A 288,358-nucleotide genomic window follows, 5' to 3' on the forward strand; every position below is an offset into this window, starting at 1 on the left:
TCATTACATTTTGGCATTGATATTGAAAATATGACTGATCATGGGACATATTTACCGTGAGGCAAACAAGGCATTTGACTTGGGTGGCATTTTTTTCTAGGGTGCTGCCAATCATTACCCAGCCCCTGGTCTCCACCACCACACACACTGTAGAGAGCTCCAGATGCCCTGACCCTGAAGCTGCCTACAGCCTGGCCAGGCACACTGCATGCTGGGAGTTTTACAGTATTTATTTTTTATTTTAATTTATTTCAGGTACTTATATAGTGCTGTCAATTTACACAGCACTTTACATATTTACTGTATATTGTACATGCACATCAGTCCCTAACCCTCAAGGGGCATACAATCTAAGGTCCCTAACTTACATTCATACATACACATACTAGGGACAATTTAAACAGGATCCAATTAACCTATCTGTCTTTGGAGTGTGGGAGGAAACCAGAGTACCCAGAGGAAACCCACGCAGGCACAGGGAGAACATGCAAACTCCAGGCAGGTGGTGCCGTGGTTGGGATTTGAACCAATGATCCTATTACTGCCAGGCAGAATTGCTAACCATTTAGTCACTGTTCTGCCCAGTTGTGGTCCTTCCCCCGCCTCCAACCCATTACTACACAGGAGAGAACTACAATCCCAGCAGGCTGCGATGGAAGTGGGAAGGGAAATGTGGTTATGAGGAGGATACGTACCGGGAATACACGCACCCCCCCCCCCCCCCGGCTACTACCCCTCCACCAGGCCAGTGAAGGATCTCCATCCTTCACACCACTCATACCAACAATTACACCTTCACACCACTCATACCACTAATGACACCTTCACACCACACATACTACTAATGACACCTTCACACCGCTTATACCACTAACTGACACCTTCACACTTCTCATACCACTAATGACACTTTCACACAGTTCATACCACTAATGACACCTTCACACAGCTCATACCACTAATGGCACCTAGCACTAATGACACCTTCACACCGCTCATACCACTAACTGACACCACTAATACCACTAATGACTCCTTCACACCACTCATACCACTAATGACACCTTCACACCACTCATACCGCTAAGTGACACTGCTCATACCACTAATGATACTTTCACACCACACATACTACTAATGACACCTTCACACCGCTTATACCACTAACTGACACCTTCACACTTCTCATACCACTAATGACACTTTCACACAGTTCATACCACTAATGACACCTTCACACAGCTCATACCACTAATGGCACCTAGCACTAATGACACCTTCACACTGCTCATGCCACTAATGACACCTTCACACCGCTCATACCACTAACTGACACCACTAATACCACTAATGACTCCTTCACACCACTCATACCACTAATGACACCTTCACATCACTCATACCACTAATGACACCTTCACACCACTCATACCACTAATGACACCTTCACACCGCTCACACCACTAATGACACCTTCACACTGCTCATACCACTAATGACACCTTCACACTGCTCATGCCACTAATGACACCTTCACACTGCTCATGCCACTAATGGCACCTTCACACTGCTCATGCCACTAATGACACCTTCACACCACTCATACCACTAATGACACCTTCACACTGCTCATGCCACTAATGACACCTTCACATCTCTCATACCACTAATGACACCTCCACACTGCTCATACCACTAACTGACACCTTCACATTGCTCTAAGCACTAACTGACACCTTCACACCGCTCATAGTACTAACTGATACTTTCACACTGCTAATACCACTGAATGACACCCTCACAGCCAGATATGGCTGACCACCAAGTTCTGCTCAGCAAATGTTGAAGCACTGGAGATGGGGGGGAGGCATTTTTGTGTTGCCTAGAACAGCACAAAACCTAAATACACAACTTATTATGCCAAAAAGCTGTCTTTTATATTAGAATAGTGATCATATGAAGCCATTTATTATCAAATAGTTGTTTAGCTCCTTCTTAAATCATACTGGTAACAGAAATTACCCAAAAGGCCCAGATCAAAGGTTTCCCTCCTCTGGAATGTTTGGCCTTGCAGGGGTGTGGAATAAAATACTGCTTGTCCAAGGAATAAATCGGATCCTAATCTACTTGTCCCTCATGAAAATCTGCTTGTCCTGATCATTTTTTTTCCCAATATAGAAACTATGATGGGTTGATGTTTTTTATTAGGCAGAGATGCTATTAGGAATGTCTGAGGCTTTTAAAAACGAAAGAGACTTTATTGAGGCCTAAACTTTTAATGTTTTTACTTTTTGCTAGAAAATTTATTAGAACTCCCAAACATTTATTTTTTTAAAGCAGAGGCCCTAGGCATAGAGAATAAATTGGTGGGTTTTGCAATTTTTTGTCACACAGTATTCGTGTAGCGGTTTTTCAAACACATTTTGTTTAATACACTCTTTTGAATTCTAGTGCAAAAAAACCCCCCACAATACTTAGCCCAATTTTTTGGTATATAAAAGATGATGTTATACCAAGTAAATAGATACCAAACATGTCACCCTTTAAATTTTGCACTCCCGTGCAATGGCAACTGATTGCATAAATTTTACTATTCATAGGCAATGTTTTAAAAGCCTTTACAGGTAACCACTTTAGATATACATAGGAGGTCTGGTGCTAGAATTACTGCTCATGATCTGATGTTTGTGGTGGTAACTTACTTGTGTGGGAAGATCATTGCTTGAGTGCAAGTGGGACTTTGGGGGGCACGGGGGTGCTTTCATTTTTTTTGCTGATTCACACATGTGCGTTGGGAATTGAAGATCAGGTTTCCAAGCTAATTGATACAGTAGATGTTCAGCAGTTCATGTTAAGTTTAGGAACAGTTCCCATAGAAGTCACCTGAACTGCACTGCTCATAAATCAGACAGGACTCTTTTCCAATTCGCACTGCCAGTGCACTGGACATATATGAACAGGCACCATAGGAAGAAATGTTATTTCACATGTCATGCGGTTCAAACCACATCCAATCCGCATATATGTGAAGCGGCACTTAATCACTTTTATTGCTGTCACAAGGAGTGTAAACATCTCTTGTGACAACAATAAGCAGTGACAGGTACTCTTTGGCACTGTACCAATGCCATAAAAAGCCCAGTGAGGCATATCAAAGAATTGTTGGGCATATTGTAACCAGGCATTTTTGTGGTATTGGTGTAGTAAACGCTTCTTTCTGACGACCCAGCCATTCAGTTCATTTTTGTTTAAGTATCGTCATATTGTGCTTCTTGAAACAACCACACCGTCTTTTTCCAGAGAAGACTGTATTTCTCTTAAGGTTACCTGTGGGTTTTTCTTTGTATCCCGAACAATTCTTCTGGCAGTTGTGGCTGCAATCTTTCTTAGTCTATCTGACCTTGGCTTGGTATCAAGTGATCCCTGAATTTTCCACTTCTTAATAGGTGACTGAACAGTACTGACTGGCATATTAAAGGCATTGGAAATCTTTATATATCATTTTCCATCTTTATAAAGTTCCATTACCTTGTTAAGCACTTCTTTTGGCAGTTCTTTCTGCTGCCCATGGCTCAGTATCTAACCTGCTCAGTGCATCCATGTGAGAGCTAAGAAACTCATTGACAATTTATACATAGACACTAAGGGGTTTATTTTCTAAAGCTGGAGAGTGCAATACTGTGCATGAGCCAGACCCCAGGATGTGCCTGTGCGAGCACCGCCATCTTACCGTACTGCACACACACAAAGCCAAGCCTCATTCCGAGGCCACCTCGCGCATTCGCAGTACACCTGAAACCGCTCTGGACCCGGAAGCAGCAGCCTAGAGAGCAGCATTGCGCTCCAGGCACCCACTAGCACCTGGCAAAGAAAATTAAAAACAAAAAGGAGCACAAAATGAGACCCGAATATGGGCAAGGAGCACTGCTTACTAACCCCGCACAGCCAAGATCGCCTCGTCCGATCGGGGTGCTACATGGCCACCCTCTATTAGCAGGCTATCCGGCCTCAGTTCTGCTCATTGGCTATTGGCAGACCTGAGCACTTCCAGGCACTGACTTGGCCATTTCCACCCATGCCTGCACTGCCACTCCCGGCATCGCGTCAAATACCCTGCCTTTAGCTGGGGACCCGTGGAACTGACAAATGCTGTGTCACCTTGCATCTCCCAGAGAGGCTCGCCAGGCCTTGGTCGCGGACCATCTTGTATGTGTGGAACCAGGTAAGACTTTCACTAGGTCCATAGGAGGAGGACAAAAAAGGAACACGGCCTCTGGCGAGCAGCAAAGATTTATGGGAGTGGGGTCCTATAGGAGAAGAGAGGGCGGGACTAAGCCATACGTATGCTGCCATGCAGTCTGTCAGGAAAATATATTGCCTTAGATGTGGTGGCTGCATTAGTTTTCTTTTTTTTCACCTGATAATCTGGTCAGTAACACACCTCTTGTACTAGTGTGCTGACATTTTTGAGGAATAAGTACAGGGGTCACAGAAGACAGCAGCAATGTTAATCTGGGGGGAGGGGAGTGTTAGATTTAGATACACTAACAAATTGAAGCTAAACTCCAGCTCATATTGCAGTTATATAGGCAGTTACAGCAACAGTTTTATTTTCCTTTGGGATATAGGTTTTACATATAAAAGCTGATCGTTATGAGTGATAAATGGTTTGTCTCCAAACTTTCAAAACAAAGGGCCAGTTCACTATCTTTCAGACTTAGTAGGGCAGATTGTGGCTAGTTGTTGTAGAAAATGTCCCAGCATCAGTGTGAGTAAAGTAAGCCCCAGGCTTAGTGATCATTAAAAAAATTACACACCATCTGTGGTCAGTAGGAGGAATAGTGGCCCATCGCTGGTGTCAGTGGGTGGAATAGTGGCCCATCATTGGTGTCAAGTGCAGTTACTATGCCCCACTGTTTGTGTCAGTGGGAGAAATAATGCCCCAAAGGCTGCGTAAAGTATACTTTTGTTAGCTGAATGTCATCATGGTATCTTGTTTGTTAATGCACACATCAGTAGTTGTACAGCATGCATTTATTTTGAATCATAAAATACCCTTTCCGATTGATATATCAGAAGAGTGTACTTCAGTTCTCATACTGTGTCTTCATAGTTGAGTTGATCCAGTCGTGTGCTGTACTAATTATAGAAACAAAAGATAGTATATATTAAGTTCCAGGGTTGGAATTCCTTTGTGTTGTTCTGGGAAATATCCACTTGAGCAGATATGTCAGGACTGCAAGTATCACCAGGTAAATAAATGCAGCTGTGTTCATGTACAGTTGTGGCCAAAATTATTCAACCCCCAATGCTGTAAAGGGGTTTAGGGACTATAGTGTACATTTGGAATTGTATTCAGAATCAAATCCTACAAGGACGTTGTAACTACCCAAATGCAACTAAAATGACATCAATTGTTTATGTAATACAGTAGTAAATGGTTCTTATGTGGTTTCTTCATTGCCACAATTATTCAACCCCTTAAAGACTACCACTCTGAAGAACAGAGGTTCATACAGGTGCTTTCCATCACGTATTGAAAACACCTGTGGATGTCACCGAGCAGCAATCAAGCATAATAAGCACCAATTAGGCAGCTTTAAAATGACTGTGATACTCAGCTCCTTCTAGACATTTACTGGTGTGGTTACAAACATGGTGAAGGCAAGAGAATGGTCCAGGAAGACAAGAGAAGAGGTGATTTCTCTTCACAGGAAGGGCAATGGCTATAAGAAGATTGCAAAGATGTTAAACATACCAAGAGACACCTTAGGAAGCATCATTCGCAAATTCAAGGCAAAGGGCACTGTTGAAACGCTACCTGGTCGTGGCAGAAAGAAGATGCTGACTTCGACTGCTGTGCGCTACCTGAAGCGTAGAGTGGAGAGAAGTCCCCGTGTGACTGCTGAGGAACTGAGAAAAGATTTGTCAGATGTGGGTACAGAAGTTTCAGCCCAGACAATAAGACGCACACTGCGTAATGAAGGCCTCCGTGCCAGAACTCCCAGGCGTACCCCCTTGCTGTCTCCAAAGAATAAGAAGAGTCGACTGCAGTATGCCAAAAGCCATGTGGACAAACCACAAAAGTTGTGGGATAGTGTTCTGTGGACTGATGAAACAAAATTAGAACTGTTTGGGCCCATGGATCAACGCTATGTTTGGAGGAGGAAGAACAAGGCCTATGATGAAAAGAACACCTTGCCTACTGTGAAGCATGGTGGAGGGTCAATCATGCTTTGGGGCTGTTTTGCTTCTGCAGGTACAGGGAAGCTTCAGCGTGTGCAAGGTACCATGAATTCTCTTCAGTACCAGGAGATATTGGATGGAAACGTGATGCAGTCCGTCACACACCTGAGGCTTGGGAGACGTTGGACCTTTCAACAGGACAATGATCCCAAGCATACCTCCAAGTCCACTAGAGCATGGTTGCAGAGGAAAGGCTGGAACATTTTGGAGTGGCCATCGCAGTCACCAGACTTAAATCCGATTGAGAACCTCTGGTGGGACTTAAAGAAAGCAGTTGCAGTGCGCAAGCCTAAGAATGTGACTGAACTGGAGGCCTTTGCCCATGAAGAATGGGCGAAGATACCCGTAGATCGCTGCAAGACACTTGTGTCAAGCTATGCTTCACGTTTAAAAGCTGTTATAACTGTAAAAGGATGCTGTACTAAGTACTAAGATTGAATGTCACTTGGGGGTTGAATAAAACTGATAATGCTGTGAGCACAGAAAAGACATTTGTGGTTATTTCATTATAACTGTTATGTTATATTTGTCTGACCTACAAGTGCCTCTTTAATGTAAATGTAAGCAAGATGACTGAATGATCAAAAGCAATGTCAAACTGGCCAAAACACTCAATTTCAGTGGGGGTTGAATAATTTTGGCCACAACTGTAGATAAAATCTTTCTTCTCATACTGATTTATTAAGACAGGTACCATGGCTTAAGTCAGAAATGAGATCACACTCAAAAGAGAACATTTGAATCGTAATGCTGGATACACAGTACATCTAAAAGAATGTACTGTATTACTTTAATCTCTGTTGCATTTTTGCCACTTTCTTTGTAGCCAAACTGTTATCGGACTTTTCTCGCAGGCAGTGCTCTGCATAAATGAGTACACCCCTTTTGAAAAGTTAGATATTAATCAATATCTCAATGAACACAAGAACAATTTCCAAAATGTTCACAAAACTGAGTTTTATGGAACATTTGTTTAGCTCATTACATGAAAGTAAGGTTAATAATATAAATTAGATTAAAAAATCTTCACTTTTACTCAGATTAGTTGATGCAAAAATTAACACACCCCACGACAAAAACTATTACATCTAGTATTTTGTATGACCTTCATGATTTGTAAGGACAGCACCAAGTCTTCTTGGCTTGGAATGAACAATGTCAACATGTTGCAGCATCTATCTTTTTCCATTCTTCAAGAATTACCTCTTTTAGAGCCTGGATGCTGGATGGAGAGTGATGCTCAACTTGTCTCTTCATAATTCCCCATAGGTGTTTGATTGGGTTCAGATCAGGAGACATAATTGGCCACTGAATCACTTTCACCCTGTTCTTTAGAAATGCAACAGTGGCCTTAGATGTGTGTTTTGGAACATTGTCATGTTGGAAAAGTGCACAACGACCAAGGGTATGGAGTGATGGTAGCATCTTCTTTTTCAATATAGAGCAGTACATCTGTGAATTCATGATACCATCAATGAAATGCAGTTCCCCGGCACCAGCAGCACTCATGCAGCCTCACAGAAGGACACTGCCACCACCATGTTTCACTGTAGGCACCGCGCATTTTTCTTTGTACTCCTTACCTTTGCAACGCCATACAGGTTTGAAGCCAACAGTTCCAAAACATTTATCTTGGTCTCATCACTCCAGAGTACCAGTATGCACTTTAGGATAGGCCTTCTTCGTGGACGACACCCATGCATGCCATTCCTCTACAGTGTACGCCGTATTGTGTCACGGGAAACAATCACTCCAGTTTGGCTTTCTACTTCTTTAGCCAAATGCAGTGAACTTGCATGGTGATTTTCTTCAACCCTTCTCATCAGAAGATGCTCCTGTCGAAGTGTTTACTTTCATGAACAGCCTGTACGTCTCTGTGAGATGGATACAGTTCCATCTTTGTTAAATTTTTGTATCACTTTTGCTACAGTATTCTGGCTGATAAATAAAGCTTTGCTGATCTTCTTGTAGCCTTCATCTTTCTTGTGTAAATAAATTGTTTTCATTTCTCTTCCACGTGGTGTCATTGCTGACAGCATGAATTGGGAAGTTACTTTGCTAAGTAACGCCATTTTATAATCAACTGTCTGCTGGACACCTGTTTAATGAATAATTAGACTCACCTGTAGTTGAATTCATGTTAATTAAGATTTTGTTCCTAAAGACTTTCATTGGGGTTTATTAATTTTTGCAACATGGTCTTGAATAAATTTGTTAGGAAAAATGCTTTTTTTGTGTGTGCAAATTAACAAATCTTGTTTGCAATCAATGGCCCGCATTTTTGGGAGTATTTTGTAGTATAGTGACCCACAGAAAATGTTGATTCTGAAAGGAATGTAAAGGTTTTCTGACAAATCTGTTGAGGTCTACTCATTTGTGCTGAGCACTATATATATATATATATATATATATATACACACACACAGTTAGGTCCATATATATTTGGACACAGGCACAATTTTCACACTTTTGTCACTGTATGCCTCCAGAATAAATTAAAACGAAACAATCCAAATGAATTTGAAGTGCAGACTTTCAGCTCAAGGGGTTGAACATAAATATCAAGTACACATTTTAGGAACTGCAACCATTTTTTATACACAGTCCATCTATTATCAGGGGCTCAAATGTATTTGGACAACTGAATGTAATCATAAATAAAATGTTCATTTGTAACACTTTGATGAGAATCCTTTACTGGCAATGATTGCCTGAAGTTTGGAACCCATGGACATTACCAAAGACTGGGTTTCCTCCTTTCTGATGCTTTGCCAGGCTCTAACTGCAGCTGTCTTCAGTTGTTCTTTGTTTGTGGGTCTTTCTGCCTTTAGTTTTGCCTTCAGCAAGTGAAATGCATGCTCAATTGGGTTGAGATCAGGTGATTGACTCAGCCATTGCAGAATATTCTACTTCTTTCCCTTCAAAAGCTTCTGGGTTGCTTTTGCAGTGTGTTTTGGATCATTGTCCATCTGTACTGTGAGGCGCCGTCCACTCAACTTTGCTGCATTTAGCTGAATCTGGGCTGACAGCATATCTCTAAACACTGCAGAATTTATCCAGCTGCTTCTGTCACATCATCAATAAACACCAATGACCCAGTGCCACTGGAAGCCATGCATGCCCATGTTATCACACTGCCTCCACCATGTTTTACAGATGACGTTGTGTGCTTTGGATCCTGAGCTGTTCGAAGCCTTCTCCACACTTTTTTCTTCCCATGGTACAGATTCATCTTAGTTTCATCCGTCCAAAGAATGCTTTTTCAGAACTGGTCTGGCTTTTTTAGATGTTTTTTGGCAAAGTCTAATCTGGTTTTTCTATTCTTCAGGCTTATTAACGGTTTGCACCTTGTGGTGAACCCTCTGTATTTGCTCTCGTGAAGTCTTCTCTTGATTGTAGACTTTGAGAATGATAAGCCCACCTCCTGGAGAGTGTCCTTCACTTGTCGGAATGTTGTGAATTGTTCATTCTTTACCATAGAGAGGATCCTGCGATCATCCACCACTGTTGTCTTCCTTGGACGTCCATGCCTTTTTATGTTACTGATCTCACCAGTGCGCTCCTCTTTCCTCAGAATGTACCAAACTGTTGATTTGGCAACTCCTAATGTTGCTGCTATCTCTCTGATGGATTTGTTTCATTTTTGAAGCCTTACAATGGCCTGTTTCACTTGCATGGACAGCTCCTTTGAATGCATGATGTAGGTTCACAGCAATGGATTCCAAATACAAATACCACACTTAGAATCAACTCCAGACCTTTTACCTGCTTAATTGATGAAGAAATAACAAAGGAGTAGCCCACACATGGCCATGAAACAGCTTTTGATTCAATTGTCTAATTACTTTTGGTCCCTTGAAAAAGGAGGGATGGCTACTCTTAAGAGCTGTAATTCCTAAACCCTTCCTCCAATTTGGATGTACATGCCCTCAAATTAAACCTGAGTGTGCACTTTCAGCCCATATCCATTATAAAACTATAGCTTGAATATGTTTTGGTAAATACATGAAAAACTAAAATTGTGCCTGTGCCCAAATATACATGGACATAATTGTGTGTGGAAGTGGAAGCACTGACTAGGCTAGATACTGAGACATGGGGATCAGAAAAGAACTGTCAAAAGTCCTGTGTAACAATGTAATGGAACTTTATAAAGATGGAAAAGGACATATAAAGATGTCCAAAGCCTTGAATATGTCAATCAGTACTGTTAAATCACCTATTAAGAAGTGGAAAGTTCGGGGATCTCTTGATACCAAGCCAAGGTCAGGGAGACCAAGAAAGACTGCAGCCACAACTGACAGAAGAATTGTCTGGGATTCAAAGAAAAACCCACAGGCAACCTCAAAAGAAAAACAGGATGCTTTGGAAAAAGATGGTGAGGTTGTTTTAAGGAGTACAATATGGTGATACTTGAACAAAAATGAGTTGTTTGGTTGAGGTGCTAGAAAGAAGCTTTTACTACACCAATGCCACAATAAAGCCCAGTTACAATATGCCTGACAACACCTTGACATGCCTAACCAGGCTTTTTTGTGTCATTGATGCAGTAAAGGCTTCTTTCTGGCACCTCGATCATGCAGCTCATTTTTGTTCAAATGTCATCATAGTGTGCTCCTTCAAAACAACCACACTTTTTCCAGAGCAACCTGTATTTTTCTTGTGGTTACCTATGGGTTTCCCTTTGTATCCCGAACAATTCTTTTGGCAGTTATGGCTGCAATCTTTCTTGGTCCACCTGACCTTGGCTTGGTATCGAGAGATCCCCAAACTTTCCATTTCTTAATAGGTGATTTAACAGTACTGATTGGCATATTCAAGGCTTTGGTCATCTTTTTATGTCTTTTTCCATCTTTATAAAGTTCCATTACCTTGTTACACAGGACTTTTGACAGTTCTTTTCTGATCCCCATAGCTCAGTATCTAGCCTAGTCAGTGCTTCCACGTAAGAGCTAACCATCTCATTGACTATTTATACACTGACACTAATTGCAATTTAAAAAGCCACAGATGTGGGACATTAACCTCTAATTGACATTTTAACCCGTGTGTCACCTTGTGTGTCTGTACCAAGGCCAAACATTCCAGGGTATGTAAACTTTTGATCCGGGCCATTTGGGTGATTTCTGTTATCATTATGATTTAAAAAGGAGCCAAACAATATTTGATAACAAATGGCTTCATATGATCATATAAAAGAGCATTTTTTGGCATGATCAGTCATATATTCTATTTCAATGCCAAAATTTCACAATTTCTGCCAGGGTATGTAAACTTTTGAGCACAACTGTATGTATATATATATATATATGTGTGTGTGCGCTATTATTTATTTATCAGCACCAAACACGTTACCTATAATACTGTGCATCCTATGTCCTGCAGGAGGCTGCTGTTTGTAAAAATCTTTCCTTCATGCTGCCATTATAGCTACCGGATGTTGATCTTCCAGTGCTGTGAGAGTTACCTGCAGTCACTAGTGTGAAGAGTTGTGCCACACACCCGTCTCCCTTTTCCCTCTCTGACATCTGTTGTTCTCCCATAGCACATCGTGTTCTGTAAATAAGCAGAAGAGATCCTACCATTCATCTGTTCTTCCCCCATTCTCAGGTCAAAACATATATCGCCAGCACACCATGGATCTTCAAGATGGCATCCAAGAATTTTATGAAAGTGATCACATCACAGCATGAAATTGTGACATTTTGGGCCATAGAGGAATCCTTCATTTCATGCCAGATGAAGGGGTCCTGCATACCCCCAAATGTTGCAATTTACTACTGTGATCACTTTAATAACATTTTTGGACACTATATTTAAAGGGTTACTAAAGTCTGTTTTTTTTATTAAAATAAACATGTTATACTCAGTTGCTCTGTGCAGAGGTTTTGCACAGAGTGGCCTTGATCTTCCTCTTCTTGGGTCCCCCCGCCAACGATCTTAGCCGGTTTGTGGGTGCCGGAACTGCAAGGAAATCATATGATCAAAATGTGAATGTGAATTCCCTGTGGGCCGCATTTTGAAAAAGGGAATGTAGGTACAGCAGCCGATTCAGACGAATGCATTGCAGTGCCCGAGCAAACACAGCCCAAAAACACACATAGGTGTGAACTGGGCATAAAGTAAATGTATCAATAACAACTTAAAATGTATATTAACTAAAATACATGAATTTTTTGCTGGTCCAAGCGACCCCTTTCATCTGCCCTGTTATAATTCAGGCATGGGGATACTTAGACAAATTAAACGGACAAAGCCTAATGTTTACAAACAAACAAAAATTCAGGTGCAGAGACTCCATTGGGTCAAGAGGGAACAATGATGAGCGGCGAGCAGAAAAGAGGCACTTCCCACAGTATGCAGAACATGTTCTACAATAACATCCAATTGCCACGTCTGTATCCTACAACAAAGGAGAAATGCAGATTTATGCTTAAAAGAGAATTCACCTTTAAAACATATGACATGTTACCGTACACCCATATTCAGGGTGTAACATGTTACAAAAGGACAGCCCCCGCTCCCCTACTTTGACAGCTAACGGGGGATCTTCTACCCCCACTGTCAAAATTTGTTAAAAATGTGGTGGCTCCACTCACCTCAATCCTCTGTGAATTGAAAACTACAAATCCCAGCAACCCTAGCGGCTGTCAGCTTGTAGTTCTCATTGAACTACTATGGCAATGTGAGTAGTTCATTCAGTCTTCCTGTAAGTATCAGCTTCCAAGTATGAGGTACAAGAAAGCAGAATACTGACAGATCTGCATTGCATCAATGATCTTCTGATCGCTGGTGCAATGCTTAACAGGCTCCTGCAACAAAAAATATTAAATGCACCTTTTTTTACCTGTAAAATACTGTATGACCTGACCATATTGTTGTTGGTAAATGTACACAAGTGCTAGCAACTACTTTTAGTTCAAGTAATCCTAGACATCACATTAAATACAATCAATACAGGCTCGTGATCAAGTGGGTACAGATTAAAGCAATCCAGACCTGATATTTTAGTATTAGGTGGATGCCAGAAGGTTGTACATGACTCTGGCCACCTTGTGTACTGGGGCTACAATTTAATTTATAGGATCAATTAACCTCTTGCCAACTTCCCAAAGTACATTTAGTGTGGACGATCGACACATGTAAGTCATTGTTCCTGTACAGACTCACAAGGGCACTGAGCTCCCCCCATGACCGATGCGTCTAGATTGCGGTTCATAGTACTGGTTACACGATCAATGTCAACAAAAAAGACTGAAAATTTTAGAAAAAAACATTATTTTTGACTTTTTGCTATTAAACATGTCCAGTAAAAAAATTTAAAAATCAAATTTCATCATAAATTTAGGCCAAAATGTATTCTGCTACGTCTTCGCTTAAAAAAAATCCCAATACGTGTAAATTAATTGGTTTACATGAAAGTTATAGCTTTTAAAAAATGGCGGTATATATACTGTGGGGAACTGACGTGGTGTCACTGACATCCCCAGTGCCACCAATACAGTGATCAGTGCTAATAAAAAGCACTGACACTGTACTAATGGCACTGGGCAGGAAGGGGTTAACATGTGGGGTGCTCAAAGGGTTAACTGTATGCTGTTTCACTGTGCGCTGTGTGTGTGTTTTCCTATGCAGAGCCATACAAAGCAGTGTGCAGGAGCTGACAGGGGAGAGATTTGTGTTGTTTATACACAGATCTCTTCCCTTCGATAAATCTCAGAGAGTGCCAGCGGAAAATCACCGGCCAAGACCTGGTGATTAACAGCCGAGGCCACAAATGGCGGCGTGGGTAGGGCACGCGCCCCCTACCCGGAACAGCAAAATTATGTATATATACGTGATTTTGCGCACCCGTGCTGCCCTGTAGCAGTATTTATGCTATAGGGCGGTGCAGAAGCGGTTAAAGGATAAGTTCACTTTTAGGAATGAATGAATGAACTGCAATCCCCGACAGCCTTAGCGGCTGTGGGCTTGTAGTTTTCAATGAACTACCCTGGCACTGTGGTAGTTCATTGAAGCTTCCTGTCAGAATAGCTGCTTGCTCGTACATCCTGTACGGCAACTGATGGCCTATAAAAAGGTGTCTCATTACCAAGGTGTAACACAAGAAACATCTTATGTTTCTGATGGGTAAAAGCAAAGAGCTCCTTCAAGGCCTTCGCAACCGTATTGTTGCAAAACATACTGATGGCATTGGTTACAAAAGGATTTATAAACTTCTGAATGTTCCAGCAAGCATTGTCGGAGCCATAATAAGGAATTGGAAAGAACATCATTTCACCTTAAACCACCCATGACCAGGTGCTCCTCTCAAGATTTCTGACAGAGGAGTGAAAACAATTATCAGAAGAGTTGCCCAAGAGTCAAGGAACACTTGTGGAGAGCTTCAGAAAGACCTGGAATTAGCAGGTACAAAAATAAAAAAAAAAATATAAGAAATGCACTCAACCACCATGGCCTGTATACACACTCACCACACAAGACTGCTTTGCTGAAGAAAAAGCATGTTGAAGCTCATTTAAAGTTTGCTGCACAACATTTAGACAAGCCTGTGAAATACTGGGAGAATATAGTCTGGTCAAATGAGGCCAACATTCTTTGGATGCCATAATACACACCATGTTTAGAGGCCAAATGGCACTGCACATCACCCCAAAAACACCATACCAACAGTGAAGTTTGGAGGTGGGAACATCATGGTGTGGGGCTGTTTTTCAGCATTCGGTACTGGCAAATGTCATGTCTTTGAGGGAAGGATAAATGGCAAAATGTACCAATACATTCTTGATAAAAATCTGCTGCCATTTACCCTGATGATGAAGATGAAACAAGGGTGGACATTTCAGCAAGACAATGATCCCAAACACAAAGCCAAGTAAACTGTCAATTGACTTCAAAGAAAGAAAATAAAGCTGCTTGAATGGCCCAGCCAATCACCTGACTTGAATCCAATAGAAAATCTATGGAAAGAAATAAAGAGCAGAGTTCATAGAAGAGGCCCACGGAACCTCCAAGATTTGAAGACTGTGTGGAAGAATGGGCCAAAATCATGCCTAAGCAATGCATGTAACTAGTTTCTGCATACAGGAGAGGTATTGAAGCTACCATTACCAAAAAAGGTTTTTGTATGAAGTGTTAGATACATTTCAGTTAGTGTGTTCAATACTTTATGTATTGAACACGCTACCCGCTTTATGTATCCCAGTTTGTGGACGGTATATCTTTCACACAAACCAATTAATATACACTCATTGGGATTTTACCAAACCTGGGATTTACCAAAAACATGCAGCAGAATACATTTTGGTCTAAATTTATAAAGAAATTAGATTTTTTTTTTTTTATTGGATATGTTTCATAACAGAAAATAGAAAACATTGTTCTTTTTTTCATAATTTTCTTTCTTTATATATATAATAAAAAACCTAGTGGTGATCAAATAGCCCCAAAAGAAAGCTCTATTTGTGTGAAAAAAATTATATAAAATGTAATTTGGGTACAGTGTTGCATGTTGCCAGTTAAAATATTGTCGTGCTGAATGGCAAAAAATAGCCTTGTCATGAAGGGGGTAAAATCTTATGGAGCCTAAGTATATTGAGCAAGCGTAACACACTTTATCTTATATTATTCCCAATAATATATTCATTTTACATATATAAATCTCATGTGTGCTATTATTTTTTGCACAAATACTATAAATCTTAACTTGAGCCACTTTGTTTCAGTTAAGATTTTGAGATTTGGATAGAGTAGGGAAAAGTGAGACTTCCTGCTAGCTTTTTGTCTGCAACCCTACTGACAACATTCTGCCTCATTTTCTGTACCTGGAGCACCTATCCATGAAATTAGGGTTTTTAGCCAGTTGGACAGGAATATACAGACGGCAATAAAAAACATCATCAGACATTATAACCCATACCCACTCAAAGTATGTCTTTGTTTTTCATTATTCCCATTGGAGAGATTTTTTATTTCCTCTCCTGACAAGAAATGAGGTGAACCTCGCCAATAGGGATATAGATGGCAATAAAATCTGACAGTCTCCTAACCTTTACTCGCTCTATTCAAAAAGTAATATTTAGGCAAAATTTTTGCTTCAAGGTTTAGTTTCTACTGTCCTTAAAGCAGTAGGAAACTTGAGAAAAGAAAAAAAAAACACTTGCAGGGTAACGTTACAATATGCTAGTATGCATCGCATACTGGCACATCATGAAAGACTTACCTTTAACTGCTTCCCCACTGCCTATAGCACCAATACTGCTACAGGGCAGCGCAAAATCATGTATATATACGTGATTTTGCATCTCCGGGGAAGGGGCGCGTGCGCGCCGACCTTGGTGGCTACGGCTGTCAATCACCGGGTCCCGACCGGAGATTCCCTGCCAGGACCAGGTGATCGCTGAAGAATACTGACAGAGGAGAGGTCTGTATGTAAACATTACAGTTATCTCCCGTCAGCTCTGGCATGCCGCTTTGGTTTGCTCTGCATAGCAGAGCAATACAAAGCAGCATGCTTACACAGTAAAGCACACTGGTTAACCCTTTGATTACCACAGATGTTAACCCCTTCCTGCCCAGTGCCAGTGTTTGTGCTTTTATTTTTTAGCACTGATCACTATATTGGTGTCACTGGCGATGGCAGTTAGTCAGTGTCAGTATGCCCACCCCAGTAAGTCGCTGATTGCTGCTATTACTAGTATATATAAAAAAAAAGTATATATACTGCCACTTGTAGACGCTATAACTTTCACGTAAACCAATTAATTTACATGCATTGGGATTTTTTTTTTTTTTAGCAAAGACATGTAGCAGAATACATTTTGGTATAAATTTATGACAATTTTATTTTTAAAATGTATTTACTGGATGTTTTAGCAAAATGTAAAAAATATTTTCTTTTCAAAATTGTCGGTCTTTTTTTGTAGCGCAAAAAATAAAAAAGCAGAGGCAATCAAATACCACCAAAAGTGTTGCATGACCGCTCAATTGTGAAAGTAACGCAGCGCCATATCACAAAAAATGGCCTAGTCATGGAGGGGGATAAATCCTCTGGAAGGCAAGTGGTTAACCACCTCCCGCCCGCCATATAGTAATATGACGGACACAAGGTGGTCCTCCCATTCTCACCACGCACGCGCGGCTCAAGGAGCGCGCAGCGATCGGCGGTGCGCTGTGTCCCTCGGAAGATGTCGGCTCAGTCATGTGATCAGCTGTGTCCAAACACAGCTGATCACATGTAAACAGGGAAATGCCAGTTATTGGCATTTCTCTCCTCTTGAGCTATCACGCTGACAGCTCGAGGGGAGAGGAGAGCTGGTAATCGGCATTCCGCGGAGGCGACATGTACACTGATCATCAGGGCACTGATGATCAGTGTGCCCTGATGATCAGTGTAGCCCCTGCAGCACCACCTGTCAGTGTCCATCTGTGCCTTGTGTCAGTGCTCATCAGTGCCTCGTGCCAGTGCCACATATCAGTGCCTACCAGTGCACATCAATGCCACATATCAGTACCCATCTGAGCTGCCTTTCAATGTTACCCATCAGTGCCAGTCAGTGCCACCTGTCAATGCCAATCAGTGCCGCCTATCAGTGCTGCCTTTCAGTGCCCATCAGTGATGCCTGTCAATGCCCGTCAGTGCCACGTACTAGTGCCTCATCAGTGCCACCTATCAAGTGTCCATCACTGCAACCTCATTAGCGCATATCAGTGAAGGAGAAAAATCACTTATTTACAAAATTTTATAACAAAAACTAAGAAAAAACTTTTTTTTTTCAAAATTTTCAGTAGTTTTTGGCTTAAGAAAAAATAAAAAACCCAGAGGTGATTAAATACCACCAAAATAAAGCTGTCACAAACAAATGATAAAAATTTCATATGGGTATAATGTTGCATGACTGCACAATTGTCATTCAAAGTGTGACAACTCTGAAAGCTGGAAATTGGCCTGGGCAGGAAGGGGGTATAAGTGCCCTGTAGGCTAGTGGTTAAACGAAGCCCTCCAGCAGAGCGCTCTCACTGCTGAGGACGCTTCCATCTTCACCCAGTCTTCCTTCCGGGTTCGCAGGCTGCAGCCACTTGGCTGGCCGAATGGCATACGTGCAGGAGTCTCGGCCGAGGCACACAGCTCTGAAGGAACAGCATGGGTATGCCGTTTCTTCAGAGCACATGTGTTGGTGACAGCACAGGCACATTTAGGAGATATTCATTTTACCTATAGATAAGCTTTATTATAAGCTTACCTGTAGGTAAAGATTAAAAAAAAAAAATGTTTACTACCACTTTAATAGACAACTCATATAGCCTCACAATTAACACCACCTAGAAGCAAGCTATGTTTAAAGAATGAACACCTATCAAATACTCTTTCTGAATTACTGCATAACAAATACAGCAAAATCAATCATGTAGCATGCCTGTAGTAAGATGCCAGGGATTCATCACACAGTACATTTAATGTATGGAACTACAAACTGAGATTTACTGAATATCATGTCTTATATTGTTTTTAAGCAATTTCACATTGTGTTTTAATTGTATATATGTAATAAAATCTTCAGTGGTTTTATCTTGAAAATTGTGTAGTGTTGAATGACCTTGCACCTATACCTATAAAGTCCTAAATTTAAAGGAGTGAGGTTCTTTCCTGTCTCTTTGCATTTACCTGTATGAAACGGAACTGTGCAACAAAACCCTTGATGAATAAAAAAAAAAAAAAAAAAAGTTGAAGCATATATGGTTAAAAATGTAAATCATATATTAACTTTTGCATTGTATTTTTATCATTTCTATGCTACTCCTATTAATCTGAATGATCTTGAAGACGGTAAACTTACTTTATGAAGATCCTCACACATTTGCTTCCTTGAATTCTGACGGGTATTCACTATGACCTGTGAGTAGGCACTGCAGAGTCACACATGCCTTCTGAACGACAGAGTTGCTGAGAAGAGGAGTTTCTCAGTACATGAATCTCTACCATAGGATATATAGTCCTTAGAAATTTAAAGCAAAGGAGAAACTGCAAAGCATGCAGGGCGTCCAGAAAGTTGTGGAAAGAGATGGCCAGCAGACAGGAAAAACTCAACAAAAAAGGAGATTTTTTTTGTCAAATAAGCTTATATTAGATTGTCTTGCTATTACAATATCTGTTGTAAAATCAAAGTGTGTGCTGTGACCATAGAACTCCTTTAAATTTGTTAAAAATAGAAATGCATGGTAATAAAAATACAACATGCATTATGCTTTGGCATGATTACCATTATATCTTAAAGGATAACCATATGAAATCTTCCCTTCCATCATCATTCTAATCAAACTTGCCAACTAAGATACAGAGCTCTAAAGCAGACTGAAGCAGGCCTATACACTAGTAGGTCTTCTAACAAATATCAGCAAAAAATTCTTATAACAATCGATGGCTTGATGGTCATTCAAAAGTACTTTTCTTTGCTTTTATCGTTCAATTTTGCAATGAATGTAATTTCCCAATTGAAAACCACACTCGCAATAAAAAAAAAAAAATCCTTCAAAATGTTTTTCACTGCAGTAGAAAACAACCTTCGACTTTACCCCACAAAGAGTAAGAAAATCAGACAAATGCTCCTAAAATGAAAAAATGAACACAATTCACTAGTGTATAGCCAGCCAGTATTTCACTGCTCTCCAGTTACAGCAACTGTGATCACAGATCTACAGCAAAGGAGAATAATGGCTGTCTAGTGTCAAGCTCACCATTTGCCATCATGATGACCATTATTCTCCTATGCCCATGCATATCCACAGATAAATTAAAGGCAGATAATTACTCAGTTTGATTAGGAGATACATATAAGGGACAGCTGTTCTTTAGGGCAAAACAACAGGTTTGCTTTAATACCTTCCCTTTCCCCAGCACATATTTTTGTTCAGTTTGCTCCCTTCACCATTCCGTATCAGGTACCACAGGAAATACCTGAGGTAGGGAACAACTGAGCCAATCAGCACTGTCGCACTGGCCTTTCCTTTGTTCCTAGTTAGTGACCAAAGCAGTGGGAGAGTAAGAGGAAGGTACTTAAGTACAGTGGAGGGCTAAGTGAATCTGCTTTGGCCTCTGTGGGCTCAGATTCACTTTAAATGCAAGTGGAGCAGTCATACACTCCTATGATGACTGTGGAAGAGAGTTGAGATTTTGCTGCAGAAATGAAGGCAGCTGTAGAGTTTTCCACCCATTTATCTAGATTTACATTTGATATTTGACTATCCCAATGAAAACACCCGTGCCATAAACTAAGGAATCAGTACACACCAATTTAGTGCTCAGTTGTCATCTTAAACAATTTGGCACAAAACACATACAAAAATTATATATTTCTCTCAGGGCCGGTTCACACTACGCCCACACAGGAATGCACAGTGCATTGCTGTGCGATTCACACCACATTCAAAATGCAGTCCATTTGTGATCTGCAGTGGGTGTCAATAATAAGTTAATGACACCTAAAAAAACAGGTCACAAATGCAGTACAAAAGTACCATGTGATCTGGTTGCAGTGCGTTTCTACAAGTAGTGCATGCAGTGCGGTGCAATCAAAATGAATGTGCTAAAATCACACTGCGGAGAACTGCATATGAATCATACAGGAATACACAGCACATTCTGTGAGGGCATGGTGTGGACCAGCCCTCAACCCCATTTTTGCATGTTTTTGTGCATAATCCTATGTGTGACAACACTAAGCAATGAGAATCTTATGCATATCATTACAGGTGTGAATGGAAGCATAAAACATAATTGCTGTAAGTAACCTAAATTGCATAGACGCTTCCAACTCTATGTTTTATGTCAAATTGTTTATACAGAAAAAAGGAAACGTGATCATTCTTCAGTTCTGGATGTGGAGCTGGTTGAGCAGGAACTACATCGGCACATAGATTATGTCCTAAACCTGTAATGTCCCCTGCAATACCAATGACTTGATAAAGAACATGAAAACTGCTCTCTCTTTACAAGATATGGTATTTGTAAGAAAAAGAAAAAAAAAAACTACAACAGCAAAGCACTGCAGGTGATCACTATCATGATTATTAAAATACATTCTTAATTGTTTAACACTCTCCTAGTATGTAGACTCCCAATGGTATAAGATTTTGAATTGTGATAAACAGAGCAGCAATTTCACAAAAATAGTTTGTTGATATGATGGTAACTTCAATAAGCCTGTATTGCTGTAAAACACGGGTAAATGAAATGATGCAGTTTAAGATGACATCTTTGCAGCGGGTACAAAAATCTCTCATAATTTATTTTAAGAAAATAATCTGTCAAGGAACAAGCCTATCAATCAATCAATCATCTACAAATGTTAGTCTTCCTGGTCCCTCATTTTTCATCCACCTCCTGTATCTCTTCCATCGGGGATCTGAAGCCATCTTTTTCTTCATTTCTTCTTCTTGCTCTTTTTTGTAGATCTGTGGAAAACCGCAAAACAGAATTGTTTGATTTTCCTTTCCAAGGTTTCCTTTTCCAAGCTGCAAACATCTTATAAAGAACTACCAAGCCCAACGTGTGTAATCTGTGCTGGATCTACCAATGGCACAAACTGCAGTCAAATTAAAGTCAAGTACTAATATATGCAGGGAACAGATGGGTCTCAAAGCACTAATCTGACAGCTGCATGACTTTCAGTTACTTTATTTTATTTTTACACTCACACATTTACATAGTGGGGCTAATTCATTAAAACTGGTGGAACAAAAGTGTAGCAAACTGCATCCACCGTGGACTCACCTTAAAGTGTAACTAAAAGCGAACATTTTTTTTTCATTTTGGATAGTGAAGAGGGATTAGAACACCTGTCAGTTTTTATTGTGGTCTGTGTCCCCATTAGGGAGATACACCCTCTCTGTTTGTCCTGTTTACAGTTATCATTGAAAGTAAAAGAAAATCCCTAATGTTGGGTTGAACAGTAAAAGAGGGGAAATATCTTCCAATGGCGACACTGTGAACCTTTTGACAGCTGGGATTCCCTCACTTTGGAGGGATTTCATCTCACTTCATGTTGTGGCTATAAGGCAGGAAGTGAAGAGACATCTCCGAAATGGGACGATGGGGGGAGGGGTTATACTCCTCCCTAACTCTATCCAAAATGAAAAAAAAAAAAATTGACGTTACACTAAGTACATTTCAATGATTTTGAATAATAAATTCTTTGGGTCCTATAGATGTACCCATAATCCATTTTGGTCATATATAGACCTCTATTGTTAACCCAAAAAAGAAATCCAGTAATGACAAAAATTAAGTTCATAATACGTAAACGGAATGGGATCCCAAAGGCTAGTTTCTTATCAAGATAAAGGAAGTAAATTTAAGCTAGATTCACGTCTGTGGCCAGGGAATGCGCAGAAAATTGCGCATATTTCCAACATGCAGAGAAACAAACTGCACTTCAGCAGATGTGCAGGGGGGGTACTATTAATTCTCAATGGCACTCCCATGCATCGCCCCCCCCCCCCCCAGTGAGTTTTCATGCGCACCAAACTCACATCAGCTCAGTGCGGTATGATTTTAAAAAAACAAGGTTTGGCAATTTCTTTCCCCGCAATTTTTGCAGGTAAGGCAGCCCGCATGAATGTGTGTGTTGCCATATCCACATGTGCGCTCGCACATTTCTGAACGGAGTTTTAAACACATACAAAAATATTAGTGTGTGTTGCCAATATTAGTAGAAACTTCCCAAAAATTACTATTTTAACTCCTTGAATGCTAATTATGTGCAATTAACTGTAATTTCATCCTCTACTTACTTCATATATTTCTCGTCTCCATAGCTCCTCCTCAAGAAACAATTTTTTTCGATCATCTTCTAAACTATCAAACTGAGACTGTGACATTTTCATGTTTCTCCGGATGAGGTAGAGTTTTTCCTCTTCACCATACTCCTCCCTTTTAATGTTGAACCTATATACCCAGCAAACATACCAGGTGAAGTATTTGAAGAAATAATAGGGGAATAAAACTATCTGGAATAGTAGGATATCATATATTTGTGGTTTTTGATAGCCTCCTTTGATGTCTATTTTGTTCTTTATAATGTCCCTTATTATCTCTTCATCTTCCTCCCTGATTTCTTCTTTGGACCTCCTGTTCTTCCCCTTCTCTTTTGCACGGTTCAATAAACCTTGCTGTTTAGCTATTTCAGTGGCCTGGATTCGGTATTTTGGCACTGTTGTTAAGTATTTAATGGCTTCATTGTAGCTACTTCTCCAACTGTAAAACTGAAAAAGAAAAACAAGAAAAAAAATTAAGAAAATTAAGAAAAACTTCTTATCTTAGGTTAAAAAGAAAATGGAAGAAGAAATAACCTAAAAAAGCTGCTTTGTTAGGAAAATTCAAGTGATTATAAAGGATCAAATTTTGAATAGCAATGAACCCCATGTTTCCTTTAACCCAACTGTTCCTATTAGCCAGGGATACACTGCTACTTCACTTGAGCAAGTCTAATAAACAACAAAGGTCAAATGATCTTGGGTCTCTCTTTGTATATTGAGGAGGATGGCCAGGGTTAGAGGCCATATATGAGACTGTCATGAAGCTATATGTACCTCTTCCAGCTGGTATTGGATTGTTGAATACTCCACATAGATCTGACAGACAAGATGTCTAAATGTACTGAATAAATTAATAAAAACAAAAAGTGTGTAGTAATGATCAATAAAAAAATAAATCAAATCAGCAATTTTCTTTTACCAATATATTAAAAACGCCAGATCCACTGACATTTTCACTAAACATGCATTTAAAAAAAAAACCCACACACAGTACTAGTCCTGTAAAACACAAGAAAACCAATGGACCTCACCAAGAATGTAAAATATCTGCTAAAGATAAACTGCACATTTACAAATCCCTTTTTAGATGCATTATATTCAGTCTACCCAGCACAACTGTATACAGCACAGCCTATATACTTTGCAGTTTTTCTCTCTCCTACTGCCCTAGACATATGTCACTGTCTCCCAAATGGAAAAACGGAGAATCCCAGAAGATGGCCTGATAATATCTGTGGGAGATATCAGCCAACGAGCAGAACAGTTGGGGAATGAAGCACAGTGAAGAATAAATCTCTAAATTTAAAACATACCTTCACTCTTCAGAATTACTTTCCTAGAACCCCTCTCCCACCACAATGTAAATCATCTTTTTTCGTTTTTTTCATGGTTTGTTTACTTTTTGCACTTTATGCAGCCCGCACCCTGCCGCCATTCTCGCCTAGGCAAGAATAATGTGTCCAGCTCAATCCCTTCCCTAGTCTTTATTAAAAAAAAAAAAAAAAAAAAAGAAGCTGTATGGGAGAGGCTAAAAGGAGGGACAAAGGTTAAAGTTTACAAGGAATAGTTTCTTTATTCAGAATACTGCCTTTAAATAACTGATTATTTCTAGCCTGCAGTTCTACTTTAAGCAAAAGCATGTAGTTATTAAAGGACTATGAGTTACCTGAAAAATTGAGATGACACACACTGTAACTAAGATGACAATTCTCACATCCACCTTCGGCGCCAGCCTCCTACTATAGTAATGGTAGTAGTGTCTGTAGTATTCCTCAGGGTGATCCAACATGTAATCATAATCCTTCCGAGTTTCCTCATCCTAACAAGAAATGTTTACAACAGAATACGATTAAAAATACATTTTAAAGTATAAGAAATAAATAAAACTGAACCAAGGTAATATGTGTTTTAGGCACCAAGCGTACAGGCATTTCGCCACGCTGCAAATCCCTGCAGCAGGAACCTACTGATTCCTGCTTTTGGGATTAAGGGTTCGTGCACACTTGACTGTTTTTCCAACTCTTGTCAAACGCCCCTATAGCGTTTGACAAGCATTGGTCTGGTGTTTGCGGAGCGTTTAACGCTCCGCAAACGCCGCATGCGTGGTTTAGCGGCGGTTGCTAGGCGTTTGCAAAGCGTTAAAAACACCCCACAAACGCCTTTAATGAAGTTTGAATGGTGTTTCTGCAAACACCCCGCAACCGCATCGCAATTGCACCGCAAACGCCGGCCGGGCGTTTGTGGAGCGGCACCATAGACTTGAATAGGGGGCTTCAACTTCTCCTGACTCGACCAGAGGCGTCCGTTTTGCTGCAACGCAACGCTAACGTTCCCGTGTGAACAGCACCATGTGCTGCAACGTGCAGAATTTTCCCAGGAGTTTGGGAAGCGGTAAAAACGCTTCCCAAACGCCTGCCTGCCGCCTGCAAACAAGGCTAGTGTGAACATAGCCTAACAGCGGCCATTGAGCCTGTACACGGCAATGACTAGTTGTTGGCGGCCACAGCAATTCGTGACTGCACAAAACAAGCAATCTCCTGCAGTTTTTCTGTAAAAAAAAAAAAAAATATACATATATATTTAATTTTTACTTAAAAATAAACCCTAAGCAACTTTCTATAATTTTTTTTTACATCTGTTTAAAACTTACATTTTTAGGCCGCTTAAATATATTTCAAATCAATTTTGAATCTAAGTTTCACACACGTGGACCAATAAACATCTTACAACACTAGGGGAAAAAAAAAAAAAAAAAAAAGAACACTGCCAAATGGGAATCAAAGAGTGAGTCATCCCTACAGAGGATCAGAGTTTTCACTGCAATATAAACAAACAAGTATGATACTCAAGAGTTTACTAATATTGGCACAGAGTGTCACATGAGAATACATCTACTAGATTTTTTCTTTAATAAACATGCTATTGTTAAAAGTTAGCTGTTTAAGCTTGACAAAGTGGAAAACCTATTTGCATGCCCAATCGCAGATGACAGAGGCCATTCCAATTGGATCAACTGCCAATCAGCTGTTTTAACATTATACGGTTCAATACACATAAGCACTTGGCACATGAAGAGTGTTACCTTCACTGTCTATGCCTAAGACTTAAAGCGATTCTAAAGGTTCATTTTTTTTTATAAAATATTAAATATGCTATACATACCTATTGTGTGTAGTGGTTTTGCACAGAGCAGCTTGGATCCTCTTCTTCTCAGGTCCCCCGCAGGCTCTCCTGGTGACTCCTGTCTGTTGAGTGCCCCCAGAGCAAGCAGCTTGCTCTGGGGGGCACACGCTGCTCCGTGTGTCCATTCACACACAGAGCCTATGGCTCCTGTTTGCTGTCTCAGCCAATGAGGAGGCAGGGACTCAGGACAGCCGAGGCTGTCATTCACATCACTGGATCACGATCAGGCTCAAGTCTTGAGGGGGTTGGGGGGGATGCTGCACACAGAAGGGTTTTTTACCTTCATGCATAGAATGCATGAAGGTAAAAACCTTTAACCTTTACAATCACCTTAAAGCGGAACTCCAGTCACATTGTAAAAAACTGTAAAAAAAAATAAAAGACAGCAGCTACAAAAACTGTAGTTTTCTGGGAGCGGTCATGTGTCACTGGTTTGAGGACAACTTCCGCTTCCAATCACCTAGGCAATCACAGTGGAAGTGAGAGCGGGTACCTGTCAATTTCAACCTCCCAACCTCATGTGGGGATGACCCTTTAGGTGTCCCCAGCATAGATAAAGTAAAGCTGGGCACACACCTTATGAATTTCAGCCAGCTAATGCTCAGCATCCATAACTGAAAAATCAAGAGAGTCAAGTGTAAACGTGTCAGCTGAACAGTGGCTGCACCCAAATAGATGCAGCAGCTGTTTGAGTATTCAAGAGATTCATCCATTTTTTGTTCAGCCTGCAGAATTAACAAAAACTATACGTGTATACCAAGTTTAGAAAACTATGGAAACTCCAGTTTGTATTTTTTGAGAGTGTGTGTGTGTGCCCTCACTAAGGAAATTCACCTTATGTGTCCTGGTTACCAAGGTTAGAGTAGAGTTAGACGTGTGTCTAAATCCTCTGAAGCTTCAGAGGCTACTGACAAATGGTGAGGAAGCGATGCAACACTGCCTCGCTGCCCATTTAAACACCCTTTCTGCTGACAAACATTCTGCAACTGCGTGGATGCACATGGTTGTGGGGCATTTACGGCACATCCCTATTTGCTTGAGTGTGCAGAGGCCGGCAATCACTACATGTTGAATAAACTTTGCCGCAGGTGTGAAGCATTGTGTCCGCGCCATTTAAATACCATCTGCTGCCTACTGCAGCTTAAAGCGGAGCTCCACCCAAAATGGGAAGTTCTGCTTTAAGGCCTCACTCCCCTTTAAAGATTGGCACCTTTGCACAGCGAGGGGGGCAAGTGGGTACCCGATTTTGACAGGTACCCGCTCCCACCTCTGCTGCAGTCACCTAGGCAATCGGAAATGGAAGTTGTCCTTCCACCTGCCCCTGTAGTTTTCTGGAACAAGTGACAGGTCCCAGAAGACTACAGGACTATTCACAAGATGCAGCGCTACTCGCGCATGCGTAGTGGGCACTGGCCACAGCCGGGTGCCCACACTTAAGACGCCAGCGCTTGGGAGAGAGGATGGCTGGTGAAACTGGCTGCGGTCAGTACACTGCTGGATCGAGGGACAGGCAAGTGTGATTTTTAAAAGTCAGCATCTACAGTTTTTGTAGCTGCGGAGTTTTATTTTTTTTTAGATTTTTGACTGGAGCTCCGCTTTGAGGGGGGGAAGTTGGTGGGTCGCAAAATTGCAGCTCAACTGCACATTTTTCTACTCCTCAAACGCAAGTCTAAATGAAGCCTCACTGAATTAGAATGTGATGAGAAATCCCAAATGTTTCCACTTTTACCAGAATAGAGGTGAAAGGAAATCTTCTAACAGTGGCTCCTCTTTCGCTGACAATTATCCAAGAAGGGAATCCCTCAAACTTTCTGTAAATGTTGCAAGGCAAAATGTAAAGGGAAATTTCCCCAAGAAGACACAGAATACAAAAAAAGAAGAAAAAACCCACCTTCTAAACCTTTCCTAGTTCATTTAAAACTGCTGAACCTCTATATTTGAAAGAACCGAAATCTAACAGAAGGAGCAGGTCAGGAACAGTAGGAGCATAGCGATAAATGAGGCTGAAGTTCTGTCAGCCCGGAAACAAAGCGTGTTCTCACCTGCTGCTATGTCTAATAAGTCATAGTGTGCTGAAATCACTGAAATCAGTTATCAAGTTCAAAACATGATAGATCTAAAACCAGCGCTATGAACACAGTCCTAATTTATAATCAAAGTCCAGAAATGATCTTTATCTAATACATTCTCTACATCATTTATGGATGTTAAATATAAACTAGGACTGTTTTCATAGTGCTGGTTTTTGATCATTCCTATTTTTTTTCTGGGTGGGGGGGGGGTATTACCTGCCGTTGGGGAGGATATTAGTGTCCCCAGTGCACTGATATTCATATAATGTTCAGTACAGGAGAGGAGCTAACTGTGCAAGACTAAAGTCTAGTACACATTATGGGACAACGGATCTGATTTTCCACAAAAGTGCGTGTCATGAATTAGTCAGAATGGTATTGACTAGTAAAAAATTCTCATCTGACATAGGCAAACAGCTACGTACCAGAAGAGGAAATGTAGGGTCGTTCGATGTTTCTGATCATGTGCGTTTTTTTCGATTTGATTATTGCCATACAATATCTGTATACGTTAACCGAAAATAGGATTCACGTAAGAAGAAAAATATCTAACTTGCACCCTTGGTTTTTGTCATCAAAGCTCAGAGCCTGCTGCTGAAAGCACTATACTAACGAATGGATAATCGCTTGATCGTTCTTCATATGGAAATTTTCGAATCGTGTATAGGCCATTAGATGTGCTGGGGTGCATTTATGAATGCATTCCTAATTCATAGAAACCAAAAAATGGTTCCCTGTGAATGCCGTTCACACCAGCGCATTGTGTTGCATTTGCCCAGTAAGTGCATGCTGGACTTTTTATCAGTGCAGAGCATTTAGAAGAGTACAAATGTGCAAAAAAACACAGCGCACCCCAAAGCAATCAAAGCAAAAGCATTGAAAAAATGCACGCCAAGACGTTACAAAGAATGCGATGCACTATAACGCCCATACATTGCGGTGTGAATGAGCGCTAAGGTTAAGGCTGGAGTTCAGCTTCAAGTGCCTGGAGTCTGGCAGAGACTACTAATCTATGGGCCCACTAAGAGCAGTCCATGTGACCAGACAGAAGCCTAGAAAGGCCACAGCTGGCAGTCTGATGAGTGTATAGCGCAGCCCAGGCAGTAGCGCAGTCCTCACCTTCAGAGTCTCGTAGGCTGTGGCCACCAGCAGGAACTTGTTGTGTGCGTTCTCCTTCTCCTCATTCGTCCGGTACCGGTCCGGGTGATACTTCCTGGCCAGCTGCCGGTATGCCCGGGCGATTTCCACCTTGCTGCTCTCTCTGTCCACCCCCAGCACATCATAGCACACTTCCTGTCCGCAGTACAGTCCCTCTATGAGTGCACACACCCGGCCGGCCAGGCACGCCAGGCTCAGGAGCAGGAAGAACAGTCTCGGGGACATGGAGGGCCCGGGAAAGAGGAGAGGGGTGCCGCATCCAGCTGCTTCCCCCTCCGCCTTCCCCGGGACCGCCATGTCAGCAGCCACCAGCTGCAACGTGACACCGGGGAGGAGCCTCCGGACCTTCCGTACATCGCAATAACTTTATTAGTATGAACACAACGAGCAACATTGAATGGCACACGGTGCCACAGAGCTTCTCTGCTGCTGGAAAATGACAACCATACATTACAAGATACACGTGTCCAATAAAGAGCGACAGAGTTCTGGTTAATATCTGTATTTTCTCCCAACCTGCTGAGTGCTTCACAAAAAATTTAGAAAAAACAACCCGTACATTAATATATTTTGTCTTACAAGAAAAACACAATAACTGAGCTTCCACTGACCACCAGCACAAGGGGTCAAAGCCACTGGGCAAAGTTCCACCGGCCCGAGCGGGCAAAGTTCCACCGACCACCAGCACGAGGGGGAAAAGTTCTACTAACCACCAGCACGAGGGGGCAAAGTTCCACTGGCCACCAGCACAAGGGGGCAAAGCCACTAGGCAAAGTTCCACCAACCACCGGCACGAGGGGGAAAAGTTCCACCGACCACCGACACGAGGGGGCAAAGTTCCACCGGCATGAAGGGGCAAAGTTCCACTGACCAGCAGCACGAGGGGGCAAAGTTCCACCGACCACCGGCATGAGGGGGCAAAGTTCCACCGGCACAAGGGGGCAAAGTTCCACCGACCACCGGCATGAGGGGGCAAAGTTCCACCGACCACCGGCACGAGGGGGCAAAGTTTTCCCGACCAGCGGCACAAGGGGGCAAAGTTCCACCGGCATGAAGGGGCAAAGTTCCACTGACCAGCAGCACGAGGGGGAAAAGTTCCACCGACCACCGACACGAGGGGGCAAAGTTCCACCGGCATGAAGGGGCAAAGTTCCACTGACCAGCAGCACGAGGGGGCAAAGTTCCACCGACCACCGGCATGAGGGGGCAAAGTTCCACCGGCACAAGGGGGCAAAGTTCCACCGACCACCGGCATGAGGGGGCAAAGTTCCACCGACCACCGGCACGAGGGGGCAAAGTTTTCCCGACCAGCGGCACAAGGGGGCAAAGTTCCACCGGCACGAGGGGGCAAAGTTCAACCGACCACCAGCACGAGGGGGCAAAGTTCCACCGACCACCAGCACGAGGGGGCAAAGTTCCACCGACCACCGGCACGAGGGGGCAAAGTTCCACCGGCACGAGGGGGCAAAGTTCCACCGACCTCCGGCACGTAGGGGCAAAGTTCCACCGACCACCAGCACGAGGGGGCAAAGTTCCACCGACCAGCGGCACGAGGGGGCAAAGTTCCACCGACCACCGGCACGAGGGGGCAAAGTTCCACCGACCACCGGCATGAGGGGGCAAAGTTCCACCGACCAGCGGCACGAGGGGGCAAAGTTCCACCGGCACGAGGGGGCAAAGTTCAACCGACCACCAGCACGAGGGGGCAAAGTTCCACCGACCACCGGCACGAGGGGGCAAAGTTCCACCGACCACCAGCACGAGGGGGCAAAGTTCCACCGGCAGGAGGGGGCAAAGTTCCACCGACCTCCGGCACATAGGGGCAAAGTTCCACCGACCAGTGGCTCGAGGGGGCAAAGTTCCACCGACCAGCAGCACGAGGGGGCAAAGTTCCACCGACCAGCGGCACAAGGGGGCAAAGTTCCACCGACCACCGGCACGAGGGGGCAAAGTTCCACCGACCACCAACACAAGGGGGCAAAGTTCCACAGACCGCCGGCACGAGGGGGCAAAGTTCCACCGACCACCGGCATGAGGGGGCAAAGTTCCACCGGCACAAGGGGGCAAAGTTCCACCGACCACCGGCATGAGGGTGCAAAGTTCCACCGACCACCGGCATGAGGGGGCAAAGTTTTCCCGACCAGCGGCACGAGGGGGCAAAGTTCCACCGGCACGAGGGGGCAAAGTTCCACCGACCAGCGGCACGAGGGGGCAAAGTTCCACCGGCACGAGGGGGCAAAGTTCAACCGACCACCAGCACGAGGGGGCAAAGTTCCACCGACCACCGGCACGAGGGGGCAAAGTTCCACCGGCACGAGGGGGCAAAGTTCCACCGACCAGTGGCTCGAGGGGGCAAAGTTCCACCGACCAGCGGCACGAAGGGGCAAAGTTCCACCGACCAGCGGCACGAGGGGGCAAAGTTCCACCGACCACTGGCACGAGAGGGCAAAGTTCCACCGACCACCGACATGAGGGGGCAAAGTTCCACAGACCACCGGCATGAAGGGGCAAAGTTCCACCGACCAGCGGCACGAGGGGGCAAAGTTCCACCGACCACCGGCATGAGGGGGCAAAGTTCCACCGGCACAAGGGGGCAAAGTTCCACCGACCACCGGCATGAGGGGGCAAAGTTCCACCGACCACCGGCATGAGGGGGCAAAGTTTTCCCGACCAGCGGCACGAGGGGGCAAAGTTCCACCGGCACGAGGGGGCAAAGTTCAACCAACCACCAGCACGTGGGGGCAAAGTTCCACCGGCACGAGGGGGCAAAGTTCCACTGACCACCGGCACGAGGGGGCAAAGTTCCACTGACCTCCGGCACGAGGGGGCAAAGTTCCACCGGCACGAGGGGGCAAAGTTCAACCGACCACCAGCACGAGGGGGCAAAGTTCCACCGACCACCGGCACGAGGGGGCAAAGTTCCACCGACCACCGGCAGGAGGGGGCAAAGTTCCACCGACCTCCGGCACGTGGGGGCAAAGTTCCACCGACCAGTGGCTCGAGGGGGCAAAGTTCCACCGACCAGCGGCACGAGGGGGCAAAGTTCCACCGTCCAGCGGCACGAGGGGGCAAAGTTCCACCGACCACCGGCACGAGGGGGCAAAGTTCCACCGACCACCGACACGAGGGGGCAAAGTTCCACCGACCACCGGCACGAAGGGGCAAAGTTCCACCGACCAGCGGCACGAGGGGGCAAAGTTTTCCCGACCAGCGGCACGAGGGGGCAAAGTTCCACCGGCACGAGGGGGCAAAGTTCAACCGACCACCGGCACGAGGGGGCAAAGTTCCACCGACCACCGGCACGAGGGGGCAAAGTTCCACCGAACACCGGCACGAGGGGGCAAAGTTCCACCGGCACGAGGGGGCAAAGTTCCACCGACCTCCGGCACGTGGGGGCAAAGTTCCACCGACCAGTGGCTCGAGGGGGCAAAGTTCCACCGACCACGAGGGGGCAAAGTTCCACCGACCTCCGGCACGTGGGGGCAAAGTTCCACCGACCAGTGGCTCGAGGGGGCAAAGTTCCACCGACCAGCGGCACGAGGGGGCAAAGTTCCAGCGACCAGCGGCACGAGGGGGCAAAGTTCCACCGACCACCGGCACGAGGGGACAAAGTTCCACCGACCACCGGCACGAGGGGGCAAAGTTCCACCGACCACCGGCACGAGGGGGCAAAGTTCCACTGACCAGCAGCACAAGGGTGCCAAGTTCCACTGACCACCAGCTCAAGGGGGCAAAGTTCCACTGACCAGCAGCACAAGGGGGCACAGTTCTACTAACCACCAGCTCAAGGGGGCAAAGTTCCAATGACCAGCAGCACAAGGGTGCCAAGTTCCACTGACCACCAGCTCAAGGGGGCAAAGTTCCACTGACCAGCAGCACAAGGGTGCCAAGTTCCACTGACCACTGACCATCACTGTTAATGTTGGTTGTCCTACATGTGTGGGTGTTGCTGCATTATATAAAATTATTGGAACAGTTTTTAGATATTAGAATAGGGTGCCTCAAGACTGTCCATAATTTTACAGGGTGCCATGACTAAAAAAATGTTGAGAAACAGTGATCTAGACCAGTGGTCTCCAAACTGTGGCCCAGGGCCAGATGTGGCCCTTTGCTTGCTTTTATCCGGCCCTTGGGCCATTTTCCCCTCACTGTCAGCAACAGTGGGGCATAGTTTCTGCCACTGACAATGAGGTACTATTCCTCCCACTGACACCAACAATGAGGCACTACTCCTTGACCTGATACCAATGATGGAGCACTATTCCTCCCACTGACACCAATGATGGGACACTGTTTACTCCCACTGACACCAAGACACTTTCTACTCCTGCTGGCCACAGTCCGGCCCTCCTAAAGTTTGAAGGACAGTAAACTGGCTCTTTTTTTGGAAAGTTTGGAGACCCCTGATCTAGACCACCCAATAAAAATATATAAACACTCAAAAAAATTTTAAAAGCTCCATATATGTAATCCAATACCCACAGTAGATCCAGTGGAATGTAAATCCAGGTACATCCAGCCAGGGCCAGTGCTAGACTATTTTGCGCCCTAGACAAGAACAGCTACTTGTGCCGCCCCCCCCCCCATTTTTATTTTTTGTTAAAAAACAGAAAATATTAAATCAACAAAACATGAAACTGCAAATTTTCTTTTAATTTGCAAAAATAAGTGCCATAAGATGCCACCAGCACCAATATTAAAGACAAAACCAGTGTAATGGATGGACTGTATCTGTGGCTGACAGTGTGACAGTTGCAGTGAGTGGGGGATGATGGATCCCGGGCTGGAATAACCCAGGCAATGGGGAGAGTTAAAACTCAGCAGGCAGCCAAGCCTACACACACACAGAACACTTGAACTGAGCGATCCCACACAGTGACAGATCCGACACAACACACCATCACCATCACCGACACAGATCAGCAGGCCCAGCAGACACTAGAAAATCAGGCTGTGGGATCGTGATGATGTTATCACTCACTGACACATTGCACATGTGATGGATGGCCGGGTTACACTCACAAAGACACGAGACATCAGAGTCAGACATTTCCTTCCTCTGCAGGTGCAGCTCTGCTGATGAATGGGAAGAGAAGGGCTGGAACTCCACAGTGATCAGAAGTCGCCAACCGGCTTGCAGTGAGGGACTGAGTCTGAGAGGAACACTGGAAGGCACGGCAGCTCAGCTACTGCACTGGCCTCCATACACCCAGCATCTTCCTATGTCCTTTCTTCTTCCCCTCTGCCACCCATCCCCTCAGCTGAAGGATCATTCAAGACGTGGCGGCTTCCCACACAGAGAGATTGTCAGCCTGTGCTGTGCTCAGACACCCCTAGGTGGCAGTGCGCTGTAGGCTCTTCCAGCTCTTCTTTAAAACCATCTGCAGAGCTGGCCAGAACCAGCTCTTGAGGGAGTCTGTTCCACATTTTCACAGTTCTGCAAAGAAGCCTTTCCATATTTGGAGATTAAAGTGTTACTAAACCCACAACAGTAAAATCATTCTGTATGTGCAGTCAATCATGCTTGTTATACTCACTGTGGATTCTAAGGGGTTAATCCTCTGCATTGTGTAAAACCGCTGTTTGATCCTGTCTTCCCTGATCCTCCCCTTCTTCTACTGTCCCCAATCTAACTGCTGACAGTACAGACCTCTAGGAGTCACTCTGTACATGCTCAGTTTGGTGTGTATGGCTAGAGAGTTTATGCAGGGGGTTATGCAGCCTCATAGGACAATCAGGGAAGAGTGAAAACTTTTCCTCTAAGATTAACCAGTGCTCATCTGGACACTGACAGAAGTCACAAGACTCCTATATATTGCAGAAGAGAAAAGGTATTTAGTAGTTTATATTTACTAAAATAATTTAATTACCATGTTCTGTGTACTGTGGGAGACCAGATATAGTGAATGCAGGGTCATGGGTTTTGTCGCTTTCATCCAGACGTAAAGAGTGTCCCCTTGTCCTCTGTGATGACCTGAAAATGAATAAAGCACCGTACATACGATGAGAATATTGGACACATGATTGTTTTTTTTTTTTTCATGCTAGTTTCCATATCGAAAATGAAGTGGTTTCTTTTGTATTTGTATTGTGTTTTCGGATGAAAACTACTGATTAAATGAAAATCGTCTGTTCTGGTATAATATGAGAAATATTTTCGTGCTTATCCCTTCAAACAATTTTGGACAAAAACTGTTTCAGATTATCGTATGATCGCTTCAAAAATTGTATTTTTCTTACGATTTTCTGATCACGTGTACTTAACTCTACACCACGTTCCCTATATGGACCACCTATGTGTTTATACATGGTGATCATATCCCCCCTTAATCTCCTCTTCTCAACTCTTCTCAGTTTGGTTGCCCTTCCCTGCACTTTCTCTGATATCTTTTTTATAAATTGATGCCCAAAATTGCACTAAACTTTTTATCCAATATCTACACAATATTGCATTTATTGCAAGGAGAAGTTCACAAAAAAATATATTTTTTTCTTAAAGTGATACTAAATGTTTAATTTACATTATCCCTTCTCTTTATGTGTGTGGATGATGGCACTGTGTTTACTTTAACCACTTTAACCACTTTAACCACTTGACCTCCCAAAGATTTTGCCCCTTTCATGACCAGGCCATTTTTTTATATTCAGCAGTGTGCTACTTTATCTGGCAATTGCTTAGTCATGCAACACTGTACCAAAATTACATTTATATCATTTTTGCTCACACAAAGAGAGTTTTATTTTGGTGGTATTTTATCACCACTTGCTTTTTATTTTTTTATGTATAAATAAATAAGACTGAAATTTGTGGGACAATTTTATTTTTACTTTCTATTATAAAACATATCCAATACAATCAAATTTCTTCATACATTTAGGCTAAAATGTATTCTGCTAGGGTCAGGGTAAGTGAAATATCTTGCTAAAGTGACAATTTTGTGTTAAAAAAAAAGTGGCATCTTGTCCTTTTAAGATTGGAGGAAACTACACTGCTCATAAAAAATTAAAGGAACACTTCTAATCAGAGTGTAGCATCAAGTCAATGAAACTCCTGGGATATTGATCTGGTCAGTTAAGTAGCAGAGCGGGTTGTTAATCAGTTTCAGCTGCTTTGGTGTTAATGAAATTAACAACAGGTGCACTAGATGGGCAACAATGAGATGACCACCAAAACAGGAATAGTTTTACAGGTAGAGGCCACTGACATTTTTTCCCTACTCATCTTTTCTGTTTTGCACTAGTTTTGCATTTGGCTAGGGTCAGTGTCACTTCTGGTAGCATGAGGTGATAAGGAGGAACAGGAGGAGCACTGCCAGAGCCCTACAAATTGACCTTCAGCAGGCCACTGGTGTGAATGTCTCTGACCAATCAGAAACAGATTTCATGGGGGTGACCTGAGGGCCCAACGTCCTCTAGTGTCCCTGTGCTCACTGCCCAGCACTATAAAGCTTGATTGGCATTTGCCACTGAACACCAAAATTGGCAGGTCTGCCACTGGTGCCCTGTGCTTTTAACAGATCAGAACAGGTTCACCCTGAGCACATGTGACAGACATGAAAGGGTCTGGAGAAGCTGTGGAAAACGTTATACTGCCTGTAACATTGTTCAGCATGACCGTTTTGGTGGTGGATCAGTGATGGTCTGGGAAGGCATATCCATGGAGGGACGCATAGACCTCTACAAGCTAGATAATGGCACCCTGACTGCCATTAGGTATCGGGATGAAATCTTTGGACTCATTGTCAGACCCTACGCTGGTGCAGTGGGTCCTGAATTCCTCCTGGTGCATGACAATGCCCGGCCTCAGGTGGCGAGAGTATGCAGGCAGTTCCTGGAGGATGAAAGAATTGATATCATTGAATGGCCTCCACACTCACCTGACCTAAATCCAATAGAACACCTCTGGGATATCATGTTTTGGTCCATTCAACGACGCCGTCAGGTGGCGAGAGTATGCAGGCAGTTCCTGGAGGATGAAGGAATTGATTCTATTGAATGGTCTCCACACTCACCTGACCTAAATCCAATAGAACATCTCTGGGATATAATGTTTTAGTCCATCCGACGCAGCCAGGTTGCACCTCAGACTGTCCAGGAACTCAGTGGTGCCCTGGCCCAGATCTGGGAGGAAATACCCCAGGACACCATCCGTCGTCTCATTAGGAGCATACTTTGATGTTGTCAGGCATGCATACAAGCACATGGAGGCCATACAAACTACTGAGTACCATTTTGAGTTGCTGCAATTAAATTTCAGCAAAATGGACTAGCCTGCTGCAACATTTTTTCACTTTGATTTGCGGGGTGTCTTTGAATTCAGTCCTCTGTAGGTTGATAATTTTCATTTCCATCAAACGATGGGGCATCCTTATGTTCCCAACACATTACCCAGTCCATATCAGTATAGATATCCAGCATGATATTTTTCCCCATTGAGATCTGATGTGTTTTCAAAGTGTTCCTTTAATTTTTTTCAGCAGTGTATACAACACAGACAGCTCTCCACAGCGTTACCTTCCACCCATTGTCACAGGTTCATATTCTGAGCCTGATTCTGATAATGAGGCCTCCCCTTCCCCATCAACTGTCATGCTCAGAATCCTACAGGTATAACACCACTGTGTACCAAATTGTGGACTCGCCAGTAGGCCAGGGCAAAAACTAAAGGCCAATGGCCCATGATGATGTTTGTAACACCCAAATCTTCAAAGTGTGTATGAAGAGACAATTATACAGTGTAGAACCAGCAGAAGAGGGCAGAGGGTATAACCTTAAAGTGGAATTCCAGTCAAATTCTAACTAAGCCATGACCACCCCCATTATTCCCAGCCTATCTGCCCTGTTAAAGGAAAGATATTCTAGAGCAGCTCCAGTCTAGTCACATGACCGGCTTTCAGCACCAAGTTCAGTGTAGAGGAGGGACAGCCGACACCAGATGCCACATAGTAAGCCTATGGGTGACATCACCACCCAGGCTGTGCAGCTGATGTCGCTGCCTCTTCTCTACACAGAAGCAGGTGCTGGGAAACAATCTAGTGAGCAGACTGGAGTAGCTTCAGAATAGGTGAGTATAGACATCTTTCCTTTTATAAGAATAGTCTTAGAATGGTGGTGGGAGTAGATTTAGGGTGAATTCACATTATTAGGAAAGCTGCCACAGCGCTTTAGCGTTGTGACAGATCTCTGTTGCCAGCTGCACTAGGGGATAGTGTGGTGTGCGATTCAACGCACTGCTGCTTTTTTTTGTTGCTCTGTCAGAGCTTTATTTTAAGTGTACAAAATGTACACTGCATTCGCAGCAGTGTCTGGCAGTGCAATGCCCTACACTGCGGTGTGATTTGGGCCAAGGCACTGCGATAAAATGCAGCATGTGTGCTTTTTATCGCAGCATGCTGCAGCACAATGCTCCCTTGCAGTGTGAATGGGGTACATAGGAAACATTTGTTTTCTGTGTGCCCCCTGTGGTGACAGAAGCTTTACCATGTAGTAAAACGCCTGTCACTACATATAGTGTGAATTGGCCCTTAGGCTTAGTAAGAATTTGCAGTTCCAGTTAAAACAGTTGCAGACTCTGGGTGTGTTACACGCACCCAAAAAATGTAGTCATTGTAACACATCCAGTACTTCTGCCCTGCTGCCAGGACCTCCCCCTTCCTAGTAGGCAATTCAACTCTGATTGAAAGGGGCATTGCCAAGTACACAGAAAAAGTTCTGACAGTTGGAGCAGTCAAAAAAAGAAAGCAGTTTGGCAATGTTTATCAGTAACAGTGCTCAGAAACATACAAAGAAACATTGTTTCATTTTGTATCTTTCTGTTTATTCAGATACAGATCAAAGAGACAAACTTTCCACAGATGAAGTCAGTTAAAGCAACCTGACAAGTATAAGAAAAAGTTTTTTTTTAAAATTAAATGTTACTCTGTTTAACCCCTTATTAACCCTTAGTTTACTCTAATCAGCTCTAATTGACTCCTTATTCTCCTTCTCCATTCAATTAGTATTTTTTTTGTTTCCATTTTATTAAGTAATAATATCTAATTTTTTTGTTGTTTTTGTGTGCTCTATTCATTAATATTTTTTACAACTTAACATATATTTACACATTTCACATTGAAAAAAGCGCAAAACTGGAAAAAAACCCCCACTTCATTTCATTTGAAATTAACTTTGCAATGCTTTGTACCAGAATCATCATTTTAGTGTCATTTTAAACAGGACAAATTCTAGAATACAATGTGCAATTTTATGTGCAGTAACACTATTTACTTTTTAACTAACGCTGCTCAAAATAATAAAAAGCGTGTTTTGTTTATTTTAATTGTTTAAGAATTGTGAAAAACAACAACTAATTGTTGAATGACAATATTCATGAAAAGAAACCCTTGTTTGTCATTTAAAAAAACAATATCTGTATTATAACTTTATCTTAAAGGAGTACAGCCAAAGCTCATTTGGGTGGACCACAGGAGTACAGTTCGTTCTGCACTCCTGTGACCTATTTTTGGCATCACTTTTCAGGGTTTTGCTCTCAGGGCCAGTTCACACTACAAAAATGCACTCCGGACACATTCGGATACGTTTTTGCTGACAGTTCACACCACATGCAGTTCAGGTGCAATTTTGATGCAGTTTGCCATGTTCCAGTATTGTTCTGTGCAGAAAAAATGCAGCGTGTTCTACTGTTTTTTCTGCTCCGGACACTGACTGGAACTGACTGTACTAGTGTGAACTAGGGCCCTTGGAATACATGGAAAATACTGCATGCATTTTTGATGCAGAAAAAAGCGCACTAAACTACATCTAGTGTGAACTAACCCTCACTTCCTGTTGTGGCTATGGGACAGGAAGTGAAGGGAAATCTCCCCAATGATGCACAGATAACAAATAAAACTCTGATGTTTATTTCCTAATTCAAAATGATAAAAGAAAAACACACTTTGCTATTAGTTCTACTTTGCCAATCCAAAAGGGAGCAAATGAGAGAAGTATATTGTCGGAGTTTACAACCAGTCACCTATCTGCCCCACCAAACCTGGGGTCATTCTTTAGGTTGCATCCAGGGGCGGACTGACAACTCATGGGGCCCCCAGGCAATAGGGGATCATGGGGCCCCTGTGTCCTTGCCCAAACTCAAAAAAACCTATGAAAAAGGTACCAGGGGCATCTCATGGGGCCTTCTACTGACCCCGGGCCCTTGGGCAGTGCCCGAGTTTCCAAATGGTCAGTCCGCCCCTGGTTGCATCTTGCCAGTCCCATTGACTAAAAAGGCTTCAGTAGGCGGAGGGTTACACTGAGAGGATGGACGAGCTCTTTCTAAATATATACTACTACCAGATAGAAAAAAACCGTGCTGAGCACAGAGGCAGGGATCTCGGGGACATGCACAGAGGCAGGGATCTCGGGGTCATGCACAGAGGCAGGGATCTCGGGGACATGCACAGAGGCAGGGATCTCGGGGACATGCACAGAGGCAGGGATCTCGGGGACATGCACAGAGGCAGGGATCTCGGGGACATGCACAGAGGCAGGGATCTCGGGGACATGCACAGAGGCAGGGATCTCGGGGACATGCACAGAGGCAGGGATCTCGGGGTCATGCACAGAGGCAGGGATCTCGGGGACATGCACAGAGGCAGGGATCTCGGGGACATGCACAGAGGCAGGGATCTCGGGGTCATGCACAGAGGCAGGGATCTCGGGGACATGCACAAGGCTCATTCCAGCAGCACGCCTGCTCAGTGCTATTCCTGATCAGAACACAGTCTATGACAGACAGCAAGAAAAAGAAAGCACTTCCACCCAGCGCCCAGAGCAGGCCCCGCCCACTGCCTCCGCCCTCTGCTAGCTCTACCGGTGAACATGGCTGCTGCCGTGCCTTCAGCTACCGCCTCTGCTGCCGCCGCTGCCCAGGACGAGCTGAGTAAGTGAGCCAGGGAGCTTGTGTGCTTCGGGTCTTGCTGGGAGCGGGCAGCCATTGACGGCTGTGACTCGGTGAATATGTACTCTGTATTGAGTGCTGTGTCAGGCAGGAGAGGGAGAGCCCACCTCAGCCCCCGCTATCTGCTGTGCTCTCACAGGAGGAGGCATGAGCCCGACTGACACAGGCAGTGCTGGGCATAGGGAGGGCATGAGTGAGGCTGGGGGAGAGGCAGGGACAGGGCCTGGATGGTTACATGGCATTCTCAGGCCTCTCTGCACCACTTTGCACAGTCATGGGCTGGAAGTGAAACCAAAATTCCCAGCTAGGCTCACTGCACCTTACACTCTTCTGCTGGGCCTAGTAGAGTGCTAGCCATGGGGGTGATGATTTAGTACAGGTACTTATATAGTGCTGATAATATATGCGGTGCTTTACATACTGTACAAAGCATCAATCTGTACCTGCAATGAGCTTTCAGTCTAAGGCCCCTAACTCACAGCCATACATACTAGAATCCAGGACTGAGGATGGAGGTTTTATGAACTTGACTACCTATAGAATAACTCCATAGGAGCCTATGAAGATGGTGGAGCAGGTTCCTAAGGCTTCCTTTACACTGGATGCGGTTTAAAATCACGCCTTTTGTTTGTGTTTTTGCCACGTTTTCTAAAGATTTGTGTGCAACTTGCGAAGATTTCCCAATGATTTTTTTTTTTTTTTTTTTCCATTGCATTGTGAAGTTTTCCCAACGATTTCTTGTGTTTTTCCATTGCAATGTGCGTTGTGAAGATTTCCCAACAATTTTTTTGTGTTTTTTCCATTGCATTTGGCAATGCGATTTCTATTTTAGTATGTGTATGTGAAATCGCAACAAACTGCAGAAAAAGTAATACAAAAACTACTTTTGAAATCGCGCTGCAGCAAATGTGAAGACATTCATTAGATCCTTTTTCATGTACTTTTTCGATTTCCAAATCGCACCTGAAATCGCAGTGTTGTGAACCAGGGCTAAGACTGGGGTTAAAAACAAATCAGCAATGTTTAGATTTTGTTCCATTGATCCTTATCATTTCTAATGATAGGTGTTTTCAGTGTGTTGAGCCAGTTGATTGCAACACATTTTAACCGCCTCCCGGCTGGCATATAGTACAATGACGGGTGCAAGGCAGTTCTCTCATTCTCACGCATGCGCAGCAATCGGCAGTGCGCTGTGTCCCTTGGACACAGCGGATCACCAATCAACGGAAAGAGCCAAAGATGTCGGCTCGGTCATGTGATCAGCTGTGTCCAATCACAGCTGATCACATATAAACAGGGAAATGCCAGTTATCGGCATTGCTCTCCACACAAGCTGTCACTATGACAGCTCGAGAGGAAAGGAGAGCCGGTAATCGGCATTCCTCGGAGGGGACATGTACAGTGATCATCAGGGCACTGATGATCAGTGTGCCCTGATGATCAGTGTAGCCCCAGCAGTGCCAGCTGTCAATGCTCATCCATGCCACCTGCCAGTGCCCATCAGTGCCACATTTTAGTGCCTACCAGTGCACATCAATGCCACATATCAGTGCCCATCTGAGCTGCCTTTTGGTGCAAACTATCAGTGCTGCCTCTCAGTGCCCGTCAGTGCAGCATATGAGTGCTGCCTTTCAGTGCCCATCAGTGATGCCTGTCAATGCCCATCAGTGCCCATCACTGTAGCCTCATTAGCGCACATCAGCGAAGGAGAAAAATCACTTATTTTTCAAAATTTTATAACAAAAACTATGAAAAAAATTTTTTTTTCAAAAATTTCAGTGGTTTTTGGTTTAAGAAAAAATAAAAAACCCAGAGGTGATTAAATACCACCCAAATAAAGCTCTGTCTGTCACAAAAAAATGTTAAAAATTTCATATGGGTATAGCCTTGGTAGGAAGGGGGTATAAGTGCCCTGTAGGCAAGTGGTTAAAGCATTAAGCCCATTTATTATATTGCAGCTTAACCACTTCAATATCAGCATTTTTACCCCCTTCCTGCCCAGGCTGGTTTTCAGCTTTCATTGCTGTCATACTTTGCATGACAATTGCACGATCATGCAACACTGTACCCTTATGAATTTTTTTTTTTGTTAACAAAACTGCTCTATTATCGTCACGCTTACAGTACAGCATAAACACAGAGAACGTGTACAATGCCAAAAATAACAATTGGATAAAAAAAAAACAAGCGACCGTCCACCCATATGGTACTGCAAATGGACAAACAATAATAGGAATATACCATAGTTGGTCGGAAATAGAGGGAAAAAGTACAAGAAACCATCCATGTATTTCAAATTGTATACTATATTCAGAGTGGTAAAGCTACAGATAAGTGGTATAGCTACGGATAAGAGCCAATATGACATTTTTATCTTTTATTTATTCTTAGATAAATAGAGCTTTTTTTTTGGTGGCATTTAATCACCACTAGGATTTTTATTTTTTGCTAAACAAATGCAAAAAGTCTGAAAGTTTTTGAAAAAAACAGTCTTGCAAAATGTTATGATAGAAAATGAAGAAAATAAATTATTTTCTTCACTGATGAGGCTGCACTGATAGGTGGCACTTGTGGGGATGCACTGATTGGCGTTCATATGCTGAATTGATTATCAGGGCACTGATGATCAGTGTCTTGATTATCAGTGTAAGTGTACCTGTCACAGGACAGCTGAGGAAAGGGAATGCCAACAATCAGCATTTGTTTACATGTGATCAGCTGTGATTGGACACAGCTGATCACATGGTAAAGAGCCAAAGTCATTAGCTCTTTAACGTGATCAGTGATGCATTGTATCCGAGGGACACAGCCCATTCACGGCCCTGGCTGTCAATCACCGAGTCCTTGCCGGTGACTACTGTCCGACCCCCCCCCCCCCCAGTGATTGCCAAGCATCTCCAAGGGGTGGGGGTGGGGGAGGGGGACTGTTTGTAAACAAAACAGTTCTCCTCCCTGTCAGCTCATGCACACTGCTTTGAATATCAGCCATGCAAAGCAGTGTGCTTAGAGTGAAGCACCAACACACAGCCCCTAGTAAAACAGCACACAGTTAACCCTTTTATCGCCCCTCATGTTAAGCCCTTCCTGCCCAGTGCCATTAGTACAGTGTCAGTGCTTTTTATTAGCACTGATCACTGTAATGGTGTGATTGGGGATGTCAGTGACACCAAGTTAGTCCCCCCCCCAACATCAGAATGCCCAACGCAGTCCCGCTATAAGTTGCTGACTGCCGCCATTACTAGTACAAATTTAACAAATAAATCCCAGTGTATATATACCGCCATTTGTAAATGCTATAACTTTCACATAAACCAATTAATTTACACGTATTGGGATTTTTTTGTAGTAAAGACATGTAGCAGAATGCCTTTTGGCCTAAATTTATGACATAATTTGATTTAAAAAAAATTTTTTTTTGCTGGACATGTTTAATAGCAAAAAGTCAACAATATTGGTTTTTAATTCTCAAAATTGTCAGTCTTTTATTTTTTTATAGTGCAAAAAATGTAAAAAGCACAGGCAATCAAATGCCACTGAAAGAAAGCTCAATTCATGGGGGAAAAAAAAGGATGTAAATTTCATTTGGGTGCAGCGTTGCATGATCGCGCAACTGTCAGTTAAAGTAATGCAGCTCTTTAACACAAAAAAGTGGCCTGGTCAGGAAGTGGGATAAATCCTCTGGAGGGCAAGTGGTTAACGATAGTTCCCTCCAGCAGAAGCTGTCAGGACACCAAGGCTGGGTTCACATATATGCGGTTCGGTACATCGCATGTGATTCACACAGGAACCGCACTGCATTCCTGTGCAAATAACATGCGATTTGTGTGAGGTGCGATAGGAGCCATAAAGTCTGTATGGCTCAAATCGCACCACACCCACATCAAAAAGGTGCAGGACCCTTTTTTTGGGTCTACACTAGAATCGGATCGCATGGGTATTCACACCTATGCGATCCGATTCTGCACATCGCACAGCGTTTTGTGGACCTATTTCGAGGTGTTTTGTTAACATACACACCCGCAGCGGTTCACATGAACGGCGTGCGATTCTGATGCTGTGCAGAATTCGCACAGAAATTTCTATTGCTGTTGCAGATATGAAGTGCTTGTTCTCACCAGCTTGCATACTAAAACACAGACAGACTGGTGTCCATTGTGTAGGGCGGGTGTCGGCAACCTGCGGCTCCAGAGCCGCATGCGGCTCTTTTCCACCTTGGCTGCGGCTCCGGAGCACACTGCCCACCAGGTGACAGGCAATAGGGCAGCAATGGGCAAACTACGGCCCGGCGGACCTTTTAATCCGGCCCGCGGAGCTAGGCTCCCGGTAGGCTCCTCTCACAGTCCGCCCTGAAGACCGGTGTAGCATGAAAATCTGTCTCCTATGAGGATCTGTCCCCCTCGACGTATCTGCGCATGTGCCGGAGATCGCCGATCGGCTGCTAATGCCTGAAACTGGCACATGCGCAGATACGTCGAGGGGGACAGATCCTCATAGGAGACAGATTTTCACGCAACACCGGAACGGTGCGGGAACACGGCGAGAGGAACGCGCGGAGCAAAGGTAAGTGAATTGACACAGGGGGGACTTGGGGACTTAATATGGGGGATGAATTACTATAGGGGGGATGAATTACTATATGGGGGATGAATTACTATAGGGGGGATTAATTACTATATGGGGGATGAATTACTATGGGGGATGAATTACTATATGGGGGATGAATTACTATGGGGGATGAATTACTATATGGGGGATGAATTAATTACTATGGGGGATGAATTACTATATGGGGGATGAATTACTATGGGGGATGAATTACTATATGGGGGATGTATTTTCAGTTTTAAAAATGTGGCTCTCAAAATAAATTTCAATCGTGGTTTTGGCGAGATTTGGCTCAGTTGAAAAAAAAGGTTGCCCACCACTGACCTAAGGCTATGATTGTGATTATGACGATACACTGTGGCCCTGGTTAACCCTTTGCTTACTGGGCCCTTAAACCCCCTTCATGACCAGAGCGCTTTTTGCAATATATGCAGTGTCGGATTTGTTTTAAATGTTGCAATGGTTTTGCGGCTCCCAGTCTTTTTTTCCCTCTCGGAAACGGGTCCAAGTGGCTCTTTATGTCTTAAAGGTTGCAGACCCCTGGTGTAGGGTGATACAATGTTTTGTTAAAACACTGTCTTTTTTTTTTTTTTTTTTTTTTTTTTACATTACTGAAGTGTCAGAATGACACTTCATTCAAGTGTTTGTGTTTCTTGAGTTGTGCTACATAAGGACCTATTTACACTTGTGTGTGGTGAACTGTGTTTTCCTGCACCTGATCAATGGGAATCACCACAAGATCACAAGCAATTGCTTTCAATGTGCCCTGTTTACACACTGATGTGATGGATGGTGGAGAGAAATGCTGACATGATGCCTATTCCCACAGCTATCGGATGGCACTGAAGGTCATCACAGCCCAATACACTGTAGAGTGGAGCCTTGAATGGATTGCAACTTTATATATTCTCAAAGTAAAAAACCAAAAAGTAAACCGTGCAATGTGCTGAAACAGTCCTCTGCCCCACCCTACAAAACAGACATCTTGCAACGTAAAACTGAGCTAATCTGAATGGGTTCTAAAAATGCAGACATGCAGTGTACCTCATTACAGCATTGTGGAACAGGGCTCATAAAAAACATTTTGTTTCAGTGAAGGGTTATTGGAGAATGCTGCAAAGAGTGGCGCCATGAAAAAACACAACAGGGCGCACACTCGTCGTGCAATATCATGGTATGAAATGCTTTATTATAAAAAAAATAAATAAAGTGATTGCGGTGGGAATTCTGACACTGGGGGGAACTGACTTGCTATCTCTGACATCCCCAGTGACACCAATACAGTACTCAGTGCTAAAATAAAGCACTGACACTGTACTAATGGCACTGGGCAGGAAGGGGTTAAAATGGGGGTGATCAAAGGGTCAACTATGTGCTGGGAGTGTTTTACTGGGGCGCGGTGTGTTGGTGCTTCACTGTAAGCACACTGCTCTGGATGGCTGTGCACAAAAAAAGTCATGGTTGCACACAGGATGGGTGTAGCATGTCCAGTCTTTGCCCTGCTTCTGGGACCACCCCACCCCCAATGTATTGTAACTGTCTGCTATGATTAATAGCATAGCTGGCATTACAGTATATTCAGAGAAGAAGTTGGCATCTCTAGCTGTCAAAAAAAGCAACACTGCTCCAGACCACATTAACCGCTTGTTGACCATTACTTACATGTGTGGTGGCAAGGCAGCTCTTCTGCGCTGGACCACGTACCTAGTACATGATCCAGGCCTTCCAGGTAGGGGACGCTCTCGCTGCCCTGGCTGTGCTGTGATTAGGCATAGGATGAGCTGATCAGCAGGTCCCGGCCAATGATTGATGGCTGGGACCCTGTGATTAGCGAAAAGACTGACAGGATAGAGCTCTGTGTATGTAAAAAATAGAGCTCTGGCCTATCAGTGGAGATCTGCTAGTTTTTGCTTCCTTGCAAAGCAGGGAATAAAAACCAGCTTATTTCCTAGTAAAAGCACCATACTGTACACACGCACAAAGCACTGTTAGGCATACACTTGACCCTTTGATTGCCCCTAGATGTTAACCCTTTCACAACCAGTGTCATTTGAACAGTATCAGTGTATATTATAGCACTGATCACTGTATTAGTGTACTGGTTTCCACAAAGTGCCAGTTAGTGTCAGATTGACCGCAGTCCCACTATAAGTTGGTGATTGCCGCCAAACTAGTATGAAATAAATAAAAATTCCAGTATATATCCCATAGTTTGTAGATGCTAGAACGCTCTAGCAATACACACCAAACTGAGCTGGTGCAGAGTATCTCCACATGATATGTCTTATCAGGAGGTAAGTGGGGGACACTGGAAAAAAGGGGGGATCAGAGAAGTCAGGATCAAACTACATTTTTACACAATGCAAAGGATTAACCCCTTAGGTTCCACAGTGAGTATAACAAGCATGCTTTACTGCATATACAGACTGATTTTACTGTTGTGGGTTTAGGAACTTTAATACTGTATGTATCGCAACTACTTTGTGTATCCAGGATTATACCATGTTTTTTTCAGGACAAATTTGACTTTCTTATGGTGGGGTGGTAAACGGTAATGGATTTCTTTTTGTGTGTTTTTTTGTTTATTATTATCAATGGAAAGTTAGCCCAAAATAGAAAAAGAAAACCCAAGAAACATTTTTTTTTTTACCTTTTTTAAAGTGGTTGTAAAGGCTCAAGGTTTTTTACCTTCAATACTTAACTGAGCCCCATCACAATCCAGTGATGTGCATGATAGCCTCGGCTGTCCCGGGTCTCTGCCTCCTCATTGGCTGAGACAGCGAGCGGGAGCTATTGGCTCCCATTGCTGTCAATCACAAGCAGTGAAGAGAGAGGGCATGGCCAAGATGTGGCTGTGTGTGTGAATAGACACACGGAGCAGGGGCTTGGGAACACACTTGCATGGGTGCCCCCATAGCAAGCTGCTTGCTATGGGGACACTTGAAAGAAAGGAGGAGCCAGGAGTGTTGGCAGGGGATCCGAGAAGAGGAGGATCCAGGCTGCACTATGCAAAACCACTGCACACAGTAGGTAAGTAGAACATGTTTGTTTTTTTTCCCACCCAAAAAATGGACCTTTATTTTCGCTTTAATGCAAATGCCTATGTCCCAGTGCCTTCCTATGGGGGTGCATAGAGAAGATGAAGGAGCCAGGGCTGCTGGCAGGGGACCCCAAAAGAGGAGGATCAGGACAGCTCCATGCAATTACATTACATGGAGCAGGTAAGTATAACATGTTTGTTTATTTAAAAAAAAAAAAGACTTTACAGTCACTTTGACAAAAAAGCATCTTCTATTCTATTGCTCTCAGCCTCCTCCAAATCTCCATATTCTTTTTCTGGTGCTGTGATCTGACTTCCTGTTAAAGGGTGGCTACGTTAATTCCCCATGGTCCTACTGTATGTATAAATGTAGCCACCTTCTCTTGCTCAATCCCAAAATAAACTAGGGACTTTGAGATTTGTAGTGTGCGTGGAGCAGTACACATAACCACAAATAGCATGTACTTACAGTTTGTTCTAAACAAACAGAATTGAGAGGGAAAGGAGATGTTTGGGAGCTCATAAAGGTAGGAAAACCCAGCAAGAAGTGATTTAGTGGGATGTCCACTCCCACCATTACAGAAGTAAAAAAAAAACACAGGATTGTTAATTAGGGATTTTTCAGCCAGGCTTCTGGGGGGATCAAGATTCTACAGGTATTACAATAAAATGAATGCAAGTTTTTACAAAGTTACACAGTTCTTTTAATTTCTGCTGGGGCCACTTGACTATGTATTCTTTCTTTTTTTTTTTTTTAAGTGGTGCTTACTCCACTAACTGCAAGAAGTTACAATTCCCTAAGTGTGTAAAAGTAAGACTGAGAGGCAGAACCTGAGCCATATGTGTTCCGACTTGGACATACAAATTGTAAACTCTGCTAAAAATGTTAGTTTGCATACTACTGTTACTTTTTTGGATTTTCTCTTAATTTGCAAACTTTTTTTCCTTTTGTTCATCAGATGCCCAGTTAGTAATTTAGCTAGGGGATATGCTTCTTAGGGCTGGTTCACACCACACTTTGCGATATAGATGTGTTTCTGCATGCATGTTTTTGATGCGTTTTCAATGCGTTCCAGTGCATCTTTTGCCATCTGCTTTTTTATTCATTTTTTGCTGTAATGTGTTCCATGCAGAAAAAAATGTAGCATGTTCTACTTTTGTTGACTGCACTGGAACGCATTGCAGTGATGTGAGCTGTGCCTTTGGAATTCATGTAACCTAATGTCCATGGGTTTTTAATACAGAGGAAAAAATTGGATTGCATGTGGTGTGAACTGGCTCTAAGATCATATGTCAATCCATCAGTAAAAGTTATCACCAACCACCTCTGTAGCACTGTACTATAGAAAAACGGCAGAGGGGTGGATTGACATTTTTGAAAACACACTTGGGTGTTCAGTGCGCCATGAAAGGCTGTGGTGTAAGCTGTCATTGGACAGCTGAGATCACAATAATGATGTTCAGAGCCATTCAGATTGGCTCGTAGCTTGTGATCATTGTGAACTATCACAGCTGTACACACTAGTAATGGTAATAAATATTCAGCCCAATCACATAAAAGGCAAAGATCTCAGACTAAGTGTAGTGAGTGTGTAAACAATTATTAAAAGACGTCAATTAGGAACTCACATAAAGTAAGACGAATTATGCCTATCTTTATTCTCAATGGATTTCCAGCTGGCGAAGACACCAAGGAAACTCACAATATATACACTGGATTTGGTCTGTATGACTCCTGCAATAGCTAAGAGAGACAGCAAGGGGCCGCCATTCTAAGTGCAGCAAGGTGGAGAGGTGGACACAGCACACAATATTTGGCAACTCCCAGTGTGTGGATGATCCCATTCATTACAGTCATTGGTGCAGCTGGGAGGAGGAGGCATCCAGGATCCCAAGGAGGAGCTGCTGCTGCAAGCGGTAGTGTGGTAGCCTGGGTGACCAGGCAGCCTTACAGGAGACAGGAAGCAGCATGTGTGGTTCCATAAAGCACAGCTGGCTTGAAAAAGAGCTGTGGGCCCCAAAACATGTTGTTACACCCTGTGGCATCACTTCTTATTCTATCACTTCCTGTCCTCGCCTGTGCTTCATTGATCCACACTTGCTGTTTCCAATCTCTCTCTCCCCCCCCCCCCCCCAGCTAACAATCCTTTTTGAAAACCATGAAAAGAATAATGTCTTACTTTATGTGAGTTGCTTGTTGTCTTCTTTAAATACATGTTTACGCACCCACTATACTTAGTCTGCGCACTTTGCTCTTTTTGTCCCTTTGCCACCTTGAAATCTCTTCAATCCCTCAGACGTGCTGCATTAAGTATGCTGAATTGGATTCTTTTACCTGTTATTTTGCCGCAATTTTACCCACGATTTTACTGTTTAGGGTGCGTTTTTCATAGGTCATGTGACTCAACCTGTCCAAAAATGAGGCAAGCTGGATTCTTAATACCACAAGGGACGTGCATCAGACCAGTGTGAAGACATACATTGAATTTGAGGCTAGGTTCACAATTATGCAGTTTGCATTTGATCCAGTTATACAGTGACTTTTGTGGTTTGCACAAGTGTTTTTGGTGTGTTTTTGACTTTTTTTTGTGATTATTTTTTTTGACCAACTTGTTGCTGGGCAGATTAAAAATGCAAAACATGAAACGCATCGAAAACACATAAATGCTACTTGTGTTTTTGCAACATCTCCATTGAAGTCTATTGAACCAAAAGGCACCGTTTTGCGTTTAAACAGTCCCTGAACCTTTCCAAAATTAGCACCAGCTAAAAAAAGAAGAGATTTGAACTTCACCCATCATGTTAAATGGACTGTAACGCGTTTCTACAAAATGCACCGCAAAACATTTAGGTGTGAACCTAGCCTTAAGGGATGTATTTTTCTTGAGCTTCTTCAGTGTGAAAGCAGCCTACTGGCCAAAACGCTGCTGAAAATGAATTTATATTCCCTTTTCAAAAATTCAAAAATTTTATTTTTCAAAAACTGTCCATTTTGGTTTCAATTTTCGGCCAAATGCATCCTGAATTTTCGGTTGCAGCCCAGAATTTTCATTTTGGTGATCTACTGGGAACTCTGATGTTAGGAGGAACTCTGCAAACTCTGTGAGTAGGCTGAATGTTTGCAAACAAAGCAGGATGGAAGATCAGCAGATTGAGGGCTCATTCACACCAAATTTTCTGGGGTGCTTTTCTGGACACATTCCCAATGCATAGCAAAAATAAATAAATGCTTCCATATGAATGCAGCCCACACCAGTCCATTGCCTTGAAAAAAGATGCGTTACTTTTTTTTTGCGCAATGCACCGCATGCAAATGCACATAAGCACAATGCACTGCTACTCAAAAGACTGCGTAAATAGAATATATACCTTTAACAAAAAACAAACGAAAGCCCAATGGGGATGATTTACTTAAACTGGAGAGTGCAAAATCTGGTGCAGCTCTGCATAGAAACGAATTGGTTTCCAATTTTTTTTTGTCGGCCTTAATTGAACAAGCTGAAGTTAGAAGCTGATTGGCTGCCATGCACATCTTCACCAGATTTTACACACTCCAGTTAAAGTAAGGCATCTCCATTGTGCTTTTGTTTTTTGTTAAAGGAATATATTTTATTTAAGCAATCTTTTGAGTGGACAACGTGTATGTGTTAACGCATTCAGTGTGGTGTAAATATGCACTCAAAGTGGTGGTGGGGGCTTAAATTGCCACTGGCCACCAATGGTGATGTGTTTTTTTTGTTTTTTGTTTTTTTTTTTAAAGATGTAGCTTTTTTCTTTTTTATATATACATTATTTTTTTTTTGGGAGCAAGGGGGGAAAATTGCCATTGGCAACCAATAATTGTGTTTTTTTTTATGTTAGAGGAGGGGCCTAAAGTGCCACTGATCACGAACGATTGTGGAATTGTTGTCTTTTGGGGGGGGGGCACGCTGCAGCTCAAAAGAAGCTGCTTTTACAGCAGTTTGAGCTGTTTTGAGCTTTTACTTTTCTCTGCCTGTTAACTCCTCTTCATGTTAGCCTATGTGTCCATGCACAGTATGGGCGTTTTCAGGAGTTTATTGGCAGGGGAATTTACAGGCAGAAAATAAAAACATCACTTGTGCATTCAGGAGAGGAGATTTTGAGCATAAAAAAAGCTCAAAAGTAAAAAAAGGTGCATTTCTAGGTGCGTTAATGCAATTCTGGCCAATAGAACGCATTAGCTCCAGACGCGTGAATGCACATTAACTTGCAAAGCGGATTTTTACCACGTTTTGATGCTGAGAACTGTAGGGGAAAAAATGTTTTTGAGCTTCATGGTATGCACGAGGCCTCAAAATGCTGCTGATCATCAGTGATTATGGTGTGTTCTTTTAAAGGTAAGGCAACCCAAAATTTTCGTCTTATAAAACACCACCAAAAGAAAGTTCTGTCAAACAACTGAAGGGGTATTACAGGCTTGTACTTAGGTGGCTAATTAGTATTGGACCCCTTAAAAGCTAAACTACAATTAATTGCAGTATAACATGTAAAGACTGAGAACATATCAAATTTACATTTTGTTCCATCTTTTCCATCTTATGCAATCTATATCATATTGTTTTCTCTTGTCATCTTTATGAAGCATTGCAGTTTTTGAGGAAGAATGTTCTTACTGAAAGCTGTTATATAGAGTAATGAATGTACCTTAGAGAGGTGCTGATATTGGATGAAGACATAGCAGAGCTCTGACTTGGCATAGAAAGCTGTTTATTTGCAGATTGACTACTCTTTGTTTAGGGCAGTGGCAGGGGCGGACTGACAACTCATGGTGCCCCTGGGCTATAGGGGATCATGGGGCCCCTGTGTCCTTGCCCAAACTCAAAAAAGCCTATGAAAAAGATACCAGGCGCATCTCATGGGGCCCCCTACTGACCCCGAGCCCTCGGGCAGTGCCCGAGTTTCCAAATGGTCAGTCCGCCCCTGGGCAGTGGTTGTCAATTTTTTTTATATGTGGACCTCAAGTGTGGCCCCCCTGTCATCACCTTAGAGCCATTAAAATTCAGTGAATAGTCCATGTGAGAGATGGCAGACACACAACATAATATAGTAAAATGAGCATGATAAAAGAGGTGGTCAGAGACTGAACATAATATTGGAGATGTTCAGGAACTGTGGACTCGATACAAGAGATGGTAAGAGACTGAACATGGTACAAAAGATGATCAGAGACTGCAGTCATGATGGAAGAGATGGTCAGAGTCTGTGGACATGAAACAGGCTGGGTTGACAACTGTCTGTAAATTTATGGACCATATGTATAAAAAACCCAAAAATGCACTTTTCTGATTTCTGTGAACAGCAGAAAAGTGCCCCTTAATATCTGCTTGTCCCAGGCTCTAGAACGGACAATACGCAATAAGCTCAGCTTGGCTCAGTTCAGCTCTGCATTGACTTGGGCGGAGGGGGAGCTGTGAGCTGCAAGTCGTGTATGTGTGGACTTTGTGCTGCTTGTTGCCTTTTCTTAAATTTTAAGAGTGCAAAGAGGGAGAGCAGAAGGAGACGTGAGAAGGAGCCTGTCCTCAGTACCCTGGCCTGCACCGCACAATTTGCTGCTATAGAGGTCCATGTGTGATCTGGTGACCAGAGACCCACTTACATCAGAGTTCCTCTTTACATCACAGTTCACAGTGTTCCTCTTGACATCAGGGACCTTGCACTGTAAGGCATCCTGCAAACTCAGATGTATGGGGTGGGGGGATCTGGGAACTCTTAGGTAAGGGGGGACTATAACATAAGGGGGAACGCTTATGGGCTAGAAATTCTCAGGGTGTATGCATAGCACAGACCCTGAGATAAAATTAGATACTGCAGCAAAGACTGACAGTTCACCTTTTAACAAAAAATAATAAAGGCAAGCAAGTAAAAAAAAGTGCATTTACAATTTTTTCATTTTCAGAGCCTGGAAAGCATTGCATCAGCGATCAGCAGATCACTAGTGGCATGCAGGTCTCCTGTTGACTATCGGTGTAACCTATCTGCCCATACAGCATGTCAGGACATGTCCGATCATTGGAGGAGAGCAGTTTGCAGCACAGCTAGAGAGCTGACCACTGTGTGTTTTCCTGCTTAGTGTGGTCAGTTTTTAATTGGACAGCAAAATGACTGGCAGGAACACCATGGATTTCACACAAAGGAAGCAATGCAAAAAAAACAGAATATTTTTCATACAAGTACATGATACAGCAGACACAGATCAGGAATATGAAATGTTGGGCTTACATATTCTTTAATTTTTCTGTAGCATGGTACAGTCCTTTTCTGCAGTAGCAGGTGGGTGACACTGAAATGCTTAAATACACTTATTGTGGACATTTTTAATATACAGTGCTCATTATAAATGAGTAGACCCCAACAGATTTGTCAGAAAGCCTTTCCTTTCAGAATCAACATTTTCTATGGGACACTACAGGTGAAACTCGAAAAATTAGAATATCGTGCAAAAGTTCATTTATTTCAGGAATGCAACTTAAAAGGTGAAACTAATATATGAGATAGACTCATTACATGCAAAGCAAGATAATTCAAGCCGTGATTTGTCATAATTGTGATGATTATGGCTTACAGCTCATGAAAACCCCAAATCCTCAATCTCAGAAAATGAGAATATTGTGAAAAGGTGCAATATTTTAGGCTCAAAGTGTCCCGTCCCCCAGCTTGGAGAGGATTGTCAGGAAAAGGCCATTCAAAAGTGTTGGGGATTTTCACAAGGAGTGGACTGAGGCTGGAGTCAGTGCATCAAGAGCCACCACACACAGACGGATCCTGGACATGGGCTTCAAATGTCGTATTCCTCTTTGTCAAGCCGCTCCTGAACAACAAACAACATCAGAATCGTCTTACCTGGGCTAAAGAAAAACAGACCTGGTCTGTTGCTCAGTGGTCCAAAGTCCTCTTTTCTGATGAGAGCAACTTTTGCATCTCATTTGGAAACCAAGGACCCAGAGTATGGAGGAAGAATGGAGAGGCACACAGTGCAAGATGCTTGAAGTCCAGTGTGAAGTTTCCACAGTCTGTGTTGATTTGGGGAGCCATGTCATCTGCTGGTGTTGGTCCACTGTGCTTCATTAAGTCCAGGGTCAACGCAGTCCTCTATCAGGAGATTTTGGAGCACTTCATGCTTCCTTCCGCAGACAAGCTTTATGGGGATGCTGACTTAATTTTCCAGCAGGACTTAGCACCTGCCCACACTGCCAAAAGCACCAAATCCTGGTTCAATGACCGTGGGATTACTGTGCTTGATTGGCCAGCAAACTCACCTGACCTGAACCCCATAGAGAATCTATGGGGCATTGCCAAGAGAAAGATGAGAGATGAGACCGAACAATGCAGAAGAGCTGAAGGCCGCTATTGAAGCATCCTGGTCTTCCATAACACCTCAGCAGTGCCACAGGCTGATAGCTTCCATGCCACGCCGCACTGAGGCAGTAATTGCTGCAAAAGGGGCCCAAACCAAGTACTGAGTACATATGCATGATTATACTTTTCAGAGGTCCGATATTGTTCTATGTACAATCCTTGTTTTATTGATTGCATGTAATATTCTAATTTTCTGAGATTGTGGATTTGGGGTTTTCATGAGCTGTAAGCCATAATCATCACAATTTATGACAAATCACGGCTTGAACTATCTTGCTTTGCATGTAATGAGTCTATCTCATATATTAGTTTCACCTTTTAAGTTGCATTACTGAAATAAATGAACTTTTGCACGATACTCTAATTTTTCGATTTTCACCTGTATATTACAAAATACTCCCACAAATGCGGGCCATTGATTGCAAGCAAGATTTGTTAATTTACATGTACAAAAAAGTTTTCCTAACGCATTCATTCAAAACCATGTTGCAAAATGAATACACCCTAATGTAAGTCTTAGGCCCCTTTCACACGGGCGTTCCATTTTTTTCATCAGTTCAGTCACGTTTTTCCAAGAAAAAAAACTGATCAGTTTACATCAGTTTACATCAGTTTACCATCAGTTTACCATCAGTTTACCATCAGTTTACATCAGTTTTTCATCAGTTTACGTCAGTTTTTCAGTCCGTTTTTAAATACATTTTTTGTCCATTCAATTTTTTTTTTTTTAACGGAAAAAAAATAGGGTTTTCTTCTGTTCAAAAAACGGATGTTAATGGATGCTGACATTAACAGATGTAAACAGATATAAGACAAGATATAAGGTGAGCGCAGATAATACGGTAGCTGCTAGCACAAAAAGCAAGGTAACAAACCCACAGTAATGAATTCAAATGCAAGTGCAGCACTAAAACATAAGTGACAAATGCAATCATAGAGTGCTTATGTGAATAGAAATGTTCATACAATAAAAAGTCTCAGTATAGTTGTATGCTTGCCCCTGAAGATATGCATGCGCACAAAACGCATTAGGTGAGCCTTGAGTGCTGACGTCACGCCACCGTGGCCGCAGTTCGGAGCAGGGACCACCTTGGTATGCTTTTATGCCACACAGCGCGCTCCCAGCACAAAGACCGGGCTGTCACTGAGAGCCCTGGGTCCCGTTCTAACTATCAAGACCCGGGACTCACGATTTCGGGTCACATGATGATGCTGTGATAGCCTCTGAGTAGCTATCAAGGTGATCAGTCACTGTACAGCCTGCCCCCTTTTGTTGTTGGTTTTTTTTTCCTCTGAATGGAGGAGAGAGATACATCGTATCTCTTTATCTCTCTCCCCTTTGCATAGAGGTATAATCCACCTGGATGTACAGAGTAGCTGTGATGATATGTACGGTTTTACATGTCAACTTTGCAAGATTGTGCTTAGGCGTTAAGATATGTTTTACTCTTAGGTGTGAAGGAGTTAATAACATTACTTTCATGAAATGAGCTAAACAAGTTCTTGTGTTTATTGAGATATTGATTAAAATTTTACTTTTCAAAGGGGGTGTACTAATTTATGCTGAGCAGTGTGTGTGTGTCTGTGTCCCCATGCCTCGTGGATGTTTATTAAATACTGTCAAGAAAAAGTATGTGAATCTCCTTTTAATTAACTGGTTCTCTGCAGTAATTTCCTGTAAAATGTGATCTGATCCTCATCTAAGTCACAACAATAGACACGCACAATGTGCTTAAGCTACTATTAACAAACCATTTAAATTTTTTTATTGAACACATCCATTAAATATTCGCTGGAAACAGTACTGTGGTTAAAGAAGTGAGCTCTCCATCAAGATGACTCTCAAGACGAAACGCAGAATCCTCAATGATGTAAAGAAGAATCCACAACTAAAGGTTCAAAGATGACACTGAAACTGGCAAACACCCTGTTCATGAGTCTACCATACATAGGTCTTTAACCACTTGCCTACCGGGCACTTATACCCCCTTCCTTACCAGGCCAAGTTTCAGCTTTCAGCGCTGCCGCACTTTGACAATTGCGCTGTCATGCAACATTGTACCCATATGAAATTTTGATCATTTTTTTCTCACAAATAGAGCTTTCTTTTGGTGGTATTTACTCCCCGCTGGGCGCTTTACTTTTTGCGCTATAAATAAAAAAGTGCAAAAAATTTGAAGAAAAAAAAAAGTTTCTTTGTTTCTATTATAACATTTTTCAAACAGGCATTTTTTCTCCTTCACTGATGTGCGTTGATGAGGCGGCACTGATAGGCGGCACTGATGGGCACTGATAGGCAGCACTAAAGGGCACTGATAGGCAGTACTAATGAGGTGTCACGGATAGGCGGCACTAATATGCAGCACTGATAGGCGGCACTGATAGGTGACACTGATGATGGGTACTGATAGACGGCACTGACTGGCATCACTGCTGGGCACTGACTGGCGGCACTGACTGGCACAACCCCTGGGCACTGACTGGTGGCACTGACTGGCAGCACTAGTGGGTGGCACTGGTGGGTGGACACAGGTGGGTGGCACTGGTGGGCACAGGTGGGTGGCACTGCTGGGCACATGTAGGTGGCACTGCAGAGTGACACAGGTGGGTGCACTGCTGGGCACAGGTGGGTGCACTGCTGGGCACAGGTGGGCGGAGCTAGTGGGCGCACTGCTGGGCAGAACTTGCGGGTGGCACTGCTGCGCACCGATCATCAGGGCACTGATCATCAGTGCCCTGATGATCGGTGCCGATCCCCGCTCTGACAACTGCCGGTTCTCGGCAGTACTTTCCTCACGATCTGACAGTGTGAGGAAAGTGCAGCCGAGAACCGGCGCTTGCATTTCCCTCTGATCAGCGTGTCATTGGACACCGCTGATCAGGTGGTAAAAGGCCGCTGTGATTGGCCTTTTACCACATCACGTGATCAGCTGTGTCCGTAGGACACCGATCACTGAGATCGCCGGATGCGCGCCACCTGGGGCGCGCAGGAGAGCGCGTTCTGGGAGGACGTCATATGACGTCCACCCAGAACTGACCAGCCGCGGTGAAGCCGTCATTCGGCTATGCGCGGTCGGCAAGAGGTTAAATAGGCAGGGTGTCCATGACAGAACATCACAAAGAAAGTAAAAAAAAAATTGCTGCATGCCTCAAGGTTGCCAAAGAGCACATTGGCAAACTGCATTGCTGTTGGGAAAATGTTTTTGTTTGTGGACTGATAAAATAAAAAATTTGAATTCCTTAGAAAAAACTCAGCACGATGTACGGTGCTAAAAGGGCACAACTTACTAACATCAAAACCTCATCCCAATGGTGAAATATGTTGGAGGAAATATCATTGGGCTTGCTTTGCTGCCTCAGGGCCTGGACCACTTGCCATCATCGAGAGGAAAATTAATTCCCAAGTTTACTTAAATCTCCTACAGGATAATGTCAGGGTGGCCTCTGCTAGCTGAACTTTAGTGGAAGTTTGGTGATGCAGCAGGGCAATGACCTTAAGCATCAAAGTGAATCCACCACAGACTGGGCATTATGGAATTTCCCAGTCCGAGCCCAGACCTTAACCCTATAGAGATGCTGTGGAATGAGTCATTCTCATCAGACATCCTACAATTGTCTGAGTTTAAGCAATTTTGTAAAACAGAATAGTCAAAAATTCCTCCTGAACATTGTTGAAAGCGCTTCCTTGAAGTCATTGCTTCCAATGGAGGTTAGGCCAGCTATTAATTCCAGGGTTCACTTACTTTTTCCTCCATCACTTTGGATGTTTAATGGGCATGTTCAATAAACATGCAAGAAATTTGAAATTGTTGCATGTTATCAGCTTAAGGACATTGTTTTTGTCTATTGTTGTGACGTAGATCATGATCAGATCACATTTTATGGCAAATTACTGCAGAAAACCAGTTAATTCCAACCATCTCATACACACTCCATGCCACAGGAAGAAAATTTAGGTTAGCATTTGTTTAAATAGATAACACTCTGACCTTTTTTCTTCCTGGATACTTTTTTTCTGATTACTAATTTTCTCTGCTTAAAAAGATATTAAAGGATGATTTTTTTTTTTTAAATAACAAGAATGTCCTACTTACCTGCTCTGTGCAATGGTTTTACGCAGACCAGCCCCGGTCCTCCTTTTCTTGGGTCCCCCGCTGGCGCACCTTGCCCTTCCTTCCTTCCTAATGCCCTCATAGCAAGCAGCTCCATTGAGACACAGAGCTTGACTCGTTCACGTCCCCCGTCCTCTCCTCATTGGCTCTCTGGCGGTGACTGACAGTAGTGGTAGCCAGTGGCTCCTGCTTCTGTCTCAGCCAATGAGGAGGGAGAGACCCTGCAGAGCCGCTGCTCTTGTGCACATCGCTAGAAGAAGATGGGTCTCAGATTTGTATTTGGGGGGGAGAGCTGCACACAGAATATTTTTTATCTTCCTGCATTGAATGCAGAAGGGTAAAAAAAAACCTTGAGCCTTTACAAACACTTTAATTGTTTATTAGTCTGAAAGGCCATTATAAATGGCTGTAATTGTAACTGTCTGGCTTAATATTTTATCGGCTGATGGATGCCATATTCGTGCATTAGAAAGGGGCACCAACTATTTTTTTAAATGGAGAGTTTAGGATTTGGTAGAGTGTATGTTTCTATTGAACAGGTAAAAACGACAAATGCGATGCCTGTTTTAACACTGAACATCTTTGTCTGAACAGATCAGCTTGAACGTGTGTTTTTACGCCTTGGCCATGCAGAAACAGATGAACAGTTGCAGAGTATTATCTCCAAATTCTTGCCCCCAGTTCTTCTCAAACTGTCAAGTGCACAGGAGGGAGTCCGGAAGAAGGTAAGTCTTTCTAAACAAAAGGAAATTTTTTCATCAATGCCATCAAAAACAGTCACAACTGGACTTATGAGAGTATCTGATCAGTCAGTTTTATATTATTAGTAGCAAAAGTGTGCCTGTTTTAATTAGAGGCTATAGGCCCAGCAGTGGTTGGTGTTGCTGTGATTTCTACACCTGCAGGCAGTATTACAAATGTCAGACACTTGTAAGAATAGCATCAATTTGGAAGTATTTTTTTTTTTTTGCCAGGATTAGGGCCCATTCACACCATGTCGCTACTATAATTCACATTAAATGCATTGTTGGGGCACATAAGCAGGAAATGTCATTTCTCGGGGTGTTTTGAAAGGAACACCTCTACGTTGTCATATTGCATTGCATTTTCCAGAAAATTTACAGTGCTGCAGATTGAAAAGGAAATGTAATTTTTAGTAAGATTCAATTACAGTCCATTTTGTGATCAAATTGTATATGCAATTTGATTTTTATTTTTTTCATTTGCTTTTTTTTTTTTTTTTTCCCATGAAAGTGGAGCTTTCCTTTCCTTTATCTAAAATGAAATATATTGACAGAATGAGCAACAACTGTCAAGCTTTGGATGAAAATTGATTCCTGACTTTCAGGCTTAAAGTGACTCAGTCATAAGAGAAGTATCTGGCCTCCTTTTGGAAATACTAGTTTCCTGGCTATTTCTTACTTCGGGGTTTTTTTGTCCAGAAAGAAGCATGTCCCAGAGCAAGCATGGAAACGAGCATTTTTCCAAAGGCTAATTCAGCAATATCAGTTTCCATTGCTCTGCCATGATGGAGACTCTTTAAAGTGTTACTAAACCCACAACAGTAAAATCTGTCTGTATATGCAGTAAAGCATGCTTGGTATACTCACTGTGGAACCTAAGGGATTTATCCTCCGCATTGTTTAAAAAGGCTGTTTGATCATGTCTTCTCTGTTCCTCCCCTTCTTCCACTGTCCCCAATTCATCTGCTGACTGTACAGAGCCCTAGGAGGCACTCTGCAGATGCTCAGTTTGGGGTGTATTTTTTTTTTTGGGAGGGTGCCTGTGATTGGCATAGGGCCAATCAGCGCTGTCCAGGCAGTGGTTCAGGGGTTAATGAGCCTCACAGGACAGTCGGAGGAGAATGGAAACATCTACTGCAAGCTTAAACCAGTGCTCTTCCGGATTCTGATAGAATTCACAGAATTGCTATATACTGCTAAGGAAAGGTGTTTAGCAGTTTGTTTACTAAAATAATTGCATTTCCATGCTCTGTGTACTGTGGAAGACTGGACAGAGTGAATACAGGGCCGTGGGTTTAGAAACACTTTAAGTATTACTCTCAGAAAGGAGAATCAATTCACTCTAATTGATTAGCTATTTTTAAACCTAATACGGGGTACACATTATACGTTTTTGGTTTTTTTTTTTCAACCAAGCAGGCTGAACAAAAAAAAAACTACTGATCACCATACTAACACAAGCGATGTCAGTACAGCAATCTCCCCCACTGTGCTACTGTATTCTGATAGGGGAATGCTGGTTTTCCAGGATTCCCGTTTCACAGAGAACTGTTTACACAGGCCAAACGTCTGATGGTTCCTGCCAAACCGACAGTTTTCAGCTGATTTTCGGAGTGTAATGTACTCAGTCTTAAGTTGGTCATAAATGGTTCGAAATTAAGCCGGTTCAGCAGGGCCTGGCCAATTTTGATTATTTTGTGACCATTGTGGTTGAACAGAAGTAATATTTGACCTCTGTTCAAATGCCTTAATGGTATATTCTCTCTCGATAAGCACTGCAAGCAATATGCTGCAGCACTGATCTCTGTATTCTGACAGTGGGGGAGTCAGGTCAGTTTCTTTTCATTCAACTAGCTGGTTGGATGAAAAAAACTGACCCATATGTGGCAAGCTCTTTATTTTTTGAAGAGTAGGTAACGGTTAGAGTATGGTTTAAAATACTCCCAAGGATAGGTGATCTGTGGGAGTGAAAAAAAAAAATGCCCCAGGGTCATTAGGAGTAAAAAAAAACTGCATTTAGGAGTCTATGGTCAGTGGGAGGAATAGTGCCACATGGTTGGTGTCAGTGGGAGGAATAGAAGTCTTTCATTGGTGTCAATCGGAAAAATAAAATGGGTGTCAGTAGAAGGAATGGTGCCTAATCATTGATGTCAGTAGGAGGAGTAATGGCCTATCTCTGTTGTCAGTTAAAAGAATAATTCCCTATCATTTGTTTTAGTGTGAGGAATAATGCCTTTTTGTTGTGCCAGTGGCAGTAATAATGCTCTTTGGTTGATGTCAGTGGCAGGTATATTGTCCTTTGGTTGATGTTAGTGGCAGGAATAATGCTATTTAGTTGGTGCCAGTGGGTGGTATAATGCCCCATCTTTTGTTTTCAGTGAGAGGAATAATGTCCTTTTGCTGGTGTCATTGGGAGGGTGTAAATGCTCTTTTGTTTTTGTAAGTGGGAAGAATAGTGGCCTAACAATGGTGTCACTGGGAGGAATTGTGCTCCATTGTTGCTTTCAGTAGAAGGAATAGTGCCTCACCATTGGTGCCAGTGGGAGGAATTGTGCTCCATTGGTGTCAGCGGGAGGAATAGTGTCTGATTGTTGGTGTCCGTGGAATTATGTAAGTTTCCAGCATTGGTATTCAGTTGCACCTGCAACCACTCTGCATACAGCACCTTCTGGTTTTTAATGAGAAGGCTCTGCATGTAATCTAAAGATGAGCAGGAAGTAAAAGGAAATCTCTTCAAAGTCTGGGGAATTTCCCATGTTGACAACTGTCACCACTCATGTGTTTCCAGTGGAAATGATGATAAATCTCTCCAATGGCAACATATACAAAACTATTTTTCGTATATTGAGGATATGCAGGGCCGGTGCTAGACTATTTTGTGCCCTAGGCAAGACCAGCTACTTACTCAACCCCCCCAAAAATACATTTTAAAAACAGTAGAAAATATTAAATCAACAAAACCTGAAACTGCTAAATGGCTTTTAATTTGCAAACATAAGTGCCATAAGTTACCACCAGCACTAATATTAAAGACAAAGTCAGTGTCATGGATGGACTGTACGGACAATGATGGATCCACACTCTGACAGCTCCCAGGATGGAATTCCTCAAGCAATGGGGAAGATAAAACACTGTGACAGCTGGCAACCCAGCCCACACACACAGAGAGAACATCTGAACTGAGCGATCCCACACAGTGACAGATCTGACACAACACACCATCACCAACACTGACACAGATCAGCAGACACTAGAAGAGCAGGCTTTGGGATCGTGATGAAGTCCTCACTCACTGACACATTGCACATGTGATGGATGGCTAGCCGGGTCACACTCACACAGACACGAGACAACAGCGTCAGACATTACCTTCCTCCACAGGTGCAGCTCCGCCTCTGCTGATGAATGGGAAGAGAAGGGCTGGAACTCCACAGTGATCAGCTGCCAGCCGGCTTGCAGTAAGTAACTGAGTCTGAGAGGAACACTGGAAGGAGCCGCCGCTCAGCTGCTACACTGACCCAAGACACCCGGTATCTTCCTGTGTCCTTTCTTCCTCCCCTCTCCTCAACTGGAGGATCATTCATGAGGAGGTGGCGTCCCACACAGAGTGCTGGCCTGTGCTGCGCCCTGGCACCCCAGGCAGCTGCTTAGTTTGCCTAGTGGAAGAATTGGCCCTGAGGATATGTTTAGAACCTTGTTTTTATTGCTGTCCATGCTTGCCTTTCTTGCTTACTAATGCATCCCAGATTTCTTGCATAGGCATTACAGGACCCGAAAAGGAGGTAAAAACTCTCCAACTGTGTCATATACAGACATAGAAATCTCTATGGCAGTAAAGCATAATCATTTTTTGACTCCTAAAGGACTTCCATGCACATCCGCTACTTTGTTGCCACTAAAAATGTCTAATTTCAACCATGACTAGAGTGTGATTTGTATTTGTGTGGTGATATTTTTTGAGGCAGTTCAGAAATGTGCCTATTTGTATCCAATACACTCATGTTAAGTCATCTAAAAACTAGACAGTCGCCAGGCTGGAATTTCACATACTAAAGGTAAAATCGTGATCCTAAAGGGATTTTTTTTTTACTTTGTATACACGCATCTTAGTCTCTTAAAATGTCTTTTTATTGTTGCTTCTTAGCCCTATACTTATATGTGTAGTATGTAATTCTAGGAAATGCTGATATCTGTTCAATCCTCTAGGTTATGGAATTACTTGTTCACTTGAACAAAAGAATAAAGAGTCGTCCGAAGATTCAGTTGCCTGTGGAGACCCTTTTAGTGCAGTACCAAGACCCAGCTGCTGTGTCCTTTGTGACGGTATGTAAAGTAACAATACAAGGGCAAATTCTAAATTAAATGTCCAAAATTTGTAATGTCCCCCTATTGCCCTCCTTGATATTTACACCACTTAAAAGTATAACTCAAGGCAAAACTTTTTTTAGTTTTGAATAGAATGGAGAGAGATTAGAACACCTGTCAGTTTTTATTGCTGTCTGTGCCTCTGTTAAGGAGATTCACCCTGTCTATTTGTCTTTCAAAAGTAAAAGAAACCCCAAATTTTGGGTTGTCCCCAGAAAAGTAGTAGAGGGGAAATCTTCCAGTGGGGAAACTAGTTCTGGTGACCTGGCAGAGATTTTCTCACTTCCTGTTTTGGCTGTGGGGCAGAAAGTGAAGGTAAATCTCCCCAATGGGACACAGATGGAAACAAATCGACTGACATGGGTTATATCTCTCCCTTATTCTATCCCAACTTAAAAAAAAAAGTTTTGCCTTTTTAGTTCTGCTTTAATGATGCAGACCTTAGACCATATTATTCCTTGCTCTAAAAAGAAATATACATATGTATTCAGAACATCTCTTGTATACAGTCACATTTCTGGTTTAACAGTTTAAAAACACTGCAAGTACATAAATATTCCTGTTGATCCTGCTAGAAAATGGACTTCTGACTTCTGTAGTGAGTTGAAAATGCGGCCTTTGCTGCTCTGAATCCCAAGAAATATTGTTTGCCCTGACCATTTTTATTCCTTCTGCTTCAGTATAGAACACCACTTCCTCTGCATAAGTTGGTGTGCTTTGTAGTCCAGCAGGGGAGGACTGGGCAGGATTGACAATGCTTGGGATTTTTTTTTTTCAAATTCTTTATTTATGTAGACATTACCACACTCACAGAGCAGTTCAATACATATCCAGGGTAAACCGATCAGAAATGGGTAGCATCCCCTGTGTACAGAAGTCCTTTTGCAAGAAACAGCCAGAGGTATAAACTATAAGAAAATACAAAAAATAAACTTTCGGAAGGCTGCACATTAAACTGTAGGCTGTAAAATGTTAATCAAACAAGGAGCATACCTCAGAGTCTAAACCGACTGCAACCATCAGTGCTTGGGTTTGTCCGCTTTTACAGAGAGTATATGGGAGAGATGGAAAAGTGGGGTGAAATCAGATAACGAAAGCTGGAGAAAAACTGAGGGGAAGAGAAGGAAAAAAAAAAAGGGGGGGGAAGGGGAGAGGAGTGGTAGGGGATACCGTAGGAGGGAGGGATGTTCCAGTCACGAGGGGGTAAAATGAGTCAGTCGAGTAAGGAGGATACAGAGAGGGTTTTCCCCTCTTCTGAGAAAGTAAACATATTCCAGAGAAGCCAGGTCTTCAAGTAGGCCTCATGTCTATTTTACACTATTAAAATCAGGTCTTCGATTCTCTTGACCTCCTCTAGTCTCGATAGCCAGAACGAGATGGGGGGGGGGGGGGGGTTGTGTATCCCTCCACCGTAGGGCAATACAAAATGTGGCAGAATTAAATAGGTGGTGTAGAGTCGATTTTCAATGTTTTTTCAGGTATATCCGACACCTGTAGAAGAAAGAGATGGTTCCTCAGGGAGGACATAATCAGTGAATTTCTGGGAGATACGATGTACCTCTTTCCAGAAGGGTTCCAGTTTTGGATACGTCCAAAAAATATGTAATAAAGAGCCTTCTCCATCCTGGCATCTCCAGCATTGGCTTGAGAGCGTGGGGCAGTATTTGTGAAGTATCGACGGTGTATGGTACCATCTGGTGAGGAGTTTGAAGTTTGTTTCCTGTATCCGCATGCAGATGGTGATTTGAGAGCAAAATGGATAATTCTTCGTTGTTGGGCTGAAGAGTAGGATCTGTTCAATGTCAGTTCTCATTTCCGCATGAAAGGGGGAGAATAGTCCTCTGGTGGAGCAATCAATTGCGCTTACATTTGAGAAAGGGAAAGCACCAGTGGTCCTTCGCTCATACACAGGCGTTAAAAAGAAGTCACCTGATGTTGAAACCTCTCTGGGGGAAGGAGTGCCATCAAGAAGTGTCCTAGCTGCAGGCACTCCAAAAGTTTAGGTGATAATGACCCGTCTCAGAGGTAAGCATTGAGTTTGACGCCCATTGTGTGGCGTTCAGAAAATGGGATGCTTCGTAGCATTGGGCGCCTAATAAGGTATAGAGTGAGCCCCCTTGGCAGTCCAGGAGAAAAGCATGGATTCCCTAAAATTAGAAAAAGTGGGGAGAAAGCAGACGATAGAGAGGTGGAAGGACACAACTGAGTTCAAATAAGTAACGTGGTTCCCAGAGTCGGGTGTCTCTTGATATTGGATGTCCTTTATAGCACCATACCACTTGGCGTAAGGGGGTATTATTTTGAGATTGTTCTATCTGTGGCCACAGTTTAATGTCAACATGTCTGCACCAACCTATAGGTCTTCCTAAATGCATCGCTTGATAGTACTTGTAGATATCAGGGACTGCAAGGCCCCCTTGGTTTTTGGGGAGAGTGAGTAATCACCTTTGTAATCTGAGTCTCTTATGGGCCCATATAAAATCAATAAATAGGCCATTTGCTTGTTTGAAAAATTCCCTGCTTGAAAAAGATAAGTGAATTTAGGTAAAATGGACATTTTAATGACATTACATCTTCCAAACCACGAGAATAGACCTTGGTGCCATGTGGAAAGCAGGGTAGTACTTTACTAAGTAGGTGGATAAAGTTTAGCGCATAGATTTGGATTAGACATGTAGGAGTGTAGGTGCCGAGATAGCGGAGTGCCAAGCTGTCCATTTGAAATTAAAATTTGTTTTCAGGACATCTATTTGGGCTTGAGGCAGGGACACACCCATCGCTTCCAACTTAGATACATTAATTTTCAAGTTGGAAAGGGATCCATATATCTCTAGTTCTTTGAGAAGATTAGGTATGGAGATATTCGGGTTGGTGAGCAAAAAAAGCATGTCCTCCGCATACACAGAGACTTTGTATTGGAGTTCTCCAAGTCGTATACCAGTGATATCTGGATTACTTCTGATCTTACAAAGAAATGGTTTAAGAGAGAGGGCACAGAGCAGAGGTGATAATGGGCAGCCCTGGCGGGTACCATTAGAAATGGAGAAAGGCTCAGAGAGGAATCCATTCGCCTTGACTTGTTCTGTTGGAATCGAGTATACACTGGAAATCCAATTGATCATTTTCTCTCCTATCCCCATATATCACAAGACTGTAAACATGAAAGGCCAAGCAACGCGGAAAAACGCCTTTTCTGCATCTGTACCAAAGAACACTGTAGGCGTCTTAGAGAGGTTAGACACGTACTAAGTTGAGAACCTTGGTGGTATTGTCGCGAGCTTCCCGTGTTGGTATAAAGCCCACCTGGTCAATATGAATCAGGTCGGGCAGGTGTGGTTGAATGCGGGTGGCCAAGGTTTTCGTGAAGATTTTCAAGTCCACATTCAATAGAAAAATGGGATGGTAGCTCCCACAAGATGAAGGGTCTTTCCCTTCTTTAGGGATGACAGAAATGTGAGCTCTCAGCGAATCGATAGGGAAGGCCATTTCATGTCCCAATATATTGAACAGTTGTACCATGTGGGTTCCTAAGAGGGGGGAGGAAAAGCTGGCAATATCTAAGTGTGTAGCCATGTGGGCCTGGTGCTTTGCCCGATTTCATAGTGCCGATAGCTACTTGCAGTTCTTCTAGGGTGATACAAGCTCTGCTTGTATCTGTGCTGATAATTTGAGGAGGCTGGAGGAGGAAGCATATTCCTCATTAGTGTCCGGAGGAACCAAATCATTAAACAGATTATATAAGTTATGATGAAATTCACGGTAGGTTGCTGCAATCTTAGGGGGTAGATATACCTTTCTACCATCACGTCCCATGAGATGTTGAATGTAAGATTGAGCATGTTGGTCCTGTAGGGCTCTAGCGAGTAAGCGGCCGCATTTATCTCCAGACTCACAATAGCATTTTCTGCAGGTTTATAACGCCGCTTTGGCTTTATAATGGAGGAGAGATGTAATTTGTCAGCGTAAACTTAAAAGATCCTTTTCCACAACTGCTGTGGGTAGTCGTTTATGTTGAGTCTCTAACGAGTGTATTGCCATAAGCAATCTAGAAACTTCGGCACTGCTTGGGATTTTTATGCCGAGCAGCCAGAGTTGGTGGCTGGATTTCTGGCAGAATCAATAATATTTTTTGTATTTGCCACTTTTTTATGGTAAATATTACTGTGTGTGTGTGTGTAGATAATATAAAGTACTAGAAGTTGGCAGGTAGGTTGTTCCAAACATCTTTAGAGAACTAACCACACATCTTCTGTAGATGTAGGCTGCCTCAAATTCTCCTGTTTATTCATGTAATCCAAGACAGATTCTGATGTTGAGATCAGGGCTCTGTGGGAGTCAAACCATGACTTCCAGAACTCCTTGTTCTTCTTTAGGCCTCGTTCACACCATGTGCAGAGATACAGGTTCTTTACACGTATTCTGCAAGGGCAGAAAGAAAACAGTTGTTCAGACCACAACAGTGTATGCAATTTTCTGTCTGGGGGAAAAAAACTGATGTGATATCAACACTGTGATGTGCACAGGGCAGAAAAGAAAATAATGACACAGGGTGTAATGTCTATCTGTGCACAAAAAAGTGCATAAAAACTGAAATGCACTTGAAAACTGGTGTAAACTCTTGTCGTTGCAAGTGAAATCAGCGCAGTTTATATGCACGTATGGTGTGAACAATGGTTGAGGCCAAAATGACATTGGCTGCATTTTTGGGGTCATTGTCCTGCTGCAGAATAAATTTGGGGCCAATCACACACCTCCCTGATAATATGGCATGATAGATAAGTATCTGGCTGTATTTTTCAGCATTGAGGACACCATTGATCCTGGCCAAATCTCCAAATCCATTTGCAGAAATGCAGCCCCAAACTTGCAAGGAACCTCGACCATGCGTCTCTTGTTGCCTGCAAATACTCATCATTGTAATGCTCTTCAGGCCTTTGGTAAACAAATTGCCTCCTGCTACAGCCAAATATTTATAACGTCCATCAGTCATCAATCCAGAGCACCTTTTGCCATTTTTCTGCACCCCAGTTCCTATGTTTTCGTACAAAGTTGTCGCTTAGCCTTGTTTCCACGTTAGAGGTATGGCTTTTTGGACACAATTCTTCCATGAAATTCACTTCTGGTCAGATTTCTCTGGATAGTAGATGGGTATACCTGGGTCCCACTAGTTAGATCCTTGAACTTATACTGTGTGCACAAAAGGCAAGTGAGTATTTTGACCAAATCATAATTTTTATGCATATCGTTTAACTCCAAGCTGTATAAACTTGAATGCTTATTGGATTTAAGCATATCAAGTGATGTGTATTTGTGTAATAAGGGAGGGTGTGGCCTAAGATGATCAACACTCTATACTAGGGTGTGCGTAATTTATTGGACAGCTTCTTTTTCTCAGACAAAATGGGCCAAAAAAGAAATGTAACTGACTCGTAAAAGTCTTTCAGAGGGATGCAGCACTTCTGAAATTGCTAAGATATGGGGGCGCGATCACAGAACCATCAAATGTTTTATTGCAAATAGTCAACAGGGTCGCAAGAAATGTGTGGAGAAAAAAAGACGCAAATTAACTGTCAAAGATTTGAGAAGAATAAAACGTTAGGCTACCATAAGTACAAGGTGTTCAGTGCTCAGAGACATGGCCAAGGTAAAGAAGGCTGAAACCCAACCACCACTTAACAAGACACACAAGTTGAAACGTCAAGACTGGGCCAAGAAATATCTGAAGACAGATTTTTCAAAGATTTTTTGGACTGATGAGATGAGAGTGACTGTTGACGGGCCAGATGGATGGGCCCATGACTGGATCAGTAACAGGAACATAGCTCCACTTCTACTCCGTTGCCAGCAATGTGGAGGGTGGGGTACTGGTATGGGCTGGTATTAGTAAAGATGAGCTAGTTAGACCTTTTTGGGTTGAAAATGGACTACAAAAAATCAACTCTTAAACCTATTGCCAGTTTTTAGAAGATGCTTTCTTCAAGCAGTGGTACAGGAAAAAGTCTGCATCTTTCAAAAGACCATAATATTTATACAAGATAATGCTCCGTCACATGCATCGTAGTACTCCACTGTGTGGCGCGTCAGTAAAGGCCTTAAAGATGGAAGAATAATGACATGGCTCCCTTCCTCACTTGACCTAAACCCTATTGAGAATTTGTGGGCCCTTCTTAAACGGGAGATGTACAGTGAAGGAAAACCGTGCACCTCTCTGAACAGTGTCTGGGAGGCTGTGGTTGCTGCTGCACAAAAAAGGTTATTATCAATAGATCAAGAAACTGACAGACTCCACTAATGGAAGGCTTATGACTGTTCTTGAAAAGAAGGGTAGCTTTATTGGCCACTGTTTTTGTTTTGTCAGAAATGTTTATTTGTAAATTTTGAGTTGTTTGTTTATTTTTATCTCTTAAAGTGAGAAAAAAAACAAGGGAGATTGAAAAACTTTTTTGTTTTTCATTTAGTTGCATAATAAATCTGCAAACTAATAGTTGCCCAATAACTGTGCACACATAGATATTCTCCTAAGAAAGTCAAAACCTCACTTTTTACCTTCTAAATATTTAAGGTTCTAGGTTTATTAACTTTCTGGATTGACCGAGAGCACTGTAGTTGTTCAGTGAAATTCTCAAAAATACAACTTGCCTAATTGTGCACACAGTGTATTTATTTATTCGCACCCAATGTAATATTTGCATGGTTATTTTGCAGCTCTACACAAATATAATGTAGCCAAGTTGTGTATTTTTATTACACCTTAAGCCTTCTTTTTATATTTAATTTTGCTTGCTTACAGAATTTTACAATAATCTACATAAAAATGGGATACCCTCGTCTTCCAATAGAAAAACAGTGCGAGTTGGCACCTAGTCTCTTGACAGCAATGGAAGGGCGACCTCAACCACAGCAAGACAGGCAAGTTGATTTTCCAATTTTCTTGTGTCTGCCTTGGCCTATATTTCTGCTCTAAGCTATAATATGCAATAATGTTACAGTTAGGTAGCACTCTAATAGGTTTTTTTTTTCAAAATTTCCCTCTATGAGGAGTTAAACTATTCAATTGATTTGATATAACATTCTCTATATTTATATAGAAATGACGTAGTTTAATAGACAGTGTAATTTTAAACCTAATTAGAACAGTGTAGGTGGCAGGTTAAAGTCTCTAAGTGCAATAAAAAAAAAAAAAACACAACCCCCACCACACTTGGTGCTGTAAACTTCTGGTGTGGTGGAGCTTAATAGAACTGTGGTTGCTCTTATCTGCCTGTTCTTCGTTCATAGATTGCGCTCATTCTAAGAAGCTGTAATACTAGCTTCCATGATTGGAGGAGCTGGGTGAAAAGGGTGGGCATAGTTGGGCACTCTTGATGGCAGCCTGTAACAGCTCCCGCAGCTCTATTACTGACCTCCACACTGAAAGCTTCGATGGTGGAGGATTTTGGCTAAAGGGAGAGGCATCAGCACAATGGACACTTTAAAGTACATGTAACTACAAAATGAAAGCATATCATATGTAGAACATCTCTGCAAGACATGCACATTTCCCCATGTTTTATCCTTGTAATGTCTCTGCAGGAACAGAAATATACCTGTTGATCTGCCAGAAATGAATTCTGCTCCCAAGTCCTGTTATAAACTCACAGCTCAAAGTGTTTTTGTGGACTGAATGGTGCAGATGCAAGAAATATCTTCATCTGTGCCCTGCATTCTCCATTCAATCTTATGCAGGATTTGTACTCTAAAGCATGGAGTACAAACTTTCCATGGAACTGAATGAAGAATGCACTGTGGGTGCAGTTACACTAATACTGAATCTTGCCTTCCCCTGCAAGTTTTATACTGACCTGCCTCTGATCTAGCAAGTTATCGCCCACAAAATCTAAGCTGGGCCTTTGCCTGTACACAGGCATGTCCACTGTATGTTCTGCAGTATTAAGTCCTAGTCAGAGCTCATACTCTTACAATTTATCTAAGGCTGCAAGTTACACTTTAAGGGATGAGTAGATGTTTTTATTTCCTACATGCAAAACCTTTGTTTGTAAGAGTGCCCCTCTTCTTTGATCTCCATTATTTACTTTCAATCAGCATTTTAAGACCTACAAAGCATTGTATTTTATTTTTTGTCTTGCACTAATTGTTGTATTCGGGAACTTTCAACAAGGTAATGTTTGTTTTTTTTTTTTGTTTTTTTTTTCATAGCTTAATGCATCTTCTTATACCAACCCTATATCATATGAAATATTCCAGCGAAGCCAACAAGTCCACACCAGTTTTTAACCTTTCTGAAAAACCAAAGACTGTGCAGCTACTTCTTGATTTCATGTTGGATGTTCTTCTGATGCCTTATGGGTAATTATTAATTTAATTTGTTCAGTCTATCTTGCTACCTACTGAATGTGTCCAGTAAATATGGCGCAGTTGTGATTGCCAGCTGGAGCTCATGATTTGTTTCATGTGTAATTTTGTACATCCTTTTATTGATAGTCTTGTATTATATGCATGCATTGCATTTTTCAGGTTTGTGTTGAATGAACCCCAGAATCGCCAAAGTACATCACCAGGACAGGGATCATCAGCAGGAGGGACAAGTGGAATAGGCATTCCCCAACCACCTCCTGGTATGAGCTTTTATGCAGCAAAGAGAGTTGTTGGAGACAATCCATGGACAGCAGAACAGCTAGAACAGGTAATCAAAGTATTTTGCTTCTGGAATTTCTTTAACGAATAACTTTTTCGCTATAGCCACGGAATGGCAAGTTTACAACTATAGCATAAAATTTAATATTTTTCCTTTTTATTGCTGTAATGGGAGCATCTGGGACCTTGTCTGTTTATGTTTCTCTATGGATGCTGGTAAAATCCCCTGTATAACGTTAAAGAGAGATGATTTATTACACTCCACCAAAGGGAAAATTAATTTTTACAATATCAGTCATGTATTGCATGCCAACTCCTAGGGCTGTAAAACGTAACTTTTACTTTCCACATTTACAGTGGATATAAAAAGTCTGCACACCCCTGTTAAAATGTCAGGTTTCCGTGATGTTAAAAAATGAGACAGGGATAAATCATTTCAGAACTTTTTCTACCTTTTTTTTAATGTGACCTATAAACTGTACAACTCAATTGAAAAACAAACTGAAATCTTTTAAGGGGGAAGTAAACATAAAAAACTAAAATAATGTGGTTGCGTAAGTGTGCACACCCTCTTATAATTGGGGATGTAGCTGTGTTCAGAATTAAGCAATCACATTCAAAATCATGTTAAATAGGAGTCAGTACACACCTGCCATCATTTAAAGTGCCTCTGATTAAACCCAAATAAAGCTCAGCTGTTCTAGTAGGTCTTTCCTGGCATTTTTCAGTCGCATTCTACAGCAAAAGCCATGGTCCGCAGAGAGCTTCCAAAGCATCAGAGGGATTTCATTGTTAAAAGATATCAGGAGAAGGGTACAAAAGAATTTCCAAGCAGGTTCCATGGAACACAGTGAAGACCGTCATCATCAAGTGGAGAAAATATGACGCAACAGTGATATTACCAAGAACTGGATGTCTCTCCTAAATTGATGAAAAGACGAGAAGAAAACTGGTCTGGGAGGCTGCCAAGAGGCCTACAGCAACATTAAAGGAGCTGCTGCAGGAATATATGGCAAGTACTGGCTGTGTGGTGCATGTGACAACAATCTCCCGTATTCTTCATATGTTTGGGCTATGGGGTAGAGTGGCAAGACTGAAGCCTTTTCTTACAAAGAAAAACATCTAAGCCTGGCTAAATTTTGCAAAAACACATCTGAAGTCTCCCAAAAGCATGTGGGAAAATGTGTTATGGTCTGATGAAACCAAGGTTGAAATTTTTGGCCATAATTCCTAAAGATATGTTTGGTGCAAAAACAACACTGCACATCACCAAAAGAAAACCATACCCACAGTGAAGCATGGTGGTGGCAGCATCATGCTTTGGGGCTGTTTTTCTTCAGCTGGAATTGGGGTCTTAGTCAAGGTCAAGGGAATTATGAACAGTTCCAAATACCAGTCAATATTGGCACAAAACCTTCAGGCTTCTGCTAGAAAGTTGAACATGAAGAGGAACTTCATCTTTAAGCATGACAATGACCCAAAGCATTTATCCAAATCAACAAAGGAATGGCTTCACCAGAAGAAGATTAAAGTCTTGGAATGGCCCAGACCTGAATCCGATCGAAAATCTGTGAGGTGATCTAAAGAGGGCTGTGCACAGGAGATGCCCTTACAACCTGACATATTCGGAGTGTTTTTGCAAGGAAGAGTGGCCAAGTCAAGATTTGCCATGCTGATAGACTCACCCAAAAAGACTTCAGCAAAGTATTCGTTTAAGGGTGTGCATACTTGTGCAACCATATTATTTTATTTTTTTTATTTTTACTTCCCTCCACATGAAAGATTTCAGTTTGTTCAACTGAGTTGTACAGTTTATAGGTTACATTAACCACTTGCACCCCTGAGGATTTACCCCCCTTCCTGACCAGGCCATTTTTTTGTTTTACAGCGCTGTTATTTTAACTGAAAATTGCGCGGTCATGCAACGCTGCGCCAAAATGAAATTTACATCATTTTGTTCCCCACTAATTCAGCTTTCTTTCTGTGGTATTTGATCGCCTGTGTGAATAATTTTTTTTTTCACTATAAAAAAAACAATTTTGCAAAAAAAAAGAAAAAACTATTTGACTTTTTGCTATTAAACCTGTCCAGTAAAAATTAAAAAGTCAAATTTCGTCATAAATTTAGGCCAAAATGTATTCTGCTACGTGTCTTTGCTAACAAAAATGCCAATATGTGTAAATTAAATGGTTTACGTGAAAGTTTGTGTTTACAAATGGTGATATAGATACTGGAATTTTTTTTTTTCAACTGCTAATCGCGGCGATCAGCGACTTATAGCAGGACTGCGGCGGGCATTCTGACACTGGGGGGAACTGACTTGGTGTCACTGAAATCCCCAGTGACACCAACATAGTGATCAGTGCTAAAAAAAAAAAGCACTGACACTGTACTTATGGCACTGGGCAGGAAGGGGTTAACATGCGGAGCGATCAGATGGTTAACTGTGTCTGTGCTTCACTGTAATCACACTGCTTTGCATGGCTGTGCTGTACACAGCCATCCAAAGCAGTGTGCAGGAGCTGACAGGGAGGAGAACTGTATTGTTTACATACAGTTCTCCTCCCCGTCAGAGATGCTCGGCAATCACCGGGCACTGGCAAGTAATCCCCGGCCGGGACCCGGTGATTGACAGCCACAAATGGTGGCGCGGTTAGGGCGCGTGTCTGCTCCCCGAAAATGCAAAATCACGTGTGTGTGTGTATGTGTGTGTGTATGTATGTGTGTGTGTGTATGTATATGTATGTATGTATATATATATATATATATATATATATATGATTTTGCACACCCGTGTCACCCTGTAGCAGCATACCTGCTATAGGGCAGTTCAGAATCAGTTAAAGGTGGAAAAAGTTTTGAAATTATTTATCTTTTGTCTCGTTTTTTTACATCACAGAAATCTGACATTTTAACAGGAGTGTATAAACTTTTTTTTATCCACTGTAGGTAAACCAGGTATAAGCAGCAACATTACATTTACTTCATATTTTTATTAGATGTGTATATATTCTTTAGAGACTAGCTGGACTTAATCACCCAGGTGTTTGTGAGCTGTGCACTTCAATCCTATACCCTCTCCATATAAATAGGCTCTTTCAAACTGTCTATAAGGGGAAAAATACCCTCATCCAGCATCCACAGTCAGTACATTGTCGCATGAGCACATGAGATGCAGGAAGGATGAGCCTTGCTCTGCTTAGGAAATTTAATTTGTATATGAAATTTGGGGGCTCCAATAACAATGAAGGGGTGTGGGAGATTTCCTGCAGGCAACATGGTATACATTAATCACGAGTTGCCCAGTCTTGTCGGTAAGCATTGGTTTTTGTTTGTTATTACATGTTTACTTGAACAAGTATTGCATTGTTTTTTTACATGCTATATAAACCGTCATCACTCAGATAAAATATATAGACCCTCTGCCTTACTGTTATTAACTGCAAAATTTGCATTATGTCTCTTGCCATGCAGTGCAAACTGGGAATAGTGAAATTTATTGAAGCTGAGCAGGTACCTGAGCTGGAAGCTGTTATTCATCTGGTAGTTGCCTCTAGTGACACTAGACATAGTGTGGCTACTGCAGCAGATCTGGAGCTGAGAAGCAAGCAGAGGTGAGCCTCTACAGACTAAAATAGTGTCCCTGATGGAGAGTTTACCATTTCTTTTAAAGTAATTGAGTGGGTTGATTTGTGCGGTTGCTTTAGTTCTGAATGTCCAGAATTGATATTGATTTATTGGATCTGGCTCCTCCTTTCAGACCAATGAGTTTGTTTTCAGGGCTTAGAATCTGGCACTGATACAGAGCTCTCAGTGCTGGAAAGTAAACTTCTTTAGTTCTTCAAACTATCACTATCCTTTAAAACGGGTCTCCAAAGTATGTCCCTCCAGCTGTTGAAGTACTACAAGTCCCATCATGATCTGCCTCTGGGAGTCTTGCCTGTGGCTGTCAGTCTTGCAAGGCCTCATGGGACTTGCAGTTCCTCAACACGTGAAGGGCCACCGTTTGCGAACCCCCTGCTTTGAAACATCCCTGCCACTAAAGCACATTCAAATCGGCAGTTGTGTGAAATGTCACTGTGCATGATAATCACTATATTGGCAGTCAAGCATCTAGTCAGATTGAAACATTTTATCTGGTTTTTAGTTCGTCAGTGCTGAGGTAATAATAATCCAGTATTATATCTTTCAAATGCTGCTGTATGTGATTTGTAACAGCTGAAATAAAAACAAAAATAGATAAAAGTACGGTTTCATTTTATAAAAATCCAGACATTTGGTTTTCACTTGGTTTCTGCCATGTCGAAAGGTTCTTGATGAAAGAGGTTATCTTGTTTTTCCAGTCTATTAGGCTACGTTCACACTAGCCTTGTGTGCAGGCGGCAGAGAGGCGTTTGGGAAGCGTTTTTACCGCTTCCCAAACGCCTCTGCCAACTCTGCACATTACAGCACATGGTGCTGTTCTAACAGGAGCGTTTGCGTCGCGTCGCGGCAAAACGGACGCTTCTGGTCGAGTCAGGAGGCTTTGAAGCCTCCTATTCTCTTCTATGGTGCCGCTCCGCAAACGCCCGGCCGGCGTTTGCGGTGCGGTTGCGGGGCGTTTGCGGAGCGGTAACACCACTCAAATGCATTATAGGCGTTTGTGGGGCGTTATTAACGCTCGGCAAACGCCTAGCAACCGCCGCTAAACCGCGCATGCGGCGTTTGCGGAGCGTTTGCCGAGCGTTAAAAACGCTCCGCAAACACCGGACCAACGCTTGCCAAACGCTATAGGGGCGTTTGGCAAGCGTTGGCAAAACAGCCTAGTGTGAACGAGCCCTTAGTCTGTTATGTTTTTTTTTTTCCCAATTCTAGACACAGTGGTGTGACTGTAAATGGGCATTTTGCATATCCTTAAGTGGTTCTAAAGGCTGAGGGTTTTAACTTTCTCGCATTCTATGTATAAAGGTAAAAAACCTTCAATGTGCAGCTCCTCTCTCAGCACCCCCCCTAATACTTACCTGAGTCCGGTCTCGATCTAGCGCTGTGCCCAAGAGCTTTGCTCTCCCTCCTCATTGGCTCAGACACAGGAGTAGGAGCCATTGGCTCCCACTGCTGTCAATCACAGCCAGTGAGGAGGGAGAGGGGGGCAGGGACAAGCCACGCTCTGCTGATTGACATACAGGGCTGGCATGGGAGTGAGCATGCACGAGTGCCCCCATAGCAAGTGGCTTGCTCTGGGGGTATTCAGCATGGGGCAGGAGCCAGAAGTGCTGGCAGGGAACCTGAGAAGAGGAGGATTGAGGTGCTCTGTGCAAAACCATTGCACAGAGCATGTTAAGTATAACATGTTTGTGGTTTTTTTTTTTTTGTTTGTTAAATTGTACCTTTACAATCACTTTAATTGCCCTTCTTGTTTTACCATTTTACTCCTTCATACGTAATTAGCAAACAATACATTGACTAAATTGCTGATAGTTGTTCTTATGTGTACTTACTGCTATGAGTGCTTTTTTTTTTTTTTTTGTAACCTTGTATTCTTTTTTCTTTTTTGAAGTTTAATTGACTGGAATGATCCTACCATAATTGGCAAAATGTACAAAGTTTATTTGGGAGACATACCTCTTAAAACAAAGGAGGTGAGAAATGGGTTCTATTTCTGTTGGCAGGCATATATATTGAAGAATGCCAAGTATATCTTGAATCTAAAATGGTTCAAAGTCACTAATGCACAGATGCATTTGCTTGTGTCTGAGATTGTTTTGTCTGTAACACTTTCCTAATGTGAAATAGCTGCTTTCCTCTTTTAGAATGCTGGTATATAGTTTGCAAGGTTGTCTGTTGCCGGACAATATAACGTGGTATTAAACTCAAAACTGTAATATATTGCAACTTATCAATCATTGGGTATGGTGCCTCCATTCATGCTGAAGTACAGGGGGCACCTTTGGACAGCAGCATTGCTAATCAGGGGGAGGGGCATGTTGGATATACTAGCAGATTTAAATACACAACAAACTGAAGCTGTACTCCAGCTAATACTTTATAGGCAGTTACAACAACAGTTTTTTCCTTTTTTGGGTAAAGGTTTTACATAAACAAAAGCTTTAAAGGGATACTAAACCCAGGGGCCTGCATTCACTATATCTGGGGCTATATTTGGTCTCCCACAGTACACAGAACATGGAAATGTAATTATTTTAGTAAATATAAACTGCTAAATAACTATTCTCATCAGCAGTTAGCGCAGTCTTGTGACTTCAGCAGAGCACTGGTTAAAGCTTGCAGGAGGAGTTTTCTTTCTGCTCTAGGAGGATGTGAAACCTCTGACCCTCTGTTTGGACAGTGCTGATTGGCCCAATGCTGATCACATGCACTCTGCAAAGAAAGAAAAAAACCTCTCTAGCAATACACACCAAACTGAGCATATGTATGGGACTATGGATTCAGTCTGTATCAGGTGGTCATTTCAACAAGAGGAGGGGCAGAGAAGAAAGGACCAAACACCCTTTTTACACAATGCAAAGGATTAACCCCTTAGGTTCCACAGTGAGTATAACCAGCATGCTTTACTGCATATACAGACTGATTTTACTGTTGTGGATTTAGTAACACATTAAGTACCCCTGACTACATTCAATGGTTTGTCTCATTCCTGTAAGTGCAAGTTAGCTTGTTCTGCCAGAAAACATCAGACTTACTGGCTGGATCACCGGATGAAAATAGAAGAAAGGAAGCCTAGCAAAAGAAAACGAATCCAGCCATCACACCTAAATTTTGATAAGCTGAAATATGTTTGCTTTTGAGTTTACAGCTATTTCATAAAAATTAAATTGAATTAATGTTTTACCATTACAAGGAAAGTTGTTAAAAGCTTAAAGTGGTATTAAACCCAAAAGCAAACATTCATTATATAGCAGCTTACCAATTCTTAGATTTGATGGCTGCATTCGTTTTTGTTTCTCTTTAGTGCTTCTTTTCTTCTATTTTTGTCTGGTGATCTGGCCAGTAAGTCTGTTGTTTTCAAAAGAATAAGCTCTCTTGTAAATCAGAGAGGTGAGACAAAGCATTTAACACTGTCAAGGGTGCTATCAATGATCAGTTATATTTATGGAAATCCTTTATCTGAAAAAGGTAAAAAGTGTTGCTGTAAATGCTGATAAAGTATTAGCTGGAGTTTGGCTTCAATTTGTTAGTGTATTTAAATCAGCTAGTATATCTAACACTCCCCCTCCCTTCAGACTGACAATGCTGCTGTCCACATGTGCGCCCTGGGCACTCTAATACTGGAGGTGTGTTACTGACCAGATCACCAGGTGAAAACGGAGCGGAAAAAGCCTAAAAAAAAAAAAAAAAACAATGCAGCCACCACCTTTACTGATTGGTAAGCTGCAATATATTATATTTTTGGGTTTAATACCACTTTAAACTGAACTCCAGCCAGGTAACAGATATATCAAATCATGCAGGTATGGGTTAATTGAAAATCATTGAATGTGAAATCATTGAAAATGTGAGAGATGTATGCAAAGAATCTCTTTCTGAAAATTGCAGTTTGTATTGGCTTGAATACTTTGTTAGTATGCAGCTTAGAGAGTTATGCAGGCCATAGACGGGGAGAAAACTGGACTTTTTTTTTTTTTTTTTTGAAAAATGAAAAATTGGTCGTTCAATCAGCCGTCGTTACCACCATTGGTAAAAAAAAAAGTCGCCTGATTTTCGTCCCGTCTACGGCCAGCAATTAATATAATAGCGGTGTCCCTGCAGAGAGCTCCGCTATTATATTTGACATTTAAAAGAAGAAATAGAATTTGAATAAGAAAAAGAAGAAATAGAATATGAACTAGAAAAGCTACAATTTCTGGGGAAATTGTGTGAAGTGTTCTTGCCTTCACCAGTAGTCTTCAACTGGAGTGGGCGGAGTAACTGGGTGGAGTGGTTTGTCACTGTGCTGCCTGCTCACACACCTGGGTTCATATGGCAACTCACTCTACAGCAAGGGCAGGGAAGAGCGGTTAAAAACAAACTGCTCCAACTTGCTCACTTCATTGGCGGTTGCCATCTTCAAACGGTTGTAGTTTAAAAATGATAAATCCTACACCGAAGAGCTTTATATTGTGAGACCCAGACCTACATTTTGATGCATAGTATGTCTCTGAAATATTAAAAATGAAGGCACAGTCGCAGTTTAGAAATTGCCCTTCAAATTTGAGGTGGCTAGAGTGGAGTTTCAATGAATGTCAATGGGCGGCGTGAGTTGCAAACAAATGGTCCTATTGTGAAAACTATCAGGACTATGGCTTAGCCGTGGAAATTTTTAATGGCAGCAGGGATAGCTGAACATTTTGATAAAAGATTTGTGTAGGTGGGCTTGAAAATGAGGGAGTGATGGCAGTTTAGATATCATGTCCTGATTTTTCAGTTCACCAAAAAAAGGCAATATTTCGTGAACCATTCGGCGAAACGTTTCACAAAGTAATTGCACACCAATCAGGAACAATCCGCACGTTTCGGTATATTACTGTCTATGTAGTGTAAATACTGTGGGAGGAGTTAGGGTGGTAAATTTGGCTATAATAAGAATATATATGTGAAAAAACAGTAAGTGGTCTTGCCATGCAAGAACACTTAATAAGAAGAAGAAATAGAATATGAAGAAGAAAAACTTGCAACATTGTATCTATTTGTATCCATTTCGGATACAGATGTTTCTCTTCGGATACAAATAGATACAATGTTGCTATACTTTTAAATGTCAAATATAATATCGGACTGAATTTTTTTTTTCTTTTTCTTCTTCTTTTTCCTCTTCATATTCTATTTCTTCTTTTCTTCTTCTTCATATTCTATTTCTTCTTCTTCTTTATATTCTATTTCTTCTTTTTATTCATATTCTATTTCTTCTTTTTATTCATATTCTATTTCTTCTTCTTCTTTATATTCTATTTCTTCTTTTTATTCATATTCTATTTCTTCTTTTTATTCATATTCTATTTCTTCTTCTTATTCATATTCTGTTTTTTCTTTAACTTCTTTTCCTTCTTTCATGTCACTGCTCATGCGCATTTTTTAAAATCGGTAAAAAGATCGGCTGATTTGTCCATCATTGCTGCGAAAATCGGCAGAACGACAAATTTGGCCGATTATTTTCCAGCAGGACCGATAATCCAAAAGGGCAAAAATCACAAAAAACGGCCGACCGATTACCGCACTAACGATCCGAAAATCGGCCGTTTTTTGTTTTTTTTTTTAAATTTTCGGCCATTTTTCGTCCCATCGATGGCCCGCATTAGTGACCTGGAGCAAGCATGCGGCTTGGAGAGAGAGAGAGTATCCTGTAGCAAACATAAGGCTTGGAAAGCCAGAGTGCCCTGAGCAGGCAATTTATTAAATGGATTAGCAATACTACGAGAGGTTTCCTCCTTTCCCTTGGTTTATAATCTTTGGGAAGTGGGATTCTTCGGCAAGCTGACCCTTTTATACAACAGCTGTGGTTCCGGTTAATATTGTGAAGGAACCCTGGAAATATCTGAGAGTACATCTCACCAGAGAAAAGCGATTTTTGACTCTTGAGTCTAAAAAACTAGGAGTCCAACTCATCTGGTGAGTGAGGAGTACACCAAGCACAATTTTTTTAATTGTTTTGTGCACAGAGACACTGTACTGGAAGATACAAGCATGAGGCACAGATAAGTGGAGCAAGTTGGTGGCATGGAAAGTCAAGGTGAAGTTGAGTGAGAACATGGCTTGGAAAGTCAGTGGCAACGGGCAAGGCTTTCTAAGTTACAGTGACATGGAGCAAGTACATGGCTTGGAAAGTCAGAATGACCTTGAGAGCATGCGATTTGGAAAGTCAGTGTCCTCAAGCAAGTGCGTGGCTTGGAAAGTCAGTTGCCTTGAGCAAAAAATGCAGACTGGAAAGTCAGGGTTACTGTGAGAGTGCACACCACTTGGAAAGTTAGAGTGCTTTCCATAGTGTTGCTCTATATGCTTGTTTCAGTTTGAAAGTATGAAAGGGATTGCATCTGTGTGGCAGAAGGGATGGTCAACAGTTGCCTGCATACTGCCTTACTAAAGGTTTCCTGAAATGCAGCTAGTAAAAAAGTCTTAATATCAGAATCCTGTAATCTCCTGCACAGCTGGGAGAAGGTAGGCAGCTCTCAGGCTTTGCTGCATGCTTACAGGAGAGAATAGAATGTGCCAAGTGCTAATCTGTGTGCTACTACATGATTATCCAGTGAGTGTTCTGGATGAAGTTTGCTGCCCATGCTTTGGTCCAGGGCCTAAACTAAGAGTGGCTAAATCACAAGGACAACTGAGCAGAGTTAAAAATCCTTTTGGCAGGTGAAAATATTCTCTTATATGTATTTCAGCAGTGTATTTTGATGCTAATTTAAATTTTAGCTTTAATTGGTTGTGTCTAGTTATTGCAAAACCATGTAGCTGTCTTTGAAATTGGATCTCTGAGAATACAAAGCACAAAAATGTTATGAAAATGACTCTCAAAATTGTTTGTCTTTTTGTGTTTTGTCATAATTATATTTGTTTAGTCATTGTGTTACAAAGAAACATCCAATTTCTCATGTTAGGGGAATGTCCTGAAGCCAGAACTGAAGAGAGACCCTGTCAGTACCCGTGTTAAACTGAAGATTGTGCCACACCTTTTGAGGTCGAGACTGGCAGCAGAGTTATTTCCATCCAACATACAGGTATACTGATGCTCAACATAGAAATAAGCTTTGTATTCAAAATGTAAAAAATTACCCTCTTCAGTATTGTTAGTAACTGACCTGAAACAAGCATACATTTTTTTTTTTTTTATAAATACCAAAATGTTCCTTTATTGAGGAAGAATGGCATTGGTACAGTTCATAGACATTCGGAGAAAAGAAAACAAGTGCTGATAATCAATAGACATCGCATATACGTGGTCTAATACAGTACATCACAATAACAAAAAGCCATATAGGTGCCAAAGAGCAGCATCTCGCCCATACATCTCAGATTGTAATTGAAAGGGGACCAGAGCCATGCCTGGACCCATACAAGGATGGAGCACCATAAGGGGGGGCTCACTTTTTGGGCCAGCCACGGCTGCCATACTCTGTTGAATTATAGTAGGCAGTTCCTATTTATATATGTCAATTTGTACATGGGAAGGACATCACTGACAGCTTTTTCCCAGGAGTCTATGGAGAGGGGGGCAGACGCATTCCAATTAAGTATAATTTCTTTCTTGGCGTTGTATAGTATAGTTTGCTCATCTTCCTGAATGCTAAGCAAAGCCAAGGCTGGCTAGGCTGGTAAGGTCAGCTGCAGGCAGAGATTGATGAGCTCAAACACCACCGCCCAGAATCTGGATACCTCTGGGCAAGTCCGAAACATATGGCAATAGGAGTCCTCTGACCGTTGACATCGAGAACAGTCTGAGAACCACTGAGGATAAATCCTGTGCAGCTTTTGAGGTGTATTATTCAGCCTGTGTAGGAATTTCATCTGAATCTATTTATCCCTAGAAAAGATCATCATTTTTCATTTTTTTTTTTTTTTCTTTTAGATTTTTAGTTTATTTTTTATTCATTCAGTAAATTTGTATTGATTTTTTTCGTAAACATCACAGAATTGCAAATAAGTCATGGTATAGCCAAAAATATAGCACAGAAAAATTTGTGCAAGAAAAAGAGGTAATACAATGAATACTTTTGTGTTTATGATATTGTTTTCCAGCTTTAGGTTGCACTACAAGTGAGACTGAAGAATAAAAGTGCAAATTTGTGGTGGCCTTATAAACAAGATCTCAATATAAGTAGTAGTGAAACAGTGGGTATTACTGAGTAGAGGAGGGAAAAAAAGAACAGTCAGCGTAAGAGTAAGGAAAAGGTATGGGAAGAGGGAAAAATTATCCAGCTACAGGCCAAACAAATTGCAGTTCTTTCCAGCTGAGAGATGCATAAACCATGGGTACCACACAGCTGAGTATTTTCACATTGTATCAATTACTCTTGCCTCCACTTTCTCATGTGGCATCATTTGTGTGATTCAAGATTTGGTTTAGGCTATGGAGAGAGGAGAGGTTTTCCACACTCTTCCAATTTTCTCTTTAGCATCAGTGATGACATGGATCATTAGCGTAAATTGTACCTTAAACAGATCAGGGGACTTTATACAGAGAAGGGCATCCTATTCCATCAATGTAGTCAGGATGGAAAAAAACCTGCTGACCAAAATTGCTGAACCAGTGGACAGGTCCACCAGATATGAAAAAAGGTTCCCATTTGTCCACATCCTTGAATACAAGTGGACGGATAGCCAGGCACAAATCTAGCAATTCTAACAGCACCATATACCTTTGTGCCAAAACCTTGTAATTAGCTTCTACCACAAGCACGTTGCAAGAGTTCATTGTATCCCAAATACGGGGCAAATTTACATTGTGTAGGTTAATCCCAAGATCCTGTGCCCAATGATGAGTGTAAATTGGGAGTTAGAATGCAGTAAGTGGGGTGGGCATGGTATAAACAAGTTCATTCCTGGGGAATGAGGATCCCTACAGCACCAGTGTTCAAATGGAAACAAAAGCAATGAGCCACTGGGAAACGTAATATAATGCACCCAAACCATAGCGCACCAATGTAAATGTGGCCTTATAATGTTTGGCTTTTTCAGGAAGATTACATGACGAGTAAGTTTATGATGACGTGTAAAAAAACTCAGAGCAGCCTACCAATTTTCCGTTTACAGAGTTGTCTGTGAATGATGAATTTTGGTTCCAATCAGTGGCTTTGTTGACTGAGAGATAACTGTGTATAAAGACTCTTAGTCTCTCTTTTCTTTATTTTATAGGTGGTATATGATGGGCTGTTTGGTGGAAACACGAATGCCAAGTTAAGGATGTTATGTCTTCAATTTGTGCACCACATCTGTTCAATGTAAGCAACTGTTGTGTCAAAAAATATTGCCATTGAAGACCAAGTAAGACTAAAATCAGAATGTAGCTTGATAATTTTACTTAATTTTAGTTTATGTTCATAATCTGAGGTACACACGCATGCATGCAGGTGTGCGTGCGCCTGCACACACAAACACTCACACACTCCTTTTTATTTCCAAGAAGCGGCTTCACTGAAACTACATATAAAGGTAATGTAGAAGTTATTAGTGGCAGGTATAAAAGCAAAATATAAAAGAGGTAGTTTCAGAATGATTGATCAGTATAAAATATTTAAAGTGCAGACAATACCATTGTCTTAAAGCAGTATTAAAAACGAAAGCAAATCTTTATTAACTAGCTGCCGACTGCAGATAGCCGAATGACGACTGCACTGCGGCCGGCCAGTTCTGGGTGGACGTCATATGATGTCCTCCCAGAACGCGCTGGCGCGCACCCGGCGATCTCTGTGATCGCTGTGTCCTACGGACACAGCTGATCAAGTGATGTGGTAAAAGGCCAATCACAGCGGCCTTTTACCACGTGATCAGTGGTGTCCAATGACACGCTGATCAGAGGGAAATGCAAGTGCCGGTTCTCGGCTGCACTTTCCTCACGCTGTCAGATCGTGAGGAAAGTACTGCCGAGAACCGGCAGTTGTCAGAGCGGGGATCGGCACCGATCATCAGGGCACTGATGATCAGTGCCCTGATGATCGGTGCGCAGCAGTGCCACCTGCAAGTTCCGCCCACCTGTGCCCAGCAGTGCGCCCACTAGCTCTGCCCACCCGTGCCCAGCAGTGCACCCACCTGTGCCCAGCAGTGCACCCACCTGTGCCACTCTGCAGTGCCACCCACCTGTGCCACTCTGCAGTGCCACCCACCTGTGCCCACCCACCTGTGCCCACCCAACAGTGCTGCCCACCAGTGCCACCCACCAGTGCAGCCCAGCAGTGCTGCCAGTCAGTGCCACCAGTCAGTGCCCAGGGGTTGTGCCAGTCAGTGCCGCCAGTCAGTGCCCATCAGTGATGCCAGTCAGTGCCGTCTATCAGTACCCATAATCAGTGTCACCTATCAGTGCCGCCTATCAGTGCTGCATATTAGTGCGCCTATCCGTGACACCTCATTAGTGCTGTCTATCAGTGCCGCCTATCTGTGCCACCTCATTAGTACTGCCTATCAGTGCCCATCAGTGCTGCCTCATCAACGCACATCAGTGAAGGAGAAAAAATACCTGTTTGAAAAATTTTATAAAAGAAACAAAGAAACTTTTTTTTTTTCAAATTTTTTGCACTTTTTTTATTTATAGCGCAAAAAGTAAAGCGCCCAGTGGCGATTAAATACCACCAAAAGAAAGCTCTATTTGTGAGAAAAAAATGATCAAAATTTCATATGGGTACAATGTTGCATGACCGCGCAATTGTCAATCAAAGTGCGGCAGCGCTGAAAGCTGAAAATTGGCCTGGTAAATAAGGGGGTATAAGTGCCTGGTAGGCAAGTGGTTAAATTGCAGCTTACCATTTCTTAGATGTGATTGCTGCATTCATTTGTCCTTTTTAGGCTTACTATATTTTCATTTGGTGATCTAACAGCAGAACAAGCTTCCTTGCAAAAGTAGAAGTTAGTGTGTTGAGGCAAACCATTTACCACTGACAGGGGTGTTTACAATCATCAGCTTGTTTTTACTGTATATAATACCTTTATCCTGAAAGGAAAAACACTGTTACTGTAACTGCTTATATCTGGTTAGCTGGAGTTTGGCTTCAGTTGGTTACTGTATTAAAAACTAATAGTACTTCTAACACTCCCCCTTCCCCAAGACTGACAATACTGATATCCAAAGATGCCCCTGCGTTCCTTTATCCAGAATGTAGGCCCCCTAATACTGGAAGTGTGTTACTGGCCAGATCACCGGGTGAAAACAGAAGGAAAAAAGCCTAAAAATAGAAAAGAAAATGAATGCAGCCACTAATGATTGGTAAGCTGCAATATATTACATTTTTGGATTTGGGTTCACATTTGCGTGGCTGTGTGTAGGGCAGCACATTCATTTCAATGGGCTGCCTTACCCACAGAAATGCAGGGAAAGTTGTCCCTGACCCTTTTTTTTTTTTTTGCACCACACCAAAAACACCCTGCATTTGCCAATGTATAGGGGTACCCATAAAGAGCAGAGAATTTGTCTGCATTTTATGAATAAGCGTGATTTTGCATACGTTCCGCGACACACAGTAACAAACCAAACCTTGGATGGGGTGCCTCGTGACTGAAAATACTTTGAGAAGCACTGATATATACAGTATGTGTGTGTATTTGGGTGTGTATGTATGTATGTATGTATGTATATATATATATATATATATATATATATATATATATATATATATATGTGTGTGTGTGTAAGTACTTTTCCTAGCCTGCACATTTTCAAAAAGAAGCAGATCTGTCATTAATTCTCTATAACTCTCTTGTTTTGTGCTGCTAGTCCGTTCCAAAAGCAAATCAAAGAAATTGCTCCAAACTAGTGAAGGAAACTTAAATGGCTGTGTATAGTACCTAATGTACATTCTGCTAAGTCTCCCATACAGATTGGAGTAACTTGCTCCCATATAACTACAGAATCATAGAGCATAATATGAAACTAACAGCTTGCAAGATCCACACAAAGTTTGTATATTCCCCAGCACATCAAACAGGCTGCAGTGACCTGCAGTTATCCTGATGTTCGGCTTAAAATTCTTTTAAAGCACAATGCTTACAAAAATATGCAGATCACATCCTACTATTACAGTTCCAGGGTCATCACATAAAATGTTAGCAGTGTGTACTTTGTGATATGCTCCACACAAGGTCTGCATGTCCCTGGCACACTAAAGGGGGCCTGCAGAAACCATACTTCAAATATTGGACTCAAACTCTCTGAGTGTATAAGACTTGCAAAAAAAAAAAAAAAGCAATTTTCATGCAATGCATTTCCGTATACAGCTTTATTATTCTGAGCACAAATGTTAACAACTTTACGTAACGCATGTTCAGAAGACTAATTTTCGTTTTTGGCTGTTTAGTGACTGCATTTTTTTTTCAATGATCATTTTGTTCCTCTACAGATGCCCTGATAGCAAAATGAAACCTCTGGGCCCTATGCTTCTGAATGGGCTTACAAAGCTGATCAATGAGTATAAAGAGGTAAAGTATTTCTATTCAACATTCAGTTAATATGTATGTGTTTGATTATTATATGGATATGAGTTAATTCAAAAGAAATCTGACAGGGTTATGCATATTTTAAATGTAAGTAGGCACTGTTATGTCACAAAATCCACACAGGCTGCCTTCTAAACCTCAGAGGTGCTGCAAAGAGCAGTTCAGGAGGTGGTCAGTACAGGAATTACTGCTTGCAGGGAGAAAGGTACAACGAGATGTGTAGTCCTTAGAAATGAAAATTAAATCGCAGAGGAGAAGATGCAAAGCATGCTGGGAATCCAGGAAGTTGTGGAAATTGTTTGCCAGCAGACATGCAGCACTCAAAACATGAAAGGAGATTTTTCTAGTAATCTTATATTGGATTTTCCAATATACCTATTGTTTGTATTGCTATTGCAATGCTAATGTTATAAAATGCTGGATCTCCTTTAACTCAGTCACAGAGGATAAAACAAATCCTAACACTTGAACGCAGTTTTGCAACTTTGATGTGTTCGTAAACCTGTACATATCATCACAACTACTTAGTGTATCTAGGTGAAATATACCTTGTTTTTCAGGACAAACTAGACTTTCATTTGGTGCTAAATTGCAATGGATTTCTCTAGGGATACACCGAAACATCGACCAAAAATAGACAGTGATACATATGCAATAAGGCGCTGCGTTACTTTAACTGACAATTGCACACTCATGGAACATTGTACATAAATTAAATTTATGTCCTTTTTTCCCACAAATATAGCTTTCTTTCAGTGGTATTTGATCACCTGGTTTTTTATTTTTTGTGCTATAAACAAAAAAGACCGACAATTTTGAATTAACAAACCAATATTTGACTTTTTGCTATTAAAACATACCCAGTAAAATAAATTAAATAAAATTTCTTCATAGATTTAGGCCAAAATGTATTCTGCTACATGTCCCACTATGTGTAAATTAATTGGTTTACGTGAAAGTTATAGTGTCTACAAATAACGGTATATATACTGGATTTTTTATTTATTTATTACTAGTAATGGCGGTGATCAGTGAATCAAAGGGTTAACAGTGTGCTGTGTTGTGTTTTACTGTGTGTGCAGTGTGTATTTTACTATGTAGACAAGCTGTTTGTATTGCTCTGCTGTGCAGAGCAATACAAAGCAGCCTGTTCATGCTGACGGAAGAGATCTGTGTTGTTTATATAGACATTTCCCCTGTCAGCTCCACCGACAATCTCCGATGATTAACATGCCAAGGAGCCAATAGTGGCATGGGTAGTGAGTTTGCCATCCCTGTTGCAGTACTTCTGCTATAGGGCGGTCAGGAAGTGTTAAGGTTGCCTACACCTGCTTTAGAGGGAAGGGGAAGGTGCCAGTAGTTAGGAAAGTAGAGACGAGACAATGAGAACTGGATGACAAGGTATTAATAAGTGACAAACTAGGTTTGTTTGGCAGCGTAGAGGCAGGAATTGTATTTTAGAAGGGAAGATTTCTATAGGGTGAAGTCTTGCAGGAATTTGGTTTTACTCAACAGTCACTAAAGAGCACAGCTACAGTATATCTCTTGAAATTTCTGGTATTGCCAGTTTGCCAAGGTTGTAATGGTCAAGGCCTGATTCTAAGTGTAGTTAGAGGAGCAAGTGTGTCCAGTGAGTGAACTGTTGTAGACAGAGGTGGCCAAATTAGGCCACGGGTGATATTTTTTCATGGAGGTGGTCAGTAGCAGAATAGAGACATGAAGGTTAAATTGGCAAATGTTTCTGTGAGTAAACGTTTGGAAGGATCTCTCTCACCTAACAGCCGATCTCCTCCACTCCTCCTTCCACTCCATCCCCCACAGCCATTTCCTCCTGTACCACTATCCCCTCCCTCCTAGATTGTAAGCTGGAAAGAGCAGGGCCCTCGAACCCCTCTTGTATTGTTTTGTTACTGTATTGTCTCATGTATTGTCCCCCACTATAATGTACAGCGCTGAGCAAACCAGCGCTATATAAATACTGTATTTATACAGTGGATGAAGACAAGGGGTTGTGATCAGAGAGGGGAAAGGGGGAGTTAGTAAAGGGTTGCTAGGATTACAGAGATGGGAGAATACAAGGTCAAGGGTGTTACCATTGGAGTGAGTGGAAGCATGTAATGTGTTAGGTCAAAAGATGAAGTTAATTTGAGAAGTTGAGATGTAGCCAGGCTGTAAAATTAACAGGGATGTTAAAGTCACCAAAAATGATAGTGGATATTTGAGGGGAGAGAGTAGGGTGACCAGGCAGAGAAGTCCTCAAAAAAGCATGGCTCTGGTCCAGGAGTCTGATAAATAACTGCAGTACTCAAAGAAATTGGATACAATGGACGAATAGTAATTTGCCCCTACATAGACCTAAGATGCAGAACCACTCACCTCTGCTCAAATTTACATACTCTTTTTATGGGGGGCAATTGTGCGGCAGTGCCCAGATGTCTTGACATGACCCTCATATTTATCTCTATGGAATCTGTAAAGTGGATGTAAAGACCACTGGCACAGCAGAAAGCCTGGCACTGGGGGACCAGGTCTGCTGTACGTTTTGATGTCTTTGTGGGGGCATAGTAGATAGGAAAAAAGGTGGAAGAACCCATACATGATTTATATTAGTAAAAATATAAATGCAGTTTAAAGTGTCAGTCTTTAAACAAAAAATGCTGTGAACTTCTGCATGACTTGATTTATCATGACCAGAAATTCTGTTTTTCTAACTAGGATTGATTTTCATAATGCTTGAGATGATTGTAGCCAAACATACGACAAAAACAATTGAATACTGTCTGATACTTTTTTTTTTTTTATTTACATCCTGACACAATTTTGTTATTTTTAGGATCCAAAAGTGCTTTCGATGGCTTATAGCGGTGTTGGTAAACTCTCTGGGTATGTTCCTTTAAAACAGAGAGATAATATATCGCCAGATTTTGTAGCAAAGCATATACTGACTATTGCTTTTTCTCCTTTGTAGTCGAATGCCCCAGCTTTTCACCAAGGACCTTGCTTTAGTGCAGCAGTTCTTTGAAGCCATGCGGAAGGTAAGTAAAAGACGTTTGCTACTTGGTCAGTGAGGAGGAAGATGTATGGCACCAGTCAGTAGAATAAGAATATCTTTTAATGTTTGAGTTATTGAAAATGTTTCTCAGAATTAAATTCATGATCTTGGTTATGCTACAAAATCCTATGCATTGTCTCAGATTGTAATTATTCAACTGAACATTAGCTGGATACTTTTGCACTTACAAATAGAGGGTGCCCACCATTCTGCCTACAGGTGCTATCTTAGATCTCATCTACAGTGCAGCTAAAGGTCAAAACTGGTATAATGATCTTTCAGTCAGAAGCGCACTGAGTTTGGTTATATCTGAATAGACTACTATAAAGGTGTGACTGGTCAATGTGTTACCCTAAGAGGTCTTAGATGACAAAAAAGTGTCATTTGCCAGCAAAATGTTCATTCTTGTCTACCAATATTTATTATTGATTTATTTCAGATACTTATATAGCGCTGTCAATTTACACAGCGCTTTTACATACAAATATTGTACATTCACATCAGTCCCTAACCCTCAAGGGGCGTACAATCTAAGTTCCCTAGCTCACATTCGTACACAGACTAGGGCCAATTTACACAGGATCCAATTAATCTACCAGCATGTCTTTGGAGTGTGGGAGGAAACCAGTGTACCCCCGGAGGAAACCCACGCAGTCACAGGGAGAACATGCAAATTCCAGGCAGGTGGTGCCATGGTTGGGATTCGAACCAGCAACCCTAGTACTGCCAGGCGGACGTGCTAACCATTTAGCCACTGTGCTGCTCCCCATATACTTTGGTAAATGGAAAAAAATGCATTAAGGCCTGGTTCAAACTGTTGTGGGTGAGGGAATCACAGCAATTCCCTCAGCTGCTACCACATGCAGTGAAAATGCATTGCTTTGCATTCAATCTTCATTGCACCCCTACGCATCTAAAAATGCAGCGCTTTTGTGGGTGCTGGATCTGCAAGGAAATCACATGGTGCAAAAGCAGCATGTGATTTCCCGGCTGCTGTTTTTTAAAATGCTGCAGGAACCTTTTTTTTTCCTGCATGAAATTCAGGCACAGAAGCTCATTCAAATGAATGGGCTGCCGTGCCCAAGCAAACCTGCAATAGTGTAAACCAGGCTTTAGGGCCTGTTCATACTTTACTTTTATTGTGCATTACAGAACATACAAGTACAGCAATTTTTCAGTTTCTCAGTTGTAGTGCGTTATAGTGCATTGTGATGGGCTGCAACGCATATACATCGGACACATTACTTTAGTGTATTGGGGTGCCACTGCAGCAAGCTAACGTATGCAACTTGCAATCAGGTAATGCACATGTTGATGCACTGCATCGTAAAAGTGTGTTTCAGCCCTTAAGTTTTGATGTGGTTAAATACCTAGATATAATTTCAAAACATGCAAAGTGTTTGGCAAAAATAAATTACTTGCTATTAAAGGTGTCACACACAATGTAGGTTCTGTGTAGTGTTATGTATTTTATATAATATTTATTCTCTAGATTCTGGATGGTAGTGTTCACTTTTCTACAACAATGGTAGCTATATGCATGGGCTGGACTTGGATGAATGGAAATTGATTGTGAAATGACCTTTTAAGTATGCATGTCTGTTTGTCAGCAATTTTCACATATTTTACTCTCGAGGAAGCCTTAGAAACATGTTAAGACCTTGGGAAGCCCCTAAAATCAATTTCTTGGGAAAACCCTAAAATCAATTTCTCATCTACAGCTTGCAAAATAATGCATTGCAGATATAGCAGTAATAATGTAAATATAACAAACGCCAACAAAATTTAAAACAAAATTGTATACTAAATATCAATATGACAGAGTTACAAAAATGCTGCATTTACACTGGTGCTCAGTGGAACACAAATTTCCAACTTTGTGTTGGTCTTTATTGCAAATCTTTAACTTGGCATTGGTGTTCAGGAAAATGTTGCTTTGGTGCACAGGGAAAAACTTTTGATTGTCGTTCAGAAAACACTTCAATGCTTAGGGAAAAACTTCTATGCTCAGGGAAAAACTATAATTTTCCTTTGGGCCACTTTTCTTGTCCTGCCTCCTGCAGTGTGACAGTAGGAATTAGGACTCTAATTATAGCATTGTTCTTGTAACATCAGGCTTTACTACCGCACACAGCAGTAGTAAATGACCAGGAGCTGCAGGCTGAAAAGTAAAGCCACCATTGTGAAGATCTAAATCCACTGCAATGGAGGCAGAACCCTGGTCTACTTGAAGCTTTCTGTATTACACAATGGCTGGCAGACTTTATTCTTTTTCTTTTTTCTTCAAAAATAGGATAGGAAACAATTTGTATGAGTAGCATTCTAGTTAAAGTATGAAAACAAGAAAAAAGATGGAAAGAATACAGCAGTAAGTAACAATGGGACACTTTCACATGAAACCACAAAAGGAAAAACCCTCAGCAGTGGCCAGCTAGCTGTGTGTAGCATAAAAAGGAATACATAGAGAACCATTCCAGGTGAAGGCTAAAAGTGTTCAGAGGGTCATTAGAGTTCTGATAGTAAACCAGAAGGTCAAGACAAGGTTCTCTAGAATTCTTTGCTTTGTTAAAGTTGGTGGAATAATAAAATATCCGGGAAAAGGCTTAATGAAGGCAGTTCAGGATAGACTCCTTTCTGAAGAATTTTTCTTGCCACCAAAAAGATAATGGATAATAGCTTTCTACTGCCCACCGTGATCTTGGTTACCTGCAAATTCAGAAGAGCAAGGATGTACATACTGGAGTTAAAGGGATAACATTTACCAAATGATCAGTAGCACAGTGGGACACCGTTTTCCAGAAGCACTTAATCTTGGGACAGGCCCAAAAGGCATTAAGTCTGTAGGGTTATGACCACAATTAAGGCATTTAAAAGATAGACTGAGTCCCATGAGAGAGGATCTATGTATGAGTAGACATAGAATTTCTGATCTATTTTAAGCATATTTTCTCAGTAAGTAGATGGAGGCAATTATTGTGCTCTGTGCCTTAATAAAAGTGTTAAGAATATCCAATGATGGTGTAGGAGATTGGTTGGTCCATTTTGAGAGAGCTGTGGATCTCTTGGAATACTCAAATAATGCGTAACAAGTATATATCCAAGAAATGGTGTGCTTAGAAGGATTAGGCTCATGCTGTAATTGTTCCAGAGTGTTTGCCCAGTCAGTGGGTGAAAGATTTTTTGAGATTGCATGAAACATAAAAGTGAATTTGCAGAAATGTGAAAAGTATGGATCTTAAAAAGGCAAAAGTCTCAAACCTTCCTTGCATGTTTGAGTGCCCCCAAACTATCAAGCTCTACCACCAAAAAAAGTAGAAAAACCTATCACCCCAGAGGAGCTTAAACTCGCTATCTCCCAACTTATACTCAAAAGCCCAGGCTCTGGGGGCCCTCACACCCCCCCATTGGTTTAAACCATTTAGGAACTCTAATTCCCAACTTCTTATTGGCCTTTGTGCTGCCTGAAAGCATACCCTTCCCGACCAGCCAACTGTTAGAAGCACACATTTTAGTCATCCCCAAGGATAGTAAAGATCTTGCCCAATGCTCTAACTACCGGACTCTTGTTATTAAACAAATATATTAAACTACATGCTAAGATCCTAGCGAGCAGACTGCTTTCGATACTCTATCGTTTTCAGGTGCATTTCTGCATCCACGTTTTTATGCATTCGGTGCTTTTTTTTTTTTTTTTTTCTCCAGTGTAACGGGGGATGCATTTTTTATATGTGTTTATACCATGTTCCAGTACAGTTCTGTGCAGGTAAACTGCAGCATGTTCTGCCAGAGAAAATAGTATAAAAGCTATTAACCATATTCACTGCGCATACATAACACATTTTGTGTGCACAGATGCGGAGAAGGCATTTGATAGAGTGGCCTAGGATTATGTGCGTATTACTCTTCAACACCTAGGCCTACAGACTAAGATGCTATCCTGAATAGGAATTCTTTATGCAAACCCTATGCCTTGAGTCCAGTTCAATGCCCTACATGTCGGACACCTTCATACACATAGTATTAGACAGGGGTGCCCTATGTTCCTATTGATCTTCGTTATCACCATGAAATTTGTTTTTAAAATGATTCAACAGGACCAAACATCCGTGGTATCCAGACACCCACCAAGATGGATGACCTGTTTTTTTGTTTTTTTTTTCTCCTGTCCCATACTTTACTATCCTTACCAAATCTACTTAAAACCCTGGATGAATTTCAGGCTATTGCAAATTTTAAAATCAACTACTGCATTTAATATTACTCTGCCCCCGGACATCATCTCACAATGTTACCTCTCATCCACCCTATTGGATCTCTACCCTCTTAATTTCTCCAGAATATCCACATCTCTAGGTATGGACGTAAAATCATAGGGCAGGGCACAATTTTTTTGGCTTGGTCATGCAGCCATACTAAAAATGAACATCCTTCCCTGTCTGCAGTACCTCTTCCAAACAATCCCAATCCTATTCCCTTGCCTATTCTTTGCCACTCTCCACCAGAATCTCAGAACCTTTTATGGCACCGTAAATACCTGAGAATAAAACATATCGCTCTTAGACTTCCAAAGCCAGTCGGAGGGATCAGCCTCTTTTAAGGCTACTTGAGCCTGCCACCTCTCCCATGTAGTAGACTGGTTGGTTACTTTAAAGGAATGGGTAACACTTGAACAGACGTTTATATCCGCCTCCCTCCAAGTATGGCCTTTGCTATGAAAACCTGTAATATTTAAGGCTGTGGAATCTCAACCTTTAAAGCCACTCTCTACCTCTACAAAGCGTTCCGACTAAAGCACACCCTTCCGACTAAAGCACACCCTAACTACTAAATACTTACTGCTGATGCCAGTCCGTTGGAACCCAGAATTTCCCCATGGGAATTCATTTTTTTTTTTTTTTTTTGTGCAACTGGTGGGTTGACCTTTTTTGCTTCTAGCTCACGAGTTTAGACCATGGCTCCTCCAATTGCACCAATCCCTCCAGGCAATGGACTACCTTACGCCATACCCACTTTTGTCCTATCTCCAAGTAAGACCTTTTCGAAACAATCTATGCAGTCACACACACCACACCAGACACCTCGCGGAGTTTGACTGTCACACTGCTTCCCCACAAAAATGCCTTATATCGAAGATCTACGCCTTCCTTTTTCATGGTTCCAAACCTGGCAAAAATGCTGCAGCAGAGCCCTGGAATATGGACTTGGACTTCACAGAAGAAGACTGGTCCCAAATAAACACTAACCTCCTTTTTAAAGTGTCCATCAATGTGAATATTCAAGAAACTAGCAATAAACTTCAAAGTCGGTTGTATCGCACCCTGACACCCCCATGCTATTTAACCCACCCTACCGGACACCTGTTGGAGCTGTCAGTATCACGGAGGAACGCTTCTGCATATATGATTGTCATGCCCTCTGATACACCCTTTTTTAACCGATCCATTCCCTGATAGAAAAAATAATTGAGATCTTTCTTTTGACCCAGGCACCCTCCTGCTCCACCACACAGACCTGTCCTCCACCAAATACAAATGTTCTCTCACTATACAGTACATTTACTAAACACAGCCAAAACAGTTATTCCTAGATCCTGGAGATCCACTCAAACTCAGAGTTCCAATTAATAAATAATTTGCGCTAGTAAATATATATAAATATATGTAAAGAAATCATCAAATCATAAGTCCAGAAAAATATATATATACCAATACCACAGAAAAATATAAAAAACTTTTTAGGTGCAAAAAAACTTTTGTGCAAAAGGAGTGTCTCAATATAAAAAAAATTTCACCAAAAAACCTTGATAATATAATGGCAGATCATCCATAAAAATATCTTCAGAAACGGAAGCTCTCCAACACACCGATCCTCATCGATCGAAATAACAGGACGAAAAACTTTGTAGTTAATCGAAAATCCACTTCTCCAATAGAAAAAGGACCACCTTCAAACGTATCCATGGGGGGAAATGCCAAGCACTCGAGAGAAACAGAAAGACTTCATGGTGCAATATTATAAAAACCAATTCCTTTATTAGATACTCATTGCACTTACTCAAGAGGTGTCCCAGCCGACACCAGCATTAACAGCATCAACAGCAATCACATAAACGAGCCTGACTACTCAGCACATGTGCAATAGCTGGCAGTCAAAAACGTAATGACATCACATCAATCAAGCTCCGCCCAAATCTTCAATGACATCACATCATCAATCTTCCGTTTCTGAAGATATTTTTATGGATGATCTGCCATTATATTATCAAGGTTTTTTGGTGAAATTTTTTTATATTGAGACACTTTTTTTATATTGAGACACTCCTTTTGCACAAAAGTTTTTTTGCACCTAAAAAGTTTTTTATATTTTTCTGTGGTATTGGTATATATATATTTTTCTGGACTTATGATTTGATGATTTCTTTACATATATTTATATATATTTACTAGCGCAAATTATTTATTAATTGGTACACTTTATATATGGTGGTTTTTTTGCAGCTGGTACACTATTAGTAAGTTATACAATTTTGACCATAGGCGCTATTATTAATTTTTCTTAAACTCAGAGTTCCGACTGGTTTGCTGAACTCGCTATATCTTGTGGTTCGATATTATTAGACCTTCATCAAACTGTGAGCTTTCATGTTCTTTGTTCAAGTCTTTGAGCCATAGGCCCAAACACTGATGCTCTCACTTCTCCCTGTAGTTGATACCACAACTTTCTTTGGCTCTGTGTACTGCTTGGGCTATCTGGGTCTAATCCTTGTCTTAATATTCACATTCCCTTCAGCACAGCATTTTGTCAATCACTGATCCCATGTTCATAAACATGAGACTTTACCTTGGGTTCTGCTTGTAGACTGCTTACCCAGGTTCTGCACTCAAGGTCACTGAAACTCTAACCTTCACTATGCGGTTAGGTTAGCTCCATCACATGGATAGTCTTTCTACACAGGTCTCCCTGACCTACAATCCTCAGACTCTGCCCCAAACTTTTATATACCCATCCTCCCCATATCAAGTATCACTGGGTGAGAATTCCTTCTGCTCTCTCCTCAAAAGAACTGGTCTTTTTTTTTTTTTAATTTAAATATTTATTAATTTTTTCATATTAATACAAATACCCAAAAAGGGAAACAATTCACATATAAATAGGCATTTATAACATTTCTACATTTCCCCTTCTAAAAACTCTTTTCTTTCCCATCCCACCCCAACCCTTCCCAGCCCTCCTCCCCCCTCCTCCCCCTCTGCAGACTCTAACCCATTCTAATCTCTCGAGGCTTATTAATTTTTAGCTAACATCCTAGTTCATAGTTTCCTATATTTCTCTTTCAATCCTGCTTTTTCCCACTTTTCCCATCTCATATAATAAACTCCCATGCTATCTTCCTGCATATGGTATGATCTTTCCATTCTACCTATCTGGTTCACTCTATTAATCCAGTCTTCCTCCTTCAGTACCTCAGTTTTCTGCCAAAACTTGGGTATCAACCCTTTCACCGCATTTAAGAAGTACCAGACGCCTGAGTTTTTGTATTTATTTACAGATGTCTCCACATTATGTAGGAGGCACGTCGTTAGGTCTAACCCTATGTCAATTTCAGTTATTTCTTCAATCAATTTGACTATTACCTTCCAAAAAAACCTGGATTTTCGGACATTTCCACCATATGTGAAACACCGTGCCTATCTCTCCACATCCTCTCCAACACATTTTTGAATTTTCCCCATTCATCTTGTGCTCAACACTCGGTGTAATGTGCCATCGTGTCACACACTTATAATTAATCTCAACCTCTCTCATACTAACATTCTCGTGTATCAATCTAAACATCTTTCTCTGTTTGTCCTCGTCAAACCCAACTTCCATGTCCCTTTCCCATTTTGTTATAAAACTTAACTTTGTGTTTGTGTCTAATTCTGTGAGTATTCTATAGGTTTTTGAAATATACTGTGCTTCCCATCCCTTCGTGTTTCTAACAACCTTTCAAACATATTCCACTCCTGTTTTAATCTCAGGGGTTTCGGGAGGTTTCCAATAAAACATTTCAATTGATGATATTTCCACTCATCTATTCTAATAAAGATATCTCCCTTCTTCTCTATTAATTCTTTAAGTGATCTCAATTCCCCCTCCACCAGAACATGTCTCAGTTGGGTATCCTCCTTTCTAAACCATCTCCCTGATATCTTATCCTTTCCCGGGGGAAAGTACTCAGTGTTTGTGAGAGGCATTAGTGTAGAATTAAATTCCCATTTCATGTTTTTGTGTAAATTGTCCCATACCCTTAAAACGTTTAAAGTGTAAATACTTGTGCTTTCTTTAATTCCTCTAAACTGTGTTGGAACCCATATCATCTGACTCAATCTAATTCCACTAAGATCATTTTCAATTGTTACCCAACTTTTCCCCTTATGGTTAAATGTCCAGTCATATATTCTTGCTAAAACCACTGCTTTATAGTATCTCTTGACATCTGGTAGACCCAATCCCCCTTTCTCTTTAGTCCTACTCAATGTTTCATATGCTATTCTAGGTTTTTTATTCTTCCATATGTATCTTGTTAACATTTTTTTTATTATCTTAAAAAAGGCCTCTGGAATTTTAATTGGTACCATTTGAAATCTATACAATATTTTAGGCATAATTACCATTTTGACTAGGTTTATACATCCTATCCAGGATGGGTTTCCTCCTTCTAGTCTTTTTAAGTCTTCCCTGATCTTTTTATCAAAGAAATATAGTTTAATCTATACAAATGCTTAGATGAGGCAGTGAGTTTTATTCCTAGGTATTTTATCTCTTTTTCTCTCCATATAAAGGGGAATTCTTTTTGTAGTTTTTCTTTTTCATTCTTTGATATATTAATATTCAGGATCTCTGTTTTCGTTGGATTAATTTTTAAATTTGATAGTTCACCGTACTCTTTCAGAATCTTCATTATATTTGGGAGAGTTATTCGGGGATTCCCCACATAGAACAATAAGTCGTCCGCAAAGGCCGCTACTTTATGTTCTATAGTTTCTATCTGAATTCCCTTTACCGATCCACTATTTCTTATTATTGACAACAGAGGTTCGAGTGACAATACATATAGCAGAGGGGACAGAGGACAGCCCTGTCTTGTACCATTAGACATTCCAATGGGTTCTGATCTCTCCCCATTTACCGTGATGATTGCAGTAGGCTCCCTATATAATTTACTTATCCACTCTCGCATTCTATCACCTATCCCCAGCACTTTTAAGTTGTCCATCATAAAGCCCCAGTCCACTCTATCAAATGCCTTCTCCGCATCAATTGACAAGAGCACCACCGGGGCTTTCCCTCTTCTACTTTTCTGAATAAGCATCAGGGTTCTCAAGCCGTTATCTCTACCTTCTCTCCCCGGTACAAAGCCCACCTGGTCTCCATGGATCCATTCAGGCATCAGATCTCTCAACCTGTTTGCTAACACCTTTGCATACAGTTTAGTGTCTGTGTTCAATAATGAGATAGGTCTATAGCTGGAGCATTGAGATGGATCTTTTCCCTCCTTGTGAATAAGTACTACATGTGCCTGTAGGGATTCTCTCCTCACTTCCATCCCACCTCCCAGAGCATTCATATATTTCTCCAGCTTGGGTAACAGTACTTCACTAAATTTCTTATAGTACTTAACTGTATAGCCATCCGGACCTGGACTTTTTCCCCCTCCTGTGCTTCTTAATGCTATTTTAATTTCTTCCTGGGAAATTTCTACGTCTAGGGGTTCAACTGTGCTTCACTTAGTTTTGGTAATCCCGCATTTTTTAAGTATGTCATCTTTTTTTCGTTAATTCCCTCTTGGGCTTCTTTTAGAGGGCCTTGGGGGCTAATATTATATAACTTTTTGTAATACTCCGTAAACACTTTAATAATCTCTTTATTTGAGTGGACCAACTCCCCCTTTGAACTTTTTATCTTTTCGATATAATTCTTATTTTTCTTTTTATTCAAAGCTCTCATTAGATATCTTCCTGGTCTGTCTCCCCATCTATATCTCTCGTTCAAAACCCTGTTGTATACTCTTCTCTTCTCCTCATCCATCAACCTCTCTAGCTCATCTTTTTTATCCATTAACTTCTGTCTCGTATCTTTTGTTATTTTCTTCTTATGGATCTGCTCCAAGTCCAATATTTCTTTTAAGAGCCCACTGACCCTCTCTCTTCTTTCCTTTTTCTTCCTTGCTCGTGCCGCAATCAAGATTCCTCTTATGAATACCTTGTGACTTTCCCAGACTGTAGCTATTGATACTTCCTCTGTTTCGTTCTCCTTAAAGTATACCTTAATCTCTTTCTCGATTTTCTGAACTACATCCTCATCTAGAAGAAGAACCTCATTTAACCTCCACCCTAATCCTCCAGTCCACTTTCTTCCCCATCCCAACTTCATCATGACCGGAGCATGATCCGAGAACGTCCTTGTCTCTATGTCAATTTTTACCAGATGATCTATAAGTTGATGGTCTATTAAGATGTAATCTAATCTCGAGTATATCTCATGTGCATTAGAGAAGAAGGTATAGTCTCTGTCTTTCATATGCGTTATTCTCCAGGTATCCACTAGTTGGTATTCATGCATCACTTTTTTCAGAGCCCTCAGAGACCTACTCCCCTCTCTTTGCACGGAAGAGGTATTATCCTTTTGTGGGTCCATACAAAAGTTTAGGTCTCCAGCTACTATCAAGCGCCCTTTTTTAAATTCCATTAATATTTTCAACAGACCCTTCATATACTTCTCCGAGTTTTTATTGGGGCAGTATATATTGGCTAAAGTACACTCAATCCCCTGAAGTCTACCTTTTAAGAATAAAAACCTCCCCTCCGGGTCTGTTGTTCTATCCTCCAGCTCAAATCTCATATTCTATGCCAAACCTATTGCAACCCCTTTTGCTCTTTTAATTGGAGAATCTGCATAGTACCATGTTGGATAGTATTTGGATTTCAATTTCACGTTTGCCTCTATCTCAAAATGCGTCTCCTGTAAAAATACCACTGACGTAGCCCTATGATGTAACTCATTAAACAACCTAAATCTCTTCCCTGGACAACTCAGCCCGTTCACATTATAGGTTATAAACTGTATTTCTTCCATCATTCCCAATTAACTCCATCTCTCTTCCAGATTGCCTCTTCCTCTTTATCCCTTCTGTCATGCAGAGTATTGACCCAATACCTCCTCCCCTCCCTTCCTCCCACCCAACTCTCGTCCCCTGCCCCCTCCCTCCCTCCCCCCCCCCCCCCCCCCACCACCCTTCTCACCCTCTCTTCTTTTTCCCCTACCCGTTTTTAGGCCTATAAACTGCCTACAAATCATTTGTGGATCTATTTCCACCATTGATTTAAAATTTGGGGCGTCAGCTCCGCCTATGTACGGCTCACCTCTCCTCCAACCCCCCCGATTCCCTCTCTCTATCGTCTAGACTCAGCAAGAGTCTGTACTCTTTACCTCCCTCCCTTAACCGGAGCCTCCAAGCGGGTCTCAACATCCGGAGGGGGAAGACCAGGGGCGAGAGGGGGAAGTAAGAGAGAGAAAAAAAAAAAAAAAAAGTAATTTTCTACTTAATTCTCCCTCTCCTCCCTCCCCAACCCCGAGGCCTCCCTCACCCCGACCTGTTGCCAGTCCTCTTTTCTTATAACATTTGTGTTTCCTTTATCTTCTTTTTCTTCTTCCCACCCAGCTATCTCCATTCTTTGCAAGTCCAGTCTATCACAGAAATCTCTTAATTCATCCGGAAATCTCAGATACGCTGTGACCCCATTTTTCCAGCCAATTAGAAATGCTGAGGTACCCCATCTATACTGCACATTCTGTTTTCTCATTTGCTCCAACAGGGGTTTCAGGGATCTCCTTCTTCTTAGGGTCTCTACTGTTAAGTCCGCATAGATTTGGATAGTCAAGTCTCCAAACTTAATTAATGATCTTCCCTTGATCTTCTTCCAGATCTCGTCTTTGACCCCAAAATTTTGGAACTGGGCAATTATGTCCCTCGGTCTTTCCTTCTCAGTAGCCCGTTTGAGCTTTCCTACCCTAAACACTCCGTCCAAACCGATCCCGTCAGATTCCGGTTTATCTCTTATGGAGTTTAGGATTTTTTTAACTAGTTCATATAGTATTTCCCCTTTAGCAGTCTCTGGGATTCCTCGTATTCTAAGATTACACCTTCTTTCTTTATTTTCTTGAACTTCCATCCTAAAGATCATTTTTTTCTGGTTATTTTCTAATTGGCTTATTTTTTCCATTAAATTATCTATATTCTGGGCCTGGATTTTAACTTTCTCCTCCGTTTCTTCCATTCTTGATAGAAGGTGTCCTAAATCATTTCGAATAGCTGTCATTTCATGTTTTATCGTTTTTTCCAGATTTTGAAACATTTCTGCCATCTCCTTCTTATTTGGTATTTGTAGTTCACCTTCAGATTCTTTTTTTCCCAAGCCCTCCACTATTTGTTGGCTACCGCTGCTATTCATGCCCCATAATAATCTAGGGCTATTTCCTGAACTAATGTCCATTTCCCCCTTTGCACCTTGGGCCCTTTCTGGCGTAGTATTTCCATATGATGTAAATTTCTTTATTCCTGTTTGGGCCCCTTTGGGCCCTGCTCCCTTGGGTCCTTTGTTCTTCATATCCTCTATATGTCTTGATAGCCTTGCAATTTTTCCTATATCCTTTACTCTCCTAGGACACCTGGGCCTCCTTTCTTCTTCTCTTCTAACCCCTGGGAATCCTCCCCTCTTTCACCCCTTGGTCGCCTATGTCACTCAGGGGATCACCACGCAATAAGCCCCCAACAGTTTTCACTCACCCTTCCCTTCTTAGGATGGTGATTCCAGGCTTGTGTGGAGGGCCTTCACTGCTGCTCAGTCCTGGGGGGGGATTCCTCGGGGTATCCGATACTTTATTTCTTTCTTTCCACCTCCTTTCTCTCTCCTTGGGGATCGTCTTGGGGAAGAAGAATAGATCTCCTGATATTTATGGGTCTCCCTGACCCAGGATCAAACAGCCGGCCAGGGGGTACAGGCAACTATAAGCCGGCAGCACCTTATCTGATCAGAGCGCCAACCAGCCTCCTCTTTCCCTCCAAGGTCCTCCTCAGCTGGGCCCTTTCTCCTACCAGCTTCACTCCTCCACTGGCCGCACGGATTTCCAGTCCTGAAGCGCAGGGGGAGCCAACATGTCACTGCCGCTCTGACACTCTGACAGGGAGTCGGCCGGCGTCTCTGCCTCCCAGTGATGCCTTGCGGCGAGCAGCGTGCTCACACCGCCCTGCTTCGTCTCCCCGGTAACCCGACCGCTGCACTGGAGTCTCCGCAGCGAGATCACCTTCTGGAGGTCCGTGCCCGCTCTCCTCTCCCTTCCACGCGCCAGTCTCTCCCCGCTTGGAGCCCTCCTCATGCAGGTAGGGCTTCACTTCATGAGGGTCTCGGGAGGGTCAGTTTTGGAGGTTATCGGAGAGCACTCACATCGTGCTCTCCGTCGCCGCCATGTTTAGGCTCCACCCCTCGCCAAGCTGCCACAATTGTCCCGATAACTTCTGTCTTGTATCTTTTGTCATTTTCTTCTTGTGGATCTGCTCCAAGTCCAGTATTTCTTTTAGAAGCCCACTGACCCTCTCTCTTCTTTCCTTTTTCTTCCTTGCTCCTGCCGCGATCAAGATTCCTCTTATAAATACCTTATGACTTTCCCAAACTGTAGCTATCGACACCTCCTCTGTTTCGTTCTCCTGAAAATACACCCTAATCTCTTTCTCTATTTTCTGAACTAAATCCTCGTCCAGAAGAAGAGCCTCATTTAACCTCCACCCTAATCCTCCAGTCCACCTTCTTCCCCATCCAATTTTCATTATGACCGGGGCATGATCCGTGAACGTTCTTGTCTCTATGTCAATTTTAACCAGATGATCTATAAATTGATGGTCTATTAAGATGTAATCTAATCTCGAGTATATCTCATGTGCATTAGAGAAGAAGGTATAGTCTCTGTCTTTCATATGCATTATTCTCCAGATGTCCACTAGTTGATATTCATGCATCACTTTCTTCAAAGCTCTCAGAGACCTACTCCCCTCTCTTTGCACAGAAGAGGTGTTATCCTTTTGTGGGTCCATACAGAAATTTAGGTCTCCTGCAACTATCAAACGCCCTTTTTTAAATTCCATCAATTTTTTCATCAGACCCCTCATATACATCTCCGGGTTTTTATTAGGGCAGTATATATTGGCTAAAGTACACTCAATCCCCTGAAGCCTACCTTTTAAGAATAAAAACCTCCGCTCCGGATCGGTTCTTCTATCCTCCAGCTCAAATCTCATATTATTTGCCAAACCTATTGCCACCCCTTTTGCTCTTTTAATTGGAGAGTCTGCGTAATACCATATTGGATAGTGTTTGGATTTCAATTTCACATTTGCCTCTATCTCAAAGTGCGTCTCCTGTAAAAATACCACTGACGTTGCCCTATGATGCAACTCCTTAAACAACCTAAATCTCTTCCCTGGACAACTCAACCCGTTCACATTATAGGTTATAAACTGTATTTCTTCCATCCTTCCCAATTCGCTCCATCTCTCTTCCAATTTACCTCTTCCTCTTTATCCCTACTGTCATGCAGAGTATTAACCCAGTACCTCCTCCCCTCCCTCCCTCCAACCCAACTCCCATCCCCCCCTCCCCCATCCCTCATTCTTTTTTTCCTCCCTACCCATTTTTAGGCTTAAATACTGCCTATAAATCATTTGTGGATCTATTTCCACCACTGATTAAATGCTTTGGGATTAAGCTCCACCCATGGCCGGCTATCCTCTCCTTCGACCTCCCCAGATCCCCTCTCTCTATCCACAGGAGAAATACAAAAATCTTTACTTTCCCCCTCAACCGAAGCTCCCGAGGGATTACCATTTCAACATGTGGGGCCCAGGGGGTCAAGAGAGATAGGAGAAAAAAAAAAAGAAAATCTTCTCAATTTTCCCTCCCCTCTCTCCCCACCCCCAGGCCTCCCCTCCCTCCCCACCCCCAGGCCTCCCCTCCCCCCGACCCGCTGCCAGTCCTCTTTTCTTGTATCTTCTGTTTCCCTTCTTTTTCTTTTTCTTCCCACCCCACTATCACCATTCTTTGCAGTTTCAGTCTGTCACAGAAATCCCTCAGTTCCTCCGGGTATCTCAAATATGCTGTTACGCCATTTTTCCAGCCAATTAAACAAGCTGGGGTACCCCATCTATACTGGACGTTCTGTTTTCTCATTTGTTCCAACAAGGGTCTCAGGGATCTCTTCTCCATAGGGTCTCTGGTGTTAGGTCCGCATAAATTTGGATTTTTAAGTCTCCATACTTAATTAATGATCTTCCTTTAATCTTCCTCCATATCTCCTCTTTAACCCCAAATTTTTGGAACTGGACCACTGTATCTCTTGATCTTTCCTTCTCCACAGCTTGATTAAACTTTCCTATTCTAATCACTCTGTCCAGTTTAATCCCGTCTGTTTCAGGTCTGTCTCTTATGGAGTTTAGAATTTTTACGACAAGATCATATAGTGATTCCCCTTTTACTTGCTCTGGAATTCCTCGAACTCTAAGGTTACATCTTCTTTCTTTATTTTCTTGAACTTCCATCCTATAGAGCAATTTTTTCTGGGTATTCTCCAAGTAAGTTATTTTTTTTCTCTAGATTATCTATGGTTTGGGCCTGCTTTTTAACTTTTTCCTCTGTTTCTTCCACTCTCAATAGCAGGTGTCTTAGATCATTGCGCACAATTGTCATTTCTTGTTTTATCATTTTTTCCAAACTTTGAAACATTTCTGTCATCTCCTTTTTATTTGGCGCTTGTAGTTCACAGTCTACTTCTTTTTTTTCCAAGCCCTCTGTTGTTAGGTGGCTACCGCTACTATTCATACCCATTGATAATCTAGGACTATTTCCCAGAGACATGTCCATATCCCCTTTTGCATTTGCACCTTGGGCCCTTTCTGGCATATTATTTCTTTGCGATGTAAATTTCTTTATCGTATCTATTTGAGACCCTTTGGGCCCTGTTCCCTTAGGAACTTTGTTCTTCATTTCCTCTAAAACTCTGATTTCTTCTCTTATTCTCTATATGAAATTGTATCAGTCCTTTAATTTGTACACCAGACAGAACCTGCTGATATCCCATGTATTTTTACTCTCCTGGGACACCTGGAGCTCTTCTCATCTTCTCTTTCTTAACCCAGGGAATCCTCCCCTCCTCTCCTTCACCCCTAGATTTCCCATATCACTCGGGGTTCCCCCACACGATAAGCCCCCAATAGCTCTCACTCACCCTTCTTCTTCTCCCAGCAGTGACTTCCGAGCTTGAGGTGTGGGGCCTTCACAGCAATTCAGTCCAAGGGGGGATTCCTCTGGGTTTCACTCCTCTCCTCGTGCCCTTCATCCAGACTTTTCACCAGATAGCAGGGTGAATCCCTTCACTCTATTGGGTCACTCAGACCCAGAATCGATCAGCTGGCCGGGGGGATTAAACACATGAGAGCCGGTGGCTCCCTCTTGCATTGGGAAGCTGTCCGGTTTCTTCCTCTCCCAGAGAGCCTCCGGGGCTGGTCACGTGCTCCCACCAGGCTTTCTCTCTTCTCCTGTACCGATCGACAGACTCCGGTGAGTCAATTCCCCATATCCTACTCCAGGTGGTCACTGGGGAGGTCGAATAGCGGCGCTTAGCAGGGAGCTTATTGCCACACGCTCCCCACAGCCGCCATGTTCAGGCTGCTCCCCCCTCCCAAAAAGAACTGGTCTTGGCACCAGTTTTCGTTTGCTGCAATAGTATTGGAGAAGATAACATTGATAACTCTTCTACGTACCCCCCCCCCTTTTTGTGTTTGTTTCCTCTCCACGTGTGGTCTTGTAGGTATCTTGGTGCTTGCCTGTCCACCTCCCCAAATAATTATTTCTCAGCGTTGAGGGCACCATTGATCGTGACCAAATCTCCAACATTTGCAAAAATGCAGACCCACCATGCCTCACTGTTGCCTGCAAATTCTCAACAGTCTAGAGTATCTGCTGCCATTTTTTCTGCACCCCACTTTCTATGATTTCATGCTTGATTCATTTAGCCTTGTTTCCACACTTGAGGTATTTTTTTTTTTGGCACAATTCTTCCATAAAGACTGCTTCTGGCCAGACTTCTCTGGACAGTAGATGGGTATACCTGGGTCCCACTGGTCTCTGCCAGTTCTGAGTTGTTGGCACTGCTGGACATCTTCAATTTTGAAGGGAAGTAAGCATGATGTGTCTTTAATCTGCTGCATTGAGTTTCCATGGCCGACCACTGTGTGTATGGTCCTCAACATTGCCTGTTTCTTTGTGCTTCTTCAAAGGAGCTTGAACAGCACATCTTAAACCCCAGTCTGCTTTAAAATCTTTGTCTGGGAGAGACATTGCTGATGCAGTAAAACTACCTTGTGTCTTGTTGCTGTGCTCAGTCTTGCAATGGTGTATGACTTGTGATAGGAAACTGTTCCTCACCCAGATTTAAGCCTTCTACACAGCTGTTTCTGTTAATGACTGTGTTTCAACCTACATATGGAATAGATGATCATTTGTGCCTATAGTATATTTGGTGAATCATACACCTGACTCTAATCCTACAAAATGCCTGACTTTGTGCAAGTGTAAGAATTGATCCTGGTTTGAAGATAAAGGGTAGTCGCACCAAATATTGATTTAGATTTTGCTCATTTTGTAAATTGATAGAAATAAACAATTAGGATATGTATTTTTAAAAGCATTCTTACAGCATTTCTTCACATCTGCCTAAAACTTTTGCATAGTACTGTGTGTGTATGTATGTATATAATATATTATATTTCTATTAGATTAGTATTTTTAGTGTAGTGGTATTTTTAAGTACCGGTATGTTTGCAATGAGTTTGGCTGTTTTACATTATTGGGTAATTTTGGGTGTTTTAGTTGATTGCATGTATCTCTGTGTGCAGTGGAAAATATTTGAATGGATTTTCAACAGAACTGGTGGTCTGTGAATACTAAATATGATTGATTGTAGTGCTTCATGTTGTTCTACTAACATGTTATGACTATTGTGAAGCTATTGGTTGCCTTACTGTTTAACTGAAATTGATCCTAAAATTGTTTTGTTTAGATGCTCTCATTTATACATGTGCTTCAAAATGACAACTAGTTTTATTTACAATTTGTAGGAGGAAATGGATGTGAGGCTTTCAATACAGGAGGCCCTATCTATGATGGTTGGATCTTATACAAACTTGGAAGGTGCTCAGCTAACTCTAATGGAAGCACTGGTTGGATCATATTTGGTGAAGGTAAGGGCTAATCGTCAAGCCTTCTACAACAGTTTGTGTTGCATGGTTCTCTTCGGTCAAGCTCTGGCACTAATTCTGAGGATAAAAAAATGCAGACAGTCAATGTTGAAAATGTAAATCCTATAACCACTGGATGCTTGGTCATAGTAGATTTACTAGAGTGGCATCTGCAGGCTCAGCATTGTAAATAAACATTGCAAGCTTTCTTCTGGGTGTGGGGTGCGCATGCAAACACCCACTGCCGACCCACGCTGTGGTTGGACACAGTGCAATTTTGTCAGTAGGTCCTGGCCAATGATTTATAGTTGAGACCTGCTGATCGGTTGTGTCCAATCACAACACATAGTCCTGTGTTTACAAACAACATAGGGTTCTGTACACAAGGCAGTGATCTGGCTTTTTCTTAACCACTTGGCCTACGGAAGATTTACCCCCCTTCATGACCAGGCCATGTTTTGTGATACGGCACTGATTTACTTTAACTGACAATTGCGCGATCATGCAACGCTGAAACTAAATTTGTCCTATGTTTTTCCCCACAAACAGGGCTTTCTTTTGGTGGTATTTGATCACCTCTGGGTTTTTTTTTGTGCTATATAAATGAAAAAACACCTATATTTAAAAAACAATATATTTACTTTCGACTATAAAACGTCTCCAATAAATACATTTCTAAAAATCAAATTTCTTAATAAATTTAGGTCAAAATGTATTCTGCTACATATTTTTGGAAAAAGAAAAAAATCCCAAAAAGCGTATATTGATTTGCGCAAAAGTTATAGCGTCTACAAATGGCGGTGTATATATACTGGAATTTTATTTTATTTTTTAATACTAGTAATGGCGGCATCAGCGAATTATAGCTGGACAGCAATATTGCAGCAAACCGTCTGACACAAACATTGTGGGAACCAGTGACACTAATACAGTGGTCAGTGCTGTCACTGTATTAATGACACTCGCTGGGAAGGGGTTACACATCTAGGGCAATCAAAGGGTAAATTGTGTGCCTAGCCAGTGTTTTTGTGTGCTGTATGTGTTGTTTTTACTAGGCAATATGCTAGATTTTATTCCCTGAATAAAATCTAGCAGATCGCCGTTGACATTGTTTACACTGGCAGAGCTCTGTTTGTCATCTCCTTGGCGATCAACAGGTGCCGGCGCTCAACCATGGACCGGCACCTGTTGATCAGCTTCTCCTGTGTCCAATCAGCAGAGGTGGTGCTCTGGCAGCAGGCGCGCGCCCTCCAGTGGCGAAAGTGCAAAATTATGTTTATATTTGTGATTTTGCACAGTAAATCTGCTATAGGGCGGATGGCAAGTGGTTAAACAGCCATATCGATTAGTTAGAAGCAGCACATATTACACACACTACACATTGTAAGGCACACAGCTAACCCTTTGCCCATAGATGTTAACTTTTTCCTAGACAGGGTCAGTGTACAGTATTAGCACTGATCAGTGTATATATTTTTTTGATGCAAGAATGTAGTTAAAAATGAAAATTGCCACAGCATTTACCCAGTATAACACAAAATTGACAGCATACAGTTTGTCAAACTACTATATTGGTGTCACTATTGATGTCAGTTTCAGTTAGTGTACTTCCAGACAGCATCAGTGCCAGATTGCCTGTCACATGATCACACTGTAAGTTGCTGTTCACCGCTATTACCACTATAGTGTCATAGCTGTGTAGATGCCAGTGTATATATACACCTTAGTTTGTTGATGCTACAGCTTTCACACAAACCAATTAATATACACCTCTTGGGATTTTTTTTTCCAAAGACATGTAGCAACATACATTTTGGCCTAAATTTGTGAAGAAATTTTATTTTTTATTTATTTTATTGGATATGCGTTATAACAGGAAGTAGAAAGTATTGTTTTTTTTGTTTTTGTTTTTTTTTTTTAATAACTTTTGGTCTTTTTTGTCATTTATGTAATAAAAATAAAAAAACAGTGGAGATCAAGTACCACCAAAAGAAAGCTCTATTTGAATAAAAAAATTATATAACTTTCTTTTGGGTACAGTGTTGCATGACTGCGTAATTACCAGTTGAAGTGGTGCAGTGCTGAATAGCAAACAGTTTCCTGGTAATGAAGGGGATAAAACCTTTCGGAGGTTAAGTGGTTAAAAAAAAAACCTGTAGTGAGAGAACTATGTGGTATTCACTATCCTTGTGAAAGTGCTAGTTGTCTGTCTCTCATGATACTTCTGAGGCAGTGGCTTGGAACAAGTATGCAGATCAGGAGTTCTTATTTTGCTTTGACTTTCTAATCCACATGCTTGTTAGGGGTTGGTGACTAGCAAAAGCTTTGAAGCCACATGCAACACAGCAAACACAGCGGCAGATCCTGTACACGTCTCTTAGTACAAGTTTCTTTTATAAAGTTTTAAAAATGATTTATCCCTGAATCTCTTAATACAGTCCATCTTATGTCTCATTGTTAACTCATAGCAGACCTTGAAATGCATTTAAAAAAAATAATTTTATTCTCCATTTTGTATTTTTTTTTTTTCTGTAGCCGGAAGTTCAGGTTCGACAAGTAGCCGTGAAATTTGCAAGCAGTGTTTTTGCCCCTGATCACATACCTTCCAGATACTTGCTTTTGCTATCGGCAGGAGACCCGTAAGATTTATTCACTATTTATCATAGATTTGTTTTTTGAAATCTGTCTGAGCAGGTTTGTGTGTGTATATATGTGTGTGTGTATATATATATATATATATATATATATATATATGTGTGTATATATATATATATATATATATATATCTCCAATTCTGCTGGCTGAATTTTCTGAATTACCCATGCTTTTTTTTTTCTCCGGGTGGGAGGGAGGTACAGGGGTCATATGGGCACTTCTATAAAGAAGTTTTCAGACTGGCTCTAGCGCCCCCCCCCCTTTTTTTTTTTTTTTTTTTTAATCTCAACAATCTCCTACTCCTTTATAAACAGGTCACCAGAGCCCAAAATAGGTTTTCCATTGCATGCTGCATTTGTTTTCTACATTTACCACTTTCATTTGTCATTGTTGTGAAATTAAAACATCATTATGTAACTTTTAGGAAATAAATTCTGGTATAAAAGTGAGCATATTTAGTATGCCTATACAAGTGAATTAGCAATTTGTCATTCTTGAAAAATGCCATAAGGAATGGCCATGAACAGTACCAGAAAAGGGTCAAATGCCAGGCACCCCCAACATCACATAAAGAGTGTGATAATGTTTAGACTTGTAGTACAGACTTCTATGTTTAGCTTCTGGTGCTTATTAAAAATAAAATTAAAACATTATATATACAAACTTATACATACACATAAACACACATAATCTTTCACTCACCAAACCATAACTCTACCAAGCATATCCTCCTTCTATCCAACCCAGCAGTACCTCAAATGCCCCATACTCTACCACCCATAATAGCCACATCATTCTGAACCTGACCAAACCACCCATTCATGTATGTTTATACACAGATGCGCCTGTGTACGCGCAGACACACCCGCATGTACATGCATAAACAGACGCATATACACAGCCCTATAAAAAGTTGCAGTACTTCGTTACCTTCACTCACAGAGCCAGGTACTGCACTCTAGAGGGAGGCAGAGTGCACAGCATGCACTCCCCCTTCTTTTGCTTTCACTTTGCTCAACTATTGAGCTTTCTGATGGCTCACAGTGCGAGTGACAGAGCTGTCTCTGGGGGACACTCACCCCCACCCTATTTCCACTCGCAATGCGAGCAGGCAAGTGGATATTTCAAGGTGCATATATATATCTATATAAAGTCTAAACCTTTTTATCTTAAAGCAGAGTTCCACTCACCGTGTCAAAAAAATAAAAGTCAGCAGCTACAAAAACTGTAGCTGCTGACTTTTTTAAAAAAACAGCCACTTACCTGTCCCTCGGTCCCGCAGTGTGTCCCCCGCAGTCTGTTTGACCGGCCGTCCTGTATTCCAGGAGGCCGGCATCTTCAGTGTGGGCACCGGGATGCGACTGCTTGTGGGTTCACACCGGGGTACCCACTGCGCATGCGGGAGTAGCGCTGCGCTTCATGAATGGTCCTGTAGTCTTCTGGGACCTGTCTCGTGTCCCAAAAGACTACAGAGAGGGCACCTTCTGATCGCTTACGCAATCAGACTGGAAGTGGGAGCGGGTACCTGTCAAATTCGGGTACCTGCTCCCCCTTGCCCCCCAAAGGTGCCAATCCTTAATGGGGAGCAGTCCTTAAAGCGGAACGTCCCCTTTTGGGTGGCAAACCGCTTTACGTTTTGCTGCCTTTTATGACAGTTCCAGAAAAGAACCAATACTTGGCCATTGAACAGAAGCTTCTGTTTGTGAGTACTGAATGGTTCTGTTGATGTGCTGGTGACATTTCCTCACTACCTCTGTAGTAGGTCTGACTGGATATAATGACATTAATCCTCTTTTCCTGATTTGTTGGCAATTTTTTGCTGACAGTTCATTGTCTTAGCGTCACACTGTGGATTGTCAGCCAATAGGAAAAAAGATTAATACCAGCCAATTGGGAAAAGAGGGATTGTTATTGTATCGAGCAGACTTCTGAAGGTGAAGTGAATTTTTATGCAGTTTTAAAGCTCTTCTGAGGGTTGCTTAAGACTTATGGCATGAAAGAGGGCTACATGATGCACTATACAAAGGTTCTTTGAGATGGAATAGTAAAAGAAGTAGTATGGCACCCTTTAAAAAATCTGTTTAAAAACATTTAATACAAATCTATCAAACCCTTTAACAGTTTTACTTTTATGGGGTCGTTCACCTGAGCTGCATTGGGGCTACCCTCGGAGGTATTTCCAGCACAGCCCAAACACAGACCAGGCAACATGACTTGTTTCCTATACTGTTAGTTCACACCACAGTGTAGCTGTGGCATGAACTGAAGTAAAGTACAACATAGTCATTTTTTCAGCGCAGTGGGTTGTGATGTGGACCTCCACATCTCACAGCCACCACAGTGAATAGAACAGTATGCAAATGTCACTCATGTGCATGCTGCAATAGCAGTGTGTATTCACCTCTGCGCTTACACGACTTTGCTGTGATTTATGACAGTTTGATGACGTACTCTTTAGTAGATCTATTGATGCTTTTATGTGGTAACATCACTTTTCAGTCAGATTTTGCATTTGTGTTTTATACATAATGTCAATGCATCATGAATTGTTTGCAGTTCTTAAGGAAACATGGATTTTTAGAACTGTCATAACTTTGCCAGAACTACTATGATAAAATTGTGAAGTTTACTACTATTGCTACTTTTATTTCTATATACATATAGAAGAGAAGAGGTCTATGGAGAAGCACAGAGAGCACTCAGGTCATTTTCTGTTGTGGATAAAGATGTTTCTCCACCAAAACTTCCTCCTTTCCCAGTGATGGTCAGCCATATAGTTGAAAAGGTAACTCTACTGATCTGCATTGGTGGTACATGGACTAGAATTTGTACTGCTATGTATGCAGCGGCTGGAATGGTAAACTAGAAAATAATTTTGACTAATTACTGCACTCCACGTTTTCTTCTGCATAACCTGGTGATTTAACTTGACCATCACATTTGTTTTCAGGCAGGATATTTCATATTTATATTGAAATACTCGTGGTTTGAAAAAAAAAAAAAACCCTCCTAAAGCTGTTAGACAAAATTGCCCAGGATGACCTTGTGTCCATGTAATGATCTTTATTGCATAATTTCATTGGTCCAGCTTAGACCAATGTAACTATATGCATAGCTCATACTCGAGGAACTGCTGTGGAAGGCGACAGTCACTGTGGTAGTTCTGCTATCAAAGTGATCACCACAATCTTCCAGGTCCTGTGCTGGCAGCAACTTGTGTTTTTTAACTAGTTGCCGACCGCAGATAGCCGAATGACGGCTGCACTGCGGCCAGCCAGTTCTGGGTGGACGTCATATGACGTCCTCCCAGAACGCGCTCTCTTGGCGCGCACCTGGTGATCTTCGTGATCGATGTGTCCTACGGACACAGCTGATCACGTGATGTGGTAAAAGGCCAATCACAGCGGCCTTTTACCACGTGATCAGCGGTGTCCAATGACACGCTGATCACAGGGAAATGCAAGTGCTGGTTCTCGGCTGCACTTTCCTCACACTGTCAGATCGTGAGGAAAGTACTGCCGAGAACCGGCAGTTGTCAGAGCGAGGATCGGCACCGATCATCAGTGCCCTGATGATTGGTGCCCAGCAGTGCCACCCGCAAGTTCCGCCCACCTGTGCCCAGCAGTGCACCCACTAGCTCCGCCCACCCGTGCCCAGCAGATCACCCACCTGTGCCCAGCAGTGCACCCACCTGTGCCACTCTGCAGTGTCACTCACACACCTGTGCCCAGAAGTGCCACCTACGTGTGCCCAGCAGTGCCACCCACCAGTGCAGCCCAGCAGTGCTGCCAGTCAGTGCCACCAGTCAGTGCCCAGCGGTTGTGCCAGTCAGTGCCGCCAGTCAGTGCCGTCTATCAGTACCCATCATCAGTGTCACCTATCAGTGCTGCATATTAGTGCCGCCTATCCGTGCCACCTCATTAGTACTGCCTATCAGTGCCCTTTAGTGCTGCCTATCAGTGCCGCCTATCAGTGCCGCCTATCCGTGCCACCTCATTAGTACTGCCTATCAGTGCCCTTTAGTGCTGCCTATCAGTGCTGCCTCATCAACGCACATCAGTGAAGGAGAAAAATTACCTGTTTGAAAAACTTTATAATAGAAACAAAGAAACTTTTTTTTTTTTTTTCAAATTTTTTTGCACTTTTTTTATTTATAGCGCAAAAAGTAAAGTGCCCAGTGGCGATCAAATACCACCAAAAGAAAGCTCCATTTGTGAGAAAAAAATGATCAAAATTTCATATGGGTACAATGTTGCATGACCGCGCGATTGTCAATCAAAGTGCGGCAGCGCTGAAAGCTGAATATTGGCCTGGTAAATAAGGGGGTATAAGTGCCTGGTAGGCAAGTGGTTAATTTTAAGGTGTTCTTTGATTGGATGAGGTAGGGCAGTGACTTTACAACTCTCCAATTAGAGAACACCTTGTATTCATTAAAAATGAAAGCGTTTTCTGACTGGCAGTGAAGGTAAGTGAGTGACCCTGTGGAGAAGTTTAAGCAGCTTGGCACAAAACCCAGAAGGTCCCAACAATCACTGTGTTAGCGGCAGCGATTCCCTTAGACAGTGATAGTTAAATTAGAGCCAGCACACCAATGCTATTTTAATATTGCAGTATATTATAAGCAAGGCTTAAAATTTCGCGTCCAGACCTACTAGCCGGTCACAAAACTTACTCTCCACCAGTTGCCCCACCCAACTGAGTAATGTATATCCCAGCTCCCCTGTACTCCATTATAGTGATAGGACATGTATACAGTACTTACTGTCCCCTCGAGTCCCCCGTGGCGGTGGAGAGGGTGTCTCCTCTCAGCGGAGGAGAGTAGACCTCTACTGCGCCTATCCCCTCAGCGGCGGTGCCGCGGAAACCGGAAGTTGTAAACCGGAATTCGGCTTCACAATGAGGCTTGGAGCGCAGGTGCAGTCGCTCCATGCTTCATCTGTGCTCACCGCTCGCCACAGAGGAATTTCTCCTCCCATTTGGCGAGCGGCCCTGATTATAAGAATAAAGGCAAAATAGGATACTATAGTCACATATACAAATTTATGTACAGAGGATCTCCATTCCAACTGTTCTAAACAAAACACTGATGCGAATCATACGCTACATTTTCTATGACAAAGTAGATGGGGAAACAAGATCATAAATACAAATGCATCTCAATAAATTAGAATATCATCAAAAAGTTTTTCAGTAATTCAAAAAGTGAAACTCCTATATTATATAGATTCATTACACACAGAGTGATATATTTCAAACATTTTTTTTCTTTTAATTTTGATGATTATGGCTACAGCTAGTGAAAACCCAAAATTCAGTATCTCAGAAAATTAGAATATTTCCTAAGACCAATAAAAAAGAGGAAATTGAATACAGAAATGTTGGCTTACTGAAAAATAGGTCCATGTATAGTATAGTATGCACTCAATACCTGGTCGGGGCTCCTTTTGCATGAATTACTGCATCAATGCGGCATGGCATGGATGCAATCAGCCTTTGGCACTGTTGTGGTGTTATGGAAACACAGGTTGCTTTGATAGCAGCCTTCAGCTAGTCTGCATTGTTGGGTTGGGTGTCTCTCATCTTCCAATTGACAATACCCCACAGAATCTTTATGGGGTTTAGGTCAGGCGAGTTTGCTGGCCAATCAGGCACAGCGATACCATGATCATTAAACCAGGTATTGGTACTTTTGGCAGTGTGGGCAGGTGCCAAGTCCTGCTGGAAAATGAAATCAGCATCTCTATAAAGCTGGTCCGCAGAGGGAATCATGAAGTGCTCTAGAATCTCCTGGTAGAGGGCTGCGCTGACTTTGGACTTGATAAAACACAGTGGACCAACACCAGCAGATGGCATGGCTCCTCAAATCATCACGGACTGTGGAAACTTCACATTGGAGTTCATGCAACTTGGATTCTGTGCCTCTCCAATCTTACTCCAGACTCCTGGGACCTTGATTTCCAAATGAAATGCAAAATTTACTTTCATCTGAAAAAAGGACTTTGGACCGCTGAGCAACAGTCCAGTTCGTTTTCTCCTTAGCCCAAGTAAGACACTTCTGACGTTGTCTCTGGTTCAGGAGTGACTTGACACAAGGAATGCGACACTTGTAGACCTTGCCCTGGATACATCTGTGTGTGGTGGCTCCTGTAGCACTGACACCAGCCGTAGACCACTCCTTTATGACTCTCCCCCAAATTCTTGAATGTCCTTTGCTTCACAATCCTCTCAATGCTGCGGTTATCCCTGTTGCTTGTGCACCTTTTCTACCACACTTTTTCCTTCCACTGAACTTCCCATTAATATGCTTGGATACAGCACTCTGTGAACAGCCAGCTTCTTTAGCAGTGACATTTTGTGACTTACCCGCATTGTGGAGGATGTCAGTGACTGTCTTCTGGACAACTGTCAAGTCAGCAGTCTTCCCCATGATTGTGTAACCTACTGAACCAGACTGAGAGACCATTTAAAGGCTTAGGAAACCTTTACAGGTGTTTTGAGTTAATTAGCTGATTAGTGTCTGACACCACGAGTCTACAATATTGAACTTTTTCTTAGTATTCTAATTTTCTGAGATACTGAATCTTAGGTTTTCATTAGCTGTAAGCCATAATCATCAAAATTTATTGAAAGAAATGCTTGATATATATTACTCTGTTTGTAATGAATTTAATGAGTTTCACTTTTTGAATTGAATCACTGAAATTTAACTTTTTGATATTCTAATTTATTGGGATGCACCTGTATATACAGTACATGTAATGAAAATGCAAAAAGCTGTGAGATGCTGTACAGTAATGTGGGCAACTGGAAGCCAGGTGGAAGTAGGTTCAAGAGGCACACTTCACCCACCAGATCGGACCTGTGTTACCCTAAAACATTGTCCCCTGTCCCCACCTTTATTTGCCTTCTGGATGCCCACATTGCTGTAGACAACTCAGTTTTTGTTGTATTTTCAATTCATGTATCCATTTATGATCTTTTTTTCCCATCTGCTTTGTTATGAAACATTGCTCTGATTTCATATGCTAGTTTTTTTTATATATATTTGCTTATATTTCTGCTATACTTATAATACAGTGCAACCGTTTGTCATTTGTACAGCATAAAGTTATTGTGCCGACTCTTATTCAATTACAATGTATTTGTATATTTGGCATTCATAAGGAAACCAGTCTAATATGTTACAGCACCCACAAACACTGTATTGTGTGCTTGCTACTTTCTAATTGTTCCTAGCTAGACCTGTGTAAATGTTCAACAGAAATCATACCTAAACTTCAGCTTTTTGATTTTGGCCAACAGGCAGGCTCTTTCTTGAAGTAGAGACATGCAATGTCACTTTTGGAATAAAATAAACTTACCTTTCTGTTCACAATCCTCTGCAGAAGTAGATGGAGCTGCACATGTGCAGCTCTATTTACGTTTCTGACACAATGCCAGTGTTGCCAGAATGAATGACTTGTGTGGGAATGGTGTCATCTCACAGCAGACAGCCGAAGATCAGCACCCAAATGAAGCTGGGTGGAAGATGCTGGTGCTGGCGAGGGTCCTAGAGTCCTTGGATCTGAGGCTTCCTTAGTTTTCTTCAGATTGAGAACATTTTCAGCAAATACATAAAATCCCTTTTAATCTTGCCAGCAATGTAGTATGAGCTGCACAGAACAATATCCCATCCTAGCTATCTTCTGTAATCTATCTGTTGCCCTGACCCCATGTAATGGAAATGAAAATACATGTTTGTAGTACATATCATGAAAGCAGGCTAGGGTGACCACAGCTCCTTCAATAGATACACTGGAGGAGTGGCATGGCTACCCAAGGACTGGAAGTGTGTATATGCAGCTGAAAATAAATCAAAGGAAGCTTGAAAAAAGCAAATTACACCAAGGGCTAATAATCAGCCATATATTACATTTTTGGTTTTCGGCTTAGATACAGGTAAATGTTTCCTAAGATGTGTTATCAATTCCTTCAATCAGGCAGGGAATTGATACTGCCACGTGTCAGATCCTCTGACTTCCGACCCTGATGTCATCAGTATGTTACTGCAGTAAATAGAAAAATCTTGCAAGATCGTAGGAGAAAGCTGCTGCATAGCCAACATCCTAGGTCAGGGTTTGCTATGCAGCGTCTTTCTCCTCTGATCTTGTGAGATTGTTTTATTTTCAGTAGTAACACTCATACCAATTCATACCGATTTGTTGTGGGTTGCACATGAGTCAGGGAATGTAACAATTCTCTGCTTTATTAACAGAAGGGATAACGCTTTTTGGGATGTATTGATTGTAGAACAGAATGGGGCTATTTTAAGCTGCTTTTTATGGACTGGATCTGTGACTAGACATTGCCTGTTATAGTGCCAGGGTCTCTGTAAGGAAAAATATTTAACCCATCTTTTTATCCTTTGTCTTTCATAGGCTTCCAGTCGGATGAAAACGCCTGTTAAATTTGTAACAACCACATCTGTGCTACCTTTTAACCCTGCAGCATTTTTAGAGGTACAGTGTTGACTGATAAATATTTTGTATGGTCCTCCCTTACCCAGGAGACCCAGAATTAATTTGTTACATAAAAAGTTTGAGGGTTTTTTTTTTTGTGGACTGTTCTATTCAATACATTACATCACATTTTTCACAAAGTAAGCAAAATAGTTACTGCTTCTGTATTTGTAAACACTAAATTATAGTACATGTTTGGATCCATAGTGAGTATGTCGTTTGCCAGTGGCTCTCCAAATTTTTGTTTACATTTTGGAACATTTTATGTGAATCTGTAAATTTGCATAAATTCCAACCATTTCATATACAGAAAAATGTTAAAGGAGAAGTTTGAGGCTTCAAAAAAACAAACCTACATACTCCTCTCCATGCTGCGGCATTAGTCTAATGCTGCCGCTTATCCCCTTCCAATTCTAAGCCCAAGAACTGAGTGATCACTTTACCACTGATCTCTCAGTTCTGAGTTCGCTCTGAGCAGAGAGCGGGTACTGTTAGTCACCAGTCTCTGTTCATTCCCCTCCAGCGCTTACCAAAGCGCTGGGCTGTTGATGGGGCAGGCACAGCTGGCTTCAGCTCTCGGCCGAGCATGGAGAACCAGAGTCAACAATCAATCAGGCATTTGCATGAATCCCAATAATATGGTTGGGATCCTTTCAGAGCCTGAATCTGCTCTGTGACATCAGCTGACAGCGGGCTTTAGCCCACTATTTGCAAAGTATGGGTCACGAAAGAGCAAAAATAAGTGCACCCCTGTGACCCAGCTTTGGCCATACTACTTTTAATATAGAAGGAATTATAAAGATTCCTTAATATAGAGGGAATTATAAAGATAAAAAATGTAGGCACATGTTTATCTCTGTGATAATATCTATGCTGTATTCCATGAAATATTTGTTTTACATTCATTTCTCTTCACACAGATAATTCTTTACTTAAGAATGTGCCTGGCTCACAGTGCTGGTTTGGACCCAACATGTCAGTCATTGGCAGATATGCAAGATCAAGCTCCAGCTGTGGGACGTTATGTGAGAGAACTAATGACTAATGGCTTTACCGATCCTGAGTCCACCTACTCTAAGATAGAAGACATGAACCCTGTGGAAATGTACATAAGCCTTTTGCAGCAACTGTTATCTTCAGCTGGAGGTAGCCACTAATCCTTACTAGTTCTTTTAATTTCATTTTTGTTAAACTTATAGGTGCAGTGCCTTCAAAATTAAACCATAGGGTGCATATGAGAAGCTCCGTGAATCCTATTCACTAGTTCACAGGTTCATTGTTTCATCCAGTGCTGTGTTGTACATCCATCCTCAGTCCATTTTATTGGTAATCTGGGCATTTGAGAATCCCTGCTTATGATTTGGAAGAGGTGTTTCCGAGCACACCCTCTCTTGGGGTCTTGCTGTCCCTAATTTAAAACAAGAAAATAACTTTTATGTGAATGGTGATAAAACAGGCAGCTAAGACAAAATGGTTTATACAGCAGAGATAATCTGGAGTACACTTCTTGTAACCCTTTGGGGTTACCTATAGATTTTTATTTCATAATTAGGCTATATGAGTGCTGCTTTGGACATTTGCAGGCACTTGTAGCCCTGTATTGCATTTTAATTTTTGGAATTCGTTTTATTTTTTCGAATTTACCCGAATTCAGAATTTTGAACGGATTTGAAAATATTTCTAACCTATTCGAAAATAATTCTATCCTTGCAATCCATGATCCACAATGCATATGTGTTTCTGATGGTATATGGGCTATATGTAGAGTTGCACGACCATATTGGAAATTTCTATTTTTTTCAGCAACATTTTCACCGTTCTTTTGTTGATCACTACTCACGTCACTATCACGCAGCTCACACCTTTTATTGTTTTGTGACGTATTCTGTTCTTTTAATTTGTTTCTTTTTTTATTATATTCTAGTCTAATATATTCTTGTCAAATTAATACTATAAGAAACTTTGGAAGACCGTGTTATTTCTATTTTATTTATTATTTCTCTTCTAATCTTTTCTATTCTAATTGACGCCGTTCTAATTGACTCTGTTCTTTTCTATTCTTTGATTTGCTATTCTAATTGATTTTATTTTTTTCTATTCTTTGATTTTCTCTTCTAATCTTTTCTAGTCTACTCTTTTCTATTCTAATCTCTTCCATTTATTCTAAACTATTACATTCTATTCTAATTGATTCTATCCTTTTCTATTCTATTCCTTTATTTTCTATTATTTTGGTTCTGTTTTACTCTTCTTTTTTTATTCCATTCTTTTTTTTTTTTTTTTTTTTTAATTCTGTTCTATTTTATTTTTGACTCTGATTTTTTTTCTATTCTGTTCTTTTATTTTCTATTCTTTTCTATTCTATTTTATTTTCTATTCTATTCCAATGTATTTGTCGAATTTCGGATGACAGTTATATTGTTTCTTTTTTATTCTATGCTATTCTATTATTTTTCTATTCAATTCTTGGATTTTCTATTCTAATCTAATCTTCTCTATTCTATTATTCTATTCCTTTATTTTCTTTTCTATTTTGTTCTTTTTTACTCTTCTATTCTTTTCTATTCTATTCTTTGATTTTTTTATTTTAGTCTTTTCTAATTGATTCTATTCTTTTCTGTTTCTTTATTTTCTATTCTATTTTGTTCTGTTTTACTCTATTCTTTTGTGTTCTGTTCTATGCTTTTATTTTCTTTGTTTTCGACTTTTTCGAATTCAAATCAATTTGAATTTTGTCCGAATTTGGTTTTGTTGTTTTGAATTCATTAATATTGTAATTCGGAATTCAGATATATATCAGAATCTCTGAATAACGGAAAATTCCTCCGAATTTAGAATCAGAATTAAACTAACCACACATGTCTAGTCAGTATTGTTTTCTTTTTCAAGATGCAGTCTCTGGAGCGCTCATTCTTCTTCTTTGACTACTTAATAATTTGCTGATCACAGATATGCATATAGTCAGTAAAATGTCCAGGTACCTGTTATGCCCAACCTTGTTTTGGTTCAGTAACAATAACATAGGAGCTTCTCTGAGTTCTGTTTTTTTTTCTTTTAAACCCCTAATATAGCATTGATTTGTTGTATATATGTCATTTCAGGCTTGCACGTTATGTATTGCCTTTTGGAAGTAGTGTCAGTGTATCCACAGAAGTTAACTACCACTCTGATGGACAAAGTAGACTGGATTAAAGTAAGAACTAGCTATCATCTGTGTCATAGGTTACTATGATATGTGTGCTCTACTTGTCAAATTGTGAAGTTTTCTCCCTACCCCAGGAAATTTGCATTTTATTTAAGCTTTTCCATCTTTTTTTTCTTGCTATTTCTTTCCTTCTTTCTAACAACCTTTATGTTTAATGCCATTTTTTTATAGAGTTTAATGATTTCTAACAAGGAAGAGATGCGGGAGCTTGCAGCTCAGCTGTATGCTGTAGTTGTTTCTACTCTACCTGGTTCTGAATTAAAGTCAAAACTGCAGAACCTTATCAAGAGTGCCAAGGATCTACATGTAAGTAATGAAGAGTCTCTTGTTCAGTTTATATTTAAGATACACTACTTGGAAGATATGCAAACTTTGCTTGCAACTGTGGGAAAAAATGTTTGAAGAACATACAGCAAAGTGTGGGTTTCTGTGGTTCAGATATGCAAGTCGTAATCCCCCATGCATTGTTTTATCAATATCGCAAAGGGACCCCTTACAGACACCTAAAAAGATCATTGGTTTCAGTGGTTTACTAACTTGAGAAATCAGAGGAAAGACTCCACTGGCCCCATGTCACTGACTCTGCTGAGTGACATTAGTGCTGGAACTATGCAGTAACTGTCAGGCAGGAGATCAAGCTCATACTAGTAACTTCCCGAGTAGCCCTAAAATCTCACAGAACCCTGGCTGGGAAAAAATGCTTTACTATATTAGTATTAATAAGCCCAAAAACAAAAATATATCATATTATGACTCATAAGTCTTTACAATGGTGGCTCTATTTATTTTCTTCCGTGTTTTATTTTAACATGGAGGTCCTACTAGTAAGTCTGTTATTTAACTCCTTTAATAGACCAAGTTGTTCAGCAAAGTGCATAGTTGACCATATTACATTGGCAGGGGTAATTACAATGGTCACATTTTATTCACTTATGTAACCCTCTATCCTGAAAGAAAAAAAAAAACTTTCTGTAATGCCATAGGCTGTAATGCCCGAGAAATGGTGCAACTTCTGAACCATGTGATCGGCTCTCACAGCAGTCACATGATCGAAAGCCTGTCCTGCTTACTCATCTTCAGAAGCCAAGATGGAGAGCTGTGACAGTTCAATCATTGTGGTGGGAGCACGCTGTGAGTGCATGCTCAGTACACAACCTCAGGATGCTGTGAACACATGCAGTGGCTGGCTGTTAAAGTTCACCTTTTGACATAAAATAATAAATGTACATGTATTTGCAGGTAAAAAAAATCAGCATTTATTATTTTTTGTTGCAGGAGCCTGTGAATCATTGCACCAGCGATCAGCATATTAACATGCAGGTCTCCTGCAGACCTGTCAGTATATCTGCTTGGCTGTACATCCCGTATGAACAAGCCGATACACTCTGAGAGGAAGAATCGATGAACTACCACATTGCTCACAACGTCATGGACTGCTAAGGCTGTCATGACTTGTAGTTCTCTTGTCGTTTTTTTTTGACAGCTAACGAGGTGAGAAGATCCCCCTTTAGCTGTCAAAGCGGGGGAGCAGGGGCTGTTCCTTTCATAACATGTTACATGATACACCCTGAATATGGGTGTAATATGTTATGAAAGGTGAACTTATCCTTTTAAAGCCCACTTTTCCTGCCACCACCACATAAATGCATTACGTGCTTGGCACAAGGTTAAAGGCTTTCTCCCTTTTTATTACTTACAGGATCCCTCCTAAACCCACAACTCCATCTCCTCATTTTGCCCTGGGACATCCTGGACCTGCCAAACCTTCTCCCCCACTCATTGGTTTTAGAAGCTGCATATTACCACTACCTTTAATTCATAAAGACCTTACAAATCTAAACCAACCTTTACTCCTTATTTCCTCCATTGACTGGCACTGTATTCAATGTATGTTCTCCTAACTAATTTCTTCTGTACCTATATTTTTTCTTCTGTTTCTATAAAAAAAAAAAAATTACCAATGAAATACCTAGGAGTTAACCAGGGCTTAAAGTGTATATATAGCCAAAGCTTTTTTTTTTTTTTTTTTTTTTTTTTTTTTCAGTTTTGGATAGAGTGGTGAAGGATTAGAACCCTTGTAAATTTTTATTGTCTTTTTACCTGCTAAATAGACTTACCCTCCCTATAAAAAATAAGTTTCTATTTTCAGGTTTGCTTCAGAAACTCCTGTGTTAAACAAATTAATACATAAAACATTGCGGCTGCCCCAAAAGCTACAGCTAATTAAATGTAAAAAAAAAAAAACCAAACAAAAAACGCTTAAACGAGCATTGAATCTGAAATACCCTTTTCAGATCTTCAGTGCTGAAATAACAGCAGTTGACAGCAGTTCAGCTACACAGATTGTAGAATATAAATTATGGGATATATTTGACTGTTTTATGCATTGTAATAATATACTCATTTAATTTATGTGGTTCTATCTACATATGGTTTACCTATTTTGTCTTTCGGTTTGTACTGTACCACATGGTATAAACATATGATGTCACAGCAAATGATCTGAGATTCACTTGGATGAGCTCCTACTATGTTTGTTCTCCACAGATTGATCATGGAATTGGTCCCCTTCTCTTACACCCCGGTCACATCCAGCCCGAGTTTGAAATCGTGCAACTTACAGTGAAGTCGTGCGTTTTCAAAATCAGGGGACGTGCCGATTTTCAGGTGTGATTTACAAGTCATCTGACACAGATATCTATGCAAATCACACTGAAAGTAGTGCATGCACTACTTTAGAAATCAGTGCGGCTCTGACCAAGTCAGAACCGCACCGATATGACAGCTGTTATTGCAGACAATAGGGTGCGACTTGGCATGCGATTTGCAAGTTACATGGCATGCAAATCGCATGCCATGTCGCACTCAGTGCGACCGGGGTCTTAATGTACAAACCGCAAAAAAATTAGTATGCTGCATTATTTCACTATAGGCTAGAAAAATAATTTCCAGTGACCTTAGGTGAATACCTTGTGCCCTTTGTCATGCTTTTTAATTGTGGCTAATCTCTTGTACAAAAGCTACAAGGTGGCATCCTGATAAAATATGTATTTCCAGGTAACCATTCAGGTTTCATATATCACATTGCCTACTGCTGATATAAAAATTGGTCATTTGCTATCCATCCACCACTTACCCTCCATTTCCCAAAAAGTACTAAAATGTGAATCTTAGGAATTCCATTCTAATAGAATTCTCAAACTTTTTCTGATATTCACAGAACCCAGAGGCTCAGCATGGTTCTATCCTGGCATTGGGGTACCTGATTGGGAGATATTTAGATAAATGTCACACAAGTAAAGAAGAGCTGCAAGATATGGAGCCATCAGGATCTCTCTCTATATATAATAAGGATGAAATCATCCAGACTTGTGTGGAAACCATTGGTGAGACAAACTGAATTTTGATTTATACCAGTACATTTGGGCAAAATGTGTTGTATACAGATGCAATGCAATATCATTTGGTATTACATCTGTCAGTGACCTTTCTAATTTAATAAAAATGCACATAAAAGTATGTTTTGTTTTTCCCTCCTTGCACAGGCATGTTTTTGGACAATTCATCCCCTTTGTTGTCGGTTGCTGCAGCTACAGCTTTAGGAGAGATTGGACGGAATGGGTCCCTTTCCATACCTGATGAAGGCCCTGGCCTCACCAAGAGGCAGCTTGTGGAAAATCTATTGGGCAGGATAACATCTGGCAAAGAAACTAACAAGGTCAATATGCAATTAATTTCTGTTTGCCCACAAGATCTGTTTTACCGTTCTAATTTTTTAATAGGAAGTCAGAAGGGAATATTTATTGGTACAAATTAAATTTAAATTTCAATAAATATAATTTACTGGGATATATGTCTACAGTGTTGAGGTTAGTGGAAATGTATTCTGCCACTGAATCTAATTTCTATTATGGTATAAAGGACGAGGTCCCAAAATAAAAACAAAGTATGATCAATAAAACAGGTTAAGATTCCATTAACACATCAGTTATTTAAGTCAAAGTGGACTTTTGAGGTGCCCCAAGAGATCACAACATAGAAACCGGTTTTAAAACATGAACCTTCAACATATTTTGTGGTACTTTAGTGACCACTTCATCAGGAAAAGGTGTACCGTACATTGGATAAAATAGATAAAAATATGACAAAACATTTTCTATGTGAATCCAAAGGGTGGAAAAGACCGTGCTCAAAAGAAAATAAAGAAAAACTTCCATCTTTTAATGGAAATTAAAATTATCAACCTACAGAGGACTGAATTTAAAGACACCCTGAAAATCAAAGCAAATTAATGATGCAGCAGGCTAGTCCATTTTGCTGAAATTTCATTGCAGCAACTCAGAATGGTATTCAGTAGTTTGTATGGCCACCATGTGCTTGTATGCATGCCTGACAATGTCAAAGCATGCTCTTAATGAGACAACGGATGGTCGTATGGGGTATTACCTCCCAGATCTGGGCCAGGGCATCACTGAGCTCCTGGACAGTTTGAGGTGCAACCAGGTGGCGTTTGATGGACCAAAACATGATATCCCAGATGTGTTCTATTGGATTTAGGTCAGGCGAGTGTGGGGGTCATTCAATGGTATCGATTCCTTCATCCTCCAGGAAGTGCCTACATACTTTCACCACATGAGGCCGGGCATTGTTGTGCACCAGAAGGAACCCAGGAACCACTGCATCAGTGTAGGGTCTGACAATGGATCCAAGGATTTCGTCTCAATACCTAATGGCAGTCAGGGTCTATGCGTCCCTCCATGGATATGCCTCCGCAGACCATTACTCACCCACCACCAAAACGGTCATGCTGAACGATGTTACAGGCCAGCATAACATTCACCACGACTACTCCAGACCCTTTCACATCTGTCACGTGCTCAAGGTGAACCTGCTCTCATCTGTGAAAAGCACAGAGTGCCAGTGGCAGACCTGTCAATTCTGGTGTTCAGTGGCAAATGCCAATCAAGTTCTATAGTGCCGGGCAGTGAGCACAGGGCCCACTCTAGGATGTCGTGCCACCCTCATGAAGTCTGTGTCTGTTTGTTTGGTCAGAGACATTCACACCAGTGACCTGCTGGAGGTCATTTTGTAGCACTCTAGCAGTGCCCATCCTCGCACAAAGGAGCAGATACCCGTCCTGCTGATGGGTTAAGGACCTTGTATGTCCCTGCCCAGCTCTCCCAAAGTAACTGCCTGTCTCCTGGAATCTCCTCCATACTCTTGAGACTGTGCTGGGAGACACCGCAAACCTGGCAGTGGCACTTATTGATGTGCCATCCTGGAGGAGTTGGACTGCCTGTGCAACCTCTTTAGGGTCCAGGTATTGTCTCATGCTACCAGTAGTGACACTGACCCTAGCCAAATGCAAAACAGTCAGAAAAGATGAGTAGGGAAAAAAATGTCAGTGGCCTCCACCTGTCATACCATTTCTGTTTTGGGGGTCGTCTCATTGTTGCCCATCTAGTGCATCTGTTGTTAATTTCATTAACACCAAAGCAGCTGAAACTGATTAACAACCCCCTCTGCTACTTAACTGACCAGATCAATATCCCAGGAGTTTAATTGACCTGATTCTATACTCTGATTAAAAAGTGTTCCTTTAATTTTTTTGAGCAGTGTACATACAATAAACATATGTATTTAAAAACTATTGTAGATAACATTTATGAAAATCAAAGTTAAGTGTTATGGTTGTATGTATAATAAACTATGCATTAAGTGATGGTTTGTTCTGTGGTAATTTGCGATGATTGTAGGAGTATCTCATATCAAGCATCCCAGCATATGGTGGAGTGATAATTTTGCATGATGCAGATTGCTGATGGTAATAATTCCCAGCCCAAGAATAGTGGGGCTGTACCATATGTCCATATATACTGTATGTATAATTACACTGTAACTATAACCACTTGGCGACTTCCCACCTGCAATGTACTGCTGGCGAGTGACTGCTGTAGATAAAGCAACATACCTGTACGTCGCTGCCCACTTCCGGGTTTAGGGCGCACGCATGTGTGCCCCCACCCGGCACCCACTGTGATTGTACATAACGGGAACCTGTCAGCAAGTACCAGCCAATGATTTATGCCCACGACCTGATGATTGGCTGTGTGCAATCACAGCCCAGATCTCTGTGTTGGTAAACAGCACAGTTCTGTACAGAGCGATCTGTCAGTTTCTCATCCCTGCAAAGCAAGAATGACAAACTAAGAGATCTAATTGTAAAAGTAGCACACTTTACACATAGGCACACATTTAACCCCTTGATCGTCCTAGATGTTAACCCCTTCCCACCAGTGACATTAGTATAGTGACCGTGTATAGTATTAGCACTGATCACTGTAATAATGCCACTAGTGATGTCAGTGGCAGTTAGTCAGTGCCCCCCAGCATCAGTTAATGCCAGATTGCCTACTGCACTTTCTCAGTCCTGTTATAAGTCACTGCCATTAGTAGTATAAAAAATAAAAATTGCAGTATATATACCATAGTTATTAGGTGCTATAACTTTCATGCAAACCAATCAATATACACTTATTTGGGTTTTATAGCAGAAATTAAAAAAATATTGTACTTTTTCAAAAGTTTTGGTCATTTTTCATTTATATCTCAAGAAAATAAAAAACTCAGTGGTAGTCAAATACCGCCAAAAGAAAGCTCTATTTGTGTGAAAAAAAATTATAAAAAATTTGTTTGGGTGCAGGGTTGCATGACTGCGCAATTACAAGGTAAAGTAGTGCAGTGCCAAACAGCAAAAAAAAAAAAGCCTGGTCATGAAGGGGGTAAAAACTTCCAGAGCTAAAGTGGTTAATAAAGCCTTCTCCAGAACATGGCCCAATACATGGAATATAGCCCAAAACATGCCAGTTATCATATAATATTGCATTGTACATTCTGCTCATCTATACACACATATGTGCATAAAGATAATATTCCTAGCCCTGCCACATAATCTACAGGCACAATATACACCAAGACCTTTCGTATTTTTCACGTTTTGTCTCTATATTAAATAGTTAGTGATGGTGGCTTTCCTCTGTGTTCTGTCTTTGTTTTCATAATTGGGTAGGGAGAACCAACATAGTTTTATTTCAAAGTATTCAGAAGTGATTATCTTGGGGGAAAAAAATATATATTTAGTAAATGAGAAAATTTACCTTTTTATTGGGTGGGATCTGTGTGCATTCCTTCAGCCAAGAGTATACTGATTTGGCAGAGTCTGCACACTTCTTGTTTATTTTGTATGCCTTTGTGACAGGACTTGTGGTGTTTCCTCTGCTTCCCTTCTAGTTAATGAGCATGTACAGAGAAATAGCTGCAGATTGGTGCATCCAGTTGAGGTAGCTAAATAATGTTTACTGGAAGCGGAATCTTTTCCAGAGGAAGGGTTGGTTAATGACAGGTTGTGGAGGTGCTAAAAAACAAAACAAAAAAACAGAAAATGAAAACACACACAAACATTAAAGACTTATCAGTTTTATTTGAGGGGGAAGGTGGGGAAATCTCGGTCCCTAAAAAGAAATGATGTTGCTATTGTAGAAGCATGTTCGGCAGTGGGCGATTTTATCCTGTCCGCTGCATGGGTGTGAGATCAGATAGATCATAAATAAAAGCGGGGAATGGATAGATATTTTTAATTATTCATTTATCCATTGTCTCCTATTTATTGACTATCTGATCTTACACCTATGCAGCTTTTTGATTGCAGAGGACAAGTTAAATTGACCACTGAACATGCTTCCATCTTGTTTTCTTATTTTGAAGGACTAAGATTCCCCCCTCAGATAACACTGTTCAACTTTCTTTTTTTTTTCTCTCTTTAACGAGCCCTACCTCATCTTTTGCATATTTTTTTATTAATGTTTCCTCTAATTTTTTTTCACAGGCCAAAGAACGAGCCATAAAGACATTAGGTTACTTTCCCGTTGGAGATGGAAATTTCCCTCATCAGAAGATGTTGTTGCAAGGACTCATGGAGTCAGTGGAAGTAAGTTGCTGAGTTCTGTATTGTGTTTACCTCCCCAGTTCTTTGCACTTTTTAAAAGTGAATTGCTAATATCAGCCTATTAGCCTCCTTAATTAGAAAATAATGCCTCATGGCCTTAGACAGTATTTCCTAAACTTTGGCTTGTGGAACAGTTAATGCCTGCTAGGGATTTTTATTTATGATGTGGATAGAAGTTTCTGCTTTATGCAAAGTGGCAGTGGTTGTCTGGGCATCAATCTGACCAGCAGCATCATGCCCAATGCTGTGTGTAGTGTTCCAGCAATGACTCCATCACAAAAAGCAGGGTGGGACATGGAGTCTACACAAAGGTAGATGCTAAACACCAATAATGGGGCACCATTCCTCTGACTGACACCAATGCTAGGGCATAATATTCCTCCCACTGGCACCAATACTAGGGCACTAGATTCCTGATACTGACAACAATGTTGAGGCACTGTTTTATGATCACTGACACCAATGCCGGTCCACTATATTCCTCCCGCTAATACCAGCAAGCGATGGGGCACTGTATTCTTCCCACTAACACCAATAGTGGGTCACTATATTCCTCCCACTGACGCTAATGTTAGGGTATTATAATGCTTCCATTGATTCTAGTGTTGGAGCACTGTGTTCCTGCCACTGACACTGATGTTGGGGTACTATATTGTCCACTGATGCATGGGCATATTTTTACTTCCACTGATGCTGGGGCATTTTACTCTTCTTAGTCACAGTCCGGACCAAACCGTTTTATAATGCAGTGGCCTGTTTTTTTTTTTATTTTTTGTTTTTTTTTTGTTTACCCCATTCTTCAACTATTTGAAAATGGCCTTCCCGGGTAAATGTGATCTCCCCAATGGAAGAACTCATTCACATTGGCCAGAATAACTTGGCCTTCTTCCTCTAAGCTGGTACCAGATGGCACTTTTACAAATACTCTGCCACATATCGTCACACAATGCGACTACCTTCCCAGACTTTAAAGTCTGGATAATCAACCCCCTTTCTCTTGTGTGGACTGAAACAGGCCAACTTACACCTAGTACCACACTCAACTTAAGTTACGAAACAGTAACAAGCTCCTGCTTGGGCATCTATAGGCATTCATGGTGGGGTGTTTGGGCTTCCTTCGTTCCAAAATAAAATGTGATATTATATGTGGTGGCTGCATTTGTTGACTTTTTTTCCTAGTTTTTTGGGGGTGGTTTTCACCTGGTGATCTTGCCAATAACTTTCTTTTTAAATGGAAGAGAGCAGTGTTGTTAGCATAGGCTGATTACTCCTGACTTATACTACAGAACACCTTGCCCTCTACTTATCTCCTTATCATGGAGGGGATATGTTCTATACATAATATAGGTAACCTGGGCAGGGCTGATAAGACTTTGATTTAAGGGCAGCAGAGGCACTGTGTTATCTAACTGCAGGAAGTTATGAACTCTGTACTGGCAGGATCAAATTTTGTTTTTTTTGTGTGCTTGCTTAGCAGATTAAAGGGAACATGTAGGAAAAGTTGGTTGTTAGATTTTAAATACTTGAATACCCTACTGTAATTTTTTTCTTTTTACCCAATTAAAACTAAATTAATTGTAGTTAAAATTTTCTCCTTTTTCAGGCAAAACAAATTGAGCTTCAGTTTACAATAGGGGAAGCCATCACTAATGCAGCTGTTGGTAAAAAATCTGCAGCAGCCAGAGATGTTTGGATGGTTGCTGAAGAAGACTATTGCCCACGTGCTGGTAAGTGTAGTTCCTCCTTCACATGTGACATGTTGTACAGACACATGTCTTCTTTGCTTAGATAGCCAAAAACAGAACAGTTAAAGTGCACCTTTCCTTATTTTATAATAAAATACCTTACCTGCTCTGTGCAATGGTTTTACACAGAGCAGCCCCAATTCTCTTCTTCTGGAATCCCCCTGCGGCGCTCCTGGCTCTTCCTCTTTGGCGAGTAGCCCCATAGTCCCTTTTTATGGGGGGAACTCGTGTGGGCTCGCTCCCAAGCCACCCTGTTTGCATCTGTGGCACTGCTTGGTCCCGCCCCTTGCTCTCATCACAGAATTTGATTGACAGGAGTGGGAGCCAGTGACTTCTGCTGCTACCTAACTGCCCTGTGAGGAGAGAGAGAGCGAAGAGAGCCTCTGCTTTCATGCACAGCGCTGGATCAAGATCGGGCTCGGATAACTATAAGGGCTCGTTCACACTTGACTGTTTTACCAACGCTTGCCAAACGCTGGTCTGGCGTTTGCCGAGCGTTTTTTAATGCTCCGCAGACACCGCATGTGCAGTTTAGCGGCGGTTGCTAGGCCTTTGCCGAGCGTTAAAAACGCCCCACAAACGCCTATAATGAAGTTTGAATGGTGTTACCACTCCGCAAACGCCCCGCAACCGCATCGCAAATGCCGGCTGGGTGTTTGCGGAGCTGCACCATAGACTAGAATAGGAGGCTTCAACGCCTCCTGACTCGACCAGAGGCGTCCGTTTTGCCGCGACGCTAACGCTCCCGTTAGAACAGCACCATGTGCTGCAATGTGCAGAATTGTCCGAGGTGTTTGGGAAGCAGTAAATACGCTTCCCAAACGCCTCTCTGCCGCCTGCACACAACGCAGCCTATGGGCGGTGAAGGGGGGACCCTGTGACACAGAAGGTTTTTTTTTTTTTACCTTAATGCATAAAATGCATTAAGATGAAAAAAAAACCTTTAGGGTTTAAGGAGTTGAGATGATGGTTATTTGGATGTAATATCTATACCCTAATAAAATGTGCAATATTCAAAATTGTTTACATAAATTTAAATTGAAAGTATATACAAGTATCAAAGGTCACTAAAACATAGCTTAGATTTATGATGACCTGGTTTGCTGTTTTAACTGTCAGTGCCTGCACATCATAAAAGGCTAATTTTTGGTACCAAATAAACTGTGTTGTTGCAGCAAGTCACGTACATAGGTGTTAATGTGCGCAAAATAAGTAAAGAAACCAAGCTAAAAGTAAAAGATCATGGTGTACCCATGCAGGGGTGGTATAATCAATCATAACACGAATGGGGGGGGGGGGGTGGATCTATTACGGGGTTATATCAATTTCTTCCGCAAAATGGTGGAGCATAATGATAAACGATTCCCACTCAAGAGTTGGGCCAGTTGTGAGGTGAATCAGAATACAGTTAGTCCAGCCAAGATTGCCATGTTTAGGGGAATTTATGCTTATCTTCTAAAACTGCTGTTAATTTTTCATTGATGAAGATGCCCTGAAGTTATTTAACTTCCTCAAATTAGGAACTGGTGATCTTCATGCACATGTTATAGTTTGTTTCATAGCCATAAAATTATAAGAGATTAGGATGTGAGCATGCCGTGATATATCATTTATTTGTCTGTGGAGGAGGGTTTTTTCAGAGGTTGATTTGTGTGATCGAATGTATCATAGTGTATACCCTTATCCATTAGTGTTGCATTGTTGGGCAAGAAAACCGTATATGGTACAATGCGCCCTCTGCTCCACAACCTTGAAAGCATGATGATGGGTAAGTAGGAATACATTTGGCTGGTGTGGAATACCATTGAGAGCGGACTTTTTATGAGTTTTCCAGAGCTTGTATATTACAGAAATATTTAGAGGTAGCCTGCCAGATCTTCACCTAGTCCTCAAGAGAAAGGGTTTCATTAAACTCACTCCCACCTGGTTGCAGCTATTTTAAATAGGCACTCAAAGCTCGTAAGCGGTTTTCGGGGTGGTGGGTTTTATGAGTTTTTTTTTTTTTTTTTTTTTACCTGGGCTTTAACAAAGTGATGCATTTTTAAGTAACGGAAAAGTTAATTTGAAGGAAACTACATAGGTGTACATTCCTTTGACCGTTAAGAGAATGGATCATTACAAAACTGTAAGAGATCCACCAGGATAACGCATGTTTATCAGTCTTACCAGGAGCGAACATTAGACAATTAAGCAGTTGGTGTAGAAGTAAGTTGGGGGGATACCAAATCAAACCTTCTGTGTATTTCACAGAATCCAAAGTATGTAGTGTATGCATTTTAAAATAGGGTTGGGAGGTTTAGGCCGAAAAGATGGAGGAAGCCACACAAGAGAAGTCAGTGGAATTGTGTGTCTGGTACTGTATAGCAACCATAGCTAGAGAGACAGGTCCTTATTCAAAAACTCTTGAAGCAACGTGGTAACTTGGGCCGCTACATAATTTGGTATATATTAGGGACCCTTAGTCGGGGTCAGGTGGATTTCTAGATAAAGTTTAAAACATGCTTTTGTACTATATGCAAGATGTGGCAAGGTATTAGAATTGAAAGAACCCAGAATGGGTAGAGTAGTTTGGGCAAATATGTGCTTAGTCAAAGAAAGACCTGTGACTCCATGAGGAAAGTAAGCTTTGTAGATGTCTGAGTAGTGGGGGGAGGTTAGTTCAGCATAAAAAAAATTGTATTCACGGATGGGCGGAATTCCCAAATATTGAAGGGTGCAAGACAGTTGGAAAGGGAACTGGGTTTGGACCGATTTTGAGAGGGTCAGATGAGAGAGTAACATTCATTGCATTAGACCTGGATAGGTTTACACGGAGGCCCGATAGAGCCGCAAAGCTGGAGAGATGCGACATGAGGTTGAGGATATGCAGGGATGTAAGAGGTAACAAAATATTGGCAAATGGGACAACTTTATGGTGGATCCCAGCTAATTTGAAGCCTTCATTGTCAGAGTGGCAATGTCTTTGGATTGCAATGGGTTCAAGTGCCAATACTGATTGTACTGAAAATAAGACCTGGACAGTGTGTCAAACACCTTGCACATATCAAGTGAAAGGAGCAACAACAAGCATAATGGTTCAGCAGGATAGTGGACATTATCAGACGCCTGGTGTCTGGGGATGAAACCAACCTGGTCTCCAGGATCAGGGCTGGTATTACAGTTCAGTCCGGTAGCAAGGGTCTTTGTCAGAGATTTAATGACTATGTTTAGTAAAAATAATGGGATAGTAATTCAACAGTGTCTGGGTGTCCTTTGTTGGGTTAAGAGATCATTACTATGTGGGCTTTCAACATCTAGGGAGTGAGTTGGTCGCCGTTCCATAACTGATTAAAGGTTTTTGTTAGAATGGGTAACACTATCACTGAGCTTTTTAGAAAATAGGGCAGCGAATCTGTCAGCCTCTGGTCTTTTTTGGGCTTTTAATTTTTTGAAGGTGCACCAGACTTTGTCTTCTGTTATGTCTGCTTCTAACATAGCAGTTTGGTCTTCTGTTATTATTGGGACGGGAGTATTGTTCAAGAAAGTGGAGATTTCAGGAGGTGCCTCCTGAGATCCTGCGTACAGTTTGGCAAGATAATAATAGTATTCATCAACAATGTGTTTGGGATTATACATACGCATGTGTGTGCTGATTTTCAAGGTAACATAAAAGTCTAATTTCAATCTAATAATTTTAAATTGTGCCTTCCTTTATTTTTGTTGCAATTTGTGTTGCTTTGATTTGCCAAGATAGCGTAAAAGCACCTAACAACTGTATCTGTTTGTTTGACTTTTATCATTCAAATAGATGAAAAGCACAATGATGTGGTCTCATGGGTTTTGAACCAGGTTCTTGACAAGCATGTCGTCAGTGTAAATCCACATGTTCGGCAGGCTGCATGTATATGGTTGCTATCTCTAGTGAAGAAACTGAGTGAACATGTAGAAATAAAGGTTAGTCTTTTTGTGTCTTTTGCCTAATTCATCACATGATGAAATGGTTGGCTTTACAGTAAGCTAAGATGAAATATGATCTATTCTGTTTGTTCTATTTCCTCTCTGCAAAGTTAAATCAGATGACTTCACTTATCATTGCCAATGATCTGACGGCAATGTACTTGCCCCACAAAAACCAAGCAGGGTCTCCCATTCTTCTGAAGCTTTGGTAAATGTAGGTCAGCTACTGAGCCCAACTAAAAATGTGATTTATTTTTTCTCAGTGGTATATGGATTTATCACCAGTGGCAGAGTGCCTTTTAAGGGGGGTTACTTTCCTTGTAATTGTATGCTGCTGCTTGTCTGTTCGTGCAGTAAATCTATTCAGTCTGACACACCAGAAAACCATTATAGCCAATAGCCATTTCTTATCAAATGATTTCTTATGTATACTGATTCCGATCACATTAATGGTAATCGCAAAGTAAACAAAAGATTTCCAAGAAACACTTACCAGCCAGCTTGCAAAACTACCAATTTGGCCCTGTCTAACAGTATGCGTTGAAAACAGAGGGTTTTGTTTGCATACATTTGCAAATACATGCTTAAGCCATAGTCCAACGTCAAGGGTCCTCTATACTGTTTACTGTGGACCTAACTAAAATTTCCAAAGCCTACATAGTGGGAGCACATGTGTAAATGGATAGGTTAAGGGCAGGTGTGCCTGGAGGAGCCCATCCTTCTTTAAAGGTACAGGGATGCACATGACGCCCATCTATACCTAAATGACAGCAAAGCCGTCCAGTGCATCCCTGTATCCAATTTAGCCAACTACAAAAAAAAAAAATCCAACCGTTCCAACCTATAACCAGCCTTAGCAGCAAGGTGCACATGGAATGGAAATGCACATTGCAAAACAAACACAAGATTTCCCAGCAACACTTACCTGACAGCTTGCAAAACAACCAATTTGGCCCTAACAGTATTCGTTAAAAACAGAGGGTTTTGTTTGCACACATTTGCAAATACATGCTTAAGCCACAGTCCCATGTCAAGGGTCCTCTATATACTGTGGACCTAATTTAAAATTTCCAAAGCCTCCATAGTGAGAGCACATGTATAAATGGTTAGGTTAAGGTCAGGTGTGGCTGGCTGGTAAGTGTTGCTGGGAAATCTGTGATGTACATTGCCTTTCCATGTGCACCTTGCTGCTAAGGCTGGTTATAGGCTGGGATGGTTGCTTTTTTTTTATTCCACATTAATGGTATCCTCATAAATTCTACAGATGCCATCATATTTAATCCATTTAACATGCAGGCCATTAATGTGCAGAGAGGCTTGCGACTAAGCTGTTCCCTACAGATGTAGCATATGATGGGTAAGACCAGATACAGTGGGCTCCCTTCACTAAAGCATATCGCCTGAGGTAGTTAGGTGATCTGACACATTTTTGATGAAAATGTAAATTCACTATCCCTTTGTAATATTTACCTCAAAAAAACAAAAACAGTAAAATAATTCCTAAAATGGTGTTAGTCAGTTCACTAAAGGAGGTAAATAAATGCATGAGTTAAATAAGTAATAGTCCAGTCTTGCGGTAGTTAAGGAACGTAAACATATAATAGCCTATTTTGAGTAGTCTCTACCTTTTTGGATATAGTATGTAATAGTAATGCACAGAAACCTAATTATGGAAAACACAAATATTGGGGTCGATTTACTAAAGGAAAATAAATTGCACTTTGAAAGCTGGTGCAGAGTTTAGGAAATGAATATCCAATCTGTAGAAAGAATACCCAATCACATTTAAGAGGGGAAAAAAAAAAAACAGCATTTTTGCTTTCACATGACTAGATGTTGGAAGTCAGCTGAGCTTCCCCTCATTTACTAAGCTCTGGCGCAACTGCACTTACAAAGTGCACAGTCTATTTCCCTTCAGTAAATCAACACCGTTACATGTAGTAAAATATATCTTCTGTCATTTCAACAGATGTTCAGAGACTTTTTTGTGTATATACAAGCATATACATCATTTGCTGCAAAAAACTCCCAATCACTCCAAACATAATACAATGTACATGACTATCACTTGGTCTAATCCCTTATAACATACTTACCAGAATTGGATTAGGAATAGACAAGTATTCTTACAAAAGTGTGCAACTTGAGCTGTTAGGAGGGGGTTGTCATCAACTGGAAGGCTTGACAGATGGATACTAGAGTAACACTTTCAAGAGCATCAGAGAATGATGACAAAACAGACCTGTCCAAAGATATAGCAATGAATGTGCCAAATATCACAGCAAAAATTACTTGAAAGCGTACTTAATGACCGAACATTTTGGATAGAGTAATGGAGAGTTGGATCCCCTGGCAATTTTTTTTGGCTATCTGTGCCCCATTGGGGAGATTTCCCCACTATTAGTGTTCTGATGCGGGGATTTCTTTTCCTGTCACTTTCAGTGATTAGGAGAAACAGTAAAAATAGACAGATTGAATCTCCCTAATGGGGACACAGCACTAAAAACTAAATATCGCACAGTTCGATGAAATACATCATGCCTTATTTTAGTATTTTTTTTTGTGAATTACCAGAACATTTTTGAAAAACTAAGCGATTTTATCTCAGATCATATAGGAAAAAACCCCACTTCTTGAATTGAGCCCAGTATGTTTAGGTGAAATACGTCTGATAGACCTGCTAATACTGTTTGAACAACATCAGGTTCATTCAGAATATCCATAATATAGCCATGTGGTTGGTTTTATACCTGCAGTAGAGAAAAAAAGGCATTATTGCTTCCTGCGCTGCCTTTTGGGCACTGAGAACATCAAAATGTATTCTATTGGATACACCCGTTGCATATACCCCAGTAAGCCCAGTCTAGTTTTGTGTGCTTAGGCAGTAGGATGTCTGTGCTGTATACCCCAATGAACTGCAAACAAAAAGGATCTTACAGTAAATGCAAACAATTTTTCATAATCTGGTGTTAGCTTTTTGTGCATGTTGCTATTCTAATTCTGTATTTTTATCACTCTTTTAGACAAAGCTTAAGGAAATTCAAAGTGCCTTTATATCTGTTTTATCTGATAATGATGGTATGTATTTTCTTGCAGATGTCATTTATCAATTTGAAATGTTTATTACAAGATAGTATTTATTACACAGTGGTGATGGTGCATTGTATAGAACTCCAGTCAAAACAATTCTTTGGTTTTTGGATTGAGTGGTAAAGGGTTATAACTTCTGTCAGCTGTTTGGCCCCTTTGGTGGGTGTCATTTCCTGTTTGGTGTCAAAAAGAATAGGGAGTGAAGTTAAATGTCCCCAATGGCCACACAGACAACTATAACACATTTGTGCTTAGATTAGAAAAGATTTTGAATCTTTTTTGGGTTTATATTGCTGCTAATTCATCTGGGGAAGGGTTCACCTCCCTTTTTTGTCAGTGAGTGTCAGACTGAAGTGATGGTAAATCGTCTCATTGAGAACACAAACTGCAATTAAAATCTGACAGATGTTTTAATGCTAATTTTCGCCAAAAACAAAAGGAAAAAAACGTTTTGACTAAAGGTGGGCTTTAACATCATCATCTAGTTGTTAGCTTGAATTATTATCTGTATGACTGTGTGATGACTATTGTGATATGACTGTATAACTGATAAAGTCTCTAATACAAGATTTAGCTCTGTAATAAAAAAAACAGGGAAAATGGGTGGTTTCTGCTCTTTACTAAATGTATGCATTTTTGGCAGCTGGTGTCCTATGAAGAATTGAATGCTAAATTTCTGCAGGCTGCAGTACTGAGTGAATAAGCTCTTGTGTTGTATATACACATTGTATCTGATGATGCATATGAATGGAGTATGAGTGGATGCAAGGCAGTGGAAGAACTCTTATTCTGTTTGACGGTCCTTATTGTCTAAGCAGGGTTTTAATTTTTAAAGGCTTATAAACCTTATCGTGTTTTTTGTAGCCTGTATTAATATAGGTAATGTTTGGGTGTTCCAGTACAAAGGGGGTATGCATTATCTTTAGAACTATGGTATAATACCTGTATGCCGTGTAGTTTTGTTATGGCATGGATTATGGCATATTTAATAGAATTTGTCTATAATGAAGTATCTGTAGTATGAAATAATTTTAGATATTTTCTTAACACTGTTTTATAGATTGTATTGCCATGTGTTTTCCATACATATACTGGTATTACAGTTTTGCAGAATTTAACTTGTAAGCGATAATTGGTGAATACTTTTAATAAAGGTTTTTTCTCTTGTGTGTGATTGATAGAGAGAGGGGGACATCTGTCATAATTTTATGCAGTTAATGTCTCAGTCCATTTATCAGCCTAACCCCTTTGAGTCCATTGATAATTGCAAACAATCTGTTGCAGAACTTAGCCAAGATGTTGCATCGAAAGGTCTTGGGTTGGTATATGAACTGGGCACTGAACAAGACCAGCAGGAGCTCGTGTCCATACTTGTGGACACTCTTATGACTGGGAAAAGGTACTGTTAATACTTATATATTGTGTGGCATATATGTAATTACCTTATTATTTAGTTGAGGGTAGTCTAGTGATACTAGATTGTTCGAAATATTTGCACTATGTTTGTCATGTCTATAGTATATAAAGTGTATGTACAGGCAATTTTTTTTTTTTAATTTTATTTTTGTATAGAGTAGAGAAGGGTTAACCCCTCTGTTGGTTTTTCTTTTCTTTTTTTTCTTTTTTCTTTTATGACTGTCTGCGTCCCTTCTGGGAGATCTCTCCCATAACAGATGTCCTGGTTGAAAAAATTACCTTCACTTTCTGTTGGTTTCCTACTTGTTTCTGTACCAGGAATAATGTAACCAGGATCAATAAAGAGGGGTAGTCTTAGTGGGGACACAAACAGCAAAAAAAAGTGGCGGTTTGTAAACGTTTTAAAGCAGAAATTTTACCAATAGCAACTTCATACAAAATAATGTTCTTTAGCAACATTAATAATTATGCTACCAAAGCAGTGTGTGCTGTAAATTACCTCAAGTATTCTTCCTGTTTCCTCTTGCTGGAGGCTGAAGCCCAGAGTCCTAAGCAGCAGTAAAACTTTAGGTTGTCAGCAGATTGATCTCTACATTTTTGGCAACTCAGCATGTACAGAGCAGGGTGATACAGTGTATTGCTAGATTTAAAACATTATAGGCACTTATTTTTAATGGTTTGCTATACTTGCAAAAGGGGCCAGCCTGGAGCGATCTTGTAAGACTTGTATTTCTGACTAAAGCTCCACTTTAACTTTTCCCCCGAAGCTAAAAAACAAACGTTTGTGCATTACTTTAAATTGTTCAGAAACACTGAATTGTCTCCATAAGCAAATAACAAAAAATGTTATTGACTATGCTTAATAATCAAAATATAAGTAATTTCTTTAAAAACAGTACTATCTGTGAAAATCTCCTCCTTGTCAATGACGGTTTCGAAGTTGCTCGCTGTAAATGTTTAACCCTAACTTTTGGCTCTGTAAAACACAAGTTAATTTTGCTTTTTCCATTCAGTTCTGGTTTAGCTTTTTCCATGTGCTTGGTCCTCTTCCATTCCTGATCAGTCCTGATTTTATCTATTGCTTGTCCACCCTAAAAGATATAAGGAGTGGCAAACGTGATGACATAAGCCCCGCTCTTGCCCTGAGTGTGTAGTGTACTAAATGGCACTGTGGTGCCCTACATTTATATTAATGTCCTCTGCACTCTTCTTTGAATGATGCTAAGCATTTTTTAAGCAGAAGGCTGAGGACATCATGTGGCAAAATAGATGTACTGTGGTGGACAGTTCTGATCTGAAGAGTAGTAATAATTTTAATGATTGCTTTAGGAACAGCTTTAAGTACTTGCATTCTGAAATGGGAAAATACTTTTGTACGAAGTTTTTGTCTTTTGCTTTATAGATAAGTTTTCAGATGATGGATTTTTGTATGTATTGGAAAGTACAAAAGGACAAAAACATGTCCAAAACAGAGCTGGGGGGGGGGTTGTCCTGTGTTGTTGTTTTTCTGAGATTTCCCTAAGGTTATGGTATGTGAACAGTTTATTTGCAAATGATACTTAAAGCGGTAGTAACCACATGCTGTCTCCGCTGTAGAGGCTTCCATCTTCACCCGGTCTTCCTTCCAGGTTTGCGAGCTCCGGTCATCTGGCAGGCTGAGCCGCAATGGCGCCACTCCCGCGCATGCGCAGGAGAGTCTTGGGACACAGCACAGTGCTTTGAAGGAACAGCACGGGTATACTGTTCCTTCAGAGAGCATGCGCCAGCAGTAGAAAAACCAGAATATCTCCTAAATGGTGCATGTTTAGGGGATGTTCATTATACCTACAGGTAAGCTTTATTATAAGCTTACCTGTAGGTAAAAATTAACAAAGTGGCTTTACTACCACTTTAAAGAGGCGCTCCAGTCTCTCCCCCCCCCCCCCCTTGCGGCTTAACAGCTGGTTTCCTACTGTGCATGTGCGAGCTGCTCTGCTCTTTGTGAATGGTCCTGCAGTCTTCTGGCACTTGTGATGTGTCCCAGAAGGCTGCGGGGGAAAGAAGGGGGGGGGGCGAATTTCTGCTCATATCGCTGCGGTTATCTGACCGGAAGTGGGAGTGGGTATCTGTCAAAACCAGGTACCTGGCCCCCCCCAAAAACAAAGTGCCCAAAACTAGGTACCTGCCCCCCCCCCAAAAAACAAAGTTCCAAGTGTGAAAGTGGAGGAGGGAGGATGCAAACAAGTGGAATTTCCCCTTTTGGGTGAAGTTCTGCTTTAAAGTGTTCACCTTTTAACAATAATGAAAAGTAAACTAACGTCATACACCCTCTCAACCCCCTGGTCCCTGTAATCTGAGCAAAATATAGCCCTATTGAAGTTGTGGAGGTACTCAAATTTGTATCTTAAATAAATACAACGTAGACGTAATCTGGCATTATGTATGTTTACTGATGTTTTTTTCTTGACTGCATATTTATAAAAAAAATATTCCATTAACTGCTTTGGGACAATACCTCCTTAAAGTGGTTGTAAAACCTTACATATACCCAGTGCCGTGACTAGTCTCAGGTGATACACAGAGATGAAACAAATCCTCCTACATAAGTTTTACCTGTTTATCTGCTGCCCTCTCTCCTCTAAATCAGTTCAACATCTAGAATTTACACAGCTTGTCTGAGTTTCCAGAGGCAGGGGGCGGGTATCTGATGTCACACAATGCACAGCTCAGAGAGGAGTGGAGGGAAAGAGCACACCCCCCTGTACACACAACACAAGGAAACTTGCACAGCTATGGCTGTCAATCACAGGTTTTGTGCTGGAGGCCTCCAACTGTCTTTTGGAGTCTGAAAAACCTTTCAACAGTGACCCTTGCAGATAGCGGAATAACTAGACAGCAAAGCAAAATGACACTCCATGCTTTGGACTGAGGCAAGTAAACTCTGACAAAAATGCACAAAGCACATCCTCCTTCAGAGGTTTACAACCACTTTAGGCAAGCTTTACACTGTAATACTGCTTTCAGCCAGCCACTAAATGTATAAAATGTGTGTGTATATGTGTATATATATATATATATATATATATATATATATAATGGCTCTGGACCTTATGAAATGTATAGCAGAATAAAGGTTGTTGATTTACATACATTTGGGAGTTTGGTTATAGAGGATATTAGAATATTGGATCCTGAAGATCTTTTTCTTACCTTGATTTTGAAATGCAAGTTACATTGGAAAAGTCTTCACTATTACAAACTGGCATTATCGTTAATATTGTGTTGGATAACTATGAAGCAAGAAGTAAGGGTTAATAAATGTTAACTTTTAACATAACCTTCCTTTCTTCCAGAGCAAAGCATGAGATTTCTGGTGATACAGAAGTGTTTCAGGGCACCTCCCTCGGTAAAACACCTGATGGGTAAGCTACAATATAAACTGTTAAGCAATAGATTTTGAACAGCTTTGTTAATGTATAAAGTGCTGCAGGAGTTGAAAACAATTGAAGCAATGCTTCCTTGGATACAATAGTTCTGATGCACACTGCCTGTCCTAGAATGAAAACTCTGCTCCATCCTTAGATAAAATATTGTGATTGAGGATTGTCACCCTAGGGTTGGAAGTGTGTTATTGGCAGGATCACAAGGAAAAAAAAGTGAATGCAGCAGCCACATTTTATGTACTGGTAGGCTGAGATCTATTCCATGTTTGTTCTTTGGGTTAGATACACTGTAAGTTTATTCAGTAAGGCAAAGGCCACTAAACTGTATGATACCCCTAACCACCATGCAAATTTATCATTCACTGATCTGACAGCAGTACGTTGCAGTTTAATTGTTTGATTCATTGTATATTAATATTGCAAACAAAGACCGATGTAGAGTTAAGGAAAAACAAAACGAAAAACTTGGACAGCTGATAGACATGAAAAGTGTGCTCACTTTCTACAGTACATCAAGTGTGCGATGTGCCAATATTGCACGATCCCGCCAGACCGCGTTGCATGCCAGCTGCTGTGGCTGGTGTAAACTAGCTCTGAAAGCTGCAGTGTCAGCATGTCAAGTGTGTTTAATGAAATGATTTCTTGATGCATGAATATTAACTATTTCTCCCCGGGTGGATGTCATATGACGTCCTTGGATTGAAGTGGTTATACCGAGATGATGCCTGCAGCTACAGGCTTCATCCTGGTATCAAAATTTTCAGCAGCTGATGCTTTCATGTGGAAGTGATTTGAATGGCTATACAGCCATAAGAAGAGGGTCCCCCTTGCCACCTTTCCTAGGCTCTCCCTTCCCATCGAGGGGCCTGGGATTAATCCAACTGGCGGCATTGACTGCAATGCACAGAAAGAGAAACTAACATTCTTCTTCCCTCTCTGTGAGATGAGAAATCAGAAGTGAAAAGGATGTCGTCCCTTCCAGCTTTGGTTCTTTGTTTACAAGCCATTATTGGCTTGTGAAAGCATCTGATCAAACCAATCGTCATTTGACCAGATGCTTTGGAGGCCAGAGAAGACACATTTGGGGTCTAGAAGACCCCTGAAGTCTCCATAAAGAGGACCTTTCAACAAGGGATGATGTTCATTCCCTGTGATAGCAATAAAAATATTTTAAAAAGTTTTGAAGCACCCCTGCCCTCCCTGTGCCTAGTGCTAATGCAAACGCATACGCAAGTCCCACATGCATATGTATACGGTGATTGTACCACATATTTGAGGAATAACATCAGCGAGATAAATCATTTTAGCTCCAGACCTCCTGTGTAACTCCAAACTAGCAATCTGTAAGGACTTTTAAAGCATCGCCTATGGAGATTTTTAGGTATCATTCTTTGGTGCCATTCCACAGGTATACGCAATTTTAAAGCGTGACATGTTGGGTATCCATTTACTCAGCATAACATCATCTTTTATTCTTGTAAGAAATTTGGTATTACATTGTGTTTTGTGTGTGCTAAAATTCATGCATTTGAAAAACCACTACGCAAATATAAAAAATTTCAACACCCACCATTTTGTTCTCTAGGTCCCCTGATAAAAAAACATAATTTTTGGGAGTTATAAGTAATTTTATAGCAAAAATATTTTTGTCGTTTTTACATGCATTTGAGAAGTGTCAGAGTTACCTTGGGAGTCAAGTGGTTAAAGTGTAACTAAAAACACAATTTTACGGAGAGGGATTAGAACACCAGCTTTTTTGCCATTTTCACTGAAAGTGAAAGTAAAAGCAAATCCCAAATTTTGGGTTGTCCCCAGAACAGCAGTAGAGGGGAAATCTTTCAACAGGGACGCTAGTTCTGGTGATAACCAGGGATTCCCTCACTGTGGAGGGATTTCCTCATTTCTTTTTTGGCTATGAGAAAGTGAAGGGAAATCTCCCAAATGAGACACATGACAAAAAAGTGACCAGAATTATAACACTCTTACTCCAAAATGGGGGGGAAAAAAGTTTTGCCTTTAATTCTACTGTAATGTAAGACATGGATCCATGCAACTGTATCTGTTGAATGTATTGATTATGTAATGTTTTGGATTTTTTTGAAGGTTAATACAGTTCCCTGGATATGTTTCTCGCTATGCATAACCCCTTCGTGACCGATGGTTATACAAACCTTAACCACTTGCCGCCCACCCACAGTAACTTTACTGCGAGCTGGCAGCAGCTTGAGGCGCACAGCACATGCACACTAGAGCTTCCCCTATCTAAAGTAGAGCACACAAAGTTTTTATAGGAACTCATAGGGATTTTACCATCAAAAAGAGGTTCCAAGAAGAACAACAGTGGTATATGTTTAAAAAAGATTTAACTTTATTATTTACAAAAGTATTAGTAACGTTTTTCCAAAAATAAACAAAAAACACTTGTTTACTAACCCTGGCTGTCAGCTGCGTCTCTGGTATTACCAGTGTAGCTCCAAGGCACTTCACATATAGGTGTTTCTTCAACCAGACTGCTCTCAGAATGTTGCTCAGAACAGTCTAAAAGTGAAGATGCTAGTACACACAGAGGGTGAATCATTGGGTAAACCAGACTGAATCATTGTAGTCCCTAGTATTAAAGAACCTTTGGTATATTACTCATTCCAGAGTAGCTACTGCTGATTCTCCGTGCCAGTCGCCTATCCTGCTTTACCATCTTCTTAATAGGCATTAGAGTGCATGGTGTTGTGTGCCTGAGAGCCTGAGCTGTTTTTCCCTTGCATTTGACAACACATTGTTTTTTTGTTGATTTTTGGAAAGATGTTACTAATACTTTTGTAATTAATAAAGTTAGGAATTTTTTTATATATACCGCTGCTGTTTTTCTTCGATCCTCTTTTTAATGGTGCGCTCCTTATGAGTTTCCATAATAACGTTTTGTACTCGGGGTAGTAAGGTTCCTTGAACATCACCTGATTGTCAGCTGACATTAGTTAGTCAGCATTTAATTTATTAATATAAATGCTATAGGCCGCTATTTTTTTTTTTTTTACCTTATTGTCTGATGCATGTGTCTGGGTTTGGCGGTTGCCAGGAGAATGGTACTTGCCTGACTGCATTGTGCCAAGTGTAAAGTTTGGTGGAGGGGGGATTATGGTGTGGGGTTGTTTTTTTAGGGGTTAAGCTTGGCCCCTTAGTTCCAGTGAAGGGGACTCTTAAAGCGTCAGCATATCAAGACATTTTGAATAATTTAATGCTCCCAACTTTTTGGGAACAGTTTGGGGATGGCCCCTTCCTGTTCCAAGATGACTGCACACCAGTGCACAAAGCAACAGTTGTGTTAGGTTCATACCATTATGAATAAATCATCCTTACTTTTGGCTCATCCTTTTTGAATCTCACTGTATTATGTAAGTGTGCAGCCCTGGCCAAACGTTTTCAGAGTGACAAAAATTAATTTTCACAAAGTCTGTTGGTTGGATCTTTTTGTCAGATGTTACTATGGTATATTGAAGTATAATTACAAAAATTTCATAAGTGACTTTAATTGACAATTACATTAAATATGCGCAAAGAGTCAATATTTGCAGTGTTGACTCATCCTTTTCAAGACCTCTGCAATTTGCCCTAAAATGCTGTTAATCAACGTCTGGACCACATCCTGACTGATGGCAGCCCATTCTTGCATAATCAGTGCTTGGAGTTTGTCAGAATTTGTGGAGGTACTTTTTTGTTTACCCGCCTCTTGCGGATTGACCACAAGTTCTCAATGAGATTAAGGTCTGGGGAGTTTCCTGGCCATGGACCCAAAATTTCGATGTTTTGTTCCCGAAGCCACTTAGTTATCACTCCATCATGCTGGAAAAGGCATTGTTCATCACCACACTGTTCTTGGATGGTTGGGAGAAGTTGCTCTCTGAGTATGTTTTTGTACCTTTCTTTATTCCTGTCTGCATTCTTAGGCAAAATTATGAGTAAGCCCACTCCATTGGCTAAAAAACAACACCACACATGAATGGTTTCAGGATGCTTTACTGTTGGCATGACACAGGACTGATGGTAGCGCTCACCATTTCTTTCCAGACAAGGTTTTTTGCCGATGCCCCAAACAATCGGAAAGGGGATTCATCAGAGAAAATTACTTTACGCAAGTCCTCAGCAGTCCAATCCATGTACCTGTTGCAGAATATCAGTCTGTCCCTGTTTTTCCTGGGAAGAATTGGTTTCTTTGCTGCCCTTCTTGATACCAGGTCATCCTCCAAAAACTGCCAGAAAACTCTAATCAAAAGCACAAACCAGAAGGTTTTTTTTTTTTTGCCTTTAAATGCTGAGCCTAAAATATGCCTCTAAAGTCCTAATGTGCATTGACACATAGGATAACATTAAGCTGCTTCTACAGGCAAAACACGGAACTCCTGTAAAAGCAGAGTTTTTTTAAACCAGTGTGCATTGAGCCTAGAGGTTGCAGTTTAATTCTAGTATAATATATTTTATCTTGCGGTAGTTTTCAATATGAACAAAGCTTACTGATTCATCACCCACCAGGCAGCTAAGCTTTTGCATTTATAATTGTGTAGCAGCTAAAATGCCTGAAGATAAATGTACTTTCAAAACCAAGATTCAGTCCTGGTTCACATATATGCGAATCGGGATGCATTTTCAAACACACCAATTCGCATGACAGGCCAGATAGTATGTGTTCCTATGGAGGTGGTTCACACAAATGTGATTCACATGCAGGGAGTTTTGAGTGTGGTTTTAAAAAGGGTCCTGTGAGAATTTGGAGCAATGCGCTCCAAACTCACAGGGCATAGGGAATAGTGGCATTCTGAGATAACTGTGCACATAGGATGCAATTTATAGCCGGTTTTGCATAAGAGTGGCTAGAAGACAGATTTGCGTCGGGGTGGGCGGAAGACAGATTTGCGACGGGGTGGGCGGAAGACAGATTTGCGACGGGGTGGGCGGAAGACAGATTTGCGACGGGGTGGGCGGAAGACAGATTTGCGACGGGGTGGGCGGAAGACAGATTTGCGACGGGGTGGGCGGAAGACAGATTTGCGACGGGGTGGGCGGAAGACAGATTTGCGACGGGGTGGGCGGAAGACAGATTTGCGACGGGGTGGGCGGAAGACAGATTTGCGACGGGGTGGGCGGAAGACAGATTTGCGACGGGGTGGGCGGAAGACAGATTTGCGACGGGGTGGGCGGAAGACAGATTTGCGACGGGGTGGGCGGAAGACAGATTTGCGACGGGGTGGGCGGAAGACAGATTTGCGACGGGGTGGGCGGAAGACAGATTTGCGACGGGGTGGGCGGAAGACAGATTTGCGACGGGGTGGGCGGAAGACAGATTTGCGACGGGGTGGGCGGAAGACAGATTTGCGACGGGGTGGGCGGAAGACAGATTTGCGACGGGGTGGGCGGAAGACAGATTTGCGACGGGGTGGGCGGAAGACAGATTTGCGACGGGGTGGGCGGAAGACAGATTTGCGACGGGGTGGGCGGAAGACAGATTTGCGACGGGGTGGGCGGAAGACAGATTTGCGTCGGGGTGGGCGGAAGACAGATTTGCGTCGGGGTGGCTGGAAGACAGATTTGCGTCGGGGTGGGCGGAAGACAGATTTGCGACGGGGTGGGCGGAAGACAGATTTGCGTCGGGGTGGCTGGAAGACAGATTTGCGTCGGGGTGGCTGGAAGACAGATTTGCGTCGGGGTGGGCGGAAGGCAGATTTGCGTCGGGCTGGGCGGAAGACAGATTTGTAGAGAAGAGGATGGATGGCATTTCTAGCATATAAGGCAGATTGAAAATTGTAGCTGTACTAAATTTGTATTAAAAGGGCAAGGGTCTATGTGCAATTGATAGCCCCTGCGTGGGCGTGATTTGTTGCTCCTGTGTTAATTTGTTATAAATTAATAAAAACCATTGAAATACAAAAGGGCAAGGGTATTCACACACAATCGCATCCCTGAAATGGTGTGATTTCAACACACATATATGTGAACTCACGCTTCTTTATTTTGAAATATTTGGGTTATACTGCCATGTACAGGAGGGTTTGGACCCTCGGTATACAAAAAAAAGCCAAGGCCAGCCTAGTATGAGCATTTCTACACCTAGCATGTTTACACTTTTTGCTAGTGTCCTCGGGGAATAGATGTATTTTTTCTACTGAGAAAATTACCCCCCCCCCTTTTTTTTGGTCATTTTTGTTTCATTTTTGGGGTTCACTATGCAGCTCTTAGTATTGTAGTCACCTTTGGTTATATGGCACGTTGCAGACTTTCAGCTATTGTGTTAGCTGAATGCGCTATCCAGGTCAGCAACTGTGGCACAATTTCATATAGGTGGAGTGTGGAACTACTGCATTAATTGTTAACATCAAATGCCACCATTATGTCCCCATTCTGTTGGTTTCCATAGAAAGGATTAACACGCTGAGGACCTAAATGCTTGTACTCTCTGCCCTGTGTCCACCTTTTTCCAGTGTGGGGTAGTTTCTACCTGCCATTGCTCTTATCTGCAGGAGACACACTGTTTTACACCTCTGTCTTTACTGGCACCTAGAGTGAACTTGTCACTTTCGGCCATTCAACCACCCTGTTAAGCAGCACAACATGCTGACTCCTAGCCCCACTGCAGTTTTTCCAGCAGACAATCAACTAACAGTTCTGAGGTGGCCAGCAGTGTCCCTCTCAAGGGACCTGATACCAATAGCCTGGATCTTTGTCGGCTGTTTGAGTCAACACACTTTTCATAATCTTCCATAACTTCACCTCATGTGGGCCCCCCTCCTCTACCTTATCCAGGCAGGAGTTCTCCACATCTATGCTAGATTTTAAGGGACAATTGGCATCTGTGATTGCTGATTGAAAGCAGAGGCTGTGAGCATACTTCTACGACTACCTCTCCAGAATCTTTTTTTTGGACATTCCTGCAGCTGTAGGCAGACTCTGAGCCTTCTGCTGCAGAAGTTTGGTCTGATGAAGAGTATCACAAATTCTTGTTAAAGGATTTGCTTCTGAGGAGCCTCCATAAGCTGATTTTGCTCCCAGGCCTAAATATACCATATTGGCTCATACTGATGCTTTATGAGCCACATTTAAAATGGAACAGCATGTTGTGTCTACCAGTGCTGGTTTCAATCTGTGATCCCTAAAAGGCTCCAAGACTAGCCAAGTTTTCCAGTATGCGTTGCATACATACATTTCCAGTACACAATACATACTTTAACATGTATTACTCCTGATAAACTATTTACTTCTTCCAAAAGTTTTTGAGACTAGTATTCATTTGATGAGAATTTTCTTAAAAAATGGACCATTGTGCAGTGGATCCGGAAATAGCCTGTCTTAATAAAACATTGACTGTACCTACTGAGGACACACTAGTTTTTAAGGATCCCACTTAAAAATGCTGGGAAGCCCTATTCAAATCCTTGTAAATTCAAAAAGTCCAGCGCCTAAATATATGCAGCGGTTTCTTCAATCCATAGGTAAGCACATATCTAGTGGAATCAATCTCAAAGATTCTTACTAGATTTTCTAACCCATACACCAATCAATGGGTCTAATACAGCTTTTTTTCACTCCAACGTCTGTGTCAGTCTGTAACCCGAGTGTTCACCAAGTTTCTGGTTGCAGTACTATATTTACTGTGCACCCAAGGTATTCCTGTTGTGGGATACCTAGATGACATCCTGTTGAGGGAACAGTCAGCTCAAATACTGTCTGACAATGTGATGCGGTCAATCCAAGCTTTAAAAAGGTTCAGCTGGATCCTATACTTTCAAAAATCAGTGCTTGGGCCAACACATTTACTGGAATATCTGGGTTGTGTCCTAGAGACAACCCAGGCCAAAGTTTTCCTTCCTAGAGAAAAACGTTGAAATCTCTGCTCCTAGACTCGGATTTTGCAATCCAGGGATTGTCCAACACTGCAATTCAGCATGAGACTTTTGGGACAGACGGTAGACTTTTTTTTTGAGGCTCTTCCATTTATTCAGTTCCACTCCAGATTCCTTCAACACAGCATTTTGTTATTGTGAGACAAATCAGTTCAGTCTCTGGACAAAGTTGTCTCTGGTCTGGTGGCTCAGAAATCCAGCTCTGGAGGCTAGTAAATCCTTTCTAGTCTCTTGGAAAATACTCATGACTAATGCCAGCCTTATGGTCTGTGAAGGGTCTGAGACACCTTGTCACTACAGGGGATGTCAGAAAAATCCTGATCTTTCAATACGCATTCTGGAACTCTGAAAGATTTGGGTGTCCCTGCAACACTAGAAACCCCATCTAGAGGTTCACTAATCAGAATTCAGTCGGTCAACACCTCAGCAGTGGCTGTCAGGGAGGAAACTGGGGGGACAGCAACTGGGAATTTTTTTACCTTAAAGGATGAGCTCACCTTTAGAAGCTTCTTACATGTTTCATCCCTTTTAGGGTGTAATATGATGATCATATATACCCACTCCCTGTCGCCAAGTGACAACGGACAGGGAACTGCCCACACAGCCACATCTTTGATTCACAGTCTACTGTGAATGATAAGTAACGTGTGAAAAATAGATAAATAAATGCAATTTTTTTTTTTGAAAAGGGGAAGTTATTCTTTAATACATAGAATGCATTAAGGTAAAAAAACCCTTTTTGACTTTAGAACCACTTTAAGGCCCCTTTCACATGAAGGGTCAGTCAGATCACGACCACTTGTCAGTTTTTCAAGCAGACCTCATTAGACGGTCCATTCACCCCTATTGACCAGTGGGTGTAAACATAATTGTGCCCATTGATGCCTGCCTAGCTCCTGTCTGCTAAAAAAAAAACAAAAAAAAAAAAAACGGGGATCTGTCCTGCTCTATCTAGGTGGATTGGAGCAGAGACTGTTTACTCCTGGTTAACCTTAGAGCAGTGTGGGCTCTGTCATGTCCACTCTGCATAAACTGGACTCAGGTGGCTCATCTGCCCCCTCGGCTCTGATCAGCAGACAGGTCCCTGCTGATCAAAACAGAGTCTGCCCTGTGTGAAAAGGGTCTTCGGGTCAAGATGGAGGGCATTCTGAAGGTTTTCATTGCACTCAACTGGCCCAGGCATATGTGGTACTCCACCCTGATCAAATATAATCTAGATATACCATGGATCCTGCCAGATGATCTGTTCCCATGTTTTAATGGCATGTCTGTTGAAGCTCATGTTTTGAGAGACATGGGTCTCTCTGATGGTAATTCCCATGCTGAGCTAGGAAGTCTGCCTCTCAAGGTCTATCATTACACATTGAAGGCTGATTTTGCCTAATGCGAAGAAATATTTAATTCCAGGATATTCTGTATTGGAAGAATGCTGATAATCCATTTCTCTGTCTACTTTGAACTGAATGAAGCAGCCGAAATCAACATTATTTTCATCACATCTGTTTTCAGAGCTGTCAATCCCTGGCTGTTACATGCAGGTTTGCACTCGGTTAGCTGCTTTGGAGGGCAGGGGAGACATTGGGGGTCTTATAGACCCCCAATGTCTCCATAAAGAGTACCTGTCACATGTCCAATGCTATCACATGGGGGTTAGTCAACCTCTTGTGATAGTACTAAAGTTAAAGAAAAAAAAAAGAAAAAAAATGTTATATTTATTAAACACAAAGCAAAAAAAATTACTATAACCCACGTTGCCTTGCGCACACTCAGAAATGCAAACATGAGCACATGGTTTGCACCACACGTGAGGTATCACTGATTGTCAGAGTGAGAGCAACAATTCTCATGGTTAACTCTAAACTGATGGGCAGTAAAAGCTTTTAAAATGTCACCTGTGGAGATTTTTGGGTACCATAATTTTTCTTGATATGGGTGCACGCAATTTAAGACCTGATATGTTTTGTGGTCTATTTATTCAACACAACCCCATCTTTTATGTTTCAACAACAATTGGGTATTATATTATGTTTGTGTGCACTAAAATTATTATTTTTTTTCCCTAAAAATATTCCTTTGATTAACAGTTGCACAAATATTGGGCCACATAAATGGAATTACATATTCTTATTGTACAATGCCTCTGCTTTCAGAAATTATTTAAAATATCATTGGGGTTTTAAGTAGTTTTATGGCCAAAAATGCAGATTTTTTTTTTTTGTACATGTGTGCAAGTGGTTAATAAATGATGATAATTTATAGCTAAAAGCAAAACTTTTTTTTGTTTTATTTAGAATGGAGAAGGATTAGAACACTGTCAGGACTTTCTCACTGCGTGTCCCCCATTTAGGGATGTTGATTGTCTTCATTTGTCTTGTTTACTGTTATCACTAATAGTGAAAATAAAAGGGGAAAAAAAACAATTTTGGGTTGTCACCAGAATAGAAATACAGGGGATCTTCTACAATAAGGACACTAGGTCTGGTGACAGCTAGGGATTTCCTCACTTTGGAGGGTTTTCCTCTCACTTCCTGTTTTGGCTGTGGGGCGGGAAGCAAAGGGAAGTCTCCTTACTGGGGCACAAATGACAAAATAATTAAAGGTGAGGTTATAACCATCCCTTACTCTTTCTAAGATTGAAAAAAAAAAAAAAAAAGCTTTGCCTTTATTTTTAATTTAAGGGACTCCGGTACCACTCCTAAGTACTGCTTGTCTACAAAAACTGAAGCATGCTGGGAGTGGTAGGGGTTGTACCTGGCTGGCCAATGGCTTATTTATTTGCCAGTGCCTAAATCCTCCTGTAAGGTGGCAGTATAACTCAATCATGTCAGAATACCTGAATCTTGTGTCCCTTACTGAACTCCAAGAAACACATTTCATGGTAAGGACATACATTTTTCTTCAAAGTTTATTTATTTGAAATTATACTTTACGTGTCATGCAATAACAACTTTTTTGGACTAAATACCGGTAACATATATGGGTTTGTGTGCTGTTCTTAAATTATTTGATTTGTGAAGAGACAACCTGGTTACCTTCCCTTGAATGATGGGAACGTGGTCTCTGGAACTATTGAATAGCGTTCAATCTTCCTTCTCAATCATGTGCCCTCTGAAAAATGTACATGGATGCTGGTGATTAAAGCAGTAGTTAACGCTGCTATATTTTTTTCTTTTTAGAGGCCAGTAGGTTGGTTATGCCATAATGTGCTGGTATGCAAAACATATTATGTGTCAAATGGTTGCCTTTAGCACTGCAGTGTGAACGATCCAGCAGGCCCCCGGGGCTTCTGTCTTTGCCTGCTCTCCCTTCTGAGTAACATGCTGCTGACTGGGCTGCGGCGACATCATTCTCACACATTTACCACTTCGCCACAGCACAGCTCTGGGGCCGTGAATGTTCACAGAACTGAGCATGTGTGGGTTAGTGTACATGATGGCTGACAGGCAGGAGGAAGCGTTTGACAGAAGAGACTGGTAGGGTCTCTTCTGTCAGAAATACCCTGCCTGTCAGAAATTTTTTAAACTAAGTTTACTATTCTATTTACTATTTATTATTAGCCATACTTTGTCCCATACAAATCAGCCAGTTTTAAAAGTATCAGTATTACAGAAATAAAGTATAACTAAAGGCAAAACTTTTTTTGGTTTTTGATAGAATCCAGAGGGATTAGAACACCTGCCAGTTTTTATTGTGCTCTGTGCCCCTGTTATGGAGATTCACCCTCTCTGTTTGTCCTGTTTACCAGTATCATTGAAAGTGAAAGTAAAAGAAAATCCTAAGTTTTGGGTTGTCCCCAGAAAGTAATAGAAGGAAAATCTTCCAATGGGGACATGAGACCTGCTGACCTAGGGGTCCCCAAGGAGTTACCTTAATTTTCAAGGAGTTCCTCTCACTTCCTGTTTGGCTTTGGGATAGGAAGTGAAGGGAAATCTCTCCAATGGGACACAGATGACGAAAACAATTTCTGACGGGTTATAGCCCTCACTCTATCCAAAATGGAAATAAAAAAAGTCTTTTCTATAGTTCTACTTTAAAGACTTTTCTTCTTAACCAATAATGGTGAAGGTAAATTTTTATTAAGATTCTGTCTTGTATACTGCTCCCATCATAACTATCCTTTAATACACACTATTAAGATGTTTTTTACAGCAGTCTTATTTTCAATTTCTTGTATATGTAGAAAACCGACTAATCATTCCCTTTTAAAACTTATTTTGCTAATATATTTGTTTCCTTTACAACTTTGTATTATTCATATACTGCTGCAAAGAGACACACATATTTAGGCTGTTCTGTTTCATATTTCCAAAGGCAGGGGCTGTCTACATATAAAGAACTGTGTGCACTGGCCAGTGACCTTAGTCAACCAGACCTTGTATACAAGTTCATGAATCTTGCTAACCACCATGCTATGTGGACATCACGAAAGGTAAGGTCTTGTTTTTGTAGTTTGTTCAGAAGTAATATAATTGTACATTAGGTATCTGCATTTTTGTGTGCATTTATTTTTAAAGTTAAATGAAAATGCTTGTCTCTAATAGGGTGCAGCATTTGGCTTTAATGTGATTGCTACAAAGGCCGGGGAACAGCTTGCACCATTCTTGCCACAGATTGTTCCACGATTGTATCGTTATCAGTTTGACCCAAACACTGGAGTTCGGCAGGCTATGACAAGCATATGGAATGCTCTGGTCACAGACAAGGCTACTGTAAGTACTTGACTTGTATGTGATGTGAGAATTTTGTCAAACCCCCCTTTTTTTTTTCCTTTCTTTTATGTAACTTGGTAGTAATAGTTCATTTATCTAAAATGCATCTTGCACTCAAAGGCAAGGTCTACCTATTACTTCATAACACCCTCCAATCGTGTGTTTACCACATAAAAGTTAAAAAAAAAAAAAAAAAAATTGAGGGGAGAAAGGGCACCGTGGTACCTGGAAATGATGAGCATCCCATATCTGTTCTGGAGATTTGGGATACCCAGTGAAGCTGACGGTAAGGTAAGTATCTTTTTGTTTTTATTACCACAGTTGCTTTTTTGACTATTGTAATTAATGTATACGTTGGGAAGGAAGGCCTGATGTTATAAGTGTACCTTGCTTTTTAGTGCAAAGTATTCTTTAACTTGTAGGTATATAAATAAACTTTAGCATGACCAAATTGAGGTAACACCATTAAAACACAGCTCTTATGGTTGTTGTGATTCATTGTTCACCAACTTTTAAAAGCTTATCTGGGATCTCTAGCTGAATATCATTACCCACTTCACTGAAATGATAAACCAGAGACAGGCACTCAGTCTAAGGCTACCTGCTGTCAAATTAAAATTCCAAAATGCCCTGCCAGCTTTGTGGCTAATTTTGTATACAGTTTGTCAGGACATGGTACGGTGGTTTTGTGAAAGCAGGAGATCTGCTAGTTGCTTATTATGATAAGCCCTTCAAAACTGAAATTCTCTTTTTATTGCCAGTCCCTAAGCACATATGTCGGACATGAACGCAGACCTTGCTAAGTGAAATAAACGTGGCCGTGTTGTCTTGCTATAACTATGGCAGAGTTCAGTAACCCATATTAACCAGAGTTAGAATCTCTGTAATCAGGTTAAATAAAAATTAAAGTTTGTGTTCAGCGAAGGGACCAAAACATGAATTCATGGTATGGTAGTGTTCTGCTGAAGTGCAGCTTTGATGAGACAAATTAATTATCACTGATTTCTTATTGGTTGTTTTGTTGTACTGTACATGATTTCTGTTAATTCTGTGCTATCAAATAACACCATACATTTATGGCAATTCATAGACAAATCATTCTTGTTCTCTATAGGTTGATAAATATTTAACTGAAATTCTCCAAGACTTGATAAATAATCTGACAAGTAATATGTGGAGAATTCGGGAATCAAGGTATGTGACTTAGGGATATTTCACACAGAAGAAATTAATTTAGTATAACATGGATTGGGAATAACCGCAGTAGATTAATTGGATGTTTGTGAACATACCGTTAATCGATAGAAATACTAGTGGATGACCATTTTAATCTAGCAAAAGAATCTACCCATACACATTAGCTAATATTCGTTAAATTTATGGTTACCTGTAATCGCTAATGGATACTCCCAGTTGGTCTTTTCCGTCCAGGGAACAGTTTGGTTGGATTTTTTTTTGGGCACACTGTTAGTGCATCTATTGGGGATTGAATAGATTCATATAGACTAGTCACACCAGCTATGGGCAACAAAAAGGTTGAAATTAGATAAGCAGATAAACTGCTTGCAAGGGTCAGGCGCAGGGCTGTGACAGGGGTCGCATGCTGCAGAGGTCCCGTACTAACTCCTCTGTGCACCTTGATAGAAGGGGCAGTGGGGGTGACATATAGAGAAACTAATGCCATCAATTTTCCTCCTGCAGCTGCTGCATGCCTGCTTCTCCTTTTCTCCTCCACAGACATTCAGTGGCACCAGTTCCTCTATATGCCACCTCTCCTATCCAGATTCCTCTTTCTTTCTGCTTCCCCTGGGCCCCTGTGTGCTCTCCCCTCTCCCCCCCGGCTGCTGTAGATGATGTGTCAGGATGGAGAGTGGGGAAGGGGCCAGTAAATGTTATTTACCTGGCCCCTACCTTGTCTGAATAAACAGTTAGTAATCGGTAACGATCACTGACTCTGTCCATTCATAACTGAGCTCAGTAAAGTCTGTACACAGCTACTTCTGTCCATTTATTCTTTGCTGCAGAAATGGAGATTGAGGTCTGTTTAAACCCCTGATATTTCACCAAATCCCCCCTCTCCCCACAAAGCGCCTAAAAATAAATAAAATTGTAAAAAAAATATAAATAAGATCAATGGTAAAAAGTAATATAAAAAATAAAAGTAACAAAATAAAAAACTGACATCAGTGACGGTGCTACTAGGGTCACAAGGTCACACTTGTTACTGGGGGCTTGGAGGTACAGGCCCCGGCCAGGGGTAAGGGAGACCCAGGCTCTTAATGGTTTCTTGCATCGGGGCCCTGAAGGATCTAGTCACGCCTCTGGTCAGGCCATATGTGACTAATCTAATGGTAGGCAAATGCATCAGCTGAACTTTCCAGCTAATGAATGAGCAATAGAGTCAATGACTCTGTCATTGGATCAGTGCAAAGGGCAAGGGTGCCAACTTAATTTTAAGGGAACCCTGGTGGTATGGTGAGGGGAAGAGCATATCATCTCTACTTGTTGACATGGTGGTAATTGCCCAATCTGTGTGAAATATGAGGGGTTTTTTCATTAAGAAGAACATCACCAAGGATAATAAACAGTTACTTTGCATATGAACGTTCATCAAAGGTATGCAAGGTGCAGTCAGCATTTTACAGATACAACACATATTCAGATGTTGGAAAACTGAGTATAAGTTGGTCATTGCTAGCAGTAGAGTCAAGCATCTTATGGCTAGTCTTTTTGCATCCAAGGTATCTATACCATTAGGGCAAAAATATTTCCTCCACTGAAACAATATGTGTGGAAGACGGGTGTGGGCCATTTCATGCTATGGGTACTCTACTAGGTACTGCTATTTATGCTGTGTTTTTTTTTGTTTGTTTTGTTTTGTTTTTTGTTTGTTTTTTTTCTACATTTCAGATTGAGTTCTTGACATAATGTGAAATTTTTTTCACTGCAGTTGTTTAGCAATAAATGACCTACTGCGTGGTCGTCAGCTTGATGACGTTGTTGATAAACTTCCTGAGATTTGGGAAACCCTCTTCAGAGTACAAGATGATATAAAGGTAAATAATGCGTTTTTTAAAACCTCGCAATCTTTTTTTTTTTTTTTTTTCTTTGTTGTTACAAAATGTCTTCTTGATTAACCACTTAACCTCTAAAACATTTTTTAACATTTTTACACGCATGTTAAAATTTGCATTTTTGGCTATGAAATTATTTTAAACCCCCAAAGCATTATATAAACCGTGATCAACGTTAACATTTTGCGCACTGACAAGTAAAAGGAATAACATTGATTATCTTGATACAATAGCTCCTGAAAATGGGTGGGATATATTAAGCAGCAAGTGAACATGTTGTCCCTGAAGCTGATGTATTGAAAACAGAAAAAACGGGCATGCGTAAGGGTTTGAGCAACTTTGATAGAAGCTATATTCTAATGACTAGATGACTGGGTCAGAGCAACTCTAAGACTGCAACTCTTGTGGGATGTTCCCAGTCTGCAGTGGTCAGGACCTAACAAAAGTGGTTCAAGAAAGGAAAACTGGCAAACCAACTTTAGGGTCATAGGCAGCCAAGTCTTTATAATACATGTGGTGAGCGAAGGCTATCCTGTATAGTCCAGTCAATAGAAGAGCTACTGTAGCTCAAATTACAGGAAAAAGTTAATGCTGGTTCTGGTAGATAGGTGCCAGAACACACAGTACATCACAGTTTGTTGCATATTGATATTATTATAATACAGGATTTATATAGCGTCAACAGTTTGCACAGTGCTTTACAATATAAAGGGAGGCAGTTAAAATTACAATACATTTCAATACAGAAGGAATAGGAGCTCACTGTCTAAAGGGAGGAGGAGGTAATACAAAAGGTAATAGCTGCAGGGGATGATCTGATGGAAGTGACTCAAGTACAGTTCTTAGATGGAAGTGGGTAGGCTTCCCTGAATGAATGAGCTTTCAAGGATCGCTTAAAGGTGGACAGGGTAGGAGCTGACCGGACGTCCTAGAGTAGGAAGTTCCAGTGGGTGGGAGAGGTTCTGGAAAAGTTGTGGAGGCTAGTGTGGGAGGTGGTAACATGAGAGCTAGAGAGCAAGATGTCTTGGGAAGAGTGGAGAGGACAATTTGGCGGTATCCACAGATTAGGTTGGTGATGTAACTGGAGGCAATGTGGATGGATTTGTACGTTGTGGTTAGTATTTTGAATTTTATACGTTGGGCTAGTGAAAGAGTGAGGTAGAGAGGGGCAGCAGTCACTGATTGGTTAGTAAGATGTATTGGTCTAGCAGCAGCATTCATTATGGATTAAAGGGAGGATAGTCTGTGTAAAGGTAGACCAGTGAGGAGGGAGTTGCAGTAGTCAAGGCAGGATATAACCATGGAGTGAATGTTGTTTTGTGGTGTCATTGGTCAGGAAGGGGCGAATTCTGGAAATGTTGCTAAGGTTAAGGTGCCAGGATTTAGCCAGTGATTGGATGTGGGAGTCAAAGGAAGAGGTCCTAGTGTAGGTTTACACCTAACACAAGCTCGGTTTTTGAAAGATTGAGAAAGTGATCTGATAACCATACTGATATGTCGCTCAGTTAATTTGTGATACATGAGGAGATCGAAGGGGTGAGTAGAGAGAAGGATCTGGGTGTTGTCGGCATGGTATTGGAAGCTATGGGAGGTTATCAGCTGGCCCAGGGAAGAGGTGTAGCGAGAGATCAAGAGGGGCCCAAGGACAGAGACATGGGGTACCCCAACAGGAAGAGGAACGGAGGGGATGGTATTGTACGTGACACAGAGAGTGCGCTGAGATAGGCAATTGGAGAACCAAGAAAGAGCAGAGTCACGAAGGCCAAGGGAGTGGAGTTCATGGAGGAGGAACAGGTGGTCAACTGTGTCAAAGGCAGCAGAAAGGTCTACAAGTATCAGTGTGGAGTAGTGGCGGTTGGTTTAAGTAATTAGTAGACGCTGGAGAGGCAGTGTCAGATTCCTGGAGCCAGGTTTCTGTAAAATCAAGTAGATTGAGGGAATTAGAGGAAATATGTGGCTGCGTAGGTTCAGACTGGTAAGGGTATCCATGCTGACCCGTGTCCACATCCAAAAGCGCCTACAATGGGCATGTGAGCATCAAAACTGGACCACAGAGCAATTGAAGAAGGTGGTTTGGTCTGATGATTCCAAGAATAGTTTAAGGAGCACAACAACGAGGTGTTGACTTGACCTACAAATTCTCCAGTTCTCAATCAAATAGAGCATCTGTGGGATGTACTGGAAAAACAAGTCCAATCTGTGGAGGTCCCACCTTGCAACTTGCAGGACTTAAAGTATCTGCTACTAATGGCTTGGTGCCATATACCACAGCATACTTTCAGAGGTCTACTAGAGTCCGTGCCTGGATGGATTATGGTGGGTGGTCATAATGTTATGGCTGAACAGTGCATATTCAGAAAGCCAACTTCCTGTAGAATCAAAAGACGTTAGTTGCAATTTTTTCTGTCACAGGTTAAAAAAAACACTAAAATGACTATTATTGCACACAATCATAATGTAAACCCCAATGTTTTTGTACAAAATAAAAGATTAAGTAGTATAGAGTAAATAGAGTCAGGCCTGAAAACTTTGTTGTCTGTCAAATGGTGGAAAATTACAGTACTCAAAATTATCAATAGGCGACACTTTGCATGGCTATACAGCTGATCAGTTCAGTTCAGAATCTGGTGGAAGAGTTCTGCTGACAACTGCAGTGACGAGGGGGAAGAGAGGGCGGGGGTTCAGCTACAGGAGAGGTGCGAAGGCCACATGAAATTGGGCCTTGTGTTTGACATGTGTATTACAGCCATGTTTTTCCATTTACAATCAGATTATTTTTCAGTAAGGTTTATTAAAATGGATATATTGGTAGCCTTTTTCCATTTTGCATGAATATATGCCTGATAATGATACTCAGAAATGGCATTAAAAAAGAAAGCAGCTGTACCCTTTTATTAAAATCATGAGTTTTAGTGAAGTTTACCTAGGCTAATTCTCTCAAGGTTTCCCTGAGACTCATCTGAGTCTGCTGTGCCTCAGGCTGTAATTTGTAACATTCTCAAATTAGATTGAGAGGCAGCTGCAGCGGAGCTGATGTATGTTCTCAAAATTCTATAAACACTTTAAGACCAGTCCTATTCTGACACTTTTTGTTTACATGTAAAAAACTGTATTTGTTCGCTAGAAAATTACTTAGAACCCCCAAACATTATATATATTTTTTTAGCAGAGGCCCTAGAGAATAAAAATGATTGTTGAAATTTTCTGTCACACAGTATCTGGGCAGTGGTTTTCAAGCATAATTATTTGGGAAAAAATACACTTTAATGACATGTAATGCACATAAACGCACTATAGTACCCAAACTATGGTACTTAAAAGGTACTTATAGTAAGTGCTTTAAAAGCCTTTACAGGTTATCAGTTTAGAGCTACACAGGAGATCTGATGTTAAAATTATTACTCCTTGCTCTGACATTCAGTGATACCTCATGTGTTGTGTGATTGCCATTTACGTACCAACATGTTCACCTTTGCTTCACGAGCACAAGTATTTGTGATACATTTAGAACTGTGGAATTTGTAATGTAATAAATGATATAATTTTCTCATTTCTCTTTACTTTTTCAGGAGTCTGTACGGAAAGCAGCAGAGTTGGCTTTGAAAACTCTGAGCAAGGTAGATACCATACCTTATACACGAGCTATCCATTGTATTTATTTTTTCATTTAGGTATGCTTCTTTTAAAAAAAAAAAGTAAAAAAAGAGAAGTTAATTCAGATGTCCACTGTGCAGATTAAGCCTACATACATGGGGGTAGATTTATTAAAACTGGTGCACTTAGAATCTGGTGCAGCTGTGCATGGTAACCAATCAGCTTCAAACATCAGTTTGTCCAATTAAGCTCTGACAATAAAATCTGGAAGCTGATTGGTTTTTATGCAGAGCTGCACCAGATTTTGCACTCTCCAGCTTTAGTAAATCACCCCCATGGTCTTCAGGTTCGATTTTCAAAACAGAAGTTCTAAAGTGAAATATGGGGAGGTCAGCCTCCACGAATCTCTCCATAATCGATTCACTTCAAAATTAGAAAATTAAACCTAAAGCATGAAAAGCTTACCTAGGCTGAAGAAAGTGCTGCACTTTGATCTCTTAGTGCTTATGCAAACCAGAAAACTGTGCACTGAAACTCACGTTTTCATGCATTTAGGCACTTTCCAGAGTACTAGGCTATGCAGCCAACTTTCAGACCGTAAATGAGCGGTTATTCACCTCAATGTATGAAAAAAAAAAATCATGGAATTTTTTTTTTTTACTGTGATGCTTACTGCATTGTGTGTTGTATTGTACTTTAAAGCAGCTATATTCTAAACATGCTTTGGGGTGCCACTTGAAATAGGCTCTAAGTGGACGTGATGAGACTGCACGCTAAAGTATTAGTCATATGATCTTTGCTGAAGTAAGAGAGAACATTTTGGCAGATCAGCAAAGGTATGGTTAGCAGTACATTGGTATATATTTAGGTGACCAGCAGCCAATGCGAGTATTCTATGCTTTATGCTACTTTTCCTTTTATTTTTATTTTAAAATTTTATCTTTTCATGTTACAACACTGAAGAAATGACACTTTGCTACAATGTAAAGTAGTGAGTGTACAGCTTGTATAACAGTGTAAATTTGCTGTCTCCTCAAAATAACTCAACACACAGCCATTAATGTCTAAACCGCTGGCAACAAAAGTGAGTACACCCCTAAGTGAAAATGTCCAAATTGGGCCGAATTAGCCATTTTCCCTCCCCATTGTCATGTGACTCGTTACTGTTACCAGGTCTTGCGTGTGAATGGGGAGCAGGTGTGTTAAATTTGGTGTTATTGCTCTCACTCTCTTATACTGGTCACTGGAAGTTAAACATGGCACCTCATGGCAAAAAACTCTGAGGATCTGAAAAATAAAATTGTCGCCCTACATAAAGATGGCCTAGGCTATAAGTAGATTGCCAAGACCCTGAAACCGAGCTGCAGCGTGGTGGCCAAGACCATACAGCGGTTTAACAGGACAGGTTCCACTCAGAACAGGCTTCGCCATGGTCGACCAAAGAAGTTAAGTGCACGTGCTCAGCGTCATATCCAGAGGTTGTCTTTGGGAAATAGACATATGAGTGCTGCCAGCATTGCTGCAGAGGTTGAAGGGGTGGGGGGTCACCTCAGACCATACGCCATACACTGCATCAAATTGGTCTGCATGGCTGTTGTCCCAGAAGGAAGCCTCTTCTAAACATGATGCACAAGAAAGCCCGCAAATAGTTTGCTGAAGACAGACTAAGGACATGGATTACTGGAACCATGTCCTGTGGTCTGATGAGACCAAGATAAACTTATTTGGTTCAGATGGTGTGAAGCGTGTGTGGCGGCAACCAGGTGAGGAGTACAAAGACAAGTGTGTCTTGTCTACAGTCAAGCATGGTGGTGGGGAGTGTCATGGTCTGGGGCTGCATGAGTGATGTCGGCACTGGGGTGCTACAGTTCATTGAGGGAACCATGAATGCTAACATGTACTGTGACATACTGAAGCAGAGCATGATCCCCTCCCTTCGGAGACTGGGCCGCAGGGCAGTATTTCAACATAACGATCCCAAACACACCTCCAAGATTACCACTGCCTTGCTAGAGAAGCTGAGGGTAAAGGTGATGGACTGGCCAAACGTGTCTTCAGACCTAAACCCTATTGAGTATCTGTGGGGGATCCTCAAACGGAAGGTGGAGGAGTGCAAGGTCTCTAACATCCACCAGCTCCATCATGGAGGAGTGGAAGAGGACTCCAGTGGCAACCTGTGAAGCTCTGGTGAACTCCAGGCCCAAGAGGGTTAAAGCGGTGCCGGAAAATAATGGTGGCCACACAAAATATTGACCCTTTGGGCCCAATTTGGACATTTTCACTTAGGGGTGTACTCACTTTTGTTGCCAGCGGTTTAGACATTAATGATGTGTGTTGAGTTATTTTGAGGGGACAGCAAATTTACACTCTTATACAAGTTGTACACTCACTACTGTTACAGGAGGGTGCAGGAGATTTCTCTCTCCCAGATTCCTATACACCTGATGTTTCTTCTTCATGCAGTATGCTTGCCAATTTGGATGTGCTTTCCTTTGCTGTGCGCAAAAGCCTCAGAATATTGTAGCACTTGATTTTCCTATGTCTTGCCATACCCATTTGGGTATAAAGAGACCAGCTAAATCTAAAGAGACATTACTGTTCATGAACAAATAGAATGGCCAATCTATGATTGGTTTAATCCTGAAACCCCTCTGAAAATTATTGTTGAGCACTATCCAGTGGAAAAAGAGTTCACAAAAAAGCTGTCTGTTCTGTCACTGTACAACTGAAAGATGTTCCTTCATTCAGAGATTCTGCAGATAAGAAGTTTGCAATGCTCTTGAAGACTCTCTTTACACTTGCAGGCCCAGCTCTGTAAACCAGCTATTGCTGTATTTTCTGCCTGTTAAACTGCAGCTACCTGGACTAGGACAATGTCACACGATTTTACTGAAAATGTCCCAGGCCTTTGCAGTAATAACACACTAAAGTGAATTTTAGTGATTGTCACCCGCTGCCGTGATCGGCGGAACGGGTAGGGCGGGCACGTGCGCGCACCCCCTACCTGTGTTGCAAAATGACATTTTAAAATGTGATTTCGCCCAGCGGTGCTACCTTGTGGCCATTTTTCTACAGTGGCTGGACGGCATGCAGTTAAGCCAGACATACAGTGGATGGAGCTAATCTCAGGCGGTTCAGCAGGGACTGCCGAGATTCGATCCATATATGGGCAGGCTGGTTGTACTGAAATCAATCCCTTGATTGACTGTACAACCAACCTGTCAGATTTTTGGCATGCGATCACTGCCAGTGGCTATAGCACTGGCAGTGATCATTGTGTTCTGCTGGCAGGGAACGCTCCCCGATGGTAGAACATAATAGCGCTGTGGGAAGGATTCTAACGACTTGTATAATGTATGCCTTGCCTTACTTCTGTGTGTTTCTTTGTTAGGTGTGTATAAGGATGTGTGAACCCAGCAAGGGAACAGCTGGGCAGAAAACAATTGCTGTGCTTCTGCCTTGCCTTCTAGACAAAGGGATCATGAGTTCAGTGACTGAAGTGCGTGCTCTCAGGTAAGTGTTAAAGGTCTGAATACAGAGCACCTACCAATAAAAAAAACAAACTGACAGCTCTTTAATCACTTAAATTTTATGTTGGGACAGAAATCTTCTCAATCACTCCCCTACAAATGTGTCTCTATGCTACCATGTTCTTTCTGTGTCAGTTGTACATGGATAGGATCACAGAGGTAGTGATCCCCAGACACACATTAATCCTCCTGTATTTAATATTTGTTCTCCCTATCTTAATCCCTGCAATTGCACAGAAGATGGGGGATGATTTTTGCTTTTACTGCTTGAGAGTAAAGTTATTCAGAAAGTTTAGTGATTGCAAACTTGTGAAAATGTCCTAGTTGTGCTAATTTCTTACCTGACTTATTATTTTTATGCAAAAAAATTGTGCATATCAGTGTAATGTTGAAAGGCAAAAATGCTCTTTTATATTAAAATGCACACATTTGTGACGGTAATAGTTTTTTATTTTAGGCTAAATGGGGAATTAATTAATTATTTAAGAATTGCGTCAGGTAAAAATTACAGGAGAATAAGATTAAAGCTTTGTCCCCAAAAATATACTTGACTTGTTAGGGTAGCTTGCAAAAGCTTCAAGGGTATAAGGTGTGGAATGGGAGCAGCTCCAAAATAAAAAAAACACTTTGGGGCTCAAGGAGGCTATAGGGAGGAAAAGGCTGTATGAATCCATGTGGGTATAGGGAGGAAAGTGTTTTGTGATTCAATGAGGGTTGTGAGGAGGAAAAGGATCTAAGATTCAAGGGGTTATAGACAGCTAAGGGTCTAGCACTCAAGTGGTAATAGCCTTATGTTTCACTGTGTTCTTGTCTTTTTGTTTTCCCCTTCTCTGTAGCATTAACACACTTGTGAAAATAAGTAAAAGTGCAGGGGAATTGCTGAAGCCACATACCCCAAAGCTGATCCCTGCTTTGTTAGAATCCTTAAGTGTTTTGGAACCTCAGGTGTTGAATTATTTGAGTCTCAGAGCTACAGATCAGGAAAAGGTAAGCATGATAAAAATGTTTTCAGATTTTTTTAAAGGAGTAAAATCACAAACTGACGAATCTGTCATTAAAAGATAAGAGCACCTTTTTGGAACATGTTAAAAGTTCCACCCATATTTAGAATGGAATGTTTACCATGTTCCAGCTCTGGCTGCCTCTCCCCCCTATCCACCCCAGGTGGGGGTTCTTCTCCCTGCACCCACTGTCACAATTCAAAAACCATGCACACACATGGCCCCATTACTCATTCACAGCAGTTATGGGCTGAAAGCTGCAGAGCTTTTGTGCAGAAGCCTGACATTGCACCCCTGATACTCTTTTCACGGGTGCAATGCTTTCCAGGCTCCTGCAGGAAAAAATAATAAATGCACATTTTTTTCTGCAAAAATATGTGCATTTATTATATTTTCTGAAAAGGTGAACATATCCTTAAAGAAATCTGCTTGGCTGCCATTAAATATTTTGCTTTAGCTTATTTACACTACTGAATATGTCTGAAGGTTTTGCTTGATCGTGTGCATTGCTTGTATTCCTTTTTTGCAGATGCCCCAAAGCAACAAAACTATCACTCCACCTAAAAGTAAATACTGAATTCGGATTAACAATTATAATTATACAAAATGTAAAATGTGGTTCAGAACTGATTTATTTGTTGTTTTTACCCTTTCAGGCTCTCTGGTGCTCTGTATAGCTGGTCTAACAAATTGTAGAATAACATTATATGGGATTTTCCTCTTTGTTCACCCAGTCAGATAACTGTACTGGAAGCACTTTCTTCTGGACCATCAATTGCACCTGCTGTCTGCATGTGTACACCAGAAAGAAGATAAACCACACAGACACCGTGGGGGGGCATAAGGTTGCTAGACAGCTGGTGAAATGGTGTGGTTGCTTTGGGCAGCAAATGCAGTGTGCTTTTGACATCTGTTCAAGCCTCTTTATGTTGATTCAGAAAAAGAAGGGAAAAAAGTTAGAAAAAAGCTGTTAGGAGCATTTTAGTAGCGTTAAGCAACTTTTAGCGGGTTTTTTTTCTGCTAGAGAATCGCTCCAAAAAAGCTACCAAATTTTTTTTTTTTTTTTACCTGCTCCTAGATGCTGCAGCTTAAAAAATGCTAATAGCCTAAAGTAATGTGCATAGACACATAGGACAACACTATTTGGCTTTTGGGAGCAGAAAACAATATGCTGCCAATGGCTTACATGAGCTTACAAAAAACGCGAATGTGCATTGAGCCTTAATCAGCCGAACCCTGCTCCAACATTCCACTTTAGCCTTCCACATTGAATAATCAAAATAACAGATACCTAATCTGTTAACATGACATAATGTATGCTTCTTTTTCAGGCTGCTATGGACAGTGCAAGACTGAATGCTGCCAAATCTTCTCCAATGATGGAAACTATAAATATGGTAATAGGATTTTTTCTGTTAGATTTTAGGTGACTGTGTCACTTAGTTGGTGAAGACCTAACTGATATTACTACTAAATATTGTGTGTATGTAAGTGGGAGAGATTTTGTGAAGGGGGTTGTTATGAGTGCTTTTCAATATAGTGACAAATACAAATGGAAGAATGGTCTGCTTTACTGTAGTGATCAGATTAGAACTACTGGTTTGCTAAGTGAACGTAATTATAATGCTATTTATTGGCACCCTGTATAAGTAAATTGTCTTTGTGACTTTAATAGGTAATAACCGTTTAGAATCTGGTTATATTACAGTAAAATTTTCATTGGCAGTCATTCCATTTGACAAGCTTCCATTAGGATTTGTTTTATACTAGTCTCTATTTTCACCCGCTTTTCCATTGTGATAGCAAACCACCATACATGCCAAGGCACATGCAATGATGTTATTACAGTTGGGAAGGAGTAAAGGCTACTATCTCACAATTATTTTGTTTCTGTAGTGTATTCAACATCTGGATGTTCCTGTTCTGGCTGAACTTGTCCCAAGGCTGTGCGATTTGATTAAAAGTGGACTTGGTCTAGGTACAAAGGTGAGTTATAGGAAAGTGTTCTAACATATTGCCAATTAATGTATAACTACCTATTAAAACATGCAGATTTGTTCTGGCTATAGCTGTAAAAAAGTTATAGCCAACAAAGCTTCAAACATTGCATATGCAAGTTATTTACTATGTGAGGGCAAGTGAAAAAGCCAACTCTGGTAAACCAACAAAAACCTTAGTTTGCCAGCACACTGGAGTGTACCTGTTAGCATGCTGGAATATTTCTGAAAATCTCCTGCTAACTCTGCAATTGACCAAATTCAGTCATGTAATAAACAAGCAACCAATCTATTTGTTCACCACTAGAGAAACTAGTTTAAATATCAGGGTTTGGTGAAAGATCATAATCACAATTACTGTGGTTTTATAGGAATAATTTGTTGTCTAGATTCATTTTTATAAACTTTAATCACCAATGTAACATGTTTTTCTTCATTCTAAAGGGTGGATGTGCCAGTGTTGTTGTTTCTTTAACAACACAATGTCCCCAGGACTTAAAGCCTTATTCTGGTAAGCTGATATTTCACAGTAACTTCATAGTACTGCTTTCCAGTTTGTTTGATAATTCTCTAGCTAATCCGGTGCTTACTAAAACTATGTTTTTTACCAGGCAAACTTATGAGTGCTTTATTAAGTGGACTAAGTGATCGAAACAGCGTAGTACAGAAATCGTATGCCTTTGCCCTGGGGCATTTAGTTCGGGTACGTTTTTTTCTATTTCTACTTGGTATACTTCCGGATATATCGGTTAGGGCCTCTGTTGGGTATTTTTCTGTGTATCCAAATTGTTAGGAATTTCCCCTTAATTCCATTTCTGCTGAAAGTTAACAGAGACAAAGAGAAGAAATTTAAATGTTTCTTCCCTGCGTACACCTTCTTTACAACAGTAGAGGAGGTGTATGCAGATCCAAAAGTGAGGGGAAATCTTCAACAGAGTTGGTCGAATTTTAACTTTTTTATTTTATCTTTTTATAGACAGCTCGAGATACCAGCACAGAGAAATTACTCCAGAAGTTAAGTGCCTGGTACATGGAAAAAGAAGGTGAGCAAGAGTGTAAAATAAAAAATTAAAACCTACCATTCTTGTACAAGCTATTCTGTAATCAAGCTAGTGTATAAGTTATTATGGTGCTAAACACAGTACATCATATAGTTGCATTTCATGGTTTTTAGTTAACTTTGAAGTGTCTCCTTTATTTGCTGTTGCCATAGCTTTGTAAATTGTATGGGTTACATACTATTATACAGTTTTGCTCAAAAGTTTGCATACCCTTGGAGAATTGGTAATATACAATACCATTTAAAAAAAAAAAAAAAAAAAAACAGGGTCATTTTTCACCATACATTAAATTGTGACGTCATCACACATGCTGGCATTGGGCGATGCTGGATTTAGTATACACGCAATTACTCTTGTGACTTCTGTAAGTGCGTTTTTAATAAATCATATATTTTAGTTCTAAAATATGCACTGTGGGATTCGTTTGTCCTTTTACATGTGCATTGTCAGTGGCATTATAGGAACGCTCTTTAGGCGTGGATGTCAAGGCTGGTGCAGCCACAGGGCAATTAAGTGTACGGTGATCTCTCTGTGGGATCCTGTTATTTGGTAAGTGGTGTCTCACATTGGTGGGTGGTGTTGTGGAGCACTTTTTGGTTGCTGTGCCAACACTAATTCTTCACTGAATATATGTGCAGGTACCACGGATCTTTCACTTGGGGACTTTTTGTTCACTTTGTGTTTATTCATATGAAATATGGACATTTGAATACTTTATTGCATTTGCCACTTTTGAATATTTTTTTGCTGTATTTATAGTTTAATACACTCTTATAGGGGCAGCGCCCCTATTTTTGTGTATACAGATTTTTCACATCATGTGTTCAGATGTTTCCGGAGCTGCAGTCATTTTTGATTTAGGTATTATGCGCAGTCTTTTTTGTTGTGTTTTTTTTTTTTTTTTCATCAGGCATTAATGACCATAAAAACGACCATGAAACCATTAAGACAGCTCTGGACTTGTCGCTTTAATTATGCTCCATTTATTCTGTGACTGTAATAATACATTTTAAAGTGGTTCTAGACTTCATTTTTTTTATACCTCAATGCATTATCTTCTCACTACCTAATCTACCCACCCTCATTCCTAAACACTAAGTCACCAGTCCAGCACTATCCCAGGTGTAGCAACACTCATTTCTTCCTGGTGTCATAGGAGGCATTGAGCCTATGGCTCCTGCTGCTGTCAAAATCCTGTTAGGAGGGAGTTGGGGGCATGGCTTACTGGCAATGTGTACGTCTGTGGATGCACACAACCCGTCTCAGGAGCACACCTATACGGGTTTCCCTTAGCCACCCGGCTTGCTGAGTGGGCAGGCGGAGGCAGGGACATCGCTGGTGGGGATGCTCATCTTACTTAGGTAAGCAGAGACGAAGTTTGACTGTGCCCTCCCCTGCCTGCAACCTCCTGGGACAAGTAATCTGTCCCAGGAGACTGTGGGTCCATTCACAAAGCACAACATGTCTCACACGTGTACTGTTGATTGAGAGCCAGCTGTGAAGGATCAGGAAGTCACAACCAGCTTCCCACAGTCAAAATGGCAGCTCTGGGGACCTGAAGACCAGCGAAGAACCAGCCCCAGTGGCGACAGTGCTGGATCCCTTTATTGGGAAGTACATTATTTGTATATTAAAAGTCAGCAGCTACAGTAATTTTGCTCTTTACGATCACTTTAATGGTACACCCCACTAAGATTGTAAATAGATCTGTAAAATTCATACAGGCAGCATAGGCTGGCTGCTTAGTACTTCAATTTCCCATTTCCAGCAATCCATCCCACTGTCTTTTGTCTGTTATAAATTCTTATTTATTCCAAAGATCCGTTTCTGATTACACTCTTTGCATATTCATTGCTGTTTGCCCACATAACAAAGGCTTGTTATAGACAAACAAAAAATCTGTACTAGCACTTACAGCCATCAAATAGATTTTTCAACAATAGGAACACTGCTTGAAAAAAAAAAAAAAAAATGAATAAAACTGCTGCAAATAACTTTAAGCTAAGTTGAGCAACCATTTATCACTAGCCTGTGGCATTGTAGTATTCGCACATCTCATCACATTCTTGTCTGCTTTGTTTCCACAGAACCGGTATACAGAAGTGGATGCACTTTAACTGTTCATGCTGTCAGTCGCTACAGTCCTGATGTGCTGAAGAACCACTCAGCTTTGGTGTTACCACTGGCATTTCTTGCCATGCATGAGGTGGTAGATGAAGAAAAAGGAGAAAAGGATGATACAAACCTTTGGAGAGAAGTGTGGCAAGAGAATGTGCCAGGCAAGTTCATGGCTTCCAAAACAGTGAACATTATTATTATAATACAGGATTTATATAGTGCCAACAATTTGTGCAGCCCTTTATAACATGAGGGCAGACAGTTCATTTTCAATACAGGAGGAATCTGGGGGCCCTGCTCATTGGAGCTTACAATCTAAGAGGGAGGGTCAAGTGATGCAAAAGGTAATAGCTGTGGGTAAGTAGCTGATGGAGAAAATAAAAGTACAGTTGTTAGATGGGGACAGGATAGGCTTCTCTTAAGAGAAAGTGTTTTCAAGGATTGGCTAAAAGCAAACAAAGTAGGAGATAGTTTTTAGTAGGGAATTCCATAGGATGGGAGAAGCTCTGGAAAAGTCCTGGAGGTGAGCATGGAAGGAGGTGACAAGGGAGTGAGAGAGCAGGAATTCTTGGGAGGAACAATGATTTGGTTGGTAATTTGAGACTAGGCTAGTAATGTAGATGGGGCCAAGTTGTGGATGGCTTTGTAAGCTGTTAGTGTTTGGAATTTAATTTGTTGGGTCAGCAGAAGCCGGTGGAGTGATTGGCAGAGAGGAGTAGCAGACACTGAACGGTTGGTAAAGTGGATATGTCTGGCAGCTGCATTCATGATGGACTGAAGAGGGGATAGCCTATGTAAAGGTAAGCCAATGAGGAAGGGGGTTGTAGTAGTCGAGGCACGATGACCAGGAATTGAATTAGAAGCTTTGTAGTGTCATTGGCTAGGAAAGAGAGTATTTTGGAGATGTTGCATTAGGTTGAGGTGGCAAGCTTTGGACAGTGATTGGTTGTGGGGCTGAAAGGATAGTTGTACCATCTATCTTGATAGAGAAGTCAAGGGAAAAGGCAGGTGGGGTAGGAAATGTTATGAGCTTGGTTTTGGATAGATTGAGTTTGAGGAAGTGGTGTGACATCCAGGCTGATATGCATGTTAGTAAATTTGTGATGTGTGTGGAGACTGATGGAATGAGCTGAGGGGTAGAGAGATAGATTTGGGTGTCATCAGCATAGAAATTGTAACGGAAGAATTGGAGGCTATTAACTGACCCAGGGATGAGGTTTTGATCCAAAATATTAGAGGTCCAAGAACATAACCTTGGGGAATGCTGACAGAGAAAGGAGGAGAAGGTAGAATTGTAAGTGATGGTTGGATACAAAGGATGAGAACCAGCAGAAGAGTACAGTCATGGAGAACAAAGGAGTGGAGTTTTTTTTTGAGGAGGGGTTGGTCCACTGTGTCAAAGGCACCAGAGAGGTCCAAGAGTACAGAATAGTGTCTATTGGTTTTAGCCATTAGTAGATGGCTTGTGAGTTTTAGGAGAGCAGTTTCTGTGGAGTGTTGAGGGCAAAAATCCAGACGGAAGGAGATTAAAAAGGTTAATTTCAATGAGATGGACACTCAATTGGTTGTAGACTAGACGTCCAAGGAGTTTGGAGGAAAATGGGAATAAGGAGATGGGGCATAGGTGGGGACTAGTAAGCGCTTTTTAAGTGGGGGTGACTAGTGCATGTTTTAGAGAGTTGAGGAAGATGCCAGAAGAGAGGTGCGAGATTAAAGATGCAAGTTAGTGTAGGATAGAGCCAGAGGGTGACCGTAGCATTTGGGAGGGAACAGTGTCCAGGTCCCCACTAGGGCAGGTGCTTAGGTGGGCGTTCGATAAAGTTTAGCAGTCTCTTCTGTAGTTGTGGGGTTGAAAGAAGGAAGTAATTGTGCCTGTGGGCTTAGAGCAGGGGTGGGCAAACTTTTTGACTTGAGGGCCGCAATGGGTTCATATATTGGACCCGGGGGCCGGACCAAGAGTAGATGAATGATGTGTATGTGTCATCCATAGTAAGTATAGTAATATTCCCCCATAGTAAGCATAGTAATTAATCCCCCATATAGTAATTCATCCCCCATAGTAATTCATCCCCCATATAGTAATTCATCCCCCATATAGTAATTCATCCCCCATATAGTAATTCATCCCCCATATAGTAATTCATCCCCCATAGTAATTCATCCCCCATAGTAATTCATCCCCCATATAGTAATTCATCCCCCATATAGTAATTCCCCATATTAATTCATCCCCCATATTAAGTCCCCCCTGTGTCAATTCACTTACCTTTGCTCCGCGCGTTCCTCTCGCTGTGTTCCCGCGCCGTTCCGGTGTAGCATGAAAATGTGTCTACTATGAGGATCTGTCCCCCTCGACGTATCTGCGCATGTGCCAGTTTCAGGCATTAGCAGCCGATCGGCGATCTCCGGCACATGCGCAGATACGTCGAGGGGGACAGATCCTCATAGGAGACAGATTTTCATGCTACACCGGTCTTCAGGGCGGACTGTGAGAGGAGCCTGGCTCCCCTCGCGTTTGTCACGCTGCCCCGCCTACACACATCCTGACAGCCATCCTGACAGTATCACGCTCCGCGGGCCGGATTAAAAGGTCCGCCGGGCCGTATACGGCCCGTGGGCCGTAGTTTGCCCATTGCTGGCTTAGAGTGTTAAGTGGGGAAGGTAGGTATCTGCACAGTGGAGATCTTATCATGAATTGTATCAATTTTATTTTTGAAGTGATTGTCAATCTCTTGGGCAGTGAATGAGTTAGTGGGTGGAATCATTGGGAGACGAAGTAGAGAGTTGAAAGTAGAAGTTTTTGAGGACTGGATGATAAATTGTTAATGAGATTGATAAAATAGGTCTGCTTGGCAGTGTGGAAGCAGAATTGTATTTTAGGAGGCCAGATTTTTAATTGGTTGAAGTATATCTGAGACTTAGTCTTGTGCCACAGGCGCTCAAGAGTTCGGCTATATTTTTTTCAGACTTCTGGTGTCATCTGTTTGCCACGGTTCTAGGGGTTGGGGCTTGATTCTGTGTGTAGTGAGGGAGGGGGAGAGCGTGTCCAGGAAGGAGGACAGGGATCTGTTGTCGACAGATGTGGCTAGGCTGGGGCAGGACAGAGGTTAGATTTTACCATAGAGGTGGTCAGTAGCAGAGTAGAGAACAGAACGGTCAAGGTGACAAAGGCTTCTACGAGTAATTGTTAGGCAGTTGGAGGGAGTGAAGGTAGAAGACAGGGAAAGAGCGAAACTAATAAGTTTGTGATCAGAGAGAGGAAAGGGGTTGTTGGAGAGGTTGCACAGAGTTCATAGGCAGGAGAAAACACGGTCAAGGGTGTTGCCGTCATAGTGAGTAGAAGCATGTATCTATTGCTTCACATCAAAAGAAAACGTTTAAACTGAAGTTTAGAAGTAGCAGCAGTGTTCGTTTTAATAGGGATGATGAACTGAGAATGTTCAGATTTCAGAAGAAAGAAAGTAGGGCAGCCAGGCAAAGCAATCATCCAAGGAAGGTTGATACCAGTCCAGGGGGCTGGTAGATCACAGCAATTTTTTAGAGAAACTGGAGAAAAAAACAATTGCGATGTGCCTTAAATGAGGAGAGTGACAGAGAGGGAGGTGGGTGAAGTACCTGAAAGTTGCTCTGTGGGGATAGGAAGATTCACACTCCACCTCCCCTCCATCCATTGGGTCTGTGGGAGTGAGTCCGGAGAAGGCTACCATGGGGGAGCAAAGCAGGAGAAGCCATGTTGGAGTCATGAAGCCAGGTTTCAGTAACAGCAAGTAGGTTAAATTAGTTGGTGATAAAGAGGTCATGGAGAGAGGTGAGTTAGGTACAGACAGAGGTGGGTATTCCAAAGAGGGCAAAAGAGGGGGAGGCTGGTCTTGGGAAGAAGAGTGGATTGTGGCTGCTGCCAGAGGGTGTGGGATGATGGGAGTGTTGGGGCACAGTTAAATGATGGAGGCCCAGCATTTGTTGATATACAGTATCTCCAGAGGTTAGGAGAAGCAGAAAGGTGAGGAAATGTGATTATGATTTTATATGATTGTGATTTTATATGAATGTGATTGTGATTTTATATGAAGGGACATGCCCCAGTGTCCTGGAGGTTTTAATAGCATGTAGGTTTAGAATTCACAGGAGTTGGTGAGTGCAGTAATAACTTGAGAGCAAAAATGAGGGTGATATATAAATAAGCTGTGGGGTGGAGAAGAGGGGTGAAGGAAAGAGAGTTTAAGGTTTGAGAACACAACAGTCAGAAGGAGTGGTAGAGCGTGCATGTTATAGAGGAAGCAGAGCTGAATGGGGAAATTAGGTCACCTGCAGTCTGTTTGGTTTTCAAAGTAGTTTACTGTGTATTTTCCCTTCATGAAGTTACTGAAGTGCAGCCACTTGCCCTCCAGAGGATTTACCCCCTTCCTGACCAGGCCATGTTTTGCGATACGGCGCTGCATTACTTTAACTGAAAATTGTGCGGTCATGCGATGCTGCACCCAAATGAGATTTACTTCTTTTTTTTCCCACGAATAGAGCTTTCTTTCGGTGGCATTTGTTCGTCTGTGCGGTTTTTATTTTTTGCGCTATCAACAAAAAAAATGTCAATTTTGAGAAAAAAACTGTTTTTTTAACTTTTTGCTATTAAACATATCCAGTAAAATAAAAAAAACAAATTTCGGCATTAATTTAGGCCAAAATGTATTCTGCTAAAATCGATTCTGCTACATGTGCTAAAAAAACAAATCCCAATACGTGTAAATTAATAGGTTTACGTGAAAGTTACAGCATCTACAAATGGCAGTATATATACTGGAATATGTTTTTGTTTTTATACTAGTAATGGTGGCGATCAGCGACTTATAGCGGGATTGTGGCGGGCATTCTGACACTGGGGGGAAACTGACTTGGTGTCACTGACATCCCCAGTGACACCAATACAGTGATCAGTGCTAACAAAAAAAAAAGCACTGACACTGTACTAAAGGCACTGGGCAGGAAGGGGTTAAATGAAGAACAACACTTAAAGGAAAAACCCCAGTAGTTTGCTTCCCTCATAAAGGTGGTCTAGTTTTATACGGTTAAGGGTGAGAGGTGTTTGGATATCAATTCAGAATCAGGCTTGGAAGAGGGCAGAGTTGTAAAGATAAGATTAGCTCATAATTTATGCAAGACACTAAAGGACTTCATAAACATCAAAATAATGTGGACAGGGCTACAGATGGTTGAAGCCACGACATACCAGAGACACATCAACACAATGAATACATACATTATGTACCGAATGCAAGTGTCTGTGTATACTTTACAAGAGCAGGTAGATCAATATCACACGAAATGTTGGATGAAGCAGGCAATGCTTCATTAATCAGTCACAATGGCTGCTTCCTATAAAGAGCTTTTTTCATGCAGTGTAAGGGCTGGTAAAGTAAGTTTTCTTTTTGTTTTTGTTTTGTTTTTTTTGCAATGTGTGTGACATGAATGAGTTAATAAATGCTTTCCCAGCATCAGGAAGGAATGCCATTCTATGCTTGTGCCCCACGATCAACTTTGTCCTTAATTAAGGATATTCTAATGATAATACACTTTAACAAGGTGAAACATTACTTATATGTATGTCAGTATATGTACAGGCATTACCTAAATGTTCCTCAAACCTCCCCTCTCCCAGTAGAGCATGTCCCAGAATTTAATTTTTTCTTTTACTTTGTTCCTGTAGTAAGAAACCATTTTTATTGCTCCCAGAGACATTGCGACATCATCGGCTTTTAAAATGTTTGCAGGGACAGACACTCGAAGCTCAAAACTACTTTTGCCAAGATCTCTTTCCCTCCGCAAAAGGCATAGAAAGACTCTTAGGAGTCAACGAAGCAGCTTTGTTTTGCTGAAAAAGTAATCAATGTATGTATGTTTAGTGAGGGAGAGAAACGGTACTGAGAAGACAAGTAAAGCTTCCTATCGAAAAATTGTCATTTAAAGTCACAGCACTTACAGTGCTCAATGGGCATACAAAGTAAATGCAAAATTATAAATATAGGATGTTTCTTTAACGCTACTAATTCCACTTATGTAGATCATATCAGCATAATACCATATTGTCATGATACCTTCTTCTTTAGTAACATAGGACTTGCTTGAAAATGTTTAAAGTCTGCTATGTCATTTCTTTGACATTATCCATCTAGCATATTAACAGATGGGTATTTTTTGTTTTGTAATGCCTACAGGAAGTATCAGTGGTGGTATTCGTTTGTACATGAAGGAGCTAATTGACATTACCCAGAAAGCTTTGCAGTCTCCGTCATGGAAGATGAAAGCACAGGGTGCCGCTGCCATTGCTTCCATAGCCAAACAGCAAACTGGTTCTTTGGTTCCTCCACACTTGGGAATGGTTCTCAACACACTTCTGCAGGGTCTGCCAGGAAGGACGTGGGCTGGCAAGGTCTGAGTTCATCTTTCTAGATGTTTGTTTTTTGTGTATTGAACTCTTTTTCATAGTTCTCATATCAAATGCAATTTTATTATTCTTATTTACTTACCCATTACTCATTTACTTGGCAATATATTGTTGGCTGCTTCATGAGCTCCAGTACCTAATTCCCAAGAAAGGCTATCAGCTTTCCTAAGAGAATATTGAAAGTAGTAGACATGACTTATTTTCTAGTGGTGTTGCTTTAATGGAGGTTTGTCTCATTACTTAAATGTATGTGACTAGTCACCCCCTTTTGTACCTTTAGAGTTGAGTTAGTAAGTTACAGGGCTATAGTGGAAGCGACTTCCGGGTAACAAATTAGCCACAGAGCACTTTCCAGGTATAAAGCTATTGGCATTACCATTTCTCTGAAGACCTGAGTAGACAGAAGTGGGAGCAACCTTACAGTGAAGGAAATAAGTATTTGATCCCCTGCTGATTTTGAATGTTTGCCCACTCACAAAGAAATAATCAGTCCAAAAATTGAATGGTAGGTGTATTGTAACACTGAGAGACAGAATAGCAACAAAACAATTCAAAAGAAATACATGTCTAACAAATTATGCACTAATTTGCATGTTCATGAGGGAAATAAGTATTTGATCCCCTATCATTCAGCAGGATTTCTGGCTACCAGGTGTCTTGCATACAGGTAACAAGCTGAGATTAGAAGCAGTCTCTTAAAGGGAGTGCTGTTAATCTCATTTTGTTACCTGTATAAAAGACACCTGTCCACAGGAGCAATCCAACAATCAGATTCCAAACTCTCCACCATGGCAAAAACCGAAGAGCTGTCCAAGGATGTCAGGGACAAGATTGTAGACCTACACAAGGCTGGACTGGGCTACCAAACTATCGCCAAGCAGCTTGGTGAGAAGGTGACAACAGTTGGTGCAATCATTCGCAAATGGAAGAAACACAAAACAACTGTTCGTCTCCCTAGGTCTAGTGCACCATGCAAGATCTCACCTCGTGGAGTGTCAGTGATCATGAGAACAGTGAGGAATCATCCCAGAACTACACGTGAGGATCTTGTCAATGATCTCCAGGCAGCTGGAACCACAGTCACCAAGAAAACAATTGGTAATGCACTACGGGACAAGGATTGAAATCCTGCAGTGCCCGCAAGTGCTCAAGAAAGCACATGTCCAGGCCTGTCTTAAGTTTGCCACTGAACATCTGAATGATGCAGAGGAGGACTGGTTGAAAGTGTTGTGGTCAGATAAGACCAAAATAGAGCTCTTTGGCATCAACTCGCCGTGTTTGGAGGAGGAGAAATGCAGCCTATGACCCCAAGAACACCATCCCAACTGTCAAACATGGAAATATTCTGCCTTGCGGGTGTTTTTCTGCTAAGGGGACCGGACAACCGCACCGCATCAAGGGGACGATGGACGGGGTAATGTACCGTCCAATCTTGGGTGAGAACCTTCTTCCCTCAGCCAGGGCATTGAAAATGGTTCATGGATGGGTGTTCCAGCATGACAATGACACAAAACACACAGCCAAGGCAACATAGGAGTGGCTCAAGAAGAAGCACATTAAGGTCCTGGAGTGGCCTAGCCAGTCTCCAGACCTTAATCCGATTGAAAATCTGTGGAGGGAGCTGAAAGTTCGAGTTGCCGAACGTCAACCACCAAACCTTAATGACTTGGAGAGGATCTGCCAAGAGGAGTGGGCCAAAATCCCTCCTGAGATGTGTGCAAACCTGGTGGCCAACTACAGGAAATCTCTGACCTCTCATTGCCAACAGGGGATTTGCCACCAAGTACTAAGTCATGGTTTGTGAAGGGGATCAAATACTTATTTTCCTCATGAACATGCAAATCAGTGCATAATTTGTTAGACATGCATTTCTCTTGATTTTTTTGTTGCTATTCTGTCTCTGTGTTACAATACACCTACCATCAATTTTTAGACTTATCATTTCTTTGTGAATGGGCAAACATTCAAAATCAGCAGGAGATCAAATACTTCCTTCAGTGTATCAATTTGACCGCTGCCAACTTCTACCATGGAAGTGGTTAATGCTGAAGGACTGATTGCTGATTTCATCTGCTACTTTGCAAATAACCATAAGGAACTCCAATCTTCTCTCCATTCCTACTGCCCATATAGTAACTTTGGTCACCCTAAATGCAGTATTGTTCCTTTCTGTCTAGGCTGTTGATGTTCTGCGCACAGTTGGGCCATTGGTCTCAGTGACCATTTGTCATCTCAGTCTCTCCCTGACTATACTATCTTTAACCACTTGACCTTCAAAACGTTTTACCCCCTTCATGACTAGGACATTTTTTGTTATTCAGCACTGCGCTACTTCAAATGGAAATTGTGAGGTCATGCAGCACTGTACCCAAATTACATTCATATCATTTTTTTTAAACATATATAGCTTTCCTTTGGTGGTATTTGATCACCACTGGGTTTTTTCTATGTTTTATTATATAAAAGGAAAAACACCAAAATTTTGAAAAAAAAACCCACAATATGTTCTACATTCTGTTATAATACATATGCAATTAAAAAAAAAATCTTCATAAATTTAGGCCAAAATGTACATGTTTTTGGTAACATAAAAAAATCCCAACAAGGGTATATTAGTTAGTGTGTGTGAAAGTTATATTGTCTACAAACTATGGTATATATACTGGAATTTACACAGCTGTCATACTGTACTGGTAATGGTGGTGATCAATGACTTATAGTGAGATGGTGATAATGTAGTGGGCAATCTGGCACTAGCTGAAACTGGCTGGGAAGTGCTCTACATGACTGACACTAACCTCAATAATGACACTAGTACAGTGATCTGTGCTATTACTGTACACTGTCACCGTACTAGTGACACTGGCTGGGAAGAGGTTAACATCTATGGGGCAATCAAAAAGTGAACTATGTGCCTACCAATGTGTAATATGTGCTGCTTTTATTACTAGACTTGGCTGTTTTTTTTTGTTTTTTCTCCTTGCTTTGCAGAGAGAAGAAAACAGCAAGATTGCTGCTCTGTGTACAGAGCCCTGTGTTGTTTGTAAACTGTGATTGGCCACAGCTAATCAGCAGGTCTCAGCCATAAATCATCGATGGGACCTGCTGACAAAATCTTACTGTGTCCAACCACAGCGCGGGTCAGCACAACATGTGCGTCCCAGATATGGAAGCAAGTTCGCAAAGTTTATTTACATTGCTGAGCCTGCAGCTGCTGCTTGGTCACAGTAAATCTACTGTGGCTGGGTGACAAGTGATTAACCAATTCTATGCCGCCCTATCGCAGAAATACTGCTACAGTCGGTGCGGTGCCCTACCCATGCCACCATTCGTGGCCTTGGCTGTCAATCACCGGGTCCTGGCTGGTGATTCCCTGCTCCAACGATCTCTGAATATTACCAATGGGAGAGAGACCTGTGTATAAACAACACAGATCTCTCCCCTGTCAGCTCCTGCACACTGCTTTGCAGAGCCATACAAAGCAGTGTGCCTACAGTGTAAAACACATACACAGCACACAGTGAAACAGCACACAGTTAACCCTTTGATCACCCCACATGTTAACCTCTTCCTGCCCAGTGTCATTAGTACAGTGTCAGTGCTTTTTATTAGCACTGATCACTGTATTAGTATAACTGGAGATGTCAGTGACACCAAGTCAGTTCCCCCCAGTGTCAGAATGACCGTCGCAGTCCCCCTGTAAGTCACTGATTGCCACCATTACTAGTAAAAAAAAAAAAAAAAAATCCAGTATATATACCACCTTTTTTTAAACGCTAGAACTGTCACGTACACTAATTAATTTACACGTATTGGGATTTTTTTTTTTTTTAGCAAAGACATGTAGCAGAATACTTTTTGACCTAAATTTATGACTAAATTTTTTTTACAATTTTTTTACTGGACATGTTTAACCATTAGCCGCCCGGCCAATGGCCGTTTGGCGGCTTGAAATGTGCTCCTGTATTCCGGGTGCACGCCATTTGGCGTGCTCCCGCACATGCGCGGTTTTTCGCGGTTGCAGAGCGACGCAGCAGTGCGATCTGTCACCGCCCGTGCACCTCGGACACGGCCGATGACAGATCCGAGTACCGGCTCCCGTTGCCGGTACCATGTGACCTGCTGTGATCAATCACAGCAGATCACATGACAGTTGTATACAATGGATGGCTTCATTCATGATGCCATCCATTGTACACTAGTGCCTAGCTGTGAATGGTCACAGCTAATCACATGCACATGTCATGTGATTAGCTGTGACCAAATCACAGCTAAGCACAAAAAAAAAAAAAAAAAGCTGAATGAATCGATTTCATTCAGGTAAATGCTTGCTTATAGCAAAGTAATTCTTTGCTATAAGCAAATTGTTTAAAAAAAAAAAAAAAATACTGATCACTTCCCCAAAGTAGTACAGTGTTACTATGGTAACATTGTACTATTTTGGTCATAGTAAAATATGAAAAAAAATCTTAAAAAAAATTTAAAAAAAATGTAATAAAAAATTAAATATAATAAAAAAATAAAAAAAATTAAAAAAAAAAATATTTTTTTTTTTCATACTGTCACCAGTCAGTGTCGCTGTTCACCGCCATGCCAGTTATATGATGACGCTGTACTGCACTGGTGACAGTATGTAAAAAAAAAAATAGTGAAAATAATTTTTTTAATTTTTTCATTTTCCGAAAAATTATGACAAAAAAATACAACTTCAAAAAACTCGCCATGCCTCTTATGAAGTACGTCGGACGGTCTACTCTGCAAAAAGGGGTCATTTGGGGGATATCTGTACTGTTCTGACATTCTTGGACCTCAAGATATTAGATTGGCTCTCAGTACTTCAGGATTGATCAATATTCAGATCTATACCATAGTTTGTGAACTTTCCTACAAACTAAAAAATACATCCTAATTTGGGTTATTTTCACCAAAGACATGTAGCAGAATACATCTCGGCCTAAATTTACGAAGAACAATTATTTATTTGTAAACTTTTATAACAGAAACAAAGAAAAATGTGTTTTTTTTCAAAATTTTTGGTCTTTTTTGTTAATTTAGCAAAAAATAAAAACCCCAGCGGTGATTAAATACCACCAAAAGAAAGCTCTAGTTGTGTGAAGAAAATGATAAAATTTTAGTTTGGGTACAATGTTGTATGACCGCGCAATTGTCATTCAAAGTGTGAGAGCGCTGAAACCTGAAAAATGGCCTGGGCAGGAAGGTGTAAAATTGCACGGTATTGAAACGGTTAATAGCAAAAAATCAAAAATATAGGTTTTTTTTCAAAATTGTCGGACATTTTTTGTTTATAGCGCAAAAAATAAAAAAACGCACAGGTGATCAAATATGACATTGTAGCTGCTCCACGCTGGCTTTAAGATTGAGAGGCAAGAAATCACATGACCACTGATCACTCAGCTATCTTTCTGCCTGGAGTGGAGAACAATGACTGTCAGTCACTGATCTCTCTCTCTGTTCTCCAGCACTGACTGGAGCCCCAGGCTAGGGAAAGTGCGGAGCCAGCTGTCCTTTCAGGCAGTCGAGTGGATCCCAGCAGTATTGTCATGATCTTTTTCAAGGCTGACACAGCTCTGCCCCATCAGCTGATAGTGGGCTAATGGTTAACTCTGGGACACAGGAGTACTGTTACAATAGTAATTTGATTAGTTTTTGATTTAAATGTGTTGCAAATAAGAGAACTGCCAATGAGTAAATATTGTGGTAGCAAAGAGAATAAATCACCAATGTATAGCCCTAGCCTGAAAGAGTTTCTGGCTTAAATTACATGGTGTTGACCCTGCATTTGATGAGTCCATATTTCGCATAATCACTGATCCTTCTATCATTTACAAGCCAGTGTCAGTCTCTAAAAAATCATTGTGGCTCTGAGGAAGAGGCAAGTCCTTGAAACGTGTTAGCCTGTTGGAGGTCCAGTGTTCCTATGTGGATAGCTATACCATGCAGACTGGACAGTGCTGTTCTTATGATGAGCTTATTTATACTTGTCCTTTGAGTTTATTACCTATCATTTTTTATTACTGTTATTTAAGGTAACGCACTAGGCGCCCTCTGTTTTCTTTATATCTAAAAAAATCATTGCAAGGATCTAAACATTAAAAAAAAATATTGGTTTCTTCTCTTTGTGGTTGGTATTTTTTACACAAAAATAGAATAGTGTTAAATGAAAAAACAGTAAATGCTATCAATAGAAATAAACATGCAAAATAGACGATACAAATACAGGATAATGCAGCAGATCAGCTGAAACAAATTTGTCTAACTTTCTTTCTCACCAGCTGAGGGACACAGTAAGTCATGACCTTTGGGTTATACTGCTGCCTTTAGAAGAAATGGACACTGACAAACAAATTGTAGGCAAACCTAGGATAACCCCTTCCTGTACCAGCTTGCCTCACTTTTTTGGTAGTGTCCAAGGAACAAAGACATCTTATTTAAGTGTCTTATGAAGACGAATGCTCTGCTGTGTTAAGACTAACTTTTTTGCTAGCACCTTTTTTATGTTTTTATTTCAATCAAGACTTCTCTTTACATCACTGCTGTAGTTTCATATTTTCAGTTTGCACAGTCGTTCCCAGCTTGCCTTTAGGAGTAATTGTGTCCAGACCCCACTGGACTGGGCATGCAATGGGAGGGTCTGGAAGTGGCCTTCAGGCACTGGGTTCCATATAGTACGTTTTCCAGACTGCAGAATCCATTCAAGCTGCAGAACCATTGACCCTGCCTCAGCTCTTGCCTTGTCTCTGAAGACTCTATTAGTGAGTAGGCCAATCGGGTGCCTACAGTTTCAGTAGATGACCTGCCTGTCTTTAAGAAACCAATGACAAATGGCTAGAAGCGCTGTTCTTGCTATCAGGCCTTGCACTTCTAATTCTGGCTCTGACCTTACATTGTCAAACTGTATCTGGTGTAAATCCCTAAAAGAAATCTGACCACTACCGTTGTTGATTCCTCACTTCACGTTTTTTCCGTGTGTCTCATGTCCAAATGTGTGGGGCACTTCTTCCACCCCCAAGCTTGGCTTCCAATCCATCCACACAGTCTGCTACACAGTCTGCCAAAACCTCAGACGATTCTACCTCTGCATCAAGGTGCACCCCGCTTTCAGGTGTGGGGACATGTTTAACATTTGGGGACACATGGACAGCTTTCACAGATTAGCAGATCTCTGTGAAGCTAAGGCAGAATGAACTGACTTTGTGTTAACATTTAGTTTGGAATTGCACGCAATATGCACAAGTGTTATTATATATATGATTTTTAGCCAAGCTGTTTTATTATTTTAAGTGTTTTCAGTTTTTTTCTGTGTCTTTATTTTTAGAATACTTTACATTATAATCTGTTCCAATTTACAGGAAGAACTTCTGAAAGCTATTGGAACTGTGGTTTCCAATTGTAGGTAAGCACTATTTATTGAAAAAAAAAACACACAAAGCTTGCTGTTAGGTTATATTGCTTGCTGCAAAGTCTTTCTCTGGAAATGGCATAAATTAAAGCAATTCTAAAGGTTAATTTGTCTTGTTTTTTGGATAACAAACATGTCTATACTTACCTACTGTGTGCAGTGGTTTTGCACAGAGCAGCCTGGATCCTCCTCTTCTCTGGTCCCCTGCAGGCTCTCCTGGCCCCTCCCTCCTGTCAGGTGTTCCCCCCCCCCCTTTCTCATTGGCTGACTGGCTGTGATTGACATCAGCGGGTGCCAATGGTTGCCGCTTGCTATCTCAGCCAATGAGGAGGCAGCGACCCAGGTATGCTGAAGCTGTCGTGCACATCGCTGGATCTTCATGAGGCTCAGGTAAGTATTGAGGGGGCTAGAATGCATGAAAGTAAAAAACTTTGAGCCTTTACAACCACTTTAATATAAACTTGTCATAAATATAGCGTGCAGCCTGCCATTGCTGTCCATCAGAAAATATAACATGAATGTATGAAGTATTTGACACACATTTGTCATTCACATTTTGCTTTGTTATATTAAGTTTAGATGGGTTGTGCTTGTCTCTTTTGCCCTCCACAGCAATCAGTTAAAGGAAGGTGTTCCTGGACAGCCCACTATAGATGATATTATTCAGGCCATACTAAAGGAGTGTCGGAAAGAAAATGTCAAGTACAAAATAGTTGCTCTCAAGTGTGCTGCTGATGTACTTGAATCTACTAAAGAGGATCGCTTCCAGGAATTGACAGATATCCTCTTTCCCTTGATAAAAAAGGTATATTTACTTGGGTATATTTACTTATATACCTACACATGTATGACTTATTCACAGTGCAGTGTTTTGTTCTAAGAGATTAAATATTTAGTATCACATTATGGATTAATCTTTTCAGTCTAGTTGTTATTTGGGATCAAGAAAACAAAACGTTAAAAAATGTGGCTTGGATTTTTAGTTCATTTTGTACTATTTTTATTCTCTAGCATTGTGTTTAGAGCTTTGGACAATGTTAGTCATTATAGTATATTTTTGGTAACATACAAAAGAGAGCCTCATGTGTGAGCTGTCATTCATAAGCTTGTCAGTTTTAGATCCTACACTTGTCCTTTTGTTTACATCATCACGGGAAAACATCTTGTGCCCATACAAAAAGAATAGATAAGACATTCATGCAGTGTCAGATTTATAAACTGTCTTCTGAGTCAGATTTTGGCTGCTGTGAAAAGTATAGATAAAACATAAATAATGTGGTGTTCTCTACTTATGTTAGAGGTTTTGTATTACTGTTAGTAATGGGTCTGATTGGCAAGACATGTGAATTGAATACATGGAGGTGAACATGACAGAGTCACAGTTTAATACACAGTTACCTTGCACTTGTAAGACGACTAATGTTAATGTTGGATAAAATTTGAACTCATTGTTACTTGTTTTAATATAGACTTCACTGGAAACTGTGGGAGCGCGGTCACCAAAAGAGAAAGAGGAAGATGAGGAGAATGAGAAAACAAAAGAGTTGCAGACAGAGTCTCTATTGTGTGCCTTCTCAACTCTAGGCAAGGCTTGGCCCAGGAACCCTGCTACTCAGTGTAAGGCCTTTTTCAATATACCAGGAGCTTTGCTCATTTGGGGTCCCATTAAGGGATTACATCTTAGTACTGCTTCTATAAAGACAAATGTAAAAACAGGCTCCATGCAAAAATGTTAGGTTTTTGCGGATGTGTTGAATGTGTTTCAGAGACTGCAGTGGCTAGAGATCCCAGCTCTGTCCTATGGATTACTGATAGCAGGGCTCACAATTCCCACTCACCTGTTCGCATTGGAAACTATCAATAGGAAAGAGAGAGAGGCTAGATCTGCTCTGCCTTCCCCTGTGCCTGCCCACACTCCAATCAATGCAGCTTCTAAGAAGATGTGTGGGAGGGATATTGTAAACAGAGCAGCTGGCAGCTCTGTAATGCTTCTAACTTAGCCAGTGAGCCGGGGGCTATCCATGTGAGTCCTTCCTCGCCTTCCTTCCCTTCTTTCCTTCCTTTCTCCCCTTCCTTCCTGTCCCCCCTTCCTTCCTGTCCCCCCCCCTTCCTTCCTGTCCCCCCCCCTTCCTTCCTGTCCCCCCCCCTTCCTTCCTGTCCCCCCCTTCCTTCCTGTCCCCCCCCCCTTCCTTCCTGTCCCCCCCCCTTCCTTCCTGTCCCCCCCTTCCTTCCTGTCCCCCCCCCCCTTCCTGTCCCCCCCCCCCTTCCTTTCTCCCTTCCTTTCTCCCCTTCCTTTCTCCCCTTCCTTTCTCCCTTCCTTTCTCCCCTTCCTTCCTTTCTCCCTTCCTTTCTCCCCTTCCTTCCTTTCTCCCCTTCTCCCCTTCCTTCCTTTCTCCCCTTCCTTTCTCCCCTTCCTTTCTCCCCTTCCTTCCTTTCTCCCCTTCCTTCCTTTCTCCCTTCCTTTCTCCCCTTCTTTCCTCGCTTTCCCCTTCTTTCCTCGCTTTCTCCCCTTCCTTCCTTCTTTCCTTCCTTTCTCCCCTTCCTTCCTTTTTTCTTTCCTTTCTTCTTTCTTTCCTTTCTCCCCTTCCTTCCTTCTTTCCTTCCTTTCTCCCCTTCCTTCCTTCTTTCCTTCCTTTCTCCCCTTCCTTCCTTCTTTCCTTCCTTTCTCCCCTTCCTTTCTCCCCTTCCTTCCTTCTTTCCTTCCTTTCTCCCCTTCCTTCCTTCTTTCCTTCCTTCTTTCCTTCCTTTCTCCCCTTCCTTCCTTCTTTCCTTCCTTTCTCCCCTTCCTTCCTTCTTTCCTTCCTTTCTCCCCTTCCTTCCTTCTTTCCTTCCTTTCTCCCCTTCCTTCTTTCCTTCCTTTCTCCCCTTCCTTCTTTCCTTCCTTTCTCCCCTCCTCTTCCTTTCTCTCCCCTTCCTTTCTCTCCCCTTCCTTTCTCTCCCCTCCTCTTCCTTTCTCCCCCTTCATCCCCTCCTCTTCCTTTCTCCCCCTTCATCCCCTCCTCTATCCCCTCCTCTTCCTTTCTCCCCCTTCATCCCCTCCTCTATCCCCTCCTCTTCCTTTCTCCCCCTTCACCCCCCCCTTCCTTTCTCCCCCTTCATCCCCCCCCCTTCCTTTCTCCCCTTCTCTCCTTCCTTTCTCTCCTTCCTTTCTCCCCTTCTCTTCCTTTCTCCCCCTTCACCCCCCCTTCCTTTCTCCCCCTTCACCCCCCCTTCCTTTCTCCCCCCCTTCCTTCCTTTCTCCCCCCTTCCTTCCTTTCTCCCCCCCTTCCTTCCTTTCTCCCCCCCTTCCTTCCTTTCTCCCCCCCTTCCTTCCTTTCTCCCCCCCTTCCTTCCTTTCTCCCCCCTTTCCTTCCTTCCTCCCCCCCTTTCTTTCCTTCCTTCCTCCCCTCCCTTTCTTTCCTTCCTCCCCTCCCCTTCCCTCCTCCCCTTCCCGCCTCCCCCTCCTCCCCTCCCTTCTCCCCTTCCCTCCCCCCTTTCCCTTCCCTTGCTTCCCTCTCCTCCTTTCCTTACTTTCTCCCCAATCTCTCTCCTTGCTTCCTCCCTCCCCAATCTCTCTCCTTGCTTCCTCCCTCCCTCATCTCTCTCCTTGCTTCCTCCCTCCCTCATCTCTCTCCTTGCTTCCTCCCTCCCTCCCTCCCTCCCCAATCTCTCTCCTTGCTTCCTCCCTCCCTCCCTCCCCAATCTCTCTCCTTGCTTCCTCCCTCCCTCCCTCCCCAATCTCTCTCCTTGCTTCCTCCCTCCCTCCCTCCCCATTCTCTCTCCTCCCTCCCTCCCTCCCCAATCTCTCTCCTTGCTTCCTCCCTCCCTCCCTCCCTCCCCAATCTCTCTCCTTGCTTCCTCCCTCCCTCCCTCCCCAATCTCTCTCCTTGCTTCCTCCCTCCCTCCCTCCCCAATCTCTCTCCTTGCTTCCTCCCTCCCTCCCTCCCCAATCTCTCTCCTTGCTTCCTCCCTCCCTCTCTCCCCAATCTCTCTCCTTGCTTCCTCCCTCCCTCTCTCCCCAATCTCTCTCCTTGCTTCCTCCCTCCCTCTCTCCCCAATCTCTCTCCTTGCTTCCTCCCTCCCTCTCTCCCCAATCTCTCTCCTTGCTTCCTCCCTCCCTCCCCAATGTCTCTCCTTGCTTCCTCCCTCCCTCCCTCCCCAATCTCTCTCCCTCCCCCCCCAATCTCTCTCCCTCCCCAATCTCTCTCCCCAATCTCTCTCCTTGCTTCCTCCCTCCCTCCCTCCCTCCCCAATCTCTCTCCTTGCTTCCTCCCTCCCTCCCTCCCCAATCTCTCTCCTTGCTTCCTCCCTCCCTCCCTCCCCAATCTCTCTCCTTGCTTCCTCCCTCCCTCCCTCCCCAATCTCTCTCCTTGCTTCCTCCCTCCCTCCCTCCCCAATCTCTCTCCTTGCTTCCTCCCTCCCTCCCTCCCCAATCTCTCTCCTTGCTTCCTCCCTCCCTCCCTCCCCAATCTCTCTCCTTGCTTCCTCCCTCCCTCCCTCCCTCCCCAATCTCTCTCCTTGCTTCCTCCCTCCCTCCCTCCCTCCCCAATCTCTCTCCTTGCTTCCTCCCTCCCTCCCTCCCTCCCCAATCTCTCTCCCTCCCTCCCTCCCCAATCTCTCTCCTTGCTTCCTCCCTCCCTCCCTCCCTCCCCAATCTCTCTCCTTGCTTCCTCCCTCCCTCCCTCCCCAATCTCTCTCCCTCCCTCCCCAATCTCTCTCCTTGCTTCCTCCCTCCCTCCCTCCCTCCCCAATCTCTCTCCTTGCTTCCTCCCTCCCTCCCTCCCCAATGTCTCTCCTTGCTTCCTCCCTCCCTCCCTCCCCAATCTCTCTCCTTGCTTCCTCCCTCCCTCCCTCCCCAATCTCTCTCCTTGCTTCCTCCCTCCCTCCCCAATCTCTCTCCTTCCCTTACCTTCCCTTCCTTCCTCCCCTCCTTCCCTTACCTTCCCTTCCTTCCTCCCCTCCTTCCCTTACCTTCCCTTCCTTCCTCCCCTTGCTTCTTTCCCTCTCCTCCTTTCCTTCCCTCCTCCCAAATTTCTCTCCTTTCTTCCCTTTTCCCTCCCAAGTCTCTCCCTCCCCTCCTCCTCTTACCTATTTTGTCCTCCAGCAATAGCTTTCATGAGTGCATCTAAAAGAGAAGCGTTTTGTTGTGTGCTAGTAGTTGGTCCCATGTGGGGACACCTGATGAAAAGGGAGATTCTGATTGGACACCTAATGTAAAGGACACCTGATGGGTGTTTATTTAATATTTTAATAACTTTATTCTGCATAAAACATTTTAACAGTGTCATTTCATGAGATAATTTACGAGGGCATGTTTTGGGGTGGATTTAGGGGTGGGGCAGGGTACGGGTAGGGTGGTGCAACTGGTGGTGAGCAACTCTTAAGGCCTGGCTAGTAGCTCAGGACTTGAAAATTTGAGCACTGACTGATAGTATAATGCTGCCTTGCCTTATTTTAAATATAGAATAAATAGTATTTCCACCTACTAGAATATAACACCTTAGTATTGTCTTCAGGGGGCGCAGACTATCATGGGAATATCTGGGACTGAAATATGTTTTACCTGTTTTGCATTTTAATAGGCTGCTATCGGTTTGAAGTGTGCAAGCTAATGTGTGAAAGACTAAAACTGAGCACATGGAAAGTCCAGCATGCTGTTCTTCAGTCTATGACTGCCTACTTTCAGGGGTAAGTTTTGATTGTAGCATGAATAACACATTCAGTAAGTTTTAGGGGGTTATAATTTGTCTTGTTTTCTGTGATTTGGCTTACACAGTTTATATAAATACATTGATATATATACAGGTACATAAATAAAACTACACCCAAAGGTTTTAAATGTAGTGAGAAGTATACAATTCCTCTCTGGGTGTTTTACTGCTGTATGAAAATTTCCCCCACACATGATCATGAGCTGACAACCCAGTGCATGGCTATAAATTGAATCTTCTGGTTCATCTGTCTGGTATGCATTCTGTATATATTCTTATGATGAATATACTAGGGGTCAGTGGCACTAGCATTATGGTGAAGTCCTAGCTTTCATATTAGGACTGGGAACATTGGTTCTTCTTTCTAAAGACATATCAGGAATGTTGAATTCATATCGCCCAATGTCCGGTACATGTCATTCTGGGTGCTGGGCAGGTAGTTTTTTTTCTGATTGCTTCCACACAGTGCCAGCCTCTGCACAACTCCGATTTAGTCCCTGGACAAGTAGTTATGTAAAAAATGTCCACACCCATGCGTATGTAGCAGTATAAAACTGACAGGAATAAAACCTGCCTTTTTTTTAATTCACTATGCCTGTTAGCCACTGGGTCATTTCCTGCTGCTGAAAACAATATTTGGGGATGCTTCTGGGGTCTCTACTACTTTATATCTCCCTGGAGTAGCAGTTATACCAAATATGCTGTGGTTTAGTGCAATTGTCTTCAAAGACATGATGTTGGTCTTTTTTTCCCCGAAGAAATATGTATTTTTTTTTATTTAAATATTTATTGATTTTTAAGTAAATAAATTATACAAACATACTCTTTTAAAAACATTGACACATTTTCAAAACATTTATCTTATCACCATTTCTACCCCTCCTACACCCCCCCTCACCCTCCTGTCTACAACCCCCCACCAACCAACCAACCCCCCCGCCCCCACCGCTCTGCATTTTCCTATTCCTTTCTGGAGATCCACATCCTCCAAAGAGAAGAGAAAAGTATAACCATATTATTTTATATTATCCCCCATACATTCTATATTTAACTTTGCCTTTTTGAATTTTTAAATTCCTCCCATTTGTTCCATCTTATATAATAACGCTCCATCTTATCCTCGCTTATATGGTAAAGTTCCTCCATCTTACATATTTGATCCACCCTATCGACCCAGTCCTCCTGTCTTCGCCAGAACTTGGGTATCAAGCCCTTTGCTGCATTCAAATAATACAATACACTAGATTTTTTTTTTATACTTTTTGACTGAAAGCTTGGTACTATGGAAAAGGCAAGTCTCTGGATCTAATATAATGTCAACCTCTTGTAATTTTCCGAATCAAGTTCACGATTTTCTCCCAGTACTCTTGTATTTTAGGACACTCCCACCATATGTGATACATAGTGCCTCTGCCTCCACATCCCCACCAACACAAAGGTGAATTATCTCCACTCAGTCTATGTGCCACACTCGGCGTAATATACCATCTTGCCAAACATTTAAAATTCATTTCTACCTCCCGCTTATTTAGTTTCATGAATTAATCTATACATTTTCCTCTGTTTTTCCACATCTATTATCACAACCATATCCCTTTCCCATTTTTCTATATATGGTGGCCTTATATCTGTGTCTATTTCAGTGAGAATCTTATATATTTTAGAAGTTCCATGTTTCCCATCCTCCCGTGTGTCTAATAACCGCTCAAAGGGGTTCCAATCCTTTCTTGTTCTTAAGGGTTTTGGAAGCTTCCCTACAAAGTGTTTCAATTGAAAATAATGCCACTCGTCCATTCTCGTGAAAACCTCTCCCTTTTTCTTTTCCAAATCCCTGAATGAACCCATTTCCTCCCCCACCATCATATCCCTCAATTGTGCATCTTCCTTCTTAATCCACTTCCCTGTGATACCTTCTTTACCTGGGGGAAAAAACTCTGTAGACCCTAAGGGCATTAACAGTGAATTAAATTCCCATCCCTTCTGTCTGTGCAATACATCCCAACTCTTAAAACATTTAATGTGAACCAACTTGTGCTATCTGCTAATCCTCGATGTTGTGTGGGCACCCATATGATCCTACTTGGATTAGTTTTACTTAGTACATTTTCAATTTTAACCCAGCTTTTCCCTTTTGCATTATGTGTCCAGTCAAAAATTCTCCCCATTACTGAGTTATAGTATCTTTTAAAATCTGGTACTCCCAGTCCGCCTTTCTCTTTATTTCTACTTAAAATTTCATAACCTATTCTTGGTTTTTTATTCCTCCAAATATATCTTATCGATTTTTAATTATTTTAAAATATGCTTCTGGAAGTTTAATTGGTATCATTTGAAATTTATATAAGATTTTTGGAACAGGCACCATTTTTATCAGATTTATACGACCTATCCATGACGGGGGTTCCCCCTCCTAATTTCCTTAGTTCATCCTTAATCTCATTTAACAATGGAATATAGTTTATCTTATACAAGTTCTTAGAGGAGGCAGTTAATTTTATTCCTAGATATTTTAATTCATTTTCTCTCCAGACGAAGGGAAATTCCTCTTGTATCTTATTTTTCTCTCTATTTGGAAGGTTTATAGTTAAGATCTCTGTTTATGTTGGATTAAGTTTTAAGTTTGATATCTCCCCATACTCTTTCAGTAATTTCATTAAGTTTGGTAATGTTATCCTAGGGTTCCCCACATAAAACAACATATCATCTGCCACCTTTTGCTCTGTGTTTCCAATCCGCATTCCCCTGATATCCGCATTATTCCTTATTGCAGACAATAGAGATTCTAATGACATAACATATAATAGTGGAGACAGAGGGCATTCCTGTCTTGTTCCATTTAGCATCCTGAAATACTCTGATAAATCCCCATTAACCATGATTGCTGCAGAGGGTACACTATTTAACTTCTTTATCCTTTCTCTCATTCTAACTCCAATCCCCAGTACTTCCAGTGTATCCATCATATATGACCAGTCTACCCTATCAAATGCCTTTTCGGCGTCAATCGAGAGCACCACCGCAGGGGTTTTCTCTTTTCTGCTTTTATGGATGAGGAACAAGGATCTCAAACCGTTATCTCTACCCTCTCTCCCTGGAACAAAGCCCACTTGATCTATATGTATCCATTCAGGCATTAGGTCTTTCAACCTATTTGCCAGAACTTTTGCATATAATTTAGTATCTGTGTTCAGTAAAGAAATCGGTCTATAGCTTGAACATTGAGTGACATCCTTTCCTTCTTTATGAATGAGAACTACATGTGCTTGTAGGGATTCCCGCCTCATTTCCATTTCTCCCCCCAATGCGTTCATATATATCCTTAATTTAGGTACTAATAGTTCTTTATATTTTTTATAATACCTCACCGTTTATCCGTCTGGCCCTGGGCTTTTCCCAACCATGGTACTTTTTAATGCTGATTGTATTTCCCCTGCGTTATTTCTGATTCTAGGGAATTCAATTGTACCTCACTTATTTTCGGTAATCTTGCATTTTTTAAATATGCCCTTCTTTTTTCCACTTTTCCTATTCTGTCATTATTTGTAGAATTATGGGGAGTAATATTATATAAATTACTATAATATTCTTCAAACACCCTAGCAATGTCTTTGGTTGAATATACTAATTTTCCTTTGGGGTCTCTTATTTTTTTCTATATAGTTCCTAGATTTTTTCGAAGAAATGTGTATTAAGACACTATAAGCAGCTGTTGCCAGAATTTGCTTCTTTAAATGTGAAAAACCTACACCCACATGAATAGCAGAGTTATTCAAAGATTATCTATGATGTATAACATATGAATAAAAATGTTACTTTCAGTGATTTGTTTTCAAAGTGGTTGACTTATAAGCAATGCATGTGATGTGTATTGAACTGATAAAAAATGTTGCATGCCTTTTCCTTCTTTTTATAGGTTATTGATTTTAGAAAAGGAGCACTCAGACATTGTGGCCCTTACAGAAATCCTTTCAGAAGCCTGTCCAGCGATAGCACATTCACTAGGTAAAGCGTCTTTATTCTATGAGCAGTGTTCTTGTCCTCCTTAGCCCTTTTATGTTGTCCATTTGGCTGTTTTATTACTTTTCTCTGAATATTATTGTTAGACTTAAGTTTAGGCAACCAGCACGTAGTGTATAGAATAAGACACGACAGTCTCTGAATTCACATAGGGTTATCCAAAGGTTTTCCATATTCTGAAACCTTTCTAATGACCAGTGTTTAGCTGATATTCGTAAAAAGGAAACACATGTAGTGTCTTGTGAGCTGAAGATTGCTGTAGTTATATTGTGCTTGGAGCATACCTCAATAATAGGCAGATCTCATTGTCACAAGACATACTAAATTGTGGTGACCATAATGTTTTGTGCATATTAACCGGTCAGAGCCTTTTCTACCGCAGTGCCTTACCCTAATTGAACAGTTGTTTGGTTTTAAAAGTAAACATATTATTTTTCTTCTATTTCTAAACTTTTTTTGTGTGCCTAAATTCGCCAAGAGTCTACAGATATTCTTTACATTGTTCCTGTTAGTGACCAACATTGACAGTCATACCACTGCATTCTATTTTTACCTCAATTTTGGCTTCAGTCCAGTATTACAAATAAAAGTGAGGGAAAATATAATACATCCTGAATATTAAGCAATTTAAAATGGTTAAGAAAATTGCAGTCCTCTGGAGACCCTCAAAATTATACGGAAACCACATAAAAGTGATATAAGCAGATGCTAAATCCAAGAAAACACACAAACTAAATGTGAAACAGTAGTGTGATAGATAAACAAGTGGGATACTGGGAAAAGATAAAAAGGTACAAGTCCAAAAAACATTAACTAGCCTTTGGCAATAAAGTCCTGAGGTATCAGCCAAGGGAATCGGAATCCACTTCAGGGTAAACATAGACAATGCATTTCCAGAAAGAGAGAACAATGAAGGAGGAGTTTTAAGAACTAATTGGTGGGCGAAACTGAAAAAAAAAAAGAAAATGGAAAGACAGCCAGGTTAGTGTAAAAGTGTGAACAGTAAAAACACTATAAACAAAATAGTATTAAACGTTTGTATGGTCTATGCCAATAAAAGGAACTTTTATCTAGTGAGAACCTTAAATCAAAAAGAGAAAATTAAACTCTACTAAATATATAATAAACACACACACGTACACAGCGGGTAAAATAAGTACTGAACACGTCACCTTTTTTCTCAGTAAATATATTTCTAAAGGTGCTATTAATATTTACTTTTCACCACATGTCTGTAACAACCCATGCAATCCATACATACAAAGAAACCAAAACAAATAAGTTCAGAAATTAGGTTATGTGCAATAAAATGTAATGACACAGGGAAAAAGTATTGAACATGCTAACTGAAATTTATTTAATACTTTTGTACAAAATCCTTTGTTGGTAATGACAGCTTCCACACGCTTCCTCTATGGATAAACTAGTCGCATGCATTGTTCAGATGTGATTTTGTCCCATTCTTCAAATCATGACGGTTCCTTGGGCCTCTACTATGAACTTTGACCTTTTAGTTCTTTCCATACATTTTCTATTAGATTCAAGTTAGATGATTGGCTGGACCATTCTTGCAGCTTTATTTTCTTTCCTTAAGAGTTTCCTTGGCTATGTGTTTGGGATCATTGTCTTGCTGAAATGTCCACCCTCTTTCCCCTTCTTCATCCTGGTAGATGACAGCAGAATTTTATCAAGAATGTCTTGTTACATTGTCCCATTCATCCTTCCTTCAGTAATATGAAGTTTTGTCTGTACCATATGCTGAAAAATAGCCCCACACCATGATGTTCCCACCTCCAAACTTTACGGTTGGTATGGTGTTTTTGGGGTGATATGCAGTGCCATTTGACCTCCAAACATGGTGTGTATTATGGCATCCAAAGAGTTCAAATTTGGTCTCATCTGACCAGACTATATTTTTTCAGTATTTCACAGGCTTGTCTAAATGTTGTGCAGCCCACTTTAACCAGCTCCTGCCCGCCATATAGTAATATGACGGATGCAAGGTGGTTCTCTCGTTCTGGGAGGACGTCCTATAACGTCCTCCCATTCTAACCACACATGCACGGCTCCCAGAGCGCGCGGCGATCGGCAGTGCGTTGTGTCCCTAGGACACAGCGGATCACCGATCAATGGAAAGAGCCGAAGATGTCGGCTCGGTCATGTGATCAGCTGTGTCCAATCACTGATGCCCATCAGTGCCACCTACCAGTGCCTCCTCATCAGTGCCATCTATCAGTGTCCATCAGTGCAGCCTATCAGTGCCCATCACTGCAGCCTCATTAGCGCACATCAGTGAAGGAGAAAAATCTATTATTTACAAAATTTTATAACAAAAACTAAGAAAAAACCTTTTCTTTTTTTTTCAAAATTTTCAGTGGTTTTTGGTTTGGTTTGTTTAAGAAAAAATAAACCCAGAGGTGATTAAATACCACCAAAATAAAGCTCTATCTGTCACAGAAAAATTATAAAAATTTATATGGGTACAGTGTTCCATGACCGCGCAATTGTCTTTCAAAGTGCAACAGCGCTGAAAGCTGGAAATTGGCCTGGGCAGGAAGGGGGTATAAGTGCCCAGTACGCTAGTGGTTAAACAAGCTTCAACATGCTTTTTTTTCAGCAATAGAGTCTTGCGTGGTGAGTGTATATACAGGCCATGGCAATTGAGTGCATTACTTATTGTGTTCTTTGAAACAATTGTACTTGCTAATTCCAGGTCTTTCTGAAGCTTCCACAAGTGGTCCTTGGCTCTTGGACAACTCTTCTAATAATTCTTTTCACTCCTCTGTCAGAAATCTTGAGAGGGGCACCTGGTCGTGGCTGGTTTATGTTGAAATGATGATCTTTCCACTGTCAGATTATGGCCCCAACAGTGCACAGTGGAACATTCAGGAGTTTAGAAATTGTTGTATAACCAATGCCATCAGTATGTTTTGAAACAATAAGGTTGCAAAGGTCTTGAGAAAGCTCCTTGCTTTTTGTGTGACACCATAGTACTGAGACACATTTTTATAGGTCATTAGTTGAGACTGAACCAGCTGATATTAATTTGCACTGACAAGGGGCATGATTGCTTTCTAATTACTGATAGATTTCAGCTAGTGTCTTGGCTTTCCATGCCTTTTTGCACTTCCCTTTCTTCACGTGTTCAATACTTTTTTCCGTGTCATTCCATTTTATTATACATAATTTCTGAACTTGTTTGTTTTGCTTTCTTTGTATGTATGGATTGCATGGATTGTTACCAACATGCGGGTAAAAATTTCATATCAATCGGACCTGTGTGTGTGTGTGTGTGTGTATATATATATATATATATATACACACGTTCCGGGAGAACATTCGTAAATCGGATTCGTTCGTAAGTCTGGCAAAGTGAGTCTTGTACACCTTTTGACACAAATATACAATGTAAGCATTAAAAAAAACACAAAAATTCTGTAAGTAAACTATTTTTGCTTTAACAGTTACCTTAAAATGGTGTTACAGTACCACAACTGGCATAAAGTGGAAGAGGGTTACTAACTGGAGGAGGGAGGATAGGTAGAGATGGTGGAGCTGAAGGATCATCAGCAATAGGAGATGGAGGGCAAGATGGAATTTGGCCCACACCTGATGTTGATGGAGCTGAAGGAACAGCAGCAATAGGAGATGGAGGGCAAGATGGAATTTCACTCACACCTGATGTTGATGACACAGGTTTTTTCATGGATTCAATTCTGTCTACCGTCTGGAAATAATGATCCAGTGATGTTTCAGTAGTATTTCTTCTTTCTCATCATAAATGACTCTGTAGCACTGGATGGCATTCTGAACAGCTGCTGCAACCTTTGTGTATCATTCTACGTTGGAGTCCTCAAAAACAAACCGTGCCTCTTCAAGTAAAGAAAATCCCCTTTGCATTTCCTGTGTTGGGAATCTCTTTGGTTCTTCATTTACATCTTCCTCTTGGCTCTCTCTGTCTTTTCGCTGGGCCTCTAATTCCATCAGGTTTTCATTAGTAAGCTCCACATGTTGCACAGCAAGGAGTTCAATGAAGTCATCCTCTTGCAGATCTAGCTCCAGCTTCATTCTAAATGTCACTAAGTTGTTGAAGACCTCTTTGGACTCCTTGCCCATCTTCTCAAGTCCACGAACCTCATGAACAAACTGCAGGCAAAAGTTCTTCCAAACCCTATTCATGGTGACAGCTGAAGCCTCACGCCAAGCAAAGTTGACTCCTTGGTCCACAGGTTGGATGAGCACTAGTATTCGGTGACAGATGCACTACTTTTACGTTGGGACGAAAGTCATCCATGAATTGGGGGTGACCTGGTGCATTGTCAAGCAGCAAATGAATGTTGAATGGGATATCTTTCTCCAAACAATATTTCTCTATCTCTGGGATAAAGTGGTGGAAAAACCAGTCCTGGAAAATGGCTTGTGTAACCCTGGCTTTGCAGTTACTCTTCCACACAACAGGTAGAGAGCCCTTGGCTATGTTTTTGAGAGCTTTTGGGTTCTCTGATACAAGGTCTCAGGTGTGAATGGGGAGCAGGTGTGTTTAAATTTGGTGTTATCGCTCTCACTCTCATACTGGTCACTGGAAGTTCAACATGGCACCTCATGGCAAAGTACTCTGAGGAGCTGAAAAAAAAATTGTTTATAACCAAGGCTATAAAATGATTGCTGAGACCCTGAAACTGAGCTGCAGCACAGTGGCCAAGACCATACAGCGGTTTAACAGGATAGGTTCCACTCAGAACAGACCTCACCATAATCAACCAAAGCAGTTGAGTACACGTGCTCAGCGCCATATCCAGAGGTTGCCTTTGGGAAATAGATTTATGAGTGCTGCCAGCATTGCTGCAGAGGTTGAAGGGGTGGGGGGTCATCTCAGACCATACGCTGCACACTGCATCAAATTAGTCTGCATGGCTGTCATCCCAGAAGGAAGCCTCTTCTAAAGACCAAGATAAACTTATTTGATTCAGATGGTGTCAAGCATGTGTGTCTGAAACCAGGTGAGGAGTACAAAGACTAGTGTGTCTTGCCTACAGTCAAGCATGGTGGTGGGAGTGTCAAGGTCTGGGGCTGCATGAGTGCTGCTGGCACTGGGAAGCTACATTTCATTGAGGGAACCATGAATGCCAACATGTACTGTGACATACTGAAGCAGAGCATAATCCCCTCCCTCCGGAGACTGGGCCACAGGCAGTATTCCAACATAACAACCCCAAACACACCTCCAAGATGACCACTGCCTTGCTAAAGAAGCTGAGGGTAAAGGTGATGGACTGGCCAAGCATGTCTCCAGACCTAAACCCTATTGAGCATCTGTGGGGCCTCCTCAAACGGAAGGTGGAGGAGCGCAAGGTCTCTAACATCCACCAGCTCTGTGATGTCGTCATGGAGGAGTGGAAGAGGACTCCAGTGGCAGCCTGTGAAGCTCTGGTGATCTCTATGCCCAAGAGGGTTAAGGCAGTGCTGGAAAATAATGGTGGCCACACAAAATATTGACACCTTGGGCCCAATTTGGACATTTTCACTTAGGGATGTACTCACTTTTGTTGCCAGCGGTTTAGACATTAATGGCTCTGTGTTGAGTTATTTTGAGGGGACAGCAAATTTACACTGTTATACAAGCTGTACACTCACTACTTTACATTGTAGCAAAGTGTCATTTCTTCAGTGTTGTCGCATGAAAAGATATAAAAAATATTTACAAAAATGTGAGGGGTGTACTCACTTCTGTGAGTTGCTGTGTGTGTATGTATATACAGTCAGGTCCATAAATATTGGGACATTGACACAATTCTAACACTTTTGGCTCTATACACCACCCCAATGGATTTGAATTTCAATGAACAAGATGTGCTTTAACTGCAGACTGTCACCTTTAATTTGAGGGTATTTACATCCAAATCAGGTGAACGGTGTAGGAATTACAACAGTTTGTATATGTGCCTCCCACTTGTTAAGGGACCAAAAGTAATGGGACAATTGGCTTCTCAGCTGTTCCATGGCCAGGTGTGTGTTATTCCCTCATTATCCCAATTACAATGAGCAGATAAAAGGTCCGGAGTTCATTTTAAGTGTGCTATTTGCATTTGGAATCTGTTGCTGTCAACTCTCAAGATGAGATCCAAAGAGCTGTCACTATCACTGAAGCAAGCCATCATTAGGCTGAAAAACAAAACAAACCCATCAGAGAGATAGCAAAAACATTAGGCATGGCCAAAACAACTGTTTGGAACATTCTTAAAAAGAAGGAATGCACCGGTGAGCTCAGCAACACCAAAAGACCCGGAAGACCACGGAAAACAACTGTGGTGGATGACCGAAGAATTCTTTCCCTGGTGAAGAAAACACCCTTCACAACAGTTGGCCAGATCAAGAACACTCTCCAGGAGGTAGGTGTATGTGTGTAAAAGTCAACAATCAAGAGAAGACTTAACCAGAGTGAATACAGAGGGTTCACCACAAGATGTAAACCATTGGTGAGCCTCAAAAACAGGAAGGCCAGATTAGAGTTTGCCAAACGACATCTAAAAAAGCCTTCACAGTTCTGGAACAACATCCTATGGACAGATGAGACCAACATCAACTTGTACCAGAGTGATGGGAAGAGAGGAGTATGGAGAAGGAAAGGAACTGCTTATGATCCTAAGCATACCACCTCATCAGTGAAGCATGGTGGTGTTAGTTTCATGGCGTGGGCATGTATGGCTGCCAATGGAACTGGTTCTCTTGTATTTATTGATGATGTGACTACTGACAAAAGCAGCAGGATGAATTCTGAAGTGTTTCGGGCAATATTATCTGCTCATATTCAGCCAAATGCTTCAGAACTCATTGGATGCTTCACAGTGCAGATGGACAATGACCCAAAGCAGACTGCAAAAGCAACCAAAGAGTTTTTTAAGGGAAAGAAGTGGAATGTTATGCAATGGCCAAGTCAATCACCTGACCTGAATCCGATTGAGCATACATTTCACTTGCTGAAGACAAAACTGAAGGGAAAATGCCCCAAGAACAAGCAGGAACTGAAGACAGTTGCAGTAGAGGCCTGGAAGAGCATCACCAGGGATGAAACCCAGCGTCTGGTGATGTCTATGCGTTCCAGACTTCAGGCTGTAATTGACTGCAAAGGATTTGCAACCAAGTATTAAAAAGTGAAAGTTTGATTTATGATTATTATTCTGTCCCATTACTTTTGGTCCCTTAACAAGTGGTAGGCACATATGCAAACTGTTGTTATTGCTACACTGTTCATCTGATTTGGATGTAAATACCCTCAAATTAAAGCTGACAGTCTGCAGTTAAAGCACATCTTGTTCATTGACTTTCAAATCCATTGTGGTGGTGTATAGAGCCAAAAATGTTAGAATTGTGTCGATGTCCAAATATTTATGGACCTGACTGTATGTGTTTGTATGTATATGTGTATGTGTATATATATATATATATATATATATATATATATATAATCTCACACGCACACACCAGGTGCACTAGATGGGCAACAATGAGACGACCCTTAAAACAGGAATGGTTTTACAGGTTGAGGTCACTGACATTTTTCCCCTACTCATCTTTTCTGACGAGTTTTCACTAGTTTTGCATTTGGCTAGAGTTGGTGTCACTACTGGTAGCATGAGGCTATACCTGGACCCTACAGAGGTTGCACAGGCAGTCCAACTCCTCCAGGATGGCACATCAATATGTGCCACTGCCAGAAGGTTTGCTCTGTCTCCCTGCACAGTCTCAAGAGCATGGAGGAGATTCCAGGAGACAAGCAGTTACTGTAGGAGACCATAGATGATCCTTAACCCATCAGCAGGGCCGGAATCTGCTCCTTTGTGCAAGGAGAAGCAGGATGAGCACTGCCAGAGCCCTACAAAATTACGTCCAGCAGGTCACTGGTGTGAATGTCTCTGACCAAACAATCAGAAACAGACTTCATGAGGGTGGTCTGAGGGCCCTACGTTCTCTAGTGGGCCCTGTGCTCACTGCTTGGCACTATAGAGCTCGATTGGCATTTGCTATTAAATACCAGAATTGTCAGGTCTGCCACTGGCATTTCATGCTTTTCACAGATGAGAGCATGTTCACCCTGAGCATGTGACAGACGTGAAAGGGCCTGGATACGCCGTGGAAAACGTTATGCTTCCTGTAACATCGTTCAGCATGACTGTTTTGGTGGTGGGTCAGTGATGGTCTGGGGAAGCATATCCATGGAGGGATGCGCAGACCTCTACAGACTAGACAACGGCACCCTGACTGCTATTAGGTATGGGGATGAAATCCTTGGACCCATTGTCAGACCCTACGCTGGTGCAGTGAGTCCTGGGTTCCTCCTGGTGCATCACAATGCCTGGCCTCATGTGGCGAGTGTATGCAGGCAGTTCTTGGAGGATGAAGGAATTGATACCATTGAATGGCCCCCACACTCGCCTGACCTAAATCCAATAGAACACCTCTGGGATATCATGTTTCGATCTATCCGACGACGCCAGCTCAGTGATGCCCTGCTCCAGATCTGGGAGGAAATACCCCAGGACACCATCCTTTGCTTACCGTATTTCGTGCTCCATAAGACGCACCTGACCATAAGACGCACCTGACCATAAGACGCACCTAGGTTTTAGAGGTGAAAAACAAGAAAAAAATATTCTGAACCAATGGACTGCAGACACAGTACAGGCGATGACCAGAGACTGCGGACACAGTACAGGCGATGACCAGAGACTGCGGACACAGTACAGGCGATGACCAGAGACTGCGGACACAGTACAGGCGATGACCAGAGACTGCGGACACAGTACAGGGGATGACCAGAGACTGCGGACACAGTACAGGGGATGACCAGAGACTGCGGACACAGTACAGGGGATGACAAGAGACTGCGGACACAGTACAGGGGATGACAAGAGACTGCGGACACAGTACAGGGGACGACAAGAGACTGCGGACACAGTACAGGGGACGACCAGAGACTGCGGACACAGTACAGGGGACGACCAGAGACTGCGGACCAGTACAGGGGACGACCAGAGACTGCGGACACAGTACAGGGGACGACCAGAGACTGCGGACACAGTACAGGGGACGACCAGAGACTGCGGACACAGTACAGGGGACGACCAGAGACTGCGGACACAGTACAGGGGACGACCAGAGACTGCGGACACAGTACAGGGGACGACCAGAGACTGCGGACACAGTACAGGGGACGACCAGAGACTGCGGACACAGTACAGGGGACGACCAGAGACTGCGGACCTTTGGGGAGGGAGGGGGAGCGGGTAGCTGAAGTTGTTCTTTCTTTAGTGTGGGCACGCTGGCTTCTTCCCGCGCCAGCTTCTGTGACAGCCGGGTGCCCACTGCGCATGCGCGAGAAGCGCTGCGCTTTGTAAATGGCCCGGCGCCTTCTGGAACCTGTCATGTGTCCCAGAAGTCGCCGGACCATTCACCAAGCGCAGCGCTTCTCGCGCATGCGCAGTGGGCACCCGGCTGTCACAGAAGCCGGCGCGGGAAGACTGTACACGCTGGACAGAGGAACAGGTAAGGTCCTGCAGGAGAGAAGAGCGGAGCTGCCGGCCCGGTATTCTGACATGGCGGCGGCGGAAATACCGGACCGGCTGCTCCATAAGACACACTGACATTTTCCCCCCTTTTTTTGGGGGGAAAAAAAGTACGTCTTATAGAGCGAAAAATACGGTAATTGGGAGCATGCCCTGATGTTGGCAGGCATGCATACAAGCACGTGGGGTCCATACAAACTACTATTGAGTTGCTGCAATGATATTTCAGCAAAATGGACAAGCCTGCTGAATCATTTGTTCACTTTAATTTTCGGGGTATCTTTGAATTCAGTCCTCTGTAGGCTGATAATTTTCATTTCCATCAAACGATGGGGCATCCTTAGGTTCCTAACACGTTACCCAGTCCATATCAGTATAGATATCCAGCATGTTATTTTTCCCCATTGAGATCTGATGTGTTTTCAAAGTGTTCCTTTAATTTTTTTGAGCAGTGTATATGTATGTATATATAATATATTTAATTTCCCACAAAATTGTGACAAAAAATTACTACTTGGAAAAAAAAACTAATTATGCCTCTGACTAAATATATTGGAATGTCTACTTTCCCAAAAGGGATCATTTTGGAGGTACAGTATATGTACTGTCCTGGCATTTTAAGGCCTCAAGAAATTAGATAAGCAATCAGTAAGTACATTAGGACTGATCAATTTTCAAGTATAAATACCATAGTCTTCAGGCTTCACACAGACTAATATACACTGATTTGGGTTATTTTTTTTACAAAAGAAATGTGGCAGAATACATTTTGGCCTAAATATATCAAGAGGGATTATTTTTTTGCAAATTTTTATAACAAACTAAGAAAAAATGTGTTCATTTTTTTTCAAATTGTTTTATTTTTTTTTGCTTATAAAGCTAAAAAAATAAAATGTTCAATTGAGTACAGTGTTGCATGAGTAATTGTCACTCAAAGTGTGAGAGAGCTCAAAAATGGCCTGGGGAGTCCCTTAGTCTAACAAAAAATACATTTTATATAAACCAATGGCATTCACATCTCTAAAAAAATATATAGTTTTTTTTTGTCAAAATACATTTTTTCCCAAGTCCCTATGGTTTTTAATTAATCAACCTGCATGTAACAATTAGAGTTTGGGGCCAGTAATATATTTTTCCTTCGTAGTTTTTCTATCTTTCTGTGATTACATTGGAATTATCTGGTCCGTTTAGATGTAAATAGTGCTTTATGTGTTCTCTAAAAATTTCTTTAATATTTTATGTTGTAAAATTATGTACATCATTGTACCATATTAATGTTTTATCAAATATCAATGTTTTTTTATTCACTTTTGTTAGAAAATAAGAGTTATTCATCCATAAGAACAGAAGCTCTTTCTGTATTAGAACTACTAATAAAGAAACTCGAAGGTAAGTCAGTTGTATGAATAAGTACTTGTAATTATTGTCAGAAAAGCAACCTAGAGTTGTAATGTTTTTGAAAAAAAATTTGTGCTGTGCTAAAATGCAGCACATTCCATTTTCCTCCAACACACACCAATGTGAACCAGAATATTTGCATTGTCCTTATATTGGGACTGCCCAATGCAGATGGTATGCACAAACCCTTAAAACTATTTAAAGCAGACCTTAGCTGTAGAGTAGAAGTGTAAAAATATACTTTGCTAAAAATGTACTGAATAAAAGACAGGAATGGTTTAAAGGATGAAGTGAATTGCCAAGTCCAAATATTGAATTGTAATTACGCCAGATCCGTACTGTCAGTATGTCACTGTCATACTTTCAGAGATCCCCAGCCTAAAGTCGCCATTCTCTTACTGCTCTTGAAAGCTGGCTTCCTGAAGACTTCTGAAGGAGCTGCTCCCTCTCATGATTTTCACTGGGTGTTTGCATTTAAGTCGTTATAACCAGCACTTTAAGAGCCCTAAAATGCAAGGCACTTTACACATACAGTATATCCTGCTTCTCCATATTGGCTTACTACTTTGATCAATAATCTCAGTAGCAAGTGTGAAGGTGTGGGAGGGGGTAGGCCAGGACTTGACTTCATCATAAAATGTTGAAACTGGCATATTGGAGCGCCCAAAGTACCTGTACATGCCCGTATTTTATGGAGTCAGTTTAAAAGCTTTATACTGTTTTAGCTTGATAAGTAAATCACTGCATGTTATCCGCATCTAATCATTTTTGTGTGTTGACATAAATTTGTGCATTTGGTTCCCATGCTTCTTACCCCTACCAGAAACTTTCTGCTATTGAAGCAAAATCTGTCCAATCCCTTCCAAATTTTTAATTTGTACAACTTCTTACTTATTTTTCTTTTTTATTCATAAATTTGTTTTCCAGATTCAAAACAGTGGGAAAGTCTTACAGTAGAAAACAGAAATTTGCTAATTATTTCTTTATCTACAATGGAAATGGACAGCAGGCCTGATCTGAAAGACAAAGGATTATTACTAAAGAAACAATTAGAGAACTTAAACTAAAATAACTCATCTACATAACAGTGAGATTCATGTGCTGTGGATTTTGAATTCTGTTCTTTCCAAGTTTGCATATGTTCTATAGCATGCATCATTCCATGCCTAAAATAAATGTCCATGAATAATTTTCTTGTACATTTTTCTAATTTGCATCAATAACTGTTTATAAATTGAACGCCTATATACAATGAGTTTCTTGAGTGTTCTGTACAGGACATTTGCACTAATTAACTTGCATTTCCAGATCAATCACATTTGAAAAATAGAGTGGTCAAATTGTATATTTAGCCCAAGCCCTTTAGTTTTCAGTAAAGTAGGGAAGGGTTTAACCCCCTGGCAGTTTCCCTTCACATTCTGTCCTAGATGCACAACAGGAAGATTTCCCTCACCTCTTCTTCTAGAGACATTACATTTTTGGATTTCACCTAACTTTTAATTCTAGAGAATAGTCACATGTACAGGCAGAGGGATGAATCTTCCCAATGGGGATACAGGCAGAATTGATAAACTTGATAGAGGATCTAACCCTTCCCTACTAGATAGACAAGGTTTTCTCAGAGATTTATTTTAAATTATATATGTGATATTTCATTTGTTCTAAAAAAAAAATTGTTGTCTTGAAGGGGAGCTTCGCTCTCTCAATCAACATTAACTATTTTTAATTCTTATGCTGCTAGTACCAGCAAATAGATAGGAACTTATATTATGTTTACTTGTGTTAAACTTTTTTTTTTTTTACACATCTCTTCAGTTACTTCCTGGTTTCCATGCCAAGGCAAACTATATATTCATCCCAGGAGTGTTCAGGAGGGAAGGAGTACCTGAGCTAAGGGTAGATGGATTCCAGGAAGTAGATGGTACATGAATTATCTGCCTTTACTTAGGATGGCCATTGCCAGAAATGCTCGGGGGTGTTTTCCAAAGTGATTCCTCAGCAAAACAAAGCATGGAGACATGGATGGGTAGATGAGTTTGCTTTGAATATCAAAAATTAATTCAATGACTTTTGCAGTGCTCCGATGCAGTGTAGTTCCACTTTAATTTGTAATATTTCTTATTCCATTTTAATATTACATATTCTATTTACTGAACATCTCTATTTCTTTCCTGTCATATATAATGTCTTTATCTGACTGTTAATTATACAAGAATTCACCAGCAAGTTGTCCTATGGATGAAATTTGCAGTCACAGCTCCTGGTCTCACAAGCTGAAAATAGTCTTTTTGTACTTCTCTTTTTTGGAGTCCATTGACTGACAGAGGAGTCCAGATACTGAAGGATTACAACAATCTCTGTGCACGTGTACTAGTAGATGAGATAGCAAGAGGAATAGCATGGGTAACTAAAGAATTCCTGAATAAGACTGAAAGCAAAAAGTCATATTACCAACACACTCTTTAAGCAAAAAAAGCCATTGGGTGCACTATGGGCCCCACATGTTGGAGGACATAGAGATCCCATGCTTTATATTTTAGTCTATAACATGATGTATTAGTAACACACCAAGATGGAACACAACTGGAGGAACCAGACTGGACAATTGTAAGATCTCCTTCTATCCAGGAATTGTACAGATCATAATACAGAGGAAAAGAACTATTTAAACATAAGTTGCATTTCTTTCTCATCTTTTGAGGGATAATTCAGGTACTGTCTAGTTGTATTGCTGCCTTCAGCAGGATTGGACACTGGCAAACAAAAAATATTGTAGGTCAGCCCCAGGATAACCCCTTCTCTACCCAGGATGCCTCACTCTGTATCAAACAGGACCAAGAGCATGAGCATGAACATAAACACAGCAGGATGGGACTGATGTCTCTCAATGGACTTCAAGAAAAAGAACTTAGAAAATATTTTTGTACTTATTGTCTTGTGCTTTGTGGAACACAAGAATCCAGATACTGGAAGATGTAAAAGCAGTCCAAGTGGGGAGTGAGCAACAACTGGTAATAGGCTGTAGAAGAGGGATAGGAACTGTCTGCAGCCCTAGAAGTGCTTGTAGGGAAAACTGCAAAATCTGAACAACTTTGGATAGAGTTGCACTTTAATACATTTTTTAGACACAAATTTTAAGATCTGTGGTGTGCTCTCAATGTACAGTATCTTCTGACTTGTGTGGATACCGGTCTCCAGATGGGAGTTGCTACAGCCCCCATGAGCTTAAAAGCATCTCTAGGAACATGTCAGCCAAAAGAGGACCTATCCCCAGGTGTCCAGATCCTACAAAGTCATCAAGCCATACTCTACACCTGCCAGGGAAAACCTGTAGCAGAAAACAAGTGTTTGTGCCTCCTTGGATTTCAAAAAGGCAGAAGTGTCCCCCAGAAAAGACTTCCTCCTGCTGCATAGGCTCTGAGGTACATTTAGGTGAGTGAACCTTTCCTCAATGTCCTACCGAAATCGGCTCATGGAGGTGTACTTTAGGAGAATTAGTGTGTGGCTGAGACTCGCAGTACCATTCAGCACAGGACTCAGACTACCTCCCCTTTGCAGGAAGAGCTCCCACTCCTTTGTTCTGAAGGAACATCAGCTAATAGATAATGTCCAATAAAGTCAGAACCAGTAGACCTGCCCAATGCACAATCCTGACGTGATTATGTAAACCCTATAACTACAGGGTCATGGGATCCCAGATTGCAGACATCTGTTCCCTCAGAGGATACCAAGTAGATGCCTCCAAGACTGTTAGGAGTATAGTCTGGGGTCACCTGTAGCATCAGGACTGTTTTGTATGCTTGTGTGCAGACATGTTACACCTGCATTACAGTGATGTAATTAAGCCCAAAAGTGTGATCCAAGGCCACAGTTACTCACAAACCCAGGCAGCTGGAGTTGACCAGGGCATTGTATGAGGTGGTAGGAACAGACTGGGAATTTCTCGCTGTGCTTTGTGGAGCAGGAGCAGCAGTAAGATGGTACTTCCTCTATGCTAATTGGCAGCAAAGAGGGAAAGGGTGTGTGTGACACTCCACTCAGCAAGTGATATCAGCACTCGGTCCCTCAGAATTTACCCTGTCTACAGTAAAAATGGCAGTAGTGGGAACTTTGAATTGCACCCAATGGAGCAAATAGCAAGGAAGCTCCTGGTTATTGAGCCTGAATGACCAATAGTAGGGGAAATTAATAAAGCATTTCTGCCACTTTTCTGGTGGTAAGCGACAGAATCAGTATCTTTATGGAAACGTGTGAGATATTCAGGTAATTCCTAATAGAGCCTCTTTTACAAAAATGGCATTGTGTCTGCACTAAATTCAAAAATAATTATTTCACATTCATAAATAACACAACTGGAGGTAATTAAGACCAACACTAAATGAGCTACAGGGACAAGCAGAGTGCCTATCTTTGGATGCTGGGTAGCAGAGTGGCATGTTTGCCACTGCTACCCCCTCTCCTCACCATCTGTCACTGGTTGTCAAGGACACATTTTATAGGAGCAACCAGTAAAGCTGACAGTGGGTGGAGCCTGATGGGGAAGCTGGGGAACTGCTTCTCCATCATGCCCCCCCTTGTGATTGACAGGCACTGGGTGGATTCCATAACCAATAGCAGGCTGTCTGTTGGCTATGGAGTCTACGGAATCTACCCACTGCTTGCTGTTAATCACAAGGGGAGTTGCACTGATGGGAAACTAGTGTCTCTAAATCTTCATCAGGCTCTGCCCATCCATCTACGGAGTACAGAGTGTCCATATAGTAAACTTTTTATTGCTTCCTAAAGAACTATAAATATGTGTCTACAGGAGTAACAACCTTTTCATATTCCAGTGATGGTTCAATAATACTAAGCTCGGAAATGCCAAGTGAAGAAAATTTATATCTGGTCCAGTCACTAAAGGTTGTAGCTCTCATCCTTTCAGACCACACGTGCTGAAATTGATTTATTCAAAACCTCCTTCAGGCTTGAAGTCTGGCACCCCACCACTTCAATTCCAGTCTTTAAGCAATTGGATGTTTGCTGACGATTTATAACATGGCTGTAAAAGCATTTTCTGGATTAAGGTATATTAAAAAAAAAAAAAAAACAGAACTTGTGTTCATTTATAGCATTGACTCCTGCTGCTGTCGATTATAGCCTGTGAGGTGGGGTTGGGGTTGAGGTGTCGGCACAAGGCTGACCATTGCGGGAAAGGAAAGTGGTCTTTCCAGCAGAGCCAGAAAACTGAGATGGATGTGCTCTTATGCCTAACATGGTTTCAAATAGGAAAGCAGAGGATTGATAGGACCATTTATTTCACAAAAATGAAGACGTACAAAGGGAACAGGATAGTTTTTGGTTTTTTTTTTTTTTTTAACTTTTACTGTTTTATATATGGTACTACAGACCTATCACAAATATGAAAGGGTGGGGTAACAAAAACTTTATTCATACAGGACATGGACAGCGCATTTATACACTCTGGGTTATAGGTTTGGACACTGGCAAGTTTTAAAGGACATGTCTCCCCTATAACCCTATCTCAGTTCTCAGTTTTGGGGGGGGGTTCCCCCCCAGTGTCAAAAGATGATTGACTTCTCCTGTTAACCAGCTGCCGACCGCAGATAGCCGAATGACGGCTTCACTGCGGCCGGCTAGTTCTGGGTGGACGTCACATGATGTCCTCCCAGAACGCGCTCTCCTGGAGCGCGCACCCGGCGATCTCCGTGATCGCTGTGTCCTACGGACACAGCTGATCACGTGATGTGGTAAAAGGCCAATCACAGTGGCCTTTTACCACGTGATCAGCGGTGTCCAATGACACGCTGATCAGAGGGAAATGCAAGTGCCGGTTCTCGGCTGCACTTTCCTCACGCTGTCAGATCGTGAGGAAAGTACTGCCGAGAACCGGCAGTTGTCAGAGCGGGGATCGGCACCGATCATCAGGGCACTGATGATCAGTGCCCTGATGATCGGTGCCCAGCAGTGCCACCCGCAAGTTCCGCCCAGCAGTGCGCCCACTAGCTCTGCCCACCCGTGCCCATCAGTGCACCCACCTGTGCCACTCTGCAGTGCCACCTACCTGTGCCCAGAAGTGCCACCCACCAGTGCAGCCCAGCGGTGCTGCCAGTCAGTGACACCAGTCAGTGCCCAGGGGTTGTGCCAGTCTGTGCCGCCAGTGCCCAGCAGTGATGCCAGTCAGTGACACCAGTCAGTGCCCAGGGGTTGTGCCAGTCTGTGCCGCCAGTGCCCAGCAGTGATGCCAGTCAGTGCCGTCTATCAGTACCCATCATCAGTGCCGCCTATCCTTGACCCCTAATTAGTGCTGTCTATCAGTGCCGCCTATCCGTGCCACCTCATTAGTACTGCCTATCAGTGCTGCCTCATCAACGCACATCAGTGAAGGAGAAAAAATACCTGTTTGAAAAATTTTATAAAAGAAACAAAGAAACTTTTTTTCTTCAAATTTTTTGCACTTTTTTTATTTATAGCGCAAAAAGTAAAGTGCCCAGTGGCGATTAAATACCACCAAAAAAAAGCTCTATTTGTGAGAAAAAAATGATCAAAATTTCATATGGGTACAATGTTGCATGACCGCGCAATTGTCAATCAAAGTGCTGCAGCGCTGAAAGCTGAAAATTGGCCTGGTAAAGAAGGGGGTATAAGTGCCTGGTAGGCAAGTGGTTAAAGAAAAAAATATTGATGCTGTTTAGTCTTAATCATTTTGTCTAAAGATGCTAGTCCTTTACTACGTACATACTGTAGATGTATTCTTGATGTCTTTTAATGATGATAAAATGTGATACAATCACAAATCACTAGCCTGACTCCATCTGGAACTTTTGAACCCACAAGGTGTTGAGAATCTTCAAGTGTAAGATGGGGTGACTGCTGCCATTGGGCTTCACAACCGTAAGCAGCTTTGAATAAAATCTGAAACTGTTCCTTGAAGAGAACTGACATCACTCCTGAAGAGTAAATTACAATTTCAGCTTGTACCCTTGGAACCCTGCACCCAAAAATTTGAAATGCTAAAAATCCAAGTGGCTGAAAAATCCAAAAGACTTTCCCCACTTGAAAAGGGGTAGCGGCACTCAATTACAAGGAAGACTTGGGGCCAGACTTAGCTAGCTGTCCAATACTTGCAATGGAATGGAAGATATGTTTTTTGAACCAGAGGTCTGGGAAGGACGAAAGGAAGACCTCTGGAACCAGCGTACTTTGCAATGGACACCATAGCTTTCATATTACTGGGCTAGAAAGAAGTCTCAGCAGACCAATCCCACAACCAGAAGATCTTTTGCATCTGTAAATACATGAGATTCAAGTGAGAAATTTGGTTTGGGGAGTCCACCAAACCATCTAGATAAGGCTTCCTGGAGGAGCTAAAATTTGTGGTTGTAATAAGGGATTATTTGAGGATTGTTGCAAGATTGTGCACCATGTTCTTGGCCCAGACTGCCAAAGTTTGACCAGCTGTCATAGATGCCACCATTGGTTGCATGTATGAGCTCAACAAATGAGATGTAAAGAGGGCCTCTGACTACTTTCCCACTGAGTCTTTGAAGAGTGGGCCATCCTCAATAAAAACCTTAGGGCATTTGAGATTGTAAGCGCCAAGGAGCAGGGCCCTCCTAACCCTCTTGTATTGAACTGTATCATCTCCCTTTATATTGTACAGTGCTGAGCAAACTGTTGGTGCTATATAAATCCTGTATAATAACAATTTGTTGAGGCTAGAAATAGCCAAATCCACCACAGGTACGTTCCACTTTTTTTATCAACTTAAAAAACAGCGCAAAACACAAACTACCTCACACCAATCAATATATGTGAACAATAGTAAATAACTTATTCATTAAATATTAATAAAAAACATTGCAATTTAGTATAAGTGTCACAAAAAAATTATATATATATTAAAACAAAAAGTCCAGTGCCCCACACAAAAAAAAACTTATTTTCATTAAGAATCTTCAGTGCCAATAGTGATCCTTCCACCATCCACCAGTGCAAAACCAACATGAACCGCACTCACCAGATATTTGGTGAGTCTAACGCCTTTCAGGATTAATTAGGGCTCCTGGACCCCCTTTGTGACCTCCAACTGTTGCCACCTCAAAGATATGGATATTCCTCCAATTGCTGCCCTTGCCAACTCCACTTTTTGTGGTAGATCTACACCACTGGGTACTGCTAGCTATCCTTTTGGAAGGTGTATACATTTTTTCTGACCTCAGTAAAGCAATTTATTTATATAAAGGGTAAATGACCTATTTAGGTTTCTTAGTTTTGGGAAAGGACCCCTTACTGTTGACTGTAGGTCCAGTAAAGGGATATGGCTCTAACTTTAAACAGTATACCTCAATGGTTTCTTTTAGCTTGGGAGAGATCAAGGGTGATTGCCCATCTTCCCTAGGAGTTTGCCATAGGGGCTGGAATGGTGAATACCCAAGGTTATAAGGAGAGGTGCAAAGACCCAGGTGCTGAGTTTTAGGAAGATCCCCAAATAACCTCAGCTTGCCCTCTTGTCCCATTTCCCATCTGTCTGATATCCACCATGAGGGTGAGGTTTATCCCATGTTGGGAATTCACAACCTCCTCTTTGGGAATACGTAACATGATGAGGGTGATCTTCTTCCCCTTGGTAGCCATCACGATTTAAAAAATAAATAAATTTGCAGCCATGCAGTGCTCTGCCCATCCAGATGCATCATTCATTCACAGAGGTATGTGAATGGGGAACTACAAGTCCCAACATATCTTTTGTGGCTGTCAGCTTGTAGCTCTCAATGAACTACCACGGTGCTGTTTAGTGCTGTGGTAGTTGTCTCTTCCTGTCAGTGTGTAATTTGCTTGCCAGAACAAGGAGATTCACTGACAAGTCTGCAGGAGTCTTGCATGGCTCCTGCGATCTGCTGATTGCGGGTGCCATGCTTTACAGGCTCCAAGTAAAAAAAAAAAAATAACGCACTTTTTTTTACCTGCAAAAATATGCATTTTTTTCTGTAAAAAGAAAACGTTATCCTTAAAGTGTATCTATGGTCAAAATGTAAAATCGTACTTTATTTCTAGCCTGATGCTAGAATTATCCTGAACAATCTTGAAGTTTATAAACTTACTTTGTGAAAATCCCCACGTTTACTTACTTTGTGAAGATCCCCACATGTTTATGTCCTAGAATTCTGGGACGCATATGACCTGTGGGTAGGTACTGCCTACAAAATTCAGAGAGCCTGCCTTCTGAACTACAGAGGTGCTCAGAGTAGAAGTTTCAGGAGGCAGTCTGTATGGAAATTCTTGCTTGCAGGCAGCAAGGCATTATGGGATATGTAATCTTTAGAAATTTAAACAGAAAAACTGCAATGCATTCAGGTGAGAATCCATGAATTGTGGTAAGATTTTTCAAGTCAGCTTATATTGGATTGTCAAAAATAGCTATTATATGTATTGCTATTAAAATGCTTGTGTTATAACCTTAATAGAAATCTATGGTCAAAGCATACATTTTAATCAGAATCAGGGCAGAAATGGTTGCTGTGGAGCAGAAGGGGCAGCTGTCTTGTGTCCCACGAATGCAGGATAACCCAGTGAAGGCTGATGCAGAGATCTGAGCCACAAAATCTGTGCAGTTGGAGCTGTAGTCTGCAGTTTTTCAGGGTACTGTGCTCAAGAGCCACTGCAGCTCCTATAAAGGATAGGACTATGCACAAAGAATAGTCCATTGCACTCGAAAATGGGTCTCAGAACTAGGTGACATGCAGAATTTCCTGCTTTGTGCATTTCGGAACAGCATACCCTCTCCTCCAGTGAGAGGGCTATCTGGGACTGGTACTACTAGGATTCAGATCATCATTGTCCTGCACCTGCAGATCACTTTACTTTAGTGCAATGCTGTTAGTTGCAATGAGTGCAGAGTGGTACAGACCAGCCCAGTGTCTTCCAGGTAATTGATCCAGAAGCTACAATATTTTTGCCACAATTAGACTGAAGAGAAATGTCTTCATGTGAGGAATCTGTCTTCAATCAAAACAATGTATTTGGTGACAACCTCTCTATGGAGCAGTTTCTGGCTTATAATTCCAAAGTACAGTAGTGCAAAATCTGAGGATTGCTGGGAGCAGAAGGTGATTCATGGGCTGCCCTAACAGCCTGTGTTCTCACCTGAAAGTGGCAGCACAGAACCCATGGTCAAGATTTAAAGGAGCTTGTGTCCTGTACTCTGTATAATTAAGAAAAAAGTGACTTGTCCCTCCATGTAGCTTTGCTCTTACAATAAAGTGTACCTCTGGGTATTTACCATCAGGATGTCAGGCTGGTCACATTACAAGCAGCTAAAGGGTCCACTACTTGGCTCATTGCCTGTGGTGGCCGTTTCCACAACACCTTTATTTGCAAAATGCTTGGAGACACCCCACAGTTCATGAATATGAAACACTGTCCCTCAATGTACGATAAAGAAAATTGTACTTCTTTTAAATCCCTTTCTTGGAGTCCCGTGAAGGACACAACTCCTCTCCCCTTTGTATTGGATGTTGCCTTCTTGGTATAGTTTTATATTGCTTTCTACAACTGAGCAGGATGGTTGAGGGCTCCTAGAAGCTGGCATTTGAATTTTTGTGCCCAGTGTACAATAGCTTTCAGGTTGTAGTATAACCATATAATGTATGAATATGAAATGTGTACTTTGATGGACTCCAAGGAAGGGATTTTAAGGCAAGAATAATTTTTTTCTTTTTATGTAAATGACAAAGAACACACATTTATCAAGGAAAAGGGTTTAGAAATGCTTTATTTATACAAAAAAAGGTTTGATATACATATAGATAATCTGAAAAAATGTTTCTGAATAGTCAAAGTAGAAGAAAGCAGATTTGAAAAAGAAAAAGAAAAAATGTTTAATACAAAATCCATGCAGATGTATTGGGCTTCTTCATATGGAAGTTAAAATTGTATCTTAACTGAAAAGAGAACAAGAAAATATGTACAAAGGAATGTGCTAAAACTCTGTGCACATTAGAAAGCAGACAGACATAAGCAATTAATTTAAATGTAAAAGCATACAGTTCTTGAAATCATACAATGTTTTTGGACTGTATAAAAGTCTTAAAATCTCATTCATCAATTTGCATGCGGTTTCTTTTGTCTTTAGATCTGCTCTTGTCCATTTTTTGTTGAGAAGCAGCATTGCCTTCATTTTGATTCTGAGCAAATCTGGCCACTGTGGATACTCCGTCCACAAACTTGGTCTTGAACAGGACATTGGCATTGTTGAACATTCCATCTTTCAGAGAGACAACAATGAACTAGAAGACAAGAGTTTGACAGTTTACATATCTGATAATGCTCCTTAGGTGCACCAGTGAAATAAGTATGTTTTGTTGTTTTATATGGCCTCATTCATACAACACATAGGCATCTGTTCCCCATGGGAGGGCTGTGTATACCCCTGGGTATGTTTGGGGTTGTGCACCCACATGGATGTCAGAATGGAAGTTAGCGACTATCTGTACAAGCGCTGCATCCCAGTTGACAGCTATGAAACTGCCTGCATGGGGATGTACCTGTGCATCACTGAGTGGGTATACCCAGCCCTCTCACGGAGCATGAATGCATAAGCCCCATGTGCAGAAGACCTATAGCTTACCCTTAAAAAGAAACTGAGGACCAAGGACTAGTAGGCAGATTGCCTGTATTCTCCCTGCAGCTGATCCTTTTCCCATTGATTGACTTACAAAGATATACTATCATACAAATTATGACTATGCTACTATCTTTGTGAGAACTAAAGATCAGATAACTAAAGTAATGCTAATCTTTACATGTGGTGGAGGGTGATGTAAATAGGATTTTTGTACTTCTCATAAAAACCTTTTCTTGTTGTCCATTGAGGAACACCAGAAGATAAGACACTGTAGGGTTATACTTCTGCATTCAGGAGCAATGAACACTGGTAAACAAAAATATTGCAGGTCAGCCCCAGGATGACCCCTTCTTTAGCCAGTATGCTTCAGTTTGAAGAAAGCAGTACCAGAAGCATGAATATAAAACACAGAGGGGCAGAAACCGTATTTCTGATTGCACTTAAAAAAAAGGATTTTACAAGTAAAAAAAGTACATGCCTGTCCTCCCATTTTTAAAGTTTAACTAAAGTTCCACTTTAAGCTGGAAAAGCTCGCCCACAGGCGACAATTAACAACACTGGAACCCAGCAACAGTCAGTTTACTTATACAACCCTGAGTAGCTTCTGCTGCTCAGAACACCACGGATCTCAGGTCGCAAATATCCAAAGGTATACATGCTGCATCATGGCCAATATACAATATAGCCATGTAAATGAGGCTAAGACTTCAGATATCTGTTCCACATACAGAATTAAAGATTACTCTTTGTTGTTGACTTTTTTTTTTCCCCCTTAGACTGTTCTTACCTTTTATTATCAATTAACATACTAAACCGCCCAGCTAATTGAGCATTTTTCTTCTGTGATCCTCTGCCCAACCATCTTCCTTCCCTATGCGACTGGAAGCGGACTGTCTCTTCAGGGTTCTTGCAGGCACAACACACGGTCCTCCCTCCTACAGCACTGTCTATAAGCTGATGCCTCCTGGGATATTGGATGTAGACATCCCAAGGAGACTCCAAGAGTTCCATATTTTCCCGCCTAGAGGTAGCAAAATCCATTTTTGAAGGGATCTAACCCATCCTGCTGTTTGTCCTGTATGGACTGTGACCCTAACCTGTCAGAGAAGAACTTGCCAGGGCAAACTGGGATTTAAGAAGGGATTTCGATATACTCCCCCTCATACAGAAACAGTTCCAAAACACACTCATGTCGGGTCCAGAATCTCACATGGTGCTTTCAAACTGCATAGAAAAACACTTCAAATAATGGGTGTAGTGGACAGGTCTTTGCAGCTGTGGGAGCAAAAGTGCAAGGCAAGGTCTCAGGTACTCACTCATTCTAGGCTAGTCCCGCAAGTCCAGTTCGGTCCAAGTATAGTACTACAGAGTCAGGCCTAGGAATGGGCAATTGAGATCCCTGCGGTCTAGAGACCATCTCAAGCAACAATGTGGTAAGTACTCTTTATTGATGAATAATCCAAAGAAAAAAATAAAACTAAAGAAAAAAGGCTAGCAAAGACTGGTTAGACTTTTCTCAGAAGAGCGGAGGAAAAGATATCCATCCTCCTAGAACACTAGCCGGGTACAGAATTAGTTATCCTTGGGCTGATCTACAATTTTTTTTTTTTTGCTTGTGTACAATCCTCCTGTATAATCTGACAAGATCTGCATTCTTTTGTCCTTCAGAAGACAAGAAAAAGTGGCCTCAATATTTTTATGGTTCGATAAACATGTTTGTCCAGTGCCCACTGACCTACGTATTAAAACCTGTCATGTCTGGAAATTCAGTCACCACTGTTATTTTACCTGGGAGTGTCTGAAGTGTGTCCGAAGCATCTGACCAATGTTCTGCGTATGAGAGAGGTCCAAGGCTGCATCAACTTCATCCAGAATATATATAGGAGCAGGTTTAAAAAGTAACATGGCCAATATAAGAGACAAGGCCACAAGTGACCTAAAAAGAAAAAAACATTGAGAAGCAAGGATTATCTTAATGATGGTCATGAACCTTTTGATATGGTAGTGTCAAGTATACAGCAACGTATGCAAGAGGTGCTAAATGTTCATATATTTTTCTAGGAGCAGAAATAATCAGCTAATGATCAGACTGCTTTGATTTTTACAAGCCAACAACCATTCTTCCTAACCCCACACAGGAAAAGGCTGGCCAAACTAACATGGTCGGGTAAACAGAAAGTGTTAATAAGAGCATAGTGCAAGGAAACAATGTTATGCCAATAGATTTGACTGCCACCTGATAGCTATTGCTCATTCCTACCTAGGCACAGAACTGAAAGAAAATTAAACATAAGCAGCCATTAAGACACAGTAAATATTTCTTGTTGACCATTCTAAGCAGCATGTCATCAGACATTGTCATTCTATCAAAAGCAACTTATACGGTAGGTTTGTAACTGGGTAAAATAAGCCTATATCATTGATCGTATGAAATCTTTAGGGCCCGTTCACACTGCCCATTAATTAAACTGCAGTGGTTTAGTGAGCAGGCAGCGGTTTGTTTTGGCTGCAGTGAGCCAGCAGTAGAGCACGGTGTGATGCATGTTTCAGAGCATCACACAGTTCTTTTTTCCTTCATGTCACCAATATTGGAAGTGCACAGAATGACACTTCACTTATACCGATTTTCGGCATGTTGCGCTGCTGTGCAGTGACAGGCTATGCCTTACTGTGCGTTGCAATAAAATGCAGCATGTCTGAACAGGGCCTAAATATTTTATGCCTGGTTATCCCATACATCTTAGAACACTAGAAAAATAAACTTGAAGCACAGACTAACAAGTGTACAATTCCATCTAGTCTATATGTATCCTACTTAATCCAGAGTCCCTCAACCTTCTTGTCCTGTACAAAATATGGGAGAAAGTTTACCGCTGTCCACCACTTAATTCAGTCAGATTTTCTTTCCACGTGCTGCCCAATGCAACCTTGAACTCCAGCCCATCCAATGCATTCTGGCCTTCAGGAGGTGCCAGCTTGGCATTTGCCCCAGGTAACAGAGTTGAGAAGATAGAACCAAAGTCTTTGTTCACCTAAACAATGTAAGAGATGTTGACATCTAAACCAAGTTGCAAACCATTCCTATTTGTATAGGCTTTACATCTTTAAAGTGTCCCTTTGGTCAAAAGTTATTATATATTAATTTCCATATTGATTTCAGTTATTTGTTGCCCTCTATTAATCTCAAAGAACTTGAAGTTTGAAAAACTTAATTTCTGATTAATACCATACATTTTGCTTCCTTGAATTCTGTGACACATTCACTATGCCCTGCAAATATGTGCTGCTTGTGTCACACATTTAACAGAGCCTGCCTTCAGAACTACAGAGATGCAACCAGTACAGGGATTACTGTGTTTAGGCAGCAAGGTACCATGGGATATGTAGTCCTTGAAAACAATGTAAACCAAAGAAATGAGCAGAGGAGAAGCTGCAAAGCATGCAGGGAATCCAGGAAGATGTGGAAATAGATGTCCAGTAGAAAGGCAGCAATACACCAGATTATCAAAAATAACTATTGCTTGCATTTCTTTCACAATGTTAAAAAAGAAATAGGTATGCTGAGACTATATCTTTTCTTTGAAATACAATCATGCTAAAAAGGCCCAGCTTTACCTTTTGCCAGGCAATTTTCAAAGCCTCGTTTTTCTTCTGGTCAAGCTCTTCAATAGTATCCAGAATTTTAGATTTGTCGTTCTCCACAATTCTCTTCTTTTTCATTAGGTCATTGTACTATTAAGTCATTGGATACAGAGAAATAAATCAACTTGTGATTCAACTGTACTTGCCTTAGTGGTTGCAATGATCACATACACCTACCCTTTCTTCTGCTTGGGTCAACATGTTCATTGCTCTCATGTTAACGTTCCGTCCTAGTTTTTCCTGCATTTCTTGTAGTTTCTGTAACCTCTGCCCTGCTGCCTTTGGGTTGTTTGTTTTGAAATCATAAGCTGTGTTTTCTTGCCCAAAGAGATGCTTTTCAGAAGCAATCCACTCATAGTCATTTAGCATTTTGGCAACCTAACACGTGCATAGAAGATATCAGAACAGTTATTACTGGGACTTGACAACTGATAAAACATAACTTTTCTACTTTCTTTGTATATAGTGGTATCGTTTTAAAAGTCAGGTGTCACTAACACACATAAAAAAATCCCAATTCCAAAAAAGTTGGGACGCTGTGTAAAATCTACATTAAAACAGAATGCAACAATTTGCAAATTTCATAAACCCATATTTTATACACAACAGAACACAGAAAACATATCAAATGTTTAAAATGAGAAAATGTACCATTTTAAGAAAAAAAGAAGGTAATTTTGAAATGAACCAGCTGCCGACCGCAGATAGCCGAATGACGGCTTCACTGCGGCCGGCCAGTTCTGGGTGGACGTCATATGACGTCCTCCCAGAACGCGCTCTCCTGCGCGCCCCAGGGGGCGCGCACCCGGCGATTTCCGTGATCGCTGTGTCCTACGGACACAGCTGATCACGTGATGTGGTAAAAGGCCAATCACAGCGGCCTTTTACCACGTGATCAGCGGTGTCCAATGACACGCTGATCAGAGGGAAATGCAAGTGCCGGTTCTCGGCTGCACTTTCTTCACGCTGTCAGATCGTGAGGAAAGTACTGCCGAGAACCGGCAGTTGTCAGAGCGGGGATCAGCACCGAACATCAGGGCACTGATGATCGGTGCCCAGCAGTGCCACCCGCAAGTTCAGCCCAGCAGTGCGCCCACTAGCTCCGCCCACCCGTGCCCAGCAGTGCACCCACCTGTGCCTCTCTGCAGTGCCACCTACCTGTGCCCAGAAGTGCCACCTACATGTGCCCAGCAGTGCCACCCACCTGTGCCCACCCACCTGTGCCCACCAGTGCCACCCACCTGTGCCCACCCACCAGTGCTGCCCACCAGTGCCACCCATCAGTGCAGCCCAGCAGTGCTGCCAGTCAATGCCACCAGTCAGTGCCCAGGGGTTGTGCCAGTCAGTGCCGCCAGTCAGTGCCCAGCAGTGATGCCAGTCAGTGCCGTCTATCAGTACCCATCATCAGTGTCACCTATCAGTGCCGCCTATCAGTGCTGCATATTAATGCCGCCTATCCGTGACCCCTAATTAGTGCTGTCTATCAGTGCCGCCTATCCATGCCACCTCATTAGTACTGCCTATCAGTGCCCTTTAGTGCTGCCTATCAGTGCCGCCTATCAGTGCCCATCAGTGCTGCCTCATCAACGCACATCAGTGAAGGAGAAAAAATACCTGTTTGAAAAATTTTATAAAAGAAACAAATAAACTTTTTTTTTTTTCAAATTTTTTGCACTTTTTTTATTTATAGCGCAAAAAGTAAAGCGCCCAGTGGCGATTAAATACCACCAAAAGAAAGCTCTATTTGTGAGAAAAAAATGATCAAAATTTCATATGGGTACAATGTTGCATGACCGCGCAATTGTCAATCAAAGTGCGGCAGCGCTGAAAGCTGAAAACTGGCCTGGTAAGGAAGGGGGTATAAGTGCCTGGTAGGCAAGTGGTTAATGGGAACAATGCATCTCAAACATAGGGCCATGTTTACCACAGTGTAGCATTCCCTCTTCTTTTAACAACACTCTGCAAATGTCTGGGAGCTGAGGAGACCAGTTGCTGGAGTTTATGAGAGGAATGTTGCCAGATCCTTGCCTGATATAGGATTCCAACTGCCCACCAACCCTGGGGCTTTTTTGTCGTATTTTTTGTTTCAAGATGAAGCAAATATTTTCAACTAGTGTAAGGTCTGGACTGCAGGCGTGCTAGTTAGCCCCCGGACTCCTCTACTACAAAGCCATGTTGTTATTATGCGATTTAGCATTGTCCTGCTGAAATATGCAAAGCCTTCCCTGAAAAAGACGTCTGGATGGGAGAACATGCAACTCTAAAACCTGGATATACAGTATCTTTTAGCAGTGATGGTGCCTTTCCAGATGTAAAAGCTGCCCATTCCGTACAAACTAATACACCCCTATACCATTAGAGATGCAGGCTTTTGAACTGAGCGTTGATAACAAGCTGGAAGGCCCCTCTCCTCTTTGGTCTGGAGGATGCAGTGCCCATGGCTCTCAAAAAGAATGTCAAATTTCAATTTGTCTGATCAGAGAACAGTTTTCCACTTCGCAACAGACCATTGTAAATGAGCTTTGGCCCACAGAAGACATGTTTCTTGATCATGTTTATATACAGCTTCTTTGTATGATAGAGCTTTATATTGCATTTATGGATGGCACAGCGAACTGTGTTCACAGGCAGTAATTTTTGTAAGTATTCCTGAGCCCATGCAGTGATGTCCATCCGAGAATCATGCTGGTTTTTAATGTAGTGCAATCTGAGGGCCCTGAAGATCACGGTCCTCCAATACTGCATTTTGGCCTGTTCCTTTGCGTACAGAGAATTCTCCAATCTTTTGATATTATGTACTATGGATGATGGTATATTGAAAGTATTTGCAATTATAGGTTGAGGGACATTATTCTGAAATTGTTTGAGAATTTCTAGATGCATCTTTTCACAGACTGGTAAACCTCTGCCCATCTTTACTTCTAAGACACCCTGACACTCTATTTATACCCATTCAGGTTACTGACCTGTTGACAACCTAATTAGTTGCAAAATGTTCTTCATTGCTAGTACCACTTTGCCAGCATTTTGTTGCCCTGTCGCAACTTTTTTTTAGATGAATTGCTGTCAGCAATTTCAAGGTTACCCAATTTTTTTTCTTAAAAAGGTACATTTTCTCTGTGAAAGCCCTCTGTTTGTTACAAGTTGTAACTTGGAGTTTAAATAGGGCTGAGGATGTTCTCTCCGCTCCTCCATGACAGCGCTGTTTGCCTGAGCAGCTAACCACCAAGTACCAGTGATTTCAAATGAGAAGGGGGGATTGAGTCCCATGTGCCTCATACCTGAAGGATCACCCAAACAGAGCTGCAGGGCAGTCGTGTATTTTGGTTTTGTGCTGCCCTGGGCAAGGCTAAAATTGGGCACCCCCCCCCCCCCCCATCTAAATTTGTCCCACCCCTTCCTGATCAAGATCAACCCCTTCATCTGTAAACTCCACCCTTTCCGTTTTAGGCTCCACCTCTTATTTTATTCCATTATCGGTGTCAGTGGGAGGAACGGTGCCCCATCACTGGTGTCAGTGGGAGGAACGGTGCCCCATCATTGGTGCAAGTGACACCAATGATAGGGCACTATTCCTCCCACACTCACTGACACTAATGATGAGGCACTATTACTCCCACTGACACCAATAATGCTTACATTGCTGACCCCTCCTCCAGCCCGGGCTCACTCCCTTTCCGATCCACAGCCAGCATACCTGGCTGCAGCAGCACCGTCTGCTCTCTTCATGCTGCTGCTCGGCTCCTCTCTCTGCCTGTGTGCTTTCCCTGGGCTACAGATCCAGCGGCCAATCACCGATGAGGTGGAGCTTGCAGAGGGAGGGACAGGCTGCCATGGGCCGCCCAGTGATCCCGGGATGTGGCCAGATAAGAGGGGTAGGTTGGCATGTCACCCAGAACAATTCCTGCCTACATCACGCCGGCGTCTGTGATCCATGATCATACACCTGGGAAATGAGGACACCAGACACCCTCTCTACCCCTCCTCCTAGGGCGACATGCCGCCATAGGCAATCTCCTCTGCTGCACGGTAGTGAGGGAATGGTGAGTATGTGCAAATGCTATAACACATAAAAGTAAAGCATTTACACAGCTGCGCTACCCAATTTCCAAAATGTTCCCGAATTGGTAGAAAATTAGCTAATAGCCTGTGTGCCAAAAAAACCTGCTATACACTACCTCTTTCCTATACACCCCATTTTGTCGAACGTAATCTTACGTTCAGAATTGGGATTGACCTTTGGTATAAATATATAACCTCTGCACCGATTTCCTAGGGGATGTGTATTGAATGACTTTTTTATAAATGCCTCCTCTTCTTGGTCTGATCTAACCTATGTTGGACCAGCAGAATGGATAGTAGTGCATAGATCCTTTTCAGTGCTCACAGTTACAGAAACTAATATATGCACATGACAGTATTGTGTAGGATATATTATTTTCCTTGCAAAAGTTTAGCATTAAGTGTTTACAACATAAAACAGAAAAACAAAAGATGCATATTGTGAAGGATAAGCAGTCAATTACCCTTGCAGTAGCGTCAGCACTATCCTTTTTGTGTTTACTAATATTGTGTTCTAGCTCTTTTATCTTGAGCTGGATGTCATTATTGCTTTCCCTCATCTTGCCAGCTTCTGAAGACTTGCTCTTAATTTCTCTGTCATGCCCCATAATAATCTCTTTTTGCTTGGCCAGCTCCTCCTGGGATTTCTTGACAGTTTCCTGGCAAAATATATTATTGTCATGCATGTGAAATGTGTCACATTATCCAGTAATATGAGTTTCTTCGGAAGTAATTCCTTACCTTGTTCATTGCTACACCAGCTGCCATGCTGTCTATTTGCCCCTGGTAGTTTTTAATGGCTTCATCCACTGCTTCGATCTGCTGTTGGTAGGTTGTCTGTTCTCTCTTCATTTCCTCCAGTTCTAACATAAGAGCATCCACCTCCTGTGGAAAAAAAAACCAAAAACACAAAATACTTTTCAATAGTAAAATCAAATTAGCACTCTGATCACTTCAAACCTCATATGCACTTCCGTGCTTTTTGGTAAAGTAAGCTACTTTATTATTCAAGCTATAATGAGACCAAAAAGGTCAAACTTACAAATGTCAGAATGAAGGTAACTTGTGGTGCCTGAAAGTATTTTGACATTTTTAGTTAACCGACAGGTTCCTTTTGAATCCACTGTACTTTGCACATTTGGGAAAATACATTTAGTATGCTGTAAGCAATGTATAAGGGTTAAAAGTAAACTGCATGTCCGTTTTCATGTTACCACAAGTGCTACCTAAGAAAAGATTTCACAAGGTGTTGGCTTTTACTACCCCATGCTGGAAATGCCTCTTCAACAGTCTGAATCTAAGCCTGTTCCTAGCAAGCACTCTTCATGGACAAAGAACCAGCGTGTGGTGGAAGCTGGGGTTCAGAATGGAATTCTAGGCTTCTCTAGCAAACTGAAAGCAATCTCAAAAGGAGGAGTCAGTAGAAGGCTCCTTGTACTTAGGAAGCACTTTGCGTTTCAGACATTTAAATTGGATGACAGGTTTACCTTAATGACCATAATGTCAGTAGGAAAAGGCTGGCACCAACCTGCTGTTTCTCCTTCATCTTCTTGCTGGAGGCATCAGATTTCTTTTTGGCTGCATCTAGCTTCTGCTGAGCCTCTTTCAATTCTTTCTCACGCTCAGCTTCTGCATTTTTCATTTTGTGCTCAAGAACCTTGTATTTCTCTTCTGCCTTTTTCTGTACCTCCTTTGTCTTCTTCAGAGTTTCCTCACTCTCATCTAACATAACAAAAATAAATTATTATATAAAACCACATCTATGGTTTTACACCAAATAGAATGTTTCCTTTAACAAGTTGAAAACTACAACAATGTCCTCACCAATCGTTTGTCTCAATGCCTCCAGTTCCTCCTGCTGTTTGTGATATGAACTCTGCTGGAGTTTTGTAAGGAGAAGATCAGCTTCTTCAGACTTTGTTTCCCATTGCTGTTTTAGCTGGCGATATCTGCAAAAAGAAAATAAAAAAACACTACTTAACAGGAAGCACATTATAACCACTCAATTTTTCTAATACTAAAATGTGTGCCTATGGATTACCGGACAATATGTATTCTATATCTCACTACAGCATAATGTGTTTCAAATAACTGTTATGCCACCAGACATTTCATGCCAAAAGGGAGCTTATACCACTAGTGGAGATGTAGACACAACAAGAGCAGGCTAAAGATAACATCCATCAAACAAGAAATAGAAAAATTTGATAAGCCAGGACTATCAATTTATATGACACAGCCAAAGTATAAAAAAGAAAACAAAACAGCCTGTCTTAACAGACTACGGTAACTGCCAGTGACTGCTGGACAATAAAAGAACAGCAGTTTGGAATTAGGACAGACTGACTGGACTTCCTAGCAGATCAAAAAAAATATATATTTTTTTTTTATTAACCGTCAAATCCTTAGAGGTAATAGAGACACAGGAAGTCAGTGTGGGGTTATATTGCTGCCGAAACGAGCATTGGACACTAGCAAACAAATCTGTAGGCCAGCCCAGTAGAGCCCCTCTTCTACCCAGCATTCCTGAGTTGGTAGCAAGCAGTGACAGGAGCATAATCATAAAGACAGAGGGGTAGGACCAGTGTCCCACAATGGACCCAAAGAAAATAATTTTACAGTCGTACAAAAATCCTGAGACACACAGGAAGTAATTTAACGTAAATCAGAAATAATAAATCTTTGTAAAATCAACAACCCCAAAAAACATTTACATGAATACTAATAAAATGGCAGTGTGCATGCAGCTGATCTGCATAACTGAGCAATGAATTCCTGCACCCACAGAGGGGGTCTGGAAATGGGGCTTCTCCCAGCAAGAAGCAAAGGATTCAATGTATCCTGGTACCAGGAAATCGCTAGACACCTCAGCATCAGCAATTTAGGCCTCAGCAGAACAAAATAAACAGACCTGTGCTCGGAGAAGAGGAGAGTGTATACTTAGTTTGCTCCAACTCAAAACAGCGGGATTTTGCGATTGGGATAGCTGGGACTTGTAGTTTCTTATAAGCTGTGAGCTGCTATTTGGCACCAAGACATCTCCTTGTCGCCTGTATGGAACTGAAGCTGCAACTAGATCATACAGGACTCGGCAATCTCCTTTATAATCTTGCTGCTTTCCCCTTTCTATGCTGGGATTGCTGTTTTGACCTTAGATTTATTCTTTTCTGTGCCATATTGCTGCCCTGTGATCTTGCCACCCATTTGTTGCGGTGCCCAAATTACGGCCCTGCAACTCTAGACTTATTCCATACCATAAATTACCCTGTGGACCTACCTGTGATAAACCCTCTGCTTGTTGAACCCTTTAATAAAGGAAAAGAGGGGTCCTGTGATCTCTATGTGTGTTCTGCCTACACCTTCGTCAGTCAGATAATGCTGGGATATCTAAAACAGTCCAACTAAGGAGTGGGCAAACAGCAACAACCACCTGAACAGACTGTTGGTTCAGACTGCCAACTTACCAAGGCAAGTCTTATCAGGGAGGAGGAACCCTGGAACTGACTAGAAACAAGCTGTGAACGATGTTAAAATGACTGCTGAATCCAACAGAAAACCCAGGATTTGATTCCACAGTCGGTATGACCGAAAATGTAAGGTGCATGGGAAATGTCCCAACAAAAGTAGGCAGGTGATAAAAGTAAGAACTAACCAAAACAACGGTGAGGTTATAACCCTGGTGGAGCTTAAGATGAAACTGGACACACTACCAGACCACACTACTATGGGAAGTCCTAAGAGCAATAATTCTGAAAAAATGAGTCCTATTCTTGACTACAAGAGTAGCAGCTCTAAGAATGCTCATGACTCCCTGGATTCAAAGAAATAGTAGCATTCATGATACACGAGTCTTTTCAGGTCAACAAAGTATATTTGCTTGAGTGACTCTAAAAACAGATTAAAAAAGTGCCAGAAATGCCAAAAGGGCCACTCAAAGCAAATTTTGGACAATTCATCAGGAACTGACCAACAGTCACAGTGTATGGCCAGCTTTTTGGACCTCTAGTCTGCTATGGCTTTCTTATAAACCTTTATACTACCAAACATAACAGAAATATCCAATCAAGGACTTTAATATACAGTATGTAGAAACAAGAAATTATCTATGCTATTCAATGCACCTGTAAAAAAGCTTTGTGAAGGGAGATCTATAAACTGAGGATAAGCATCACTTATGTAAGATATTGAAGAAAAACACACATCTATTACCAAGATTATAAAGGAGCATTATAGTAAAAGTATGAAAGGTGCTATTTCCTGGAGGATTGACAACTACACCAGTCCCTCAAGACCCTCTAACCAACGGAGTATGCCCTTCTGAAGTGGGTGAAGTCAAGGGTATTTAGGAGTTAATTTCCTGTGCTCCCCTGTGTGGAACTGTTGATCCATGAGTATTATTTCCCTCCCTTTTCTTGAAATAGGGTCCTCCTTCCTCTGCTGTACAAGTGGGTGTCTGAACTGTTCCTCCCACCTCCCTTTCCCTTCTGTGCCTACTTCAATGGTTGCTAGATTTGAGCGTCGCAGGGTTGGACCTAGGCAGTTCAGGCAGCGCCATGGACAAACCTGGGAGGTCCTCAGCAGTTCAGGCTAACTGTGCATTTGCCTAATGACATGGTGGCAATCATGGATTCAGCAGGAGGGACATTTCCTAGATGTTTCAGGGGTCTGTGGGTACTGGAACAAGGTATTCTGGGAGACAGGACTGCTAAAGCTCTACATCTCAGAAAAAAAGACACTAAGGATCCTCCTATTACCCCTGCTTGCCTCAAAAGTCAGAGTGAGAAAGATCCTAATAAGAGCTCCCTCACTTTAATGGCAGACCTACAGATGAAGGGCCCAGGAATGGGAAATACATTTCTTTTTATTGCCCTAGCTACCAATGGGGTTGGAGGGATTCCACTAACTAACCTCCCCCTGAGATTCTGTTTTGCATAGTTTAACTGTGGACCCCCCCCCTTCCCCCCAGGCTCTTTCCTTCTGATGCCCTCCATAAATAATGACTGCAATTTTACCTGTGATAGTGGGGGAAAGATTTAGATGCTTTTACTCCAATTCATTCACTGTTCCAAAATCAAAAAGGAGCTGTGTGTCCCATTTGAGGGGTATATGTTGGCCGATTGTGTTGCCAGTTTTGGGGCCCTCGCATCATTGGTACTGCTTGGGGGCATTCAGCCGTTTCTGAACCTGCCTTTGTCTTGTACTGTATTATAAAGAAAATGAATGTTTGACTTGCCTATAAAATCCATTTTGGAGTACTGTACAGAACATAGGCCACCCTCCCCTCTACAGTCTTGATTGCTTTCTACAGAACTGAAGATTGTTGGGAGTGGGAAAGGGTTATATGGGGGTCCTCATCGCTTTTTTGCCATGGTACAATCACCTGAAAGTATCTGCCTATAACACAGTTGCCTCTGACTTTGTCTGTGTCCTGTACATTCAAGAAATAGATTTTACAGGTAAAATGAGCACTGGGAGATAACTTATTATTCAGCTTTACTTTTGAATTTCCCAGTTTCTGCTGGTTTTACCACAAACGGGAGTAAAGCTGGGGGCCTGAAAAGTGACATCAACTGGATAAACCGTTGGCACAAGCTCAATGGATATTTAGCATAGACAAAGCTTCTCTTCACTGCTAGTTTGCAAAGAGCCATGTGGAGCTTTGACCTCTGGTCTGTTCCTACTATCCGTCTACAGTGGCCTTGGTCACCACTGATCACCTCTGACTTCAGACCTTCCTCTGCTACCAGTTGCCTAACTTTGTGAGTACCCGAATCCTTGCCTCATATCACAGTCATGTGGTCACAACATGTTTGTATGAGATGAAAGCGCCTAAAGTGGAACCCATGGCATGAATTCTAGTTCCAGACTAGCCCTTCAACACCCAGTCAAGTGCACTGACATGATAAAAAAAAAACTGTACCTGTTCTCAGTTAAGTTTTCTCTTTACTACAATAAGTGTGCAATGCAACCTGTAAAAATAACCAACATCAGCTTCTGTCTAGCAGGGTAACCCCTAATAGGTTTCCCAAAACAAACAGGCAGCACTTGTCCGTTTTTTTTTATTCATTCAGCAATCTGTCAGCACTTAGCCTTTTCACATAGCAGCAGGTTCCCACAGCAGAGAGCAAAAAAGAGAGCATTGATCAGCTTGCATATATAAAGGCCTGTGGACAGCGGAGACAAACAATGATGTCTGGCTACCAGGTAAAATGTGGACCTAGAAAAGGAAGCATTATCAAAACCTATAGGCTCCAGAACAGATTTTTTAAGATTCTGAAAAACCAAAAAGGTAGTTTTCTCCACATCTGCCATAAACCCTTAAGCTCCTCACCATGTGTACATAAGAAACTTAGCTGACACATTCACACCATCCACAATCCTGCCAGCCAGTGACACACACATACACACAGTCTTATAGTTAGGCTTAACTGGTAGACCTTGTAGGCTCACACCCTAGGTAGTCTGAAGTGCCTGGCAATGTGGTCTTAAAGCAATAACAAAGCTTGGTTAATACCCACTCCAAACAAAAATTATCAAAGATGGTACTAAATAACATCACTTCACTCATCTAGACTCAATGACCACAGCAAGAGCTATAGAGCATCTAAGACTGGGATTCAAGAAAAGACGACCTTACCTTTCAGCTGTACTTTTCAGAGAAAGCAATTCTTTTTCAATAGCTTGCAGCTCTGTCTCTTTTGTTCTTAGCTCATCTTGAACCTCTTTAATCTCCTGAATCTTTGATAACACTGAAGGAGCCTGAGAACGAGCACCTGCCAAAAAGAGACTGCATTATTAAATAATCACCCCATATTCATCCCATCAAGCATTCTTCAGTGGTTAAATAACCAGCATACAATCTACTGCACTTTATACAAACTGATTACAATTACTTATAAACAAATTACATTTACCTCCACTTAATGTTCCTTGTGGATCAAACGTATCCCCACCAAGTGTAACAGATTTGGTCATTATTCTTTTGTCAAATGTCACTTTTTTAGCATTGTCCATGGTATCGCACACTAATGTAGTTCCAAAGACATACTCCATAGCTTTTTGCAGCTCTGAATCATAACCCACCAAAGTAAGAGCCAGATGCACATTGTCAGATCCCACCTGCAGAAGAACATATACATATTTTTGTTTCAAGCAGAACTGTACGATAGAGCTGAAAATCATGGCATGCTAGGGGAGCTAAACTATCAGTCTAATGTATCTACTAGTAAAATACAAAAGAAAGCATGATTTAGCTAGGGGAAAATGGATTCTAGAACCCCATTTTTACTTCTGAAGCCTAGCTCATGCACTTAGTCTTCTAAAAGACACGTGTTCACATTCTTAGGTAAATTGTATTTAAACCTAACAAAAGAAAAACATTTTTTGTTACTGTAAAAACACTTTCTCTGAGTTAATTGATGGACACCGCCTCTTCTTGTTCTCAACCACAGGGTTTATAGCACCAACTATAGGGACTAGGACACTAGGTAGGAAAAAAAAATAACAAAAAAAAACACTGCCTATGAGCAGTTCTAGCTCGTAAAACGAAAGAAAGGCATTTTACAGTGAGTAACAAAAAGATCCTGTGTTTGCTAACGTTCATTGATGAACACAGCCTCTTCTTATTTTTGACCATAGCAACATCGTAAAGCAATACCCTTACGAGGGGTAGGAAACCAGAACAGGCAAAACCGTAACCACGCGAGAACCCCCCAGGAGGGGAACAAGAACCTCAAACAGCTGCCTGTAAAAACCACATCAGAAGACGCAAACACATCAACCTTGGAAAAACAAATCAAACTTGGTAAAAAGGTATGATGTCAGAACGCCCAAGAAGCACCAATTGCCCCGGTGGAGTGTACCGTAACAGGGAAAGGAGGATCTGGACCCCTAGTAGCATAGGCCACAACCACCGTCTGTCTTATCCAACGAGAAACAGTGGCAAATTAAGCCGCTAGGCTTTTACGGAAACGTCCGCAATTACAAACAGAGAAGCTGTAAAAAAAGCTGTAGCAGACACATGAACCACCCTGACCACATCCATGGAGCTCAACATAACTTACCTATGGTGTAACAGGCACAGGGAAAGCAGGACATTGTCCTTGTTCAAGTGAAAATCAGACACCACCTTTGGGGAGGCTTCTGGAGAACCAAAAGAACCAGGTTCAAGTCCCATGGCAGCAAAGGAGAAAGCAAGGGAGGTGCCATATTAAAACCCCCTGTATGAAGGCTTGAATCAAAGAGTACGTGGCCAAGGACGTTGAAAAAAGAAGATCACAAAGGCAGAAACCTGGTCCTTAATAGTACTCAAGACTTGAAAACGTGTGTTGACACGAAACGCGTCAGGGAGGTGCCCCCCCACTGTCTGGACATATCCTTTAGCTGCCCTTTGTTCCTGTGACCAATTTTGTAAGTGTTGTTTCTCTTGTAATTTGAATTACCACTTATTAAATGCAATACTACACTATCAAAGCTTCTGGCCTGTGGCTCTCTTTATTGGAGGGAGCCTGGGCTTTTTGAAGGTGCCTGGTTTCTCTTGGTCTCCTGTGTGATGCTGGCTGGCTTACTGGATTCATCTCCTTACTGGCTGTTGTGCATTTCTGGAATCATCGTCCTGCTGTCCTGGGAACATGACATCTAGTGGCGAGTGATCAGATGACATCATCCTCTCCAGTGGCTTTCTTCCAGAGTACCAGGAGTAGGTCTTAATTACTCCATGCTCCATTTGCTGATATATCTGGTTAGTGCAAACTTCTTCCAGCTTGTTCAACACAAGAGTCACGAACTTTGTTTCGGTTCCCTAACCAGGGATACACCACAGAAGTCACCAGTTTTATATACTTCATATTTAATGGTATATTTAGAACATTATATGTCAATAGGTTTCTGTGGATTTTGAGACCATATTTAGGAGCGCTGCATATTTTATGATCTAGTACTCAAGACAAGTTTTAGCTCATCGCCCCACTGAAGAAAGGACAAAAACCAATCCACAGAGAAGGAGCACAAATGCACCTCTACAGCCCAACACCATGAGATGTAAGCCCTCCAAAGTGCAAAGATAAAGCTTTCTAGAGGTAGATTTACACACTGTTAACATGGTATGGATGAGCGAGTCTGATAACCCCTTGTCTTTTAGGAACCTGGTTTTCAATATTCAAGTCAGTGACACTAAAAAGCAGGGTGGAAGATTAGTACTTCCTTCGAGGCAACCACCAGGGAATGTCCGCAACCAGCCGCACCATGCTGGCATACAAGGAGCGACAAGGTCGATTAGGGTCCACCATAATGATTGTATGCCCTTGTACCTCTATCTTGCGGAGCAAACGAGGGAAAAGTTTGAGAGGAGAAAATGCATAAATGAGACAATAATGGCTCCAAAGTGACACCAGAGCATACTTCACATCAGCTAGGGGATCCCTCAATCTTGCCACGAACCTCAACATCTTTCCGTTGAAGAGTGACTCCAGATAACCACGTCTGGGGTCAAATAGACAGATTTGATGAAATACATCATCCAGGTGTAGAGACCACTTGCTCTGATCCACTGTCTGATGACTCAGGTAGTCCACCTGCCAAATTTCTACGCCTGGAACATGGAAGAGAGCGGGCATGTGAAGGTCTGCCCACCACAGGATGCATGAAGCCTCCAGCACCGCTGCCACACTCTTGATACTGCTTTGGTGATTGACATAGGCCACAGCTTTGGAAATGTCCAACTGGATCTTGACAGGGAGCCCGCAAAGAAGCTCTGTCCAGTGTCAGTGGCCAAAGTTCCATGACATTGATCGGCAGCTGAAGATTCTTCCAGGATCCAGCGGCGCCAAGCCATCTTCGACCCCATAACATAAGCCCCCCCTTCGCCAGGCGAACAGGCTGGCGTTCATCGTGACCACCATCCAATGTAGGGGCAGCAAGGACCTCCTGGCCAAAAGGGATGGAGACCCTGGTCAACCGACCTAGGAGAATAAGACTGTCCAGGGACTCCTCCATTTATCGATCCAAGGAATTGCACTTAACACTCCTGAGACAGGTCCTCCTCCCACTGTGGTGGAGGAGGGGCAGGGCTGTCGGCCAGGGTAAAACACTGACATGGATGTCAGGTGCCTAGTCATATGTGCCCCCATGAGATGTTTAACTCGCCGTCAACCCTGGGCCAGGATGGGGCTATCACAGCCAGGCCAGCATGTAGCTAAAGGTCTGTGTGTGCTGACTGGCCATGCCTGGGGTGACTACTAGATCTAGATTATCCAGACTGATTTTTTTTTTTTTCATTTTAAAACACTTATCGAATATAACAAACCACTTTCAACAGTATATTGAACAGAATAAGAACAAATGAAGTTTGAACTTATACAGTTTTAAATAAAAAAAATTTCAATTTTTAATTGCTCTACCAATGTCTTCCAGAAAGCCATCAAAACAACACTTGATTCGGTCACCATTGAGGAATTATCCAGATTTATCCAGAGAAAACCTGTATAAACATATACCTACAAACTGCCATATAACATTCCTTCTCCAAGTGAGGACATGCCATAGAGATAACAAAATGCAAATAATAAACATGGACATTACTTTCAATGTTAATAAAAGGGGTTAACTTGATGGTACCAGTTTTTTGGGGATTTTTTTTTTTTTTAACTATAGCTTTTTCTAATTTAATATTGGGACGAAACAGCATAATGCAAGGTAAGTAAATAGTCTAAATACTCTGCTTTTAAATTTGGACTCCCTATCAAAATAAAAAAGCATTTTTTTAAGTATATTAGAACACTTACCAAGTTTTTGGCAACATTAACTGTATCATTTCCTAATCGGCGAGCTGAAATTTTATTAAGTGGAATGATAGTGAGCCTGCGTTTTAACTCTCCTTTCTCCAGCAACTTTTTACCTGTGACCTAAAGTACAAAGAAAGAGAACATGACAACATATGCATAAATACACTGCTCAAAAAAATTAAAGGAACACTTTTTAATCAGAACATAGCATCAAGTCAATTAAACGCCTGAGATTTTGATCTGGTCAGTTAAGTAGCAGAGGGGGTTGTTAATCAGTTTCAGCTGCTTTGGTGGTAATGAAATTAACAGCTGCACTAGATGGGCAACAACGAAATTACCCCAAAAACAGGAATGGTTTTACAGGTGGAGGCCAATGATATTTTTTTCCCTACTCATCTTTTCTGACTGTTTTTCACTAGTTTTGCATTTGGCTAGGGTCAGTGTCACTACTGGTAGCATGAGGCGATACTTGGACCCTACAGAGGTTGCACAGGCAGTCCAACTCCTCCAGGATGGCACATCATTACGTGCCATTGCCAGAAGGTTTGCTGCGTCTCCCAGCAGTCTCAAGAGCATGGAGGAGATTCCAGGAGACAGGCAATTACTCTAGGTGAGCTGGGCAGGGCCTGTAGAAGGTCCTTAACCCATCAGCAGGACCGGTATCTTCTCCTTTGTGCAAGGAGGAACAGGATGAGCACTGCCAGAGCCCTACAAAATGACCTCCAGCAGGCCACTGGTGTGGAAGTCTCTGACCAAACAGTCAGAAACAGACTTCATGAGGGTGGCCTGTGGGCCTGACGTCCTCTAGTGGGCCCTGTGCTCACTGTCCGGCACTATAGAGCTTGATTGGCATTGACCATTGAACACCAGAATTGGCAGGTCCGCCACTGGCACACTGTGCTTTTCACAGATGACAGCATGTTCACCCTGAGTACATGTGATAGATGTGAAAGGGTCTGGAGAAGCCGTTGAGAACATTATGCTGTCTGTAACATTGTTCAGCATGACTGTTTTGGTGGTGGGTCAGTGATGGTCTGGGGAGGCATATCCATGGAGGGACACACAGACCTCTACAGGCTAGACAATGCCACCCTGACTGCCATTAAAAGTATCAGGATGAAATCCTTGGACCCATTGTTGGACCCTACGCTGGTGCAGTGGGTCCTGGGTTCCTCCTGGTGCACAACAATGCCTGGCCTCATGTGGCAAGAGTATGCAGGCAGTTCTTGGAGGGTGAAGGAATTGATACCATTGAATGGTTCCTGCGCTTGCCTGACCTAAATCCAATAGAACACCTCTGGGATATCATGTTTGGGTCCATCCAACGCCACCAGGTTGCACCTCAGACTGTCCAGGAGCTCAGTGATGCCCTGGTCCAGATCTGAGAGGAAATATCCCAGGACACATCCGTCAACTCATTAGGAGCATGCTCCGATGTCGTCAGGCATGCATAGAAGCACGTGGGGGCCATACAAACTACCATTTTGAGTTGCTGCAATGAAATTTCAGCAAAATTAACTAGCCTACTGCATCATTTTTTCACTTTGAAAATTTTCAACCTACAGAGGACTGAATTCAAAAACCCCAAAAATCAAATGATGGGGCATCTTTACGTTTCTAACACATTAACCAGTCCATATCAGTATAGATATCCAGCATGATATATTTCCCCATTGAGATCTGATGTGTTTTCAAAGTGCTCCTTTAATTTTTTTTGAGCAGTGTATAAGATCATTACAATGTATTCAGCAATATTACAATTTAAATTGCAGCACAATTATTTGTATGGTCATCTCTTAGTCTCGGTTCACACTACTGCGACCTGAAAGTCAGGTTACTTGAGTACCACTTTGAAGCAATTTTCAGGGAATGGGGAAAGAACAAAGAGAGGGAGCACAGGCCTAGTGCATTACCATAAAAATGTTTAATAGAAAATAAAGTAGGTGCTGTACTCACAAACGACAATGTAGTCAAGTCAAGGTAGTCAAGGCACATCATAAAAGAACAGCTGGGTCAACACCGCGCTGAGTAACAGTCCGCAATAGGGAGTGTAGACATCCAATAGGCTGACGCGTTTCGAGGACTTGCCTCTTCCTCAGAGCCATGGCTGTTCTTTTATGATGTGCCTTGACTACATTGTCGTTTGTGAGTACAACACCTACTTTATTTTCTATTAAACATTTTTTATGGTAATGCACTAGGCCTGTGCGCCCTCTCTTTGTTCTTTCCCCACTCAGTATATTTGGATTCCCCCGGTCCATTTGAGGGCAGCAAGGTGTGCGTGTTCCAGGACATTCTTAATGTGGTTGTAGCCTGCATCGAGTCCATCCCCAAGCGCAGGAGCATTTGTGTTTGCTAATTTTCAGGGAATGCCTGGGTAATCTTCCTGTAATATCAGATCCAAATCACATCAATATAGATGAGGATCCGACTTGGAGGCAACTTCTATTAAAGTCTATGGGTATAGGTTGGATAGAAGTTGCTCTGAAGTAGTACAGGAACCTTTTCTAAAGTCGGAGCAACTTTCGTAGTGCTAATTAAGACAGCTCTCATTGACTAACATAGGATTTCACATGTCATGCACCTTGGGGTCTCACAAGACGGATCCCAAGTCGCGGCAGTGTGAACCGAGCCTTAAGTGTAATATTTTGAAAATACCTACTTCTGTATCCACAACAACATTGTACAACCGACCTCCAGCCACCACTTCTAAAGCCGTTGCAGAAGAAGGATCTTTAACAGTTATCAATGAGGCAACAAGTCCCTTCACGCGATTTTTATCCCAGTTCTTTTCTGGATCCCTTTAAAACAGATTAATATTTATATAAAAACAATACTTCACCGTTTGAGAAATATATTGCCAAAGAAGGCTGTTAAAGAGGGTAAAAATAAAGTGACTATCTAAATTAAAGTGGTTCTAAAAGCAAAGCATTTTTATCTTAATGCATTCCCTACATTAAAGTAAAAAATGTCCTAGTAGTAGTATTATCACCATTCCCTCCCCCAAATGCCTACCCAAGTCCTGTATTGATCCAATGGCGTGCCCATCTGCAAAGGTCCTTTCCTCTCTCACAGGCAGTGGGAGCCATTGGCTCTTGCTGCTGTAAATCAAATTCAGTGAGCAAAGAACTCAGACGGGGCCGAAGTAGGTAATTAAAACAGTAGAAAAGAACAACTGGCAAACCGCACAGCCAGGTCCTGGACCGTCACTGCAGTTTAGCAGAACAGCTTGGTCCAGAACACATTTCCAGACTGTGATAGAACACTGAAGAAGCAGCAGTGCATTGAAGTCAAATCTCTGCTCTCCCCTTTTGATGACAAAATCAGGACTAGGAGCAATCGCCGTAGCTGCAGTGTAGAAATTGGAAGCTTTCTATAGAGAAAGCTTCCAATTTCTACACTGCAGCTATGGCACTTGTTCGTAGTCCTGACCCTCTATTTTCCAGTCCTACAGTGCAAAGAATTAGGCGAGGGCAATATGTCAAATTCAGGAACTTTTACTAGTTGCATTTAAAAAAAAAACATTGCTTTAAACTGGTGTTCTCTCAAAGTTAAGTCAAACATAACATGCTTTAAGACACAAAAGGACAACACTTGAGGTGCTTCTGAGTCGATTTTGTATGCATTCACATTTCCTATTATGAGGGAAAACAGGAAAAAATATATACGGGGTTTCAAAAAGAAATTTCAATAATAAAAACACAGAAAAGTGTGGCAAAAACTAGCAATACAAACTGGTGAACACTGATCCATAAAAGGAAAACTCACATACTGCGAATTCAACTGCTTCCAAATGTATCCACAAACACGTCAGAAGCAAAAAACAAAAAGGTCCATTCACACCAGATTCAGTTGGATGCATTTTTGACTGCATTCCCACTGCATACACAGTACAAATTCCACCTATGTGCATAATCCACACCATTACAGCGAAGCACAGTGAAAACAGTACCGCAAGCTGCATCTCTCCACAAATGCACAAAAACGTGTGGAAAGGATCTCATATGTGCCACAATGTATCACAGTGCACATAAAAGCCCCCCCAAAAAAAAAAAAAACAGGAACTGACCTCAACCGGCAAATGCTCAGGGAGAACCACATTGCAAACGCATGTAAACATGCAATTTCTGGTGTGAATGGGCCCTTAAAGGACAGGTGCATTTTTACGTAAAGTGCTCTTTTTGCCAAAGCGCCCCCCCCCCCCCCCCCCCACTCAGCTTAAACCACCTCCTATAGCTCAGATGTATAAGCTAAGTAAGCATCTGAGATGAGGGTTACTTTAGGCCAAAAGTTCTAAGCAGAAAGGATAAGCTGGGGAGGGGCATAATACTATGGGTCAAGCTTACATCCTTTAAAAGCTTAAATCCAGCAATTATTTTTTAAACTTTGGGAAAAAGCTGATATTTCTTTTTAAGAATATTTAAACCCAACATTTCATATCCCTGATATGTGCCTGCTGTACCATGTACTTGTATGAAAAAGTATCCTGTCCTCTTTATATTGCTTCCTTTATGTGAAATCCCTGGTGCTTCTGCCAGTCCCTCTACTTTCCTAGTAAAAACTGACCACACTAGGCAGGAGAGCACATCGTGGTCAATTCTCTAGCTGTGCTGGGAATGGTCATACTGGTGCTAACAATCCCCCACAGTCATTCACTGGGAAGATCAGAGTGCTGCTGTTTCTCCTCCCCGAGCTCCAAATAAAGCTGAGAACAGAGGGTATTTAAAAAAAATGGGGAAAAAAATGAATTTATATTTTTATATATCAATACATAAATGTTTTACCTTTCACTTTTATTTTAAACTGAATGGTTCATTTTACAAAGTGAGGGTTTACATATTCTTTAAGTTTAAATTACTGTCTGTGATTTTATTGGTGGAATCTTCCTGTCCTAATGTTACATAAAAAGGAAGTGAGGGAAAGTACAGACAGTAACATTGTCGGAATATCTGACCCTTTTCCAATCTTCCTGACAGGAAGCACACAGCAGAAACAAAGACTACAAGAAAACCTGATAGAATCTTAACTCTTTCACACTCCATCCAAAACAAAATGAGATTTGGCTGCAGTCAAGCTTTAAAGTATAAGTTCACCCCCGTGACAGCAGTACAGTGAAAAGTTCCCTGTACCAGCTATCAGTTTTTGAAATCAGCATGGCCGTGGAGGTCACCGCCCACACGGCCGCATGACTGAACGAACTACATCCTTTGCAAATATCGGCTTGTAGTTCTCAATGAACTACCACAGCACTGTGGTAGCTCATTCAGTCTTCCTGGCAGTGTTAAACTGTCTGCTCGTGCAAGGTACCAACACACGGATTAAACTGACAGTCTGCCGGAGAACTGCATGGCAATGCTTTACATGTTCCAAAGATACATACACACACACACACTTATTTATTTTAATTGCACTTTTTTTTACTTGTAACAAATGTGCATTTATCATTTTTATTTTAAAAAAAAAAGTGAACTTATCAATTAAAGTGTATCTAAAGCCAAGAATAATAATACAGTACTTCTTAACAGTCCTTTGTTGTGGCTGCATTAGCCTTCTACTTTCGAGCATTTTTGTTCTTCCTATTTGTATCTGGGGACCCTGTCCTAGGTTGAAAACACTCACCTATTGTACTTATTTTATGAAGGAACAGTTGTCACCTTCAGAAATGAGGTGTTTAGGACTACAGAACAACTCTCTCTATAACACCGTATTTAGTTCAGAGAACTGGGAAGGCCGTGATCACTGCCTGAGATGTCATTTCAGTACACAAAATGTTACAAAAGGACACTGCATTTCTTACACAATCAATATACAATGCATTTTGCCTTAAAAAACACACACACACACAGACACACACCACAAAAGAAAAACTAAAACTAATGCAGCCACTACATCTAGGATTACAGAACACCTTCCCAGAGAGTAGCCCACAGAACTGATAAGATTACTAACTGATACAAGTGTAGTGTAGGTAGAGAGCACAGGAAGTTATGAGCTTGCTGGATTCTGGTAGGATCAAAAGGTATTTTTTGTATACTCTATATATTGAGCAAACAAAACACTTTAATGGTATATTCCACAGAGGAAGATGAAACAAATAAGCGAAGTTCACTGTTAGGATCTACATACACAAAGTGCACTTTTAACAAACCTTAGTTCCTTTAACACCTCTAGGCAAATCAAACACGTTTTTCAGCAACATTACCTTTCTTATTGCGGTCCTCAGTGATCCAGTTTAGATTTTCTATATGAAAATGTCTATTGTGTTTATTATATTTCATTGCTCAGTTTTCAGGCAAGATTTGGACTGTAGAAATGATCTCAGAGGTGCAAGCCTCATGATATGCACAAGCTTGAAGTGGGAAATAACACATTTTTTTCACCAAGGGACACTTAATGCATTACCTGTAATCAAAGCGAAGGCTGGAGTAACGTGCCATTAAGGATTCATAAGCTTCCCTTAAGCGTCCCACATTCCTAGATAAATCTCTTCGTTTTTCCAAAAGCTGTTCCTCTTTGCCATCTAACAAAAAAAAAAAAAAAAAAAAAAAAAAAAAATCACATTATAGCTACACTTACAGAATACAGAAACAAATAAATACATTGATGCAGATACAGAAAATACCCCAGAATAAAGTGGTAGTAAAGTCTGCTTTATTACTTGTACCTACAGTTAAGCCTATGGTAAGCCTACAATAAGGCTTACCTGTAGGTTCAGTGAATATCTCCTAAATCTGTACTGTTTAGAATATACTCATATTTGTAGAGGCCGGTGAAGCCACAACGCATGCGCACTGCACTCTGAATTGATAACATACTGGAGTATGCCGTCCATTCAGAGTGCTGTGCCGAGACTGTGACACTCGATTGCATGTGCAGGAGTGGCATTATCACGGCCTGGTCATTCAAATACAACCAGAGTCGACGAATCTGGAAGGAGGACCATGTGAAGATGAAAGCGCTGACAGCGCACCGCTGGGGGGGCTTCCTTTTATGACAAGTCTGTCATAATGTGCTAGTATATAGTGCGTATTAGCACATTATGATGTAAACCACCAAGGGGAACAATTTTTCGTTGTTTTGGACTTAACCACCACTTTTAAGACTGACCTCCCTCTTGCACGCACCCAGCGCTCTCTGTGATCGCAGTGTCCTACGGACACAGCAGATCACATGATGAGGTAAAAGGCCTATCACAGTGGCCTTTTACCACGTGATCAGCTGTGTCCAATGACACATCAGATTTCAATGTAAATACAGATGCTGGTTATTGGCAGCACTTTCATCACGCTGTCACAGTGGGAGGAAAAGTACTGCCGATAACCGGCAAATGACACAGAGGACAACTGAACCAATCATCAGGGCACTAATTTTCAGTGCCCAGCAGTGCCACCCATCAGTGCAGCATCATCAGTGACTTGTCATCAATGCTCAACAGTGCTATCTCATCAATGCACATCAGTGAATGAGAAAAATTACCTGTTTGCAAAATTTTATAATAAAGACAAAGAAACTTTTTTTTTTTTTTTTAGTTATAGTGTAAAAAATAAAACACCCAGTGGTGATTACATACCACTAAAAGGAAAGCTCTATGTGTGTGAAAAAAAAAATTCATATGGGTATAATGTTGCATGACCGTGCAATTGTCATTCAAAGTGGGACAGCACTGAAAGCTGAAAATTGGCCTGGGCACGAAGGGGGTAAAAGTGCCCGGTAGGCAAGTGGTTAAACAACTGAAACCAATCAGCACCACACAGCTTGACAAAAGTGAATTGTTCAACTTTTGCCAAGGAAGCTGGGTGGAAAATTGCCAGCAATTATTCAGATGCAGGAACCGTTTGGCTATTCTGGCAACTGTCAGAATCCAAGATTTGTCCCTCCATGCCATTTAGTGTGAATGGAGTAACCCGATTTCTTCTGTTAAAGTGTCAAGTCACCTTTGCAGATTTTCTGTAAATGTGAACACTGGACCCCCTTCCCTCCCCTTTCCTGATGTCAGGGCTCCTGCAAGCCGCTCCACTGGTTCTGGGATTTGAAGACCCCACTGCTTTCTCTCTACTATGTCCAGTGCTGATTAAGCACAACAGACCAGATAGATTCAACAATCAGTCTGGTCTGTCTTAGCAGTGCTGGACAGAGGAGAGAAAGCTGCAGAGTTTTCAAATCCCCAGCCCAGAGAAGTGGCTTGCGGGAGCCCTGACTACCTCGCAATACAGTGGGGACCAGGAGGTGGTCTGTCCGGGAGGATTTTCAGTAAAGGTAGACTAACACTTTAAAAACACAAGCTGAACAATAGAAATGTGTGTATGGCCATAGTTAGAAAAGGAAAATACACCAAATAAGTGGACGAAGCAAATAATACAGAATATATCATTCTTAAAAAGTGAAGTTCACACTCATGTACCTTCATAGTTCAGTTTCTTAATTTCTTCTTCAAGTTTTTCTTTATTTTTCTTTACTGCTTCAAAAGCCTCATTGTCCTTCTTGTAGCCGCTGTCCATCTTTTTTACCTCAGCCTGTTTGGTCTTCAATTCCTGCTGTGCATGCTTTAATTTCATCTGAGCCTGTGGAAGAATGGATGTTGTATTTTACTAGTCTTCATGTTTTTTTTCTTTTTTCTTAAGCCTGAATACATTTTTTGCTAAATAAATGTTATTGGAAAACACTAAACTGGTAAAATGATCAAAGTAATAACACATTTGATTAAAGAAAATGTATACTTATCTTCTAGATAAACATGCAAAAGTTGTCAGCTTTATATGAAAAATCTCATCAATGCATTTCTATGCATTGGATATTAAAATTTTACCACATTCACCAAGTTCTGGGGAAAATTCCCTTGCAAAAATAAACAGCCAATTTGCCTTTAGCAAATCAACCTAAAAAATTAGAGAGTTGCTATTTTATAGGAAACATCTAGAAATGTTATTTATGCCTATTACCTTTTGCCTTAAATAAAAAAAAAAATAGCAGCACACTTCCTGTATCCTTAGTCTCATAGCTGTATATAACTACAGTGTGAGATCAAAGGTATTGCTGACTGACTGTCTCAGGAGATTTCGAGTGAGATTTGGTGAGGTCACTACTGTGCTGCCCAATGTTCACCATTAATCGGAGGCAATGCTAATGCTCAAAAGCAAAGCCTGTTCTTCTACCAATAAATCCACCTTCACTCAGCAACACTATAGAACACGGCATGGTACAGTCAGTGATGGAGGAAAATCAGCTGCAATGTGTCTACAGAGTATGTTAGTGAATAGTTCTTTGTCAACTGCTTGCCTTTTTTGGACACAGTACCATCCACGGTACCTATACAGCGATGCAAATGAGGAGCAACAACACCCAGGTCATTTTTGGTATTTAGAGAAAACCTTTCCTGAGAGACACAAGGAGGCTATGAGTGACCTTCTGCAGGTTAGCTGCTTTAAGATCACCACGTTACCTTATTGTACATATCTCCTTTAGATCTGCCAACTATGTAGACAGGGATGGTGTTCATCTATTTGAAACAATGTTATGTGCAGGTAAGCAGATTCCAATTTAGCTTAATGTTCTGAAGCTGCATTTGAACGGTTTTGCTTTTCTTTAGACTCAGCAAAACCTGTTTAGATGTGCTGACATTGTGGGCAAAGCAGATCAAACATGGCCTTTTGCTGAATGCCGTGTTCAAACACATACATGTAGGCAGCATTTGAATTTGAAAGTAGCAATGAACAATGCCCTTACAAATGAGCATTTAAATATGGCATTCTGTAAAACCAGTGCTTGTTTCAGCAGACGTCCCATCAGCATCCAGACATTCTTTCGCATTAATGTGTTTTCACAAAAGAAACAAAAAAAAGATAAATTTTCATGCAATTCTCTCTTTATTCTAGAGACTTCAGTGTGTGAAAATCCAAAAGACACTGCCAGCTACCACATCTGGCACTAATAGGCATTCCAAGCCAAGGTTGATTAGATCATTCATCAACCTCATTCTAAGGTTTGGCTGAACTTAAAATGTTTACAATGACTATATTCTTTATATACTGAGTCAAAACAGCATAATTTGCCATTCCTTTGTTTGCATTAATGATTATGGGTAGGTAGGCTGTCCTTGAGTATAGTTAAGTTGGCTTGGCTGTTATTCTCATAAGTACCTGCTTAGCCTCTGTTTCCGCTTTGCTAATGTCATTCTTACAAGTTATCATCTGTCCAGCAAGTGTAGCCTCTTCACCATCCTCATTGCTGGACAGCCCAGCAGAGACAGCGTTGAAATGTTGCTGAGCAGCAGTAAAAGCTTCTCCATCCTTCTGGCTGGTCTCCTGTAAGGAGCTCAGACTGTCCGTTATCTTCTTAACTTCCTTGTCCTTGTTGATCACAGCCTTGGCATCCTTCATTAAAGTCAAACTGATACCATTATATGAACAGACACAACAGCTACTTTACCAACTTAAACATTCAAATATTTTCTCTTACTTACGTCTTCCATGTTCTTTACCAAATCCTTGCGCTTCTTCTCTTCTCCTTTCAGGTTTTGTTTTACAAGATCCAAGGCACTCTGAGCTTTTGTATCAGCTCTCTGAGCCTCTGCAAGGCTTTCTTCCAGAGATCGCAATGCCCCTCCAATTTCCTGCAAAGTAGAATATACTCACTTCTAAAACATGAAAAATCTAACAGCTGTTCAACATGCAGCAAGCTTAAATTCACCATTACTGCTAGCTGTTGAAACAGACATACCTTGTCTCGCTTTTTCTCCAGCTCTCCTATCTCTTTGCTCAATTCTTTTATCCTTCTTTCATTCTCCGCTATAGTCTCCTGAAGCTTCAGTATAGACTCTTGCATATCCTTCAGTTCCTCTGCAGAGCGGACCTTAGTCTCCTCCGCGCAAACAAACTGATAAGCTACATAAAGGCGGCTCAAATGTTCAATTTCTCTTGTGATTTTCTGGTACTCCAAATATGAGGACCTTTCCTATAAAGTCAACATTAGATGAGCTATAGGCAATTTATTAGCAAGGCAATACCCGAATGCATTTAAATCTGGCCATACAATGTAGGCTGAATTAAAAAAAAAAAATTAACATTCAACATCACTATATACAGTGTGGACGGCTTCAATGAATCTCATGATTCACATGAATGACTGAATTTATCGATTTTGGCAGCTATAATTACACCACATATGTATTTAGCGAATTGCCAGACACTGTGCTTTAAAAAAGGAAAGATGTTACAAACTACAACTACTTAGGAGTCATAGAGGGAAGAGTCCTTTCTTTGGCTCAGGAGCTTAAAGGGGTAAAAGTTTAAAGTTGTTCTAAAGCCTGAAGGTTTTTTTTTACCATAATACAATTTCTTCAGTATGCAGATTACCCCCACTATACTTACGTGAGCCGATCTCGATCCAACGGGTGTGCACAAGGCTCTCTCCCTCCTCATAGGCTCAGACACAGCAACAGGAGTCAGTGTTAACAAGAGTGTCCATCACAGCCAGTGAAGAGCTAGTGGGGGGCGGGGCCGAGCCACACTGTGTCAATGGAAGTGCTGCCGCACAAGTACCCCCACAGCAAGCCACTTGCTATGGGGACACTTTGCAGGAGGGAGGAGCCAAGAGTACTGGCAGGGGACCCCAAAAGTGGAGAACGGGGGTTGCTGTTTGTAAAACCATTGCACAGAGTAGGCAATTACAAAAAAAATAAATAAATAAACTTAGGTTTACAATTACTTTAATTCTGTCAATATTTTTTGGATTAATGGCTGCATTATACAAGAAAGAAAGATAGTCTTGGTATTAAAATAGGTACAGATTCAAGAGGGAGAAACCTAACCCTGCCCCTGTACAATGCCCTACTAAGGCATCCTCTTAAATATACAGTTCGTTTTTAGTCACTAGTTTGTGGAAACAATTTTGCTAACTGAAGAGAGCGTGCAGAAGAAAACACATGGAATATAGTTTCAAGGGAACTAGTTCAACACAGTTCTGTAAATTGCTTGAAAAAGGGGGCTTAAGAATTTCTAAAATACACAATATATAACTGACTACTAATTTTGAAAAGAAAAAAAAAACTCACGTGATTTAAGTAATTTTTTTCCTGTTAGAGCAAAATCGAACTACACTTGCTGTTGTCCTCCCCTGAATTAACATCAGGTTTAGGATTTTAACAATGCAGCGTTTTTAATTTGTTTTTCCTAGTTTTGAACATGATAGATGAAAGGTGTTGTTTCAATTTGAACAACATAAAACAAGAACTTTCTCCAATAGTTTGCTTTCCAAAACCATAGCAAATATAGCAAGGTCTGAGGTACTATAATTGTTGCACCTACCTCTTTAAGCTTATGTATGGTTGGAGTGATCTCTTCCTCCAGGATCTAAGGGAAATAATGCAAACAGTTACATTTGTCATTTTGAACTGAAATTGCTTTGTGAGCTCTAATCAGCAGTTTATTTTAAAAAAAAATGTTGGTGAAATGAGTCACTAAGGTCTTGTTCACACCATTTCAGTTGAGCAGTGTTGATCACACAGCACCACTACCCTGAGGTTGGTTGCAGTGTGTTGTGTAAAACTACACACATGGTGCATTTCTTCACAACACACTGCACTTCACCTCATGTTAAAAAAAAAAAGGGGGGGTAAATAGACCCTCACCACTGCTTCACAACAAATACCAGCTAGCACCCATTTAAGCCTGTGGGCTGTTGTGAATGCCCAAAAGATTAACAGTGGTGGTTCCATCTGTCCACCCCTACATCAGTACTATGTCTTATAAGGCCAGCAGGAGAAATTTCAGCGTCCAGAGAATCAGAAAATGGACACTCCCAGAAGTCTTTCTGCAGCATTTTCAGCTGGTGGTCTATCTTCAGGCCTTGTGTAAGTTCAAATGGGAAGAACAAATTCAAAGGACTGTTCCATTTCAAATAAAGGAACTAACAAGCCTGCATAAAGATGCAAAGACGACAGGAGGTAACCTTATTGGAATTGAATGAACAACATAAGTCATGTGAGAAGGCTTGTCTTTCACACAGCTGCTCTGCTGAACCAAAAAGGCATGCAATGATCTATCCCCATGGACTCTTTCCAGTCCTGGGGGCTAGAACAAATATTATACTGAGGTCCTCTGAAATATCTTCTGGTCAGACCACACTGACCTTCAACAAAATCCTGCTGTAAAAAGCAGATAATCAAAATGCAAATATTTTGAGATGGCAAGGAAACCCCACACATGTATCAAGGGTATTGTAAAGAAAAGCAAAAAATAGAAAAAAAAAAAAGGATATAGGATTAATCTGCCCTTTAATTACACCATGTTGATGAAAAAACCTACAGTCTGAATTTCCTTTAGCTTGGCCTCTTTCTTCTCAATAGTTTTCTGAGCAGCAATTTTCTTGCATTCATACATCCTGGTGCCAGCTGCTTCTTCAATCATTGCAAGAATCTGTTAAAAGATAAGGAGGTCTGTTACTTCTAAAATATTGTGTTCTGGGAAGTTATAACATTTTCTAAAGTATTTTATGTACACCAGCTACTTACAGGGCTCATCACAATAGTGGGCCTTACACATTACTAAAGTGGTATGTCTTTTTAAATAAATACAGCCCAATATACTGTAGGCATGCTGCTTCATACATAAAAACGTGGGTTGTAATAAACAGTCACCATGTCTCACTTAGAATTAATACAGTAAGTCCAACGAACGAATTTCGTTCCAGGAGAACGTTCGTAAATCGGATTCGTTCACAAGTCCAACAAAGTGAGTCTTATACACCTTTGACACAAATATACAATGTAACGCATTAAAAGAACAAAAACACAAAACTACTGTAGAACTTTTTTTACTTTCACAGTTTCCTTAAAATGGTAGTACAGTACAACTGTAAATGAACTTTTTTTTACTCTTAGTTACTGTACCTTAAAATGGTGGTACAGTACAGTACCACAACTGGCATATAGTGGAAGAGAGTTACTAACTGGAGGAGGGAGGGTAGGTGGGAGATGGTGGAGCTGAAGGATCATCAGCACTAGGAGTTGGAGGGCAAGATGGAATTTGGCCCACACCTGATGTTGAAAGAGCTTAAGGATCATCAAAAATAGGAGATGGAGGACAAGATGGAATTTAGCCTACACCTGATGTTGATGAAAGTGAAGGATCATCAGCAATAAGCGATGGAGGGCAAGATGGAATTTGGCCCACACCTGATGTTGACGGAGCTGAAGGATCATCAACAATAGGAGATGGAGAGCAAGATGGAATTTCACTCACACCTGATGTTGATGACACAGGTTTTTTGATGGATTCAATTCTGTCTATCCTCTGGAAAAAATGTTTCAGTAGTAGCTCTTTTTTTCTCATCATAGATGACTCTGTAGAACTGGATAGCATTCTGAACAGCTGCTGCAACCTTTGTGTATCGTTCTACGTTGGGGTCCTGTGCCTCAAAACCTAACAGTAAAGAATATCCCCTTGCCATTTCCTGTGTTGTGAATCTCTCTGGTTCTTCATTTACATCTTCCTCTTGGCCCTCTTCGTCTTTTCGCTGGGCCTCTAATTCCATCAGGTCCTCATTAGTAAGCTCCTCATGTTGCACAGCAAGAGGTTCAATGAAGTTGTCCTCTTGCAGATCTAGCTCCAGCTTCGTACTAAGGGTCATTAAGTTGATGAAGACCTCTTTGGACTCCATACCCATCTTCTCAAGTCCATGAACTTCATGAACAAACTGCAGGCAAAAGGTTCTTCCAAACCCCTTTCATGGTGACAGCCGAAACCTCACGCCAAGCAAAGATGATGTTTTTTATGACCTTGTAGATGGTATAGTCTTTCCAAAATCGTCGCAAGGTTGATCCTGTTTCATCAATAGCCTTCACTGCCTGATCAAAAGTGTGATGTAAATATTTCTTGAAAGTCGCAAAAACTCCTTGGATGAGCGCTGTAGTATTTGGTGGCAGATGTACTACTTTGACTTGGGGATGAAAGTCATCCATGAATTGGGGGTGACCTGGTGCATTGTCAAGCAGCAAAAGAATGTTGAATGGGATATCTTTCTCCAAACAATATTTCTCTATCTCTGATATAAAATGGTAGAAAAAGCAGTCCTGGAAAATGGCCTGTGTAACCCAGGCTTTGGAGTTACTCTTCCACACAACAGGTAGAGAGCCCTTGGCTATGGTTTTGAGGGCTCTTGGGTTCTCTGAATGGTAAACTAATAGGCTTTAGTTTCATATCACCGGAAGCATTGCCACCAAACAACAAAGTAAGTCTGTCTTTTGCTGCTTGAAGCCTGGCATCACCTTTTCCTCTTTACTGATGTAACTTCATTCTAGCATCCTCTTCCAGTAGTCCTGTTTCATAGACATTAAAAACCTGTAGGGGTAAATAAGCACCTTCGTCAATAATTTCTCTAAGTGTTCCTGGAAATTCTTGAGCTGCTATGGTATCTGCACTCGCAGCCTCACCACTTAGGTTTACGTTGTGAAGGTTGACTCTAGCCTTGAATCTGTTAAACCATCTATGACTTGCAGTAAAAGGTGCACTGTTCACCCCGTGTTTTTGGTCAAGTCTTCAAACAGGCGTTTAGCTTTTTCTTGAATAAGCATTAAGCGGAGTGGCATTCGACAATGATCCTGCATCCACACACTCCATCTGCTCTATCAGTTTACCACGCTTTTTGGATATTATTATTGCCTTCATAGGCACAGCAGACTTCACATGTTCCATAATCTTGGCCTTGTTCTTTAGAATTGTGCCAATGGTTGAACAATTCATGTTATAAGAACAAGCAATGTCTACCATCTTTTCGTCTCAATTATTTTCACTTTTGTTTCCATGGTTTTTGTACTTCCTAGCAGACCCCTCCACATCACCACTGCTTTTCCTCTTGCTTCCGGACATCCTGGGCTCTGTACAGTACACTATCGCACTGTAATGTACAGTAAGCACACAGCAGCACAGCTGTGACAATGTCCAGCAGAGTAATGCAAGTTCTGTTCGTATCTGTGAAAGTTCGCAACTGGAATGTCCTTAAGTCAGGGACTTACTGTATAAGGATCCACACAATTTGTGCACCTTAAGATGAGCTGCTAATAATCTGTGATACAGGAAATAGTGGCTGAATGTGTATGCAGTATACATAATCAATAAGACCAACCATGCTTTAAAAGCTCTAAGTATAACACACACACACACACACTATATTAGCAAAGTATTGGACACCTGCCTTTACGTGTACATAAACTTTAATGGCATCCCAGTCTTAGTCAGTAGGGTTCAATATTGAGTTGGCCCATCCTTTGCAGCTATAACAGCTTCAACTCTTCTGCGAAGGCCGTCCACAAGGTTTAGGAGTGTGTCTATGGGAAGGTTTGACCATTCTTCCAGAAGCGCATTTGTGATGTCAGGCACTGATGAAGGACAAGAAGGCCGCTCTAATTCATCCCAAAGGTGTTCTATTGGGTTGGGGTCAGGACTCTGTGCAGGCCAGTCAAGTTCCTCCACCTCAAACTCGGTCATCCATGTCTTTATGGACCTTGCTTCGTGCACTAATGCGCAGTCATGTAGGAACAGGAAGGGGCCATCCCCAAACTGTTCCCATAAAGTTGGGAGTATGAAATTGTCCAAAATGTCTTGGTATGCTGACGCCTTAAGAAATCCCTTCACTGGAGGAGCCAAGGCCAACCCCTGAAAAACAACCCCACATCATAATCCCCTCTCCAAACTTTATACTTGGCACAATGCAGTCAGGCAAGTACCGTTCTCTTGGTAACCACCAAACCCAGACATGACCATCGGATTTGCAAAACAGAGAAGCACGATTTCTCACTCTGAAGAACACATGTCTACCGCTATAGAGTCCAGTGGCAGCGTGCTTTACACCACTGCATCTGATGCTTTGCATTGGGTGATGTAAGGCTTGGATGCAGCTTCTCGGCCATGGAAACCCATTCTATAAAGCTCTCTATGCACTCTTGTTGTACTAATCTTAAGGCCACACAAAGTTTGGAGGTCTTTAGCTATTGACTCTGCAGACAGTTGGCGACTTCTACACACTGTGCACTTCAGAATGCGCTGACCCTGCAATGTCATTTTACGTGTCCTACCACTTCGTGGCTGAATTGCTGTTCCCAGTTGCTTCCACTTTGTTATAAAATACCACTAACAGTTGACCATTGAATATTTAGTAGCAAGAAAATTTCATGGAATAATTTATTGCATAGGTGGCAACCTATCACAGTACCACAATTGAATTCATTGAGCTCCTGAGAGCGACCCTTTCTTGCATAAATGTATGTAGAAGCAGCCTGCATCCTTGGGTTTTTGATTTTATACACCTGTGGCCATGGAGGTGATTGGAACACCTGAATACAAATGATTTGGAGGGGTGTCACAATACTTTTGGCAACACAGTGTGTGTGTGTGTGTGTGTGTGTGTGTGTGTGTGTGTGTGTGTGTGTTTTTAAATTTATATTTATTAGGGATGCACTGAGATTTCGGTGGCCAAAACGTGTCGGCAACTAACACCCCTTTCAGCCGTCGGGTGAAATGAAACAAAGCACCTATACAGGTGCCAAAAAAACTCCGTCCCTCGCCGTCGTCCCCGGCTTGGTAGTTCTCAGCCTTACCTTACCTGAGAAACCAACGAACGCTCCCGACGCTGGGCATAGAGATGAGTGAAGGAAAGATGGCCTCCACTCATTTCTATGCCCTTGGAGGACCAAAGCGATGCTAATTCCAGTTCCGGACATTTTTTTTTTTTTTTAAAGCACTAGATCAATGCTTTTTTTTCATCCAATGCTTTACATTGCAGAGGAGAGCTGTGGGGTCTTACTGACTTCATATCCTTCCATAAAGAGGCCTGTCACTAATTATTTCTATCACAAGGGATGCATGCATGTCTTATAATAAGAATAAAAGTGATCACATTGCTTTATAAAAGGACAGTGCAAAAAAAAACAAAAAAACCCCCATTAAATAAATAAATAAATAAATAAATAAAAAAGTTTAAAGTGCCACCATCCCCCCCCCCCCCCCCCATGCTCGCACGAGGTGCTGAACGCATCAGTAGGCTATGCCCACATATGTAAATGGTGTTCAAACCACACAAGTGAGGCCTTGTCACGAACATCAGAGCAAGAGCAATAATTCTCCCACTAGACCTCCTCTATAACTTTACACTGCTAACCTGTAGAAATTTTTAAAGGATCACCCATGTAGATTTTTTAAGTACTGCAGTTTCACGCCATTCCACAAGCATGCACAATTTTAAAGCGTGACATCTTGGGTATCTATTTACTTGCCGCAACATCCTCTTTCAAATTTTACAAACAAATTGGGGTATATATTGTTTTTTTAATCAAAGTGAATTAAAAAAAAAAAATAATTATATAATATATACATACATACATACACATATACATACACATATACATACATATATATATATATATATATATATATATATATATATATACATACACATACATACATACATACACACACACACAGTTGTGTTCAAAATAATAGCAGTGTGTTGAAAAAAGTGAATAAAGCTCAAAATCCTTCTAATAGCTTTTATTTCCATACACACAAATGCATTCGGAACACTACACATTCTATTTCAAATCAAAACATGAAGAAAAATTATATCAAATTTGTGTTGTTCCTTCAAAAAAAATAGCAGTGTTTGTATTCTTCTTTACAAACTCAAACATTCAATATATAAACTGAAAAATGTTTGAAGATTTTGCTTTCCTTTGAATCAATTAATATTTAGTATAAGCACTGTTTCTGAGAACTGCTGTACATCTGTGTTGCATGGAGTCAACCAACTTCTGGCACCTGTGAACAGGTATTCCAGCCCAGGATGATTGGACTACATTCCACAGTTCTTCTCTATTTCTTGGTTTTGCCTCAGAAACTGCATTTTTGATGTCACCCCACAAGTTTTCTATTGGATTAAGATCTGGGGATTGGGCTGGCCACTCCATAACGTCAATCTTGTTGGTCTGGAACCAAGATGTTCCACGTTTACTGGTCTGTTTGGGGTCGTTGTCTTGTTGGAACACCCATTTCAAGGGCATTTCCTCTTCAGCATATGGCAGCATGACCTCTTCAAGTATTCTGATGTATTCAAACTGATCCATGATCCCTGGTATGCGATAAATAGGCCCAACACCGTAGTATGAGAAACATCCCCATATCATGATGCTTGCGCAACCATGTTTCACTGTCTTCACAGTGTACTGTGGCTTGAATTCAGTGTTTGGGGGTCATCTGACAAACTGTCTCCGGCCACTAGACCCAAAAAGAATAATCTTACTTTCATCAGTCCACAAAATGTTGCCCCATTTCTCTTTAGGCCAGTCAATGTGCTCTTTGGCAAATTGTAACCTCTTCAGCACGTCTTTTTTTCAACAGTGGGACTTTGCGGGGGCTTCTTGCAGATAGCTTGGCTTCACATAGGCATCTTCTAATTGTAACAGTACTCACAGGTAACTTTAGACCTTCTTTGATCTTCCTGGAGCTGATTGTTGACCGAGTCCTTGCCATTTTGGCTATTCTTCTATCCATTCGAATGGTAGTTTTTTGCTTTCTTCCACATCTTTCAGGTTTGGTTGCCATTTTAAAGCATTTGCGATCATTTTAGCTGAGCAGCCTATCATTTTCTGCACTTCTTTATATGTTTTCCCCTCTCCAATCAACTTTTTAATCAAGGTACGCTGTTCTTCTGAACAATGTCTGGAACGACCCATTTTCCTCAGAATTTCAGAGAGAAATGCACTGTAACCAGCATGTACAACATTTGCTGCCTTCCTTCCTTAAATAAGGGCAATAATTGCCACCTGTTTTTCAAAGAATAAACGACCTCACTAATAGAACTCCACACTATTATTTTGAACATGCCCATTTCAATTAGTGATTCAATTACACAGAATCAGCAGCATGCATGTCATGACTGTTGGGTCTGTTGGATTTCTATTACTCTACTACACCTGCTAGTAAATTATTTGCCATGTAGAAATATCAATTCTTCCAAAAACAGTGATTGATCAGGTTAGTGATGTCTGACTGCTATTATTTTGAACACAACTGTATATATACACACACACACACACACAGTGAAGAAAATAAGTATTTGATCCCCTGCTGATTTTGAATGTTTGACCACTCACAAAGAAATGATCAGTCTAGAAATCGAATGGTAGGTGTACTGTAACACAGACAGAATAGCAACAAAAAATTCTAAAATGCATGTCTAACAAATTATGCACTGATTTGCGTGTTCATGAGGGAAATAAGTATTTGATCTCCTATCATTCAGCAGGATTTCTGGCTACCAGGTGTTTTTCATACAGGTAACAAGCTGAGATTAGAAGCAGTCTCTTAAAGGGAGTGCTGCTAATCTCATTTTGTTACCTGTATAAAAGACACCTTTCCACAGGAGCAATCAAACAATCAGATTCCAAACTCTCCACCATGGCAAAGACCAAAGAGCTGTCCAAGGATGTGAGGGACAAGATTGTAGACCTACAAAAGGCTGGACAAGGCTACAAAACTATCTCCAATCAGCTTGGTGAGAAAGTGACAACAGTTGGTGCAATCATTCGCAAATGGAAGAAACACAAAACAAATGTCAGTCTTCCTAGGTCTGGTGCACCATGCAAGATCTCACCTCGTGGAGTGTCAATGATCATGAGAACAGTGAGGAATCATCCCAGAATTACACATGAGGATCTTGTCAATGATCTCCAGGCAGCTGGGACCACAGTCACCAAGAAAACAATTGGTAACACGCTACGCCAACAAGGACTGAAATCCTGCAGTGCCCAAAAGGTCCCTCTGCTCAAGAAAACACATGTCCAGGCCCTTCTGAAGTTTGCCACTGAACATCTGAATGATGCAGAGGAGGACTGGTTGAAAGTGTTGTGGTCAGATGAGACCAAAATCGAGCTCTTTGGCATCAACTCAACTCGCCGTGTTTGGAGGAGGAATGCTGCCTATGACCCCAAGTACGCCATCCCAACTGTCAAACATGGTGGTGGAAACATTCTGCTTTGGGGGTGTTTTTCTGCTAAGGGGACAGGACAACTGAACCGCATCAAAAGGACGATGGACGGGGCAATGTACTATCAAATCTTGGGTGAGAACCTTCTTCCCTCAGCCAGGGCATTGAAAATGGGTCGTGGATAGGTGTTCCAGCATGACAATGAACCAAAACACACGGCCAAGGCAACAAAGGAGTGGCTCAAGAAGAAGCACATTAAGGTCCTGGAGTGGCCTAGCCAGTCTCCAGACCTTAATCCAATTGAAAATCTAGGGAGGGGGCTGAAAGTTCAAGTTGCCAAACATCAGCCACCAAACCTTAATGACTTCGAGAGGATCTGCCAAGAGGAATGGGCCAAAATCCCTCCTGAGATGTGTGCAAACCTGGTGACCAACTACAGGAAACGTCTGACCTTTGTGATTGTCAACAAGGGATATGCCACAAAGTACTAAGTCATGTTTTGTGAAGGGGATCAAATACTTATTTCCCTCATGAACATGCAAATCAGTGCATAAATTTGTTAGACATGCATTTCTTTTGGAAGGAGTTTGAAGAAAATAGAAATCCTAGTCTGCATCTCTGTACAAGACCAATGGCTCAAGAAGTACTCTAGCCTTTAAATCTGCTAAACAACTAATTTAAGAAGAAAAGGGCAACAACAGCAGCTATCAAATATATCTCACAATAAAGAATCCTACATTATAACATACATGGAGACTGCCACTTCTGACCTGTCATATTGAAAATGCTGCCAGTTTAGTGATCAGTCTGCTGCTGAGTCATTGATCCAAGAACGATATTAGAATGTTTGATTGCACTCTTAGCTGTTCTACATCAGTGATCAGGGATGTATTACAGTCTGAGACATCTAGGCAACTAGTGTGCTTGGGAGTCATTTTTTTGATTGCATAACCATTGGCAGAGGATTAAAAAAAAAAAAAAAAAAAAAAAAAGGGAGCAACCTCATATGTAAACATTGCTTGCCATTGCCATCCGTTTGCAAAAGTTCACGGCTGTAACGAAAATCACGCTTTTGTTTATACACTCATTATTGCGATAATTTTGCACTATGGCAGGACATAAAGGGCAAAACACACAATTTCAAACAGAGCAAGTGACCAAAGTCAAAAAGTAACTTCATTTTGTTTCTCCCACTTATTTCTTAATTGTAGGGTGGAAGAGTGCTTGCAAATAAAGCAGTTCATATCCTGAAGCAATCACAGTATACCCAAAAGCTAGACATTAAACAAGTACAATTAATATACATGCGTTTTTACCTCTGGAGGCTTCATATTCAAAACTTTGGTAATCCTCCCCTGTGCCAAAATATAAATACAATTAAAAAAAAGGAGGAAAACAACTATAAACGTTGGCCTATAAATGATGAAGCACACTGTTATTCTTGGTTACATATTATGCATAAAAGCAAATAATAATGCACCAATACCCCCCCCCTTTTTTTTCCCTTAAATCAGCGAGTAAGAGTACCAATACTTTCAGTCAAGTACTCACCGATACTTTGCAGTACGATTTGCGTCAATACAAAATGTATGCATGCAAAATTGCACTGTAAAGAATAGCATGCGATTTCAACAGGAATGGGATTCCTGTCCAAATTGCATGCGGTTTCCACACTTTTCCTGTGTGAACCCATGCTGTCATAGCCCAAGTTCACACAGGAGCAGAGAGTGGGTGTGTGGGGGATGTATACTATGGTGACAGATGCTCCATATTGTCAGTGGTAGGAGAGGAGAAAAAGTGGCGGGGATTTGAAATCCCTGCTGCTCTCTTTTTGCAAGCATGACAGTTCGGGCTAGAGGGCTTTTGATTGGTTAGCACCGTCACATGGATGGTGCAGACCAGTCAAATGTCGTCTAGCTCACATGGTCATCGCTGCAAGGACAGGAGAGAAAGCTGCATGGGGTTTCAAATCCCCAGACTTGTGAACCAGCTTTCTCTCCTTTCCTTGCAGTGATGACAGTATGGGCTAGAAGGCATCTGATTGGTCAGCACTGTCCATGTGATGGCGCTGACCAATCAAAAGCCCTCTAGACCCAACTGTCATCCCTGCAAGGAGAGGAGAGAAAGTGATAGGGACTTAAAATACTCGCCTTTTTCTCTCCTCTCCTACCACTGAGAACATGGACCATCTGTTTCCACAGTATACATCCTCACATGCCCAATTTCTATTCAGCATGGGATGCCTGCAGGGAGGTTTCCTGTACCGCTCCTGTGTGAACTCAGGCTATAACAAGCCTGGGTTAACACAGAAGTGGGGAAACCGCATGCGATTTGGACAGGAATCGCATTCCTATCGCATATCAATCTTTGCGGTAAAATTTGTATTGACGCAAATTGCAATGCACAGTATCAGTTTCTGCCATTGGGAGCATTTTGACGAGTACTCGTGAAAATAGTCGGTATCAGTGTATCCCTAAAAGCAAAACATAAATAAGGAGTTGCTCCTCCCACTGTTAGCCACAACCACAACTAGTACTACGACAGACAGATACTGCCAATGTACTTACCTTTCAGGGCCTCCTACATTCTTATGCCTATCATTATTTGTGTGTTTGTGATGTAGCCTAGACTTATGTGCAGGCAGAGGATCAGATTGACTGTTCAGGCAGGCACATCCAATCAATAATGCTGCCTACATAAGGATCCTGGTCACAGCTCTGACCCAAACAAACAGCAATGCTAGTAAGCAGAAGTTCAATGCTATTTGGCTGTTAGGTTACATGTTCACAGATGCGTGCTGGCAGCATAAATGTCACTGCGTATTCTGTCTGGGAAGCTGCAGGTGAGATGTACAGACAGCCCCTGCACTTGTGTAAACACCAATGCTTCTGTGCATGCATGCAAGAACGAACCTTGTGTACGTTGTATTTTCAGAACATAAAGCTCACCGTTTGTGAAAATACACTGTATGCACATATGCGAGTAAACAAGGATGTACAGAAGCATGAGCATTTACAGGAGTACAGGCATTCACTTCTATGGCCGACTATGCCCTATCTGCAGCTCCCTGGGCATGGAAAAGTGCTGTGTTTTTGGAGTTTATTTGTTTAAGACTAGGCATATTTTACACTTGAAAATGTCCATTTGCATGAGGTATTTAGCTCACTTATGGATTTGGAAAAGAAAAAAAACAACCTGCTTTTTTTCCCCCATTACAATCCTGGCTGCATGTCTTGATGGGCGTTAAAAGATTCCTTGCAATGTCTCATTTATGGCTATGTAATTGTACCTGTATTAGTAGTGTCTGTAGAATGTACTTCTAATGGGACTCATTCATGTCAATATACATGCATTATTCACCTGTTTTACATAATATATGGTTGCTATGCTCCCAGCAAGCACTGTCATCATTAAAGATGTAACCATTTGAGTGTGTTTGAAGAGGAACTGAACCCTGGAAGCTGTGCCAAAAGAAAGAGGAAGGGCAGGCAGAAGGCAAAGGACTTGCTACCAATATTGTCTGTGGTCTTCCCACAGCTGATTTTTCCCCATTACAGGCTAAACATGCTTTGTTCCTGCACTTTAGCTATCTTGAGGGTGAAAACATGAGTGTTTCTCTTAGGAAAGGCTTCCTTAAAAACGGAAAAATATTTGTGTAGTTTCACACAAGCTTAAAACTAGTTTAGGCTGAGGTTAGCAAGGCCAAAAGCAATAGACAGTTTAATATTTTGCTTTATAACAGATGGAACAATTCATACCTGCATGATGAGAAAGTGAGGATTGTTGACATTAAGACCTACGGAGCAAAAAAGATCTTGAACACGAGTGTTGTTGGCATTGACACCATTGATTAAATATTTGTTTCTGCCACCGATTACAACCTTTAATTGAAAAAAAAAAAATATATATATATATATATATATATATATATATATATATATAAAATTAGTTACAGGGATTTTAAATCACAAAATATTACTGTGCCAATAAACTATCATAGTTACCTGTCTTGTCACTGTAATCTCATTGTGTGCCTCAAATCCCAGAGGGCTCTGTTTTTTATCATGGTTATCAAAGGTGATTGAAACCGTAGCTTTAGTTATTCCAGCCTGACCATTTTTGTACACAAGATCCTGCAGATTGGAGGCTCTAACCTGGAAAACATGAATATTATTACCCACACACAACTACATATCAAACTGCATTTATAAACATTAACTGCATTCAATAACAATGATAATTTCTTTTTTTTTTCAGGTAATTGCATATTAATATTTTATATGGAAGGTATACTTTAGCTAACCCACCACTGTTTAGGAATCCTTTATCACAAATAGTTTTTACTGTGTAAAATAAAAATTGTAAGCATATAGCAGATATAAAATATCAGTTAACAAGAATTTGGCCCAAGGTTATTACAGCTTTCCTTTAAAAGAGAAGTTTTGGAAAATAAAAAAAAAAAACAACTATGCTCACCTAGGTGGATGCAGCATTGGTCCATTTGTCCTCCGCTGCTTTTAAGACCGAGAACTGAGCAAAGTCAGCTGATCACTCAGTTCTTGGTCTTCACCAAGCAAAAAGCCAATGAATTTAGGTCACCGGCTCTCTGGTCTGCCACTCCAGCACTCACTGGAGCACCAGATTGTGGAGGGGATGGGAGCAGATGGCTTAGGCTCTCAGTGGATCACTGTGAGGCTGATCCAGTAGCCTATCCAGGCATCTACGTGGTTCCCGACCCTAAAATCGGAATATATCCAGAGTCTTTACCAGCTCTGTGACGGGTACCAGGAGTGCAGAACAAAGTGCACTCCTGCGATCCCCGGGAGAAGTAAGACTTTTGCCTTACTTCTCCTTTAAAAATCACATGGAAAAAATTTTCAGAAAATTTGGGAAATGTAGTCAGGAGGACAAAACTAAACAATGGTTTTTGGCTAATTGCACAGTGGTAAAACAGCCACAATAGTCAAGAGTATGTTCATTTTACCTGTACACCTGGTGGCCAAAACAAATTTCTATCTACAGTAGATCACGCCTAATGGATTAAGATGTGCAATGCAAGTAAAATTTTACTATGAAATGGTAAATATTTTTAAAAGATTCCAAAAAAAAAAAATTGGATTTTTGTATACTTTTAATATCCTGTTCTTGGAATACATCACAGGACACAAAAGGTATTAATACACATTACGGCATGGGTTATGCTGCAACCTTCAGGTGAATGAACAGTGGCCAGGAAAAAAGGCAAGAATCCCTGTCCAGGAAAAACCCCTCACAGCTCAGCTAAGCCTCAGATCTGTAGCAAGCAATGATGGACACAAGCCATAAGGGAAGAGAACTCTGTGTCCTATGATATACTCCACAAAAAAGGATTTTACAGATGAACCAAAAATCCCAATTTCTTAATCGTACATCACAGGGCACAAGGGAGTTAATAGTCATTACTACTAGGGATGTCCCAAAGCAATGAATCTAGGGTGCAGGCAACACATCACCAACATAAGCAAGCCCAAATCCCCAAACTGAAAAGGGGACAAGACTGTCTGAAACTGGAGTCCACAGAGGCAAAATCATCAACCTGGTACAAACTTGAACAACAGAAGCTTGATGCTGAATGGCCCAAGAAGCACTGACACTCTTAGTGGAATGGGCCTCAACCAAGAAAGAAAGGACTTCACTTTTGATCCCATAGGCTTGAGAAATGAGACGATGAATTTACCTGGAAATAGTGGAGACTGTTGAAATGAAGCTGTAATGAAATAAGTAATACGGTACACCTGTCTGGAGGTTGACTTTTTAGCCCTGAGAAGGGTGGAAATCAGTCTGAAACTCTCCTGTCAAACTGGACCTGGGCTTCAATAGCCAGCGACTGCAAGGCAGGATGGAATATCGGACCCTAGGCCAACAGGTTCATCAGATCTGGAAAAGCCCACAGCTTCTTCTTGCCAGGCTGATGCAATCAGGATCACTGGAACGTCCACCAACTTTATCCAGAGTAACAGACAAGGAAGGAGTTGAAGTGGAGGGAGAAAACTGACCCCAGGTAGTCACCAGTGCATCCACCACAGTGGCCAGAGGATTTATGGCGAAGGATGCAAACTTGTCCAGTTTTTTAAATCTGGAAACCAAAAGATCCACATGTAGCACACCCCACCACAGACAAATTTCTGTGAACAACTGCAGAAGGGCTCATTGGCCCAGATTTAGTTAACAGCTGTGAAAATCCACCAGCAAATCTTCCACATCAGGAATGTGGACAGTGGAGATGGTCGGAATATGATGTTCTGCCCATGACAGGATTTGGTTCACTTCTTCCTGAGCAGAATGATTTATTGTCCCTCCTTGACAGTTGAAGCATGCCACCACCTTGGCATTGCCTGACTGCACCCTTACAGGGAGACCCTGAAGGCAGACAGTGTAGGCAGACCAGTGCAAGAGGGCCAGATTAATCACCCAAATTTCCAGGATGCTGTGTGGCAACCTCCACTAATGTCTGTCATCAAGACCTTCCACTTCATTGGAAGGAAAGATTTCCCTGTATCCAGCATCTGAGTGGATATCTACTATTCCACAGCCACTTTGGTCTTTGGAGTGGCATTGCCTGATCCAAGCACTCCTGACACTTGCTCTATACCGCCAGGATATTAAGCTGCAGAGTTTTGGAGTGAAAGTGTGCATAGGAGACTGCCTCAAAGGCTACTACCATATTCCCTAGCACAAACCATTTCTGTGGCATAAATACCATCTCTCCGGGAAACCCAAGCAGCAGACATCAGTTCCTGAAGAAAGGGTGCACTGGAAAGGGCTTGGAAATTTTTGGGTGGCCACCAGGACCCAAAAAAAGGGACTTGAGGGGGAAGATGATTCAGGGAGCAGCAACTTAAGGGTAGTGCGATGGATCTGCCAAGAAGCCTACTGTGGCCCTCTGCATCTGAAACAACCCTGGATCTTGAGATATCTCCTGAGTGGACTCATCTACAGATGACTCCTGATCCTTAATGGCTTCCACTACTTCCTCCGAGATCTTATCCTCCAACAAAAGGGGAGGAGGGGAAGTTGAGGGCCCATGTTTGCATCCCAGGCTACTGAGCTCTTGAGAGCTGATCTCACAATCCAGAAATGGCAGTAAATAATTCTTCCTTGGACACAAAGGAAGAGGAGGATTTTGAGATACCAGATAAGGGCTCTGTGACAGACCCAATCGGGACAGAGGCTTTTGGAGGGGACTAGGGGCTAGCCTTCTACCCACTGATTATGGTCCATGGAGGAGACTGGGGATTTTATATGTTTCTCCCAGTCAGAACACAGAAACAAGCTCAGTTCAGCCTCTGATCCCATGGAGAGAGCAGATCATTCTCTAGAGATGGACAACAACATGATGAATGCTGAGAGTGAGACTTGAATTATGTCTCTGAAAAAAAGACAATAATGCTTCACTTCTGGAGTGGATGGAAATGTGTAATATTAATCCTATACAGGTTAATGGTCAGAGGAAATATGGGGCCCTCCTGCAGACTGGGTAGCAGAAGCTCCTCCACTTGGGACAGAAATATCTATCAACAATCTCCCTCAAGAAATCTATGAACATAAATTAATTCCACTTTTTCAGACTGCTGGAAAATTGTATGAGTTTTATCTTATGATGACTTTTCTAGGGGACAGATTACACAAGTGAAAGCCAAACATCTGAAAGACACCATGTGTAATGTACTTTGTGAATCCAGGATTGGGACTTGTTGCCGGACTGTCTGGGGTGGGTTTCCTGACTAATCAAAGCAAGTCTGGGTCCCTGGCTGTTGATTAGCTTACTTTTAATTAGGTTACTGTTAGCTGTACATTAGACATACTGTTAGATGTACGGATGATATTACTGTTTAACGTTTGCATTGTTTAGGATAATGTGATCAATCTCTTATCTGATTTTGCATGGTATAAATTCTGTGTAAATTTTCAATAAAAACAGTTCCTGTTTGCACTTAAGCTAGCGTCGTCTAGTTCTTGGGTGAAATTCCCAGCTATAATACCTTGTTTTTGTGTTCCAGCGGCGAGGAAGCAGCAGAGGAGTGTTGGCCTATGCCAAAACACTAAAGCAACAACACCCCCTTTCCAAAAAATACACATTTGAGTCCTGTAATGTACAATTAAAAAAGTGGATGCTTGAAGAATGTGTGTCTACCTACGTTTCCATTTTACCTGTGTAAGGTTTGAGATGCCAAGAAGGAAACAAATGGAATCAAGGATGTTAGATTTGCCACTGCCATTAAGTCCAGTAATAGCATTGAAGAGTGGATCAAAACCATTTATTTCAGTTCTCTGAGCGTAAGACTTGAAGCCTTCTATAATGATAGATTTTATATGCATCTTCCCCCTAGAAACAAACAAGTTACAGTTTCAGTGTGGATCATAGTACTAGAAGCGTGCAAAAAAAATTTCATGCTGGCCATTTTAATAGACAATCTTCTTTACATCTATCAACAATCATGCATATGTGAGGGCCTGCCTGACTGGACACAAATTGAGTGGATTGCATTGGTAGGCCTTTAGCACATAGTTTTGGTAAATCTAAAAAACGTCAAATCAGGTGGTAACAAGAGATAAGCCCAAGCCTCCTCCAAACTCATGTCTATCTGAACGAACAAGAGGGCACACCAGCCTGTGCATTATCCCACAGTATTTATTAAAACCCATCATAAATTATACTCACAAACAAAGGAATGAAAATCATTTATCGAGCCCATTGTAGCCCAGCAGTACAGGGGTTCCCGACTGGCTGCTGCGTTTTGAAGACATCGTCCTTTGAGGCCATGAAGAAGAAAGGGATGCCTTCGAAATGCATCAGACAGTTGGGATCCTGGTGCGGCCCACCCTGTACTCTGGAGACTGACGAGTCTAGGACTACTGGGCTACAGACGAGTGGCTCGATAAGTGCTTTAGCCCACTGCCAGCTGACATCACTCAGCCAGTCCAGGCCGGTGAAAGATCGCCACCAAATATTCGGGGTCCGCCAAGGAGCCTGGACCAGCACCTGGCTCAGCCTCTCACTGATCCGCTGAGATCCTGAGCCAGATGCTCCCACCCCCTCCACAGCTCAGTGCTCCAGTGACCCCTGGGGGAGGGGGGGTAGGGGCAGAGCAGACAGCGGTGACTGCTTTCTGCTCAGAGCACCAGGGAGAACTGAGCAATCAGCAGTGTCCAATTGCTCACTTCTCACCCTTAAAGCTGGTGTGGAACAGATGCAGCAACATCCCCTGCTCGCTGTCACAACAGAAGATACATGTAACATGTTACAAAAGGTAAACTTATCCTTTAAAGTGGTTCTAAAGGCTGGACTTGTTTTTACCACCCAAAAAGGGAAGTTCTGCTTTAAGCCTTTGTCCCCCGCTCCCCTTTAAGTATTTGCACCTTTGGGTAGCGGTACCTGAATTTGACAGGTACCCGCTCCCACTTCTGCTGCGATCGCCTAGGCGATCGTAAGCGGAAGTTGTCCTCCCCCTCTCTCCCCGTAGTCTTCTGGGACACGTGACAGGTCCCAGAAGACTACGGGGCCATTCACAAAGCCAGCACTTCTCGCGCATGTGCATTGGGCATCCCGCTGTGAAGCCGCAAGCTGTCACAGCCGGGTGCCCACACTGAAGATGCCGGCACCAGGGAGAGGAGACGACCGGAGAAACCAGCAATGGACGGAGGGACAGGTAAGTGGCTGTATTTTAAAAGTCAGCAGCTACAGTTTTTGTAGCTGCTGACTTTTTTTTTTTTTTTTTTTTTTAAGGTGGAACTCCCCTTTAGTGCACTCCCTGCATTAAGGTAATAAATGTCCTTGTATTTGTGTCACCCCCTCACATTCTCTTGTACTTACTCGAACCAGTGCTGTGCCCATCTGCAGCAGCTCTCTCCTCTTCCTCTACTCACAGAGGCAGCAGCGGGAGCCATTGGCTCCTGCTGCTGTCAATCAAATTCGGTGCGTAGAGGGGGAGGGCTGGACTACGTCAATAGACTCACACAGCCCAGCTCAAGAGTGAGTTCTCAGGTGTGCCCCCATAGGAAGCGGATCCTATTGGGGCACACTGAGAAGAGGAGCGGAGAGTAGGTAAGTTTAGCATGTTCGTGGGTGTGTGTTTTTTTTCCTTTTTATTAAATTTAAGCTCAACAATCACTTTAACCACTTGCCACCTGCCCCCAGTACATTTACTGCGGGTGGATCACAGATACAGGCACGTCGCTGCACACTGGCGCAATCCTGTGGACACAGCGGATCACGGTGCTCAGTACCTGGCTGAGGAATCATGTGATCGCTATGACCAAACATAGCGATCACATGATAACATGTAAGCAAAACTGTCACAAACAGCTTTCATTTATGACACTTTGCTTACTATTGTGATGCTGTTCACAATAGGAAGTTGCTCCAAAGTGGCTGAAGGGGATCAGCAGCACAGGATGAAACCAGTAATTGTTTATAACCTTTATTAAACTATATGTTATTCGGGTGGAATTCCCAGCCATGTCAGTCTACAAGAGTCAGAACACTGCCACGCTCACCAGCACGTAATAGGTTAACAGTAAGCACTGTGTGGGTTCAGCTGGTGACCATGTTCCCTATTACACCCAAGCCAGCGTGCCCATGCTATAGACAACACACACGCAATGCAAGCCATACTCACACAAGAAGTCCTCAAATCTCCACTTTCAAGCTGAGCGCTGTTTTGGCGCCGGGGAATTAGGTACTAGACGTTGTAAAGACACTTGAGGGCGCCACTATTACGCCTGACCGATTTGTCAGGGAACAAAAGTTAACAATGCAAAATACCCTATCAGCGAACTGATGTACTTCAATTACCGTGGACACATTTAGTTTTGAACACCACAGCCTTTGTCTTTCTCGAATAATAATAGAAATAATTTAGTCACTTCGTACGGGCATTACTAAAGACAGACTGAAAGGAGCCGCATACTCAAAGAAGACCCAGGAATGGGCGGGCGCGCAATTTGAATCCCAAGCTTGCTTCTCTATTCAGTATCCTGCTGCCGGAAACACAGTCGTTGCTGTCACGTGAAAGTTTGCTTCCGACATTTTGAAAAAGGGCAATGATTTTTTTTTCTCACCCGTGCTAGAAAATACAGTTAACGTATTTAATTTGAGTTTCTGTGCTGCGGTTTTACTTGCCTAAGTATACTGAAAAGATAAATTGGCTCGTTCATTGAACTAAATTACGATTGTCCGTGAACAATGACATCATACAATAAATACTTTCACTTACCAACATATTGGGATGATTGGATTATTGGCTGCAATGCTCAACACTCTCATTAGGTGTCAGTATATTTTTTACACTTCTGCAGTGCTTGATACTATGGTGCAAGTAGTAGTGGCTAATGTTTAACTCTTCACTTACTGATATATGTGCAGCTGGAAAATGGCATCATAGTAAATTATACAGAAATAATGGAAACATTACTCAATATATTAATAGGAATAGATTTATTGATTTTATACAGTACGTGTACGTGAAAAGCACTACATTTTGTAATGTACAGTGCTGAGCGAACTATTGGCGCTTTATGAATACTGTATAATAATAATAATTTTGAACTGTTTTATCAGGAACCTGGGAAATTATGTTTAACCACTTGCCTACCAGGCACTTATACCCCCTTCCTTACCAGGCCAGCTTTCAGCGCTGTCGCACTTTGAATGACAATTGCACGGTCATGCAATATTGTACCCATATGTAATTTTTATCATGGGCATTGATAGGCGGCACTGATAGGCAGCACTAATGAGGTGGCACGGATAGGCGGCACTGATGAGCTGGCACTGATAGGCGGCACTGACTGGCAGCACTGCTGGTCACTTACTGGCGGCACTGCTGATTGGCACTGACTGGCGGCACTGCTGGGCATAGGTGGGTGGCCTCTGACAGCGTGAGGAAAGTGCAGCCGAGATCTGGCAATTGCACTTCCCAGTGATCAGTGTGTCATTGGACACGGCTGATCACATGGTAAAATGCCGCTGTGATTGGCCTTTTACCACATCACGTGATCAGCTGTGTCCGTAGGGGAAAATGTCACCAGCATACCGAGGATCACCAATATGAGTCCAAAAGTTTTAATGAATGATCACATAGTTACAGCAAGGCAACGTTTCGGAGTCTCACAGGACCCCTTCATCAGGCATGTAACTATGTGATCGTTCATTAAAACGTTTGGACCCATATTGGTGATCCTCAGTGTGCTGGTGACATTTTCCCTTGCTGATTCTGTTCGCTGCAGCACCCACTTATACACACAGCCATTTTTAACGCAGGAGCATGTGCGTTTGGATTGTACACTTGCAGCTGTGTCCGTAGGACACAGCGATCATGGAGATCGCCAGGGGGCACGCAGGAGAGCGCGTTCTGGGAGGCCGTCATATTATGGCCTCCCAGGACTGGCTGGCCGCAGTGCAGCCATCATTCGGCTACCTGCGGTCGGAAATTGGTTAAAAAATTAAGATTAAAAATTACAAATGCCAAGGAAAGAATGTATGCATTTCTGACAACAATGTGGTTATTATTGATCTGCATGGGGGTTATGGATGGAATATAATGGTTACACATCCCATACAAAATACATTTCACCATTTTAGATAGAAATATGGGTAAAATTACTTTTATATAGGGGGATTATGGAGGGGGGAATATTATGGTGACACTTAACCTATTTCGGATAAGCAAATGAATATAGTTATTTTTCTACATGGGGATTATGGGTACATTTTTGTGTATACACATGCCAAGGATCATATTTGGTCTATTTCTGAAAAGATTATGGGTATAGTTATTTTTGTACATGGGGATTATGGGTGGAATATCATAGTTAAACATGCCTAGGAACACATTTGACCCCTTTCTGATAAGAATATGAAAATAGCTTTTTTACTACATGGGGATTATGGGTGGATTATTGTGAATACACATGCCAAAGACCATATTTGACCAATTTCTGAAATAATTATGGGTATAATTATTTTTCTACATTGAAATATGGGTGGAATATCATGGTTAAACATGCCTAGGAACACATTTGACTTGTTTCTGATAAGCATATGAGAATAGCTATTTTCTACATGGGGATTATGGGTGGAATATTGTTTTTTTAACATGCCTAGGAACACATTTGACCCCTTTCTGATACAAATATGAGAATAGTTATTTTTCTACATTAGGATTATGGGTGTATTATTGTGGATACACATGCCAAGAACCATATTTTACCTATTTCTAAACAGATTATGGGTATAGTTTTTTTTTACATGAAGATTATGGGTGGAATATCATGGTTAAACATGCCTAGGAACATATTTGATTTGTTTCTGGTAAGAATATGAGAAAAGCTATTTTTCTACAGGGGGATTATGGGTGTAATATTGTTTTTTTTTAACATGTCTAGGAACACATTTGACTCCTTTCTCATAAGAATATGAGAATAGCGATTTTTGTATATGGAATTATGGGTGTATTATTGTGGATACACATGACAAGAACCATATTTGACCTATTTCTGAAAAGATTATGGGCATAATTATTTTTCTACATGGGGATTATGGGTGCAATATCATGGTTAAACATACCTAGGAACACATTTGACCTGTTTATGATAATAGTATTAGAATAGTTAGTTTTCTACATGGGATTATGGGTGGATGATTGTGGATACACATGGCAAGGACCATATTTGACCAGTTTCCCATAACAATATGGGTATAATTATTTTCTAGGTAGCGAAGAGAAACAGCAGCGCCACTCTAAGTGTAGAACATTAAAATCAGGCAAATTTAATGGTAAAATTGCATTCACATAGGTGTCCTTTTATGAAACAGATCAGCGGCGATCCTGAGGATCGTTGCTGATCTCCGATCATTAGTGGTTTAGGAAACAGAGATGATCAGCGGAGAACATGTTCTCTGCTGATCATCTCAGCACACAGATGGCCAGTATATGAAGGAGCGATGTCAGCCCTTCACTGCCAATCTGTTTTCTCCCTTCAGATTCTCCAGCCCAGAGCTGGAGAATCTGAGGAACCGCAAATTAGCGCTGCTTAGTAAACGGTGTTTGACTGATCTCTTACTGTAATCTCGCGAGATTATAGTAAAAGCAGCCATTTTCCAGCGTTTGTATATTGTTCTCCCTTCATTCGGAGAACTGATTTACACCGCTTCATAAAAAGGCATTCACTGGAGAACTGTGTTCTCCTGAGAATGCCAGAGAACTGAGCAGCGGTCATTTACCAATGCATGATAAAAGGACACCATAGGTAGGTAACAGGTAGGCATGTCAAGTGATGGAGGTCCAGTGGGAGCATTTGACCTGTTTCTGATAAGAATATGAGAATAATTATTTTTCTACATGGGGATTACGGGTGGATTTTGTGAATAAACATGCCAAGGACCATATTTGACCTATTTGGCTTTTTGCTTCTCCACTTTTTTGTGTCATACAAATACAAACAAAAGAAATAAACATGAGAATGCCTAAACATTTGTGTTTGCAATGATTTTCTTGGCGAAGTGGTGCTATAGCTGACAGAAATGCAGGGGTGCCAATATTTTTGGCCATGACTGTATATTACGTGGGATCTGTAACCATGATAATCTACCCATAATCCCCACATAAAAATAATATTTATATTCCACTTTTAGGTGATCCCTGAAAAACCTTTTTTTTTTCAGAGAAGCCTATTCTTCCTCCATCTAACAACTGTATGTTTATTTTCTGCATCAGCTGATCCCCGCCAATACCTTTTGTGTCACTTGTCTGTCCCTTTTAGATTATAAGTAGAGATGAGCGAATCGAAGTAGGCGAAGTGGAATTCGAGTCGAATATTGGAAAATTTTCCGATTCGCGCCGAATCCGAAAATAGCTTACTTTCCTAAAATGGCGGCGGACATGTGCGGCGACGGAGCGGGGATGTCTGGGAAGGAGCGCAGACAAGGCGCGCTGACCCATAATGCATTCCTTAATGACATGTGATCGCATTAGCCAATCAGCAGCCAGGCAGCCAGCACTGTGTAATGGTCGAGCTATAAATAGCGGCCATTTTAGAATTCTTCATTTGCCTCCAGTCATTCAAGAGAGGCAGACCGCTCTGTATTAGGGACAGAGTTAGGGCCACAGAAACGTTACTTGGGGACAGAGAAACGTTACTTAGGGACAGAGAAGCATTACTCAGGGACACAGAATTGTTAATGAGGGCCACAGAATTGTTACTTAGGGCCAAAGAAACGCTAGTTAGGGCCACAGAATTGTTACTCAGGGACAGACAGAATTGTTACTGAGTGCCAGAGAATTGTTACTTAGGGCCACAGAATTGTTACTCAGGGACAGACACAGAATTGTTACTGAGGGCCACAGAACTGTTACTTAGGGCCACAGAAACGTTATTAGGGCCACAGAATTGTTACTCAGGGACAGACAGAATTGTTACTGAGTGCCAGAGAATTGTTACTTAGGGCCACAGAAACGTTAGTTAGGGCCACATAATTGTTACTCAGGGACAGACAGAATTGTTACTGAGTGCCAGAGAATTGTTACTTAGGGCCACAGAAACGTTAGTTAGGGCCACAGAATTGTTACTCAGGGACAGACACAGAATTGTTACTGAGGGCCACAGAATTGTTACTTAGGGCCACAGAAACGTTACTCAGGGACACAGAATTGTTACTGAGGGCCACAGAACTGTTACTTAGGGCCACAGAAACGTTATTAGGGCCACAGAATTGTTACTCAGGGACAGACAGAATTGTTACTGAGTGCCAGAGAATTCTTACTTAGGGCCACAGAAACGTTAGTTAGGGCCACAGAATTGTTACTCAGGGACAGACACAGAATTGTTACTGAGGGCCACAGAACTGTTACTTAGGGCCACAGAAACGTTAGTTAGGGCCACAGAATTGTTACTCAGGGACAGACACAGAATTGTTACTGAGGGCCACAGAATTGTTACTTAGGGCCACAGAATTGTTACTCAGGGACAGACAGAATTGTTACTGAGTGCCAGAGAATTGTTACTTAGGGCCACAGAAACGTTAGTTAGGGCCACAGAATTGTTACTCAGGGACAGACAGAATTGTTACTGAGTGCCAAAGAATTGTTACTTAGGGCCACAGAAACGTTAGTTAGGGCCACAGAATTGTTACTCAGGGACAGACACAGAATTGTTACTGAGGGCCACAGAATTGTTACTTAGGGCCACAGAAACGTTACTCAGGGACACAGAATTGTTACTGAGGGCCACAGAACTGTTACTTAGGGCCACAGAAACGTTAGTTAGGGCCACAGAATTGTTACTCAGGGACAGACACAGAATTGTTACTGAGGGCCACAGAATTGTTACTTAGGGCCACAGAAACGTTACTCAAGGACACAGAATTGTTACTGAGGGCCACAGAACCGTTACTTAGGGCCACAGAATTGTTACTCAGGGACAGACACAGAATTGTTACTCAGGGACACAGAATTGTTACTGAGGGCCACAGAACCGTTACTTAGGGCCACAGAAACGTTACTCAGGGACACAGAATTGTTACTGAGGGCCACATAACCGTTACTTAGGGCCACATAATTGTTACTCAGGGAAAGACACAGAATTGTTACTGAGGGACACAGAATTGTTACTGAGGGCCACAACCGTTACTTAGGGCCACAGAATTGTTACTCAGGGACACAGAATTGTTACTGAGGGCCACAGAACCGTTACTTAGGGCCACAGAATTGTTACTCAGGGACACAGAATTGTTACTGAGGGCCACAGAACCGTTACTTAGGGCCACAGAATTGTTACTCAGGGACAGACACAGAGTTGTTACTGAGGGACACAGAATTGTTACTGAGGGCCACAGAAACGTTAATCAGGGACACAGAATTGTTACTGAGGGCCACAGAACCGTTACTTAGGGCCACAGAATTGTTACTCAGGGACAGACACAGAATTGTTACTGAGGGACACAGAATTGTTACTGAGGGCCACAGAACCGTTACTTAGGGCCACAGAAACGTTAATCAGGGACACAGAATTGTTACTGAGGGCCACAGAACCGTTACTTAGGGCCACATAAACGTTAATCAGGGACACAGAATTGTTACTGAGGGCCTCAGAACCGTTACTTAGGGCCACAGAATTGTTACTCACGGACAGACACAGAATTGTTTCTTGAGGGACACAGAATTGTTACTGAGGGCCACAGAACCGTTACTTAGGGCCACAGAAACGTTAATCAGGGACACAGAATTGTTACTGAGGGCCACAGAACCGTTACCTAGGGCCACGTAAACGTTAATCAGGGACAGACACAGAATTGTTACTGAGGGACACAGAATTGTTACTGAGGGACACGGAATTGTTACTGAGGGCCACAGAACCGTTACTTAGGGCCACAGAATTGTTACTTAGGGACACAGAATTGTTACTGAGGGCCACAGAACCGTTACTTAGGGCCACAGAATTGTTACTTAGGGACACAGAATTGTTACTGAGGGCCACAGAACCGTTACTTAGGGCCACAGAATTGTTACTTAGGGACACAGAATTGTTACTGAGGGCCACAGAACTGTTACTTAGGGCCACAGAATTGTTACTCGGACAGACACAGAATTGTTACTCAGGGACACAGAATTGTTACTGAGGGCCACAGAACCGTTACTTAGGGCCACATAATTGTTACTCAGGGACACAGAATTGTTACTGAGGGCCACAGAACTGTTACTGAGGGCCACAGAACTGTTACTTAGGGCCACAGAATTGTTACTCGGACAGACACAGAATTGTTACTCAGGGACACAGAATTGTTACTGAGGGCCACAGAACCGTTACTTAGGGCCACAGAATCGTTACTCAGGGACACAGAATTGTTACTGAGCGCCACAGAACTGTTACTTAGGGCCACAGAATTGTTACTCAGGGACACAGAATTGTTACTGAGGGCCACAGAACTGTTACTTAGGGCCACAGAATTGTTACTCGGACAGACACAGAATTGTTACTCAGGGACACAGAATTGTTACTGAGGGCCACAGAACCGTTACTTAGGGCCACATAAACGTTAATCAGGGACACAGAATTGTTACTGAGGGCCACAGAACCATTACTTAGGGCCACATAATTGTTACTCAGGGACAGACACAGAATTGTTACTGAGGGACACAGAATTGTTACTGAGGGCCACAGAACCGTTACTTAGGGCCACAGAATTGTTACTCAGGGACAGACACAGAATTGTTACTCAGGGACACAGAATTGTTACTCAGGGACACAGAATCGTTGAATTAAAGAGTATGTCAGACAACATGCAGAGGAGTGGCAGAGGAGGCAATGTTTTAGGAGCGAGCAGACGTGGCAGCAGAGGAAGGGGTCGAGGCAGCACTATTCGCAGCCAGAGGCCAGTGCTCCCGGTGTCATCCAGCGGTCGTGTCTCCACCGACAACCCTGCCGTCGTCGATTGGTTGGCTCGGTCGTCTTCCTCTTCCCAGGTCACCTCTGACACCTACAGCCAACGGTCGGTGGGTACGTCAGACACAACCGTTAGTTGGCATGGCCCGGGACCAAGCCCACTGAAATCACGTGTCCTCTACCTGCCCCTGTCCTTTGGTGTTCCCTCACCAAGCAAAGTATCGCATGCTGTGGGCTCAGCCCCACTGTACAGTGAGGAAGAGCTAACAGAGGGCGGTCAGGAACGGGGGGAGACATCCGCCTTTTCAGCAGCCAGGCGAAGAAGTAGTGGCGAGGAGAGTGGCTCGGTAGCCGGTCTAGAGACAGGTCTGTCTCCTGACCCACACGCAGCCGAGGGGGCTAGTAGTGAGGCGGAGACCCTACTTGATGATGAGGAGGTTGATCGCACTTGGCAGCCTCGTCGTCATCAGGCAATTTCTTCTGCATCATCAGGAGAAGAGGGTGGCAGCTTGGCAGCGAGCAAAACAGTCGGTGGGTTGCCCAGGAGACAGCAGCAGGGTTGCAGCAGTGTCAGTGGAGCCAAACGGCCACGGAGTAGAGCACCAGCTCCACTGCAGCCTACCACCACGGCCAGTAGTGGTGCCGGTGTGCACGGAGGAAGCAGCAGTCAGCCAGTGAGGAGTATCGGGGGCAAAGTTTCCTACTCGGCAGTGTGGCAATTTTTTGTCAAGCCGCCCGAGGAAGTAAACGTAGCCGTATGTCGACTATGTGGCCAGAAAGTCAAGCGTGGCCAGGGGGCCCATGTTGGGACTACAGCGTTGCGGCAGCATATGCAGCGTCGCCATTTGGTGGCCTGGGAAAACCGTGATAAAGATTCGGCGGTTCTGCCCGCCCCAGCCCCCGCTCCATCACCTGCTCCGTTACTTGCTCCGTCACCCGACGTCAATCGCCCTCCATCAGCCAGTCAAGGCTCCAACACCTCTGCTGAGGGGAGTTGTCGCTCGTTGGCATCTTCCGCTCGTTCAGATGCTCCTTCTCCTGCTACTCCTCTTCACGGATTCCGTCAGCAGTCTTTCTTGGAATCCGTTTCCAAGAGACAACAGTTTGCGAGCACGCACCCGACGGTGCAAAAGCTGAACGTCCTCCTGTCCAAGTTGCTGGTGCTGCAGTCCCTCCCTTTCCAAGTGGTGGACTCAGCACCTTTCCGAGAAATGATGGCTTGTGCCGCGCCGCGGTGGAGAGTGCCAAGCCGTCATTTCTTTGCCAAAAAGGCAGTGCCAGCCCTGCATTCACATGTAGAAGAGATGGTGGGCCAGTCTTTGAGCATGTCGGTCTCTGCCAAAGTGCACGGCAGCGCCGACGTGTGGAGCTGTAACTACGGTCAGGGACAGTACATGTCATTTACGGCCCACTGGGTGAACGTGGTGCCGTCACAGCCGCACCAGCAACTTGGACAGGTCACGCCGCTTTTGCCTCCACGTTTGCACATCCTTGGTCCACAAAAGATGTCCGCCTCTACCACCTCTTCTTCCGCCGTGTCCTCAGCCGCCACCCCCGTGCCAAGTCCCATTACCCGACCGGCATATCACATGTGCAGGGCGCAACGGTGTCACGCTGTGCTGCACCTGGTATGCCTTGGCGAACGTAGTCACACAGGGGAGGAACTTCTCAGTGTAATGAACAGAGAAATCGACAGATGGCTGTCTCCGCGCAAACTCAAAATCGGAACCATGTTGACCGACAACGGAAAGAACATGGTGTCTGCTCTGCGTCAAGGAAGGTTGTGCCATGCGCCATGCATGGCTCACGTGTTCAATCTGGTTGTCAAGCGGTTCCTAAAATCCACCATCCCACTGCAAGACATCCTTAAAATGTCACGTAAACTTTGCATGCATTTCAGCCATTCCTACACCGCAAAGCACACCCTCCTTGAGCTGCAGCGGCAGAACGGAATTGCACAGCATCGCCTGATCTGCGACGTTGCAACAAGGTGGATTTCAACCCTACACATGTTAGACCGCCTTTACGAACAGCGAAAGGCCATCACCGATTTCCTGATGTTACAAGCGGATAAAGGTACTCCCCTGTGTAACTTTGATGTCAGCCATTGGCAGCTCATGCGTGACACCTGCCGCTTGCTCAGGCCCTTTGAGGAGGCCACGCTATTCGTGAGTCGGCAGGACTATGGGATGAACGACGTCATTCCTCTGTTGCACGTCCTGGAACAAATGCTGTTAACAATGGCTGGTCAGGGTGCGGTAGACGTGGCGCACAGATCTCAACGCCACATGACCCCTGTGGGGGCAGGACAGGAAGAAGAGGAGGAGGTAGAGGAGGACATTTGTGCTCAGGAATTATTGAGTGAAATGGGTGGTTTTTCCACTCAGCGGACAGGAGTGGAGGAGCAGGAGCATCTGGTAGAGGAGGAGGAGGAGGAGACAGAGGACCCAGACGCACCGTGGCAGTATGCTGTGGAGATGGAGGCAGGGAGTCCCTCGCATTCCTTGGCACAAATGGCCCATAGCATGCTCGGTTGCTTGCGTAGCGACAGCCGAATAATAACCATCAGACAGAGGGATGACTTTTGGCTGTCCACCTTGTTGGACCCTCGCTACCGTTCAAAAATGGTGGCCTTTTTCACACCTGCTGAGAGGGAGGCCAAAATAACGTACTATAAAAACCACCTATGTAGTCAGTTGGTCTCTGCCTTTGTGCGCCAACGTCCATCCTCAGACACTGTGGGCCCTGTGCGCTCGCGTTCCGCTGCCATGGCAGCAGGGGAGGGGTGGGGTGGTAGGAGCAGTGGCAGCTCCACCAGCAGCGGCTGCCTCAGTCTGCAGTCGATGATGAGTAGCTTTCTTCACCAGCGCAGTGAGGAAACTACTAACCAGCCGCAGCAGCAGCAGCAGCAGCATCAGGTGGACCTGGAGCAGGACCTCAAACAACAGGCTTGGGCCTACTTGGACAGCACCCTGCCAACCGAGGTAGACAATCCCCTTGACTACTGGGCAACGAAACTTGACCTTTGGCCCCAACTAGCTGAATTTGCCCTTGAAAGGCTGTCATGCCCGGCCAGTAGCGTGGCATCGGAGCGCGTGTTTAGTGCGGCAGGAGGTATTGTAACTCCGCGGAGGACACGACTGTCCACCCAAAGTGTGGAGAGACTCACGTTTGTGAAAATGAATCAGGCGTGGATTAGTCTGGATTTCAAACCACCAGTTCCTGACACAACTGACTAAATCCGCCATGAATCATGCCTCAAACATGTGCCACTTTCAGGTCTCCTCACACACTGCTGGTGTGTTCCATTTTTTGTCATAGGGTGCTGGCAGATTACGGGCCTCCCATAGCTGCTGCCAGGCCCCTAATCTGCCATGGGCCCCTATACCGCCTCCTCATGCTGCTGCCAGGTCCACAGTCTCTTATGCCATGTGCCACTTTCAGGTCTCCTCACACTGCTGGTGTGTTCAATTTTTTGACATAGGGTGCTGGCAGATTACGGGCCTCCCATAGCTGCTGCCAGGCCCCTAATCTGCCATGGGCCCCTATATACCGCCTCCTCATGCTGCTGCCAGGTCCAGAGTCTCTCATGGGTCCCTGTACGGCCTCCCATTGCTGCTGTCTCCATCGCCACACTCTGCCATGTGCCACTTTCAGGTCTCCTCACACACTGCTGGTGTGTTGAATTTTTTGACATAGGGTGCTGGCAGATTACGGGCCTCCTATAGCTGCTGCCAGGCCCCTAATCTGCCATAGGCCCCTATATACCGCCTCCTCATGCTGCTGCCAGGTCCAGAGTCTCTCATGGGTCCCTGTACGGCCTCCCATTGCTGCTGTCTCCATCGCCACACTCTGCCATGTGCCACTTTCAGGTCTCCTCACACACTGCTGGTGTGTTGAATTTTTTGACATAGGGTGCTGGCAGATTACGGGCCTCCTATAGCTGCTGCCAGGCCCCTAATCTGCCATAGGCCCCTATATACCGCCTCCTCATGCTGCTGCCAGGTCCAGAGTCTCTCATGGGTCCCTGTACGGCCTCCCATTGCTGCTGTCTCCATCGCCACACTCTGCAATGTGCCACTTTCAGGTCTCCTCACACTGCTGGTGTGTTCCATTTTTTGTCATAGGGTGCTGGCAGATTACGGGCCTCCCATAGCTGCTGCCAGGCCCCTAATCTGCCATGGGCCCCTATACCGCCTCCTCATGCTGCTGCCAGGTCCAGAGTGTCTCATGGGTCCCTGTACGGCCTCCCATTGCTGCTGTCTCCATCGCCACACTCTGCCATGTGCCACTTTCAGGTCTCCTCACACTGCTGGTGGGTTCCATTTTTTGTCATAGGGTGCTGGCAGATTACGGGCCTCCCATAGCTGCTGCCAGGCCCCTAATCTGCCATGGGCCCCCGTACCGACTCCTCATGCTGCTGCCAGGCCCGTAATCTGTCATGGGCCCCTGTTGTCGCTTGTTGGCATATTCCGCTCGTTCAGATGCTCCTTCTCCTGCTACTCCTCTTCACGGATTCCGTCAGCAGTCTTTCTTGGAATCCGTTTCCAAGAGACAACAGTTTGCGAGCACGCACCCGACGGTGCAGAAGCTGAACGTCCTCCTGTCCAAGTTGCTGCTGCCAGGCTCGTAATCTGTCATGCGCCCCTGTACCGCCTCCTCATGCTGCTGCCAGGTCCAGAGTGTGTCATGGGCCCCCGTACCGACTCCTCATGCTGCTGCCAGGCCCGTAATCTGTCATGGGCCCCTGTACCGCCTCCCCATGCTGCTGCCAGGTCCAGAGTGTGTCATGGGTCCCTGTACGGCCTCCCATTGCTGCTGCCAGGTCCGTAATCTGCCATGGGCCCCCGTACCGACTCCTCATGCTGCTGCCAGGCCCGTAATCTGTCATGGGCCCCTGTACCGCCTCCTCATGCTGCTGCCAGGTCCAGAGTGTGTCATGGGTCCCTGTACGGCCTCCCATTGCTGCTGTCTCTATCGCCACACTCTGCCATGTGCCACTTTCAGGTCTCCTCACACTGCTGGTGGTTTCCATTTTTGTCATAGGGTGCTGTATGGCCTCCCATTGCTGCTGCCTCCACCGCCACACTGTGGCTCCACACTCTGGTTTTGGCACCGTGACTGCCCAAATGAGTGAAGTGTGCGGTGATTCTAAGATCGACGGCACTCATCTGCATGTCATACTGACTGACAGTATTATTTCTCTTCCCCAGCAGACTCCAAGGGCATTTAAATTAAAGGTACAGTGTTCTGCACTAATATTAAGTCTCTCTGAAGCCTAGAAACACCCTTTTTTAAGTTAAATTCACAGCGAATATATTCGACTCGAATCCAAATTTTTCCACGAATTCGCCGAATCAGTCGAATCGAATTTTTGAATACTTCGCTCATCTCTAATTATAAGCTTTAATGAGCAGGGCCCTCTGATTCTTCCTGTATTGAATTGTATTTCCAACTGTACTGTCTGCCCTCATATTGTAAAATACTGTGCAAACTGTTAGCGCAATATAAAACCTGTATAATAATAATTCCCGTATTCCTATAAGAAACAGGTTACATATTTTATGCTGGATGTGTACCCATGATATTGCCCCCATAATCCCCATAAATAAAGTAATTTTAATCATAATCTTATCTAAAAAGGTAAAATGTATTATGTGGGATGTGTAAACATGATATTCAACCTATTATCCCCATGTGGAAAAATAATTATGCATGTTCTTATCAGAAATAGGTTAAATTATAGTTTTTGGCATGTGTATCCACAATAATGCACTCATAATCCTCATGTAGAAAAATAACTATACCCATAATAATTTAAAAAATAGGTCAAATATGGTCCACAGCATGTGTATTCACAAAAATCTACCCATAATCCACATGTAAAAAAATAACTATTCTCATATTCTTATCAGAAACAAGTCAAATGTGTTGCTAGGCATGTTTACCATGATGTTCCACCCATAATCCCCATGTAGAAAAATAAAAAGTGTTATATTCATATCAGAAACAGGTCAAATGTGTTCCTAGGAATTTCTAATCATGATATTCCACCCATGTTCTGCATGTAGAAAAATAACTATACCCATATTGTTATGGGAAACTGGTCAAATATGGTCCTTGGCATGTGTATCCACAATCATCCACCCATACCCCCTTGTAGAAAAACAACTATACCCATATTCTTATGAGAAACAGGTTAAAAATGGTTATTGGCATGTGAATACACAATAATGCACCCATAATCTCCAAATAGAAAAATAACCATTCTCTTATTATTACCAGAAATAAGTCAAATGTGTTCCTAGGCATGTTAAACCACAATAATATACCCATAATCCCCATATAGAAAAACAACTATTCTCATATTCTTATCAGAAATCGGTCAAATGTGTTACTAGACATGTTTAACCATGATATTCCATCCATAATCCCCATGTACTAAAATATATGTACCCATATTCTTATCAGAAAGGGGTCAAATGTGCTCCTAGGCATGTTTAACCATGATATTCCACCTATAATACCCATATTGAAAAATAACTATACACATATTGTTATCAGAAATGGGTCAAATATGGTCCTTGGCATGTGTATCCACAATATTCCACCTATAATCCCCATGTAGAAAAATAGCTATTCTCATCAGAAAAAAAGTCAAATGTGTTCCTAGGCATGTTTAACCATTATATTCCACCCATAATCCCCATGTATAAAAAAAACAATACCCATAATCATTTCAGAAATAGGTCAAATATGATCCTTGGCATGTGTTTCCACAATATTCCACCCATAATCCCATAACAGAAAAATAACTATTCTCATATTTGTATTAGCAAAAGGTAAAATATATTCCTCGGCATGTGCATGCACAATCATCCACCCATTATCCCCATGTAGAAAAATAGCTATTCTCATATCCTTATCAGAAAAAAAGTCAAATGTGTTCCTAGGCGTTTAACCATTATATTCCACCTATAATCTCCATATATAAAAATAACTATACCCATTTTCTTAGGAGAAACAGGTCAAATATGGTAATTGGCATGTGTATCTGCAATCATCCACCCATAATCCCCATGTAGAAAAATAACTATTCTCATATTATTATCAGAAAAGGATCAAATGTGTTCCTGGGCATGTTTAACCAGTTGCCTCCCGGCCTATAGCCAGATGGTGGCCGGGCGAACAGCTCATCCCTCCGGGTGGATGCCATATGGCGTCCTTTCCGGAATGCGCGTTGTGCATGCTGCAGGTCCGCACTGTGGCGAGATCTGTCACCGGCCATGTACCTGGGACACGGCCGATGACAGATCTGTGTACCAGCCCCGTTACCAGTACCATGTCACCCGCTGTGACCAATCACAGCAGGTCACATGACAGTTGTATACAATGGATGGCTTCCTTTCATGCCATCCATTGTATACAAGTGTGTCTAGCTGTGAATGGTCACAGCGATCACTTGCACAAGCTGGGCCAATCACAAAAAAAAACTCTGAATTAATCAATTTTATTCAGGTAAATGCTTGCTTATAGCAAAGTAATTCTTTGCTATAAGCAAATTGTGTAAAAAAAAAAAATACTGATCACTTCCCCAAAGTAGTACAATGTTA

The 288,358-nt window shown here is 41.9% G+C and overlaps 3 protein-coding genes across 4 annotated transcripts; 1 reads left to right on the forward strand and 2 right to left on the reverse strand.

Moving 5' to 3' along the window:
* Positions 1-21,498: 21,498 nt before the first annotated feature.
* Positions 21,499-29,809, reverse strand: DNAJC25 (DnaJ heat shock protein family (Hsp40) member C25). The gene is made up of 4 exons (XM_089670948.1): positions 29,433-29,809; positions 24,725-24,877; positions 23,035-23,505; positions 21,499-21,696 (listed from the first exon to the last, which is right to left on the reverse strand). The coding sequence occupies exons 1-4, from the start codon at positions 29,766-29,768 to the stop codon at positions 21,574-21,576; spliced, it is 1,083 nt and encodes a 360-aa protein (XP_089527074.1). The 5' UTR covers positions 29,769-29,809; the 3' UTR covers positions 21,499-21,573.
* Positions 29,810-41,235: 11,426 nt separating this feature from the next.
* ECPAS (Ecm29 proteasome adaptor and scaffold) lies at positions 41,236-212,430 on the forward strand. 2 transcript variants are annotated; one of them, XM_089670950.1, is made up of 50 exons: positions 41,236-41,391; positions 61,138-61,268; positions 65,493-65,609; positions 72,442-72,560; positions 73,848-73,997; positions 74,166-74,334; positions 77,760-77,899; positions 79,822-79,903; positions 84,854-84,973; positions 87,108-87,193; positions 90,299-90,377; positions 93,229-93,278; positions 93,364-93,430; positions 94,940-94,975; positions 111,656-111,778; positions 114,311-114,414; positions 117,095-117,215; positions 122,848-122,928; positions 123,849-124,074; positions 126,030-126,121; positions 126,305-126,439; positions 129,354-129,519; positions 129,679-129,851; positions 134,019-134,120; positions 135,742-135,865; positions 139,671-139,816; positions 142,843-142,897; positions 144,194-144,308; positions 147,658-147,726; positions 159,945-160,062; positions 160,175-160,342; positions 161,457-161,536; positions 163,293-163,398; positions 166,986-167,033; positions 170,402-170,523; positions 171,377-171,527; positions 172,873-172,938; positions 173,438-173,527; positions 173,983-174,049; positions 174,150-174,241; positions 174,515-174,581; positions 176,687-176,882; positions 182,928-183,138; positions 190,524-190,567; positions 191,186-191,378; positions 192,043-192,190; positions 196,135-196,240; positions 200,177-200,265; positions 211,161-211,232; positions 212,169-212,430. In XM_089670950.1, the coding sequence occupies exons 1-50, from the start codon at positions 41,331-41,333 to the stop codon at positions 212,306-212,308; spliced, it is 5,613 nt and encodes a 1,870-aa protein (XP_089527076.1). In that variant the 5' UTR covers positions 41,236-41,330; the 3' UTR covers positions 212,309-212,430. The 2 variants fall into 2 exon arrangements, with proteins under 2 accessions (XP_089527076.1, XP_089527077.1); XM_089670951.1 differs by lacking the exon at positions 94,940-94,975.
* Positions 212,431-221,997: 9,567 nt separating this feature from the next.
* SMC2 (structural maintenance of chromosomes 2) lies at positions 221,998-273,115 on the reverse strand. The gene is made up of 25 exons (XM_089670952.1): positions 272,984-273,115; positions 270,516-270,690; positions 266,330-266,479; positions 266,084-266,206; positions 263,642-263,680; positions 254,654-254,764; positions 253,655-253,699; positions 252,069-252,302; positions 251,812-251,961; positions 251,489-251,722; positions 249,754-249,913; positions 247,755-247,872; positions 244,015-244,153; positions 241,353-241,472; positions 237,486-237,690; positions 237,209-237,344; positions 232,396-232,520; positions 232,100-232,293; positions 231,313-231,456; positions 231,036-231,230; positions 226,687-226,887; positions 226,483-226,599; positions 225,739-225,899; positions 224,656-224,803; positions 221,998-222,529 (listed from the first exon to the last, which is right to left on the reverse strand). The coding sequence occupies exons 2-25, from the start codon at positions 270,681-270,683 to the stop codon at positions 222,338-222,340; spliced, it is 3,609 nt and encodes a 1,202-aa protein (XP_089527078.1). The 5' UTR covers positions 270,684-270,690; positions 272,984-273,115; the 3' UTR covers positions 221,998-222,337.
* Between the last annotated feature and the right edge of the window lie 15,243 nt (positions 273,116-288,358).

This window comes from Staurois parvus, unplaced genomic scaffold (genome assembly GCF_062004578.1).
Source record: "Staurois parvus isolate SC_StPar_1 unplaced genomic scaffold, SC_StPar_1.0 ptg000096l, whole genome shotgun sequence".
Classification (NCBI taxonomy): domain Eukaryota; kingdom Metazoa; phylum Chordata; class Amphibia; order Anura; family Ranidae; genus Staurois; species Staurois parvus.

Coding starts and splice junctions, on each gene's coding strand:
- DNAJC25 (XM_089670948.1), bottom strand. CDS start 29,768: ATGGCGGTCCCGGGGAAGGCGGAGGGGGAAGCAGCTGGATGCGGCACC. Junction 24,878..29,432: donor CAGCCTACGAGACTCTGAAG/GTGAGGACTGCG, acceptor ATTTCTTGTTAG/GATGAGGAAACTCGGAAGGA. Junction 21,697..23,034: donor GGAGACGAGAAATATATGAA/GTAAGTAGAGGA, acceptor GGTTTTCCACAG/ATCTACAAAAAAGAGCAAGA.
- ECPAS (XM_089670950.1), top strand. CDS start 41,331: ATGGCTGCTGCCGTGCCTTCAGCTACCGCCTCTGCTGCCGCCGCTGCC. Junction 90,378..93,228: donor TGATCAATGAGTATAAAGAG/GTAAAGTATTTC, acceptor TGTTATTTTTAG/GATCCAAAAGTGCTTTCGAT. Junction 191,379..192,042: donor TCTTTCCCTTGATAAAAAAG/GTATATTTACTT, acceptor GTTTTAATATAG/ACTTCACTGGAAACTGTGGG.
- SMC2 (XM_089670952.1), bottom strand. CDS start 270,683: ATGCATATAAAATCTATCATTATAGAAGGCTTCAAGTCTTACGCTCAG. Junction 266,207..266,329: donor AGATTACAGTGACAAGACAG/GTAACTATGATA, acceptor TTTCAATTAAAG/GTTGTAATCGGTGGCAGAAA. Junction 244,154..247,754: donor AGCCTTCGCTTTGATTACAG/GTAATGCATTAA, acceptor TCTGTTTTAAAG/GGATCCAGAAAAGAACTGGG.